A 268,887-nucleotide genomic window follows, 5' to 3' on the forward strand; every position below is an offset into this window, starting at 1 on the left:
CATGCTTCTGTGCATATGCACGCACCCCAGCACTTGCGCGCATACATCTGCACGCATACCCATTCCCACGTGCACACCCATGTTTGCACACCCATGTTTGCACGCTCCCATGCTCACACACACGTGCCTGTACGCACACCTGTGCTCACGCGTGTGCATGCACATATGTCCACCTATGCATCTACGCGCCCGCTCGGACACATGCATGCACACACCCCTCTGCACGCACACACCCGTTGGCATAGACACAGGTTCCCACGTGTGCGCACCCATGTTTGCACACCCACATGTGCACACCTCTGTGCTCGCACCCCCATGCCAGCTCCCCCACGCCTTTGCATGCACTGCGTTTGCACACCCACGCATTTGCACCCACACGCCTTTGCACACCCACACCTTTGCACGCACTGTGCTTGCACATCCATGCCTTTACACACCCATGCGTTTGCACACCCACACCTTTGCACACCTTTGCATGCACCATGCTTGCACCCCCACGCCTTTGCAACCCCACGCCTTTGCACACGCCGTGTTTTCACATCCATGCCTTTGCACACCCACGCCTTTGCACCCACCTTGCTTGCACACCCACGCCTTTGCACCCCAATGCCTTTGTGCCCCCATGCCTTTGCACACACCATTTTTGCACACCCACACCTTTGAACACCCACACCTTTGCACCCCCATGCCTTTGCACGCACCCTGCTTGCACCCCCACGCCTTTGCACACCCACGCCTTTGCACGCACCCTGCTTGCACACCCATGCCTTTGCACACCCATGTGTTTGCATGCACCGTGTTTGCACCCCCATGGCTTTGCACACTCACGCCTTTGCATGCACCACGACTGCACCACATGCGTTCGCACACTCACGCCTTTGCACACACCATGTTTGCACACCCACGCCTTTGCACACCCACGCCTTTGCGTGCACCCTGCTTGCACACCCATGCATTTGCACCCCCACGCGTTTGCATGCACCACGTTTGCACCCCCACGCCTTTCCACGCACCATGTTTGCACACCCACGCCTTTGCACACCCATGCATTTGCACCCCCACGCAGTTGCACGCACCATGTCTGCACACCCACGCCTTTCCACGCACCATGTTTGCACCCCCACGGCTTTGCATGCACCATGTTTGCACCCCCACGCGTTTGCCGCACCATGTCTGCACACCCACGCCTTTCCACACACCATGTTTGCACCCTCACGCCTTTGCATGCAGCATGTTTGCACCCCCACGGCTTTGCACACCCATGCATTTGCACCCCCACGCGTTTACACGCACCATGTTTGCACCCCCACGGCTTTTCACACCCACGCATTTGCACCCCCACGCGGTTGCACGCACCATGTCTGCACACCCACGCCTTTCCACGCACCATGTTTGCACCCCCACGCCTTTGCACACCCATGCATTTGCACCCCCACGCCTTTCCACGCACCCCGCTTCCACACCCCCGCTTCCACAGGCGTCGCGCACCCCCACTCCCCTCCCTCCCCCTCCCGAACTACACCTCCCAGCAGCCCCCGCGCCGCGCCGCGCCCCGCCATCCAATCAGCGCCCGGCTTGCTGGCGGGTGCCACCATGGCGGTGTCCAGGCGCTGAGGGAAGCGTTCGCCGGCCGTCGCCGTGCGGGACGAAGGTGAGGGGCGGCGGGGACGGGCGGGATCGGGGGCCGGGGGGGGAGCCGGCCCTGGAGCCGCCCCCCCCCGCCCCGGGGGGTTCCAGGCCCCCGGCTGCGGCCTCCCCTTCCCCTCAGGAGCCCCGCTGCCCCCCCCAGCCCCCAAACCCCTTTGCTTTTCCCCGGGGAGGGGGAGATGAGGAATCCTTTGCCCCTTTTTTCCCCCAGATCCTGTCAGCCTTGGCCTGCCAGCTTTCCCTCTGCAGAGCGCGGCCATGAAGGTGGTGAACCTGAAGCAAGCCATCCTGCAGGCCTGGAAGGAACGATGGAGCGACTATCAGTGGGCCATAAATATGAAGCGGTTCTTCCCTCGTGGAGCCACCTGGGACATCCTCAACCTGGCAGGTCCGGGGCCGTGGGGGCTGGAGAGGGCTGGGGGCAGAGTAGGGGTGCAGGAGTTTGGGGACACACACGGAGCTTTGTGCTTTGGGGCTACTTGATCCCGTGCTGCGCAGGGCGGTCCTGTTGCCTAGGCCAGAGACGGACCCGTGGTTAAGCTAGCCTAAAGCTCAGCCTACGGTTGAAGGCTGGTCTGGCAGGACACCTCGGCAGGGACGGGGTGACCGTGCCGAAATGCTGCTGGCGCAGAGCTCCGGGATCGCGGCCGCTCTCCCCCAACACCACTCACCACCCGGCTGCACGCAGGTTCCCGCTAGCTGCCTCAGTTTCCCCCACCGAGAGGGGATAATGACCCCGTCTGCCTCGCCAATGTGTCTAGCCAAGGGATTGAAAAGCGCTGCGAAGGAGCCAGGTGCTGCTCCGAAGGCTGCTTCCCACCCCCGGTTATTAGGATTTCTTTTCCCGTCCCTATTCAAGGGCGTTTGACACAAATCCTGCCAAATGCTGGTACCTGCTGAGCTCCACGGTTTAAAGATTTGCCAGGCTTTTATGCCAATTATAGAAACTTGTTGCTAGGTTGTGTTTTTTTTTTTTTTTTTTTTTTTTTTCCTGCGCAGCAAGCACATGTTTGCAAGCCCTGGATAAATAAACAGAGTGCTGCTCGAGGATTGCTGCACCGGGGAATTTAAAGGGAAATAGCCCCGGCGCAGGCAGCACCGCTCCTCGTCCCACCGAGGAGGGGGACCTTTCCCCAGTGGGTCTTTTTTAACTCCCTCCGTCCTCCCAGTGTTTTTTTCTGGCAGCGTCTGGCCCGTGATGGTGGGTTTTGTCAAACCACATCCTCACAGCTGAGCTTCTCAGGCCAGGTTTGTCCCCCTCCCGCTGTGGCCCATGGTGGGGTCAGCGCGTGGACGTGCCCAGCCCTACGGCGATGTGGGGCTGGAGGAGCTGAGCTGGAGCTGTGGGGCCTGGCTGTGGCAGTGGGACAACCCTGGGGAGACAGATTTGCTTGAGGGGGCTGGCATGACTGGGGAAGTGGGGCTGCGAGTGCAGCGCTGGGGGATGCGGGGGGCAGTTGGCTCGAGGGCCAGCCCTGCTGCTGGCCAGCTGGCCCCCAGGGCTCCCTGGTGCCTGTTCCTGGCCTGGAGGGACCGGCTCCTGCTTCACTCACCGAGGCAGCGAGGCCCGTGGGGCGCTTGGCGTGGGCCCCTCTGCGTATCCCAGGGCCAGAGATAATCAGTCCCTACGATTTCTGTAGAAGCAGGTTTCTCCCGGCCAACTCTTAGCCAGGGAAAGGCTTGTTAGCCCGGGCTTCATTGGAGGGCAGCCCCTCTGCAAGGAGGGGAAGGGAGCCAGGTCCCTTTTTCCCCGCTGTAAAAGGGAGCTTAAAAGGGAGGATGCGGACACTGATGCCGTCCTGAGCAGCATGAGTGTTGTGGGCACACAGGGAGGCTGTTCCCGACGGCTGTAACAACCGCTGTCTCTGGAGCACTTGCCGCCTGCCTCACCACAGCCCTAGAGCCGTCCTTTCCCAAGCTCGTGCCTTTCAGATTTGAACTACAAAGGAGGAAGAGCTGGCACGAGCTGCCAGGATCACGGCAGTGCCCAGCAAATCTATGCTGACACGCCTGCAGTGGGTAACAGCATGTGGCTGGCTTGTGTTGACACTCCCTGATTAGATGGGGAGGGGAAGGCTGCCATTAGCCTTCTGTCCTCGAGCTGAGATGCTTTTGGCCGAGGTCTCAGCCTTCGAGCGAGACCCAGGGAGTCTCCTGCTCCCGCAGTCAGGATCCGACGACGGCTGCTCCTCCTCCTTGTCTTTGGGGCGACGACTTCCCAAACGGCTGCTGCCCCTGCTTGCATCTGGGTGCTTTGACCTACTTACAGCCCGTGCCGCAGCCCGGGGCCTGCTTTTGGGAGGTGGTTTCTGTGCTCTGCCATAGTTCAAATGGTCAATTAAAGGCTTGACTGAGCAGATAGGACGGGCAGAGCCCCTCCAGCGTCCGCGGGCCGGTGCTGGCAGGCAGCCGGCGGCAGGGAGGGCCAGACGTGCAGGGCTGGTCCCAGCTAAGAGGGGCTGTCTGCCCACAGTTCAGCTCCAGGTGCCGGAGCAAAAGTCACTCGGTGGAGGATGCGAGAGCCTCCTGGGCAGGCCGTGGGAGGGAGGGGAACGTGTTTGGAGAGCAGCAGGCGCTGTTTCGGGGCCAGGGTGCCTGGGGAGAGCTGAGTTAGCAGGAGGCTGCTTGCGCTGCCTGAATTATTTACCGGCTTTTGCTGTTGGGCATTAGAAAGTTGTGGGATTCAGTTAATTTCAGGGAAGAGCGGCACAGAATCGCTGTGGTTAGCACAATTTCTCTTTGCCACCTTTCCTGTGGGATGAGGGCAGAGCGTGTGTGCGTCTGTGTGCCCCCACACCGTGTACGCGCTGACCTGGGACCTCCCGGCCCCTCTCCTTTGCTTGCAGAGGCTCTTCTCGAGCAGGCTATGATCGGGCCGTCACCGAACCCACTCATCTTGTCCTACCTGAAATACGCTATCAGCTCCCAGGTAATGACACTCCCCGCGCTGCCTCCCTGCCTCGCGCTGCAGATGCTGCTGGGTGTCGCCTCGCAGCCCCAATTAGCAGGTGGGCAAAGAAGGTGGGGTGCAGAGTCGGTAGCGGGCAGACACCCCAAATCTCCCATCTGTGCCTCCCCTGGGCATGGGTGGGCGGTGGAGGGCAGGGGTGTTTCTCTAAGTAGCCTCTGCCCACCATCTGGCTGCACGCGGGGCAGAAACCCTTGCCCTCCGACAGCCTCCACGCTTGCTGTAAGCTCTGCGCTTTCTTAGCGCGGCATTTAATATCGCCTAAAGTTTGTGTGAAACAAATCAGCAATCACCTAAAAATGTCTGTTTGGATTTGTGCCGGGTCAGCGCCCCAGCCCTGTCTGCGGTGACAGGCGGCGGGGCCGTGCCCTGACCTTGCCATTCCTCAGCAACAAGCACTGCGCTGGCAAACATCACCCGCTAACACGCCGCTGCACCACGTTTGTTTTAGTTTTGTGTTTTGTTCGTAGATGGTGTCTTATTCCACGGTCCTGACGGCCATCAGCAAGGTACGGCTCTGACAGGTGCTGTCTGAGGTTTTTCTCTTTCCCTATGACCCGTGTATCCATTTCCCTCCCCACAACTCGCACCAAATATAGGTCAAGTGGAAAACGACATCCTCTGCTGAGTCAGCAGTGGTCAGACAGCGCAGATTAGCACCTGAGTCCTTCCGTGTCCCGCTGGGGACAGGCTGCCACTGTGCCTGGCAGGTCCCGCTCTGGATTCGGGGGTGGCTGCAGGTGTGAAAGCCTCGTCCCTCCGTCGTGTGGGGCCTGACAGGCTCCTGCCCCGCAGCGCCCTGCGTGTAAACCACGCCTCGGCTGCCGGAAACCACATCCCTCTGTGGCCGGCGGTGCTGGCAGCGCCGTGGGGATCCAGAGCTGGCGATGGAAAAGCAGCGCCGCTCCCTCATGAGGGAGGGCTGCCAGCACCCGAGCCACGCGGCTGCGGCCACCCGCCCTGCTCGGCTGGCTGGCTTCCCACGGGTGCTCAGTGTCCCCGCGCCACTTCGATGGGGACAAGCCCTCTGTGGCTCCCTGCAGAGCTGCCTCCGCTCGGCGTTTGGGGCTGCTCCGTGGGGAGCAATAGCCCCTCGCAGGCTGCATCAGGCCCCCCACCCTCCCTGGGCACTAGCCTTGTCAGAGTGACTTCTAATCTGAAGGAAGAATAATTTAAGGGAGACTAATTTCTGACTGGGGGACGGGAGGAGAAAGGCACTGGTAGCCACATGATGCCGGCGTTATTTTGGGGTGCTGCAGGCTGAACTTGGAGCTGTGCATAAATGTACCGCAAAGCCCCGGCGAGGGCGGGGACCACTCCAGCGGGGTTCAGCGCCTATCCGGGGTGGTGGGCGCGCTCCCAGGGGAGGGTAGAGCCAGCGTACGGCCGGCTGGCACTGAGCACAGCGGCAGGTCTGCTCCGAACGATGCAGGCTCGTCGCCGTTCCCGCGTCGCTGCCCGTTCCGGCAGGGCGGGCAGAGAGCTGACCTTGACAGCTGAGGCTTTCTCCTTCAGATCAGCATGGGCTGAGAGCAGACCTGCGGGCTAGCTCCGGCCCGGCGGGGCAGCCCCATCTGCTCTGCGAGAAGGCGGGGAGCCGCGCTTCTGTTGCCCGCCGCCCTCCCGGCCCTGCGGCCAGCCAGGCTGTTGGCGCGCGCTGCCGGGCCTGCCGAGCCGGGGGTGGGCATGCAGGCTGGCGCCGAGCCACTGCCGCGTCAAGGCGGCCGGTGGGGAGTGGAGCTCAGGCCCCTGCCGCCGTCTCGGCGAGGCTGCCGAGAAAACTCAGCCTCGTCCCCGCTGCCGTGGCCCGGTTGCCTCCTGCGACCCCGGGAGGGCACGACCCAGCCGTTGGACAGCCCTGACCTAGTTCTCATTCGAGTGGCTGCTGGGCAGCTGCCAGGGCGAGTGTACTGCGGCCGGCAGCGCCCGGCCCAGCCTGTGGAGGAAGGGGTTGCGTTTGTTTTGAGAGCTGCTGGAGCCTGGCAGCCCCCATCTGAAATCCTTCCTTGTTCTCCTGCTCTAGTTTGATGACTTCTCCCGGGACCTGTGTGTCCAGTCGCTGCTGGAGATCATGGACATGTTCTGCGACCGCCTCAGGTACGGTGTGGCCCTACCAACCCTGCCGCCTCGGCCCCGGGCTGTACTGTGGGTGGTACCGGGAGCCGGTGGGGCCCGGCTGAGCCCAGGGTACTCATCCTGGCAGAGGGAGGCAGGTTCCCCCTCCAGCTCCATGTCCATTCCTGCGTTGCTGTCCCCTTCCGGCTGCCTCAGGCTGTGCTGCCGCGCGAATGCCAGCATGGGGAGAGCAGAGGGAGTCCAAAACCCACCAGCTTTTTGGGAAGCTGCAAGAAACCCACCTATTCTGGGATAAACGCCTCTGCCATGATATTCCTGCCTGGCTCAGGTAGATAGGGGTGGGTGTAAGCCCTGTGGCGTGAGGGTGTCTGTCCCCTCAGAGCGTTTCATTTCTCTTGTGTGGCCTCGGCAGCTTCCCAGGGCCCCGGCTACATGTCCCTGTCTGCCAGTGCTCACGGTCCTGCCTGTGCCGCCCCAGGCAGCTGCCTTGTTTTGCTTCGTGCTCTTCCGTTGGTGTTGCAGGGCCCAGGGGAGTCCAGACCATTCAGGCCACAAAAACTTTTTTAGAAAGCTCAGAAATCTTCCTGTTAACCCCTGACAGCCTCTTCTGGGAGGCCGGAGCGGAGAGCATGTGGTGGCGGGCAGTGGGAGGAGGAGGAGGAAGGCTGAAGGTAGCAGCTCTTCAATTACATGAAATGAAGCAGTAGCAATGAATATGCATCAGTCACAGATGTTGACAAGGAGCTGTTGCTGGCCAACTGCAGAGCCGGCCACTTAATCCAGTCCCTGCCTAATCTGATCCTCTGCTTAATTTGATCAAAACTTCTGGCCCCAATGATTTGTGCATCAGGAGGGGAAAGCGTTCACCTCTCGCAGCGCATTGATCAATGCTGAGCCTCTCTTAGCAAGATAATTTGATTACAGGCTTGGAAAGTTTCCCTGTAGTAAAGTGGCCAGAGAGGAGGCTGCGCCGGGGAGATGTTATTTCCCCTGGTACAGCGGGGATGCTCACAGGCTGGGCAGGTTGGGATCTGCGGCAGAGGAGCCAGGAGCCAGCGGGCAGGCTGGGCTGGGCGCACGGGATGTGGGTTTTGATCCCCAGGCTGCCCTGTGTCTGTGCCTCGGTTTCCCTGGGGGCTGTAGCCCGGCCCACGGTGAGCACCGTCCCGTTTCTCTCCCCTTCCCAGCTGCCACGGCAAAGCAGAGGAGTGCATCGGCCTCTGCCGGGCGCTGATGAGTGCCCTCAACTGGCTCCTGCGCTGCGCAGCCTTCTACGCCGAGAAGGTGAAGGAGACGCTGGAGCAGGCGGCAGCTGAGAGCCAGCTGAAGATGTGTCTGGAGCGGCTGGAGAAGATGCTCGGTAGCACCAAGAACCGCGCCCTGATCCACATAGCGAAGCTGGAGGAGACGTGTATGTTGCTGCCCCTGCCCTGCCCCGCGGCATGGTCTACCCGTGGCTGCTGCCAGGGCTTCCTCCTAGTTGCTGCTGGCCCTGGAGAGATGTCATTGCCACCTCTCCCTTCCCCCTGCCTGGCTCCTGCCGCATTGTCCCTGTGGCTCCGAGCCCATCCATCTTCCAGCCCTGTTGCTGTAACCGTCTCCTCCCTGGCTCTGTGCCACCCTCTGCCCCCTCCCCTCCGTGCTGCCCTTGGAAGAGGAGCAGAATTAATGTGAAGGCGGCGTGAGCTGTTCTCGGGCGCGTGGTGGGTCCTGTGCTCTGCCAGTGTGCCTGGCACAGCCCTGCACCTTCAGTCAGTGCCTGCGTCTGGCCAAGAGGCTGTGCCAGGCTGAGCCTGGAGCAGGAGCTGCTGGGTGGCACACAGACCCTTGGCTTGGGTTTGCAGAGGTGCGCTGACTTCTGCTCACTGCAGGGCCCGGCAGGGAGCCCCAGCCTTGGCAGACCCTCTGTGCTGCTGCAGGCCTTGGAGCCAGCCTGCTTGGGTTCTCGGTGTGTCACTGTCCCCCCCCAAACGCCTGCCCTCCCTCCCCAGCCTCCTGGAGCACTGTGGAGCAGTCCCTCGTCAAGCTGGGGGAGAACCTGAACAGCCTCAGCAACTCCCCGCTGCGAAGCCAGGCTGACGACTGCATCTCCCTCATCAAGAGGTAGCTTTGTTCTGCGGGCTCGGAGGGTAAAATGGGTCTGAGCCCTGCTCTGGGGGCTGAGAGCTTCCTGCCTCCTCCATGCTGGCTCCCTGCTTTCCTGTCCCTTCCCGGCTTGGACCCCTGCACCGGCAGTGGGCTGGGGCTGGCGAGAGGCCCTGGGATAGGAGAAGGGACAGGGCTAGTGGTGACTTGCTGCAAAGGAGTCTTACCCAGGGGTTGCTCCTTTGGTGGCCCCAGGGCCTCTCGCCATCCCTCAGCTGCTCTGGCCACACCAGAGCTGCCGTCCCTGCTCCGGATCCCCCCTGAGATGCTCCCAGGGCCCGGGCTGTGGGGCGGGGGCTTGGCTGTGCCCAAGGGCTCCTCTGCAGGGCACAGGAGCTACAAGCTGTCCTGCCCCAGAGAGATGCAGGGCAGCAAAGGTCAGAGGCTTGGCCAGGAAGGGAGGATGGGACAGGAGGAGCAAGGATCTGTCCCTGCAAGGCTCCAGTGACCCTGTGCTGTCGTCTCCCACCCAGCATCCCCACCATGCTCTCGGTCCACTCTGAGCAGCTGAACAAGACCGGCTTCCCCACTGTGCATGCTGTGGTGCTGCTGGAAGGGACCATGAACCTCACGGGAGAGACCCAGCCGCTGGTGGAGCAGCTGATGATGGTGAAGAGGATGCAGGTACAGAAGTGGCATCTTGTTCTCCTGCTCAGGGTGGCCTGGGGGCTGAGGGACCAGGGCCTCGCTGCAGCGCTCTGCTCCATACCTCCCTGTGCTGATCCTGGCCCAAGGGTATGGGCGCAGATGCAGGGAGCAGCATGAGCCCATCAACACCTTCACAGGGGGTTCAGGGTTTGGCTGTGGTTGGGGGAGTCACTTTATTGCCTTTCCAGCACTGGGGGGTTTTGTCTGTGTACCCTGCAGCGCATCCCTTCCCCGCTCTTTGTGCTGGAGATCTGGAAGGCCTGTTTTGTGGGCCTCATCGAGTCCCCGGAGGGCACGGAGGAGCTGAAGTGGACAGCCTTCACCTTCCTGAAGGTAGGGCCCAGCCCCACCGCAAGCACAATGCTCCGAGCCCCGGGCCTGCCGCTGCCTTTTCCCTCCACGCCTGGCCCCTGCTGAGCACCGAACCCTGGCAGAGCAATTAGTTCTCCTGTCCCGCAGCATGCCCCTTGGGGTCCCCCCGCGCCCCGGCTGAGCCTGCGGTAGCCCTCCTGCAACCCGCTGAGCATCAGCTTTGCTATCCAGGGCTTCTTTTCAGCCCAGCCCCACTTTGTTTTGCAGAGTGGCTTTCCTGGGATGTTGTGAGGGAAATCACGGCCTTTGAAGGATGCCACAGCAGCCTCGGGGCCTGTGCTCCCACAGCTCAGCAGTGGGCAGCTCTGGAGCAGTCTGCTTCACCTCCTTTCTTTATACCAGACAAAAGGGATCTGTGTGTAATTTCAGGCCTGACATGCTCTGGCCGGTGCTGGGTTCCTCTGCAGCCTCCGTCCTCTGCCTGGCTGTTGAGAGGTGGCCATGCTCTGCGGCTCCCTGTGATGGTGGAAGGATGCTGCAGAAGGGAGGCAGGGGGACAAAGTCCCCTGGGCGCGCGGGCTGCTCCAGACATGCTCCTTTCCCTGGGCTGGGAGAGCAGCTGCTTGCAGGCGTGTTTTGTGTGGGCTCCTGCTGCCTGTGTTGCTGGGAGGTCCTGAGTGCGGAGTGAGGTCTGCCTCTGTCGGTCACATCCATGTCCCATGTCTTTCAGATCCCCCAGGTCCTGGTGAAACTCAAGAAGTATCCCCAAGGGGAGAAGGTGAGTCTCAAGGGCCGTCGATTGGAGCTGTTTGCCGCGTTGTGTGCACAAGTGAGCTGCGTCTGTCACGATGGTGCTGCTGCCTGGCCAAATCTGCTCAGGGGTGGCTGGGGTAGGAAACGGTCTATGTCCCAACAACCTTCCTCTAACGGACAAGGCGGCGTGGGAGGGGAGGGTGGGCTCATGTCGGCAGCGCTCCGAGCTGAGTGCTGGGCTTTGTGCGTGGCAGGACTTCACCGAGGATGTGAACTGTGCCTTCGAGTTCCTGCTGAAGCTGACCCCTCTGCTCGACAAAGCAGATCAGCGATGCAAGTGAGTGCTCGCCGTGTCTGGGGCTGACCTGCAGCACTGTGAGCCTGTGGCCAGTTCGTGCCACAACAGCCCTGTCCTCTCTGTGGGGAGCCGTGGTACAGGGTGCTGGGGCAGCTCCTGGCAAGGCTTTTTTAGTTTCTGATCCAATTCCTCCTTCCTGAGGACCTGATGCTCCCAAATGAGCGAGGCAGTGAGTGTCTGACAGCTGATTCATGTCTTGGTGATGCTGTGTGATATCTGGAGCTGCTTTTGGCCCTGCAGCATCCTCAGAGGGGTGGGAGCAGGGCCAGGAGGGCAACCCAGGAGAACCCCTGCCCTGCGGCACTGCCTGGGGCAGCAAGGAACACTGTCCCTCAGGCTAGCGCTCTCCTCTCTCTTTCAGCTGCGACTGCACGAGCCTGCTCCTGCAGGAGTGCAGCAAGCAGGGGCTGCTTTCAGAGGCCAACATGACCAACCTGATTGCCAAACGGTACAGTCCCCTCAAAAGTCTGGGTAACCAGTTGGGGTTGGAGCACCTCGTCTTGCTGTCCTTCTTGGGGGGGAGCATAAAGAACCAGCTGTGATGCCTCTGGCTGTCCTGCAGCTGGGACGCTGTGGCCTGGAGGGACGAGGCTTTGCTTTCGGTGACAGATTGAGTACAGTCAAAGTCTGTCCTCTCGGAGTGGCAGCTGGTGGTGGCCTTCCCTCGGGGGTACTGATGGTGGAGGTGGGTGGGAGGTGGCTGAGCGTGGGGAGGAGTGAGGCAGGATGACGAATTCCTGCTCACTGGCCCTTCTTTGCGGATCCCCCAGGACGGCGGACAGAGAACACGCTCCGCGCTTGAAATCGGCAGAGAATGCCAACATCCAGCCGAACCCGGGGCTCATCCTGAGGGCTGAGCCGACTGTCACCAACATCCTGAAGGTGAGTCCCCTCCTGCATCCGTGCTGGGCAGGCTGGTCTCAGCCCCACAGCCTGTTTCCAGAAGCACCGCTCTCACCAAGCAGCCGGGGTGGCTGGGAGGTGCCTGATCTTCCCCTGTGCTGGGGTAGAGGAATGGAGGAATCACTCCCAGCCTTGCCGCTCTGCCGTGGAGACCAGGAGCTCCCCTCCTCCTTCCCAGGAGGCCGGAGGAGCCGTCAGGCGGCACGTTGTTGTCAGTGCCAGCAGCCTGAGCCCAGCCAGCTCTGCCCGACCTGCTCCGAGCCGCTTCCCCGTGTGCATCTCCCCCAGTCCCCGGGGACTACCCCCCCGTCCCTGCGTCACTCTGGTTGCCTCGCTGCTGCTGAGCGTGAGAGGATGTTTCGCTGCCGGTCGTGCTGCCCCGATGCGCTGCGGCTCTCCCCTGTGCTGTGCCCTGTGGTGGCTGGGGCATGGAGGGCTCCATCCCCACTGCCCTGAGCCCTGCAGGTCCCTGCTCACCGAGGCCTCACGGGACAGCTCTGGCAGCTGATCAACTCTGCCCCCACAGCTGGAGTTTTACTGCTGCTCTGTAGCACACATTCCCGTGACTTCTCTTTCCTCTATTTTTTTTTTGTAGACCATGGATGCGGATCACTCCAAGTCACCCGAGGGCTTGCTGGGGGTCTTGGGTCACATGCTGTCTGGGAAGAGCCTGGACTTGCTGCTGGCAGCGGCAGCAGCGACGGGCAAGCTGAAATCCTTTGCTCGGAAGTTCATCAAGTGAGTGTCTGCCTGGATGACACTGTGCCTGGTGACCAGCGGGGCTGGGGTGAGCGGGCAGCCCCCCAAGCTCTCCCTCAGACAGGGCTGGATGTGCCTCTGGCCCAGTGTCTGTGCAGCACTGGATCCAGCAGAGCCCTGGGGAGGGCTGGGACCTCGGGGAGACTGCACCCCGCAGCACCCCATCTCCTTCACTTCTGCATGAACAGGGCAGAGAATCAAAGTCGGGTTGGTTCAAGGGTGTTAAACTGAAAGCGCTGGGACAGCCTCGGATCCAGGGCGCTCGCTGTGTGTGCGCTTTCAGTCCCCAGACGCCTGTGTCCTGGTTAGAACACACGCACCGGCACGCGTGGGGCTGCCTGATGTGTTTCCTTCAGCAAGGAGGCCTGGGGCGTCTCAAACCACGCCAGCCTGGCGGGATGCACGGCCCTGCCACGCTCGCTCCGTTTGGGGGTTCGTGCCGCTGCAGTACGGAGAGGGCCGTGCTCAGAAATCCCCACGCAGCCGGGCAGAGCCGGCTCTGGCAAGAGGGACGCGCTCAAATGCCGGCCTGACTGGGTGTGGGGACAGGCAGCGTTGCTGGACCTGTTTTGCTGCAGGGGAGCAGGGGGCGGAGGCGGCTCACCCCTGCTGTTCCCGAGGGTGTCTGCAGAGCCGGGCCCCGCTTCGATCCCTGCCCACCCCGCTCCTCCATGTGGGGCACAGAGCTGGGCACTGGGATGGGGTGCAGGAGGGCGTCTGCAGGCAGGGGCAGCCCCCCTGCCTGTCTCGGGGATGGGAAGAGGCCTGTTTCACGTGATGATAATGCTTCACTGCGGCTCCCTCTGCCCCCTCTAGGCTGAACGAATTCACGAAACACATCAACGGCGAAAGCTGTAAGTGCGTGCGCATCCGTGTGTAGGGTGGTTTGAGCTGTGCTCCCTCCGTTGCCACGTGCTGGGATGCCGCGGGGCCCGCCTGGATTAAGCTGGGACTAGCTGCGGCGCCAGAGCGAGCTGAGTTGTGCCGGGCTTGGCTGGGGGCTGCCGGCAGGGAGCCCGGCACAGGGGCACGTGGCTGGGTGCCAGGGGGGATCTGGGCTCTCGGGGACCCGCTGCCCTCACGTGTGGCACATGCGTGTCCATCCCGAATGCGGGGTGTTCCCTGCTTGCAGGGGAAGAGCTCCTTCTCCCCGGCCCAGCCTGCGGGGCCCCTCGGGGCCAGCCCTGCCCCGGCTCCCTCCCTGGAAGGGGTGATGTGTCAGCACAGAGCCCGAGATAAGGACTCTGACTGCATTTGCGTGTGATGAAACTTGCTGAGTGCTCTGACCTTCCGTGGCGTGGGGGGGGAGCCCAGGGATGGGCTGGGGCTGCTGAAGGGGAGGCTAAAGCTGCTTTGGGGGTTCAAGCAGAGGCAGACGGGGTGGAGGGAGGCACTCGGCACGTCCCCTGGAGCCCTCGTTCGCACACAAACACTTGGGGGTTAGAAAAGCTGCCTGGAGGAAGCAGAGCCCCAACCCCTGAGCTCACAGGGCTCCTGCCTCCTTGTGCTGAGGCGGGAGAACCCCAAGTTCTCTCTTTCTCCTCCCTCAGCCAAATCAGCCTCGGTTCGGGCCCTGCTCTTCGACATCTCTTTCCTCATGCTGTGCCATGTGGCCCAGACCTACGGCTCAGAGGTAAGCATCCTCCGAGGGGCTCTGACCTTGCGAGCGCAGCCCGCGCACTGCAGCCTGCCAGCCTCCTCTAGCGGCCAGCCTGCCACCGCCACCGTCCCCACCGTCCCCGCAGCCACCCCGCCGCACCCGTGGGGTAAAGCACCCGGTGTCTTTCACCTGGTGCAGGTACAAATCCGTCCCTGCAGGGGCTGTCAGCGCCAGGCGCCGGAGCAGGGGTGGTTGCAGCCTTCCTGAGGGCTTTGGTTGTGCTTCCTTTACGGTACCGTGCTATCAGTGGGAGCGCTGCCTCCACACCCCCTCTGGACTGGCTCTGATCTCACCGGACTTTTCCCAGCATTGCCCCTCTGGTTCGGCACTGGCTGGCTGGGGGGGGGGTCATGCAGCCAGGCCGAGCGTCCGCCCTCCCCCATGAGAGGAGGAACTTAAAGCCCCGCTCAGGAAACAGCACTTTGGTTGCATGAAAATTTTCCAGGTTTCGACATCTGTGTGTGTTGGGAGGCAAAATGATACCGAAACACCAGGAACGTGGAGAGGGAGTGAAAGGCGGGTGGGAGGGGGCCTGCCCGGCCGGCCCTGGGGAGCGGGGAGGGGGAGTCCTGGCTGGAGGCAGCTTGGAGCGGACGTGCCCGGGGCTGTCTGATGAGGTCTCATCCCCTGGCCCGGCCCAGAGCGACTTTCCTGACCAGCTGCTGCTGAACAGATGTGCAAAACTTTTTTGACAAAAATAGTGTCCCTTGGGTGACGGCGGGCTGAAGGGAGGAAGCAGCAAGCGGGATTCCCAGCTCGTGTCCCCCCTGGGAGCCCTCCCAGCTGGGCTGTGCGCCCTGACCCCGGGCTGTGTGCCCCGACCCCACGGAGCTGTGGGTCAGCCGGCCCCAGCGCTGGGGACCCCGAGCACAGCTCGGTGGGCGGGGGACAAGTGGCCCGTTCTGGGCAGGACACGGTGACCCCACTGCCACGCTTGCAGCCCCTCGAGAGTGGTCCTGGCGTCTCCCCAAGGGAAGCCGTTGGAGCGCTGCTCTGAGATGGGCCGTGGTCCCCTGGGGAGTTGCCTTGTAGAGGGGGAAAACTGGAGCCCACAGGCTGGAAACCAGGGCCTTACTGGGGGCTGACCAGGGCCTTACTGGGAGCTGACCAGTGCCTGCCTCTCCGTGCTGGCCACAGGGTGGTGCTGTTCCCTCAGCCATGAGCTCCCCAAGGTGGGGGGGCAGACCCCGGAGTGGGGGTCCCACCCCAGGGTGGGTGTCCCCAGCAGGGTCCCTATGGGATGCAGGCCACATGGCAGACCCTGTGCCGGTTCCCTTCCAGATGATCCTGTCAGAGTCGAGCCCGGCGGGCGAGGTGCCCTTTTTCGAGACCTGGATGCTGACCTGCATGCCCGAGGAGGGGAAGATCCTCAACCCTGACCACCCCTGCTTCCGCCCCGACTCCACCAAGGTGGAGTCCCTGGTCGCCCTCCTCAACAACTCCTCCGAGATGAAGCTGGTGTAAGAGCTCAGTCTGCGTGCCCACTCTGCCTTCCACCCACCCCATCTTCCCTGGCCCCGTGGCCTCTCTGAACGAGTGCCTCTCTCTTCCCTGACAGGCAGATGAAGTGGCACGAGGCATGTCTGAGCATCTCAGCTGCCATCCTGGAGATCCTCAACGCCTGGGAGAACAGCGTCCTCACCTTTGAGTCAATCCAGGTGGGCCTGACGGGAGGATGGTGTGGGGCAGAGCAGGGGCACCGGCACTGCGCTGTGTCCTGAGGAGGGGCCGAGGCTTGAGCAGGGCAGGGGTCCCCTGTCCTCCTGCCCTGAACGCTCCTGCAGACACTGTGGAGCTCGCTGGCTCCTTCACGACTTGGGTGGGGAACTGACGTGGTTCCAGTCCCTCGATGCTGCCCTGAACTGCCCCGTTGGTGGCAGTGGGGCTGGCAGGGGCAGGTTCACCCCACGGAGGAGAGAAGGGCTTGGACCCTGCAGTCGGGGCCCGCAGACCTGGAAGGAGATGCCGAGATAAAGCCTGTGCATCCACACGTCTGTGCTCATCCACCTCTGCTCTCACCTCCTCTCCTAGAAAATCACAAACAACATCAAGGGGAAGGTGTGCAGCATGGCGGTGTGTGCGGTGGCCTGGCTGGTGGCCCACGTCCGCATGCTGGGCTTGGATGAGCGGGAGAAGTCCCTGCAGATGATCCGGCAGCTGGCCACCCCCCTGTACGGCGAGAACACGCTGCAGTTCTACAATGAGCGGTGAGCTCCAGTGCACCAGGCCCCGTGCCTTCTTCCGCTTCCCGGGGCCTGTGTGACCCCGTCTCTCTCTGCCGCAGTGTGGTGATCATGAGCTCCATCCTGGAGCACATGTGCGCGGACGTCCTGCAGCAGACGGCCACGCAGATCAAGTTCCCCTCCACGGGCATGGACACCATCCCCTACTGGAACCTGCTGCCCCCCAAGAAGCCCATCAAGGAGGTGCTGACGGGTGTGTTCACCAAGGTGCTGGAGAAGGGCTGGGTTGACAGCTGCTCCATCCACATCTTCGACACCCTGCTGCACATGGGGGGCGTCTACTGGTTCTGCAACAACCTGGTCAAGGTACGGGGTGGAGGAGGGAGGTGGCTGCGACCCCCAGCACTGCGGCTGGGTGTCGAGCCCAGGACTGCTGGGTCTAGCTCATGCTCTTAGCGCCCAGGAGTCCTGGTTGTGGCTGCTCTGACTGCTGCGACGGTCCCGGGCGCTGTAGGCGAGCGAGGCAGGCCCAGCCGTGCCCGTGCCTCCCTCAGCCCTGCCCTCCGCCTCGCAGGAGCTGCTGAAGGAGACGCGGAAGGAGCACACGCTGCGGGCTGTGGAGCTGCTCTATGCCATCTTCTGCCTGGACATGCAGCAGCTGACGCTGACCCTGCTGGGCCACATCCTGCCCAACCTGCTCACAGACTCCTCCAAGTGGCACACCCTCATGGACCCGCCGGGAAAGGCTCTGGCCAAGTAAGACCCCAGACCGGTGGGCACCCTCTCCTTTGGGGCGGGTGGGCCTGTTTGTGGAGATGGGGAGATGCTCGGTGCTGGGACGACGGGGGTCCCAGCCGCCCGGTTCCCACTCTGGCCCCAGCACAGTGCTGACAGGAGCAGACATGCTGGTGTCCTGGGCCCCGTTCCCTGTTGCCTCTCACCGAGGAGGGACCTGCTATGTCCCGTCCCGACACACGCTCTGGGCTCTGCTGTCTTCCCTTGCTCACGCGCCATCATCCAGGTGGGCTGGCAGCACCTCGCAGTGTCCCTGCTCTGTCCCCAGGCTCTCTGTCTGGTGTGCCCTGAGCTCCTACTCTTCCCACAACAAGGGCCAGGCGTCCGCCAGGCAGAAGAAGAGGCACCGAGAGGATATTGAGGTGCGTCCGGCATGGAGCGGGGTTTGGTCACAGGCTCTCTGTGTGCAAGAGTTGGCAGTGTCTGCGGGAGGTGGTGGTGGCAGGAGGAGTAGGTAGCTGAGACCAGACTCTCTACCCAGGTTCTCGGGGCTTTCTTGAGGTCCTTTGACCTTAAAATATGGGATTTTCCCTTCTCTTTTCTGTGGAAGGGGGGCTGTAATGAGATGGCCCGTATCTGACTGGCCCAAGCTGAGATGCTCTTGGTGAACGGAGATCGTTGTCCTGGGCCTCGGGGCTGTGCAGAGCCCAGGGTGGGTCATCAGCCCCGGGGAGGGGGGCCAGGATCCCCCCTCAGAGAGGGGCTGCTGGGGCTGAACCCCCTCTGCCCCCCCCAGGATTACATCAGCCTGTTCCCGCTGGACGACACACAGCCCTCCAAGCTCATGCGCCTGCTGAGCTCCAATGAGGAAGACGCCAACATCCTCTCCAGCCCCAGTAAGTGTGGGTGGGGAGGGCAGCTCCTGGGGAAGGCACCGTCCTGCCTCGCTACTCGTTTCTGGGTGTGAAATGTACATTGGCACAAAAACGCTTCTCTTCCCAAGCTGGCCAGGTGAAGATTTAGAGCGCTGGAGTGTGTTTTGCTGAGTTACCCTGGAGCTTTTGCACTTAAAAAAGGTCAAGCTCTTTACTTCTCTGATCAGAACAACGTAGGATGAGGTTACACCTTCCCTCCGTGACATTGCCACCCAACACAGTGCATCACGCATGAGGGGCTCGGGGAGGTTTTGTTAGAGCCTTGTTATCCCCAGCCAGTCTGCGTGGGACCGAAGAGCTGATGTGCTGCAGCAAGAGTGGCAGGAGGTGACATTCCTGATGTCTGTGGCTAACTCCTGAAATTCCACTGTTGTTAACAAGGCAGCGCGCAGAGCTGATGAGTCCCTACAGTCACGTCTCTCTGTCTCCGCAGCGCGGTGCTGCGGGTTGCGACAGCTCCGGCAGGACGTGCCGGGGGGTGTCCGTGCCCTCCTGCTGCGGCGGGGTGCTGTCACGGCTCCCACATATGTTGTCTGGACTCCTGAGCAGTGAGTCAGGATGTTCCTTGGTCATTGTTTCTCCTGATGCCCTTATCCTAAGTTAGTCTTTATTTATTAGTTTTCAGCACATCCATCAACCTGTGGTTTTTGTTGGTTTCATTACTGTTGAAATATGGGGTTTCCCTTTATTTCACGATCTTTTTTTAACTTTTGAGGCAGTTCCACCTCTTTCCAGTGACATTCAGGACTTTTTTTGGACTGTTTGCTGCAGCGATGTGGAAATGCTGCTTCCTGCAGCAGCCACGTACTCATGTGATTCCATGAGAAAAGTGTGGGAGGGCTTTCTTTTTTTGGGGGAGCATCCTCAGAGCAGCACAAGGTGGGTCCTGCTAATTTTGGCAGTAGCTGTGTACTACGGGGTCTGCACAAGAGCTTTCCTGGGAGATTCCCATCCCGTTGGACTGGAGATGGCCCCGTTCCTCTCCCGCAGGAGCACCCAGCGGTGCTTCACAGTTTGAGTCGGATAAATCCCCTTGGTCCGTCCCAAGATTTGCTGCTAGTCCATTGGACATGCCTCGGCTCTGGTAGCTAAATTGTACCCTGAGGGTGAGACTGGAGTGCTGCTGTGCAGCTGTTGAACATCTGGCTCGCTCCACCCAGCCAGCTGTGCTGCAGGCAGTGTGCACAGGATGTGTAGCGCGCATGTTGCTTCGCCTTGGCAGAGCGCTATTCTCCTCTCCCGATCGTGACATTGCGTTACATTGCTCGTGCCCTCGTGGAGCGTCAGGGACGAGTCACTGCTGCAATTAAAACCGAACGGGGAGTAGCAGGGATGCACAGTCACGGTCTCACTCACGCTTACCCTTTGGAGATGTCATTAAACTTGGTCAGACTCAGAATAAATCTTGGCTTGTGCAAGAGCGAAGGGTCACACCCCAAGAGCAGCAGTGGCAGCGTGTGGAGCCCTTCCCGGGCTGCTTTGCTCCGTCATGCCTGGGGCACGCATGGGCCTGCGCCGCCTGCCAGGGCTGCCCGCACCCTGGCAGAGAGGGACGGTGACCGAGGCAGAGGCCGTCTGCCTGCTGTGCATCTCTGGTGTGCCCCAGCAGCGAAGACCGTGCTCGTTTGGGTACGGAGGCCGCCAAGGACCGTGGTCCAAACCTCTCCCACTCCTGGGGTAGCTCATGGCAAAGCCCCTCCTGGAGCCCAAGGGCGGGGCGAGCTTGAATGGCCAGAGCTTGCCAGGGTGGGCATGTTGGCATGGCCGGGGGGGCCAAGAGGCCGTTCCAGCCTCCCCCCAGCCTGACGCGCGTTCTCCTCCCCAACAGATCGCTCGATGAGCAGCTCGCTCTCCGCCTCCCAGCTTCACACCGTCAGCATGAGGGACCCGCTCAACAGGGTGCTAGGTAACGGTGGGGCTGGATCCCAGTGCGGGTACCCGCAGCGAGGCCTGGCCGTGGGGTCGGATCCAAGCGTGCCGAGACACTGCTGGGGACCTGTCCCCTGTGCAGGAGGCTTGGGCCACCCCAGCCTCCCTGAACTGGCCTGGCTTTTGATATATTTCCCTGTCTCCACAGCAAACCTCTTCCTCCTCATCTCTTCCATCCTGGGGGCCAAGACAGCCGGCACCCACACCCAGTTTGTCCAGTGGTTCATGGAGGAGTGCGTGGACTGCCTGGAGCAGGGCAGCCGTGGCAGCATCCTCCAGTTCATGCCCTTCACCATGGTGAGTCCCGCAGCCGTGACATCCTTCTCTCTGCTCACAGGGTGCTCTGGGACACTGGTCCCATGGGACAGACAGGCACGTCCCGGGGAGTCCCGCTGCCTGGCTCTGGTGTCTCCAGCGCTGTTGTGAGTCAGCTGTGTTTCTCCTCTCTCCGGCCAGGTTTCGGAGCTGGTGAAAGTGTCCACCATGTCCAGTCCCAAAATTGTCCTGGCCATCACGGATCTCAGCCTGCCCTTGGGCCGCCGTGTCGCTGCCAAGGCCATTGCCGCACTGTGAGCGGGGCACCTCCCTCCTGCTGTGCAGGAGAGGGCTGCCGGGCAGCCCCCGGGAGATCCGTGGGAACCTGGATGCTGGGCTGGGATCCTGGGACAGCCTCTCTGTCACTGCGGGCTCGGCCTGGCCCCGCGCTGGGGGCTGCTTCCCTCTGCATTCGGCCTCCCCGAGGCATCCCCTTGCCGCCTCGCGAGGGGCTTTCAGAGACTGAGACAAACCCCCTGCCTTTTTTCTATCATTAATTCAGTCCTTTTGTAGAACCAGGCTTGGTTTCATTTCTGTTTGGTTTCCTGACTGCAGCCCAGGGCCCTGGGGCTCCCCAAAACCCTCATCCCGGGTGAGCTTGATGGTGGGGGTGATGGGAGAGTAAGTGGCCGAGACCTGCGCTGGGCAGGGGAGGGAAATCCTAACCCGCCTGCCCTGACCCTGGAGAAGCCCGGGAGGGCCGTGGGCTGCCCGTGACGCTCCATTTGGGGAGGGGGTTCCTGCGGCCGGCCAGCTGCAGATGTGCGCCTGGGCGGAGTGGAGATGCTTTCCTGCCACGCTGCAAGCTGCAGGCAAATTCTTGTTGAAAATTCCTCCACGTGCTCATGAGTTCACCCCGCGTCCCCCGCTGTGAGCACGGTACCCGGCCGCCAGTGAGTAACCGCGGCCTCACCAGTGCTGTGCTGGGAGAGGCTCCTTTGCACCCAGTCAGCTGCTTTGGCGGTGAATCCACCTGTAACTGTCACGAAACCCCGACCCTGAGGGGGCGGCAGGGTCACGACGCCTTCCCCTCTGCTCCTTTCATTTATGTTTTCTGCTTGACTCACGAGAAAGGGGGAAGCTGGGCACCAGCCTTCCCCTCAGGGTGCCTCGGCTCGGAGCCTGGTCTCTGCCACATCCCCAGGGCTGGGCTGTGCCCTCCTACCCCCCTCGGCTGTTTTGGGGGCTCCAAAGCGAGTGCTTTGGGGGGGGCTGGGGGAGAGGTGGCACAGGGAGGCCCTGGAGCGGTGCTGCAGCGTTCGGGTCAGCGCTGGCAGGGGAAAAGGCAGCCGGATGGTGACTCAGGGCCTGCCTGACCCCTGCCTGCTCCCTAGGATGAGCTCAGCTCTTGGCTCCTCACAGGCATTGCTGGAGGGAGAGACCCTGCTGCGGTCGGCGGAGGAGCCTTGCCGCGCTCGGGGTGCTGCGGGCGATGGCCGGTCCTTGGCCGTCGCGCATCTGAGCATCCTGCCCCTTCCTGCTGCCTCCCGTGAGTTCGGCCCCGAGCCCGCGGCAGGCTGGCACACGCCGGCTCCCGGTACGAGGGCAGATGGAGACCGGCTTGCAGGGCTGGGTGGAGCAGCTGGTGAAGCCGCTGCATGCAGCGGGGTGGGGTGGAGGGCGAGCGGGGCGAGGGCTGCCCCGCCGGAGGGCTCGGTGTGCGTGCTGTGCCGTGGCCAGTGCTGCTCCCCACGGGCCCTGACTCGGGCATGAGTCCTGCGCTGAGCTGGCACCGACCTGCCCAGGCACCTCTGCCCGGGCCCGGTGGCAGCGCCCGCTCGCCCAGGGGCGGCTCTTTACCGTTAGCTCGGAGCAAAGAGCAGGACCCGGCGCTCTCGGCCTTCCCAACTCTGTCAATATTTGCCGGTGGCAGCCCCGCACTTGGCGTTGGTGCCCGGCATTTCACCTTCCAGGAAAGGGCTGGAGCGGGAGAAAGGGTTTCCTGTAAGTGCCGATAAGCCAGGGGAGGAAGGAGCAATGGCTCTCGCCGGTTGCTCTCCTGGGAGCTGCTGCAGGCAGGGTGTGCGGCCAAACAAGCACGGGCGGCAGCGGCTTCCCTGTAGCAGGATGGCGGCAACGGTCAGGGACGGTGGGCGGCAGCGGGGCTCCAGCCCCTTCCTGGGGCTGGGAAATTGGGGGAAGGCAGGAACAGGGACCCCCTAGCACCCACCGGAGCTCGGCTCCGTCTCTGCTGTGGCTGGGCTGAGCGTGGTGCGGGGATACCAGCGGTCATGGGATGCAAGCATGGGACCGGAGGGAGGAAACGGGGCTGGTGCAAGCCTGGGAGCACAGGGACAGCCCGCGGTGGCCAAACACGAGCGAGGAGAGGCCATGAGCAAGCTGGGGATGGCTGCAGGGGCTTGCCGGGGCGAGGGGAGATGCCCAGGTCTCCTGGCTCTGCCGGCTTCGCTCGGGCACATCCATTTCTCCATCCACCTTGCCTTTCTCGCTGATGGAAGTCCCGTCCCATCGCGGCGGCTCCGGGAGGGCTCCAGGCGTGTCCCCGGGCAGCTCTGGGGCAGATTCCCCTTGCAGCAGCAGCAGCAAACGAGGGACGGCCGGGCCTCCCCCCCGCTGCCACCACCCCCACGGCCTGCGGCGAGGGCGCAGCGCCCAGGGCTGCAGCAGAGCCCTCGAGCACTCGTCACACCCGTGCTCTCCCTCCCAGCCATCCCTGCGCGGGACGGCGATGCTCTGTGCTGCCGGGGCGTGGGTGAGCCCCCCCACCGGCTGCCGGTGGGTCCCGCCGTGGTGCCGGTGCCAGGGCTGCTCCCTGTGGCCCTGGGCTGCTGCCCTCGGCTCGGCACTGCCGGCGCGGGCAGGCTCCAGCGCTTTCTAGGAATCGGCTCTTGCCCAAGCGGCGCTGCCTGGTGTGGAAGGAAGCTGCCGCCCCCGGGCAGCCGCACCCAGCCGCCCTGCAGGTGCTTCCCGGCCCTTGGGGGGCTTTTGCCACGTTGCAGGGACAGGAGGGCTGGGGGTGCTGGGTTTCACCGGGGCTGGGCACCGCTGAGCCGGCGTCAGTGACCGCGGCAGAAATGAGCCCGTTCCCCCACGTCCCCGCACCTCGGCCACGCAGCGTCGTGTCGTCCCCCCCCCCCCCGCTCTGTGCAGGCAGAAGACAGCAGGAGAGGCAGACGGCTCGGACTCTGGAGCAAAAATAGAGTTTATTTCCATTTTTATCACATATAAAAAAATAGCGTGTATTTCTCTGGGGCTTGCCCAGCTGCAGCAATAAATACAGTACAAAACACACTGCTTGAGAGCCCCTGCCGGGGCGGGCTGTGAAATTTCCAGTACGCAAATACGGCTGTGTGGGCCGGTGGGAGCTGGCAGCACAGCCAGACCAGGGGCTGCACCGGGGCTGTGCCGAGCTCGGGACGGACAGGACCGCGTCCCGCTGGGCCTCCGCTCGCTGCGGCAGCGCGGAGCTGCTGCCCCGGGCCAGGAGATGGGTGCAAATAAGTTAAACTGCAATAAATACACCGAGTTTAGCAGGGAAGGGGGACGGGCGCTGGCAGAACGAAGCCGCAGCCCCCCGAAGGTGCTGGGGTTCCCCTGGAAAAGCCTCATCCTGGGAGGCCGCTGCATCCCAACGGCACCTCCGTCCTCCCCTCCCTCCTCCTTACCTAATGGCTGATAAATATTAATTAATGTAACTATGCCTGGTAGAAATAACACCTGTCAGATCTGTCCCTGCGGGCTGCAGCCCAGGCAGGGAGATGCTGCTCTGAAGCATCTTCATCCACGGATGAAGACGGTTTCCCCTCGGCCGGGTGGGACGCCGCAGGGGTACCCGCAGCGCCTCGTGCGAGCCATGGGGAAGCCGAGGCAGACGCGGGGGCTCAGCCCAGCTCCCGAACCTCGTAGCAGAGATACGCTTTTGTTTAAATATTAAACAAGGGCGATGCTGCGCACAGATACCCGTGCACGGATGCCACCGCAGGGCCGGCCGCCCTGCTCGGGGGCCGATGGGCGGGGGAGCATCCCCAGCCGGATAAATATTAAATAGCGATAAATATTAAATAAGCAGAAGAGCCGGGCACTCCCGGGGAAGGTCGCTCAGGCTGGGACATAAATAAATAGGGCGCGGCGGTGGCGGGGCCGGGTGTCAGAGGCGGGCGAGGTGCCGCAGCGCCCGGTACGCCGTCTCCAGGAACCGCTGGAAGTTGGCCAGGATGAAGAAGCCGCCGACCTGGTGGTGGAAGTGGGAGGAGAAGGCGGGGAGGGGGCCCCGGTCCTCCGTGGGGTACGTCACCGTGGCCAGGCCCAGGTCCTCCATCTGCAACCGGGCGGAGGCGGAGGCGTCAGCTCCGGACCCAGAGACGCCCCGGGAGCGCGGCAGCGTCCCGGCGGTGCCTGCGGAGCTGGTGCGAGCGCGGGGATGCAGAGCCCCGTGTCCCCGCCCGTCTCCCCGGGGATGCAGACCCCACGCGTGCCCACCCCGTCCCCCCAAGCCCCCCATCCCTCCCTCTACCTGCTGCTGGATGTTGGAGGAGAGGTTGGCAGCGTCCAGCTGCAGGGTCTCCACCAGGCCGGCGTGCTCGGGCAGCAGCTCCAGGACAGCGGCCAGGGAGCCATGGTAGACACGGAGCCCGTCGCGGATCTGGCTGAAGCAGGCCTCCTGCGGGCAGGCACGGCGCGGTCAGCGGGGCTCGGCACAGCCCAGCCACTGCGTCCCGAGCCACGGCGGGCTTCGGGCTGCCCCAAGCAGCGGCAAAGCCACAGGGGGCTGAGACCGGCCAGCTCGTGGCAGGGGTGGGCTGCCCGCACTCACCGCCTGGAAGGTGCAGCTGTGGCATTGCTCCAGCGGCACCTGCGTGATGCCCAGGTCCTGCCGCACCAGCAGCAGCTCTTCCTCTTTGCACAGCTGGAAGGTGTCGCACTGCGGCCGAGGGGGACGGGGTCAGGGCGGCCGGGCGACCCCGCCGTCCCCCGTCCCTGGGGTGCGGGACTCCCCCACAGCCCAGCCAGGAGAAGGGAGGGGATGGGGTGGAGCTGCCGCCTGGTGAGATGGGGACGGGACAAGAGCAAACCGCAGCACGGCTGCCCTGGCCGAGGGGGTCCCCACGCGTCCCCGAGGGAGCAGCGGGGCTGTGCGTGGTCACAGCCCCCGCGGGTGCCCCAGGACCCCGGGGCTGAGCAGCGCGGCGGGAGGCCGAGGCGCAGGGGACGCTGCTGGCTCCCGCAGTGCCGATAAGGCTGGGGAGGGGAAGGTCACCTTATCTGCGACCCCACAGCACCCGCAGCCACCGTTCCCCCCACCGCGGCACCCGGGACTCACCACCACACGCTGCAGCGCGGCCACGTCCCCCTTGATCTTGCGGGTGAACTCGAGGTTCTTGTGCAGGAAGAGCTGGAAGTCCTGGTCCCCTGAGAGCTCGGCCAGCGGCGCCCCGTGCAGCACCCGCCACGGCGCCCACAGCAGCGCACCCAGCAGCAGCGCCAGCACGCCTGCGGGGACAGCGGCTCAGCGCCCACCCTGGGGACACCCCCGTCCCCAACCCAGCGCCGGGGTCTGGGCTCAGCAACCAGATGCCCCCCGGGGATGGCGGCACCAATGCAGCCTGGTGAAGGGGCAGAGACCCCCCAAAAGAGGGGACAGGGACCGGGCGCTCCCTGTGTCCCACCAGCCCCACGGCGCCGGGGCCACGGGGCAGCGGGCTGGGGGCTCCGGGTGTGCAGGTGCAGCGGGTGCAGCAAGTGCTGTGGGTGCTCGGGTGCAGGGGGTGCTACAGGTAGAGTGGGTTTTATGGGTGCTCTGGGTGCAACGGGGGCGGTGGGTGCTGTGGGTGCAATGGGTGCTGTGGGGGCAGTGGGTGCAGCGGGTGCTGGGGCTGCGGGTACTCACGGGTGAGGGAACACATGGTGCCCGGCTCGGCGTCTCCTCCTCTCTGCAAGCGCGGCCTGGCCCGGCACAGCTCGCTCCTGCCCCGGCTCTGCGCGGCCTCATCGATTAGGGCATTTATAGCGGGCTCCGGGGATTCACACTGATGTGGCAACAGTGACGATTGCCTCATTGTCTTAATCACCAACATGCAAATCCTGGGAGCCGGGTGCTCCCGGCCACTGCCCACACCTCGCTGCTTGCGGGGCTTTCCCAGGACCAGCGGGCAGCGGTGCCCCTTGGTGCGGCGACGGGCGCCCAGCCGGAGCCCTGGCACCGGGGCGGGTGCCGGGTGCTGGGACGGTGCTGGTGGCGGCTTGGTAACTCATTAACCCGCTCGCATGGCTCCCGCCTCGCTGGCCGGGCTGGCCAGTGCCCAGCGCTGCAGGGTCACTCGTGGGTGACCGGGCGAGGGGACGGTGGCTTTTCACAGCCAGCGTCCCTCTGGGATCGTCGCCATCCCCAGCCCATGCAGCCATCGCCCCCGCCCGCTGCCCGAGCCCCGAGCCCCGGCATCAGGGCGGGCGCTGGCGGTGTGACCTTCACGGTGGGGGAACCAGCTGGAGGTGGCCGAGGCGAGACCCCGTCCAGGCACCTGCCCAGGGCCTCGGCACCCTGGCTCAGCACCCCGGGGCCAGATCCTGTCCCGCTGGGTGCCACGGGGCCAGGCCGTGCGCAGGGTCCCCGGGTGCAGCACCGAGCACCCGGCCGCATCGGGGGGCCCCACCTGCCCCTTCCGGGAAGCGGCTGCCAGGGCAGCCCTGGAGCGGGGCCGGCTGCTCCCTGCCCCGCCGTGGCCCCACCACGCTGACGTGGGAATTTTGGCTCGTGCTGGTTCCCGCAAGTGCTTCCAGGATGAGCTGCTGGGCCGGTGCCAGCTGGGCCGGCTCCTGCCTGGCACGGGCCCGCCGGGCGTGGGAGGCACCCGCTCGACCCACAGCCCCCGGGCCTGAGGGGGGTCTGGGCAGGGGGGCCCCGGGGCAGCGCTCAGCCGGGGGTCTCACTCTGTGCCACCAACCCCCAGCCTGGGTCCCATCACTGCCCTCCTGCAGGCCCTGGGGACAGGGACCGGGACGGGACCCCCGTCCTCGCACGTTGCAGACCTTGGTGCGCACCGGGCCGGGCGGCACACCCGGCGGGGTACAGCCCGCGGGGTACAGCTGGCAGAGAGCCCCAAGCCCTGGGAGCTGCTCCCGCCTCCAGCTGGGGAAAGGAACCCCCGGTGCCTGCAGCCAATCCGTGAGCACCACCCAGGGCCTCGCCCAGCACGAGGCAGGTGTTAACTCTGAAACCTAACGATGACTTCCCTTCAAGACCTGGCAGCACTAAGTGTTCTGCCTTCAGCCTGTGTGAAAGGACCTTGGCAGTGGAGCCTGCTCATGTGATTTCCTGGGAGAACCACCCCCCCCAGCTCTGCCTTTGCCCTCCCCAGAGATGGGGAAGCCAGGGCCCTCCTGGAGTGGGTGGCTATCGAGGGGGCTTTGCGTGGTGTGCCCGAGCGCCTGGGGGATCACCTCGTTCCCTAGAGCGGAGCTGCCGTCTCAGCAGGTCGGTGCTCTCAGGAATCGGGGTGCGGGGGACGTGAATCAGCGCCTGGTGGGGCCCAAAGCCCCCGTCAGCTTTCCAAGGAAGGAAGTGGTGGCCGGACCCGAAACCCTGTGGGTGTTGGGGCGCAGGCAGCAGAGCTGGCCCAGCACAACCCCCGCCGGGGCCAGCGCTGCCTGGCCTGGCTCCGGGGACCGTCCCGGGCACCCGCCCCGCTGCGGTTCTGCCTCGTGGCCACTCTTCCTCTCCATAGGGCCCAACCCAGGCACTCTTGGTCCCTTCCTGGCATCTACCGAGAAGCGAGCGCTTCCAGGGTGTCCCTGTGTCCCCTGTGCCGGAGCCGGCACCCCGCGGTGCTGGCTGGGCTCTTGCCTTCCCTGCTCTGCCCTGGCTGGTGGGGTTTGGCCCAGGGGCGGCTCCAGCGCAGGAACGGGCTGCGTCCATCACCCTGGGGCAGCCCCACGCTTGACCCTCGGCCCCTGGCCGCCAGCCCCACATGGGTGTGCCAGAAGATTCCCAGATTTCCCCAGAGGATGAGCCCAGCTGGTCCCAGATGCTGGTGGGACCTACCCAGGGCAGCTGCACATCCCCTGTCCCCATCACTTCCCAGGGCCGGTGGCTGTGGGGGGCAAAAGGAGGGCCCAGCCTCACCCCCCCCGCCTTTCCCAGCAGGGTGAGGGGGTGGCAGGGCTCAGCCCTTTCCCCCTGCGCACAAACCCATGCTTGCGGTGCCGGTCCCAGTAATCTCTGCTCTGGCTTTTGTCTGCGGCAGCAGAACAAAGCTGTTTTCCGGGAAGAGGATGCGCGGGGCTGGAGCAGACAGTGTCCGGCAGTGCTGGCTGGGGCGCTCCCGCCCTGGCCCCGCTGCTGCCGGCGAGCCCTGGGTGCCCCTGGGGTCCTGGAGCACCCTGGGGCCGGTCCCAGCACAGCCGGGCTGTCACCTCCAGCCCCCGGGGGTGGCCTGGGCCAGAGCTGGTCCCAGCTCCAGTCCCCCACCCTGGGGAGGGAAGCAGGTACCAGAAGTCAGCCCCGCACCCCCTCACAGTCACAACAAACCCACGCTAGGAAGAGGCCAGGCTGGTGTTTTCCCAACTTTTATTTTAAAAGTCATTATTGAAGCTTAACAAAGTTTGACCCCGTTATTGTTGTGAGAGCTGGGGGCAGCCGCGGTCCCTGGGGAGCCGTGTTCCTGCCCGCCGCCTGCCCTGGCCCCGCGTCCCCAGGAGCTCCCAGTTCGTGGGCTCGTCTGCGCCTCCGCCGGGCTCTGCAACGACCGTGACCACAAGCAACCTTAAAAGAATGTTTGTTTATTAGGGAAGGGGGTTCCCGCCGCGGGTGGCAGGGGGACGGGAGAGCAGGGCCTGTGGCTGCGGGCCCAGCAGGGCCCGTGTCCCCCTCCCACGGTACAGACATGCAGGTATTTATAAAAGAAAGGCAGATGGGGGACCGGGGCTGCGTGGGGGAGCTCCGCCCAGGCAGCATCTTCCCTAGGGACAAATAAAAAAATACAGCCAGGCCAGAGGGTCACGGAAAACCGTCATCATCGTCCTCTGCCATCTCCTTTGCGAACTCCAGGTCCTGCTGCTCGCGCTCCCGGCGCTCCTGGAAGGCAAAGGCAGAGGTTGGTGGCAGCTGGGGGACGGGAGCTGCGTCTTCCCCGTGGCCTCGGTGGCTGCCGGGCTGCAGCACGAGCAGTTTCTGGCAGCAGGCTGCAGAGACCCAGATGAGATCTCACCTCTGCAGATTCCAAGTCCTTGTTATAAGATTTGGGTGGGAACCTCATGGCCTGGAAAAAAGGGAGAGGAGAAGCTCTGAGCTGAGAAACGCCTCAACTGTGCCCCGCTGTCCTCTCCAGCCGGGCCCGGCCAGCCCCTCGCCCGGGGACCGGCCGCGCTCACCTTGACGGACATGTTGTGGATGTCGAGGCAGAAAGAGATGCGCTGGTGAAAAGCCAGCTGGGGCTCCCGGGTGGAGTAGATGTCGATCATTTCCTTTGACTGGACGTAGCCCTTCTCGTGGTTAATGCTGGCCTCGATCACGCCATCCCGAATTGCCTGCAAGCCGGAGGGCGCGCGGTCAGGGCAGCCGCTGTCTCCGAGGGCTGAGGCAGCGGTTTAGGGAGAAGGGAGGAGCTGGCTGCTGCGACAGGAGCGGTGGGCTCAGGACACAGCGCACAGAGAGGGGACTTGGTGCCCTGAGCGTCCCCAACAGCCCCGGGAGGGGCCTCGACCTAAAACCAGCAACTGCCCCAGGAGGGGAGCGCTGCAGGGACGGGGCAGAGGCAGCCCGGCAGGAGAGCGAGGCCAGCTGCGAGAAACGGGGGCTGCGGGCAGCCCAGGACCCAGAGGGACAGCCACCTTGGCGACAATGAACTCCGCATCCTCTGGGCTGTCCAGCTGCAGCTTCTGGGCAATATCGGCCAGGGAGATGCGAGAATAGGAGAGGCTGATCATACGGACACCTGCGGGGGAGGAAGGAGAGTGGAGCCCCCCGGCCAGGCAGCCCCAGGCCCGCCAAGCCCACGGCACCGGCCGTGACGGGGTCCCCAGACACCACAGCGGCAGTCTCCTACCCGTCTTGATGACATTGTGCCTCAGACGAATGATCAGGGTGTAGGTGCCGTCGGCCTGGAACTTGTCCCCAAACTGATCGAGGACTTGGTTGAACTTGGCCAGGTTCCCGGTCCTGACGGCTGGAGGAGAGAAGGTGTTAACTGGGGAAGGAGCGAGGGCCAGGGCGTGGCGGGGAAGGCGAGGCAGGGCTGACTCCCAGGCCTGCCACCCCCTCCTCTTAGGAGCTGCCTCCTCCTCCCCAAGCGGAGTCTGCAGCAGGGTCCCATCGAGGGCAGAGGAGAAACCCCCACTGCTCCCCCCCCGCCCAGGGCTTCCCACTCCCTCAAAGCGTGGGACGGTGTTGGGAGGGCCCGAGCGCGGGCAGGAGCGGCCTGTCGTACCCTGAGTCAGGAGGAAATAGGGCATGAGCGACCGCTTGAGGGAGGGTTGTCTGAACTGGAGCCTGTCCGGGATCTCCCCGAGCAGCAGTTCCACCACGATGAGCAGCTTGTGCACCTTGAGCAGAAAGAGACCGTGAGACCCCGCGGGGCCCAAGCCCAAGGCAGCTTCCCCGGGGACCCAGGAGGTACCGGACCCCACAAGCGTTGACGCCCTTCCCGTCCCCGCTCACCGTCTGCTTGAAGCCAACAGCCGTGTGCTGCGGTGCCTTCCGCAAGGCGTTCGTCATGGTCCTCCGTGCCTCCGAGTACTCCAGCTGGATGGCCTTGATGCGCCCTGCGTTCACACGGGGCACAAGGCGTTTGGAAAAGCCACCGAGTGAATCCAACTGGATCCACCTGGATGGAGCTTCAAATCCTGCCTGGAAGCCCCATCTCCAGCTGCTCAAACAGGTTCTCTGGGGAACCAGAGCCCTCGATCTCGGGTGCAGCCCAAGCTGCCAGCGCTGTGCGGGACCCTCTGCATCTCACCTGTGTAATAGAGGTACCGAGCCCACTCGTTGTTGTTGGCCTGCTCGGGAAACACGGACTTGGAGACGAGCTTTTCTGCTTGGTCATAGAGGTTGTAGTGGAGATAGTTCCTCAGCAGCAGGTTCAGGAGGGTGGCCTGCCCATCCGCATCGTGGCGCAGCGTGGCCGTCCGTAGCCGGGCGTGCAGGAAGCTGCGGGAAAGGGAGAGAGCGTGTCTGGGAGGAGGAAAGAAACAGCCCTGCTCACCGGGGCGCGCGGGACCAAGCTCAGGGAGAGCCCGCAGGCAGGATCCACCCTACCTCCTGACCACGTCGAGTTTATTCAGGAATTCATAGATGCGGGAGTGGTAGTAATAACATTTTGCCACCACCAGGTCAAGGGCCCGGCGGTTTTGGGAACTGATCTTCTGCATCAGGTCGTCGGACACTTTCTGAGCCTGCAGGAGGGGAACAGAGGTCAGAGCAGAGGAACTGCTGCCTGGGAAGAGCAGAGAGACTGCCAGGGCTGCGGGACCGAGCCTGGGGGCTGCCTCCAAACACAGCTGAAACAAAGGGGAAAGCGTGGGGCCGCAGACAGGCAGATGCCTGAGGCTCTCCGGACCCTGCCTGGCGCAGGAGCAGCACACAAAGAGCTCAGCTTCAGAGCCAGCAGCTCGGGGAATCTCACCTCTGGGTATCGCTTGCTGTTCATCAGGTAGATGACGAGAAGCAGTTGGAGGTAGGTCTCCACTTCTGGCAAGAGAGGGGCTGAGGCCGCCTTCCCCGTCCGTGGGCGAAACTGCAGCTCAGCTTCCGTGTCCATGGACTGGGGGAGAGAGACGTGCTGCACCCCCATCCCTCCCGGCCCGCCAGCGTCGCTACCACCCGCCCAGCGCTCCTCACGCCCCCGCCTGCAGCGAGGCCCGTCCCCAGCCCGGTGACAGCCCTGCTTGAGGTGTGACAAGAGAGCCAGCCCAGGCTGTCGGCACTACGGTCCCATCCCTGCCAAGAGCTGCAGCGACCCGTCTCATCTCACGCGCGCTCCCGAGCGGCCAGGCTGCGTGTCCCAAGCGTCCCCACGCCCTCGGTGCCCTCCCGCCCCACGCAGCGGCACTCCGGAGGCTCCTTGGTGCAGGAAAGGCGTCCCCTCCGCAGCCGGTCACCTCTCGCCATCCCCTGCCGCCGTACCTCCTCCAGGAAGCCGAGGAGGAAGTCCCGCATGGTGCTGTTGGAGGTGAAGAAGCCATTGATGGCTTTGTGAAGCACGTTGGAGTTGAGTCGGCGGGAGGTGGAGGGCAGAGCCCGCAAGGCACGCAGGACGTAGCGCGGCTCCTTCCCCGACACGGCTTTCTCCAGCTGCTTCACGTGCTCTTTGATATCTGCGGGAGCACAAGGGATGCGCCGTCAGCACGCGTCTCCCAGAGGCCTCTGCCGAAGGATGCACCAGAGCGAAGCCGGCGCCGGGATCTCTCCAGGTACGAGGTGCCCCGTCCTGCTGCTGTTGGGTCCCTCTGGCCGCTCGTGGCACCGGGGCTGGGTGGCCCCAGGGCCCTGCGTGACCTGACCTGACCCCGCGGCCATCCCCGCTCGGAGGAGGGGGCTGGAGAAGACCCCTCCAGAGGTCCCTTCCCCCTCATTCACCCGATGGGCTCCAGCCCCCCTCTGCAGCCCCGTGGGGTCCCACCACAGCATCTCTGCGCCTCCCCCTGCCCTCACAGCCCATCCTCACAGGGACCCTCCCAGGGGTTCCCCCAAAAACACACCTCCCACCTCCCTTTCCCTCCCAGGGCCCCCCCAACTCCTTTTCCCCACTGCGATCCCCCCATTCCCCTCCTCCCACACGCTTTCCAGCGCCTCTCCCCCATGTACACCACCACCCACCTTCCTTCCCCCGCACTACCCCCTCCTCTACAACGATCCCCCACCCAGGGCTCCCTACGGCCCCCCAGCCCCCTCTCCTACAGCGATTCCTCACGCACACCCCCCCGCCCCCGAGCTGGCCCTGGTCCCTCCCTCCCTCATGAGCCCCCAACCGACACCCCCACCACAGATCCCGCTACAGGGATCCCTCTCCGCTACCTCCCCCCCCAGGGACCTCTCTCCGGTGCCCCCCCCAGCTCCCCTCAGCCCCGGCCTCCCCCCATCCTCCCTCACCCTCCAACGTGATGGCGTCAAGCTCCCGCTGCGGCTGCCGCTCCCCGGCCGTTTCGGCCGCCGCTGTCTCCTCCTGCATCTCCACGTCGGGGGGGGCGGGCGGAGGCCCGTCGGGGGGGGCCTTGGCCTTGTCGCCGCGGCGGCGGGACGCGCCCTCCTGCTTCATGGCCGGGCGCGCCGGGCCGGCCGTGACACTGCAACAACCGCGGGGCACGCCGGGAGTCGCCAGGCCCGACCAGCCGCACCGGCCTCGCCGCCAGGCCCGTGCGGTCGAGCGCCGAGCACGACACCGGTCGGCTCCTTCCGCCGCGCCCGCTCGGGTATTTCCGCCACACTCTCGGGTGTTTCCGGCGCCCGCTCGGGTATTTCCGCCACGCTCTCGGGTGTTTCCGGCGTCCGCTCGGGTATTTCTGCCCGCCGCTCGGCTGTTCCCGCCCGTTTCGCCGCGCATGCGTGGGGCGCTTCTCGCCTGCTGCGCCGCGCTGAGGTGAGGTGCGAGGTCCTGGCGCTGCCCGGGCTCGGCTGCGGCCTCTGCCCCGAGGAGCGGCTGCGGTTCCCCCGCACGCCTTTGAGGGGCTTGGGGCCGGGGCTGGGCTCCCCTTAGAGCTGGTGCAGAGCATGGCCAGGCCACTTGTGCTGGCAGCGGCCCCAGAGCCGTCAGTGACCACCCAGGTAAGCAGTGCTGCTGAGTGCACCCCCTTCCCCCACGAGCCTGAGGGGAGCCAGGCCTCCAGGCAGGCAGCACTGCTGAGTGACTGAAAATACCCACAGATTAAAAAATTGCATTTAAGAATGTCCAGTTGTTCAGTAAGAAATTATTATCTTTATTTATAAAGCAGTTATCAAAGTAGTTGTAACATTGTTCTAAAATGCTGTAATTATTGCTTGCTGCTGCTGGTGGGGTGTGTGATGGAGGTGCTGCTTTACCAGGTGTACATCATTAAAATGCTCTGAGATCCCACAGCTTTCCAACATTTAGCAGCTTATTGAGTCACACCTGACCAGAGTAAGTGAATTATTGCTGATTTATTCCTTTGTGCTTTATTGATTGTGTAAGCAGCTGTATGCTAGCATTTTTTAGGAAAACTAGGATCACATAAAGTGCAACTGACAGGCTAGTGATTATTTGGGCTAGTAGCTTTTTCAGTTGGCACTCTGCATTCATATGGGGGGAAAGGAAAATCAATTTTGGTATCTGGCTTCTGGCTTCCGTAAGGAGGTTTCTTGCCTTAAGTCTGCTTTTCCTACTCATTTCAAATCAGCACTGAGCATGAATAAGGAATGCCTCACCTATGTAGGAGTAAAGTTTGGAGAGAGAAACTGGCTTGCAGAAAGAGACTTTCAAATACATTGTCAAGTGATTCCCTTTAAATCATCCCTGATGGGAGGACATGTGTAACCTACTTTGAGTTACTCAGAAGATCGAGGACATATAGAGACGCAGTTAGGGCTGCTAAGGCTGAGAAGTCGTCTTCGGTACAGACAGCAGATCCGTCTTCCTGGAGCTTCACTCCACTCATCTCAACCATTGCAATGGTTAATTTTTGTTCCTCCTCTCGTGGGAAGGAGAGCAAGCGGGCATCCACGCTGAAGGGCCCCTTCTGGAATTCTATGTTGCATTGCAAGATGCTCTCAACCTTTGCAAAAACAACAAAAAAAGCAAAATCAGTATTTTAATACTCCCATCTGTGGAAGTTGTTAAGTAAGTAAATGATCTCTTTGACTTGTGAAGTGCTTTACCATCTTACAGGCGCACTGAGTAATCCATGTTTATATATGGGACTTTTCACCCTGAAAGGCTATCATGCTCATGTATTTGCTTCCCAGTGTCTTGTGAATTAGTTATGTTGAGGAATTTAAAATTGTAGTGTGTGTTTGTGTTGTTTTTTTAAAATCTGGAGCCAAAGAAGCCAGAAAATTCTGACTACCATTTCAAGAAAAATGGTAGTCAGCTGTGTCCAATTCAATGTTTATCAGCAAAACAGTTGCTAGAAATCTTAGGTCTTCATGTCTTGGGGTTATTTCTCTCAAAGTGAGTATTTTGATCCCTGCCAAGTTTGAAGCAACTATTCCTTCCCTTCTTCCCAGCGTTACCTTAAGTTGTGATACTGCTACCTATATCATCATCTAAGTGTTGCTTTACTTAAAATAACACACCTCACCACCCCTTCATTTTGAGCCAAATGTGATGCATGTTCTCTCACCAGCTTAAGCTGTTGGGACACAATCTTCTCTTCCAAAGACTCTAGCAGTAGCAGCAGCTGATCCTCCGTTAGCTCTGCAGAGTTAAAACAGGTTTGTACCAAAACCCCACCACCAATGTTTCAGAGGCAACTGGTGAGATGTGAAGGGTGACCGTCAACTGTCTTGCGGGGAATACCTGTTTGGTCAAAAGTTCTTCAGACATTTTAAACTAAATTATTAGTCCAGGCTCCCTGTGAAACAAATACAGCTGTTACTCTGTACAGATGACTATAACATCGAGTAGAGACCGAGGGGGTTGAGGGGAGGTTCACACCATGTTTTGTCGCGGCCTTGGGAAAAGAACCCTGGAATTTGCAGTGCTTGTTCTGTAAGGTAATCTTGCCGTCTTTACCCACATTTTAATTCTGATTTGAAGCCCTCTTCTCAAGAATCCCCTTGTGCACGCTGTTCCTGGACCAAGTGGTAATTTGGTGTCATGCTCCTGGCGGTCGCAGCTCTGCGACTCTCCAACTGTCACTTGAAGAGCAGCTGCTATAGACAGGTCTGTGCTCTCAGCATAAGCCACCTTCATTCCCACAACCTAAGAAACGATTTTACGTAAATCCTCCACAAGACTCTTGCGCTCTGTCACATTTCTATATTCTGCTAGGCTTGTCGGTAGGAATGCTCTTAATATATTCTGGTACTACTGGATTTCTCTATTAAAACAGCCAGAAAGCCTTACCATCTAACGCGTCAAGAGTGTAGGTGATTGCTCTTGCCAGCTTAAGGAGGAGATGTCTTGAAGAATGCTGTAAGGTGCTCAACAGGTCTTTTAAGTCTGGGCTTTCTGTTTTCAGCTCACAACTATCAGTTTCATCAAGAACTGCTTCCATCTAAGGGGATAAGAAAAAGAAATGTCAGGATTTAAGAGAAGAGGCTGCTGATAGTCCCTTGCAGTCTAACTACAGAAGCATATGAACAGTCATGTAATATGTGTCTCCCTTCCCTAAGCTATTTACGAGGCTGTAATTGAGGCTTTAGCATTCACACTGGCTCCAGTTAAAGACAGAATATGAAATTTCAATGGTTTGCTACCTTCAGGTAAATCTGCTAGGCTATATTCGGGACATACTTAAGCAGTTGATTCCGTCCTGAGCACCTCCTTTCTCTGTGTGGTGACGAAGACCAGACAGAGGTGCTGAGTGAAGGATTTTTGGATTGATAGTTGTAGTGCAGGAGAGATGACTTCTGGGGCAAGGGCTATGATCATGGATGTCTCTGTATTTATAAATCCTGGCAGTAAAAAGAACTTTACTTACTTTGTGGGTCAGTTCTTGAAAGAGGTTCCTGTCTCTCATCGCAGCTTTGATGGCTTTTAAAAATATGTCGCGCAGCTTAGAATACAGATTGGTGAGAATTTCACAATTCTCTTTAACTTCTGCCTGCAGTACTCCTAACTGTCCTTGTGAGAAACCTGAAAAGCAGAAGGAGTCCAAATATGTCACTGGTAAACTACACAATCCCACAGTAAGTTCCCTGGCATCCCTAAATTTAGAATTTGAAACATTTCTGTGAAGGTTTTTGAAAGCGATACGCAATTTTGAGTTGGACAGTTGTCATGGCTCAGGTAATTGGCAATACTCTACAGTAAACACATCACTTTTGGTGGTTTGTGTTTATTCTGAGAGATTCCATCTTATCCAAAGGGAGTAAAAGTAGTGCAAGTGGAAGTAGTAGAATACATTGCTTACCATTAGATATGCACAGTGATCTGTCTTGATAGAAATACATTAGATCTGCAAAGAGGATAAAAAGGGCATTGCTGATTTGGAAAAATACTTTAAGCTGGATAGGTTTGTGGTTTGTTTTTTAACCAGTGGTGTTTTTAAGGCTGAAGATACTGGTATCCCAGGTCTGAAATCTCATGTGCTAGTGGTAGGTCAGACCGGTGTTTGCATTCTTCTCCAGTGCATCTGTCTTCTGCCCGTTCACTTAAAACTTGTTATTCTTAGACCTCGTTCCCTACTGTCATGTACCTTATGTTAGGGTCTGTGTTGGCCAATAAGTGTGTTAAAATACAAGTAAATTAAAATGACAGCTTATACTCAACAAGATCCATGCAAGTGTGGGAAGCGCAGAGCATAGGGGAAGCAAGCCAAATGCAGTCTCTAAAATCCTGCAGCAGGTTTTGTGGATCTCAGTCCTCTCTTTCTTTACCTATCCAGCATAAGCATCTTTTATGCTAGTCTTCCCACTGAAGGGTCAGCCACCCTTTTTCTCCCTGGCTCTTTTCTCCTGAGTAGGAAGAGAAACCAAACCAACCCTCTGCCCTCTGTGCCATTTTGCAACAGGAGCTCTGCAGTTCCTGAAATTTAGAGCCGAGACTTTCAGTGTCTCTCTTTCATTTCCTTACCAACCCCCTCTGAAAGTGCATGTCTTTCCCAAGTAGCTCTTTTAACTTGTGTAGTCTGTGATTTCTGTCAGTCGTACTGGATGTATTCATGTCCTTGTGAATGAGCTAAGGGTGGCTGTGAGGCTGAACTTCTGATACTTCAGAAGATGTTTTTCCTCTTTTGCGTTGTTTCCTGAATGGAGGCGTTGGTAGTTTCTGAAAGTTACTTACCCCATGATCCATCTCTAATGTCCAGCGGGATTGCCTTGAAGGCCAGGGTGCAGCCCTTGGGTATAATTATGCCTTGTTTGTTGTCTCTGGAGCCCTGGTCAATGAAAAAAAAAAAAAATCTGTTACTAGGCCTGAATGGTGTGGAGATGTTTGGGAAGGACTGACTCCTGAGGCTGAAGAGAAATCAAACCTTTGTAGAAAACTTGATGTAAAACTTGGTCATGAAGTTCCCCTCTGCCTTGGTGCATTCCTCGTAGCTGACCTCCTCTGAGGTTTTTATTGTTTCATGAACCACATGTAAAGTTTGTTCTTTTTTCTTTAGTTGTCGAATGAAGGAGTGATTCACATTTATTTTTCTAAAGGAGAAAAAGGATGCAATATCCTGGCTAAAAGTGTCTGGTTTTCTGTGAATTATGACAAAAGTACTGTAGCCTGCTTAGAGCCAAAAGCCTTATGCTTGCCTCCTTTCACATTACATGAGTACATGTAAATATCACAATATAAGGGGCTTCTGGGGGGAAGAAGGTGGTGGAAAATGGGCTGCAATTCCTGCTGTCCTCAACGCTTTCCCCTTCTATGTCTGAGGGGGACTGGGGCAGCGAGGCCTGACAGGCCATACAGGTGATCTGTCCCGATCTGTACGCTCCTCTCCAGGTACAAACCGTGAGAAAAGATGGCTTGAGTCCGTGTTGAGGTGTTCCCACTTTCTGAACTACAAAGAAAACTATAAGCATTACAAAGCTGTGTAAGGAATCTTTATGGCCTCTCTTTCCTGTCCTCCAGAAGTATGCATAGTTAGGGAGAATGCGTGCTCTCAGGTCTTAATCTTGGGTTTTGGCTGTTGAAAAACCATTGCGTGATCTGGTGTGGGGTAGAGGAGGATGACCGGAGGGTGCATTCTCCCTTTGTGTCTGCCTTACCTTTCTGTTGTCAGTGCCTGAAGTTTTGGTACTGGTATGCTGCTCTTCTCCAGCTTGATGGACCACTCTCTGGACGAGGAGGCACCTGCTTTCATGTCTACGCTTGCAGAGTCAACAGGAAAGCTTAGATTCGCATCAACTTTGTCACTGATGCTTTTTTTGACTGTAAATTGCCCTGAATCTTGACCACCTCGGTTGGGAAAGAGGGACTCTGAAATAATTCGATGCATTAGCTTAAGCATAATTACACAGACTCAATATTATAACTATTGTGCACACAAGAAAGATGGAACATGGTAGAGTTCAGCTGCAAATGGCCCAAATGTTTTGTCTATGGAAATTGTGAACTGAAGATTGATAAATGTGGGCTTTACCTGTGCTTTTACTGTCTTCTCCAGGCAGCAGCACGTCATCGAGGCTGTACCCTGTCTGTTTGTAGGGGGGATGTTTATGGAAAGTTGTTTGTCTGTCTTGTCTCACCAGACAGAGGGGTCTGAAATGTTCATGGTCTATGATGCTGTGAACTGGGACCAGGTTTCCGCTTGGATCCATTTGATTTGCTATGGACTTGGTGACTTTTTTAAACATTCTGCTGTGGCTGGATGAATTTTTGAACCAAAGCGAAGTGTACTTGTGCCTTAGGAAAGAGGCAAGACAAGTTAAGCAAAATTACTTGAAATACAAGCAGAAGGTTGTAACAAAATATGTTACTTTAATAATTAGAACTTTTCAAAATCAATAATAACCTGAAAGAGCCCACATTAGTACAAAGAAACAAGTTTCACAGGGTTGTGTATAAGGAAGCATTTGGAGAGGTAGGAGGACAAGCTGTGGCTTGCGAATGAGGGTTGTTTAGGCTCATCCCCCTTTGCGGACGAACTCCTGGTCATCGTGCGGACTCAGCATGCAGCTAGCAGTTTCAGAGGCTACTGATCTTCATGCTGGAGTCCATTCCTGTTCTTTCAATTAAGACATTTTGTTGCATATAGCAGTACATACCATAGTAATTTTCATTGCTAAATTAGACATTGCTCCTTAAAGCATTTAGGACCATGGTAGGTCCTAGGTTAATCTTTAATTAATGCGTTGCCCTGACGTAAGTTTAAAAAGAAAAAAGCTTGAGCAACTTCTTGCTGTTTTTTACTGCCTCAGCGTTTTCCCTGTGCATCTTTACCTGGCAGACAGGAATGGTTTAGTATTGTTTCAAAGGAGAGCATTAGAAAAATGATTTTATTGAAGCCTTACTGCAAGGAAGTGAAAGTGTTGAGAGGTGAATGGTAGGTTGAGGGGGGAAGTAGGAGAGCTTGTTCTATGGTAAATCTCCCCCAAAATATTAAAAAATCATCCCAGCGCAGCTACTTGGGTATGCCCTGGTGCTCTGCCTGTATCCCCTGCAGAGGAGAGCTGGGTGTTTGAGGGCAGAAACAAAATCAGTGTTGGTTTCCTGTTGCAGCTTGTTTTTACTCCAAAGTCTCAGTTTTGCTTCCTGCTTCAGTTGGCGTACATAAGACATGATGAAGAAGAACTTGGATCTATAAATGGAAAAACTTCTGTACTTACTGAGAAGAAGAAAAGCGTGCAGGTCTTTCCCCTCTTCTGCACCCTGCTTTGTCAAGTCTTGTTAGAGAAGAGATGCTGATCGCTGTTTAGAGTTCAGATGAGCGGATTGTGGTAGGGATATCTTTCCCTGTCCCTAATGTCCCACAGAAGTCTGAAAAAAGAGATTGACTTAGCCCGATTCTTCCAGAAAGTAGAAAGACTGTCACATTGCAAGGGATGGTGTGTTGTGTGCGGTGGAGCTGGGGAGGGGAAATAGTCTCGTGTGCTTAATGTGGGATCCTTTTAGTAGTACCTACAGGAAACATTCCCTTGGGAGACTTCAAAAAGAGATTAAAAACTAAACAAGAACACTTAACAGATGGTTTGCTCCACCCGTCTTCCATACCAAAAGCTCTTAAAAATGTACTTGCCTGTTTGTGGAGTGAATGGCTTCTCATCTACTGTCGGTGGGCAACGTGCAGAGCAGTCCCTTGTGCGTCTGAAGTGATACAGCGTCTTTAAAGCAGCAGGGCTGGGGAAATGCTCTCTCCCCGCCTTTCCGTTCAGAGATCCGGAAACATTTACTAAATCAGGGTGCAGAAAGCCTGTAGCTTGCGTAACTCTACCTCCAAAAAGTTTGTTATTGACCTGGGTCAACCTGTCAAGGTCTGTTACAGTGGCTGTGTATAACTTTACCTTGTTCTACAGATGTATCATTCCTATAAGATTTGTTTAATTTCTGGCATGGTTCTGGTTTTCATTTATACTTCTGCTCTGCTCGGATGAGGAACAGTGTGCTCTGGTTTAGGATTTCACTAAACCTATGAGAGAGCTAACTAATTAGGTGCAGTGTAGACAAGGGTCTTGTCTCACAAGTGGAGTTTGTTACCTGGTGTGCAACACCCAGTAAGCACACAGAGCCGAGATGTAGTTTATTCCAAGTTTTGCTCAAGACCGGGTGCTAGGTGGTAACTCCACAAAGCTAGCACACCTTCGAACAGGTTCAATGTTTATACAGTTTAATTATGCATATGCATACATGATTACATAAAACAGTTGCTTATTGGTCTACATTTCTGTACCTTACTCTTACAGCTACAGTACTACTTCAGTGTTCTACGCATGCTTACAAGTGAGGGGTCTCTACTTGGGCCGGGGTCTCTGGCTCAAGGGGTGTGATTTTTAGAATTATAATGAGGATAGTTTGCGTAAGGGTGCTTCTTAGCACACTTCTACTAATGAGGTCAGATTGTTGTAACAATGTCTTAGCTCCCATATTTGTTCAGGATATGTCACCCCCAAGAACAATAATTCTTGATTAAACCTTCCACATTCCAGCATTAATCTCCCTTATCAGCTTTATGTATGCCTCGGCCTTCCACCAGCTCTAGTGTACTTCTCACATCTGAGTCTTCCCACGTAGCTGTATAATACTGAATACATAGCTGTATAATACTGAATTTTAATTGACTACATTTAATTGACTACAAGGGGACAATATTATGTTACTGGAGGCACTTTTTTCTTAACTTATATTGACCAGTGATGCACACACGTTTCCATGCTTTATGGCTTCTTGTTGGTAGCAGAGGGTTTGTGTGACTCACCGCTGTGGTACCCTGCGAAGGGATCCATGTGGTGGGCTGCAAGCTCTTTGCCTTACTGCAGTCCATCACTTGGTGGGCTTGGAATTGCCACATAGTATTAATTTGCCATGCTTGTTTAAAAGCAAAACCTGTCCATGTAAAAATTCAAGGACTCAAACGCAAGTTTTTACATGAATACTTACTTTATTAGTTTCTCTTAGAATACTGTACAAAGGAGTAATAAAAATATTCACACTTTATTTTAGAAAGTTCTCTACATGAGACTTCTGTATACACAGCAAAAAGAAGGGCTACTGGAAAAAAACCCTAAAACTTTGTACAATGTCAGAATGTTCCATTAAAAAACCCCCAACTAATTTAGCTTTATCCAAGGAGGATATGTATACGCGCACACTTGCATGCTTGAAAGAGATTATAGGCAATGATAAAGCAACGTAAGTCACAATGAGAAATATGAACGTGTTAACAACGGTTACCAGCTGCTGCCCCTTTTCAAGGGCTGGTACCATGCTTCTATTAAAACAAAAAATTAAACAATGGTTTAAAAAAAAGTACTGGGGAATTAAGTAGCCCTAGATCTCAGGGGTTGTTTTGTTGTTGGTTAAAGGCTTTTTCCTGCAAAGGGTTGGACTGTTAGCTATGTTAAATGAATGACAAGACAGGCTCCCTAATTCAAAAGCATCAGGCTGTTGGGACTTGTTTGTTTTCTGATTTCCCTGGTGCAGTGACTGTCATACCGTGTGGGTACATGTGCGGGCTCCACAGTGGCTTAGAAGAGGCTTTACCCAGGACAAGATGGGGCAGAGGGACGGCTTCTGCCAGTTCAAGTGGTGGTTTTCAAAAGCTTTTCTCCTTTGGCATTCATTGCAGAACAAAAAAGAAAAGCATTTTAAGTACCTACACTCAGTAATTGTTCCTGGGTCACAGGATGGAGCCTGCCTTTGATTCTCCAGCTGACGCCCTAGTCACTATACAGGAAGGCAGTACAAGTTTGAGAGGAAAATCTGTCAAGTGTGATGTGATCAAAATCCCATTTAAAATCAGTAACAATCAATTATCTCCTTCACACAGGTACTTGGGGAAAATTCTGTAGTCTAAAAGGACGAATGGACAGTCTTTGCACTCACGTTCTGGTTCTCCACGCAAAAGGTAGGCTTCACCTTTGGATCACTGCTATGTTAGCTGCAAGTACATGTCTGAAAATCCCTCATCCTGCCCACACTGTCCCGACCTCCCTTTTCTCAGAAATTAGTTATCCCACGAGAGTTTTAGCGTTTTGACTATGCTCTTTAATTTGTGTGTGTGCAAGATTAGCCTTCGAGTGCTGAACTCACTTCCTACATGAATTTAACAAACACAAATAAACTGGAAGTGGTTTCAGTACAGAGTTCCAGGAGACCCGGAACTGTGTCCATTACTTCCACAGCACTGCAGTGGTGGTTTCCAAGTGGAAACTCAGTTGGGTACCACTCACTCCTGTGACACCAACAGCAAGGAGCCACACAGCTGGCGTGTGAGGGTGGCTCGACCAGCAGTACCCAAAACTCCTTCACTTAAAACTACCTCAGGTACCCCTAACAAGTAGCAACTGTGACTGTGGTTTAGTTACAATTAACTTACAGTTTCTTTTCCATTTTTGATTAATTCTGATACCTACCCTTAAGACAGGACCTTAAGGAAGATACTATCAGATGTGTAATTGTTCAAGTAATTATCAGTCTTATGGAGATACTTAACACATGATGTTATTAACATGAAACCTTTCTTCAACTCTCTCACTTCTTTCCATATTTCTGCAGTTTTCATTTATGTTTCCCTTGATTGGATTAACTGTATGAGTCCAAGTTAACTGCAGTTATTCCATGGCAAAAATGCTGTCCCTGTGTTGTAAAGAATGTAATTTGCCATGTAACACATCTGTGTAATGGCTATTTTAATCATTTGTGTGAACAAGGTAAATCAGAAAAGCTTACTATTATAATTAAGGCTTTGCCTAACAAGAAGTTTTAGACTTTAGGCTTTAAAACCTGCCTTTTTGAGAAGCTGATAATCCCATTCTGTTTTACAGTTGATCTTTAACTGAACAAAACAGAATCAGATGTCCATAGTGTCAGTTAACAGCACAAATAACATGTTCAAATCCTCGGCTGTTGTAATGCCAAGGCCTTCATGGGAACTGTATGAAGTGCTGTACTTCATCGAGAAGAGCTGACCCCTACTTTCAATTTATGCTTATGCTAAAAATATCATAACTGCTTTGACTTTGTCTAATGTGCATATACTTAGAAATAATCAGTATATGTCTGTCGATATAGGAGTAATGTTTTTAAGCATATAGTGACTGTTTCTGTTGCAAAAAAAGTTGATGTTTTTCCCCTGGTATTCTACCAAAGTAAACAAATAGTTTTCTTTCCTCTGGAGATTTACCATTGGCATGTAAGTTGTGTCTGTGTGCAGACATTCAGGTCTGTTAAGCAACATACAATCTGCATTTCAGATACAGCCTTAGCTGTCCTGTTAATGACAAGACTTGACAGCTCTGAAGGCAGTGGTCTTTCTGTAAGCATTCCGGGCATGGACACTATTGATTTCTTAGTCATTTCAAAGGTACTTAGCTGACTGATGAAATATCTCTATTTTGAAAATAATATTTTTTTTTCCCAGAAGTCATTGTCTAGTAGCTTAAAGAGTATATTAGCTTTAGGGTATACAGTACCTTAACTAAAGCAGAAGTCCTCATGTCATGGCGGTTAAAAGGTTTAACCACCCCATCAAGTAAATTGCATGTCTGTCAAGCTCCCTCGCTGGTGAACAGCACTCGGGTATCAAGCCAGACTCTTCTCCCTTTCCACCTTCTTGAAAACTTCCTTTTCACTTAAAATTATTTCCACTTTTTAAACATACTAGCTAATGATTTTCTATGCGTTCCAGCAGCCCTCTGAGGTACACTAAATGTTTTTCCCTTTTCTGCAGCAGTCTGATAGTAAGTCTGAGATAGAGAAGTAAAGCAGCTTGCCTAAAATTATGTATGGAGTAGTACTAGATCTTACATGCAAACCTGAAGTTCCCCTATCCATGTCCTATGTTCAAACCATCAAACAGAACTCAACAATATCCACTATGACCTCTAAAGCTAGAATTGGCTAATGCAGGAACAAAAATAGCATATTTAAAATGTTTATACCATTGTCAAAAGTGTGAGACAATATAAGCACTAAGACAACAAAAATACAGGCTTTCATGAGTTTACAGGGGAAGCATGAGGAAAATCACATTTCATCTGGCACACAATCAAAAAAAAAAAAACCAATTGCTCTGAACAGTAGAAAGCTATCTCAGCCAGGAAATCTAAACCTGCAAACCTACTTTATTTAGGTGGGAACTTTATGGGAAAAAGGCTCAATTTTGTTCCTATACTAAAAATCTATTATCTTCAGCAACCCATTGCATCCTTCTGTTGGTCAATTCAGTCTGCTGCTGGTGCTGCTCATCAGTATTGCTCTCCTTCAGCTCCCTCACCCTTGCCAGTGATCACCCGAGGGCTCAGGGGACGCTGCCGCAGCACTCGTGCATGGAGCTGAGTGACAGACTTCCAGGTAAGCCAGAAATCAAACACTCGCTTGCCTTGAGTCAGGTACTGAGTTGAGTCCACTGGCAAATCCCAGTCACACGTACGCAGACTTAAGAGACCAAGGAGCTGGACTGAGGAGAAAAATTCCAGTTATAGTCACGAACTGATTCTAGCAAGCAGCCATCCACCTCTCGTTTGGCCTGTACCTATCAGTCTTCAGCTTCTCCCATGCTTGTGCAGTCTCTGTGTACCAAGTAGCTCAGTGGCATTTGTTGTCATCATTAAAATGACCTGTACCCCAGCCCTGAATCCAAATGCTGTACTGCCTGAGCGCTCAGAGTGCACTTAAAAATTAGCGGTTTGGGGTGGGGAGCAGAGTTGCCGAGACAGATTCTGGTATAAGCTGAAAATAACAAGTACGATGTAGGATCTATTGACCTTTTCCCTGAACCACACGAATGGTACCGTAGAAAACGGAAAGCTTTGTCAAATTGCAGGTAATTCCTTTCTGTACTGTTTTTAGTAAAAGAACTTCCTTTTTCAGTGGTGTAAAAGATTGCAAAATAAAAATCTGTCATTGTCGTCCCCCTCCCACTCCCCCGCCCAATAAAGGGAACTCAAACCCCGAAACAATAATGTATTGGGAAAGTCTGGCTGTATCCCTTTGAATTTCCCCTACATATCGCTTAAAGCACCTAGCTTCAGAAAGGGAAATATATTTTAAAGTGCATTTACCACAGCAATAGTACCAACACTAAAAGCTTCTCCCCTCATCCCTATTCTTGTCATTCAATGTCTGGGATAGATGGAAATCTCCCCAGAATTTGCCCTCTTTGTACCTTGAAGCCTCAGCGTGTCTGCCTCTATTTATGACACTGGAATAAAAGAAATCCAGCGTCATGCATCCTGCTCCGCACTAAACTCTACTCTGGAGCTTGTTTAGATTTATTGGGCATGAGGATCCAGCATGCGGTATATGTCTATTGGATACTGCATTTAAACAGCCGCTGTGAAATTACATCCCAGTGTGCGTGGGGGTGAAGAAACAGGACTAGAGAGAAGGAACTTCCCGCTCTCCGCTGCTCCTCTTCAATTCGCTCCAGCCACGCAGTTCAGTACTTGTTGATCCCAAAGATCCGGACTCCGTGAAACTGAGGCAGTTTGGGGATCAGGACGCTCATAAGGGAGATGGTGTTGATTATGAAGTGTATCCGGTCATACTTTGTGTAAAAGCTGGTTAGAAAATACCTGGAAAGGAGGGGAACAGAGAGAGAGGGAACCTAAATTACAGCACTTCGTGGTTTTGTTTCCCAGGACAGCACGTGCAGCAGAAGCGTTGATTGGTACGGGCGCGTGGGGCAGCTCAGCTGCCCCAAAGTACTCACAGGACAATGGGCATGATGGTCAGGAACTTGCGTGAGGCTGTGAACTGCACGCCGTAGTCCATCTGCTCCCAGTGCGTGAGCAGCCGAGCCTTCCCCTGGTCTGGAGTCTCAAAAGGAGTTCCTTTCACGGTATGTAGGAAGATGTACATACTCTGTAGCAAATACAAACGCAGTGTGAAGCACACACAGTGTTCTCGATGCTCCTCACCGTGCCACCAGAAATATTCAGCTTCAGCAGGAACAGCACGGTTGTGGGAGCTTGCACCAGCGCGCTGTTCCGCTAGAGGGACGCATCGTCGCTGCTGGAAAACGCGCCCGAACTCGCAGCGGCTAGCGAAGCGGGAGAGTTAGGGAGGAAGGCCACTAGCCGGGGTTAGCTTGGGCTTGGCTGTTACACGTGAGGTCTCTCGTTCAGCTCCTGGGCGTAAGCCAAGAAGGTGGTTGCAAGATTACAGCACTCGGATCTCTGGGATCAGGAGATTAGCGTGGGCTCGCTCTCCCGTGCAACAGCAATGCTAACTGCTCTCTAAAAGAAAGTGCTGGTAGAGCTGTAGGGAGTGAGGGTCTGTTCCCGCTCTGATTGCAAGTTAACCCCTTGGAGTGGAACGCTAGTCACATATAAACAGCAAGTGCCTGGCTACATCCCATGTCTTTTAAGTATAGCCATTGCTGGCCTTTGAACTCCTTTCTGTTCCCAGGACCTAAGTGTCGAAGCTGCCAGAGAAAGGGAAGGAGCTGGATGAAAAGCAGGCAGCTTGTGAACTGCGCCCTGAGCAGCTCTGGTTGGTGGTTTTGTGGATGTGTTTTTTTCCACTAGAGATGTCAATAACATGAGCGTGAGGGTCCCCAATAAGGGTGTCGGTTTTATCTCTGGAATATTCTTGGCCTGAGATATTATTTAAAATAAAGGATACAAAATCGATTGCTGCATCTCTGAAGCATTTTGTCCCCTATGCCTGAGGGTGAACGGCTGCTGAGAGGTCTGCTCCTCAGCTGCAGGGCCCAAGCATGCCAAGCGGGATGGCGGAGGCACAGAAGTGAGCAGTTAAACAGAGCGTGGTTTTCTCCTGCTCGCTAGGGAAGCTGTCACTGTGTGGCCGCAGCTTTGTCAGGGCACAGCACAGGACAGCGCTGTGCAAACACAGCAGCTTCTGGCATCGCAGAGAGCCCGGCTGCCCTGCGTCCGTCTGCGTGTGCATGTCTGCTGTGCTTACCTGTCACCCCTAGCACAACGCTCTGACACCTGTTCATTTGGGTACCTGATCCTTAGAAGGGGAGAATCTTGGACTAATCTTTTACTTTAAGCAGAACAAAGTTTGGGTTTTAATCTTGTTTTCTTAACTCTGATGAGGCCAATTCAGATTGTATCAACCAAAGTGAAAGCTGTCGTGCCAGTTTCTGTGGCCTGTCACAGCTATTCCTCTGTTAAGGGGGACATGACAAAGGGACTTACCCTGCAGGCAAATGAATTCAGTGTCCCCTCTGAGCAGCCTCACCAGATGTTTGCTGTCTTGTCAGAACCTAGGCTGGATTTAAATATATGACCTAGAGGCAAAGGTGCAGTCTGAGGGGTGGAGGTTGAGTAACTTACCCTGTATCTTTGGAAATACAGAGAAAGGAATTCTTTCAACAAGAATCTTACTAGATTACTCTGAAAAGAACAGCTGGTGCTGAGAGATTACCTCTCCATGCCCCTGGGAAGTCAAGCCAGCCACGCTGTTCCCTTACCATGTTGTGAATGATGTTGGTAAGAGTCCAAACCACAGGGACACTGAAGAAGGGGATGCTCAGGAGTACGACGTGCAGCAGGCCAATTCCAAGGACGTAGGACAACCAGATGCCCCGGCTGTTCATGACACGGGTGTTGGGATTCACCTCGCTGTGTGCTGTTCCCACGTTCATGTTGGCTCTTGTGTCACACGGGCACCCCTGAAACTAAAGCAGAGTCAGGTCAGTACTCGGATCGTGGTAGCCCTCCATCTAAATTACTCAGGTAAGCACAGCACGGGTCAAGCACCATCTTGCTGTTAAGCAAACCTGAAATCTGTAGTCTGCTGTAAAAATCACAAGTCAGTTCACTTCTCTGCACCTCATTATTTCCATTTGTAGAGCTGACGTTTCTGAGGGGAAGCTAAATCTGGGAGCGGTTGAGATTTGGGCATAATGTGTGGGAAGCCCGTCTGTGACAGAAGCTACTTGTGATCTGCTGAAACGTTTTCCTGGAACCAAGAAGTCAAGGTTCAATCCCGCGATTGCCTGAGAAGACTCAAATGAATACTTTTAAGTGCTTTTGAAATCATCATCGCAGTGTTAATCATGGAAGCAGTCGGCACATGAAGCACCTTACACGTTTACAGGTTCCGCATACCTTAAACTCAAAAAGAGAACACAACTATTTGCAGAGTAAAGGCATGGCAGCTCTATAACAGATCTCCTAATTAGTTCAACTAAATTAACAGGGTTCTGCACGGCTCCAGAGGCTTGCTGGTCTCCTGGTTTGGCTTATGTGTTTTGCCTGCCAATTAAAGACTTACGAGGGGTGGAAAAAAAAAAGTAACAAAAAAAATTCCCCTGCAGGGAAGGAGTGAGATTCTTCTTGAGGAACATAAAAAGCTAGAGATAACAAGGAGAAGTGTATTAGGAGGATATTTCAGTAGCAAGAGCTGCAGAGGAGATGGCTCTTCCCCTACCTGGAAGGAACAGCTGCCACGTAGGAGGAATAGAGAGAGACATTTTTCTGAACAATACCAGGAAGATGAGGAAGCAAGACAGTATCATCCTCTCAGAGCAAGTCCTTGGAGTAGTGCCCTATGGACAGCACAGGTATCGGGAGTGGCTTTTTGGACTGCCGCACCGATAGCGGCAGCAGGCATCAGTCAGCTTTAAGGCTTTCTGGGAAGATAAGGGTTCTGGTTTACCTCTTTCCAGGGATTACAGGAAACAGCACAAATTAGAACCGCTGTAAAGCTGAATATCTTTACACCGAGATCAGGGAAGTTCTTGCGTAAAGTCATCTTTGTGTCCCACGGAAACATAGTTTCATTAGATAATACAGTCTGTCCCTCCTTGTACGGAGGACCCCAAGGCGAGGGCTGTTTCCTGATGTCTAGCCTTGTGTTTTTGCTGCTTTGGTTCCCACAGCTGGAAGACGGTGTTGCTGTTCTCTCTAGCTCTCACAGTCTTCGGTCTCGGGAGGCAAATCCGAGCCAGATCCAACATTGCGCTCTGTATGTTGCTGCCAGCTGTTCCGAGTTCCCTTGCGGAGTGCTGGGCCTGGCTTGTTTCAGAAGCTGGCGCTCTCCCCTCTTCCTGCCCAGGGCTAGGACACAAAGCGAACGCTTGACCCTGCAGCTCCTGGGATGCTCGCTGTAACTTCCAAGCCTCTTTCAACTGCACAGGCAGCTGTTGCTCGGTGTTGTAGGCAGCTCCGGTGAGCCTGTGTCTACTACCCAGGTGTCAATCAGGGGGCTTATATCTGGAGAAGGTTTTTGTTACCAGAAAAGAGGCTTGCAGGTCTGTGGAGTGTTCGTTTTCTTGTCACCCCTCTCCTGGGTCAAAGGATATCGGCTGCTGGATATTCCAGAGAAAAGCCTGAAGCTTGGTCTGGAAGCAGGACTCGGAGCCAGAGTTTAGCACTTCAATCCTAGGAAGGGGAGCAGCTCCATCCTTAATCTGGTGCAATTCCTAAGCGCTTTCAGAAGGAAATCTAGGGGTTGCGGTGAAGCATAACATGAGTCAGAAAGGTCATGTTGTTGCAACAAAGAAAAAAAGAAAAGCAAACACCCCTGTGGAATGCATAAACAGGAGTGCTGTTTGCCAGACATAGGAAATAATTCTCCTAGATATTGGTAAGGCCTCAGCTAGAATACTGTCCAGTTCTGGGAGGAGCTGGAGGGAGTCCAGGCGAGAGCAGTGAGACTGAGCAGAGGTGTAGGAAAAACATGACCTGCAAGGACAGACTGAAGGAAAAGGCTTTGTTTAGTCTAGAGGATGCTGGAGAGGCGTGAGGACTAGTCCTCAAACGCTTAACGGAGAGCTGCATGGAGAAGGGAGCCCAATTGTGCAGTGGGGTTAACAGCACGACTGAGACTCGGAGCAGCTCCATAATGCAGGACTGATGTTGGAAGGGACTGCCCGCGGAAGGTGACCGGTGGTCTCACTGGAGGCTTTAACATCAAGTTTCATAAACGGTGAAAAAAATTAAGATTCCACTTTGGAATGGGGGGGAGGGGTGACCAGGTGGCCCCCTCAGGACCCTATTTTCTTGATGCGATGCTGTTATCCGAAGGCTGCAGAAGCTAGCAGACCTTCCTGTGAGCCCCAGAGCGAGAGGTGCACCCTGCCTGTGGAGTAATAATGTGGAATTTCCACTTGAGGACAACCACGAGTGTAATTTTCAAAAACTAATGAGCAACTTCTACTTGGTCCCCCTCTGCAAACGAGGGCAGTTGCCAACCTGCAGCTGGGCGGCAAAGGGCCAAACTTACAAGCTGTACGTGAAGCAATTCTCCTCCCTGTGCCTCAGTTTCCCTGCTTGTAAAAATGAGGATTAGGTGGGTGAAATGCTAGAATATACAAGAGGTTAATTCATTCTTTCAAGAGAGACAGGGAGATGTCAAGCATTCAGTCCTACGATCAGGATAATTCTGCGTGCTTCTCCAATTCTGTTCTTCCCCACCTTAAGAATATTTCATCTGCGAATCTTTTCCATTTCTGAACTGGCGTTTGCAGCCCTTGCCCAAGATCTGTGCTCGCTTCAGATTGCACGCACCGCTCTGCACAGCGTTGCAAAAGCCTGGCTGAGGGAGCGCGAGTTCTCCAAGCTCTGATCCCTACCCCCATCCCAGATCCCATGTTGTTTGCTTTCTGATTTTACACCGGGGATTTGTTCACCTGCAGGAAAAACAAGGCAAAACACAACAGCGGGCGGAACTCCAGCTCCCCCCGGAGCAGCTGGCTGCAAAGCTCTGCTTTCCCAGTTGTGCAGCAGTTTTTCAGGACAGAAAAGCTTTAATGTTTCACCAGACTTGAGTGTGAAGGTCGGGATTGCGCTGACGTTGGACCATGTTCAGCCAAGGAGGGGAAAAGTTGTAACTGTGGTCAGAGGCAAAGAGTAGGCTGTGATGAAGCTGAGCCCTTCCTTCGTGTCCTGTTCCCGACTTCCCGCCTGCCGCTGTGCCAGCTCCCTGTCCACGGCTCTGTAGGGGAACGACTCTCGTTCTGGGGCTCGGAGCAAGCACTGGGGCTGCCGGCTCAGCATCTGGCATGAGAGCGTCTCCCCACTTCTCAGGAAAGGGGAAACAGAACGACATCAGCAGTTTCCCCGCTCGCTTTGTCATCCATCAGCTGCTGGAGGACCCACAACCTCTGACTCCAGCCGTGCTGCCAGCACCCCAAGGCGCAGCTCCTTCCCCGCCTTTGCTTTTGCCTCCAGAGGAGCGTGACCACCGCCTGTTCCTGGCCCCTCGTGCTCCGGCGGTGCTCTGGCCCCGTCAGTGCTCGGCAGCGACATGGCTCTTCCCGCAGCCCTTCCCCGGGGTGCCGCAGGATCGCACCCCGGGCCAGGCACCCCGTTCTGCCTCAGCCCGTTGCAGGAACTTCATCTGGGCCGGCGGAGGGAAAGAGGGCTCAGGTGCTTATCTCGGTCGATCTTCCCGAGTGTTCCCAGAACGCAAGCAATCCCACAGAGCCGAGATCCCTATCTCTGGCAGCAACAGCAATCACCGTCTCCCAAGCAAATAAATATTTTAAACCCTTCTTTGCAAGATGGCATCAGCGTTTGAACCAGAGCATCAAGTACATCAAAGCTGTTGGCAAACGCGGCTGTGTTTAGAGGCAGCTGATAGGCGAGGGAGCCGAGCGATAGGTTAGACCAAGACGGTGCTGCCTTGGGTCCCGCTCCAGCCCGGAGCCACTGACGGACTTCAAGAGGTCTGAGCCCCAGAGCTGCCAGGTTCCTCCTTGGGAAGAAGCCAGGAGGACCCGGAGCTGGTAGAGTTGACAGGAGAGCAGAAAGTGGGGACTGCAGACCTGCGGTGCAGCTCCGGGGACGGGACACGGGGATGAGGAGGAGCACGAGGGGAGCGGGAGCAGCCGGGGCTCTGCCTCCCCCTCGGCCTTTTCTGCTAAATTTAGAGGGACGCGCAGGGAAGGCTGCGTGTTGGGCTTCTCCAGGCGCTCCGGCTCGGGGTCCCGGACCCCGCTTACCTCGACACAAAGACCTGGGAAGGACCCTGCGCCCCGGGGTGCTGGGGCAGGACCCGCTCCTGCCCGGGCTCCCCCGGGCCTGGCCGTGCACGGCGTGACTGCGGGGACCAACCCGCGCCCCGCGGGGCCCCCCATCGCCCCGGGGCTTTCTGGCTCCATCTCAGCAGCTGCTTTGTCGTGGGGGGTCTTTTTCTTTCCGGACAGGCCCACGCCAGGCACCTTCCCCCGCTCCCGCTGCCCCCGCCCCGCCTCCCCGCGGGCCCGGGAGCGGGGCTCGCCCGCCGCCTGCTCCCGGGGAGGGGGCGAGGCCTCCCGCCTGGGCCCGCCGGGCTCCGGGCCGGCCCCGTACCCCCGGGGAGGCCGGAGAAGAGCCGCCGCGCCCGGCCCGCACTCACCGCTGCTCTGCCCGGCTCGGCCCGGCCCGGCCCGGCCCGGCTCGGCTCGGCTCGGCTCGGCGGGGCCGGGGCTCTCTCCGTCGCGCACCCCGCCGCCCCGGCTGCGCTCCCGGCGGGCACCTCGGCGCGGCCCGCCCCGCCGCCGCGGCACGCCGGGAGCTGTAGTCCCGGCAGCGCCGAGCACCGGCGCCCGCCCCGGGAGAGGCCGGCCCTGGGGCGGTGGCGGGCGGGGCCGGGGCCGCGCTTACCGTGCAGGGCACGGGCAGCGAGCGGAGCCGCTTTAGGAACGGGGCGCGGCCCTGGGGAGGCGAGGGAGGGTCCTGTGCCCCCCCCCCCCCCCCGGGCATCGTGCACTCGTGGCCGGTGGCTCCTCTGGCCACGGGGTCCCACCTCTGCCCTCCCTGAGCGGGGGGGAACGGCCCCAGGAGGGTGCTCGGGGCTGTAGCCGCCCCGCTCTGCACCCTGGGGGGCTCAGGCCCAGCTGGGTGCTTCCACCCTGCTCGGGGAAGGCTCGGCTTCCCTCCCCTGCCGCTCTTCCCAGCGGAAAACCTCGGCAGCAGGCGTCGTGCGAGCGAGCTGGGGCAGGCCGGCACCGTGCTGCTGGGACACCCGGCCAAGGTCAGGGGCTGGGAGCGCAGGATTCCTGCGCTGGAGCGCGGGGGGAGACCATCTGGCCCCGCTTTTGTTTGCACAACGATCAAAGCTAATAGCGTGGTGCTGCCACGGCCCCTCGGTGCGCGCAGCCATCTGTGCAGGCCTTTGTGCGCGCCAGCCACCGCCAGCTCTTCCGTCTGGGAGCGGCAGAGGGTGCAGCGGGTGCAGCACCGTCACCCAACGGCGAAGCCGCTTTGTGCTGCAAACCCCCTGCCCGGAGCTGTGCTGGGGTCCTGGGCCGAGCAGAGCCCACGGCCCTGCGCGCGGAGCCCGGCGGCGTGGTTCTCCCCGGCCGCCCACGCAGCTCTGCCAGTGCCGCTCGCAGCCCCCAGCCTCGCACGGCTGCTCCCAGCCCTCCCTGGCCACTCGGCAATGCCCATCTGTGGGGTTTCAGTTTTGGCCCGGGTGGGTTTGCAGCGCTGCTTTGCACGGAACAAATCGAGGATTCCCCCGGCGCTCCCCGGAGGCGGGGGCCCCTGCGCCAGCGTCCGCGCAGGACGCCCAGGCTGAGCTCTGCATCCTGACCTTGTGTGCATCCATCTGGCCTCGGCACCAGCTGCGCATCCGACTCCAGGCCCGAGCCGGCTCTTGGCAGGCGGTTGCGTGCCGGCTGGGCGTGGCGAGGGCACGGAGACCCCGCCGGCTGCCAGGGCCGGGGCCGCCTGGGTGCCGCGCGTTGGCACCGTGCTGCTGGCAGGGCCGTGGTTGCTTCCCGGTGCCGGAGCTCCCCGGCGGCTGCTCCCGGAGGGCCTTGGGCACCGTGGGACGCACACGCGCGGTTAAAGCGGCGGTAGGGCCACCAACGGGCGCTGCGGCCCGCCGGCCAGGAGGACCGAGTCCCTGCCCGGCCTCTCCGGCATGCCCTTGCCAGCAGGGCAAGGTGCGGGGATGCCAGCGTGCGGAGGCGGGGGATCCCACGGGAGCTGGCCCTGCTTTGCAGGAGAGCCACGCACGCACGGCAGGCTCTATTTTTATCCCCGCTCCTGCCTGACTGAGCAGCTCCCTCTGCGCGGTGACATCTAATTTAGCAGCTTCCCCGCACCCCGCTGACTCCGCACGTGAGGGGGAAGCACAATGCGGCAGCTATTTTTAAACGCCCATAAATATTAATCCCTCTCAGTGATGCAGCAGGCAGCCTCTCGCTGCCGGTGTGAGCGCGGGGGCGGGGGGGACCCGCTCCCTGGGCTCCCCAGACCGGGTTCACCCGCCCGGGGAACCCCAGCACCGGGGGCGGGGGGTTCCCCAGGGGGGGATCCGGCCCCATCCGCAGCCCAGGCCGGCAGCTGCCCCGACCAGCGTTTCCCCCGTGCTCCGTGGGGCTGTTCCCATCTGGATTCCCAGGCCTCGCTTGCTCCCCGCCTCCCCCCGTGCTGGGGGGCCGTGCTCCCCTCCCGCTCTCCCGGGCTGCCGGTCCCGCTGCCCAGTCGATACCGGCTATATTTAGCGCCGTGATGGAAGCGAGGAGCCGGTGCCGGCTATTTTTAGCCATCCTGCCATGGCTGTGGTGGGGAAGGGTCCGCACAGGGGCCATGCTGCACTGCAGGTGCTGGGTTTTCGGGCTGCCGTGTCCCGGCACGTGGGTCCCCCATGGGGCGCAGCCCTGGTGCTGCTCCCGCTCTCGGGGTCTCTGCCTGCTGCCGCGGCGGCTGTGACCCCCCAGGCCTCTCTGGGTCTCGCCGAAAGCTCGAGCACGCCCAAGGCCCTGCCTGCCGCCTCGGCCCCTCGATGCCCGCAGGCCCCATCCCGCAGCGGGCGGCTCTGTCATCTGGAGCCGGCCCCGCGCTGCCGCAGCCCCAGCACCGCTCCCGCTCCGTGCACAGCGTCCCGCGGCACTGGGACCGGTGACGGGCAGCGCAGGGCTTCTCCGCTCCCCGGCCAAATGGGCAGATGCCAGCAAAGGTTCCGCGGCTCACCGGCTGCTGCCTGCCAGGCTGCCGGCCGTGTCCCAGGCCAGCCCTGCCTGGGTGACCCCCTGCTCCAGCCCGGCGTCGGGCTTGCCTCGGGTCCCAGCCCCAGCGATGGACAGAGCGGCTGGACCATCCTGAGCGCGGGCCCTGTCGGCAGCCCCGGCGCAGGGGCAGGAGGCGATCCGGTGGCCGCCCCGGCACGTGCCGACCCTCCGCCCCGGCAAACCCTCGCTGGCTGCAGCGCGCGGAGACGCGGAGCCTGGAGCAGGCCGGGCTCCCACTGCGCCGTCGGCTCGGCCCTGGCCCCTTCCTCTCTGCCTGGCCCCAGCTGGAGGGCGGGGGTCTCCCCGGGGAGCGCGGGGGTCCCGGGGGAGCGTCTGGCTCCGGCCCTGCCTGGCTGCGCTTCTCCCATCAGGTTTTGTTCTCCTAATTGAGCCGAGATCCAGGCCAGGCGCCCCGTAAACGGTTTATCCTCAACGTCAATGCGCAGGGCTGGAGAACCGGGGATGGGTCCTTGCTACGGCACGGCAAGGGCACGGCCCTCGGCCCCGCTGTCCCGGTGTCCCGCCGGGGCGAGCCCCGGTGCCGGCGGGCCGTGGGGAGCAGCCCCGGCGGTGCACCGAGCAGCCGGGGGGGGGGGGCCCGGCCGGGGCAGCGGGGGCCCCCTCGCCCCGCTCGGCGGTCCCGGGCGCACCGGGCTCCGGCCCGGCCCGGTAACGGCGGCCGCTCTCCATGGTCCTGAGCCGGCCCCGCCGGTGTCCCGGGGCGGCGGGGCCCCGCGCAGCACCGAGCCCCTGCCCGGCCCAGCGAGCCCCGGCCCGGGCAGCTCGGGGCTGGGCTGGGGGCCCGGCCCGGCCCCCCCCGGGGGAGCAGGCAGGCTCCTGCCCGCCCGCGGCTCGGGTTTCCCCGAGTAAGCGATGCCGGTGCCGGGCGGGGAGGCTGCGGGCGGGAGGGGGCACCTTGACCCCGCCGGTGTAGGGGGGGTCCTGCTCTCCCCGAGGGGCTGGGGAGGGGCGGGGGGCCCCTGGGCCCCGGGGGCGGCGGGGGCAGAGCCGGGGGGTGCACAGCGCCGAGGGGGCCGGGTCGGGGCCGGGGGTGCCGGGGGTGCTCCCACGAGGGTTCGCGGGGGGGACGCGGCGGGGCGGGGGGCGTGGAGCTCCCCGGGAGCCGCTGGCGCCGGCTGCCCCGGGCTCGGGGGTCCCGGCAGCTCCTCGCCGGGTCTCTCCGGTTCCTTCCCCCCCGCCCCCCCCGGGCTGGGGACCCGGGGCAGAGCCTCTCCCGCGGGGCGGGGGGCTGCAAAGGACCCGGGTGCGGGGCCGGGGGTGCTCGGCGCTGTACGGCCCCCCCCCGGCGGGGCGGGCCGGGGGCGGGGAGCCCCGGGGAGGCCCGGGCGGAGGATCCCGCCCACCGGCCCCGCCGCCGCCGCCGCCGCCGCCGGCTCCGGGCCCGCCGCGCTGCGCGGGGCGCGGCCGCTCCGGCCCGGGGCGCGGGGCCGCTCCGCCGCCGCGGGGCTGCGCACGGCAGGTGAGTCCGCACCGGGACCCCCCCCGGCCCCCGGCGCCGGGAGCGGGCAGGGCGGGAGGCGGGGGGGGGGTCCCCGGCAGCGCCGCGCCGAGCCGAGCTTCCCCCGGGGAAGCACCGGGGCTTCCCTCGCCCGCAACGCCCCCGGTGTCGAGCGGAGCCGGCGCCGGAGAGGGGCCGGGGGGAACCCCGGGCATCCCCGGCCGCGCTGGGCGCACGGCGGGTCCTGCCGCCCGCCCAGCCCCGCCGCGGGCAGCCCGTCCTGCCCCGGGCACCTCAACCGCCCTCCCCGGGGCCGGTGGCGACCCCCGGGCTCGGGCCGGGGACTCCCGTGTCCTGCTGTGGGCTGGGGACCCCGGCGTTGTGGCCAGGGGCTGGTTGTGCCCGTCCTCGCTGCGGTGCGTGGTCCGGAGCAGCGTGGCTGGGGGCCAGCCGAGCCCGCCACGGGGCCCTGGAGGGCCGCATCCCACCCGCGGGGGTCCCCCGGCCCCCCGGGTCCCGCGGACGAAGCACCCCCTGTCCCCGGTCACCGGCTCCCGGCTCAGTCCGGTGGGTTCCCCGCGGTGCCCGGCTCCGCGCTCGCCCCCGGGCAGGGGGACGGTGGGTCCCAAGGGGCAGCGTCTGCCCCAGGTTACTGCTGGCAGATGTGGGGGGCCGGTCCCCCCGCCACGCTGATGGGCCGGCCTGGGGCTGGGTTCCTGGTGCCCTTCGGCTGCTCTGAGCCCTGGTCCCCGCTCGGGGACCTCGAGGAGCCCGGGGGGGCTGGCAGCGCAGGGGTCCGCTCCGCACTGGCGTGACCTTGGGGTGTTTTGGCGCGGTTGGGCTGAGTTACGGTGCCCAGCAGTCAGGGTGCTCGCCCAGGCTCCGCTACCGGGGCCACCCTTGGGTGGGCACCTCTGCCCCTTGCTGGGGAGCCCCGGTCGGCACCCAGGAGCGGGTTTGCCGGCGGCAGGGTGCTCCGGGGAGTGGGGGGGTGGTGGGACCAGGCTTGCTCAGGAGGTGTCTGGGCAGCACAGCACGGGGCTGTCCGCAGCACAGAGCTTTGCCTGATGGGGTGCCACGGCGTGCCCTTTTACGCCGGTGTCTTTGATCGTGGGATGGTGGGAGAGCGCCTGCGTCCTGCCTCGATGGCTCTGCTGCCACGGCCCTGCTGGGGACGGTCTGGGGCCCCTGGACGTGGCGGGACCGCAGGCTGGGAAAGCCGGGCAGCACGCTTGCAGGGCTCGGACGTGGCCCTTATCTGCTGCCACCACCCTGGGAACTCGCTACACACTCAGCCCCAGTGAATTTCCTTTTTCTGTTTTTGTTTCTTTCCTGCTGACGTTTTTCCCCTCCGGAATAAAGGGCTGGATGGGGACCATGGTTACGGGGTGGTGTGGGCAGCCAGCCCCGCGGCCGGGGTGGCACCAGGCAGGGGACAGCGGTGCCCAGCCACCCCCCCGTGCCGGTCCCCTCGAAAGGGGAAAACCCGGCATGTGTCTGCGTGTGCCCCGGGCGCTGCTGGGGAGTGGAGCCGGGGAGCGGGAACCTGCTCGGCCTCTGCCCACACACGTTTTCCATCGCGTTCCCCGGGGGCTGCCTGCAGCGGCTGCTTGCCTGGAGCCAGGGCTCGCCCGCTGGCGCGTCCCGCCGGCCGCCGCTGCAGGATGTATCGGCCTTCTGCGAGCGAGCAATCGAACCGCCGGTGACCTTGGCAGGGCGGGAGCTCACCCCCGCCTCTGGCTCAGCTCGAGCCGTCTCCGTTTGTTACAGCCCAGCTGCCGGCACGCAGGAGCTGTGCCTTCGCTCGGCCCCTTGGGGCCTGATCCTGCTGCGCAGGAGCCCTGAGCGAGGCTGCTGATGGTAGAGGATGGGGGGATGCGTGAGCCATGCCAGCTGTCCCTGTCCCTGTCTCCGTTCCTGTCCCCATCCCTGTCCCTGTCCCACGGCCAGGCTGTGCCGGGGCAGGCGTGATGCTCACAGCTGGCACGGTGGCGGTTCTGCCTCTTGGCACCCCTGGTCTGACGCTGTCCCCTTGCTGTCTCCGTCTCAGATGCACCGAGTCCAGACGAAACCACCGTGGGCGAGAGCTGCCGGACCGGCGGCCGTCTGATAAAGCCAGCGCAGCGCCATGCCTGCGGCAGGGAGGGTCCTCCTCCGCTCGGTGACCATGTGGCTGCTCCTGCAGAGCCTCCTCCTCCTGGCCTCCTGCCTCCGCTCGGCCGCTGCGTTCCCCAAGGGCTGCTACCCCTCAGAAGAGGAGGGGCTGAAGACCTTCCGCTGCAGCAACGCTCAGCTGACCGAGGTCCCCAGGGACATACCCAACGACACCAACAAGCTCTACCTGGACTCCAACCGAATCCCCTTCCTGCCCCGCGACGCCTTCCGGGACCTGCCGCTCCTGCTGGAGCTGGATCTGTCCCACAACGCCATCGCCAGCGTCGAGAGCGGGGCTTTCCGGGGCCTGGCAGAGCACCTGCACTCTCTGGACTTGTCTTCCAACAGACTGGTGTCCGTCAGCAAAGACGCCTTTAGCAACCTGAAGGCCAAGGTCAACCTCTCCCACAACCCCTGGCTGTGTGACTGTCGGCTGCAGGAGCTGATCCGCACGGTGGACCTGACGGCCGGCTCCTCGGGCGGCATCGTGTGCGACTCCTCCGCGCAGGAGGAGCACGTCGGCAAACCTTTCCTGCAGGTGATCGCCGACACGGACTTCTGCAACGTGTACAAAAAGACCACGGACATCGCCATGCTGGTCACCATGTTCGGCTGGTTCGCCATGGTGATCTCCTACCTGGTCTACTACGTGCGGCAGAACCAGGAGGACGCCCGGCGGCACCTGGAGTATCTCAAGTCCCTGCCCAGCAAGCAGCGGAGGTCGGAGGAGTCGTCCACCATCAGCACTGTGGTGTGAGGCACCGGCATCCCGCAGGACACGGGGACCCGCGGAGCTGGGGATTGGCCACTCTGCAGGCTTGCCATGGCTGCAGGAGCTGTCAGGAGCCACCGTCATCGCACAGAAATAGTCATGGATTTGTTCTGTTCTCCTTGGGGAAGCGGCGTCTGGCAGCGGGAGCCACGGCCGGCGAGCGCCTGGCTCTGGCGCAGCGAGGGGCGAAGCGGCTGTGGCTGGGGGCGGTTATCGGTGACAAGCACAGAGCGGCCGCAGCATCCGCCCGCTGCCTCTGCATTACGAAGGACCGGAGAGACCCCGAGCATCTCCCGGCATGCGGCCGTTGCTCCGACCGACCTGGACATTCAGACTTCATTTAAAACTTTTCTATTTCCTTTGCAGATAACCCTTGGGGCATTAACAAAAGCAGTGTTTTAATCCCTCCCCGGCTTACCCTTGGCTGCCCGAGGGATGTTCCCGGCAGCGCGGGGCAGCCTGGGCCTGGCTCCCTGCCTGGACGGGCAGCGGGCAGGGCTGGGCCGCGGGGAGGAGCGGTACGGCCGCGAGGCCAGTGCCCTGCCGGGTTGCTGGCCCCGGGAGGGTCATGGGCTGTGACCCCCAGCCCGGAGGAACCGAAGGATGGGGCGGGAGGTGGGGACACATCCGTTGGGAAAGGGAAGAGGCAGGTCCGGGGATGCCCCGCTCCAGCTCTTGTGCCGGACGGTGCTGGGCGGTGCCTGTCTCAGCCCCCCCTTGCTCCCCACTCCCGTCCCGGCACCCCTGGGCCAGGCGGAGCGAGGGGCGTGGGGGGCCCCACTCGGAGACAGGGGGGCTGGTGGGCAACCCCAGCACCTCGCCCCTGGGAGCGCGCCGTTCCCATGAGAAGCGAATGGGAAATGAGCTCCCCCGGGGCTGAGCCCGCCGGGGCCGCCAAGGGCTGCGGGTGCTGATGGAGGGGAACCGAGGGGTCCGGGCGGTGGGTCCAGCCTTGCCGGGATGTCGGGGGGAGCGGGTTTCCCCTTGGTGCTCCCCAGGGACCACACGGGTGGGTGTAGCACCCCTCACCAGCCTGCTCTGATCTGGTGCCGGAGGAGAGCTCCCACCTCTCACTCAAGGACTCACAAGCTGCCGACCGGTCACTGTGATGGGAAGCGGGGAAGGAGAGAGCCGCCGCGGCTCCTCCGCCCTCTCCCCACTCCCGCGCCGCTGGCAGGAGCCTGAATCTCCCCTAAAATGCCCCAATGTCCCTTCTTGACACTTCCAGTATTGGGCTGCAGGTTCCTGGTGTCGGTAGGTAGAGGTGAGGCCGGGGTGCCGGGGGCCGGCATGGGTGGGGGTCGGTGCCCACCTTTGGGTGCAGGGGGTCCAAGCGGCGACTCAGAGCAAAGCCAGAGCAGACCCAGACTCTTCCAACCGAGTGTCTGGTCCCTGAGAGAGCTGGTTTTGCTGGTTTTGCCCTTTTTTAAAACCAACTGAAGCTAAATTGCCTTAATTCACCAAGAGCACCAACCAAAGCTGCTTGAACATCCTCTGTGCCGGGCCAGACCTGGCTCTGGCTGGCCCGGTGCAGCGGGGGCTTATTGCCGGGACCGACCTCGGACCCTGGTGTGGGCAGCGCGTTTCGGCGCAGGCAGGGCTCCGGCCCCTGGCTGCTGCCCGTCCTCCCGTGCCCTGGTGCCGGCGGGAGCCGTGGGACGGAGCTGGCCGGGAGCGGCACCCGCGCCCTTCCACAAGTGCCTACTTTCCCAGTGCAGACCAGGGGCTCTGCAACGCACAAGCGCCTCAGTCCCAGCTCCAATCCAGGTGTCCCCTGGGCCCGCGGCCCCACGGCAGCTCCCCCCCCATACAACCAGCTGGGGGGGGCTGGGGGGGGGACTGGACCGAGGTACCGCAAGCGGCTGCACCGCGGCCCCAGGCGCTGCTCCCCCGTGGGCATCCCTGGGCGGCCGCTCTCGTGCCTGCGGCATGCGGGGACACCCGGGACCGTCTGACCCAATATGTGTTTTGTTTAAGGGACCTTTTACGTTCTTACTTTATACAACAATAAAGTTGGCTTTTACTTTGGAGCCCGTGCCCAGCGTGTGCTGGCGTGTGCGTCTGCGGGGGGACAGGGTGCTGCTCCTGCGGCAGCTGCGGCTTTGGGCCAAGGCAGGTGGCATCCCCTCGTGCAGGGGCCACCCCGGTCCTCGGTGACATCCTGGCTGCAAGGGAAGGACAAAGGGCGTCGGCAACACTCGATGTCTTCCCAGAGCCACGTCCGGCTCTGCTGGGTGCTCCCGGGCTGGTGCTTTCAGAAACGCGATACTTGGTCCCTCCGGTAACCCTGCCTTCGCCTTCAATAAATGAACACCCTGCGGCCCAGCTCCTGCGAGCGCGGCTCAGGTCACTGGCACGGTGCCGGTCCCCAAGCCGCGTCGCACCGGGACCCTGTGGAGCCCAGCTCCGCTCCCTGCCCTCCCGTCCCCACTGGACCAGACCAGGGCATCGCATGGCACAGGGGGCAGGGACCACGATGGCCAGGAGGGACAAGCCCTTCCCGACGTCCATGGTCCCCCTGGTCCCCGTGAGCAGCCTCTTTGGTAACGGCAGCTGCAGGAGCCCCGTGCTGGTTTGCCGGCACCTTTCCCCGCACGGTGCATGCCGAAGCGTGGTGCTGCGGAGGGTGAAACCCGGGACCTAACGCGGAGTGACAGCTCCTGCTCGTGGGACATTAACCTCGTTTGTCACTTGGCTGTCTCCAGACGCAGGGCGGCATGGCGTGGCTGCGACAGCCCGCAGACCCCGGGCTCCCGAGCAGATGGCTGCCATCCTCCGCCCCGGTTCGCTCCCCGGGGACCCCCCTCCTGCGGCCCTGGGAGCAGCTGGGGAGGGCTGGGGGGTGCAGCAGGACGGGCGGCCCCAGCTGCCACCCTGTCTGCGGGGCTTTGGCTCCCCGGGGTCCTGCCGGTGTCCCCCCACGGGGCTGGATAACACCGAGCCCCCAGGGGCCAGCCCTGCTCTGGTGCCTGCCCTGGCTCTCCTGCCCGAGGAGTTATTAGGATGGAAACCACCAGGCTCGTTACAGCCTGCCCTAACGAGCACAGGGGAACGGAGGCGGATTCGGGTGGCAGTCCCTGCCATCGGGGAGGTCAGCTGGTTGTGGAACCGCCGCTGGCCTGTGTGGATGTACGGGGGAATAAAATATGTAAGAAACCTCATAAAAAGCTGCAATAAGCTTCAGGAAGATAACTCGGTGCGGGACGGGCTGAATTGCATTGGATTTATGCTGTCAGAAATATTGGATATTTAATCAGGTGTTGCAGGGAACGGGGAAGAGCAGACAACTGGGATTATGGGGTTATTGCCGGGAGGTGCCTGTGGCCGAGCGGGGCTGTCGGAGGGCTCTCGGGGGATCCGGCCAAGCACAGGAGGAGGTCTGGGGCCAGCAGCCTTGCCAGGCGCCTTGGGCAGCTCACGTCCCAAGGAGCGATTTTTCTCATCTCACTGTTTACTCTCCAGCAGCAAGTTGCCGTGGGCGAGCTCCTGCCGGGGAGCTGGGAGCCGGCGCTCGGCGGTGGTGGGTACGGGGGGCTCAGCGTTAAAGTCAATACTTTTCTTTAAGCGAAGAAATATAATAATCCATTTTAATACTGCATTTCTGGGTAATTCGTTTCCTGATGTACTGTAGATTTATCTGCTGGGATCAGCAACGGGAGAATTAGCAGCGTGACCTCCTTCTGCACCGTTCCAGCACACCGGTAAATCTCTGTTATTAACTTCCAAGACGCCCTGCCCACCCGTGCCGGGTGGGTGATTAACTGGCCGGCCCGGGGAGGGCTGTTCTTCCTCCCTGGGAGGGAGGAAAATGTGTCACTGGGGCAGGGTTTAAGAACCAGGTCCGTAAATCTGGGGGTGACGCCTCTTCTGCCCGCCTGGCCCTGAGACCCCCCCGGGAGCCCAGGGACCGAGCGGTGCTCCCGGGGAAGCCAGGCTCTGCGCAGCCCCCGGCTCCGCTGGATTGTCGACTATTTATTGAGCTCGCTGGCGGGCAGCCGGGCTGCGGGTCCGTCCTTTCGGCAGCGGTGACGGAGGCTCTGCTCCCTGCCAGGGGCGAGCGTTTGCTTTTGCAGGGGTGCGTGTTTTAGAAGAAAGGTAAAGCGATGTTTTTCTCAGCCCGTGGATGAAGCGTGTTCAGCAGACGCGGCCCCAGACTGCATCCTGAACTTTTAACTGATTAGATTTAGAAGAGGGAAGGAAGGATGTCTAATTGTTTAATTTCCACAATTATAAAAATATTTATAAATTATTAGAACTGATGGCAGCAATTACACTGTGATTAAAGCTGGTCTACACTTCATCAACGGCCCTTCAGTTATGTAGCCTTATTTATTTATTTTCACCACAAAAAATCCATTTACGGTGGCATTGCTGCCAATAATGAATCATACTTATTCACTGCCTGCAAAGGACTCATTAATCCGATGATGTTGCTTGTTATAGGAACGGTGCTGCGCAGAAAATGTGGTCACTGGACTTCGGCAAGAGGAAATTTAATTTCAGTGGATAGGAAAGCAAAGCAGAGCTAAAAATCACGTCGTCTCTCCCCGTGTGTGTGGTTAAGAGCTCAGCGTTTAAGCCGGCCGCACGCTCCCCTCCTGACTCGCTGTTAATTTTCCCTCCCGTCCCTCGTGCAAGCTGGGCATCGCTGGCAGAGGGATCATCTCTCTGATGGCCATTTTTCTAAGAGGAGGTTGTGCCTGGGAATAAAAGAGGGGGACCTGCAAAGCTTCCCCTCTCAGAGGGAAACATCCTCTTTCCAGGCACTTTTCCTGCCTCGGCGGGAGACGCGGGGCCGTCGGCGTCAGTGGGCTGGGGCCGGTGCTCGTCTCCGACCCGTCCTCCCGTGGGAGCACCGCCGGGCTGGGTGCTGCGGCTGCAGCACCCACTGCCCGCCCACGGCCTCGCTCCAGGCCAGGATTTAGGTGCCAGAAAGCAGCACAAGCTCCTTTTTTTTTTTTTTCCCCCAGTTCCAGTTCAGCAGAGCACTTGAAAATATGCGTAATTTTATATAAACGATTGGTCCCGTCGAGGAATTCACCGCGGCTGCTGTACCTAAATAGACTTTGCCTTTCACAAAAGGCTCCCTTGGCTCCCAGCCCTTGGCTTTGACTCAGCAAAACAGCCGATCCCCTTCGTGTGCGACGCCCCAGCCCTCCTCCCGCCTCCACCAGAGCACGGCCGCACGTGGGATTTCACCTCTCCTAACACACGTCTTTGCCGAGGTCCAGAGCTGCATCCCGGGATGTCCCCGTGCCACCTAGCCCAGAGCACCTGCAGCGTCAGCTGGGGGTTCTTGGGGACAGAAGTGACACCCCCGACTCCTGGGCAGGCTTCGTTTTCAAGCCACTTCCCACCAAAGCGGCTCTTGGACCGGGTCCTTGGAGGAATTCCCGGGGCTGCACCGAGGGTTCCCTCGGCTCAGCTCCCCTGTCCCGGGTGCGATGACTTCCCGGGATGTGCCGATCCGGCACTTGGTCCCGCTCCTCCCCTGCTCTCCCTCCCCACAGCCCCTCTCCTTATAACCTGCTGAGCAGGCTGATGTCCTCAGAATCACAGAATCGTTTAGGTCGGAAAAGACCTTTAAGATCATAAAATCCAACCATAAACCTAACACTGCCAAGCCCACCACTGCACCACGTCCCTGAGCACCTCAGCCAAGCGGCTTTTAAATACCTCCAGGACGGTGACTCCACCACGTCCCTGGGCAGCCTGTGCCAGTGCTGGACAGCCCTTTCAGTGAAGCAAAATTTCCTAATATCCAGTCTAAACCTCCAGCATGTCGAAGTGAGTTGCAAGCTGCGGCGTGTCACACCGGCGTCTCGGGCAGCCCTGCGACCTGTTCAACTCCTGTTGACTTAAACGTAGAGGAACAGCTCGCTCGTGGGTTAATAGAGATGCTGCGGGGAGTTACGAGACAACTTCCCACCGGAGCGGAGGTGTCACCGTCACCGCAGCAGACGCGGTCCTGGTCCTGTAACCGGCTAGCCGACGTGGCAGCGCTGCAGTGAGTGCTTTAACGTGTGTTTGTTCAGTGTTTCTCAAGTGGTCTGTCGAAGGCTGGGACAAAGGCAGCTCTGATGTTAAAATAACGGGCTGCGGCTTCCAGCTGGCAGATTATTTTTGTCATTCGTGGATGTTTAAAAGTGTTCGTGTGCTGTCGGTACGCAGCCTGTGGGAAGGGCTGAGTTACCAGAGGCCTGTGCGGAGAAGGGGACAGGAAGTTTTAAGCTCTGAATTTATTATTTGTGGGAATTCGTCACTACTCGAGGTGTTGTAATCGTCCTGTGCAGAAAGCAGGATTAGAGCTGTGTGGTCGGGGCAGGTTGAAGCAGCGCTTTAAAGGGCTGAGCCTCGCAGGAGTAACCAGGGGTTCCCCTGCTGCGCCCAGAGCATCAGCTACAGCCCACGGTTTCAAGAGGAAGGTGTGTAAAAACAGAGCAGAGAAAAACAAAAAAGAGGATTTAAAGCAGTGAAGGAAGGCTCTTGCAATTCCTCGTGAGCTATTGCAGCTGGGGGAGGTAGAGAGCAACCGTAAAAAGTAAAGGTGAGGCGAAGTGAGAGCTGATTACGGCGATTTGTAAAATCTGAAGTGTGACAGCGATTCAGTGGCTCGGGAGAAGGGAAGGGAGCGAGCAGCGAGGAACGGTGTGTCATAAATAAAAGATTCAGCTGCGTTTGGGCTGTCACAGGCAGCGAAGGGGGGGAGCTCCAGCTGGAGGGAGAGAATTTACCCAGGAAAGGTCAGAGCAAAGCCATTTCACATCAGCTTTTCATGAAAATCTCCACAGAATTAATGACACAAACTCCTCTGCGATGCAATACTGGAGTATTTGACCTATTTTTCTACTTTGAAGGCCCACTGAAAAACTTGAGGCACTGTAAGAGCTTCCTATTCCTCCAGTTTTTAGGAGGAGGGAGGGAGTATTAATTTGTGACTCGCTTGCCATTGCGCTTAGTACCTACTTACTGCTTTTTTTCCCCCATAATTTATGCATGTGGCATTCCTCTGTTGTGAAACAGGCCAAGAGACGCAGGCAGCAATCGCCAAGCCCGTCTGCTTCATCTGTATAAGCCTGCGCCGTGCACGCAGTGTCCAGTTGGCAGCTAAGATAATCAGCCTACAGGCACTTTAAATGCTCGTTACAGTGCATTTTATTCGTCAGTATTTAATAAGTAATGATTCTGAAAAGCTCGGAGCGTGGTCTGTGCCCGTACCATCTCCTGCTGTGTTCCTGTCAAAATGGATAAGTTAAACCGGGTTGAATCTGGTCGATTTTTGGATGAATACCCACCAAGGAATTTCTAGATGCCATAAGAAGTTGCAGTTATTGAGTAGGAGGAGCTCTTTTGCTTGATTTAGTCCTACATAGCGCAAAAAAGAAAGGAATGGCTCTGTGCCGGGAAGCCAGGCACGGCTTTCCGTGGCTGTGTGGGTGCGCAGAGTCCCCTTTGCTCGGATTGCAGGGGGTTACTCCACCATTGCACAAGCGGCTCCAAAAGGGACCGCGTTGGCTGGTCGGCTGTGCTTCGCGAGGGACAGGAGGGTAAGAGTTCTCTGGTGTCCCTCGACGAAGTGACTAAGTCTGGAGGCAGCAGCTCCCGGCAGGGAACAGCTTACAAAGCTTAAAACAAAGTTTTTTAAAAGCCCATGTTCTGGTAGCTCCACCGTGGCCTCAGAAGCCTGCGGCAGGCTGGCCGCGCGGGTGGGCTCGCACAGCCCATGCTCTGCACCGTACAGGGGCTGGGGAGAAGTCACGGTTACTTGTGAAGCTCTTGAAAGTAGTAAAATAATCTTTACTGAGAGTGCTTTATGAGCACAGTGATAACTGCTGCAGATCCAGCAGCTATCCTTCAAAAGCAGATCCGAGTAAGTCTTTTCTGGGAAGAAAACTTTCCCATTATCTCAGTGCTTTGGCAATTTGTATCTTGACTTGTTACTCATCCGGTGAACTTGATGGGGATCTACAGCTGGTGTAAGAGGATCATCTGCTCGTACAGCACCTGGGGCCAGCAGTGCTCTGCCACAAGGATTTGATGCAGCTGAAGGAGAAGATGCAGCAGCAAGCAGGCGGAGGAGGCTCTGCAGCCTCTCCACTTCCCTCCCCGGGACAGACCCGCTTCTTTCTGGGTTGCAGTGGACAAGAAGAGAACCATGAAAGCTGGGTCCTTAATTCTCCTGACGGCTGGGCTGTAGAATTGGTTATTAACCCTCTCTCTCTCGTCTCGGAGACTCGATTTCGCTCTCCACTCTGCTGGTGCCTGTTCATCAGCAGAGCTCCCGCTGGCGGCAGCGATACCGAAAGCCCTGAGCGGGTCGGCGTCCGTTAACTAGTGCACTGTACAGTTTTGCACAGGGCAGGCTGGGACACTTCAGACACAGAGAAAAAAACGGGGGGAAAAACAAAGGGAAGGACATTTAATGCTTTTAAATCATGAGATTAAACACCTCTATTAATATCTGCTAGAAATTGCTCATAGGGATTCTGGCATATGTCATTATGGCACATAATTCCACTACAACTATCTGCCATCTTTCCCTCAATTGTTTATAGCTCCTTTATGTTCTCCGAGCAAACTGCAGCACAAAGCTGTGGCGTGTCTGGTGTCACCACCAAGAAACAGACTCTTTGCACTAACAGCCACATGACAAACTTCCTTTTTTTAAAAATTTAATTACTTTACCTTGTGTGACCACTTCATTTTATGCATCATTTTTACAGTCTAAGTGGTCCCTGAATACAGAAAATGTAGGGGTGCGTGAGTGATGATGTTTTGAGACTGTTCAAAAACGAATGTAGGGTTCCAGAATTAGTAGCTAAAGATGAAAAGGACATCACAAAACCAACAATGCTTTCACAGCTGCTCTTTGGTTTTCCAATTTCTGTCGTAAGTTTATTAGCAAGATCTTGCTCCGTACGTTTTGACTCGAGGCCTTGTACAAATCTGGCAGGTCACTTCGTTGTTAGGACTGTAAGTTCCGGGATCGCAAACCACTGCGAAGAGAACACAGTCAGCGTTTCAGCCAGCTCCCCTCTGCCTCGGCCAGGGCTGGGACCCTCAGACAGCACCACGTGCCTTCCCAGCGTGGTGAGTGAGATCTCGTCCTTCCCAAGCTCGCTGAGCCTGCCCCTCGCTAAATACCCCAAACTCCAGAACCAGAGTAGGTGCTGCTGGCAAAAGATCTTTTAAACCAGCTGAGTGTCTTCTAGCAGCACTGCCATTAAGGTAATTGTTTCTTATTTGCTCTATATCCTGAGCATAGTCACTCACCACTGACCTGGAAGAAAAAAAATCCGCTTCACTGCTTCCACTTACTCTATTTGGAAATAGTTACACCTACGAGCGCACTAACAAACACCGCCAGCTTGTTTTCTGTTCCTGTTACTTTTTTTTTTTTAAAATCTGTGATGTGAATGTCTTTCCAAAAGATGAATGGAAATACTGTTACTTTTGACACTGATATTTACCAAATACTCTTCAGAGAAACCTGTGGTCGGAGCTAACAGGCTCTATTTAAATCAATGTATTTTATATTTACCGCAGCAACTAGCGCAGTTCTTGTGGGTGATATCGTTTTTCCCAAAACCCGGTCGGCAACTGTCAATGTGAGTAACTGAGAAACTGTTGTCCACGTAGCGTATTGCAGGAACAGTTTGAGACTCGTGCTTCAAAGCGTACATTTGTTTATTGAAAAACTCTCCAATTCGATCTCTTGCCTAAAATTCAGAAACAGTGGAAGAATAAAAAATAGTCAGTTGTTTTTTCTTGATTTAAAAATATCAGTAAATACTTTATAGTCCTGATTTCTCCCACACGCTGCCCTGTCGCCTTAACTGGGAGTCTTCCTTTGGCTTCAGGGGGGCTGGGATCAGACCCAGTATGCGATCTGATCGCATGTTTTAACATTAAGAAGCCAGAGAGAACAGACTTCAGAAATCAGCTACGGTAGATTTACTTTAAATTGTATTTCATTTACCAAATCATAAATGAAAGATTTAGTTTAGAGAACTGGAAGTTCAGTACACTGATATAAATACTAATGTTTATAATTCTTTATTCTTAGAAGTAAATATACAGGAAATAATGAGCCTGATTTTTTTTTCTCAACTGCTTGGCTCAATTTGGCCAACTGTTTGGCTCATCCTGAACCAAATTATTTGAAATCCATGAATCATCATTTACAATTATATTAATCCCATAAAATCTGGGTGAAGCTGGATGACTACCAGTCAAATCTGCAGATGCTAAGACTTGTGTTAAATACACAGAGAAGACACAAGGGCTGACACAGAACCTCTTGAACTCTCATGTTTGTCTCATCTTCACAATCGTAAGGAACCTGGTGGCAAACTTCTTCCCATCCGGGTGCAAAAGGATTTACTATGGGTGGGGGGAAAAAAGACACATGCATGTGCGTTGAGGAATACGTTTCAGTGAACTCGAATACCTCAAGCAGGTATCTTTAGGTTCATTTCAGAAAACATCGACAAATAAAATGCATTACTGCTTTTAGCATCTTACGGTGCTCGCTTCATCCTATCGTGCTTAGTTTGCCTCTAATTAGTGAAGAATTGTGAGTTTTTTTCTTTCACCGGTTGCTGCCTGCAGTCAAGATTGTGTTTTGAAACAGTTCTTTTGATTGAGTGCATTTGAATGTTGACAAATGAGTGACAGATATAAGGGAAAAAACAGATTTGGTCCTGGTGGTTTCTAGCCAGTTACTTAAATCGCTTTGTTCCAGTAAGAGTCAGAGGTCAACCAGTAAAATACTGGGGGAGAAATACGTTAAGCTGACAGGAAGAATGGAACCAAATTCTCACACAATACCCTCAGGTTACAGAAAGGGCTGAAGTTTTACATAAACTTAAAACCTTTGGGTCCTCAGTTTGTTCTGAATGTTTATTGACTTTACTGAGGGGAAAATGGCCACAAAACTGTTCCATAACCTGTTGGATGGTCCCTCTTGGCACACGGTGAGAACAGATACAGGAGAGAATGTGGTCAAAGCATTAATGAATAACTTCCTTTCCTCAGTGATAAAACATCTCTATATTAGGGCAGCCATCAGGGTTGATTTAACCTGTTTTGCAAGGCAATATAGCCACGCCACATCAGTATTACCATAAGGGAACTGTGAGGCTCTTGCTTTTAAGCTCTGTGCAGTTTCCTAGAATCAAGCAAAACCACAGAGGTCACAGACTTATTAAAAATCAAATAATGAAGCCCAAATAGGACCATTTTCCTTTTTTACCAAAAAACCCGCCCAAAACATGGCATCTTATCAGCTATCTCCTTTCAACAATCCTTCCAAACTGCACACCTTGAAAAAATAACGCTTCTCGCTAAGGTTGCGAGAAGTACCATACTACAAATTCAACATATAAACTGCATTTTAGCTCCATCTGTGGGCTAGTAAGAAAAAATACAGGGACTCCGAAAGAAAGCAGGGAAACAACTTTCGGAGGTATACTTGACTTTAATGTATTTCAGATGTTGTTTAGTACTCTCAGGTTGTTTATAAAAATAAATGATCCCCCCCCAAACAAACACTGAAATCTGTTACCTTGAAAACTAACAAATAGTTCATGCAGGAGGCCTTGTTTTGGTATCTTGACAGAATGGCATTTGTAGGATGACTCTATGATGTGACACGTCAGATCAGAGATGATGTTATTTAAGATTTTCTTTAGTTCCTCAAAGAACTGGCTGTTAGCTGCTAGCTCGCATTCCTTAGTAGTAAAGCGAACAAATACCTGATATGCATGGTCAGCTTCCCTGTAGGCTGTAAGAAAATAGTTTGTGTGCGAGTTCTGCGCTGTAATCACAGATTGAATCTTATACAGAATGTTATCGTCTGTATCAGTGTACTTTGTATCTAAAATACGGGCTCTTATTCAAAAGTAAACAAATAAATAAAGCTTACTCATTAACCATAACAGGACAAATTTGTCCTTGCCAGAGCTGGCTCAAATAGTAAGGGGCATTTTAGTTTGAAATGTACAGGAATTTATATGCTTAAGTTACAAGGCTCCGCTCCCAAATATTAAAACAAAAAAGGGAGCAAATAGTAAAATAACACAGAACTAGCATGTCTATGGGGTTCTGTGACTGCAATGGATTGGCATTATGCAAAGCCATTCTGTGCGATTACGGTGTAGGAATGAATGTTTTTTAAAGCTATTTTAAACGTTGGTGTTTCTCAAGCATTTTGGAAATGTTATTTTGTGGGTGGGGAGGCGATATTGGCCAACGGCGGTTACAAATGGTGGAAGAAGGCTCGAGCGTGCTGCTCGAGCAGGTGGGGCAGAGGGCTCATTCTGCATCGGCGTATGTTCGGTTTGGTAATCTCTCTCATGGGAGGCTGCACTCAGACATGAGCTTCCTTTTCAGATCTTGGCTATCACAGGAATTATTGTAATTCACTTTGTTCTTGTTAAGGGTAGAGATTATGTTATCCTTCGAGTTGCCTACATTCTTGGTAGCAGTTATTTAAAACTTCTTCCAAAACTGGGAGAGAGGGTGTGTGTGTATAAATATAAAAAAATGTATTTTTTATTCTGGGAGAAAATGTTAACTAATTATTTCTTTTTATCAAGCCTTGCAATAAACATGCACTTCACAAACCCACCAAACTACAAAGGCTATGGGCATCAGTTTGCTGGTAAGTTAGCAATCTTACCGTATACCATGAATTTATATGCCTCAAACATTTCTCTTTCTTCTTGTGTCGTAGTTTCTATGATTTTGTGAGCAAGAGTGCAAGTGTAGGCTCCAGACATGGACTCCTTAAAACCCATCACCATCAGCTTTCCTGTTTCTGTAAGATTCACATACATTCGCCCTAGAACAGAAACAGGAAATACTTGATTACTGGAAATGTTTGGCTTCTGATGCTCTGCTCATTTAGAACATTTGAAGATGAGGTCTTGCTCTTGTACATGACGGTGATTCATGTTAGCCTGAAACAGGCTAAAATTTATGACCTTTAGGACTTATTGCAAGTTTCCTCCTATCTCAAGCATTTGAAAATTTTAGAGGGAGAAGAGAAACATAGCCTGATGTCAGAGCTCGTGGAAAAATTTGACAAAGGACCAAGTGACTATTTGGACCCCCCATCCTATTGCAGGGTGGCATCAACAGAAACAAGGAAAATATGTGATTTCACGTACAGTAATCTACTTAGCCATTTGTGGTTGACTTCTTCCCTTGTAAATAGAAAACAGAAACTATTTCTCTATCTCAGCATATTTTCCTGATTGCCTCCCCGCCCCCCGAGGCAGAGGCTGTTTCTGAGTTTGTGATAAAGTACTGTCAAAAGCCTATTCTATTAGTGACTGGGGAAAAAATGGCTAAGGCAGGCAGAGTGGAAACCCTTTGTAGTCCGAACAAAGCGACTAACCTTCTAAATTTTTTCCATCTGGACCAACCCACAAATACTTGGGATCTATTACTTCTTCTTGAGAACGAGCCAAATCCATACATACTAGAAATGGGCTGTTTGTAAACACCTTAACATACACGTTAACTGCAACACAAGAGAATAAGGCAAATGACGTGGAATGCTTCTCTTGAACGAAATTACCAAAATACTCGTTTCAAAAATATATTTAATGTAATGCTAAGTTTATTTTTTCATGTTTGGACTTGGAAAAGGTTAATCTTTTATCTCCATGTGCTCTTATTAATATCATGGAACTGTCCACAGCGTGGCTGGTGCTGACTGTACGTAGGAGACACAAATCGCATCGCAGGGTCACAAAAAGCACCCGATTTTGAGCCTTTTGCAGAGTGGGACCCTCATTCGGACGTTAAATTTTCAGAAGTGTTTCCAGTAGCACCATGGGACAAAGATATTTCTAAACCCGCCCCCCCTCGTTACTGTATGCTGTCAGGATTGTATTCTGGAGTCTCCAGCACCGTGTTGAGCTTGGTTGTGTCGCTTCCATGTGTAGCGTTGTCTACATAATGATCACTGTACTTAAAACTCCATTTTAGAAGTCTAGTAAGACCTAAATATATAAAAAGACAAGTTTACCTTCGTGTTTGGTATCACCATAAACATAACGCTTTTCTATTAAATCAACAGAATGTTGCTCTTCCTTAGGTACACCTCTCACTGTAGGGAAAAGGACTTAGAATGTTACAGACAGAAATCTAAACGTGTGATCGTGAACCTTTTATTTTGTCCTAGCGAGTTTCTGTCTCTTGCTTTACGTTTTCTTTTTCCCCACACCCTTTTCTTAAAAACAAGGGCTCCCACTTGTTGATGACTTGACAGTTTTGGTTGCTTTAGTGCCCAGGTTGCAAATATGACTTCATATAGCAGGTTCCAACCTAGCTGAGCCTTTCTCTTTACAAAGAGCTGATAAAATAATTATAAAATCTAACTGGAAAGCTAAGGCATGGTGACCGTGGGAGGCTCTTCAAGCGCCTGTGAGCCTTTGCCTTTTGGGAAACAGTGGGCAGATGTCTAGGCAAGAGGGTTTCTGTCCTGAGAGCCCGCAGGAGATGTGAAAATCATTAGAATTTGTGCTCTTTCAGGCCATGGCAGCCGCCCTGCCTGGCGGCTGCCGTCCACACCTCGGGCCAAGAGGGAGAAGGGCAGGGCGGTGCCGGGATCCACATCTTCCCGTCTAAAAGGGGCTTTTATCAGCACCTACTGAAGGAAGGTCCTGCAAAGCACAACTGCTCTCCGCGGATGCCTGCACCCCGAGCAGAGGGGCGTCCCCCGCCCCGTCCCTCGGCGGCCCCAGCCCCACAGCCGCCCTCTGAGGAGCCCGCGCCGCGGGGCGCCTCGGAGAGGGCCCCCATCGCCGCGGGCCGGTCCCTCCCTCCCTCGGTACCTCCAGTCAGGGCACCCAAGCCTGCCACCACCACCGCCGCCATCCCCAGGAGGCCGCCCGGGGGGGAGCGCGGCCTCCCGCCGCCCCCGGCCATGCCGCCGCCCGCCCTCCCGCCTCCCCCGCGCCAACGGCCGCCGCGCGGCGCCAACCGCCCTCCGCGGGGCGGGGGGGCGCTAACGGCCCTGCCCGCCCTTCGCGCGCGCCCGCCGCTTCCCGCCCTTTTCCTCTCCTCAGCGCTGCCGGGGGACGGCGAGGCGGGGGCGTGCAGCCTCTCCTTGCCTCACCGCAGCGCTTCAGGCAGGAAGGGGGGTCCCCAGCTCCTCACTCGGCCGCCTCTCTTCTTCCTCACCCACACCCTGTGCCTTTAAAAATTTTTTTTTTTTTTTTGGCTTTACAGGCCTGCGGGGTCTGTGGGCCGCTTGGCTAGTGAAGGATGGCCCCGCTTCCCAGGTGCCTGCCACCGCTACGGGCTCCTGCGCTGTCACGCTTCAGCCCCATGCTTGTGAAACTACCATGTCGCTCTTCCACAGTGCGTAGTGAAATTTATTTTTGACTCTAAGGTGGTGTTTCCAGCTGTGTGGGCAAGGATAGGAAACTAGGGGGGGAGGAGGGAATAGGTTCAGGCATGGGCTGTGGTCTGGCTGCTCGGCACACTGAACCTGCTCTGTAACCACAGGGACGGCCCGGCTGGCGTCTCCAACTCCATGTTTACAGTACTGAGGGCTTTGGTAAGGTAACTGCAAGCTTTGCATGCCAGGGTGTTCTTCAGCTGCAGGTTTCTGGAGCAAGGCATTATGGGACACGTACTTTCAGCTTAAAAACAAAAAACATTCCTGCCACTTGCTGTGAGAAAGACTGAAAATAAGAACCGGGCATATCCTGTTGGCTTGAAAATAAAGCTGAATGGCACATTATTACTTCAGGTACTGAGTGGTTTTTAAGTCAGCTACATGTTTTGGAAGACTTGCTTATGACTTTTAAACTCTTAAAAGTAGAAATATTTTGTTTCTAGAGTGAGTGTTATAAAAATACTCAGGAAACACAGCTGAACAGGGAGAGGAGGGTACTTGCATTTGACCACACTGCACACCATGAGACACTCAAGATCAGGAACTGTGGCCAAGCCTCTGGTGATTAGCTAAATCGTATTTATTGTGCAGCCTCAGACCATGCCAGTGTCCAAAAATGATGTAATAGTATTTGCATAACAAATATGGAACCAGCCAACACAGGAATGGTCGTTATTTTTATAGATAGCTGTAAAAGTTTTAATTCAACAGTTCCATGTAAAAAAGCACTTAAGTTATGAGTTTTCTTTAATAAAGCATGCAAAAAACAAGTGGGAAAAAGAAGGTATCAAATCATTGATGGAAAATACTTTTACTCAAGCCTGGTGGTATTTTAAAGTAGCGTCCCTCTCATTTCATGTCTTGCAAAACTCCTTGCCCTACTAAATGTGTGCACTGCCTCATTATTTCACTTCTCTCTCTTTGCAGGGAAGCGGCCACACTTTGTTCTTCCTGAGACCAAGATATTAACTCTCAAGTGGTCGGTTAAGGTATAAGAACTATGTCAGGGTTTTCATTTTTAATTTCCTTGAGCTGCTGAGCAGTTCATAATTAGGACCACCTCAAAAGATCCAGCGTTCCCATGTGTTGAATGTTTTCAGTTTTACTCAAAGTTCACATTTCACGCTTACGCCGTATAGGCAAAATGATTCAGTTTTTAACGTGTCTGCTACAAACTAGTCATATTTCAGTCTGAACATCCTCTGTTCCTAAGGATGTTTATACCTATTGTCATGTAACTGTCCTACGCAGCCCATCAGTCCCCAGCTTGTGATTAGTATAAAATAGTATCTTTGTAGTAAAGCTTTGTCTGTGGATTTGAGTCTTTATTAGGCTCCTGGTCTGTGTCTTTAGTCAAATGACTCATTCCTTTTCCAGGCTATGATATTTCTATGTTACTCTGTTAATGTTCTGTAAATTCTGTACTCTGTTAATTTCTATGTTAATGACTGATAAATTGTCATTACAGATTTGTAAACTCGGGGAAAAAAAAAGCTGGTTATCTTTAAGAACAGGGTAATGGCAGGGGGAGGATTTGATAGGACAAAATGTGAAGTCATGTATTTATGAATTACTAGTTGTTTTTGCTAACAGCTAGAAGCTCTATTGGTAGGAAATGATAGAAGGGGAAAAAAAAGTCTATTGTAACCTTGTTGATCATGGTGTGCATAGGTATTTGATCATTAAACAGGCAAATATTTTATCCTAAGAAATAAGAAGAGATCTTTCCAGGAGTACAGGGTCATGGGAATGACCTGTGCAAGGCTCTGGAGAGATGTTACCTGGAGAGATGTTACCAGAACACCACTTTTGTCTCTAATCTTTCAGGTGGGTGATTGAAAGCAGGGGTAATGCAAAGGAGGGCCACGGTGAGGATAGTGGCACTTTTTATAGGGCTGGCAAACCCAGGCTCTTTTGATTTCTTACCTTGAAATAAAAGTAGAGAGAAGACATTATTATCTGATGGTAAATGTGAGGGAAAGTGAAGATTTAAGTTAGAGAACAAACCTGGCAGTAAGAGAAAATGGCTGTGAGTAATCCTGGGATGGAAAACAAAGGGGTTTCTGATCATCATACAGTAGATTCCAGGGCTTCCTTAAAACTCATAGGAGCAAGAAACCTTCCTAATCATTAAATGGTTCTGGAAGGGGAATAGAGATTGTCTGGAGTAGCAGAGAATTGGGCTTGATTATGCCAGATAGCTTTTTTTTTTAAAAAAAAAATTGTATTTCCAGAATCTTTTTCCAAGTGATGGAAAAGCATCAATTTAAGAAGCAGTCGTTGGCACAACACAGAAAGTAAGTAGGAGAACTATGTTTCCATGTTGTCTTGTGGTAATTCGCACTCACTGTGTTTGGTTTTATGTCCAAGTGATCAGGTCAGATCACAATTTCATTTGCCACTTCATTAACTTCTAAATTCTCAAGTCGCATGAGTATTATTACTGATTTCTGGGCCCCTTTGTGGAAAACATATGTAGTAAATGAACAAAAATGCATTAAGCCTCCATCAATCTTCTTACCCCAAAACATTCATTTCCCGGTTTTAAAATATAGCTGAGTTGCAGGGCCAAAAAAAGCCCAACCCAAATCAAAAGCACAATGTAATGAAATAAGTATAAAACTGTAATAAACAGATGCAGCAATAACCCCAAGGGTCCAAAAGTGCAAGTGCCCTAGTCCTGCTGAAGATCGTCATCGAGCCTTCCATCTACTGCATCTTGGGTTGGTTGCTTTCCTTTTGCTCTCTCGGCTGTCTCTCTGGCTCATCAGAGTTCTGCTGCAAACATGAACTCTGTGTTGATGTCAAAGCACGCCAGGTACGGACTGTTCTGCACTGATGTTCCGTGCTGATCTGAGATCTAGGCCAGCTATTATATTTTTAGGCCTTTTCTTGGTAAATAGCTCTGGGCTTTGGGTGAAGCAAAATGCCATGACGAGTGCTTAGCTTGCACGTAAAATCGAGACTGCATTGGTCTGGCACAGCTCATGCTTCCTCGTGAATCGCAGAAGGGTTTGGGTCAGAAGGGACCCGTAAAGGTCACCTGGTGCCACCCCCTGCCGTGGGCAGGGACATCCTGCACTAGGTCGGGTTGCTCAAAGTCGAATCCAAGTGCTGTGTAGAGTGAGCCTCCTTTTAGACTTCTGTTTAAAAGTCTTAAAATTATCATTTAACAATCCCCCGAGTACTACGAGTGAAATTAATCTTTGCTTTATGAAAGAATTTTGCAACTTGCTTTTCTTTTAAATAGCAATGCTATTTTGTTAAGAAAACTGGCTAACTTAAGTCTTATTTTACTTTTCCCTGTCATTTAACTTTAATGTACAGTCCGAGGAGTGCGATCTCTTAACAAATAATGTGAAGAAAGCAGCATTTGTTTAACAGTTGAGGCTGCCGTACCATGTTTACATGATGTGTAAACAGAGCCAGGACAAATTGCACACAAAGGAAATTAAGTATGTAGGAAAGAAGTTAACTCTTTCACGTGTGTGGGCATCACAGCGCACAATTGCCACGCCAGTTCTAATAAAGGCTTAGACTGTTTGGCTCTGCAGTGTAAAATAAAATGAGTCAGAAGTCTGCCAACACAAAATAGCTCCGTGTGGCCCTGCTAAACTCTCTGTATGAATAGCTACTGTCCTCTGAGTGACCTAACCCAAGTCGGCACAAATGGCTTTCCTGCGCTATTTTGGGTGTTAGCGCTTGCTGCAGGCTTTAAAGATGAAGGGCTCCCTAAAATGCCGACTGGTATTTCTGAGCGGCTGTCCGTAATGGGTTGCGGATCCATTTGTCTTGCTGGTGACCCTTTTGCAGACGGGACTGTCAAATGGCTTCCCACCTGGCAGCGCTGGGGGGAAACGGAGCACGCTTCTTGTCAGATGCGCTTGCAAGCGGAGACGCGGGTCGGAGGGAACTGTTGACCTAGCTCGAGATGCGGTGGGCAGCTGGGGATCTGTGCGATCACCCGGCTGCCTTGGCCCTGGATGCGGGAGCGTGTCTCAGCCCTCAGGGGAGCGTTACTCTTGTTAGGTTGGTTTATGGCTCCTGGAGCTGCTCCCCTTGGTCCCACTCCTGACAGTATGCCTGCCCGAGGACCTGCCATGGCTTCTTGACCTGTGGAGCCACCTCTGATGGTGGGGAAAGAGCTTATCTCCCATGGAGAGGGACGCTTTCTGTAAAGCAGAGGGTTTCCAGTGTTTTGGTTTGGTCTCAGTGTTGTGTGAGAGCAGGGCTGCTCCCAGCTTCGCCCTCTGCCTGTGCTGTCTTGCAGCCCGCTGTGTGCTGGCCATCGCCTCTGGGTTCCTGCTGCAGGACGGCCTCGCCTACAGCCTTGGCCACGCTGCCGGAGGAGAGCGCGGCGCTCGGGCTGGTGTCAGCCTCCCCTTCTGGAGATGCTCTTCACGGTCCGGTGCCGTTTGTCCCACGAAAATTGCTGGGGCCCCCCTTCGCTCCCCAAAACACACGCTGTGCCCGCAGCCACCCGTGCCCCGCCGCCTTCCTTCCCGAGAGGGCCGTCGGTGTCCCCGCCGAGCAGCCATCGCTTAGCACCAGCGGCGAGCTCCAAGGCAGGCGAGTCGCCGGGGCCGGGACCGGGGCGGCTCCGCTGGCCGCCGCCCGGCGCCGCTCTCCGCCCGCCGAGCGCTGCCGCCGCCGCGCCGGGCCGGATGTCGCGGTGCCCGGGGCGGGCGGGAGGCGAGGCCGGTGCGCTCCCGCCGCCCGCGCTGACAGTCCCCGAGCCCGGGCGGGCAGGTGGAGCCGGGAGCCGCGGCCGGAGCATGGAAGGTGAGAAACGACCCCGCTCTTTCCCCGGGCCCGGGAGGGGGGGGAAGGCGCTGCCGCTCCCCCTTCCTCCCGCCGACCCCGCTCGGGGCGCTCGCACCGTGCTCCACCTCCCGTTTACTTCCAAGCGGCTTCTTCAGCGCTTTCTGCAAACAGATTGCAGCCTGTGGAGGAGAAATCTAGTCGCGTGTTGCAATTAAACAGGAAACGAACGGGGCTTTTTTCCCCCCTCTCTGTTTAATTTCAGAAGCATCACAACATGTATGATAAAATTGGGTTTTAGAGCCGGCTTTGCCTACTGTTCGTATTCTAGGTTTTAACGAATTAAAGGGCGTGTTGGTTCCTTTTCGCTTGTAAAACGTGCATGTAACTTTCAGAGCCAGCAAAAATCCAAGTTGCAAGTTAATCTCGGGCTACAGCGTAATTGGCTTTTGAAGAAAAGAAAAATTACCAGTGTTTTTAACAAGCCTGGCAAAGAAGCTTTGCGAAGCATCACTTGGTTTATTAGTTCAGAGGCGGATATTCTTACTAGACTATTTCAACTCATCATTTTAAGGGCTTGAGTTTAGATTCCGCTATGTCTCAATGACTTGAGGTTTTTGGCTGTTTTAAGTTAGATGCAGTTGTCTATTTAAAAATGTATTCTCCTTTGCTAAAGGCTTTTAAAATGTTTGTATTCAAATATTTACTCTCATAGAATCTGATTTAATTGAGACTATCACTGCTTGAGAAGTGTAACTAATGTTTTGAAAGAATGGGTCTGGTGGCAGTTTGGCACTTAAAAATGCAGCCTCGTTTTCTTGATCAACTCGAGACCACTGTATATCTCTTGTGGGAGAAGGAAGCTCTTTAGGTAGGTCAGTAATTGTAGTCTCTGATTAGACAATAAGCATATTTCTGCCACCGCAACTGAGACTATTTGAGAAGTCTCTTTTTTTGTGTTCCTATTTCTTGTACGCTTAAAATTAACATGCAAATAATCCTTCAGGTTTTAGTTCTGTATGTGGGGATTATGAGGATCAGTTAATGTGCCTGACCTTGTTATGTTTGGGACAAAGTCAATGTAAAAGACAGTGATATACTGTATTATCTCTGGATACAATAACTGCTACGTGTCTCTGTTTTCATGGGTCTTGGGAAAATCTCAGTTCCCCAGGAGTCAATGGGAAATTTGCCATTGAGGACAAAGGGGTAACGCTTCTGTACTCGATTTTCTGTGCTCGGTGTGAGGAGGCTCAGGACAGTCACTGACTGGGAGAAGGGCACTTGCAAGAGTAGGTGTTTGAGACCTGGGTCTAGGAAGCCAAAGCCTGCAATCTAGTGGTTTGTATCTCTTCATGACTGGTTTATTTTTGCAAAGAGCACAAGAACTGGCCTCGTGCTGTCACTTCCATTTGCTGTACTGGGATGAACATCTTGAGTTACTAGACGATCTGCTGCTGTTTTCAGGAGGTCATATGCTACAATACGAGAAAAATGTTATCCTTAGTTACACACTGCTGATCAGGATTTCTTCCCAAAATGACATGTGCACTTAGAATGCTTGTGTCATTTCAAACATTACATGGCGCTTAAGAGCAGATTAGAGACCCTATTATTAAAAGCGCAAAGAGTTTATTTGGTCCAGGTACCTTCTTCAGAAAGCCATTGAGACTGTAAATGCTGAAGGAGGCCATTCAGTGGGGAAATTGTATGGGCTTTCTCTCTTTAATAGTACAGTGCGGGTTGAAGGTGAAAAACGTGCTGGGGTGAAAGAGGTTGACTGCTGTACATCACAAAGGCACCGGCTCTGCTGCGAGCATTTAGGGATACAGCTGTGGGAGTCTGCCTGTAGGGCGGTGGCCAAGATTGGTGTGGTTTTTATTTTGGCTTGCTTGTGCCTCTTAAGACGGTGCAAAGACAAGGAAACGAGCTGTGTTTGCTCCATATGCTGTGATAGAAGGACTGAGAGCGTACGGGAGTTAAAAAGATGTCCCCTTCACAATGCTGTTGGGTTGAAAAATACAGCTGGCAGTAAAAAGGCAATGTTCTGGTTTTCACTTTGGAGGCAAACAGGTAAGATTATAATAGTTCAAGACGTACCTCCTGTTCTGTTGCCTACAGCTGTGTTGATGTTAGAAGGATATTAGCAGTATAATTTATTTGAAAAATTATTTTTTTTTTTTTAAATACATGTAGGCTGTTTTGTTGCTTCTACTAACTGGTCAAATACCAGGATAAAAAATTAATACAGTTATGTATTAAAATGCCATAACACTTTTTTAGCAAGCTATTTGAATATTTTTGCTCACTTTGGCTATTGGCGTAGAACACAGGATGGCTAAGGATTGGTTTCAAAGACACATGAATTTTACTTCTGCTTTGTAAATGAACGTCGTGCGTCAGCTGCAACACACACAAGACGAGCGTCTTCTTTCCATGCACCCTAGTCAGTGGATCTCTTTGAAGCTTGGGAAGACTAACGTGTTCTGTAAGTGATTTCCCATGTGTGTTTTTCTGACCGTTAGGTAGAAATATGGTCTTATTTGTACAGAATTGGGGATGGAAGCTTCCTAGACCTTCTCCTTCTAGCACACTTACGTGACACAGTGAAGGATCTGGCTTAAAATATGTTACTTGGGAAAGAGACCTGAGGTTAAATATTAAGAGGCTGCTAAGGCTGTAAGAAGCTGCTTGAGACTAATATAAAGAATCCATGTACTAATGAGTGGATGTTGGAGGCTTGGAAGTGATACAAAGGCTGGGATATTTCTCAACAGGAAAGAGAAACGTTACACGGTGTGTCGTTGTTCTTATCTCTTCGGAACGACTGTACTGCCCAGCAGCCCATCATGGACAGGAACCTGTTATGCTCAACAAAATGTAAATAAATGTGCAGAGATGATCTCAAAATTAACTAGCTGAGTGTCAGAGGGCTGGCTGAACAGGTCCTGCTCGGCTGTTGCATGGCTCTCTAGCAGGTTACGCGCTAGCTGCAGTTCAGAGGTGCTCAGGACAGGAGAGCTGACTGACTGTTAGGGGTGTTGCACTGAGCCCTGGACACAGAAGCTTGTGCTGATGTGATTTACCCAATAAGCTATAGCAATGTACGCATCCTTAGTGGAGTGACTGTGCGCTCGGGAGGTGTCCTGGGGAATACAATGGTTTCTAAAACAATATTGTTATACAGGAATATATGCAGAATTACCTGATTTGAAGCAGCCGCGTAGGGGCTCTAATTCTTAATTTCAAGACCTCCTGGCAACCCAGGGGAAGGCAGAATTGCTGCAGAGTTTCCAAGCCACACCTCTCCCTCCACCCACAGGCACCCTTTTTGCTTAATCCCAGGGCTTTGACCAGTTCAGTCCTTTATCACCCAAATGGGGCAACTGCACAGGATTTCTGAATGCAATTAAAACCAAATTCAAGTATTACAGAATAATGGGGATTTCATTGTCTTGCCCAAAGCTTAATTATTTGCACAATTACAAGGGCTTGTGTAATTTAAGTATCTATATTATTGCAATGTAAAATTAAAATCAGTACTAGAGGGAATTTTGTTCATGTACCGTGTATTTGCTGATGTTTCCCCATCATTATTCGCAGTATAAATTGGTCCGTTTGCTTCTTTGTACCTCACTTTTCCTGGTATGATAAAATGAAACAAAGACAAATTAAGAGCTGTTACTATGGAGTTCCTTGATCTTATTTATTTTAAAAATACAGTTTTAGTACATATTTGAACTTTTTGTCATTTAATTCCCGTGACTATCTTTATGACACAAGGCAACGTTCTTAGCTCTAATGAAAGACACTTAATGAAAAGCTTGCATTCATGCTAAAAATGCATGAAGGGATAGGAGCTCTGATTTCATTTTAGGATACATTTCATAAGTGCTAATAGCTTAACAACTTGTTTCCAGTCAGGAGTTACACCCTGAAGAGCTCAGGCCACTGCTGGATGGCTGGAATTATTATTAACTCCATCCTTAAATGCGTTGATATTCCTTGCTGCCCTTTGGTAATAGCTAGTTAAGAGTAATGGGAACTACATGCAGAATGTAGCTCTTAGACCCGTTATTGAGAAATGGGACCTGAATGCTTTCACTTAGGAGACAACAGAACCAAACATTTAAAAAAGATTTGCTGGATAATTCCATTGTTGCTAATTTTTTTTTCTTCTCTGAGTTTGCCTTTATTTTGTTGGATCCATCAGCCCATCCTCTATTCGAGCAGTTTTTTGGATAGCCTCATCTGATACGAGGCTTCTTTGCTGTAGAGTTAACAGAGCTTTATATTTTGACGTTGCAGAGACCACAAAAATGTTCCATACGCAGTGGTGGTAAAGATAGATAATTATGGGGTAAATGTCACTAGTGGTTAACACCTCATGGCCACTGCATGTGTATTTCTGTTATGTAACTGCCAGGAATGAATTTTACGAGTCCTGGAGCTATTATTTTTTTATGTTCAAAGGTGATAAAAGATTTTCTGGTATGTTAAAAAAAAAAAAAAAGGACAAAAGCTAGAGGAAAGAAAGGAGGAAGGAAGCAGGTAGCTGTGACGCTTAAGAAAATCAACCCTCCTATCAATGAAGTCTCAAGACAGCAAGGCATTCAGTAAAGACTTACCTGGACAGGTCGGATCTGTGCCTCCAGTTAAACTCACCACCCTAAATTTGGGTGCTGGAGTGGGACATGTAAATACCTGTAGCTTATATTGTCTTCAGAGCAGTCTGAGTGCTCAGCACTTTTGGAAACCAGGCCACATACGTAGTCCTCTCAATTTTTTAAAAAATTCCTGACATGTGATCCTGATCAGAATTTCTAAGTGGGAATTAGACTTGCATTCCCATGAAAACCAAGTAGATCTTGTGAAGATAATAGGCTTCTCCCTTTGTATTGAAAAAGGAATGCAAAAATACCTTGTACTTTGTGCTTCATAGAAACTCACTTCATACAGAGTTATTACCGCTATGCTGTGCTCACAGGGTGCAAAATGAGACATTAAATCAAACGTGTAAATTATGTTCTGTAATTTTTTGAAGTTAGAAGATAATACTTAATCCCTTTTCTGGGTACAAGATGTAAAGAAGTTGTACAATGAAACGTAACAATTATTTGACATTTATTTGTTTGAGAATTTTGCTTTTTCAATTTTGCTTTCAGTCAAGAAAACGGGAATTTATAAGATTATAATAACTCTGTCATGAATGGTTCTAAATATTAAGCAACTCAGACTGCTTTTCTGTCTCTTGCAGATTCACAGGCAGGTATGGACCTAAGTAATCCTCAGGAACAGCCCATGGCTGCAGGTACTGCGCTGTTTTGAGTTATGCTCCTTCACCCTCTGTTGAAAATTTTAAATTTAAATGGAGAAAAATATATGAATTGCAGCTTGTTTAGATTCCCAGGACACTGAATAGCACAGTCACAAATACAAAGATGGCCATTAAAGGCAAAAAGTGAATTCTAGAATTGAAATAAAACTGTGGAAGTTCAATGTAATATTGGAAAATGATACTAAAGGGAAAAAAAGACTGTATAGTAGGAAATGAAATGTTTTCAGAAGAAAGCTGGAAGTTTTGATTAGGGAAGCAAGAATAATGTAATTCTTTTGGTTGACTGCATTTCTGAAAATATAAAAACAAACCTCTTGTGAGTTGGACAAGTGTTTTACTTTCCTGCTAATCAAAAAATAAAACCTTTTTTCAGACCTAATGTAATATTTTGCTTGAAGGATTGGGTTTTTTTACTATCCAACTGTTAATAAGTTAAACAATTTTAACAGCAATTTCACAGTGTTGCTGTGAACTTTAAAAAATCACAGCACTGTTGAAAGAAAACAGCGTCAGTTTTTTAAACAAAATACTGATCTGAAATTTACAGAATTATGCATAATATTGAGTTAGTCTGTGTTATGGATTTTATGAAAGAGGCTTTACTTGAAAAACTTCACCCAAATAAATGTCACTAGAGTTAAAAATTTGGCTTTATTTCAGAGAAGAGAGGCTTGGATTTCTGGGACATACTGCTGCCACAATGATCAGCAGAAAACTTTCTGATAATGTTGATGTTTAAAAAGACCTATGTGAAATAAGCAGAGAAGTGCAACTGGGTTCAAAGAGGCTTCCGATTAAACATGCTTGAGCAGTTTCCTGGCCTGGGGCCAGAATGATTAATATTTTGCCCAAAATGAAAAAAGTAGAGCTGTGATTCCTTTTCCATGCTCTCAAGAGCTTGCTTGCCTACCTGCCAGCAGCAGTTGTCAGAATACATAGCGTATATAGTTACATACACTGGATTTTATTCCTGTTTTGTTGTCGTTTAGAACAACCTCCCGAATAGTTAAATCTGAGCAAAAGCTTAAGACTTAAAGGTGTGCACTCTGGGAGTTTGTATGTGACTTTGGGAAGCAAGTCCATTCCACCAAACTGCAACTAATGCACCCTAGGAAGAACATTGTGGGCATGGGGAGCCATATTGGGAGTTTGCAGATACTTCGAGGTAATCACCTGGAAATATTCTTGAAGCATAAATAGTTAATTATTGGGTTTTTTTTTCCAGAAGGACAGGAGGTTTTGACAGACTGTAATCTGAACAAATCCCAGGAAATGGAAAGTATGGATAATGCGGAAGATATGAAGGAACACAGTCAGTCTAATGAAGAAGCAGGAGGTAAAGTGGAGATTGAAGTCTGAAAAATAGTAGTTAATTTTGTCTTTTTATTCATCTGATTATGCTATGAGAGTGATTAGAAGGTTTATTCTGGATCATGGCTCTGGTTTTCCTGCATGTCTGTAAAAGGAATAACAATACAATTAGTTTAGAGCGTTTCACTGTGCTCTAAAGGAGGAGCAACTGTTTTCCATCAGGGAACCTCACATCCATTTTATAAAGGTCACTTTTACAGGATCTATGGAATGTGGAAAGCAAGATAAAAAAGCATGTGCCTATGGTGAGCTCTTTTAATGTGTGTTGTAGCATACAAATTCTTAAAAGTAGTTTGCATATGACAAATGCGTGTGTTAGGACTGCACTTTTTATTAATGTTGTTAAGCTACTCTCATACCTGAAAAATAACTTGGCTTTTTTTTTTTTTTTTTTTGAAAGAAAGGACAAGTTACCTCACATTCATAGGACAGCTCAGCCCTGTAAAATTTAAAACTGTAGCGGTAATCTGTACTTCAAACTGTGGGTGAACAGAAGGTCGGTCAGTTTACCATGTTTATTGTTTAATTTAAACAGTAAACCCTTCCTATACAACTCTGAAAGGAGAGACAGGTATGAATAAAATATTAAAACAATATGTACCATTTTTTACTTCAGAGGTCCTACATAAATGCATATTTCTGTGTATCCTTAAAAACTACTAGGCCCTCGTCACTTAATAGATAAAAGATAAAAGAAGCAGCTCCTGGACTCAGCAATCTTACAGGCCCTCAGGGTTCAGGATTTGTATATGTGTATATGACATAAATGTAGAGCAAGAGAGACTGAATTTCTTCCTTGATAGAGAAGCTCATAAACTGAAATCACAGCATTAATAAACATTCCTGCCAGTGAGCTGAGCGTGTTCATTTATGCCAGTTCTCAACCACAAACAGTGAAAAATGCTGCCTGGTAGAGGATGTGGTATACATATACTGGGGAAAAGACATACATTGTTTTACCAGTTTCACGTTGCCTTTCAAGTACTGCATGTCCATGGCAGTACAGCAGTGTCAAGACAAATTATGTCTGTGGCTTTGGTTAGTAGTTTTGAGGTAGCGTTTACATATTGCATGAATCAAGTAAATCACTAAAGAATTGTCTCTGTTTTGGTTGCCCAAGTAGCCTTGGTTGTTCCCTGTAACATAAATGTGTTTATTTTGGACTAAAATGAAATGTTCAGAGGTTAAATTTTTGCATTATTACAGACTAAACTTTTTATATTGATTAACAAATTACAAAACAACATAAAACACTCAAGGGAGTGCCGCACTAGCAAAAGAGTCCATGAGGAAGGAGAAATTAATCTCACTTATGTATCTACAGCACTGGTGTCTAGAACTGTACTGGTGTCTGGCCTTTCTTAACAGTTGATGGAGAGAGAGCATGCAGGTTTTCTGACCAAACTGGGGTGTCCGACTTAGGATGAAATGCCTCGTGTCCCAGAAGTAGCTGCTGCTTAGCAGGACTCCATTTGTAGTCAGTGGAGAGTAGCTTAGTATAGATGTCTGCGGTGTAGAATCTAGCTTGGCCAGGTGAGTTCTGCTCTGCTTACCCTAAAAAGAGAAGTTTAATCCACAGAACATGGAAGATTTGAGCCTTTTCTACATCCAAGGCATCTGATCTCTCTTTCAGATCCCACAGCACATAAAATATTCACAGCCATATTCCAGCTATTTGTCCATCCCTTATGCCATTTCCACTTGCACTAGCTCACTCCTCTTACCTCTGCTTTCCCAGTGTCCCTGCCCTTCACTCCTCCTAGGCACTAAGCTGTGGATTCAGGAAGCAGGACGGGGTTTCTTTCACAAGCCCCTCAATATTCATCATCCAAGAGGAACTGCTCTAGCTTCTCCCCACCTTCCCATTCCAGGAGCCCTCTCCGTATGGCTTGCATGCACAGTGTCATGGCATCTAGCCAGTCTTTTTTCAGTTCCTTGACTGTCCTACGTCCTTCAGCTTCAGTACCATTTCTCAGGCTCTTTTGCATACATTTAAGTCAGGTACAACTTAAACACTTCTGAGAGAATGTTTATATTGATACTGCTCTAATATACGATTCACTTTTTATACTGCTGCTGATCTCTTAAAGTCTCTTTACAATTTGTTCTGGAATGCAAATACTGAAAATTTACATCTCGGAGAAAATGCTATAAATATCAATAAAACATCACTTCACTCTGATAGACTCCCTTACCATTAGAGCCTTCATTCATTATAAAGTGAGTACAAACCTACTCAGTACCATAGTGCTCTATTCTTTGATTCTCACTGTAGGAATGAAGACATGATTGCTAGGAGAAAGCTGTTTTAGATGCACAAAAAAGATAGCTACAGTATCTTAGTGTTAAATGGCACAAAATAAAATAGATATTGTGTTTACTTCATTGCTTCACATACAGTTCTCTACAATCATTCTGAGACCGGAAGCACCATAAATCTTAAACATTTAAGCATGCTGCGCTAGTACTCCAGTATGCGAATATCAGTAGGTGTGTTTAAATTTCTTCCTAAAGCCCAGCACCTCTTCAGTTGCTGTTGGATACCAAAATTCACAAATAATCTTAGCTTTCATGTCATGCCTACTGTATAACAGTAGCAGCTACATTAGTCACTGAGCAGTCCTTGCGGGTCAGTAACTATCTGTCTGTCTTCTAGACAAGTGAAACCACATTCTGACAGTGCTGCCCTGGTGGGAGTATTATCATTCGGGGATCACTAACCCTGGTAAAAATGAATATATAGTATTCTCCAGAATAGAAATATCATTAGTATTGGTGATGGCTCTTGGGAAATGGATTATGTCCTGCCTGCACCTGAAAAGTCTGTCTGTTTAAAGAAAAAAAAAAAAAGCTCTATTTGGCACTTTTCCAGGTGTGATCACTAATGCCCTCATTGCATATCAAATTTAAAGAGAAATAATGAAAAATGTTTGTGTGGCTCTCATAAATGTTAATTGTGGTATTTGTGATCCCCCCCCTCTTTTGTGAGTGAGCAATTCCACTTCAGTATCTTCACACTTCATTGTTGATGATAGCCTGCATCACAGAAAACTCTCCTTTTTTTTTTAATCCTGAGCCCCTGCATGATCCATGCCCACAGGGTTTGTTCCATCTGCGGAAGGCCATCATAAGAACATGAGGCCACTGACTCATAGAGTGAGATCAAGCATTTGATAGCCTGCTTTCCACTGCCTTAATATGTCTATAGCATGATTTTCTTCAGTACAACACTGTCTGGTTTTTCCATGTTTTGTCAAGCATTCATAGTTAGTAGTAATCTTCCAGTTTCTTGGACTAGACATTTTTTGTGACTGTTGCATTATTAATGGATGACAATAAATACCTCACGGGGACTTACTCTGAGACTTTGAGCAGAAGTTGGAGCCTGGTCACATCTAGATGTTGTCTAACTCTAGTTTGGGGGAGCCTTTTATGTTAGGTCTGCAAAAGTGGTACTGTGATCCTTTCGAAAAGCTACAGAAACTTCATGAAGGCACTAAATAAACTAGCGTATAGGGCTGAAACTTCATCACAACTGGTGCTGTTTTGGTATAAGAAAATCCACTTTTTCAGCAAATGATTCCATATTTGTACTTCTCTGAGCACATGCAAACGCCCCGGGCTGGCGTGTTGTTTGTTATGTCTGTGTCATAACTGACAAAGGTGAGATGCCATTCAATGACAACAATTCAACCTGTCCTATTATATGCCCCTTTTCAAAGGACTTCACCTATGATGATTGCTAAGTATAGGGGAAACTATCAGGCAGGAGGCTGTAGTAATATGTTAATTAAAAGCTTGATGGAGAACAAGAAAAAAAGAAAAAACCTATTTTTTGCCTCAAGGGAATGGAAGCTGCATGCTGTGGTGCACATGGTGTATGCTTGCCTGCAACCATAAAAATATGCTGTTCCCATGGCGCTTCCTGTATCTAGTCAGAAAAGAGACGAGCAATGAGATAGATGGGGAGGAAGCACTTAATTTCCCTCATTTCTTTATGTGCCCCCAACACTGTTACCTTTGGTGGCCAAAGTTGAAGCGTCCTTAATTTAAAAATTAAATAAAAAGAGCCACGCTCTTTCCTATGGGAGTCACAGTCAAGCACAAGTGTTTAATTATGTCTTAATTCCCTCATCTGTTGAGGCAGACAACTTTTTGGGTGTTATGAATGTTAGCTAGCTTTCATGGTTGTGAAATAAAAAGAAATAGAAGCCACATTTGTGGTTTATGGATGCTAATTGCTGCTGCATTTAGGTGTGTGAAAGGGGGCGGTTAAAAGGCTGGAGTGAGACAGGGGAGGATGACAAACCCTCGCTTAGGCGCGTACTGAGGTTCCAGTGGTGCTGCTAGCACACGCACTTATCTGCTTGAAAAGGAAGTGCCGTTTTTTATCAGAATATTACATCTCCCAAGCCCAGATCGAGCCCTGCCGCTCATGGGACTCAGGGGTTATCTCACAACATCAGCAGTACTGTGCTGCAGAAGTTCACTTAACAGGGGATTTCTGTAAGTGTTAAAAGCAGGCAAGGAGTCTGTACTGCTTAACTGTGTCAGGTCTTTCTGCTTTGGTAGCTATGCCTGACCTGAAAGTTGCATCTGAGTGTTATCAACAAAAGATCCTCTTGACTTTGTTTTATCTCTGCAGTACTGTACTCTCAGCAGCAGGAATGCTGCCAAGCACGTTCAGTGACATCAACACAGTCAGTTGTGTCACCACAGCCTGTAAATGATTGGCATCAGCTTGGACTACCCTGCACAATGGGTAGCCCAGAGCACCCAGGGCTGATACAGAAACTTGGATATTCTGATTGCCTTGAAATAATCAGAAAAGTGCAGCTATTTCTTATTCTAATTAACCCATTATAGTTAGCAGAAAATAGAATTTGCTTTTGAGATATCCTGACTATCTATCAGACAAGACAAGGTCTGGAAGGAGAGTGGATGCATAGTGTTATTCAATAGATGACGGACTCCTTTCCGTTTTAAACTGCATTTTTCTTCATTTGTTCTACAGTGTGTATCTCAGATTCATACAGAATAATTCCTTGAAATTAAAAATGAGAGAAATACTAATTCCTTTGGCATCGAAAGAAAAGCTAGTCCAGGGTGGATGAGTTGTGGTATGTTCCCTCCCCACCCGACCCAGCAGGAAATAAGTGAAGATGAAGAAAACGGCCCTAGGAACTCAAATCACATGTCATTATAGAAAATAATCCATTTTTAGAAATATGGGTTGGTGGAAAGGAAATCAGTTAATTAAGATGACTCATGTTTTGCCCCCAAACTAGGCTGTTCATTTGGCACAAAATGTGTGAGTTTAAGGGGCAGGTTTACTGCTGTTTGTGCTGCTGGAAAGGTATCGGAAAGCAGAAATAAATCCGCAAGAGAGAAAACTTTGCTAAAATGCAGCAAATAGTTCCATGAGCGTTGGAATCAATGAAGCTTGGTTTCCAGTGGGGTTGTGTCATGTTGCTGGCTGAGTTTTCATTGAATTATGCAAAGTTTGCATCATGTGCTTCACACCATATTTTACTTCTGGTACCTCAGGCTAGCTTTGCCGTATTCTCAACACCGCCTCCCATCATGCTGCATTCAGGTGCTCCAGTTCTTGTGCCTGATTTTGTTCCTTCTGCTGCTCTGCAGGAGCTGTTACAAACTTTAATTCAGAGCTCAATGCCATATATCCTTGTCGAACAGTCTTGTTGCTGCACCTCACCTGCCAAGTGTGCCAAACACACTGACTCTTTCTCCTGCTGCAGGAGCACCACCTCCAGGAGTGGTGTGGGGAGATGCAGGTACTCCTGGGCTGTCTCTTGAACAGGCCAGTTGGCAGACTAGAGTAATTCTGAGAAGCCTTCCCCTGTGCCAGATAGGACTGAACTGGGTGTACGGGTCTGAACGTTCCTAAGGGGACACAGAGTGGATGCACACGCTTCTACAGAAAGCCAGGCTAAAAGTAAAACACAAGTATTTAATTATAAAAACCTCAGTTTGGAGAGAATGTACTTGTAATCTAAAATTCAAGTCTTGGATCTAGATTATTTACTACTGGAAATTTTTTTATAGTTGAATCAAATCAATACACTTAGTTTTGTGAAGATTATGGTGCTCATAGAATCATAGAGTCATAGAATTATGATGTTTAAGGTGTTCAATTATGGTGTTCAAGGATTTTGAGCAACATCTTAACCAAGCTCCTGTCTTCAGTTTATAGGTGTTAAAATTCCATTGATATTTATCACATATTTCCCTGTTCTTCGTATTATATTATATTTTCTCTTATTATATTTTTCTAGTATAAAACACAAAGAGTATATTGCATTGTAAGAGAGACATTTGGGAGATGAATTTAAAAAGGCTAAACGAAACGACACTTTCAACTTCTCAGATTTGAAGTTCATTTGAAAAAGCAGTTGACCAGAGACGATCATGCCTGAGTGGTCATATTAGTAATAGGTCCCTTGATATAACTAATGAAGGCGATTATCTGAATTTAACATGTGGCCTTTTTCAGTCTGACTGTTAGGTCCAGATGTTCTCTGATTAACTGTCTAATTGAAGTCTGATTTAACGGTTGTGATTGTATCTGGCTTTCTGGACTTTAGGAATTGTAATTTTAGAAATCTTTTCTATGAGTGATGTTATCTTAACTGTAACAGATGGGAAGAATTCAATACAGTTTCATCTTTTTCTGTGTTTTTTTTTTTTTAAGAGGGAGACTTTGAAGATATTAAGATTTGAAAGGATAATGTTAACAGGTGTCATAAATGAAACAAAATTCATCTGGGACAGGCTTTGGAAAATCTGGGCACTGTGGGCCCGGGGACGTGGGATGGCATTCCCTCTGCTCTTCTGTGCTCCTCTGCAACACTGGGGGTATAGGCAGCTGAGGAAAAACGGCAAGCTATTGACACTTTTCTAAATTAAAAAAAAAAAAGAAAATCCCATGATAGTTTTAGCATAGCACTAACCATAGTTTTCTAGCTCCCAGTCATACTGTCTCAGGTAATAACATTCTGCTTCCCCACATTCTGTTTGTAGTGTCAGTTAAATGCATTATTTTTCATTTCCTTCCCTAAACCATGGCCTAGTGCTGCCTGGTGTTGCTGTGCAGTTGTCCTGTTTAACTCCAGCTTTGGTAGCACTCAGTTTTGCATAACATTTTTCCTTTATCACTATTTCTGTTAGCATAACTTTAACATATTTTGGAAAGCTTTTGAACGAAAGTCCTAAAAACCCACTAGGTTATTATTAGGCAGAAATTGGTAATAGATGGGAAATATCACGTATGAAATTATAGATTTACACAGAAATATACATCTTTATAAGAAAAATCCTTGTATTTGAATAAGATGCTTTAAGAACCAGTTCTGTAATTCACGTTTCCTGGCTCACATGAGCTCGGAGATGATGTGTGTTGTTTGATTTTTGTTGTTGTTGTTGTAATTAATTGTACAACTAGATAAATTATACTGTGTTGTAATGATAGAAAGACACTGGTATTAATGAAGTAGAAAATACACATCCGAGTGCTTGGAAAATGATGCCTGGTTTGGGGTTTTTTTTTTTCTTTCCAATTCTCAGTGCTGCATTTCATTTTGATTTGTTTCTATTTTTGTTGCAAATCACAATAAAAACAAGGAAACTCATTACCATAGAGCATGCACTCCACAAAGGGGAATTATGAAAGTTTCTCTCCTATTTTTAGAAGTGAAATTTCCACCAGGTGCATACTGCACTGGTTCATTTAGGAATTACCACTCAAGTATGCTTTATACAGTATCCGAACAAAATAGATGCTTGGTTTTTGTACAAAAATTGATACTGAACAACAGTACTGAGAAAATACTGGAAGGCACAAAGACAAAATAAAATCAAAGCCAGTATGTCCAAGTAATAATGTTTAGGAAGTCAAGGAAGTGAAATCTGTGGATTTCCAGTGTGTTGTAGAGCAGAAGTACTGAAGGCAGTACTTGGGATTTTTAGTGCAGGAGGATCTGCTTTGGCCTGTAGTGACACAAAAAGGACACCTCAGCTGCGGGGACGCCTGAGTGGGACAAGTCCAGCGGCGTACGCGCGGTGTGAGGGAGTACACATTTATTGCTACTATGTCTGCATTACTGTTGTTGCCACTGCTGTCTAGCTGCAAGCTGATACTGCTTCTAGGTGATTGCTTCTTCCTTTGTTGGCAAACACTGATCTCATAAAAGCATCGCTGCTGTTGTAAAAATGTGAGTTTATCACTAGAGTCAGTGGAAGAAACAAAGCCAGGTTGGGCCAAAAAGGCTTGAACTCCTTTCCCTTCCCTAGAATTGATATCTGCAGTGGTGTAGGAAACAGACATGGAGAGAAGTTGCCTTATCTCTAGCTGTGTTGCCTCTATTAAAAAAAAAATAACCTCATGTTGCTGTTGCGTCACTTCACATTTTGTAATTCCCCATTACTTATAGTCTCCAAATTTTCAATATGTGCAAGTATGTCGCATGTAATTGTTTTCTTCTTGTTATTTAAGGAAAAACACTTAGGTATAGCATTGATATTCCTCCCCCCCCGCCCCAGTTTATAATTTTGATGGGATGTACTGCAAACCTCTCTTTATTCATTAAGGAATATGGGTGGGTTTTATTTCGTGACATATCTTCCCCCACAGTGAGTTAATTCCATTGTAGAGGTGTTTTTCATAAACATGCAGGATTCAGACTTTAATTTGGAAACTCCGCTGACTTTTTCAGTTTCACCACGTATGTCTGTTCTGTTTCAAGCTGGTTTAGGTAAAGGAATCTCGCATTCTGGGAGGGGACCAACTCCAGTATGTGTATGCTAGGTTTTGGTTTTCTACTGCTATTTCTGGGGACAATTTGTGGAGATAACGGTGATGAATCATCAGTTAATACCTGTCAAGTCCAGGTAGTCACAAGAATCCTTCAATATGCACACGTATAGACTCCCTTCTTGTTCTTCAGCATCTGAATCCTATTAACAGCTGTCAAAACCTGGTAAACTATTTATATGCTTTCACAATTTGTTTAATTGGATAGTTAGGAAATGGCATACAAGAAAAGCTTTTCTTTTTTCTTTTTTTTCTTTAGTCTGGCTGAACATCTGTAGCATTAGGGGCTCATTATCTCTGAATTGGCATAGCAAATCAGCAGCATCATTAAAATGCCACATTAAGATGATTAAGTTTCTTTGTTATCCAGTTGACTTTTTGCATGTGCTGAGGATTTCATGATTATGACCCTACTCCTTGTAAAACACTTGAGCAACATCACCCTTTTGTGCCGTTGTCTTTAATAGCTTCTGGTTTTTATTCTTTGTGCTTTTCATAACACTACTGGCAAACTTTGCTTAACAACAGTACAAAACTTACGTTCTTTTCTCTATATTTGATGCTAAGGTCTTGGATTAAATATAGTAATTGGGGGGGTTTTCCTTCCAAGACTTCCTCCTAGAGAGAATAGCTAAGATAACACTCTAGTGTTTCCTAATAGTTTGCTGCTATTGACTTCTTTTTTTATTCATGCATTTTATAGAACATACACAAGCAGTGTTCATGTGGTGACTCAGTCTGAAGTTGCCACCACAGCTTTATTTTGGATTTTTTCCAGAACCCATTGTTTTTACAGTGTTTCAGGTGAAACAAAAATATTACTCTGGAGTATGTCTTTCATCTTGTAATCATCTCCCCAGGAAGTGAAACCATGTGCATCAGCCTTAACGCATCACACTGGTACTTTGTTGTGTAAAATCTACAACATTTTTTTTCTGCAGTCTATATTACCTTCATGAACTCCCTCAAGAAAAATAGTTACCTGGGTTGGACACCATGAATGGTTTTTTCCTCTTACAACCTCTTTACTTTCCTAAGCATAGAAGAGATGATAGCACTTCTTTTTTCAGAACTGGGGGAACTTTGTTAGCGTTGTTAGGGATAATTGCGTTTTTCCTCAGTTAAATTTCCCTTTTCTACTTGAAGTTACAGCTGCCTTCCTCTTGGTTAAGGCGGACCGGCCTGGAAATTCCCTAATCTCATTCAAATATGTTGATATGATTTTAAAGTGACAGATACAAAGCTTTCCACACAGCTGCCAATCTCCTGATCTTACAGTATTCCCTGTGCGTGCCAGCACAGAGAGCAAAAGTCAGGGCGGAAAGAGGAATTTGGTTGCTTCACACCTCTGCAACCGCTTGGTTAATTTTAGGCTGACCTGTACTGAGCTGTCTTTTCTTCAGACTGCTTTGTACCAAAGCTTTTTTCTGTATCGCTGTCAGGAAGGTAGAGTAGACTCTAAACAATAACAGGTGTGTTAGGACAGCAAAATTCCAACCCTTCGCACATTTATTTGGTTAAAAAAAGCCTCTTCCCTAGTGGCTTCTGCTGTCTGTTGTTCTCAGTCATCAGAAGGTGAATTTTTCCATTGAGGTTCTTTCAAATGCCTACAAGCAAACTGAAAAGCACTCGAGCTTTGGTGGGATATCGCTGACAGCTGGAGTGGTGGTGATGTTTGTTGGGGGAGGCAGTGGTGGAAAAGCGTTGATCAGAACTCAGGTGCATCCTTCTCTGTTACTATAACAAAACACAAGTATTGCAAGCAGTCAGCATGCAATATGGAAAATGCAGAGCTAGTTATTTTCCGCAGTGGAACCATAGGATGGCTTGCCTGGTTTGTGCCAGTCAGCAAGTGCTTGCCATGGGGAACTCAAGCCAGCGTTCATGCTATGCTACACGAACACTGGCATACCTCTGTAAAAGAGTGAAAAGCTGTGAGCCATGAACTTGTGGTGAGAAACAGTAGAAAACGGTAGAGAAGTCTTCTCAGTTGGAGATTACAACTAGTCCTCCACTGCTAAGCAATTGCATTTGATGCAGACGAAAGGTGAGACGTTAAGTAGAAAGTGGGAATTGAAATTGTTTCTGAAAGTACCAACAAGGTGCAGCTGCAATGTGTACTTCCTTTTACCATGCTGTGCAGGATGTAGCAAATTATTTTGGAACTGCCTCCTTTTGAGAGGGAAAAAAACCAACCAACCAACCAACCCCCCTTTTTTTTGGAAAAGAGATTCTGTTGAAAGTTGCTTTCAGCAACTGGCAATAATTTTTCCTTAGAGTGATGGAAATGGATGCACAAACTAATTCTGAAGGAGTCTTGATAGCAGGATCACCCTCGCACCCTCAGACGTGAAGTTCGCAGCAGAAGGTACCTGCAGAGGAAACCCTGTTTCAGTGGAAGTAGGAATCCCCAGGATGTGAAGCAGAGCTAGTAGTGAAGAAGATGCAGAGAAAACCAGCCCGTTTGTAGGTGAATCTGGACCTCCTTGTGACCCTCTGAGCAAACACCCAAACCTGCATGAGCTCTTCTGGGACCACGGCAATCAGTCCCAACACCAAACTCTAAAAACCGTCTAGGATAGGGGGATAAAAACACACAATATGGGGAAAAAAGCCATCCTTCTGTGGGTATCATCATCTAGGGAGAAGAGCACCAAGAGGAATCTTGGAGTTTTCCACACTACTGTGGATTCTTGCATAGGATGAAGAAATTATCACCCACCTGTTTCTTCCACCTCACTTCAACCCAAAGATAGATAGATTGGCTGGGCTTAGTGCAAACATTTAGGATAGAGGAGCGATTTTATCACTAAAATATAGTTGAAGATTTTGATTTCATGAAAGTATTGGTTGCCAGATCTTTATTTTTCAGTGCTGCTTTTATGTTGCCACCTCATTTTCGCTGTCACCCATTGTTTGTTCTCGGCATTTGATGTGGTTTATTACTCAGAACCAGAGCTAATACATATTCAGCAGTCCATGTTCTGTACTTTGGAGAAAGGACGAGTGATTAAGTGCCATATTTAACTGTCTAACCCTCAGTTTGAGAGAGGAGCAGGTGGCCATGAGAACAATACTTTCAAACAGGAAACTATGTATTTTATCTCTTAGTGCTTTTCTTCACTTGGTAGCTTGAGGCATAACTCGAGTTTCAGCCATAGCCTAGCTCTTGTCTAGGTGGAAAAGTCGGCTTTAAGTAGAAAAAAGCTGTCCTGTCAATTAGTAAGGATTTTAATCCGAGTGCTGGTAATGCTGGAGTTAATAGCAGAGAGGAAATTCAGGAACGTAAGTTGGGAATCATCAGCTGTTTATATAGTGTGACCAATTTGCTTATATTTTTACATGGGAGCATTATTGTTAGTAAATTATTAGCTACTTGTTACATTCTCCTCTTGTCATGAAATGGCATTCGTTTAAGGCAATGTCTTTGGTTTTCTCTGGACACGGCTACAGGTCCAGGAACCTACTCAAAGGCCATGGATGCTGATCTTCATGAGTCTTTGGGTTCTTTGCCACATACTCGCAATATGACTTTGGACAAATCTTTTAATGTTTCTGGGATACATTTATTTATCAGGAAGTCTGTACCCTGCCTCTGCTACTTTACTCCCATAGTAACCTCATGTTACAGGTATCAAGATTATCGAATGCTCCTCACACATTGGAGATCTTTGGATAAAAATTGCAATTTGCAAGTGAAAATTAGGGTTATTGATTAGGCTTAACTGATGAGAATCTATAGCATGGGAGCGCTGGAAGCCTTATACTGGATCAGACTTATTTCTTAGGCATGTTTCAAGCATCAGAAGTTCCATGGGAAGATAGAAGTATCCTTTTTAATTTGTGTCCTTCTGTATTTCCAATGCACAGGAACAGCCTGAGACACTAATTTCTATAGGCTGAGTTGTGGGAATAAGTATTTTCTTTTGAATCCTGAATAGTACCCTGTAATTGCAGGAGAAGTCGGTGCTGTAGTATACTTTTATAATCTGGGGAAGGAAATTATCCATCAAAGGTAATTAACAGGCAGGTCAATATTTTTAAAGCTTATCTCACTGTGAGTGTCATTAAGTGTACATGACCCACGAAGATTCATGTCTCAACTGCATTTCTTCAGCCTTGGGTGTTTAAGTAAAACTTTTAGGAAGATTGATAATGTAATTTTATGTAATTTTTGGTGAGTTTTTTTTCCTAAGATACTTCATTGTGCCTGAGATGAGCATTTTTTCACTTTTGTGCTTTGTTTTACCTGCAGATGATGTGGTTAAAGTGAAAGGTGAATACAATGAAAGAGAGGAGAGTGCTTTAAATTCAGAGCCTATGGAAAACGCAGAAGAATCTGAAATGCCTTACACCTATCCCAGAGAATATAACGAATATGAAAGCATTAAACTGGAAAGACATTCTGGTTCATATGACAACGTCAGGCCAGCTAGTGGAAAAATGAATTGTGATATCTGTGGATTAGCCTGCATTAGCCTCAATGTCTTGATGGTTCATAAGCGTAGCCACACTGGTAAATATTCCTGTATTATTCTTGTAAGAGCTGAATACTGAAAGGATAATAATTTGTAATCTAGACTACTTATTTTAAAAAAGGATACCAAAATCAGGATTTCCTTGTTCTGTCCTTGATGCCACATGTGATCTCTGGCAAGTTACTCACTTTTCTGTGCCTCACTTTGCCCACCTTTCTTCTTATCAGGATTGAATGTTAGTAGAAGCATGTTTGTGAGGCATTTTAAGAATTTTGGATGAAAGGCACTATGTAATTTAAGTATTTCAGGCACAAAACAGAAGTTAGATTGGTTTTGTGCTGGTTTTTCCAGTCTGTATATTTATTTCTCTTTGTGCTATATTTTGGCAACAAACCAATGAGCATCTTAGGTTTCGACCTGCAGTAAGATAAGACTTTTTTTTTTTTTTTCTAAAAATTGCTAGCTTGTTGGAATCAGCCTCCTCCAGAACACTTATTTCCATAGAAAAACTGTGCAGTGTTTTCCATAGTCGTACATATGTTACAAGAAGCTCTGACACCAGAGCTGCGTGTAACTCCCACTGAAGTCAACGGAAGGGCTGTGTGTGTTTCTATAGAAATAAATTGATCCAGTACCTCATTCTTTCCTCTTCCAAAAAGGAAAGGGTATGAGGATAGCATGATACCCACGTAACCATTAAATGTCCTTTTTTGTATGTCATTTTAAGGTGAACGGCCATTCCAGTGTAATCAGTGCGGAGCTTCCTTTACTCAGAAGGGTAACCTCCTCCGCCACATTAAACTACATACAGGGGAAAAACCTTTTAAATGTCATCTTTGCAGTTATGCCTGCCAAAGGAGGGATGCGCTAACAGGTCACTTAAGGACACATTCTGGTAAGTGACTTCAGAGACACTTCATGTGTTTTAGATGTGTGTCACTAGGACACTAGGTGTGGAACATAAAGAGTCAGTCAGCAAAGTTTGCTCAGCCGATCTAGTTTTGAAGAGTCAACAAATAGCAGTGACCACTCACTCTGCCTGCTGTGCTGATGGAACCATCTCGGGACTCGGCTCCGCTATTAATGCAGAAAGAGGGCACAGGGAAACACGCTGTCACAGCTGTGTGCTGTGAGAAACAGTCAGCATCGATACCTACTTGCACAGAGTAACTCCTTGGCATTTTCACATGAGTGGAGCTAGCTATGCCAGCAAGCTCTGAATTTGAGGAGCAGTGTGAAGACATGCTTTGCTGGGACTTCGTTCCGTTCCTATCCAGAGCTATTGGGATAGCTCTAGGAGCATAATCCAGGACAGCATGACTCTATTGCCAGTTAACACCTCGCTGTTGTGTAGTGCCTTTCATCTGAAGGTCTTAACATGCTCAACAAATGCCAGTGGTTTTTCTCAAGACTGGTAGGGCGTTCCATCCATTTTACAGATGGGAGAAATGGAGGCACAGAGCCGAGGTGACTTGAATAACGAGCCAGGTATAAATTGATTAATCTTAGTTCCCCCAGTTCTGCAAGAGCCAGGTTGTGCTTACTCTTTGATTTATGTATATCCTGTGTTACACAGAGGCCTAGAAAGAAAACATTTATTCTAAATGATAGCTGTTATCTCTGCACTGCACTTTACAGAAAAAAAAGTTCAACCTCACAAAGAATCAAAGTTAAAAATGAGATTATCTGACATGGATAAATGAGATTCTGATTTAATCAAGACCCAGCACAGTGGTGGTGACTGTCCCCCACCAGCACAATGCTAAAAACCTCATGGTTCAAACACATCGTGTGGTTATTGTGACTGAAGTTTTTAAGAGCTGGCTTATTAAACAGGATGAAGAAAATCTCTTCAAGTGAGTCGCATAAATAAATGAACAATTGCATTAGCAGTAGGGAGTATGGTCTTTCTGCACAGTATACAATGAAAGGCTAGTTATATTTGCGCTGCACAGGGATGATATTGTGCCTGGGCATGTTAGAGGATGTCTGTTCACAAAACAGTAATGAAATAATTTAGGAAGTGCTTCCAGTCTTTGTGTATGAGGCACTGGGAAAGGCTGTATGGATATCTTGAGTTTCAAACAGGTTTGCTATAGCTTAAATGAATTAGGAGCATAATTCGCTTTACAATAAATGCCTCTGGAAATTAAATGAACCTCACATATGGTTTTGGTTTGGTTTAACTTCATCAGTTTCATGAAATCCTTGAAAAATTCTGTAGAGGCAGGACCTAGGTCAGGCAGTTAGGACAGTTGCAGTCCCGGTTTAGCAGCGGTACAGTTGGTCTTCCCTAGGGAAGTTACACCAAGACAAGTTGTCAGCTAGAGCAGGGCTCGAGGAACCTGAGCTCCTGGGAACAGAGTCTAATTCTTCTTTTCTGGTCGTCTTCTTTTCTGGTGCTGAGCTTAGGGGATGAAGAAGCAGTCTATGTGTCCAGTGGGTTTCACCCCTATGTAACCCTAATTTTGTGATGATTACAGTGCTCATAAACTTAACAGAAATTTAAAGCATTCTCCATGAGCTGAATATATGCTATTAGTAACAATATACTTGAATATCAGGGAGACAGTGTTTTAGTAGTCTCTTGTGGTTACTTTATACTGCGCTCTTATTTTTCTAGTGGAGAAGCCATACAAATGTGAGTTCTGCGGAAGGAGCTACAAGCAAAGGAGCTCATTAGAGGAGCACAAGGAGCGGTGCCGTACTTATTTGCAGAATGCTGGCATGTGTGAGGCTGGTGAGTTTATCACATTACAGTGGTTTTGAGTTTTTGGTACAGTACAGTGCTTAAAAAAGGGCATCTGGTAAGCTGTTAATTCACAGTCTGAGAACAGTTTTTACTACAATCATTTTCAGTAACCTAAGGGGCTGTAACATCTTATAAAAGGGTCTGGTTTAATGCATCCCTCAGGCACCTAGTTAAAGAATGCTTTTATTTTAATCACTTTTTTATTTCACAGTTACTTCGAATAAAACATCTAAAATACCTTGTACACAGCATTTCTGTAGGTGAAACTCCAGTAAGTTAAATTATTCCTACATTAATGCTATTATGTGGCTTATTTTATTGGAAGAGTGGACGCCCGTGGTTGTTGACACCAGTTGTCCACATGTCTCAGTCCGTTTGATGCTTCCTTTTCTTAAGAATAAGAACGGTTGGTCAGAATCGGTTAGAATTTGCAGAAGTTTCAGTGGCGTGGATCTAGGGCATGGAAATGGGGTGGTATCCCGAAGGTCACTGATAGATCAGCTTAGGAGGTAGTGAGAGGTAAGGGACTTCTTTATAGAGCTGTCTTTGAAAAAGGCTGAAAGTAAAATGTTCCAAAACACAGTTTTTCTTATTTTCCTTTTCACAGTCTCAGTGCTGCAGTTCTGAAAATACTTTGGTGAAAAATAACTGCCATATTCTTTGAGCCTGCCTCACCTGCATATTTCAAATCCTAAAATGAACTCGTGTGATTTAAGTCCCACAATACGCCAGTAAGTCAGGAAAGAATTACTTTTCCCTTTCGGAGTCAGGGAGTGGTTGTGACCTCCCAAAAGATGATATGACTAATCTGTAGCAGACGTGAGGCTACAATTTCAGAATTCAGGTTCCCATTCTTTTCCTATGCAGCCTTAAAAAAACCAACCAAACAATAACTTTTTAAGGACTAGAGCTTCCTAGTTTTGATAGTGAATTTCAAAGAGAATTTTCTTTTCAAGGAAAAGGTTAAACTGAGTTTTCAGAGAAGAAAACTAAAATGTAAAAATATTACCTAGAGAGATGACAATGTTTACCAAGGTCCTTTAATAATAAATTTAAAAAAAATTGTATTTAGTGATATGATTATCAAGCAAAGATTCTGCAGACATCATCACAAGCCGGGCCTGAAAACCAGTGTGAAGACCCGTTGATATGTGATGATAACTATATGGGTACAAGAGTCCTTACCCTATGCAGAGTGAGCAGGTTGGTGTATCGGGCTTCATGACACGTGCACACAGAAAAACCACCATAAAGAAGAAACAATGATTTAATAAAGTCAGAGTTTTATAGTTTTTTGTGGACTATCGTCTTTACAGCAAATGTCATGTTTTTAGAGCATTAGTAAAAGTAAATGGTTATCAGAACGTCAGCAAGTTTTGGTTTTCATGAGAACCCATACATATTGTTACTGCGGTTTTATGTTACAGTACATATTCCCATGATGGCAATCACTCCAAGATGTCCACCACGTGAAAGTGGAAAACATGAAACCTAGTATAGATTTCTGCTTTTAAATGATTCTCATGGTTTATATTCATTTCAGAATAGCAACACTTCACTTATCCAGAATCTGCTATGTAGTGCTTACTGAAATAGTACGGTATGCCTTAAATTGGTCACAGAGGAAATGTAAATTTCCCGTATGACACGATGTGGCTGTACCCTATGCCTTTAAGACCTTCGCACTTTAAAAAATATTGCAGTGTTTTTAGTGGAGTAGTAAGTTTTATGAAAAACAGGAACTCCAGTCTTGCTGAGGCATTTCCATTCAATTCTCTGGTATCAGCATTATGTTAGATCACAGAATCAGAGAGAGGGAAGGCTGGAAAGGACTTCAGGAGGTCAGTCAGTGCATTTGATTTGGTTTTTGCCTTGTGCACTTGTGTTTAGTGAACATTGGTTTTTGATTTCTGACCATTTTCCTACTTATCTGCATCACTTTGAATTTTGGTACTTTTCTGAAGTTCTTGCAACCTTCTCATACAGAGCCATCTTTAGGCACAAGTATGCTCTACACGCCATCATCCAATAATTAATTAAAATATGGAAAAGCATCAGGACCATAGTAACCATTCTAGTTGCTTCTTAGGACAAGGTTTGCATGTTCCAAATGTAGCAGTGTGGAAATATTCTGAAAGACAGGTTTTATGTAACAATATTGTTAGAGCGTTGCTCAGTTCCTGATAACAATCTCTGTTCACATTGTTCTCATTGCACAATAACCCACCTCTCTGTTCCACTCTCCATTATTTAGTGACCACATAGAGATGCTACAGGAAGCAATGCCTCTAATTTGAGCTCTGCTTTGTACTTCAGGGTTTTGTTAACAATGTCCCCGTGTTCTAAAAATTATACTCACACTGATGGTGTGACAGAAACCACATTATGGAAACAATTCAGTACAGGCTAAATGGTCGTGTGTTCGCACTGTGGGCTGGAAGAAGAGCATCGCTCTCTGTACATCTACAGAATGACATGATGGCTAGGTGACAGCATTGTTTTAGAGAGGTGGCTCGTCACCTAGTAATTACAAGACAAGACAAGTAGTCATTCGTCATGGATACATCGTGTTTACACACAATTTTTCTTATGGAAGTGTTTTATAAACATAAGATCACAACTGAAATGTACAGGCCACTGAGGCAGGCAACAGCACTCAGAAGCACCACAGAGACAGTTCAGGTGGTGATCAGGGGAGGCCATAATCAGTCACTAGCGCTAGGTAAGTAGGAGGTGGTCACCCACGTTTAAAAGTGGTCAGGACAGTGGGGCTAAGCCCCATCCTACTGCTGTGTAAAATACCCTGGTTAGGAGCTTGACTTTCCATCTAAGCCCAGAGGCACATGCGAGAGCACTGATCAAGAGGGAAGAAGGTGATTTATTTGGTCTGCAGAGTTTCTTTCAGCATCCTTAGAGTTTTTGTTGTTTTCTGGCCATGCAGTTGAACCCCAGAAGAAAGAGGCGGGTGAGATCTTTCTAAGTTAGCTTTTGGGTAGAGAGCACAGTGTTGGGGGAGAGAAGCAGTGTAACCACCTGTGTCCCAGTGGGAGCAGAGTCTGTTTCCCTAAGGCTGTATTATGAAGACATTGTCAAAGACCTTTTGTGGCCCATAAATAGAGATTTTTTTTTCTTTAGGAAAAAATGGCTGTTAGCAAGGAGTGGAAAATCCTAATGTGAAAGAAAAGACCCTTAGCGTTAAAATAAAATGGCAGGCAGACATCAAGCTGGAAGATTGATACTTACAGATGTCACAGAACATATTATGTAGGTCAATAGTTACTGTCTCTCCAGCAGTCTCGTCTGAGTAAAGACTATTGTTACCTCTGCAGGAAGCCGCTTGTCTGCCCTCTTGACACTGATTTAATAAAGTTCCCTTGGTGGCACATAAATAACATTACAAGACAAGTAGTCACTGATACGCTACGTGTAGCCTCCAGTGTGTTTCTGGGGCTGGCTAAGAGGACTTACAGAAACTTCACTCTTTGAGTTGTGTCAGAAGATAGAGGAAAAGATTCTGATAATGTGAAATTAAAGCTTTAATAGAACATGAGTACAACTCATGAAGTTAAAGACTGAGAAAAAGAGGAACTAGAAGAACAAGGAACATGAAGAAATGGTAGGGCCCAGGGAGCTGCTTTTATGACATGGATGAATTGTGTTTTCTTTCTTTTTTTTTCTTTACAATGTAAATTTTTGAACATACAGCACTGTTTGTATTACTGTCTTGTTCAGGATAGTTGTGGGTTGTCAGAGTTTTTAAAATTTAAATTACTATTATTAATGACTTGTGCAATGATCCTGTGAAGATGACAAGCTTTCTGGGTTGGGGATAGTTCAAACCTTTAACTGCAGTTATCTAAAGATAATATAAAGAGCTCAGAAAGCATATTGCAGTTTTTGGAGCATGAGAGTTAAACAGAAGTTCTGAAATTAAAAATCTCATAACATTATTCTCAAGAATTAACTAGAGCCTCTGGCCAAAATCCAAACGGATGTTCTGCCTACCGAACTTTCCCTTATAGTTTCAACTTCACCTGATGTTTTGTCTCGCTTTATGTAAACTGTTACGTAGTGTCTTGGTGTTTCATGCTGGAAGCAGGTGCATTTTAACAGTTGATGAATATTTATGTAAGTCTGTAAACATACTAGAACAATTTGGATAAAAATCAGACTAGAAAAGCAGTATGTTATTACGTTTAAGGCACTGTGTATGCATGCCCTCTGTGGGTCTGGTTATCATATATATCATGGGGTTACAGCCTGATGACACAGGACTAAGGTGGTGCTGACTGGAGCCCTATTATCCCATCCATCCTGAGTCATATTCGTAGCTAGTAGCTGTGGCATTGAGTACTTATGAAGCACTTTACATTTTCAAAATGCTGAACAAACATTAACAAATAATTCTGGCTGAGGTTTGGTGAGTCATGGTTTGTGCTGACTGAAACTCATACCATATCAATAACAGCAATAATAAACAAGTAAGGAGTGACTGACTTTGAAATTTATAGGGAAATGTTGCACACTAAGCTAGGGAAGGGTGATACTGCATTTTTATCACTTGCTGTACTTAGCAAACTGCAATTTAAGTCCAATACTTAATAAAACTGTGTTTAGCAGGACTGAAGTGATACCAAAGTGCTTGTATCATTTTCCGCTGGCATTACTTCTCTCTTATGTACATATATGCTTCATATATTTAGCTATGCTAGTGCAATAGTACAATAACACAGCAGCCAGGATTCTTTCATGGTGAGATCGGACCTTTTGTATTACCTTGGGAAAGTAAATTACCCTTCCTTGTCTTTGTTTTCCTCTGCTTAGATACCAACTCTTAAAGGCACGGGCAGTCTCTTGAAATGTGTCTAGTTTTCACCACAGTGGTCCCTAATGCTGAAACTCTTCATGCTACTTTTTAATATAAAAGTACCACTACCAGTACTTGTTCTTCAGGCGAGAACAAGCTTTTTGGGGGGAAGCCACAGCGGTTATATTCGGTATTAGTCTGGCAGTAGTGATATGAGGTGGCAGTCCTACAGCTTGGCTGATCCAGCTCAAAAGCCTGTGCAGCCTCCATGAGGTGAGAGCAAGCAGTAATTTCCGTGAAATGATGGGCACTGGTTAGCACGGCTAAAGGAGAACTCTGGAAAATGGTAAGATCCTTAAAACGGTCAGTGGCCCAGTCTCAAGGGAGTGATCGTAGGGCACATGTACTTTTCCTAAAGTTGGAAATTCTGGAGGTTGTGATGAGCTTTAAAACACCTAATGCTAATGCTTCCAAGTGGGCCAGAGGGAAAACATTCTTAATCAGTTTTAGCTGTAGCATTTAGGAAAAAAATTAAGTGATAATGACATCTGGAAAAAATGAGTTGGAAGTGAATATTGAAAGGTTATATTATTTTGATTTTAATGGAACATTGATATATTTCATACAAGTTTCTTAGTGATTAGTTAAGAAGGCATCTACGTATGACTGATATCTAAAAAAGCTTAGCAAAAGGACTGAATGTCTTATATTGAAGTTTGAAGCACTATGTCAGTCTGCAGGTGTCACACAGTCTTACTCAGAATAAAAAAGAAAGACTAACAGAGGTTATATCTCCATCTACATTTTGTGACCAACCCTTCCAGCCAGTTTATTTTACACTTCCTCTTGCTAATGAAGATATTGGTTTTGTATGGTTTATGCTCTCCTTGCATGAGCTCAGGACTGCAAGGTTAGTGTCTGTTTCTGTGCTTGGTTCCACGGACCGCAACTGGTGCCCAAGACGCAAAGAGCAAGAACGACAGAAAAAGCAAAACAAGTTTACATCAGATCTCCAAACTGTTTCCTCCCAGTTAGTGTGGCAAACTCCGGAGATTAAACCATTCATCTCTTCCTTTTTTTTTTCTTTTTTTTTTTTTCCTTTTCACCTACGTGTTGTTTTTTTTTTTTTTTTCTTTTCACATTTTCCAAACTAGCAAGCGTGGAGGCAAGGCACATCAAGGCAGAGATGGGGAGTGAAAGAGCCCTTGTGCTGGACAGGCTAGCAAGCAACGTGGCAAAGCGAAAAAGCTCAATGCCTCAGAAATTTATTGGTAAGAACAAAAAACCTTTTCATGTGCAACAGTTAAATATGTGCAAGTTGGTAACCTATAGTAAAATGCCTCTGCTTATTTTAAATACCCTTCTCAAGTTTATAATCTAATCTAATACAAAAGAATATAAATAAAGTAACTTTTATTATTCTGATGTGTTTTTAGTGCTTTGTTGTAGGTTTTTGGTTAAAATAAACAGAATATATTGTTAGATACTTAAACTGGATGGAAGCTACTACTGTGCTTTGTGTCTGTTTGCATAGGCAATTTATCAATATGTTTTATGAACGTCTATGTGTTGTTTTCTGTACCTGTGCATTTGAAATGTTCTTTGCTAGGTTCTTTACAGGAAAAGAACAGGAAGGCTTAATGCTGTTGAGAGCTGAGTGCTTTTTCTAGTCAGCAGGAGTTGAAGATACTTGCAGGATGCATGTGTGGAATAAGGCCTAAAGACAGAAAAGTATTTGGATTTCTGTTAGTCATCCTGCTGAATTTGAATATGATTAAAAAATATCAAATCCTTTCTTGTGGTAATTGAAGCAACAAGATGTTTCCTTAGCATTTTCTTTGCATTTAATTTTATATGATCAGAGTTTTGCATGCTGGGGATCTTAAGTACTAGTTGGGCAGGTTCTGTGTTTCAGTGAATGCCTGATCCTCTTGGCTAGTCTTATTTCATGAACTTGCCTTTGAAGAAAATCAAATGCAACTCTTGTGTCCTGAGTAAAGACCTGCCTTAGTCAGCAGTTATATAATACTAGTACTAGTAATGCCTTATTTGTTATATTCTGTATGGTTATATAAGGTACTGAGTGCTTATTTTTCTTAATACAACCTTTACCTTCAGAATAGGGGCCTGTGTGGTGGCTGGTGTTCACACACATGACTGGGGAGGGGAGAAGTGGGGGGCTGAGCGTGCAGGCAGGGATCAGCTGCTGTCAGGCAGCCCCACCTGGCAGAGGGATGTTCTGAGGACCTGTCTTGAACGTCTGGGGCTAAGGTCCAAACCTAGGTAAAGGTATGCTGCTAAATCCATAGCTATATAAAAAGCAACTTAATTTTTGAAGTAACGTAGCTCTTACTGGATTTGGTGGGTAGCACTGGACTTTCATCTATGAAAACTGGTAACTTTTATTTAGACGTCTTAGTATGGCTTTAAAAAGGTCACCTTTTTACACAGGAGTGAAGTAACACCAGCGCACGCCATCTGAGTGCCTGCGCGTACTTAATATTGAAACTGTTGACTGTGTGACTTAGACCTTACATGTTATGCTGTGATTCAAACAGTAATACTAATGCAAATGTTTTTGAAAATCTTTAGCTTCCTTTTTTCTTAGCACTGAGATCAGCTTTGTCCTATCTTGTTTTACAATTGCTACCAATTCAATCTTTATGTATTTTATTAAACACATCTGCAGCAGGACGCAACCACTCAGCATACGCTTCGAATTAAGTACAGGTGCTTTTCTGATGCGTTCTACCAGCATATTTGTTACCATATGGAATAGATCCTTTTTTGATTTGTGACTGTGCTCAGTAACGCAGTCTGCAGCTGGCATGAACTGATTCTGCGTCATGCGAGGGATTTTGTGGAGAAGCTGGAGGACCCAGGGCAGTTCACCTGAAGGAACAAAATAACCGATTTCTGAAACTTACTGTTTTTCTAGAACCTATGTGATTGGCATGTTCTTGTTAAGTAACGTGTGAAAAAACTGCTCGCTCGCTCACTGAAGTATGTTTGCAAGAGCGGTCTCTCCGACCTTGATTTGACTTTCGTGACTTTCTGAACTGTATGTGTAGGAGTGCAAATCTGCCAGGACAGCTTTGTGATTTCTTCGGAAACGGCGTTCTCAGAATGGGTGCTGATTTTTAATTTTGTCAGGAAGAAGGGATAGACATGTATACTAACAAGGCATCTTTGTTTGGCTCATTTCTGTGAATGAGGTCTATTGATCAGAAAAAAACCCCACCCTTTATTGTTATTGGAGGGCTCTACAGAGATTCACACAAGCACCAGGAGTCTTGCCCACTTTATTTTTTCACATTTTCATCTTTAGTAGCTACCTTGTGTGCACAAGGCTCAAATAAGGACACGGATCAGCAGACCGTAGACTTGACTCAGCCTCTACACTAGGCCCCCTCTTCAAAGGCTTCTCCTGCAAAGATTTTGCCCTCAGTTTTTCCTTTAGTTATGAGGGAACAAGGATTTGAATGGAAGTTTCTGATTTTGTGTTTCCTATTTTGCTGTGGATTTCTATTTCGCACGTATAGGGACCAAATCTACAGACCCTGTCTTTTTGTACTTCCTGGTTTGATTAATGAACAGATATTTAAAAAAAAATAAAAAAATAAAAATAGCCCAGCAGAATAGATACCACTGCTGTATAAAACACTTACGGGGCTGTATCTTCAGTTGATGCAAGTCGAAGTAACTAGTGCAGTCAATGCATTTCTGCCAGTTTTCACCAGCTGAGTATCTTGACCCACAGACTTCTATTTCTTCCTTTTTAAAGACAAGTTCTCCCTGAGACCAGGAGTAAAAATATATTTCTCATAGTGGTAAAAGTGCTAGTGCAGTTTTGACACAGTAACAAACACCATTATCCCCCAGCGTGCAAAGTCTAATGAGAAATTGCCTGCTTTGGTTAGTGCAGCGGCAGGAAGCAGGTTCACTCCCTGTTTCCAGTGTCCACACCTCATCAGGCTGCAAAAATCTACATACATTTTAGAGCAAGTGAAGCATCGCTGAGCAGCACATGGGTATGTGTCATACGCTATGGCTCGTGTGTGAATTTTGAAGGGGAAAGCTTTTGCATCGCACTGAGACAGACAAAAAAAAAAAAAAAAGGAGGAAAGATGTTTAGCTAACCAGTGGCTGCTTTGTAAATGAACACTAGAGAACCTGTAAATTTAATTTTTAATATAGTGTTTTTCAAGAACTTTGTGGCACTTCCCCTGGTGCAAATAGCATCTTAACTCAGGGTAATCTATTACATTGTCCTGCCGGCTCCGGAGATAAAGCATCAGCTGCTTTAGGCACAGTCCATCTTATTCATCCCCCGGTCCCCATATGCTCCTTTCCCTTTTTCTAAATCATCGGTACCAACTTTCTCCTGACTGATTGCTGTCGGTTTCGAGTGAAGCACTGATCTGGCTTTTTGTCTCTTTCCATGGAAAGGTTTGCTCTATTTGACCTAGGGGAAACAAAATAAACAATCAAGAGTGGCCCCCCCATCCGCTCAATTACGATACGGTGCCATAGCTTGATGCTCTGCATATACAATTAGCACTTTCTGTGGCACTTTCATGCAGATTCAGCCTACCTAAATATAGGCATCTCACTGAGGTATCGAAATCAGACACGTGCTTGCCTTGGGGTGTCTGCTGAGACAGTGGGGAAAGAGAGAGAGACAGAAGCCATGCTTTATGTAATACCTTTTCCTCCCAAAGTACCCGAGAAATGTCGCAGTCAGGTTTACAGCCTGATTTCTTGCCCTCTGGTATAAGGAGTCTGCTTCTGATATGCCGTGGCCTTTTAAAAGTGTCTGGCAACATGACACATTAATGTATGTCAGAAGAGCATTTGGGTATTTGCATTTCATTTGATATAACTGGTAATTTAAGGGAGGCAGAATGGGCTGTTGTGGGGACTTTAAAAAAGCCACCAGGATAGTGGAATAACAGAATACTGTGAGACCTTCAGTGCTCATATGTGGTGTTTTTTGTGTCTTATGACAGTGACTCCTAACCCAAAATTTATAGGGAGTCCTCTGTATTTTTGCTTTTGTGCCCTTTTTTTTTTTTTTTTCAATTTGTTCACATCTTTCACTTGCCTGGAGCTGGTTTTATGAGTCATACAAATGTGCTATATCGTTTTGTTTCCTTCTGTGTAAAGTTGGATCGCAAGTTTTGTTGAGGGTTGGAAGCAGTTACACTCTTGTGGTTCACTAACCTTTTTGAGTATTTTATAAGAGAAACGTGCACTCCTGGTTTTCTGCCTCTGCAGTGAAACCTAATGAGTTTCATATACATTGAGTCATGGTGTTGACAGGTGACTGATAAACATCTGCACTACTCGAGTTACCGTAACTACAAGATTAGTGGATCTGATGTTTGCAAGTCACTTGCACATGAAACATTTGGTCTGGTCCATTTTTTTTAAAGCTATGAACGATTTTATGGTTTATGTAACCACAGAATTCAGTTACTTATTTCTAGACATTCACCAAAAAAGTGACTTTTAGTCCATTTGGGGTGCAGTTTTATTTCCTCCCTGCACCTGGCATAGAGAAAAGTAGTGGCAGTGTGCTGCCCAGCCCACCTTCCCTTGCCTTAGTCCTTGCTAGGTGAGGCGTGAGCAGAATTTCAGGTACACGCTCTCTTAGCTCTCCTCCCGTTCTATCTAATTTAAAGCTTTCAAAGCCCTAGCACGCCCAGAGAGGAGTACGTTTCACTCCTCTTTCACTAGCCTCATATGAAGTGACCCTACATGTGTTCTTCTGTACATATATACATAGCTGCCAGTGCTAGATTATCTGAAAACCTGGGTAGAGTTCAAAGACACCAGGCGTGGTGCAGAGGAAGCTGTAGTTGTCAGAGGACAGTGAGGAAAATTGACTTCGGTGTCCAAGGACATATAAAAGAAGACTCCATCAGATGGGTAAAAGGAATGAAAAGTGCATCAGACCTCTGCCGGCACTTGTCTTCACTTTTCTGTTAGAGAGGGGGACGCTTCTTGGGGGACAAGTCAAGAACGAAAGGTTGCAGTCTTGGTACCGAAAATGGAGTATTTTTGTTCATTATCCATCAGCTCTTTTACAAGTATTTCCATTAATGATTATTTAGCTTTTTCTAGAAAAAAGGTGATAGAAGTTAATCTATGGAAGCTTTGATAATATTCTTCCCCTTAAATCCCAGAATAATTTAAAAAAATTAATGATGATTTGTCCAGTAAGTATCCTCACCACCTCCTCTATTACATTTTTGCTTCCAAGGCTGGACTTTAAAAAACAAATAACAAACCCCCCCAAAAAAAACCCCACCAAAAAGCTACTTGTGTATATGAACGGCCTCTTTCCACAGAGAACATTTCATGCCTCTCTACTTCCCAGAGACTACTGCCATTTAGAAAAGGCATCACGGAGTTTAAATACTTCTTTACCCAGCCAGGTAATTCAATACCTCTCCTCTCTTGCAGGTGAGAAACGACATAGTTTTGATGTTAATTATAATTCAAGTTTCATGTACGAAAAGGAAAGCGACATAATGCAAGGACGCATGATGGACCAGGCCATAAACAATGCCATCACCTACCTTGGGGCTGAAGCCTTGCGCCCTCTTGTGCAGACGCCACCAGCTCCCACCTCCGAAATGGTCCCCGTCATAAGCAGTCTGTACCCCATACCGCTGACCCGCACCGATGTGCCGAACGGCAACTCGCAGGACGCAGAGAAGAGCCACCTAAGGGACAAAAGCCTGTCTTCCGACAGAGGCCTTTCCCCAAACAACAGTGGCCAAGACTCCACAGACACTGACAGCAACCACGAGGAGCGGCAGAATCCCACCTTCCATCAAAGCCAGGTGATCCCCACTCAGGCCCGCAACGGCCTCCAGTCCCTGAAGGATTTCCCGAGGCCATATGACATAATCAAGCCACCTGCCATATGCCCACGCGATGCCTTTAAGGTCATCAACAAGGAAGGGGAAGCCATCGGGGTCTACCGGTGTGACCATTGCCGCGTCCTCTTTTTGGATTATGTGATGTTCACCATCCACATGGGCTGCCACGGGTTCCGCGATCCCTTCGAGTGCAACGTCTGCGGGTACAGAAGCCATGACCGATACGAATTTTCCTCGCACATAGCACGAGGGGAGCACAGAGTAGTACTCAAATAAAAGGACTGGTTTTCCAAGGTCAAAGGCTTTGTTTTAGATCGGAGGGGAGGCTTGTTTGTTTGTTTTTTAATTAGTATAAAGAAATTCCTTGAGTATTTTTCTATGCCAGTTCTTAAATGAGTGTCACAGGGAGGTGACACTTTTTAAATTTTTTTTTACAAATAATTCCGTGTTCTGTAGCATTTATGCCTAGCTGCTGTGGTGAGTGGTACTGTACAAAATACCAGGAGCAGAGACCGCTTTTTATACGAACTTTATTTTTGTGAAAATTAAGAGCCATTTAAGATGTTTTCATTTTTTAATGTGCATTTGTTTTTATAATGTATGCTTTAACTCAGCGCAAAAGGTTTTTATGCCCTGCTGCCAGTTTCCCTGCTTGGTCAGATGTATAGTCAGAAGTATATAGGAGGAGGAGCTTTTTCTAGCTGTTACAATCCCGATGGTCTTCAAATGGCTAATCACCGAAAGAAGGAGGACGCGCCTCTGGGAGGGATTATTAATTCCTCTTTAAAGGTTTTCCCCTAAGTCTTACAGAGCATGTGGCCCCACCACACTTTCATTTTTCTTACCCCTCTGTTCACTTTCTTTAAAGTCACTCCCACGTGCATCTTACTCAGTAACAGCAAAATAAGAAATTAGACCTATTCTGGGGTTGGGTTTTTTTCACAGTGTGCATTTTTGGGATACCCAGTGAGGTCATTGCTTGGCTCTTCCATGCGGTCTGGGGGAAATCCTGATTTTCATTGGTGGAAAGTCCTCCTTTCCAATGGGTGCCAAGAGCGAGGATGAAACTACGCTGTGCGTTGTGCCCCCGCCTTGCCCCTGCTTAGCTCCAGCAGCAGAACCCGCGGCCGTGCCGTCCAGCCCGCAGCCAGCCCCGGCACGCAACGTCCCTGCGGATGGCGGAAGGTGTTGGTCTCGGAGCGGGAGTCACCCTGTCCTGGCAGCAGACACCGTGAGAATCTGCATAGATGAATGTGTGGGAGCTGACAGCTCAGTCACACTGTCTGGTTTTACGTGGGGATATCCCTCGGAGTGAAATGTGCTGTTTTGCAAAATGAGTATTTACCATTACTTTGAAGCTGGTTTTTAAAATAGTTCTTTTAATCTAATCATTGCTCTGCAGCTGTATTATTAGTCACTGTGCTGAAGATATGAATTTGATAACAATTTTGCTGAGTGAATGTTTATTCTTTGCAAAGTATTTTTGGATAATGTAGAGTTAGGTGTGTTCTGACGGATTTTTTGCATCCATTGGATGGTTTGATATCTACATTGCTTTTGTACTTTTTCACTGTTGCCGTGCCAATATCCGTGGTGATCCATCGGTTTCTGTGAGGGAAGGCTGGGGCACAGAGGCCTAGGTGGAGTGCCGAGCATCAAGAACTGCCGACTTTCATTCCTCCCTCTGACCTGGGCTCACTCTTTTGGCTCAAATACTTTCTCCCTCCCTGAATTTTAAGGTATGAAAACGAAAATTATATTCATTTTTCCCAATAAGTGTATGACTGAAGAAGGATAAATTACTCTGCAGGGTGCTTGAGTGTCTAAAGTGCTGTAGAAGTGCTAGATCCTAGATCCTGCTTATCGTTGGGGATGAGGAGGGCTCTTTTGCTACCTTGCGTGATGTTACGTGCGTAGTTATAAAAGAGGTGTAGGATCTTTTCCCATAACCAGTTTCCCATCATGAGGCACGTACAGTGAGCGGGTGGACGGTGGTTCTTCCCCGATGAAGACCCATTGTCACGGCGTGACAAACGATCCTGCGAGCGAGGCTGCGGTTCCACCAAGGGCTTACCCCGATCGTCTGAGGACTGCCTTCCGGGCAGCAGCCTGGACTTGGAGAGGCTTCAGCCAATTCCTGCGTCAGTTAGTGTAAATCGTTCGATAACTCCATCTCTCCTGCTGCGTTTTCGTGGGGGAAGCGACTGAGTTACACACACGTCGTGGCTGATGAAGATGCTCCTCACAGTTCAACAGAAATGAATAAGATTACGCATAGTAAAACGTAACTTGTCGTTTGCACAGGAAGCTCCTCAGATTGCTGAATGTGTGTCACGCAGCAGCGCCGGTTTCTTTCTCACGCCGCTACCGAATCCTTGAAAACACTCTTCAGATTACTCTCCCACTCTTCACTTACCGCCAGGCAGGGCTTCAGCCACCTACCCTTGCTTCCCAGATAAGGTGAGCAATCAACCGCTGCGCCTCTCAGCAGCTCAGCGTGAGCAATGCTGCCAGGTTTTTGAAAGGAAGGAGGGAGGTTTTCGCAGCCTCTGGCCTAGACGGCACCATTTTCCCACTGCTGCTCAGGCAGAGTCGTGATTTCCAGATAGGCTGAACCAAAAGAAGTTCCCTGGTCTGTCGGGAGTTGACGAGCGGTAACCTCGTTACAGCTCTGCTGTTGAACAGTCCCATGTTGTGGAATTTCAACCCAGTCATTTATTAAAAGATATCTATATTTTTATGTTTATCTGCTGTGTGATGCTCGCCAAGTGTCTGTCTGCGACTCCCCAAACCGGGGCTGGAACCTGCCTTAGCTGTGTCCTGGGAGCAGGGCTGGAGAGCTGGACCTGCCAGCCCCGTGCGCTGCCGGGATCGGCCCCCTCTGTGTGCCCCCCCTTGGCGTCAGGGGACCCCACTGGTGCAGCAGAGCCCACCCTGCGGCGCTGCCCCGAGCACCCTCCCTCACGGGCCGAGCCCTGGCCACGCTGGCGTGGGAGGCAGGAAGCCCGTTGGGCCGTGCCGGGACGTCGAAGGGCTGTGCTGGGTCTCGGGCAGGTCTCTGAGCTCAGAGGAGCTTCGCAAATCGCCTCATCTGGGAAAACGGAGGGGGAAAAAAACCGCTGGTATTTGTTGTGAGCCTGATTTGTTCTGCTCCTGGTTTGGTTATTTTGGTACGAAACAAATTTCTGTTTGGGCTGTTCTCTTTGAACGCGCTCCAGCCAGCTGTTTCGTCTGTCTCGCTTGGTTTCTTTATTTACTGCTGAATTATACCTAAACAGCAGGCAGCACTGAGGAGGCTCAGGAAACTGGCTTTTAGCATTAAGAAATGAGCCTCTCGTGCTTAAAATTTTATTGAATTCTTTAAAAATTTCAATAAACTCTCGTGTACGTAATAGTTGAAGGGACCCCGGGTGCTGCGCTGTGCTTCGCTGCTCTCCCACGCCAAAGCTCATTCCTCACAGCCGTGAAAGCAGAGGCGATCGCAACGCTCAGAGCTGGGAAGCGAACTGCAAGCGCTGGCCCATGAGCAGGAGCGAGCTCGGGGGAGCAGGCCCGGGGTGCCGGGGCTGGAGCTGCTTGCGTCGCTCGCCTCTGGGATCTGTAAATGGCAAAGATAGGATGGAACCTGTGACCGGCCCGGAGCCGTGGTGCTCCCACTCGGGGCTGCCGAGCTGATGGCGATGGCTGTGGTTAGCAGAACACCGACTAGTTACTCGGTGGAGCGCTGATACGCTCTGAGATTGAAAGATAATGCAGTTTGCTCCTCTAACTGCTGAAAAATGGTATCGGTCTTTAGTTTTGGTTAATAGATGAACGATATGCTTGAAGGAGACGTGCCCTTCTCTGACCTGGGGCTGCCGCCGCCTCCCCTAGTCTCCCCAGCAAGCTCAGGACAAGCGTTCGAGGGAGGGGAACGGCCCAAATCTGCCCCGGTAGAGCAGCAGCGATTCCCGCGGGATGCCCTGGGCGCCTGCCCGGGCGCGCGGGCAGGCAGCCGCTCCCGGCCTCGGGACTCGCTCCTTGTGACGCGATGCGTCACGAAGCGCCGTCCTCCTCGCCCTGGTGTTACCGAGCACAGTCATAGCGAAACCGGGCTCCGGTAGAAGTGCGGAGGAGCGAGGAGCCCTGACGTGCGCGTCGGCGGTGGCCTCAGCCCGGGTGCTGAGCCGCCGCGCTGGCAAACGCTTGCGGCCGGGTTTGCGCCTGGGATCCCAGGGCGTCTGCAGGTGATGCCGGGCGTGTGCGAGTGACGCTGCCCTCTCGCAGGCACGCAGGGCGTCCCCCTTGCAGGCAGCGCGGGGGAGAGGAGCGTTCGGGAAGGGGACGGTGGAAGGGGCACGCGCCCCTCAAATTCCTCCCCAGGCAGCCAGGCTCTTGCCGCTCCTCCCGGCAGGGCCTGTAGCGCTTGCCGACGTCCCCCGTAATCTGCACGGGGACGCGTCTGCTCCCCCTGCAGAAGCGAGGGGTGAAGGCGACGCTCAGCCCCACGTGCCTGGACCCGCTCCGGGACGCGCTTGAAGCACGGCTGCTCCAGCTGGCGCGGGGTGGGCTCGGGGTTTCCGTGGGGTGACGGGGGCTGCGCCCACCGTGCCGGAGCACATCAGTCAGACGGAAACATCCCGGCAGGCGGGGAAGGTGAAGGCTCACGCCAACCCTCCCGCAGCCCTTTTTTAGCACCTGTTTTAGCAGGTTGACGTTGTTCGCGCTTATTTCATACTCTCCTGACACCTTCTACCACAACAAGCTGGACACCCTTGAAACACAGAAAAGAAAAAAAACCAAAAAACAACCAAAACCAGAAAGTCAGAGGATCCTTTTTTTCTTTTACCTTCACTTCCTTCCTAGCCTGGGTGAAACGCAAGCACCAAGAGTTATTTTGCCCTCGCCGTGACGCTGCCAGGTGACTCTGAAGGACGGGGTGAAGCCCTGCCAGCGCTCGCAGCCCCGGGCCAGCCGAGGGGGCACGGGGCGGCGAATCCCGCCGCGTATCCCCAGCCTGGCGTTTCCCTGAACGAGAGCTGTTTTGATGCTAAAAAACCCCTCAGCCCTCTTCTGCCTGGAACCAAAACCCCTTTAAAGCACCAGGCTTATAAAAACGTTCAGTTGGTGTTACGACAGAGAGATCCTTATCTGCTGATATGCTGTAATTATGATAGAGCAGAGAGGAACTCTCTTCCCCCGTCCTGTTGAAACACGCTTTGTAACGCACGAAAAATCCTATAAAACTCTGCCGGCTGCTGAGCTGCATCCTCCGAGCATCCCGGCCGGCTCCTGCTGCCCCTCGGGGAGCGGTCCGGCACCCGAAGACCAGCGGTGCCGGGAGGAGAGCGGGTGAGGGAGGACTGAGTCACCGCCGCCACCTCCTCCTTGTCCCAATTCTCCAGCCTTTCACTGAGTCACGCTCCTCCGTGCCATCCCGCCGGGGACCCGCCGGCGTGTCACAGTCCTCCGCGTGGGCTGGGTGGCTCTGCCAGGCCCCCGCTGTCCCCAGGAGGGTGCGGGGTTCCGGCTGCCTCCAAAAAACCGGGGGGCAAGGTGCAAGCGGGGCGCGGGGGCCGCCTCCGTGCTTCCCTGGGGGGGGGGGGGCTGAGCGACAGCGGGACGGGGGCCTCGCAAGTGCCCCCCGCGCGGAGCCGCGTGCCCGACGCTGGCATCGCCGAGGGGGAGCTTTGCAGCCCCGGGGCTCCCGCCCGCACGCCCTGCGGGACACTTGGGTGCGGGCAGCAAAGCTGGGACGGGGGCGCGGCTGTCACCGGGGCACCACGGCGGGGGCAGCAGGTTCACGTCACGCCTGATGCCCCCCTCGCTTTGCTGGGAGGGAAGTGAAGCCCCCGGGGAGCCGCACGCTCCCGCGCCCCCCAGCCATTCCCTCCGGCGGGGTTATATCTGGCACCACATTTGCATCGCAGCAAGCCGGCGCACCTGGGCGGTGAGCAAAATCCTCGGGGGAGCGAGAGCGCGGGGAGCGGCTGACAATTGTCACATGCAGGCTCGCCGGGGAAAGGAAAGTCCCGGCAGACAGTTGTTTTTAGAAGAACCTGCTTCCGACCCCGGCGGCTTCGGCCCCTTGGGCAGAGCCTCCGCCCTGGCACCCGGCGAGGCTGCGGCGAAGGGTGGGATGGGGATGACGCTCCTGGGCTCTGCAATGGTGCTCCACGACCAGGGAGGACGCTCCCAGGCTGGAGGTGACGCTCCTCAGCCATAAGCACGGCCCAGGTGCCCCCCACCGATGGAGGAGCCCCCCCACCCAGCCCAGGCCACAGCAGCTCCCTGATTCCCCCCCCCTTGCTTTGCCTGGGACCCCCTTCCCACGGCGGACGTTGGTGAGGGGGGCTGTGAGCAGGGCTGAGGCCGCGGCAGGGCTGCTGTCCCCGGACGCCCACTGCCCCCCTGCTCTGCAGTGAGTGTTGGGGACGATCCTGCCCCCCACCCCGCTTCCCCCGGCAGCAGCCCCATTGCTGCTTCCCTGGGGACTGGGGGACACCGTGGGGCTGGGGGTGTCCGGGGGGTCCTGGCCTCCCTCGCCCCCACCTCCCACGGCTGTGGCTCCGTGCCAGGGGGCTGAGCCACAGCCGGGGCCCCCCACTTTGTTGGACCCCAGGGCCGGGCGCAGCCCCCCCAGCCCTGCCCCCCGGAGCGGAGAAAGTTAGTCAAATCTGCAGAAACCGCAGCAGGGGGGGAAGGCTGCGTCTCCACCGCCGCTTTGATGTCACCCCTGCACGTCCCACAGGTGCTGCGCCGTTGCCATAGCCCCGGTGCCGCAGTCCCCCCCCCCGCCTCTTTGCCATTAACTCGTGCGAGAAGGGGGGATAATGCAAAAATATTTCCTCTTTCCCCCCACCTCATCCTGTCCCCAAGGTTCCTGGAGCCGGCCAGGCCCGGGGAGGCCGCGTGCGTGGCACGGGCTGGTGCACGGTGCCGCAGCCACCATCCAGCCCCTCGCACGTGGGGCTGGGGGTCCTGGCAGGGGTTTGGGGGGGGGGGTCCGCACCGGGGACCCCGCATCCATGCCACACGTGCATCCCTGCACCCTCCATCCTGGGCGCTGGTGAAGCCACGAGGCGTCCCTGGCTCCGGTGCAGCCGCACCGGGAAGCGCGGTGGGAGCCAGGAAGGTTTCTGAGAAACGGCCCCGCGGCGTTGAATCATGCCGGGCCTCCCTGCGGTTTTCCCCTGCTCTCACCTCCCGGGCGCAGTCACGCCAGGCGCCCACACGCGAGAACCCTGCGCCCAGCCCGGGGGGCGGCACAGGCTGCACCCCCCCCACCCCCCCGCCATCACCCCCCCAAGCTGGAGGGGAGCCCCCAGGGCAGTGCAGGGTGCTGGGGTCCCGCTGACGTGCTTGCTCCTGGTGCCTGACCTGCACCCATCCTGCACCCACCATGCACGCCGCACCCCTGCACCCACCCTGCACCCAGCAGCCCTGCACCCAGCAGCCCTGCACCCTGCACCCAGCCCTCACCGTGCAACCCACAACCAGTCTGCACCAGTCCCTGCAGCCCCTTTGCACCCACCGTGCACCCGTGCACCCCCCGTGCACCCTCTGAACACACCGCGCACCCTTTGCACCCTGCTCCCGTCCCTGCACCACCTCCTGCACCCTCTGCACCCAGCGCTGCAGCCAAGCTGCCGGCGCGGTGCCCTGTAGCCCCTCGTGCTGCCCCAGTGCCACCGGGCTCGGTGCCCGGAGGGGGGTGGGTGACGCGGTCCATTGTGCGGGACCCCCACACCACGGGGCGCTGCCAACCCCACAGCGGAGCCTGGGGGGAAGGGGACACAGCCGCCGCTGGCACCCAGGGGGGACCAGGCCAGGGCCCCGGGGTGCTGCATGCCCACGGGTGCAGGGGGCCGGGTGCCCCCCGGGAGCGGGAGGCAGGTGGGGGGCAGCTGCCAGCCCTTCCCAGCCCCGTCACGGCCGCTGCACTCTCGGAGGAAGCTGCTCTGCTTTTTCACCCGGCGCTGGTTAAAAATACCACTCCCGATTTTAATACAGCGGCGGCGGGCGCTATTTCGGGCTGGGAGCAGGAAGCGAAACCCAGCGCGGGTCCCGGCCCTGCTCGCCCCCCACCTCCGAGCTGCCCCCCGAGGTGAGCCGGGTGCCCGGGCGGCCGCGCTGGCACGGTGCCCTGAGCTGCCGGAGGCCACGGGGGCTATTTGAAGCCCAGCAGCCGGGCACCCTCCTTGACCTTCTGGGCCTTCCAGCGGAGCAGGCGGATGGCACGGAGGCTGAGCCGCAGCACCGCGTCGTACTTGAACACCAGCTTGTAGAAAGCGTCGGTCATGAGGGCACCGCTGGGGTCAGCGTGCTTCAGCGCGGCCATCGGCGTGTACGCCGCGTTGGTCTGGTGCCGGAAGGGCGGGCGGGCTGCCTCTATCACCCGCAGTGTGTGCTGCACGTGAGGATGTTACTGTCCCCTTCCTGTCCCTGTCCCTGCCTCATCCCCATCCTGTCTCCATCCCCATTCCCATTTCCATCCCATTCCCATCCCCATTTTCACTGCATCCCCATCCCATCCCCATCCCCATCTCCATCCTACCCCATCGCATCCTCAACCCCAGCCAATCCTACCCCCATCCCCACCCCCTTCCCATCCCATCCCCATCCCATCCCCATCCCATCCCCATCCCATCCCCATCCCAATCCAATCCCCATCCCATCCCCATCCCATCCCCACCCCCTTCCCATCCCAATCCCCGTCCCAATCCAATCCCCATCCCCATTCCATCCCAATCCCACCCCAATCCCATCCCCATCCCATCCCATCCCCATGCCCATCCCCATCTCCATTCCCAGCCAGGCTCAGCCCCATCAGGATGGAGCTCGGGGGGGAAGGAGTTGTCAGGGCAGGACCCCTGCCCTGGTGCTGGCTGGGGGTCGCTGCTCCTCGTTAGGGCTAATTGAGGCTTCTCTAAACAGCCCAGCCCAGCCCAGGCAGGGGCTGCCAGGCAGGGGGTGGTGGGAAGAGGGCAGTCCCGAGCCCGGCGGGGCCACCCGCCCGCCCGCCCGTCACCTCCGCGATGTCCTCAGGGGTCTGGCCCAGGCTGGCGAAGACGTCCTTGGAGTTCCTCAGGTAGAGGTTGGTGAAGATGTCGGCCGTCTCAGGGTCCGTCCGCGAGTAGTCGGCACGTTTGGCTTCCTCGTACACCTTTGCCTCGAACTCTGTCATCACCGGCCCCGGCTCCACCAGGCTGATCCTGCCCGGGGATGGGGGTGCTGGGGACCCCAGCACCCCCCCAACTCCCCCGCCCCGGGGGGCTGAGCCGGCCGCCAGCCCCTGGCACTCACGCCACGTTGAAGCGTAGCGCCTGCACCACCAGGCTCTCGCAGAAACCCTCCACCGCGAACTTGGAGGCCGCGTAGACGTCGTTGAAGACGATGCCTGGATGGGCAGGGGGTCCCGGTCAGGGCTGGCGGGGGGGCCGGTCCCGCCGGGGCACCCCGTCCCCCCTTACCCTGCAGGCCCATGATGCTGCTGATGACCACGATGTGGCCCCCGCGGCGTCGCTTCATGTCGGGCAGCACCTCCTTCACCAGGCGGACGAGGCCGAAGAAGTTGGTGTCCATGAGGCTCTGCATGGCCGCCAGGCTCTGGCACTCCAGCGGACCCGCCATGCCCACCCCGGCGTTGCTGACTGCGGGCACAGGGCATCAGTGCGGTGTCCCCTGTTGCGGGGGGGGGTCCCATGTCCCGTGCTCAGAGGGTCCCCGGTGCACAGAGGGTCCCTGGTGCATGGAGGGTCCCCAGCATGGGATGCCCTGGGTGTGGAGTGTCCCTGGTACGCGGGGTGTCCCCAGCACGGGGGGTCCCCAGTGCACAGAGGGCCCCTGGTGCGGGGTGTCCCTGGCACGGAGGGTCCCCGGTGCATGGGGTCAGGGTGTCCCTGGTGCACAGGGTGTCCCTGACCTGGCGGGTCCCCGGCAGTGGGTGCACAGAGGGTCCCCAGCAAGGGACGTGCTTGGCATGGACAGTCCCCAGTGCACGGGGGACCCCTGGCACACGGAGGGTCCCTGGTGCAGGGGGTCCCTGGTGCACCGGGTGTCCCCAGCACAGAGGGTCCCTGGCACATGGGGACGCAGTGGTGGGGGGTCCCGGGGCTCACCCAGGACGTCGACGTGGCGCCCAGGGATGCTGTCGAGGCAGGCGCGGATGGAGCCCTCGTCGCACACATCCAGCTGCTTGATCTCCAGCGTCCGGCCCAGCGCCGGCCCTGCCGCCGCCGCCAGCGCCCCGCTCCTGCCCACGTTCCTCATGGTGGCAATGACTGGGGGCAGAGGCGGCTCAGCCCCACGCGGGGTCTCCCCCGGGAACTGGGGGGTCCCCCCACCCCGCTCACCTCGGAAGCGGCGCTGCTTGTCCCGCGCCAGCCGGACGGCCAGCGCCAGCCCGATGCCGGAGGAGCAGCCGGTGATCAGTACCGTCTTGGGAGCCATGGCACAGCTGCGGCCCCGCTCCCCGGCCCCCTGCCTTTAATAGCAGCCGGCGTGGCCCCAGCCCCCCCAAATCCAGGCCCTTAATCCCCCCTCCGCTAATCCCACCAGGATTTGCCGGCGGCCACGTGGCTGAGCCGCACGTGGTGCCCGGAGCGCACAGAGGGGCCTTTGTGCAGGACCCGGGGCACCGCAGGGACATGGCAGGACGTGGGGACGCTGCCAGCCGCGCGTCTGCCGGCAGCGGGGGGCTGTGGGGACGGACCCCCCCCCCCAGCACCCCGGCTTTTCTTTTAGAGGGGGCGAGGCGGGAGCTCTGAAAAAATAACCTTTATTCTCGTCGGTATAAAACATGTCACAGTTCGACTGGCCTCGCAGGGACGTGGGGGACGCGGTGGTGGGTGTCCCCCCCGACCCCCCCAGGACCCTGCTCCTGGGGCTGGGGACCCCCAACCCACCTGGCCCAGGGGTGAGGAGTGCCGGGGCCCCGCGGGGACACTCGGGGACACTCGGGGCCGGTGCTGCGGGGGGGGGGGAGAAAGTGCTTGAGTGGGGGGGGGGGTCCGGTGGCGCCGGCACCCCGGGACCCCGCGGGCAGAGCCGGTACCCGGGGCGCAGGGCGGGCGGCTGGTGGTGGAGGAGCCGTCCTCGACCCTGTGGTTGCTGCACCGAGCTGGCCCCAATCCTGCCGCCCCGTGCCGGGCTGTCCCAAGCCGTGCCAGACTGTGCCAAGTCGTGCCGGCAGTGCCAGGCTGTGCCAAGCCGTGCCACGCCGGTGGTGCCGGGTTGTGCCAAGCCGTTCCAGCGGTGCCAGGCTGTGCCAAGCCGTGCCGTGCCGGCCACGCTACACGGTGCCAGCGGTGCCAGGCTCAGAGGGCCACGCAGGTGCAGTAGTGCCGCAGCTTGCAGGGCAGGATGCCGCGGTTGATCTGGTGAAACTCCACGAGCTGGATGAGGTCGGCAAAGCGGGTCTGCCCGTCGTCCATGGTGAAGTAGAGCCGTCCCTCCTCCTCGCTCTGCCGGGGGACATGGGTCAGGCCCTCGCACCCCGGACCCCCCCGGCCCCCCGGTCCCCGCCGCCGGCACTCACCGGCAGGATGAGATAGTGTTTGACTCTCTGCAGGTGGCACAGGGACAGGACGAAGCCCTTGGGGTTGCGCTGGCTCTCCCGCACCAGGAAGACACTGTGAGCCCCGGGGGGGGTGTCACCGCTGGCACCGGGCACCCTCTGCTGTCCCTGTGTCACCCCCGGGGTCCCGGGTACCCCCCCAAGCCCTGGGGTCCTGTATCCCCCTGGGAGCCCTGGGGTCCTGTCCCCCCACCCACAAACCCCAGGCTCCTGTGCCCCTGGGGGCTGCAGATCCCCTGCAAACCCTGGGGGGTCCCAACCCCCCTGGGATCCCATCCACCCCCCCCCCGCAAGTCTCCCCCCATCTCCCAGGGGTCCCGAGAACCGTAGGGGTCCATGAACCGTAGGGCCCTGTAACCCCTGGGGTCATGTACCCACCAGGGGTCCCATGTCCCTCCCCATGAGCCCCGGGGACCTCGACCCCCCCTGGGGCCCCCATACCCGTCCACCAAGCCCTGACGGCCGATAAGCTGCTGGGTGTCCTCCCGGGAGATGCGCCCGTGGAACCAGGGCTGGGTGCAGTGGATGGCTGCAGGGAGACGGGCGTCAGGCTTGGGGGGAACCCCCGCCCGGGGCAGGGACCCCCCCTCAGCACAACCCGGCTCTGCTGAATGGGACCCCGCTGCTGGGTGCTGCTCACCGGCGCTGAGCGGGGAGCTGTGGCAGGCTGCCGGCAGGCTGTACCGGTGTGTCGTCTTCTTCTGGCCGTGCAAAGCAAGGAGCGGGCGTTAGGGTGGGCTTGGGGGGGACTCCCCCCTCGTACCCCTGCACCCCAACTCACCCTCCAGGCCTGTGCCTCCTCCAGGGCCACTGTCAGCACCTCGCTGGGGTTCTCGATCACCCGGCCCGTGCACCCCGAGAAGTCCATGGCCACCAGCGCGTTGTCCGAGACGCTTCGCTGCAGGGGACGGCGAGAGTGGGGGGGGGTGACCAGGGGGCTCCCTGCAGGACGGGGGCTGCGGGGGGGGCAGCACTCACCAGGGGCGTGGGACCGATCCAGGGGGGCTGGCTCAGCCGTGCCTGCGCTTGCTGGTAGTTGCGGTAGAGCTGCATGCCATACTGGGAGGAACAGCCCTGTGAGCTGGGGGGGGTCCTGTGGGGCCTCCGTCCCGCAGCGGGGTGGGGAAGCACCCGCCTGGTGTGGGGACAGGGACCTCCGCATCCTCCCGGCTTGGGGACGGGGACCTCCACATCATCCCGGTTTGGGGACAGGGACCTCCACATCATCCCAGCTTGGGAACAGGGACCTCCACATCCTCCCAGCTTGGGGACAGGGACCTCCACATCCTCCCAGCTTGGGGACAGGGACCTCCGCATCATCCCGGCTTGGGGACAGGGACCTCCACATCCTCCCGGTTTGGGGACGGGGACCTCTGCATCCTCCCAGTTTGGGGACAGGGACCTCCACATCATCCCAGCTTGGGAACGGGGACCTCCACATCCTCCCGGTTTGGGGATGGGGACATCTACATCTACTCTGCATGGGGATGGGGACACCCATCCTGCATCTATTCTGGCACAAGGGATGGGAACATCCCTCTGGCACCCCCCAGCACAGGGACGTGAGCATCCCCCCAGCATCCCCCTGGCACCCCCCAGCATCCCCCCTGGCACGGGGACCGGTCACACCCCGGCGGGGCCAGGGCCCACCTTGAAGAGGCGGAAAGCCGCCATCCAGCAGCTCCGGCTCTGCTCATCCTCGCTGCAGAGCAGCTTCAGGCCCTTCACGCCGCTCCGCACCTTGTAGGGCTGCGGGGAGAGGCCAGAGCCATCGCGGGGCAGCCCCGACCGGCTCCTGGGGGGGGGGAGACCCCTTGGCAGGGGAAGGCACGCAGAAGGGATGGGAGCTCGGACCCCCCAGCCAGGCAGGGACATCCCCACCTTGATGCAGAAGCCGAACTCGGTGGGCGTCCCATAGTGCTTCTTGCCCTGCGTCACGTAGTAGATGTTGGACTCGGTGAGGTCGGCGAAGTACTGGAGGTGCCGGGGATCCTGGGGTGGGGGGGGACGTCAGGGCCGGTCCTGCTGCATCCCCCCCGGCCATGCCCCCACCCGGCCCCTCACCTTGGAGGTGCCCTTGGTGGAGTAGTAGAGCCCCGAGCGGCGCAGGGAGAAGTAGAAACGCTTCCAGACCTTGCGCCCGGCCTCCCGCAGCTGCAGGAAGCCCTGGACCTCGGGGCAGCTCCCGGAGTTGAGGAAGTTCTGGGAGAAGACAAGGGCTGAGGGGCACGGCGGGGTCCCCACGGCGTGGTGGGGTCCACATGGTGTGGCAGGGTCCCCACAGCACAGTGAGGTCCCCACGGCACAGCGGGGTCCCCAAGGCACAGCAGGGTCCCCAGGGCACAGCGGGGTCCCCATGGCACAGCAGGGTCCCCACAGCACAGCAAGGTCCCCACGGCACAGTGGGGTCCCCATGGCACAGCAGGGTCCCCAGGGCACAGCGGGGTCCCCATGGCACAGCGGGGTCCCCACGGCACAGCGAGGTCCCCACGGCACAGCGGGGTCCCCAGGGCACAGCGGGGTCCCCATGGCACAGCAGGGTCCCCACGGCACAGCAAGGTCCCCACGGCACAGTGGGGTCCCCATGGCACAGCGGGGTCCCCACGGCACAGCAGGGTCCCCACGGCACAGCGGGGTCCCCATGGCACAGTGGGGTCCCCAACGGCACAGGAGGGTCCCCATGGCACAGCAAGGTCCCCATGGCACAGGAGGGTCCCCATGGCACAGCAGGGTCCCCACGGCACAGGAGGGTCCCCATGGCACAGCGAGGTCCCCACGGCACAGTGGGGTCCCCAACGGCACAGGAGGGTCCCCACGGCACAGCGGGGTTCCCACAGCACAGCGGGGTCCCCACGGCACAGTGGGGTCCCCACGGCACAGCGGGGTCCCCACGGCACAGGAGGGTCCTCACGGCCCAGCGGGGTCCCCATGGCACAGCGAGGTCCCCACGGCACAGCGAGGTCCCCATGGCCCAGCGGGGTCCCCACGGCACAGGAGGGTCCCCACGGCACAGCGGGGTCCCCACGGCATGGCTGGGCACGGTGGCCCCGTACCTGGATGAGCTCGGAGTGTGCCATGCTCTTATTCGCTTCCAGGCAGCTGGACACCATCACCTCGGGGAAGAGGGACTGCTGGGGGGACAGGGGCGTCAGGGGAGACCCACGGGATGCTCGGGGTCCCCATGGGGCGTCCGGGTCCCCGTGGGACACCCGGGTCCCCGTGGGCTTTGCTCTGGCGGCCACGTACCGCGTTGCTCTTGAAGAGCTCATACTTAGCGAAGTTCTTGCGGAAGACGAAGCGGCTGTCGGCGCCCGGGGGCCAGGAGCTCTGCACCTCCACCACCGACTCGTGGTCCTCCAGGCACCGCTCTGCGGGGGGACGGGGCTCAGCGGGGCGGCTGGGGGCAGGGGCCCAGCGCCACGCCGTGCCGTGCCGTGCCATGCCGTGCCGGCGGCTCACCCAGGGCCAGGTGCTGGTGCAGCTCGACCAGGGCCCAGCTGTGGTCCTGCAGCGCCCGCGTCCTCCGCACCAGCGTCTCGCAGAGCTGCCGCGCCGTGGTCCCCGCCGACGCCTCCAGCGAGCGGCACGCACCGTCCTCGCCGAACACCTTCACCACCTGCCGGCACGTGCCAGGGCGGGCGTCAGGGCCCCCAGCGCGAGGGGACCCCGTGTCCCCGGGGGCTGAGCCCCCCCCGCCCCCTCCCCAGCCCCCTGCCCCTCGACTCACGTGGGAGGTGCCTTCGCGGGGGGGTCCCTGCCCCAGCGTGGGGCTGCTGAGGATGGGCGAGTTGGAGGGGCTGCAGAGCTCGGGGAAGGGGTTGGGGATGCTGGGCAGCGACGAGGCGCGCGGCTCCTCCTCCGGCAGCTGCCGGCTGCGGGCAGAGAGGGGCTGAGCTCCCTCGGACCCCCCCCGGGACTGGGTTCTGTGCCCCCCATCCCCACGCCTGTGCCCCCCCTCAAGTCCCCCCAACCTCCGCGGGGGAGCCTCGGCATCCGGGCCCCCCACCCACCTGCTGCCGTGGATGAAGAGGGGCTGGGAGCGCTTGACCTCGGGCGGCCCCTCGCCCCCGTCCCGCTCACCGGGGACCCCCTCCTGCTCCGCGCCGCCCGGCCCGGGGGGCTCCCGGAGGCTGCTCTGCTGAGCCCCCCCGTCCATGGCATTATCTGGGGGGGGGGGAGAGAGTGGGTCCTGCGCCGCACGAGACTCCGGGTCCTCGTCCCCAGAGCAGCGGGGCTGGGGGTCCGCGGCCACATGCGGGCAGCCCCCACGGCACACCGCGCCGGGCTCCACGTGGGCCGCATGCCGCCAGCCGCCGCCGCTGCGCCGGCGCAGACAGCCAGCGCCACGACGCTGCCGGGGGCTGCCCACCCTTGGCACCCGCCCGGGTCGTGTTTTACCGGCGCCCAGACGAGCGGTGAGTCAGCGCGCGGCGGCCGTGACTCAGCACCGCCCTGCCTGCCCCCGGCCCCCCCGCACCCCGTGGGGGTCCGGCCAAGCCCCACACGGCTGCCAGGGGTCGGGGTGTCCCGGTCCCTCCATCCCCATCCCAGTGCAGGAGCTGGGGGACAGGAGCGTGAGCCCAGCGGTGAGCACAGCCCCCTACGAGACAACCGAGAACCCCCCAGAACCACCACGTCCCACGTGGGACCCTCTCCAGTGCCCCCACGTCACCACTGAGAGCCTGGTGGCACCAGGGGACATCGACTGAGCCGGGCTGGTGCTGGTGGAGCCGAGTTGGGCTGAGCCGAATGGGGCCAAAGTGAGCTGGGCTGTGCCGGGCTGAGTTTGCCGGGCTGAGCCGTGCCGGGCTGAGCCGTGCCGGGCTGAGCTTTGCCGGGCTGAGCCGTGCCGGGCTGAGTCATGCCGGGCTGAGCTTTGGCGGGCTGAGCTTTGGCGGGCTGAGCCGTGCTGGGCTGAGCTGTGGTGGGCGAGCGCGGCACCAGTGGGAGCAGGAAGCGGAGCGTGGCGGCGGCCCAGCCCAGACACCTCCTCGGGTCCGGCCAAACCAGTTCTGGCGGCCGCTCCCAGCTCCACCTCACCGTGCTGGCATCTGGGCCGGGGCGGCCGCGCCGGCAGGCTGGGGGCGAGGGAGCTGGCGCCCGCGCCCGCTGTGGGAACTGCCCCGAGCCCGCCTGCCGGCATGGCCCCCCATGCTGCGGCGTCACCCCTCGGCCCCGCCCGGCCGCCGGTGCTCGGTGCCAGCGCCCACGCGGTGCCACAGCGCTCGGGGGGCACGTGGACACCGGCCAGCGCTCCGGTTTCGGCCCCAAAATGATTCGCAATGGGTCTGCGGGATGTGCGAGGCCCTGTGCCAGCCCTGCCACGGCACGGCACGGCTCAGCACGGCACGGCACAGCTCGGCACAGCACAGCACGGCACAGCTCGGCACAGTTTGGCACAGCCGGCCCCGCCGCTGGTTGCCTGGGGTAGGCAGGGGCAGGCGCAGCCCGGCCACGGCGGTGCAGGGCCGTCCGGCACGTGGCACACGTAACACACGTGCGGTGCCCACGGCCGCGCTGGCGGCACTCGGTGGCTGCGGGCACACGCATGCCGGGCCCCGCCGTTCCCGCGATGCTGTGCGGGGCCGGGTTGATCATTGACCTCCTGCCCGTCCCTGTCCCCATCCCCGTCCCTGTCCCCCACCTCCCGGCCAGCTCGGGGTCCAAGTCCATAGCCGGGCAGGACTGATGCCATCGCGCGGCTGCCACCGCCATCCCCATCCCGTCCCTGTCCCCGTCACATCCCCATCCCTGCCCCGGACGTCTCACTGGCATGGACCCTCCGCTCCATCCCCGCTCCCCCGCCTTGGCCGTGCCAGAGGGGCCGGGCCGGGGTCTCCCTGCCTGGCCGAGCCCCGGGGTGAGCCCGGGACACGGGGGACGGCCAGGGGTCACATGGGACACCGATCCCACGGTGGGATATGGCACAGGGCCACCCGAAGCGACACAGGGAACACCGGAGGGGCTGACAGGGGATGTGACAGATGGGGACCCCACGGGGCCCTGGGACAGTGGCACAGCCCCACCACCAACCTGCCAGCCCATCACCGTGGCCTCAGGTCACCCTGATGCCAGCCCTGTCCTGGTGGCCGTGACGGGGCTCCGATGGGGTGGTGATGACGGTGGGGGGACACAGGGTGTCCCTGGGGTCTGGGACACAGCAGGGGGACCGGGGTCTTGGGGCTATGGGGCAAGGGGACCAGGGCCACCAGGGTTATGGGGTGGGGGACTGGAGGGTGTCAGAACAGTTGGGCTGGGCCCCAGGGCCACCAGGGCTATGGAGCAGGGGGACCAGGGCTACCAGCTTTAGGGGACAGGGTCCCAGGGCCACCAACATTAAGGGATGGGGTCCCAGGGCCAGCAGGACTGTGGGGCAGGGGGACTGGGGGATGTTGAGGCTATGGGATGGGGTCCCAGGGCCACCAGGGCTATAGGGCAGGGAGACTGGGCTACCAGGGCTATGGGATGAGGGTCCCAGGGCCACCAGAGCTACAGGAAGGGTCCCAGGGCCACCAGGGTTATAGGATGGGGTCCCAGGGCCACCAGGGCTATAGGGCAGGTTCCCAGGCCCACCAGGATTAGGAGATGGGGTCCCAGGGCCACCAGGGCTATAGGATGGGATCCCAGGGCCAGCAGGATTAGGAGACAGAGTCCCAGGGCCACCAGGGCTATGGGATGGAGTCCAAGGGCCACCAGGATTAGGAGACAGGGTCCCAGGGCCACCAGGGCTTTGGGATGGAGTCCAAGGGCCACCAGGATTAGGGGAGAGGGTCCCAAGGCCACCAGGGCTATAGGGCAGGTTCCCAGGGCCACCAGGGCTATAGGATGCGATCCCAGGGCCATCAGGATTAGGGGACAGGGTCCCAGGGCCACCAGGGCTATGGGATGGGGTCCAAGGCCCACCAGGGCTACGGGAAGGGTCCCAGGGCCACCAGGGCTACCGGAAGGGTCCCAGGGCCACCAGGGCTATAGGGCAGGTCCCCAGGGCCACCAGGGCTATGGGATGGGGTCCCAGGGCCCCCAGCTGTGGGCAGGGGTCCCGGTGGGTGCCGAGACAGTGGCCCAGGGCTCCCCGGGCCACGGGGGCTGCAGGACCGGGGGTGCGGACGCCGTAGGGCGGCGGCAGCGGCGAGGCCGTGCCGGGGCGGCAGAGGAGGAGGAGGAGGAGGAGGAGGAAGGTGGGAGGGAAGGGACAGGGGCGCAAGCCGGGGGGGCCGGGATCACGCCGGTGGGATGGGGCCGACATCCCGGGATGGCCAGCGGCCCCGCGGCACGGGGGGCCCCCACCCTGGCCCCGCTCCTACCTGCAGGCACCCGCCGCGTCCCGCCACCCTCCCGCCGGACCGGGGATTCCTGTTCTCCCCGGCTTTATCTACCTGCGCCAGCTCCCGCCCCCGCCTGACATCATGCCGCCCCGGGCCGGCCGCCTGGCACCCTGGGGTGTGTGTGTCCCCCACCCCTACCCCTCCCCATGCCACCCAAGGGTGCCCCCCCGGTCCCCCGACCCCGGGATGGGGCATTGAGCCTGGCCCCGTGCCAGCAGCGCGGGAGGGGGTCCAAGCCCCCCGCCCCAAACCCACGTCCCACGCCCCTGCGGTGGTGATGGGGAGTTTCCCACAATGCACTGGGGTGACCCCAAGAGTGAGCGAACGGGGGGGGAGGGGGGTTTGGGTCGGGGCTTCCCTGGAACCCCCGCACACGTGGGGGGGCTGGAAGGGCCCCGTGGGATGGGATGGGATGGGGGGTCCCACGGGGTCAGCCGAGGGACTGGGGTAGGTGGGGACCCCATGAGGTGCAGGAGGTCCCGTGGGGGTCCCACGCAGGTGGCAGGGTCCCCTGGGGTCTGGGGCGTTGTGGGGACGTCAAGGGGGGGGCCCTATGGGATGGGGGGGACACCTGTGGGGGTCCCTTAGGGGATCTGTGGGGGTCCGATGGGGACAGAGGGGGGGGTCCCTTGAGGGTGCCCATGGGTGCTGTGGGGAGGGGTCTCCGCGGGGGCTGTGGGTGTCCTCAAAGGGCTATGGGGGACCCCGTGGGGAAATGAGTGTCCCCCCCAGGTGCTGTGGGAGTCTCCATGGGGCGGTGGGAGCCCCGTGGGGCCTGTGGGTGGCCCCGTGGGGTCTGTGGGTGTCCCCACAGGGGGTGTGGGTGTCTCCATGGGGTGCTTGGGGTCCCATGGGGCCACAGAGTCCCCAGAGAGGTCCCCATAGGGGGTTCAGCGGGGTCCCCGTAGGGGATGCTGAGGGTCCCATGGGTCCGTGGGTGATCCCTTGGGGTCTGTGGGTGTCCCAAGGCCCTATATCGCTCCCACGGAGGGGGCTGTGGGGTGTCAGTGGGGGTTCCATGGGGGGCAGTGGGGGTCCTATGGGTCTGTGGGGATGCCCATGGGACTACCGAGCTCCCGCGGGGATCGTTGCGGTCCCCACGGGGTCGGTGCGGGTCCCACGGGGTCGGTGAGATCCCCACGGGGTCGGTGCGGGTCCCACGGAGTCGGTGCGGAGCCCCGCGGGCTCCGTGGGACCCGGCGGGCGGATCGGCCCCGCCGCTGCGCGGTCCTCCCACCAGCAGGTGGCGCGGCGCGGCCCGCCCGGAGCAGACGAGAGGAGTGGTGCCGCAAGGCCGGAAGCGCCGCGTCACGTGGCGGCACCCGGAAGCGACGGGCGGGCGGGCGGCGGGACCGGCGGCGATGAGCGGCGGGGCCGAGGCGGTGGCGGCGGCGGCGGCGGCGGCCGGGGCTGAGGCTGATGCCGAGGCCGAACGGCGGGTCCGCATCGTGGTGGAGTACTGGTGAGCACGGTGCCGGGCCCGGGCTCCTTCTGCCGGTGCCGCCCCGCCGCCTGCGGCGGGGCCGGGGGGCGAAGAACGGGGGAGTGGGGGGCCGAGGGGCGGTCAGGGTTGTGAGGGACCCGGAGGGGGGCAGTGGGGTGGGAGGGGAAGGGGGTACTGGGGTGCTGGAGGCAGCAACTGGGGAACTGGGACGGGGCAGCGGGGTGCTGGGGGGCTTTCAGGCACGGGGGTCGGGGGCTGAGGAGGGGGCTGGGGGCTCGGCAGGGGTGGGGGAGTAGGTGGGCCAGGGGTAAAGGGATACGGGGGTCTGAGGGGCGTAGGGAGCTGGGGTAGTGTAGGAGGTGGGGGGCTTGTGGGGGGGTGCAGGGGGGTAGAAGGGGTTTGGGGGTGCGGGGGGTGGGGGGGTTATTGGGGAGGATGTGGGGCCTGGGGATACAGGCAGTAGCAGGGGAGGCGGATGCCGGGGGGCTCCTTAGTTCGGATGGGGAGCGTCTGGGCGAGGGGTGCTGGCGGGGGCTCTGCGCACCCAGGCCCCGGCTCTCACCCGCTTCTCCCTGCCCCCAGCGAGCCCTGCGGCTTCGAGCCCACGTACCAGGAGCTGGCGAGTGCTGTCAAGGAGGAGTACCCCGACATCGAGATCGAGTCCAGGCTGGGGGGCACAGGTAAGGGGCCGCGACAGCCCTGCTGGGGTACGCTGCGGCGGGGGTGCCCCCAGCCTGCCCCCGCTGCGGTGCTGGGTGTCAGCCCCGTCTCTGGGGAGGGCAGGGGGGCTGAGCTGGTGTAAACCTTGCAGCGAGGTGGTGGGGGGGGTCGTGCCTCGCTTGGGCGTATCGCGGGGGCTGCCCCTCACCGAGGTGTCGGAGGGTGCGGAGGCTCTGGAGCCTGGGGGTCTGCCAGGGGCAAGGGCAGGGCCCCCCCCGAGCTCTCCAGGGGTGCACCCTGTGCTCTGCCGGCCCGGTCCTGCCGCCGGGGGTATGGCCTGGTGGGTCTGGGGGTACCACCGCGGCGTTTCTGCCTCCCGGACGCTGTGCCCGGGGTCGGTGTGGCGGGAACGGCTGCAGGACGGGCGTGGGGGTTGGCGGCAACTGCGCAGGGCAGGAGCACAGCTTACGGCTCGGCCCCGTGTGCTTTTAAGGTGCCTTCGAGATTGAGATCAACGGGCAGCTGGTCTTCTCCAAGCTGGAGAACGGAGGCTTTCCCTACGAGAAGGACGTAAGTACCCGGCCCCGCAGGGTCCTTGCGTCAGCCAGGCTGGTGGCCGCGGGGAGGTTTGTTTTCGCAGCGAGCTCCCCTGTGCCCGGTTTTTCCCTCGCCGTCTCCGTTTCATCACCCACCAGCTCTGCCCGAGCTCTGGCGATGCCTCACGATCCCGTCGGGCGTTGTTCCCCTTCCTGCCGCCCTGTCGGGACCTGCTCCAGGTCCTGCTGCGGTACGGTGCGAGCCTGAGCCGCTGCTCGCGTGGGGAGCGGGGGGAAGGTTCCTGGAGCTCCTGCCTCGCAGTTCCGGCCGCGATTTGGGCCCGCGGCACTGCCCAACCTCCACGCGTCGTGTCCAAACGCTCCTGCCTGCTGCATCCCCCCCACCCCGAGTGCTCCTTCCCCCACCAGACCTCGCGGCGAGGCCGGCCTGGAGCATGACCGCCTCCCCTCTGTCTCCTCAGCTGATCGAAGCGATTCGCAGAGCGAGGAATGGGGAACCGCTGGAGAAAATCACCAACAGCCGCCCCCCCTGCGTCATCCTGTAGCCCCGCGCCCAGCTGGGATCTCCCAGCGCCTGGCAGCCGGCTCCCGGCCCCCTCAGTGTCCCCCCGCTTCGTTCCTCGCTGCCTTCGTTAGCTTCCTGCACGCCCGGGGGGAGTAGGGACGTCGGGGGAGACCAGGGACGTCAGGGGAATGCGAGAGCGTAAGGAGCCTCCCGGGGAACTGGGGGCGAGAGCTGGGATGGGCAGAGCTGCGGTACTGGTGTCACTGGGCTGGCCGTGCCGGGGGGGCCATTCTGGCCCGTCCCTTGGGGTCGCGTCCCCGCCATGCCTGGCCCACCGCGGGGTGTAGCTGCGGCGTGGCTCCCCTGCCCGCCTTTGCCTTCCCCTTCCTCTGCGCTTGCCTCCCCGCAGCGCCCGGCAGCGCAGGGGGGCTCTCCCCTCCCTCAGCCGCTGGGGGCTTGGGGGCCCCCTCCCCAAACACTCTGCCCAGCCCTCGGGGCGGGGGGGGGAGCCAGGCCGGGTGTTGGAGGGCACTTTACAGCTCCAGACCTCCCAGCAAGTTAACGCAGAGGAAAAACCACTCGCTGTAATCTTTAGCGTGATTCGTTAATGATTAAAGTCTCTCCTGTCACTGTTTAAACCGGTGAGACGGCAGCGGGGACCGGCTGCCCCGGCCGGGCATGGGAACCCCGGCTTGGCTCCGTCCCCACAGCCAAGAGGTTTATTTAACGGCCGCGAGCTTGCCCCACCTCCCCGTTCTCAGGCTCTCAGCTCTCGCTTTCCGCCCGTAATGACTCTGCCCCTTCGCCACGGGGCGGCTGAGCCGGCGGAGGGGGCCCCCTATTTATTCTATACTGTGTATAAACCCAACGGCCCGGTGCTGAATAAAGGACAGAGGAGAACGTGGCCCCTCTCGCGTCCCTCGAGTACGGGGGTGGGACATGGGCACCGAGGTGCAAAAGCGGGGTTAGATCAGGTCCCGTCTCCTGCCTGCCCTGCCCTTGGTCGGCGGCCGGGCGGGATCAGGGTTTCCACCCTCCAGGTAAGCGGGTCCTGCCCTTCGCTGCCTCCTTGGGTGGTGGCAGCTGAGGCCAGGAGGGAAGGGACGCGGTAGTCCTTGGGAGACGGAGCTGGCCTCCCTGCGCCAGCGACGGAGAAAGGGGGAACCATGCAGACAAGGGGAGTAGAAAAAAAAAAAACCAATGTACAATTATGAAATATACATCTCGGTGCGATACAGTCGGCTTCAAAAGAATCCGGGAGGAGCCGGGATGCGGGCCCGGCCTCCGCCTGCTCTCAGTGCAAGTCCGTGTGTCCCGGCGCGGCTGCGGCGCCGGCGGGGAGGGTGGCGGCGGTGGCGGCGAGGTTCACGGGATGAGCCAGAGCGGGACAGCCCTGGAGAGGTGGGTGGTGGCGGAGGAGCCTTTGGGGTGACGGTGGCAGGCTGTCCTCGGGGCCATGCCGGGGCTGAGCTCCCCGGGCTGCTCCTGGTCACCGTCCAGCTCGGCGTGGCTTGCGGGTCACCCCTGCCGGTGCCCAGCTCCGGGGGTTGGGGGGCGGGGGGGGTGCCCAGAGCAACACCTGGCACGAAGGGTGACCCCTCTCTGTCCCCACACGTGCTGCCGCGCTGTCCCACAGCGTCCTGGGCTCTGCCAGCCCTCCGTGGCCGGTGTCACCCCGTGGCGTTGGCATGGACGCCACCAGGCAGAGGGGACAGCCGCTGGCCCCGCGTCCGTGGCTCGCTGTGCCGTCCCTCCCCAAGCTGCCTCGGCGAAGTGTGTGTGTGCATGGGGGGGGGGTCTCTCCACAGCCCAGCCCTACGCGGCTGCGTCGTCGGGGCCGGCCAGGCCGAGGTACTCGGGGTTCTCAGCCGTGGGCGTCGTGCCGGGGCCGCCCTTGGGGCCGCTGGCCTTGGGGGGGTCCTGGTTCCAGTAGTAGGGGTTGTCGAAGGCCTGGCTGAAGGGAGCGGGGGCGGGCGGGCCGGGGGGTGCCAGGTACTCGGGGTTCTCCACGGCGTGGCCGAAGGGCCCCGGGAAGGGGTGCTTGGCTTCCTTGATGAGCCCGTTCTTACCCTGGTGCGCCTTGGGCTTGTCCGGTGGGGACGGGGGCGTGCAGGGGTGCCGGGGTGGGGACCGCTGCTCCCCGGCCTGATTCACGTACTCTGCGGGGACGAGGGACGCGTTGGAGGCCACCGTGGCCAGGCGGGGAGATGGGGTGGGTGGGCAGCCCCCCGGGAGGGTGCTCGCTCAGCGCCCCCCGCCCCTCCTGCAGGGTCCCACCCGTCCCCTCCCTACCTGGCATGGTGGTGCGGGGGGCCGGCGCGGTGAAGCCCTCAGGGTCCAGACCCTCGCTCTCCTCGGCCGACAGCCCGGTGGGATCCTCGCTGTACCGTGGCAGGGTGCTGGGCTCCCGCACCGCTGGGCTTTGCAGGGCTGCTTTGGCCCCTCCATCCCCCTCCGGCACCTCCGGCACGGGGCCCTCCGGCCCCTCCGCCAGGCCCTGGGGGGGGAAGGGGAAGGCGGCCAAGCCCTCACCCTCCTCCACGTCGGCCGGGGTCTCTGCCGCGCTCTGGGTGCGGGAGAGGGCATGGAGTCGGGCGCTTGCAGCCCAACACCAAGGAGCCAGTCCCAGCGCCCGCAGACAGGGACCCTGGGCAGTGGGGGGGGGGGGGCTTTGCACCCCACGCCCCCCCAGCACAGCCGTGGCCGCAGCCTTGCCCTGGGCTGCCCCGGCACCGGGTCACCTCACGCACCTCTGCCAGGAAAGGGGGGCTCTGCCTGCCCCCCCCCCCCCCCCCAAGCCCACCTACCCGCGTGGAGGAGATGCGGCTGCGGTAGGTGGTGGAGGTCTCGGCGCTGAAGAAGCCCTGGTGAGGGACCAGGTACTCCTCGGCGTCCACCAGGTCGTCCATGTCCTCCTCCTCGAGCAGGGCCCGGTAGAAGGTGCTGTCGATGGAGCTGGGCAGCCCGACCATGTCGTTCTGGGGGTGAGGGCAGCGGTCAGTGCCCGCACCGGGGCTCTGGCGGGGGGACAGGACCCCCAGGGACCCGCGTACCTGGATGACCACGAAGCGCTGGGGGTCCCGGGCCATGCGGGAGAACTCGGTGACCAGCTCCCGAAACTTGGGCCGGCACTCGGAGTCGATCATCCAGCCTGGGGCAGAGCCGAGCGCCGTCAGGGCCGGGAACGAGGTGCCACCACCGCCCTGTCCCCGTGCCGTGTCCTTGTGTGTCGTCCCCCCCCCGTACATTTCACCATGATCATGTAGACGTCGATGGTGCAGATGGGCGGCTGCGGCAACCTCTCGCCCTTCTCCAGCAGGTCGGGGATCTCCCGGGCGGGGATCCCGTCGTAGGGCTTCGCCCCGAAGGTCATCAGCTCCCACACGGTGACGCCTGGGGGGACGGGGACAGGGGTGAGCGGTGCCCCGGGCCCCCCTGCACACACCCCCCCCCGGCACCGAGCTCGGGGATGGGGCCACCGCGACATACCGTAGCTCCAGACATCGCTCTGATGCGTGAAGCGCCGGCGGAGGATGGATTCCAGCGCCATCCACTTGATGGGGACCTGGGACAGCGAGAACGGCGAGTTGAGCAGGACTGGGGGGGGGTCTGGCTGTCCCCGAGGGGTCCCCATCTCTCCGTCCCCGCATCCCCAAGCCCCACCTTGCCGCCGTCAGCGTGGTACTCGGTCTCGTCGATGTCGAGCAGCCGGGCCAGCCCGAAGTCGGTGATCTTGACGTGGTTGGGGCTCTTGACGAGGACGTTGCGAGCGGCCAGGTCGCGGTGCACCAACCGCACCTCCTCCAGGTAACTCATCCCCTGGAGGCGGCGTGCGTCAAGCTGGCCCCGGCCCCCCTCCCTCCCCCCCAGGACCCCCGGACCCCCCCCATCCTACCTTGGCGATCTGCACACACCAGTTGAGCAGGTCCTGGGAGCCGATGCGGTCCTTGTTCTCCCGCACGTAGTCCAGGAGGCAGCCGTAAGGCATCAGCTGCGTCACCAGCTGCACCGTGGAGGTCAGGCAGATGCCCAGCAGCCGGGACACGTAGGGGCTGCCCACCCCTGCCATCACGTAGGCCTCCTGCGGGCAGGGTTGGGGGGCTGTCAGGCTGGGGGGGGGGCTGCCGCCGGCACCGCTCACCCACCGGCACCGCTCGCCCACCGGCACCGCTGGCACACTCACGTCCAGGATCTCCTTGTTGGCTTTGGGCGACGTGTTCTCCCGCAAGACCTTGATGGCCACCGGGATCTTCACGCTCTCCCCATCGGGGATCCAGATGCCCTGGGAGGGGGAACACCGGTGAGGGGGTGCGGAGCAGGGAGGGTCCCAGCCCGCTGGGGGCAACCCGCACCCCTCACCTTATAGACGGTGCCGAAAGCGCCGGAGCCCAAGACTTTCACTTTCTTGAGCTCCGTCTCCTTGAGGATCCGCATCTGGGCCTGGTTGGGGAGGGCCCCGCTGGGCGTCAGCGGCTCCACCAGCTGCAGGGTGCAGATGAGTGAGGGGCTGGGCTCCTGGCATGGCCCGGCACCGGGGGTCCGTGTCCCCCGGGAGAGGTGCCAGCGTCCCCACCTCGGTCTCCTGCAGCAGGCGCCGCATGGTGTGCTTCCGCTCCTGCTGCCGCCGGCGCTTGACGCAGACAACGGTGATGAGCAGGAGGACGACGACCAGCAGAGCCCCCACCACGCCGGCGATGATGGACGTCACCTGGCTGCGGGACAGGAGGTGACCGGGGAGGTGGAGGGGACGATGGTGACAGGGTGGGGGTCCCAGCTGGAGGAGCCCCCCAGCACCCAGAGGGGTGGAAGTCGGGGCGGCACAGGGCACCCGCGTTTCTACCTTGGCTTCTGGTCCACAGGACAGCCGTCCTCGTCCCGGATCGTGCACCTGGGGACACAGCGTGCAGCAGCCCCCCCTCGTCAGCAGCCCCCCCACGACCCCCTGCCCATGCCTGGCTGGATCCCCTCCGACTCACGAGTGGGTGCAGTTGGTGGGGCAGAGCTGGCAGACCCCATCTTCGTCCGGGTACTTCCAGATGGGCACGAAGGAGGCGTCCGCCTTCACCCCGCTGGGGCAGCGCCGCACACACTGCTGCGCATCCTTGTAATGGGCGCAAGCCACGCACTGGTCGGCCTCCTGCGGGGGGGGGGGGGGGGGCAGGGACCCAGGCATCCGGACCTGCCCCCCCCTCACCCCCCCACGTCCCCTCCACCCTCACCGATCCGAAGCAGGTCTCGGTGCCGTTCTGGGGCTGGCACTCGGGGTGGCAGGGCAGGCACCGCGTCCCGTTGGCGTGCTCCCGGACGGCTCTGCGGGGCGAAGGGACCGCGGGGTGGGCACGGGGAAGGGATGCCGGACCCCCCCGCAATCCCGGACCCGGGGGGGGGGGGCGGGAACGACGCCGCCGACAACGACGCTCTGCCCGCCGTCCCCGGGGCTCGCCGCTTACCCGTCGAGGAGGTTGCAGGAGGCGACGCACTCCTGGCCACGCAGGAACCGCTCGCAGGCGACGCACTGGGTCGGGCCAGGGCCCCAGCAGTGCCCGTGGGCGCAGAGGTGGAAGCAGACCAGCCCCTCGCTCTCTGCAGGAGGGGGACTGTGAGCAACCAGGGGGTCCGCCGGCGCTCCCCCCGAGCCCCGTCTCCCCCGTGAGTGCTGCTCACCGCACTGCTCGGGGGGCTTGTTGTGGGTCTGGAAAAGGCGCTGGCGGGGATTGCGGAAGATGCTGCTCCAAGGCACCTTCTGGAGGAAGCAGAGCTGGGGGTTGTGGTGGACGAGCACCATCCCGCTGCTGATCTCCTGCAGGGCGCGGAGCCCCAGCGCCCGCACCGCCAGGTCCCGCAGCGTCAGCGAGTAGGCACCGCTGCCGAGACACCGCAGGGTGAGCGCGCGTGGACCTCCCACCCCCCCACACGCACCGTCCCGTCCCGTGTCCCCGTGTGTCCCCATGTCCCTGCCCGGCTCACTTGTGCAGCACGCGGCCCCGGATGACCCGCAGGTTTTGGAAGACACCCAGGTCCTGCAAGCCGGGCGGCCAGGCGGCGATGTAGAGGAAGCCTGTGGGGAGCCAAGCGTCACCACCCCGTGTCCCCCCCCGCCTCGTCCGCAGCCCCCGGCTCCCCCCGCTGTCACCTGTCAGCTCCTCCAGGCTCTCAAAGATCCGCAGCAGTTTGGGGTCCAGGGGCGGTGTGTTGGTGCTGGGGTCCCTGCCGGGGATGGGAGAAACGTTGGAGGGGGGCGGGAGGGGGGGGGGAGTCCCGGCAGCCGCCTGCGGGCTCGGTGCGGGGGGGCCGGGGCGCTTACCCGGCGAAGGTCTCGGGGAGGAAGGCCAGGCTGCCGAAGATCTTGGTGCAGCCGGAGAAGTGCTGGATGTTGGAGGCGTTGACGGCGCGGACGCCCTTGAGGAAATCCACTCCCAGCCCGTAGCACACTGCGGGGGGCACAGCAGGGCTGGGGTGCTCCGCTGGGACCCCCCGCTCCCCACAAAACGCTGCTCCTGCCCCGCTGGCCACGGAGGGACCCCCCCCAGGGCACGGCCATCACCCCTTGCGCATCCCTGGGGTCCTCAGAGTGTGTGTCGTCCCCCCCCAGGCACCGGGGGCGGCTGCTCACCCTCCGGGCAGGGCTTGCTGCACTTCTCACACTTCTGGACGTTGTTGACGGTGACCTCCTGGCTGTTCTGGGGACACACGAGGGTGCAGGACCCCACCTCCGTCGCGAGGTAGTTATCTGGGGGGTGCGGGGCAGGGGGTCAGGGCCGCGGCAGCTCGGCACCGGACCCCCCCCTCCACCAGCACGGTACTCACAGGGACACTGGCTGACGCAGCTGGCACCGAAGGTGTAGCGTCCGTCGCGGTTGGGCACCGACTCGAAGGTGTCCGAGTTGTAGATGACGAGGGGGGGGCAGTGCAGCTCGCAGATCCCGCTCCGGTTGAAGTTCAGGCACGCCTAGGGGGGTGACGACAGCCGGCGTGAGACCCCGGCGTGTGTGTCGTCCCCCCCTGTCCCCGGTGCCCCCCCGTCCCCGGTGCGCACCAGGCAGTCGGAGTGCTTGGGGCCGGTGCAGCCGGCGGCACACTGCTCGTGGCAGCAGTCCGTCGGCTTCGTGCCCTTGCAGCGCGGGCAGCCATGGCAGATGCTGTTGGTCACTGTGGGGGGCAGAGAGACGCGGTGGGGACGAGGACCCCAACAACTCCCCCTCCCAGGGGATGTGGGGGTCCCCAGGATGAGTAGCTGGGGGTAGTGGGGATCCCCAGGGCAGGGATTTGGGGGGGGGGGTAAGCGGTGGCTCCCAGGGCATGGATTTTAGGGGTCTCTGGAGCAGGGATCTGGGTGCCAAGTAGGGGTCAATGGGACAGGGATTTGGGGGGACACGTGGGGTCTCCAGAGCAGGGATTCTGGGGAGCCTATGGGGAGCTGGGGGGACAAGTGGAAAGTCCAGGGGGTCTCTGGGGCCAGGATTTAGGTGGCAAGTAGGGGTCAATGGGGCAGGGACATGCAGAGGGAGGGGGTCCCCAGGGATTTTGGAGGGGCTCGCAGGTCAGGGGCTTTGGGGTCCCGGGGGGGGCAGAGCTGGCTGCAGGCCCTGTACTCACGCGTCTGGCAGTCCTGCGGCCCCTCGCCCCAGCAGTGCCCCTCGGCACACAGCGCCCGGCAATCGGGACCTGCACCGGCAGAAGCCGTGAGCGGGCGATGCCGTGGGGGCCGGCAACCCCCGGGCCCCCTCCCTGGGTACAACCCACCCCCCACCCCCCGCCAGGGTCCCGGTGCTCACAGCTGCGGCTGCGGGTGCTCTCCACACGGGTCTCGCCGCGGAGCTCGTTGTGCCGGTGGAAGATGTCGGACCAGAGGATGGTCTCCTGGAAGCAGAGCTGGGGGTTCCTCTCGATGCGCACCCCTCCCTTCAGGATCTCTGCGTGGGGACAGGCGGGGGGGGTGGTCACCACGCGGATGGGGTGGTCACCACGCGGATGGGGTGGTCTTGCAGCCCCACGGGGACTCCCCGCCCTGGGCAGGGACCTGGGGCCCCACGGGGACACCCTGTCTTGGCCAGACACCTGCCACCCCGCGGGGACACCCAGTCCCAGGCAGGGACCTGGAGCCCTGTGGTGTCACCCAGTCCTGGACGGGGACCTGCCACCCCATGGGGACACCCAGTCCCAGGCAGGGACCTGGAGCTCCAGGCAGGGACTTTTGGGGACCGGCAGCCCCAGCAGCCCCGTGCACCCACCCCAGGCAGGACCCGGCAGCTCCCAGGAGAAGCGACCCGCAGCCCCAAGCACCCTGCGCCAGGGGTGCCCACCCTGGGGACGCGTCCCCGACCTGTGAGGTGCCGCATGCCGAGCTGGCGCAGCCCCGGCGTGCCAGCGGGGCCGGCGTTGCCCACCACGGTCAGGGCGTAACGGTCCTGGAAGAGCTGCGTCCCCCGGATGATGCGCAGGCTCTGCAGCTCCAGCTGGCTCACTTGGTTCTCCGCGATCAGCACGTAGCCCTGCACCTCCTTGATGTCCTGGGGACGGGGGGACAGGGGTGAGGGGCCGGCTGGACCCCCGCCATGCCCCCCCCGGAGTGTTCCCCCCCCCCCCCGCACACCTTGAGGAAGGTGGTGTCGGCGTCGGGGGGCAGGTAGGTGAGCTCCAGGTTGCCCTGGACCACCTGGCAGCCCTGGTAGAGATGCCGCAGGGTCTCGTAGTGGCTTTCGGGGCTGGAGGGACGCAGCAGCTTCATGTCGGTCCCCGTGCAGACTGTGGGGACGGAGCGGGAGCTCAGTGGGTCCCCTCGCTCGGCCCATCCTCGCCCCTGTGGGATACCGAGCCACCGGCGGCACCGGCCTCCGCAGGAAATGCCGCGGATCCGGTGGCAGCCGTTTATCTCCGGGGCTGCTCCCAACAGCTTCCGATGGGCTTCCTGGATCACCGCTCCCCCGGCTCCCGCCCCGGCATGTGGCAAAGCTGCTCCCGCGTTGGCACCCAGCCCCGGCCCCGCATGAGGGACAGGCGGGGGCCGACGTCGCCTTGCGCCCACGGTGGGCGTTGGGTGCTGCCGGGAGCCAGGCTGGGACCCGCAGCCTCGGCCGTGCCGTGCCGGGGGCCAGAGCGGGGGCCGTGGGCAGGAATGCTCTGCCCACGCCGGCGGGGGGGCCACGCCAAGACAAGACCTGATTGTTGAGCGGCGACGGCTGCCGGAGCCCGGCCGGCCCCATCCCGCGGGGGGCTGCTGGCCAGGCGACCATCCCCGGGGCGTCGGGGCGGGCGGGGGTGCAGGGTGGGGGGGTGCAGGAGCCCGCCCTGGGCCCCAGGCCGGGCGGGTGAGTCACGGCCACGGGTGGCACAGGGCCCCCAGCCGCCCGCTCCTGGCAGGAACCGCCTTTTCAGGTCGGGCGTGTTTGGGGAGCAGCGGTGACGCAGGGCTGGCAGGCACGGCCCAGCCCCGGCGCGCCTGCGGCCCCCGGCACCCCGCCACCGTGCCGGCACGACCACCCCCACACCAGACCCCGGCCCAGCTCCGACGCTGACCCCGGCACGGCTCCAGCACCGACCCTGCCACCGCCCCAGCGTTGGCCCCGGTGCCACCAGCCGGGCACGGGGCAGGGGGGCACCGAGGCACACGGGGGTCAGGCAGCCGTGCCTCGCCCTCCGCCCAGGGCAGGGGTTTGGCGTCCAGGTCCCCGGCTGGAGGGGGCTGCCGGCCGCGCCGCGGCTGAGTGACAGCCCCCGGTGCGGGCAGCTGCCTACACCGGCCTCATGGCCGGGGAACCAGGCTGGCAGCCGCCTCCTCCGCCTGCTCCGCGGCCACCGAGCCACGGAGACTGCCCTCAGGCACGGCCAGGGAGGGGGAAGCCCCCCGAATTTGGGGTTCAGCTCTCACCCCACTGCGGTGGCCTCAGCTGTGCCACCAGAGGGTTCCCCCGTCCCCCCCAGGAGGAAACTGCGCCGTCGCGGCGGGCGGCCAAAGCTCAAGGTCTGCCCTCCACCTGTCCCGTGGCGCAGGCAGAGGATGCCGCAGGCTTCCCCAGGGCGAAGGGCAGGCGGGACGGGCGAGTGGCAGCGGCAGGGCCAGATCCTGGTGGGATCCGGGCTCCATCCCGTGGGCTTTGGCCCTGCCTGCCCCTCCGGGTCGCTGGCCGGGCACCGGGAAGGGCAGCCGGTGAGCCACCCTGCCTGGCTTGCTCTGGTGGGCAGTGCCACCGCGGATCGCCCCGTCCGCCCGCAGGCGGCCGCCAAAGCATCCAGCAAAGCCCATCGGCCACATGCCCGTGGGGCTGCCCCGGCTCCCGTGCCCCCCCGAGTCTTCCCCTCCCGGCCAGGACACGGATCCAGCCCCAGGGACGGGGTTGGGGCTGCGGGGACACGCCGCTGCGTCCCCAGCCCGGAGCCGGGAGCTCCCCCGGCACAGACCCTCTGAGCGGGGCGAGCCGTGGGGTGCTGGGAGCAGAGGGCACCCAGTGGGTCCCCACATCCCAGCCCCACGACCCTGCACCAGCTCAGCCCCGCTGGGCATTTGCTTCCCAAACCCCCCCGGCGCGGGACCTGCCCCCCAACACCGGGCTGCACGCAGGCAGCACGCAGGCCCGGAGCAGGCAGCGGGGTCAAACCCTCCCGGTCACTTTTGGGGCTGCTGATTGCCCACCTTAGGGCCACCAGCCCTGTCACTCTGCTGTCCCCGTCCCCTGCCAGCCCCATCCCCGCGTGCCCGGCCGAGGCCTCGGGACAGGCAGCGCAGGCAGGGCTCCTGCCCAGGCTGCTCCCGCTCCCTCCCCGGCCGCTCTCCCGGGCTGGGCAGGGTGCGGCACGTCGAGAATGTGGATGGGAGCGACGGGGACGCACCCACCCACCCACCCACCCGCTCCGTGGGGCACCGTGCCTGCCCCAGCACCCCGCGGCTCCCTGCCCTGCGCCCCGAAACCTCCCCGCGGCTCCGGGAAGTTGGGGTCCCCCCGTCCCCGTTTCCCCCGGTGTTACCGGAGCCGTGGGAGCGGCTGCAGCCGCGGGGGGGGGGGGTCCCCACTCTGGTCCCCCAAACTCCTCCCGGGGCTCGGTCCCGCTCGGGGGGGGCCGGGGCGCAGCGGGCCGGGCAGCCCCCTCCGGCCCAGCGCCTCCCAGTCCAGCCCAGTCCAGCCCAGTCCGGCCCCCAGCCCCTGCGGGCGATCGCGGCGCGGGGTCGCCGGGGACGCGCTGCTCGCGGCGGGGAGAACCGGGGGGGACCGAGGGGCACCGGGGGGATCGGGGAAGGACCGGGACGGGCGGTCCCGTCACTTCCAACCGAGCAGCCCCCGGCACGCCGGACCCTCAGCCTGGTGCCCCCCCCACCCCGGTCCCCTCCCGCTGCCCCCCCGGTCCCCTCGGTGCCGGTCGCTCCCGTGCAAAACTTTGCGCAAAGTCCCGCCGTCGGGGGGGCCACTCCCGCGGCCCGGTGTCCTCCCGGTCCCCGGTGTCCCCTCGATCGCCGGTGCCCGCCCCCCCCGTCCCCGTCCCCGGTGTCCCGCGGTCCCGCTCCGGTCGGACCCACCTTCGGCGGCGGCGGCGGGGCAGAGGGCGGCGAGCAGGAGCCCGGCGCAGAGGCAGCCTCCGGCGGGGATCATGGTGCTCAGCGCGGGCCGCGGCCCATGGCCCCCCCGGCCGCTCCGGGAAAGTTTGCGGTGCGGAGCCGCCGCCTCCCGCCGCTCCCGGGCTCCGCCTCGCGGGGCCGCGCCGCGCTCCCGGCCCCGGGCGAGGGCGCGCCTCCCCCCCCCCCCTCCCCGCGCGCGCTCCCGCCGCCCCCGCCGTCCCGGACCCCCATCCCCCGGGAGCACCGGGGACTCCCCCGCTCCGGGAGCTGGGGGCTGCCCCGGCTGCGGCGCACACCGCCCGGTGCGGGTACCCCCGGTGCTTCCCCCGCCCCGGGGTCCGCTGCGGTGCCGGCGGGGGCGGCACCGGCTGCAGCGGGGGAGGGGGAGCGTGGGTGTGGAGGCTTCGCCGTGGGGTCGCCTGGAGGGGGGGGGACAAGCCCCGTCCCCGTCTCCTCAGCTGCCCCGGCGGGGCTGTGACTGTCACCGGTGCAGGGAGGGGGGACAGTCATGGCCCCCGAGGCGGGGGGGGGACACACAGTCCCAGGGGGTGTGAGGGACAGGTCTGACACCCAGGGATGGTCCTGGGGTACGGGGACAGCCCAGGCCATGGGGACAGTCCAGCAGCATTCGACGGGTCCCCAGTGAGGTGGCCCAGAGCTGGCATTTGTCCCCCACCCTGGGCACAAGCCACCGGTGCACCTTTCTCTGCTGCCCTGGGTGCTCGGGGAGGGACGGGGACAGGGGGTCCCCTGGGAGGGACGGGGACAGGGGGTCCCCTGGGAGCATCACAGCCCGCGACGGGGACCCCACACGTGCCCAGCCCCGCCTGGACCCCCCCAGCCGGGCAGAAGGGGACGTCGCGGCCGGGAGCACACGTGCCGGGGGCCCGGCCGGGATCCCCGCATCTTCCCGCCGTGTCCCCCTTGGCCACCCCATCCCCTGCTTCCACACGTGCCACCGTGGCCACCCACAGCCCCCAAGGGAGGAGGCGGCACCCGGCTGGGCCGGAGAAGGGGCCCCCAGTGCCGGGGGGCCGGGACCCCCATCAGCCCAGGGGTGACGGCTCCACGGGGACGGGAGCGGGGAGCCGGCCCATCACCGCCACCCCAAGCCAGGACAGCGGCCGCCCCGGGGGATGGCACAGCGGGGCTGGGGGCAGCACGTCCCCCCCGTCCCCAGCCATCGGTACCCCGTGGGAGGGCGGCAGCCTGGGGGTCCTCACCCCGCGGCCCCCGCCCGGGGTCCCGCATGGCCGGGGCCTGCAGAGCCCACCCCGAGGCAGAGGCAGCCCGGGCCACGCTGCCCCCAGGCCCTGGCCTGGCCCCGAGCCCCGCAGGCCGCCGGGGCCCCCGCACCCCCCCCCGGGGCCAGCAGCCCCCCGACGCGCCGTGACCGGGTGGGGGGATATATCCCGTGAGCCTCTGCGGAGGGTGCCGGGGGGATATATCCCATGAGCCTCCCGCCCTGGGGGACTGTATCCCATCATCCCCGCGGCCGGCGGAGGCGCTATATCCCATGGTGCCCCGCGCCGCCCCCGTTTCCGGGGTGGGCCGGGCGGCGATGGCGGCCGGCGGCGCGGCGCGGACCGCGCTGCTGCTGCTGCTGGGGGCAGCGGCGGCGCCGGGCCCGGCTCGGGGCTCGCAGGGGGACCGGGAGCCGCTGTACCGCGAGTGCCTGGGCCGCTGCGAGCGGCAGAACTGCTCGGGGGCGGCGCTGCGGCACTTCCGCGCCCGCCAGCCGCTCTACATGGGCCTGACAGGTACCGCCCCTCCCCGCGCCCATTGGCTGTCGGGCTGGGCCGCGCCCCCAAGGCTGGCAGGCCCCGCCCCTCGGGGGCCGCGCCTACTCGTAGGCCACGCCCCCTCGCAGAGGCCACGCCTCCGCGCCGGGTTGCTGGGCGGGCGGGGTTGGGGTCGGGCCGTACTGGGAGGCACTGGGCCGTACTGGGGCTGGACTGGGGAGCACTGGGCTGTCCTGTGGCCTGGCTGGGGCGTGCTGGGCCGGGCTGGGAGGCACTGGGGCCGGCTGCGGCCAGGCTGGGGGGTGCTGGGCTGTACTGGGAGGCACTGGGCCGTGCTGGTTCTGTGCTGGGGGGGTCACTGGGCCGTGCTGGGGCTCTGTTGGGGGGCACTCGGGCTATATTGGTGGGCACTGGGCCACGCTGGTGGCTACTGGGCCATTCTGGGGTCATGCTGGGAGGTGGTGGGCTGTGTAGTGAGGTACTGGGCTGTCCTGGGCCGTGCTGGGGATCACTGGGCCATTCTTGGGGGGACACTGGGCCGTACCAGGGGCCACTGGACTTGGCTGGGGGAGGTGCTGGCCTCTCTTGGGCCATTTTGGGGGTCACTGGACCATCTGGGGGGACACCGGGCCGTACTGGGGGTTGCTGGGCCCATGGTGCTGGGAGCCCCTCGGGGAGGACCCGGGTGCCGTGCCTGCGCCCAGCACAGCGGGGGTCCCCCAGCCGCGCAGGGTGAACCCCCGCCCCCCGGGCCCCCCTCCCCCCAACCCAAGCTGGGTCCTGGGACTCCTGGCGCTTGTCGTGGTCTGACCGTGCAGCCTGATGGTCCATACTGGGAGGGACTGGGAAGGGACTCAGCAGCCAGGGCAGGGCTGCAGCCCCCTCCCGCCGCTTCGCCCCCCTCGCCTGCAGGCTGGACCTGCCGCGACGACTGCAAATACGAGTGCATGTGGCTGACGGTGCGGTTCTACGTCCAGGGCGGCCACAGGGTGCCCCAGTTCCACGGCAAGGTGAGCGGGGGGAGTCGGGGGGGGCGGGGGGGGGGCCGGAGGGGTCCCCCTTTGCCCGCTGACGCCGCCGTTCTCCGTTGCAGTGGCCCTTCTCGCGGTTCCTGTTCTTCCAGGAGCCGGCCTCCGCCTTCGCCTCCTTCCTCAACGGCCTGGCCAGCTTCGTCATGCTGCTGCGCTACAAAGCCGCCGTCCCCCCGGCCTCCCCCATGTACCCCACCTGCGTCGCCTTCGCCTGGGTGAGCCCTGCCCCCCCCTCCCCCTCCCTGGGGGGCCGTGCCGTGCCCCACGTCCTCGCCGCTCCGTCTGGGGGTCGTCTTGCAGCCCCTGTGGTCTCCCCTCATCGCGAGGGACCCCCAGGATGATGGGGTGGGGGCGGCTTTGGGGGGGCACAGCCCGTGCTGGCAGAGCGGCACCGGGCCGGCAGCGCTTCCCGGGCGTCCTCTGCCAAAGCGCGGAGTCTCGAGGGTTTTTCGATAACCAGCTGATCAGCAAACCCCGCACAGCTCCGGCTGCTGCCGCTGCCCCGGCCGCCGGCTCCTCCGCATCCAATTTTAGGGGCACTCGTCTTCCCTAATGAGCCTGACGAGCTGCTGAGGGGGAACGTGACCCAGCCGGGGAGCTGGCACTTAGCTGGCAGCGGGGACCGCTCAGCTTCTCCCCCCCCCACCTCCCCGCTCCGGGTTTCTGCCTCTCACGCCGCCTCTCCCGCAGGTCTCCTTAAACGCCTGGTTCTGGTCCACCGTTTTCCACACGAGGGACACGGCTGTGACGGAGGTGAGCGGCACCCCCAGAGCCGGGGTGACCGCGGGTTCGTCACCCTCTGTCCCCAAACCTGTGCTGGGGTCCTGTCGCTCAGCCCTGCTCGGGGCGGGGGGGGAGGGACGGACGCTCTGTGCCCCGGCCCTCCTCGAGCTGCCGGCAGGGCTCACCCAGCCCCGATCCCGCAGAAACTGGACTATTTCTGCGCTTCGGCCGTCGTCCTGCACTCCGTGTACCTGTGCTGCGTCAGGTGAGCCCCGCCAGCGCCGTGGGGCACCGAGCCGTGGGGCAGGGCACTGGGGACACCGGCAATGGCCGGTCCCCGGGGCTGTGAGCGACCCCTTCCTCCTCCTCCTCGCCCTCCCCTCCCCTCAGGACGGTGGGGCTGCAGCGGCCAGCCTTAATCAGCATCTTTAGGGCCTTCCTCCTCCTCTTCCTCGCCTGCCACATCTCCTACCTGACCCTCGTCCGCTTCGACTACGGCTACAACATGGCTGCGAACGCGGCGATCGGTGAGGATGGGACCAGGGGTGCCGGAGCTGGGTTGGGGGGGACACACACACACCCCGTGCCCGCGCCCGCAGGGCAAGTGCTCCCCTCTCCCTGTGTGTGTGTCCCCCCTGCCCCTCCCCAGGGCTCCTCAACCTGGCGTGGTGGCTGCGGTGGTGCCTGCGGAACCGCCCGCGCCTGCCCCACGTCTGGAAGTGCGCGGCCGTGGTGCTGCTGCTGCAGGCGCTGGCGCTGCTGGAGCTCCTCGACTTCCCCCCCCTTTTCTGGGTGCTGGACGCCCACGCGCTCTGGCACATCGGCACCATCCCCCTCAACGTCCTCTTCTACAGGTCAGTGCCCCCCCCTCCCCGCCACCCCCTCCCTGCAGGGTGCTGGGGGGGGCCCCCCCTCTTAAAATATGGGTGCTGGGGTCTTTCCCACGGGGTGCTGAGTGCCCCTCTCTTAAAACCGGGGTGCTGGAGGCCCCTCTGCTTCCCATGGGGTGCTGGGACTCCCACCCTTGAAACTGAGGTGCGAGGCACCCCGCTTTTGCCCACAGGGTGCTGGGTGCCCCTCTATTGAAACTGAGGTGCTAAGGGCCCCCCCTTTTGTCCACGGGATTCTCAGTGCCCCCCCCTCTTGAAACTGGGGTGCTGGGGCCCCCTTCTTGCCCGTGGGATGCACAATGCCCCCCCCTCTTGAAATAGGGGTGCTGGGGGCCTCCTTCTTGCCCACGGGGTGCTGGAGGGACCCCGCTGCTGCTCCCCGGGAGCCCCCGGCTCTGTCAGTGCTCAGCTGGGGGGGTTTAGGGATCCCCCACCTTCCCTGGCAGCCCGAGGGGCTTCCCCAGAGGAGGAACCGGGGCCCCCCCCGCAGCCCCCACATCTCCCCCTTCCTCTCCGCAGTTTCCTGGTGGACGACAGCCTCTACCTCCTGAAGGCCAACTCCGACCTCTTCAAAGCGGACTAGAGCTGCCGGGGGGGGACGACCACGGCCCTGCGTGCCCCCCCCCGGGGTCCTGCCCTGTGCCAAGTGAATCCCCGGCCCCCCGGCCACGGGCTCCTTCCTTCGGTTGCCTTCTGAGGTTTGCTTTTCTCTCCACACCCCCACACCCCCCCTGCACCCCCCATCTCCCCTCCCCGGGGTGCAGGGGCTGGGCACCCCTGCTGCTGCTTGCACAGGGGTCAAGAGCAGCCGAGCCTCCCCCCCCCGGACCCCCACCCCCGGCTGCCGGTGCTGAGCCCGGGGGCCCTCCCTGCCGTGGAGCCCGGCAGCCGCGAGGTGGCAATGGCTGCTGGGGCCCGCGGTGCTGGGGCGGGGGGGGATGTGGGCGGCCGGGGGGGGTCCCTGTGTGTGCATGGTGGGGGGGCGTCTTGCTCGGACCCGCTGGCTGGCTTTTGTGGGGGGGGGGGGTGATGTGTGGGGCTGGAGCGGTGCCTTGGGGCTGGGGGTGGCTTCCCCCCTCTGCCAGAAGAGCTGTGCCCCCCCAGGGGTGCAGCCCACCCCCCAGGGGTGCGGCCCCCCCTCCCCGAGTACGTTGCGGGATGTGAATAAAGCTGAGTTCGACCTCTGCCGTGCCTCGCTCTCGCCCCCTGCGCCCCCTCCCTGCCCCATCGACCCCCCCCCGTTGCCAGCCCCACCTTGCACCCCGTGTCCGCCCTGCCATGCCATCCCTGCTCCATTCCCCTTGCTGTCACCCCATGGTGCACCCCATATCTGCCCTGTCCCCCCCATTTCCCACCTCGCTCTTGCCCCATGCCTGCCCCCTGTGCCCCCCAAACCCCTCCGTGTGCCCCGTATCCCCCGGCCGTGCACCCCGTACCCAGCCCCTTGCACGCCCCATCCTCACCCTGTCCTGAGCCCCCATCGTAGCTTCCCCTCTTCCTCCCCCCCCCCGCCATGTCCCTGACCCCCCCAGGATCTATGGGTGCCCCTCTCCCCACGGACACCCTCTCTCCCCACGGACACCCCCTCTCCCCACAGCCCCGAGCGATGCCAGGCCGTGCCGTGCAGCTCGGGCTTTATTGGGGGCAGCGCGGGGAGCACCGGGGCCGGAGCAGCGGGGGTCGGGGGCATGAAATCTGGCTTTGGGGGTGATGGGGGGGGGCAGGTGTTCCCCCCCCCCCCAGGGGGTCCCTCAGGCCTCCGGTGGCTTCTGCGCGTGGGCGAAGAAGACGCCGTCGACGTCGTCCACGCCGGTGCGGAGGGCGGGCGGCATGGCGTAGGAGCGGAAGTCGCGGAGGGCGAAGCCGGCGCCGGCCAGCGCGGCACGGACGTCGTCCTCCGCCAGCGGTACCACGGGCAGGCGGGCGGCCCCGGCCAGGTAGAAGGACTCCCCCAGGGCCCCCAGCAGCAGCGCGTGGCCCCCCGGGCGCAGCAGCGAGCCCACGTGTGCCAGCGCCCGGGTGAAGGTGGCCAGGTCGGGGCTGACGGCCTCCAGGCAGAAGGCGGAGAGCAGGGCATCGGCCGGTGGGCGCAGCGGGGTGCCCAGGGGGTCCGGCCGGTGGACGTCGATGGGCAGGATGCGGCGCAGCCGACCCCGCAGCCGGCGTTCCTTCTCCTGCCAGGGCTCCCTGCGGGGAGGTGGGTGTCGGCGGGGACGCGGTGGACCCCCTGGGCGTGGCGGGGGGGGATCCTGCAGGGGCCAAACCCAACGTGCGCAAGGCCATGGGGCTGTGATCCCATGGGATCTGGGGACGTGATCCTGTGGTGATCAGCCCAGTGTCTGTGGGGATGTGGGGCTGTCATCCCACGGGATCTGGGGACGCGGTCCTGCAGGGACCAGCCCAGCATCCGCAGGGACGTGGGGCTGTCATCCCACGGGATTTGGGGACACGGTCCTGCAGGGATCCCGCCATCGCTGGGTCACCCACCGCCCAGGGTCCCCTCTGCTCCCCCGGCCCCCCCGCAGCCCTACCCGCGTCCCTCGATCTTGCAGACGTGCTGGATGAAGGGGCTCCAGTCGAAGGTGCCGGGCTCCCCCCGCGCCCAGCGCCCCAGCTCTTCCCGGTTCACCGCCAGGTAGTCGGTGGCCACGATCTCCTCGAAGTGGTCGCAGGCGCTCAGCAGCTGGTAGATGGTGGGGCCCGAGCCCACATCGATCAGCGTGCGCCCGCGGATCTCACCTGGGAGGGGGCGCGGGACACAGAGGGGGGGTCCCACACCGAGCCAGGCACCAGTGGGGAAATGGGCGCAACCGAGTGGGTCCCACCCTGGGAGGGGGCTGGGGAGCAGGGAGATGGGTGAGGAGCAGGCAGGGTGGGTGCCAAGGTGCTCTCCCACCCCGTGCCTCAGTTTCCCCACCCCGCTGCAAGTTTTCCCCACCCCTCGGTTTCCCCGGCACCCCTCACCGCTGGCGAAGGTCTCGGCCAGGCATCGCAGCTTCCAGGGCACCACGAACTCCTCGGAGGAGAAGTCGGCCCGGGGGGGCAGGTAGTTGTTCTGCAGGTAGGCGCGGGGGTCGAAGCGCTCGTAGCCCTCCCGGAGGGCGGCCAGGCTGCTCATGGCGAGGGGCTGCGGTGACATCGCCCGCCCGCCCCCAAACCCGCCTTATATCCCCGGCCAGGCTGGGGGGGCCGTGGTGAGCGATGGCCCTGCCTGGCGTGGAGGTGATGGCGGCCATCCATCGTGGATAACCAGGTTAGCGCCAGCGCCCCAGGGCCGGGGGACGAGGCTGGGCGCCGGCGCTGCCGGATCCGGCCCTGTGCTGAGCAATAATGTTCTGCCTTCCCTGAACTGGGAATCCTGGCTCCAGTCCCTGGGAGCTTTTGCCCCCCCGAGATGTGGGGGTCCTGGCCGTGACTCCCCCTCCCCAATGTGCTGCCCCAGCACCGGGTCTGCCCATGGGATGGGGATGGGAAGGGATTGGATTGGGATTGGGATTGGGATGGGGACGGGGATGGGATTGGGATTGGGATTGGGACGGGGATGGGGCTGGGACGGGGATGGGGCCCATCTGAGCTCTCCCTGATGCCTCCATCACCAGTGAGCTGAGTGTGCTGGACCTCAGCCCAGCCCCCGGCAGGAGTCGGCACCACCAACCCTGCCAGCTCCCAGTACTCCCAGTGTGCCCAGCACCCTGGAATAAGGGGCAGGATGGGACCCGCTTATGGGGAGAGGGATGGGGGGCAGTTTAAAGCTCCCAAATCCTGTCTGTGCTGGAGCTGTAGGTGGACAAAGGTGTCGGGGACAGGCGGCTCATGGGGAGGAAGGGGCCGGGATGGGGACAGGGAGGGGACAGGGACTGGCGGTGGCCCAGGGACAGCAGGATCCGGCCAGGCGGGAACAGCTAATCTGGGTGCTGGCGCTGGGGCCATCCTGGACTCTGGCACCGGCTGGGCTGGCGATGGGGGGGGGGGGGCATTTATATAAGCAGAAGGTTAGCCCCCCCCCCAACCCCCCCAAAACCTGGGACCCTGCAGGACGCCTGAGTCCCTCCAGGTCTCCAGCTGCTGGCAGCGCTGTGCCCCAGTTTCCCCCATTTCCCAGCAGGGTCCCTCTCCCCCTAAACCCTGCCTCCCTCCCCACACCGACCCATGGGGTCCCCGAAATTGCCACCGGCAAATCTTGTCCCCGCTCCCCGAAATTATTCCACCGGGTCAGGCTGGGCATTTTATTGCCGTACAAAGACCACCGTTTGTACAACCCCGCGGAACGACCCGCCGCAGCCCCCCACCCCGCCGCAGCCCCCCCGGGGACCCGTTTGGCCCCAGACGAGTTTCAGCGCTCCCCATCCTTGCACCCCCTTCTCTTTGCCAGGGAAACTGAGTCGCGCCCCGTGCTGCCGGGAGCCCCCCGAACCGTGGGAGCCCCCCGAACCGTGGGCGCCCCGTCCCCGCCGGCCTCCGCGACACCCACTGTGGGATGGGGTCCCAAGCGAGCGGGAGCCCACCCCCACCTGCCCCCACCTTCTTCGGGGCGGCTGAGCGGACCCAGGCATGCGGGCCCCCCCGCCGCCCCCCAGCATCAGCCTCCTGCCCCCCACCACGACCCCCCAACCCAGCCCCGCTGCCACCCTCAGCCCCTCTGGGCCTCGTGGGAGAGGGAGCGGGAGAGCGTGCGGCGGACCCCCGGCTTGGCCGCGCGGAGGTCCGGGGGGGCGAAGAGGGGCAGGGGCAGGGTGCGGGCGTAGGGCAGGAGGTGCTGGGTCAGGGGCTGCCCCAGGAACCCGACCCGCAGCAGCCCCCAGGGCGAGCGCTGCTCCAGCACCCGCGTCTCCCCGCGATGCTCCAGCGTCTCCCGGTGCTGCTCGTCCACCTCCCGCCGGCACCACCTGGGCACGGGGCACTCGTCAGGGCCGGAGCGGGGCCCCAGCACCCCATGGGGACCCCCGTGTCCTGCTCTGTCTCACTGGGGCCGCCCCCACCCCGTGGGGACCCCTGGACACCCCCATGTCCCACCCCACCCCATGGGGACTCCCGTGTCCTGCTCTGCCTCACTGGAGCCGCCCCCACCCCGTGGGGACCCCTGGAGACCCCCATGTCCCACCCCACCCCATGGGGACCCCCGCGTCCTGCTCTGCCTCGCTGGGGCTGCCCCCACCCCGTGGGGACCCCTGGAGACCCCATGTCCCACCCCACCCCATGGGGACCCCTGCGTCCTGCTCTGTCTCACTGGGGCCGCCCCCACCCCGTGGGGACCCCTGGAGACCCCATGTCCCACCCCACCCTTGGGGACCACCCACCCCTTGTCCCCACTGGCACTCTGGAGCTCCCCATGGCCTCCCCAGCCCTGTGGGGACCCTTGAGGACCCTCCAGGACCTGCACAGCCCCACCCCATGGGCACCCCTGGAGACCCCCCGTCCCCGTCCCTCATGGCCCCACATGGATGCCCAGCCTTCCCCAGCCCCGTGAAGAGACACACGCACCCCCCCCCCCCAATCTCCCCACAGGACTCCCCGAGACCCTCCCAGTCCCCCTTAGACACCCCCCGGAGTTCCCATGACCCCACAGGGACCCTTGGACCCCCCACAGCCCCATGGGGACCCCGAGACCCCTGCATCCCCCCCACATCCCCCATGGCCCCATCAGGACCCTTCGACACACTCCCCCCCCCCCCCATGGCCCCAAGACCCTACGGAAACCCCACAGCCCTTGGAACCCCTCAAGCACCCAGTGCCCTGCTGTGGCCCCAGCACCCCAAGCTCCCCCCGCCGCCGGCAGCAAGGGTGCCCCTCACCCCTCCTCAGGCCGGGTGCTGAGCTCCAGGTCCAGCCACTCGGCACTGAAGGTCTCACGCCGCCCCACGTCCTCCTCCCGCACACGGCAGCCCAGGCGGGCACCCGAGAGCAGCCCCCCGCTGCGCACCACCGCGCTGGGCACCAGCATCTCGCCGCTGCCCCCCCGCCCGCCCGCCACGCTTATATGGCCCCGCCGAGGCTATTTTGGGACGTGTCGCTGGCACCACGGGGACAGGAGGGTGCCAAGGGCCGGGGACACGTGTGTCACCCCGTGTACGTCTGGCCACGCTCAGCCCCGTGTGCCCGCTGGGGACTCGCCACCCCGGGGTGGCACCCCCTGCCCCGGGCCGCGTCCCCCGTGGGGATGCGTGGGGCAACGCGACGGCGCAGGCAGGACCCCCTTGGCCCCGGCGCAGGGCACGGCTGGCCTTTCCCTGCCCGCCACCACGCTGGCACCGGTCCCCGGGACCGGCGAACACCGGTAACGGCTTTGCAGGTGCCCGCCGCCAACACGGGGGCCACGCTACCCTGGGCCACCCGGCCCACAGCGGCGGTGGCCCCGCCGCTGCCCTCGAAGGGCCATTGGGGTCCCATCCCGGCGCGTGTCCCCAAGGGCGCAGGGACAGGCTGTGAAGGGCGAGCAGGCAGGGGGGTGCTGGCCACGGGGGCCCCCCCCCGGCCGGGCTATTTGTAGGGCCAACAGATGGGGGCTGCGAACAGACGGGTGCTCGCCGGGTGCCAGCGGCCCGGGGCTCACGTGGCCGCGGCCGCTGCCCGGGCGGATGCAGGTCTCCAGCCCCTTGCAGCCGCCCGGGGCCATCGCCCCGCCACCGTGGGGGTCCCGCTCCAGGGGAAACGACCTAGGAGCCTGGAGGACCCGTCCTTTGAGCCTGGGGGGCTTTGGGCTGTCCCTAGCCCCGTGGCCACTCACGCCCGCGTGGGCCAGCGCTCCTCCTCGCTTTTATTCGTTCAATTTACGAAGGGCACGTGGAAGACAAGGGACCGCAAACAGTGCAAGGCTTTTTATTCTGACGGGTGCCAGCCACAGGCGTCATCCCCTGGGGACACGGGGTGAGGGCCGGACCCCCAGGACGGGGAGTGGGGGGGAGGCAGAGAGCCCCGGGGGGCCCGGTGTGGGTGCTCCCCGCTCCCCACAGCGCTGCCGGCGCGTGCCCCCGCGTGCGGGCGGCTTCGCGCTGTTTCCATTTATAGCGCGGAACACGGCACCGGCGCTCGCAGGTAGAAAGAAGCTGCAGTCGCCCCCACATCCCCCCCCCCCCCCGCGCCCCCCAAAAAGGATAAAAGTCTCTGCTTAAGGCAAATCGTGCTCTGCCTCTGCCAGAAGCTGCAGGCAGCGGGGGGACGAGGAGGGGAGGCCTGGGCAGCCCAAAGCACCTGGGAACAGCCCCGGAGGGGTCCCCTGCACGGACCCCCGTCCCCTCCTGCAGGGAGCCGGGTGGGGGGGCACAGGGCTTGGGCCGAGAGCCGGGCACAAGCCACCCCTTTGCCCCCACGTGCGGACGGGCAGAGCCTGGCACGGGGCTTCATGTGGAAGGCTTCACCTTCTCCTCTGGTCCCTCTTTCTGTCAAACTAGAAAGTACAGGAGTCTGGGGGGGCACAAATGAGCCCCCCAACCCCTGGGTGAGGGGCAGGGGGAGGTCAGACCCAGAGGAGGGCAAGGGCAGGGGTTTGGCACACAAGAGTCAGTGGTTTCAGGGCCCCGGTTAGGGGGAACGGCGGTGGGAGAAGGAGCTGAGCATCCCCCGGCCTCAGGGCTGTTAGTACGGGGCATCCTCTCCTGGGGGGGTCTCGGCGAGGTCCTGGGGGGTGCAGGGTCCTCTTCCGGCTGTCCCCTGGCCGCAGAGGAATGTCCAGCGAGGGCAGGTCCCCGCTGCTCACGGCTTGCCGGAAAGCTCGCTGATGTGCTGGCGGAGATGGAAGGTGAACTCGAACATGGTGGCAGCCAGGCTCTGGTGGATCAGGTAACGGGGCAGGCGACCCTGCGGGGAAAAGCAGATGAGCACAGAGCCGTGAGTCAGGGCAGCACGGAGACGTCGCTGGGTTCGGGGCTCGGGGCTGGTCCCCATCCCGCCCCGGCGGTGCCAGCCTGGGCTGAGGGATGCACAAGCACCGCAGCGGGGAGCTGCCGCTTTCAAGGAGCTTGCTCCGGGGGAGGAAGTGAAACGCGTTTTGATTTCTCTAAAAAGCCCTGCACGACTCAACCCCAACCGCCTCGGCCTGTGCTCTATTATGCGAGATGCATAAAAAAAAAAAAAAATAATAATCCTTGCCTCTGCGGGGGAAGGGAGCTGAGGCAGGGCTGGGAGCAGCTCCGGGGGCTTGCACAGGGTCCCAGGGCAGAGAAGGGGTCCCAAGCGCAGGCAGCTCAGGCAGAGATGGCCGGCCAACTATCCTGGGGGGTCAGGTAGGCACAGGAGGACCCCCCTCCCTTGCATTGGGGTGTTTCAGCAGAGAATTTTCCCTGGAGCAGGTTTCCTCTGCGACACAGGGGCAGGAGATTGCGAGACCTTTGGTCCAGGGGCCATTTCAGAGGCCTCCCTGAAACGAGCTCCGGGGCGAAGCTCCGTCACGGACACAAACACACACGCGTGTGTAATTCTCACCCTTCGTCGCAGGAAGGGATGAGCCATGCGCTATAAATACTTCTTCTGGGCCAAAGGAAATAACAAGGCAGCACAGGAGAGGGGTCTGGGCACTAGCAGAGCCCTTCAGGAAGATGGTGGAAGCAGTTGACAGGCAAGTTATTAATAGCTCGGCCGCTACGGCATTTCTTCCAGCAGCAGAGGCAGGCAGTGGGCGAGTGCTCTCCGGCCCGGGAAACACAAGGAACGTCTTTCCTTTCTGAGCCCCATCTTGCACAACCGAGTGGGTTCATTATCCCTCCAAACCCACGCGTTACAGCGGGGCGGAAGAGGCATCGGAGCCAGATCCGCGACAGAAAATACATCTCCAGAGCAAAGGGGCAGGAGGCCGCGCTCTGCTCTGCCCCTGCTTTCGCTGCCCAGGCACGAGCTTCTGCAAATCCTTTCCAAAGCATTTCACAAGGCAGGCAGGAGCTGATCTACTTTGTGGGGAGGGAGGGACGTGGGAGGGGAGGGGGCCGCGCAGCTTTGCAGCAGAGCGCTGATGAATGGAGCCTTTGTGCTCGCTGCTGCAGCGCCGTTACCACGTCAACCTTCAGCGGAGGAAGAAAACGGGCCAGCTCCGCTCCCCGCATCCGCCCGACCCCGGCTCCCTTCACGCGCTGCCTTTTGTCTGGGCCACCAGCAAGGACTTGACACGCAGGTCTGCAAATAGCCCCGGATCCGGGTCGTCTCACACGGCCCAAGCGCCTTTCCCCGCGTGCAGACACAGCCCCATGCGCTCCAGGGGTGGCCGTGTTCGTACCAGGGTGTCTGGGAGCAGGGCGCGCAGGGGCGAGTGAATCAGCCCTTCAGCGGGGTCCCGGGAGCAGCGAGCAGCCAGACACTTCACATGCCCCACTATTTTCGGTCCCCAAAGAGGATAAAAAATCTCCTCTCCTCCAGTCCTGCACGCAGAGATGTGAAACCCCTAAGCAAGATCTGTGCCAGGCAAGGGAGAGCTTCCCCACTTCACGCGGGGGCAACTTCAGGGGAAAAAGAGGGTGATTTTCAGCGAGCGTTTAACCTCCACCAGCAAAACTCGAGTCCCTTTAGGGCATAACGAGCCGCTTTCGGAAGGGGCCAGCAGGACAGCAGCCCCGCGCTGCTCAGCTGGGAGCTCAGAGCAGGTCCTCAGCACGCAGCCTGCGCTACGCAGGGGACGTCAGAGCCCGCTGGTGAGCTCTGCTGGGGACGGGATACGGCCGCAGCGCTCGCGCACCAGCGAAGAACTGGCTTTACCTTCAGGTCTGTGTTGAGAATCCAGATGAACGTGCAGACCCTGGGGTTGCTGGGACATTTCAGTACGATGAATCCTCCGGGCCCGTTCTCACCTCTGCGGGGAACCAAGAGCACACAGTCAGAGCCGGGGCCGGCTGAAAAGCTGTTCTTTAACGCTCTGGGGTGCACCGCACCAACCCTGCGCTAGTTCCTGCAGCAGCAGCCACCCCCTCCGCCTGGCAGCGAGGACTAGAGCCCAGCGGGGTAAGAGCAGATGCGCAGAGCGCCCGGGAAGGTATCTGCTTTGGCCGCAGGCACACGAGCAAGCACGGCAAGGCAGGTTTCCCACAGGTGCCTTGGCAGCGGTGGTGCCAGGGCTGCCGCAGGGCTGCGGGCTGAGAAGCAGCCTCTCTGCCTCTGGACCGTGCGAGCTCAGCCGCCACCGGCTCTTCACCGCGGGGAGGTTTCTGAGGCACAGCCCTGTGGAAATGGGTGCAAACAAGAGGTCCCAGGAAAGCCGAGCAGCCAGGGAAACCCTGCGCAGTCAGGACAGGCTTGGCGCAGGAAGCCTTGTCGCTACAGCCCCCAGATCCTTCCTCGCACCATCTGATCCATCTCAGAGACAGAAGCTGTGCTCACACACACAGCCCAAATACAGATTTCCCTTCCCTGTTCAGGAACACACTATTTTTGCTACATACATTTGTAAAAAGATTTTTCTAGGCCCTGAAGTCCCCAGCTCTTAAATAGACTGAGGCAGCTATAACGGCTCCGAGTTAAAATGTCAATTACTTTAACCAGATTATTAGGAAAAACAAAGTCAGTGCGCGAAGTGGCACAGCTGGGCCCCAGGCACCGGAGCAGACAGTAACAAGGAGTCCTTGTTTGATGAGACATAACCCCGCTGAGATCCATCACCAGCCGGGCGAAGCTGTCCCTTCGGAAGGGGAGAGGCCAAAGACCTGCCGACACTTTGGGAGCCAGTCCATCCTGACGCAGCTTGTTTCACCCACGGGACCATCTCTCAATGTCCGCAGCCTTTAAAGTCAGTTAGTGACTGGCTTACGAGAAGCAAAAGGCATCCGAGAGGCTCAGAGTGAGCCACAGTCAGCTGTTTACTGCCCCTCAGAAATGGCAGCTGGCCCTGTTTGGGAATTAACTGCTACATAAACAGGATGCGGACTGGGTTGGGGTTTGTGCTGTTACTGGTCGGCACCTCCACTCCCCTGAGCAGAGAGCTGGGAAACGCCCGAGCAACACTGAACAGCACGGAGAGTTTCTTTAACAAAGGAAGAAGAACAAGGGAAGCAAGGTTTAGTTCCACAAATAGACCAGCTTCCTGCAAACGCTGCCAGAAAGACAGCAGGGTTTTCATTTAAGTGGCTCTTTGCCCTAAGCTTAAGCACAGTGCGTGTGTCAGATACCAGCTAAAAAAAATAGAACCTGCCTCTTACCTGACATACTTGGAGAGCGGAGGCTTCAGGCTGTGCGTGGTCGACATCCCTGAGGAAATGTACCTGTCTCTTCTTCTCTCGATCCGGCGCACGTTCACGAAATCCCTAAGCAAAGAAAGGGTGCCGACTGCTTTAAAACGTGCGTGGGACTTTGAAGGAGCAGATCCTGCTCTCCGGACTGCTGGGAAAGGCTGTGGCTGAGGTATGTCAACATACGGACAAAGCACAGTGCAGCACTGTTATCAGGGAGACCGACTGACTGAGACAGATTTTGAGCTCCAAGACTCCTGCCAGAAACGTCTGGAGGAGAATTCAGGGGCTCCTTGCTTTGGGAGCGTTACCCGCACAGCCAGCCAGCCCTGCCTCGTTGACACCGGGAGCTCCCAGCCAGCAAAGAGCGGCAGAGCTGGGGCACAGTGCTCTCACGACAGCCAGACGCTTCTCTCCGTATTTTAGGAGGGTGTTTAGGGGCTCAGTACAAAACAGACAGTGGAATAAACTGACCTTGGGGAAACGACACCGCCTGCAGCCCCAGCTGCCACGTCGTACGAGACGATCGTGTTGTCTTCAACCCGCTGCAAGATCTGGGGCGGGGGGGGGGGGAAGAAGAGAAATTTCCTCAGACTGTGCCTGCAGGTCTGCACATGCCAACAGCTGGGCGATACCAACCCTCCCCTAAAACAGCAGCAGGATTCAAAGCAAGCGGAGCGTCTTTAGCAGCTGATCTGAGGCTGAGGGGGATGAACTCTTTGGCAGCGTGTGCACGGGTTTGTCTCCTGCCCTGGGACTGGTCCCTCTGCCTTTCTGGGGAGGGCACAGGCGTTGCCTCCGGATCCCTGCCACACCAACGGTGCAAAACGCCCAAACCCTACCAAGCAAAAGCAGGCTTGGCTCAGCCGCTGGCCCATCTCCCTGCCCACCTCATGGGCTTTTGGATAGGCACATGCATGCAGCTGGCTACCGCAGAGCATTCGGATCGTACGGATGAGCGGCGGAGATTTAACGCCTCAGTGACTCGGATCCAGCTAAGCTCCAGTAGGGCCTGGGCACCGCCAACAGCCGGTGTTGGACTGGGAAGCTCCAACTCTCCGCTCCAAGGAGCTCCTGTGATTAAGCCATCTTTGTCCGGCACGCTCACCTGGCAAGCTGCCACTGTTCTGTTCCACAGGATCATCTTCTCAGGCTGGAGAATAACCTCCTGGTAAACTGTTTCAGCGGAGCACTGCAGGAAAGCCTGAGGACAGAGCCAGAGCAGTTAGCCAGTCCCCCACTCCACTTCGCTAAGATTATTTTTAAGGAACGCAGGGCAGATCACAAAGAACAAGCGGGGTAATACAGGAGGGGAGCGGCGAGGCTGGCCTGGCTCAAGCGCCCGCAAAGCCAAGGCTGTCACCCCTCCGCCACAGTGCTCTCGTTCCCAGGGGCCTGGAGGGCACACGCGGAGTCAGGGAGGACAGACCAGACCTCGGGTTTCAGTCTCAGCGCGTTGAAGCGCTGCCGGCCGAGGTCCGTGCTGGTGTAAGAGAGGGCAAGCGTCTGTCAGCCTGTAACACGGCGAGACAGACGGACCTTGGGGCCGACTTAGGCTGGCTCCTCTCCCACCCTCACCCCACCTTATCAGCAGCTCTGCTGCGTGCACGATTGCTTCGGGAAGTTGCCGAAAAGCTATTCTGAGCTCCAGCACAGACAACATTCATTTCTCCACATCCCCGTGGGATAGGGGATCTTTGGAGGCAAATGGTTAATGCAGTAAAGTGGAATCATCCAGCTTTTTCTCATGAATACAGAGCTGCTCCATTGGCAGCTCCTGCCAGCGAGGCAACATATGCACTGGAACAAAGAAAAGCCACCGCAGCACCAATACTTCATTAAAGCGTGGTTTACAGCCAAGCCACTCCAGCGAGAGGGCACAGAGCAAGGCACTTCCGAGCAGCTCCTCTCAATGCCAGGCAGCAGCAGACGCACGCTCAGCCCTGGTCTTGCTGGCAATTAGTTGCAATTAGCCTCCTTGGTCAGATTAGTCCTAGATGCTGGGGTTGGAAGCAAGTCTTGCAGTCACCTGCTCCCACTTCTACCAGCAGAGACTGGGGCCCAGCATATTTGCTGGGGAGTTTGTCTGCCAGCCAAGGGGCTTTCCTGGAGAGATTCCCTAGAGCGTGCAGTGCAGGTCATCTGTCTCAAGCAAAGAGAGTGTGCTTTGCAGCCTGACCTGTCCTGCCAGGGCCAGGAGAGAGCCTGAAAGCTGAGCCGTGGCTCCGAGCAGAGCAGTCACTCTTTGCCTGTACCACACAGACTAAGGAAGTGATCCAGGAAGGTTCTTACCTTCAAAATAAAGGTCTTGCCATGGAAAGGTATTTCAAAAGTGTAAACAACGTCACCAAAGTCCTGTGCAAGAAATAAGAAAGTTACATTTACGTTAGCAAAATAAATCGCTTCTAGCTGGGGTAAAGTCTGCTGGTCTGCAAACGCTGCGGCTGCGGGAGCCGTCCCGCCTCACGTGCCCTTCTGAAGGACCCTCTCCGGTCCTCATCTGCCCCCCGGCCCCCCACACCAGGCAGCGACCCCAGCACGGGAATGGCACTGAGCATGTTTCAGATGCACGTGCACAAATTTCCATAAACAAAACAATATCCAGAGCGGCAGCAGTGATGAGACAGAAAAAGAATCCGCCCCATGCCAGCCTGCAAACTCCACGTCAAGGTCAAATTCTCTTTGTAAGCAAGCTACCAACACCAGGGTAAGAGAAAGGGGTTAGTTTGCCAACACTGCTGTTGTTACCTACATCCGAGAAGAGACTCCCTGGAGGGGTTAGGGATGGACAGATGATAACCTTTCATCATTAGCCCTGTGTTAAACTCTGATTAGTCTATTTAAATCCATCCCCCTTTGGATAAAGAAAACAATCTGCCCAGCTAGTTTGGCATCAGACAATGGATCACTTGACAGGGGAATTTTAAATACCAGATGAGACTGCAGTTTGCAGGACTCTCACCCCAATCATGTTGTGAGCCCACAAGCAGAAAGCAAGGTTGGTTTTAGGGGGCAGAGACACTGCACCTTTCTCTCCACCCTTTGGAGAGAGAAAGCAGCTCTAGGTACCCCAGAAAACTCTGCTGCAGCTCAGGGAACGAACCAGCGCGGTGAGGAACGAGGCAGGGCAGGGCCCGCTTTGCTTTGTACACCTCCGTGCTGCCCGAAGCGAGAGGTGCGACTTGCAGACCCCTTTGGCAAAGCCGCAGTGGAAAGATGTAAGGCAGAGACACGTCCCCGATTTACGCTCCAGCACCCACAAGGTCCCTGTCCTGGGGAAGAGGGGACACGAACAGCTTTGGGGGTGGGAGGAGCACTCTGTGCCCCACATTCTCCTGGCTCCCGTGTGGGCCAAAGCTGGCTGGAAAGGCCAGACCCAGCTTGGCTTGGTCTCCCCAGGATGCTCAAAGGCACCTTGCTGCGGAGCAAGGGCAGAAGCTGCAGCAACGGGGCCCTCCAGCACTGCCGCAGGGCCAGCGTGCCTCCACTCCTCCCCACGCCTACCAAAGGTGAGCCGTCCGCCCCTGCCTGCCTGCCGTCTAGAGGGAGGAGCGACGGGCTCTCTCCTGTCAAACAGGAAGGCAATTAAACGTCTAATTAAATAAGAGGGGATTTTACATTTAACTGAACTGGAATAGATTCCTAATTCAATCAGGTAATTGTAACGCTTGTTAATTTTTCATGTCGCAAGGAGGTTTCAAAAGCCTCATTTGTCCTCCCGTTTTTGCTAAGCCATCCGTGCTTTCTGCCGGCAGCGCTGCCCGGCAGGTGAGGCGGGGGGACACTTGCATTGTTTTTCTCAAACTTCCAGTTCTCCTCCTGGGCAAGGATTTGGTCCACAACCTCCATCGCGTCTTTGCCTTGTCGGACATATTCTTTTTCCTAGGAGAGAAGAGAGCGTTTCATTAGCTGGGTTTGCAGGAAGCCTGAAGTGTGCGTGCAAGGCTTGCTAACCCCCTCTCAGGGCTGGCAGAGGGAAAGGGGATATCTCCCATCACCACACCACAGAAATCTCTTAATTTGGGTCACAGAGGCCTCATTTTGGAGCTCAAAGTCACGCTCCCCGCCCTGGCTTGTATCCACACACCAGCTGCGTCTACCAGTGAGTCTCCCGCCTTAACGTAAGGGTTTCCAGCAGGCGAAGGGCTATGAGATGTGCAGAGCTTCCTTCCATGGAGGTGCCAGAACTGGGGCTGAACGGCAGCAGAACCACTTGGAAAAGAGCACAAAGCAGCCTGTGCCCAGCCAGGCTTCGGGGAGGCGAAGGACCGCTCCGGGAGCCACAGTTCAGTGGGGATGGTTGAGGCGATGCCCTTCGCTGTGTGTGACCACGTAACCAGGGACCGAAGAGGGAAGGGGAGAGAGGGACAGGCAGGAGGCAGAGCCAGCATCACGTCCCTGCGGGATGCTGCAGGGGAGAGCGCGCGGCCCTGGGGAAGTGGGTTAACGTCGGGCGTTACCCAGAGGACCCCCTCCTGTGGCAGCCACGATGCCACCGGTCCCAGGGCACACGGGGAACAGCCTGGTGCGGAGGGACAGGCAGAGCTCCTCAGCCCAATGTCCCCAGGACAGAAGGCTGTGAAAGGAGGGCCAGCGGCCTGTGGTGCTCTGCAGAAACAGCACCCTGATGGGGCTGCAGGATTGTCAGAGAATCCCACAGCCCTGGATCAGCCTGAAGCCGATGGGCAGGGATAGCCGACCTCAGGCCACGCTGCCTCTGTTTACCTGAGCTGTCAACGCCTTCCTCCCTGCACCTTCCTCATCTGACTCGTTGTCCGACCCTAGGAGGGAAGCACACAATTCACACACAGTCGATGAAGACCCCACTTGTACAATCTCCCTCTGACCTTCTCGTGGGGGACAGACAGCGTCTGATCCCCACACCCTATCCGGTGGGAAGGGCTGTCAGCAGGGACGACCCCGACACAGCCCAGGCCCTGCCTCCCCGAACGCCTCTGCTCCGCAGCCGGCTGCCAGGCGCTGCTCTGCTCTCCGGAAGGCTGAGCACGAACCGGGTGTCAGCTACGCCGAGACAACTGCTCCGGCTGACGTCTCCTCGCTCCCGAGCAGGGGAGGTCTCGGGAGCCGGCACGAGGCGGTGTCACAGGGCAGTGGCGTGCTGCCAGCTCTTATCCTCACCTGCTTGTGGCAACTCGCCCCCGTGCCCTCATCCCGAGGGCAGCATTTTTCAAGTACTTTAACCACAGCTAAAAGCATTTAATCCCAAGACCACAAAAAGCTCCAGTTTCCCACAGAGCGGAAGCCAGGCACGCGGGGCTGAGCCCGACTCTGCTCTGCAGATGGCACAGAGACAGCATGGCCGTGCCTCCCCTGCCCAGGCACAGGCGCAGTGCGAGGAGAGGGGAGCCCGTTTTGCAGTGTCAGTTCTTGGAGGCCCTGCCACCCACCGCTGCCAAGGGCCGGGATAACGAGACAGAGCTCGGGGAGGAGGCGATTACAGAAGTGAGGAGACCCAGGAGGAATGCCGTGAGGGGAACAAGCTCGGGAAACGAGGCGGCCCGGCTGCCGGCGAGGTAACGGCAGAAGGGGAGGAGAGCATGTCTTACCGGCGAAGGACTCCGGCGGGGAGTAGAACTGCCCCTCGGAAAGGGCTCCGGGGTAGAGCAGGGGGCCGCGAGAGGCTGCAGCCTGGGCTGCCAGGTACCCTGCAAACCAAAGCACGAGGTTTTACACACATGGCACCCGGCACTTCAACACCAAGGGGTCCTGGGGCCCCCTGGTCCCATCCACCCCTACTCAACCACTCTCCCAGCCACTTTCTTCCAGATACAGCCGGTCTTTTTGCGCTGACACCAGCCAGCCCACAAGCTTTTCAGCTCCTATTGCCTCATCTTTTGTTTGAGACGTTTTATCTGCATGGAGATCAATGGGCTCTTTTGCCTGTCAAATCCAAAGGCGATTAAGCATCTAATTAAATAAGAGCTTCCCCTGGAAGCAATTTGGAACCTGAGCCTAATCCAATAGAGGCATTAAACACTTGATCATTTTTCATCTTAAAGCCTCCTTGCAAGACCCAAACATCCTCTGGTGTTTTCCAGTCAGTCAGTGCATTTCTGATCAAGCCCGCTTGACAAATACTCCCTCATTTACGTGCCGTTTCCCAGTCCTCTTTTGTCAGTTAAGCCTGGGAGAGCGACAAACTCCTTTTGATGCTTTACGAATGGGTGCCAGTCCAGGCCGAGCACCCACTCCCTAGAAGGACCCCTGGAAGTTACAGGTGCTCAGCACTGCAGGGTAATTTGTAAAGCATTAGGTCAGACTCAATCTCCATTTAGTCTGACCTCAGCGACCAAAGGCTGTAGAATTTCACACACCATAACTCACGCCGCACCCCTGCAACGTGTCTGTAACTGAAGCAATCCTCTCTGAAAGGTCTCCAGCCCAGATCTGAAGACAGATATCCAGAGACAGAGAGTCCAACAGTCCGCTTGGCATTTGTCCCACTGTTTCAAAACATTTTCTCCGATGCGGAGGTGAGCTCTGTTTCCAACACGTCTGGCTTCAGGATCCAGACATTGGGGAATTTGGCACGTTTTTCTCCACTCAATTAAAAGATGCTTTTTATAATCTGGTATTTTCTTCCCCTGAAGGGACTTATATACCATAACAGAATTGAGTCAGGCACTTACCGTCACAGCCAGCCTGGAGATCACTTCTCCATAAATGTCATATCTGTCAAGGTGCTGCCAAAGCAGCAGAAACCCCAGGCCTGGTAGTCTCATCTGCCAACTCCTACCAGAGAGGAGCAAAATACTCACATCGTTCCTCTTCTGCTTCCTGAGTTAGGACTTTAAAATCCAGGAACCAAGTCTCTAGCCAAGCAATGACAAACGAGACGATAGGAAGTAAATAGCCGAAAGCCCCTTTGGTCAGAAGCTGCGTGGAAGAAAGCAGAAACCACAGGGAGTTTACACAAACGGGAAAACAGCAGCATCAAGTAATCACAAAGCAATCCCCTGTGAGCCCAAGGAAACCAACCTCGGAGAGGATGACCTTCACAATCAGGAAGGCACTGGATACCAATGTAGTGACCTGAAGAATAAATTTACGTATCTCAGATCCCTGCAAGCTGTAGGTGGAGAGAGAAAACTAAAAACAGGAAAGCAAAAATTGCCTTCTTACCGCTATGACCCACCAGTGGCGCAGCTTTACGATTGCATAGGCCAGCAGCAACACAAAAAACCGAAAGAAAGCCAAGACCTTTAAAAACAAAAAGCCATCGACACTAGTCACTGCCCTTGTCCCTCTGCCAGGTGCTGGGAGGACACAGACAGGGGCCAGCTCCCGAGGACCTCACCACCTAGAGAGATGGGGTCAAGGCTGCGACCTGCCCAATTTCACTGAGCCAGGCGAGGGGCAAGGCTGCGGGGAGACCCCAGCCCCCCGGCACGCAGACCCTCCCTGCCCAGCCTTCACCCGCACCGCCCCTAGCTCCAAAGCTCTTTCCTCACCTGCAGCAGTCTGGGATACTCACAAATATATCAAAGAAAGAGGTCTTAAAATTGTACTCGATGATTTCATTCTCCAAGTTCTTCTCAATGCCATCCTTGGTCTGAAGGGGAGACAGGAAACCAGAAAGCTATTGAGTGCACTGATAAGAAACTAATGGTAGAAAGAACCTGGCCAAGCAGTGACCGGAGGTTACCGCCAGGTCAGGTTATGCATCAGGCATACAAATGCCTGCCGCACGCACGACGCGGGCTCATCTGCCAACGCAGGACCACGGGAGGATACAACAGCCCATTTCACCCTCGGTTTCACACCGAGGAGCACGAGTCGGGTAGCCAGAGCTGGAGCAGCACGCAGGTACATTACACACTTCTACACGGGGGCTTTCCACCACCAAAAAGCCGCTCCGTCAGCTCAGCACATCCAGCGCCATCGCATCACAACTCTCACAGCCTAAAGCCCTTGGTCGGACAACACCTCCCACTCGCGCTCACCACTTCCACGTGCGGCTTCAGGTGACAGATGTCAGCTGTACGTGGAAAAAATGAAAAACCACAGGAAACTGCTTCTCTAGCACCTTCAGTAACGTGCTGAACAAAATGTCTCCCACATCAAAACATCTCCCCTGCGAGGGCTCTCAGGGGTCACTCAGCAACCTGGTGGAATTTAAGCCGCGATCGTCCTCGTTGTGCAAAGCACCGAGGGGTCCCCTCTCCTTTCTTCCAGGCCAGCTGGCTTCCCGCAGCTCACAGCAGTGCTGAGCTGCCCTCCAGGAAATCTGACGGAGGAAGTCAACCGGCAGGCTCAAACGTACTGGCAAAGGGGAAGAGGGAGGAGAGGAGGACGAGGGACATGCACAGACACAGAGAGACTGCAAGGCAATCTGGAAGAGGCAAAACTGCTTTCTGGGATATTGTACGGGAGCGTGGAAAAAGCTCACAGAAGAGCTCTCTTGCCTCACCCCAAGACAATCCGGGGCCCGACAGCCCTGGTACTTTTGACACCATAAATCCTGTTCTCAGGAGCCTGGAATCACTGTTTATGAGGAAGCGGATGGCTCAGGTAACTGGAACAAATGCTTCACCTTTAGGCTATTGGTTTGAACGCAGCCCAGCTGGCCTGGAAGCTGGTATAGGCTGACAGCTGTTTGATGATCTGTGAGAAACAAGTTGGTGGATCTCAGGCCAGTTCTTGGCAGCCTGGTGTCCTGGCACCCTCTTGTCAGACAGTCCAAGGACAGAAGAGGCAGCCATCGGGAAGCGGTCCCTCTGGTCAGGGCTGGTGCTTAATATTCAGGGGGAGGGGGGCAAAGCAGTTCTGCACTTTTGCTTTATCTGAGCTGTGGCTACAGGACTCGCGCCAGCCAGCTTTGCTGAGCTGCCGCTGAAAGCCTCTTCCCCACACCGGGACTCTGCTATGAGATGCTGCAGGAAGAACAAGACACAGGGAAGGCTTTGGATTATGATTTCTGGGAGGTGTTTTCAGTTTAAATACAGGCCACTGCCATGAACAAGGAAGAACTGTCTGAGGCATCTCTCTGTCTCCGAGAGCAGCAAGCTCGCAGAATTACAGTTTGCAGGCAGCAGACATTTAACGAGGGCCAATTTGCTCAGCTTATCTTGCAGCGAAGGAAACCGTTTGATAAAAAAAGCATTAGTCATGATATAAAATCGTTCCTCTTCATAACTAGGCAAATAAGCTATCCTAATAGCTTTAAATATGCAGCATCTCAGCTCAAGGCCCAAATATCAGCAGTTAGTCACTCATTAATGGCTACCTGCAAGACCTACGCTCAGAATCACCCTGGTGACTGCGCTAGCAGATTATCTCCCCGGGGCTGGATATTTTGATTTGTAGACAGCACCTCTCCAGAGAGCCCAGAGAACAGGGACAAGAGCAGGAGGCCAGGGTCCAAGCCGGGCGTGCAGGACACCATCGGCATCGCTGGAATGCTGGCCGAGAGATGCTTTTTCCTAGTCGGGGGCAGGGGTCTCTTCAGGCTCTCGACACGGCGTGGGGAGGGCGAGGGAGCTGCTGGCCGAGACAATCTCTTAAGCGCAGACACCGCAGGAGATAAGCAGGGCAGAGATAAGAGCCGCTATGTGAGCGCAGGATCCAGTGCTGATAAATAAAGGCCAGACGCCGGCAGCTGCACGCAGAAGCGCTAGGGTCTATCTGTTCATCTTGCCCCTTTGCTCAGGTTGTTCCACAGGAGGACACGTAGTACCTGAAACCCGCCGCCAGCACGGCTGAAACCAGTCGGGATCAGTTCAGGAAAAATAAAATAAAATACAGCCCAGGGAGTAACTGCGACCTGATGGGACTGAGGTAAATAAACTGGATTTCCCTGGTCATTGCAACAGTTGACAACACTGAGCAAACACAGCAGCCCGCACAGCTGTGACAGCGCTGCGGAGAGGACCGAAACCCTCACAGTCCCCTTCGCCAGTCCCCTGTGCGGTGGAGCGGCATCTCCGGCTTTCAGAAGCTGAGATCCGTAGCGGTATGTTGGGACCAAAGTTCAAAGCCCTTTTTGTCTCTGCCCGCCGGCTGGGTGGGCGAGAGGAGGGTCTGCACATCCTACCTCGCTCCTCCGATGCTCGGAGAACAAGACGGTGCAGCAAAGCCGGCAGCTGCTTGGCAAACACAGCGAGCAGCTTCACTTAAGGCAAGGGGAGCAGGAGAGAAATTTGGCCAACTGCTCAACCTGGCGATTCCACGGGCCCCAGATCTTGTTACACTACAACGTACAGCACTACACGCGACGGCGTTAACGACCCTGGACAGCCACAACAGAGCCCGGTTGCAGGAAATGAGCTGGACCTTAGTTTACACTAACTGTGCAGCGGTTTCTCAGCCAGCACAAATCAGCAGAGTGCTGGGAAGAACAAAGACTTGTCCCAAGACTTCTGAAACAGAGCAATTAATGCAGAGGGAACTGAATTTAAAACGCACAAGTTAAAAGGGTGAACACTCCATGGATTTGCTTCCCCCAACTTACATTCAATTCGATTATCCACAACAAAGAGATGAAGAGCAAGTCGAAGGTGACAAAGAGGCAGAAGGTTCTCCTCACATCCGAGATGGCTTTCCTCTTCTCCCGAGAGAAATAGCAATACGGGGAGAAGCCCTGGCTCTGGGAGAACGAGGTGCTGATGGACGCTATGGCTGGGAGGCTTCGTTCCAGGTCGTGCTGCAGGTCCGTCGGCTTGCTCATCCTTGGCCCAAGCAACTTGGGTCCTACGTCAATCGGGGCAACATCTGCCAAGTCAGTGCGTCACCTGTGGGGAGACACGGAGGGGATCCTCAGGCCTCGGGTCTCCAGATACCCCTTCTCCTCTCCCCCTCTGAAGGCAAATATTCCTGTTCCCAATCAGACCCCGTCTGTTTTACACAATTCCCGAGGGAAAAGGCTAATAGTGGCTTTTGGGCTGCCAAAGAGCCGCCTCCTCCGAAGGGAAGACATCCAGGGCTCACCCTCCTGCCCCACCTCACCCTGGCACCCCACATTCACCAGCACAGGCAGGGACCCTCCTTCCCTCTTGCTCACTGCAGGGAAGGAGGAATCAGCTGCGAAAGGCTCAGAGGCGCAGGGGGTCCGCAGAGCCACCAGCAAGCGTCACCGGGACCCAGAGGCAGCCACCCAGAACACGCTGGCAGCACGGCGAGCCAAGCTGGCAGCTACAGCCAGCGGCCAGAGCAGCAGATGGCAAACCCTGCGGAGATGCCGCGGCAGCAGGAAAAGGGGCCTCAGGGTGTTTCCGTGGGAGGGAAGGGAGCAGTCCCCGGGATCCCGGAGCCACCCCGAGCTACAGCAGCCTCCTCTGCAGGGATGGATGCAAAGCTCCCAGGGGCTCAACATTTTGCACAGGGCAAACCGCAAAGTCTTGGGAGCCGGTCATCCCGTCGGATCCCATCCCGCACGGCCGAGAGAGGAGCCCGCTCATTTCAGGAGCAGGACGCTGGGTTTCACACCCAACTCCGGCCAAGCAGAGCAGCAGGAAGGCAGCAGGGGAAAGGGCTGCTCTCTGTCCTGGCCGTGGCGGCTGGCAGTGCCGGGCACACAACCCCGGCGCGAGCGAGGTGTTGAGGTCTGAAGGCTGTTTTCACGCAGCCCGTGCCAACCATTGTATTAAAATTTTTCCTCTCCGTCAGCACCGCACAAGGAGGCCACTATGTTAATGGACCGTGCAACTAAGCACACGCTGGAGACAAACAAGGGAAGAGGATGCCAAAACAGGTCAGGCCAGGGATCTGTCAGTCCCCAGCTCTGCCACCTCCAAGTCACCCCCGGCAAAGGCACAGCTACGAACTCCTTCTCCGCAAAATGCTCCTGCTCAAGGACATTTTGCATCAAAAAAATCAGATTCCTTGCTGCCTTAGCCACTGCCCCAGCAGCTCTGCATCCTCCGGGATCCAAGTGAGGTTTGTTTGTCTACAGCAGATCTCACTTGCAAAAACCAGGAGGCTGCAGCCACACAATGTCCGAGGAAAAAAGCCCCGAGACTGTGCCCAGACCTGTGGGAAGGGGCAATCCGCAGGGCAGGCGAAGCCAGGGGTGCTGCTGAGCCCCACCAGACGCTGGAGCAACTCCAAGAGCTGAGCATGGCCTGATCTTGGGCAATTTTGGGTCCCTGCGCCAGCAGCTTCTGTGTCCCAGCCCCCCGGGGAGTGCCGGGGCTGGAAAGGGAACAAAGCTGGACTCCTGTCAAGTCCCCGTTAGCCTCTCTCGGAGGCACTTCGGAAGGAGCTGGAAGACTTGTCACTTCGGATCAGCCGCAACGACCACGGCCCTTCACTGCTCCGAGCGAGGGGCCCATCTCAAACTGAGAAAAGTTAAAGACATCTGCGAGTGCTAAATAATACATCACCTCATGCACGGGCTGCCTCCTCCTCCACGGCAGGGTGTCACTGCCTCCTTCCCTCAAACACCACTTTGCACTTAGGCAGCCCCCTGCAACTTTCACAGCGCTTTAAAATCACCCTGCGAGACTCGCCGGCCCCGCTCCCCCGACGCCGAGGCAGCACCGGGGCCGCTCTGTGGTGCTGGGGACGCGGCAGAGCACGGGCAGCCGGTGCGAGCCCTCGTGCAGCTCAGCCAGTCTAAACCCAACCGTCACTAAAACCCAGCCTTCCCGGTGAGGTTTAACACTGCTTCAGAAGCACGCCCATCCCAAACCAACCAGCAATAACCAACTTTTGGGGGAAAAACCGGTGACAAGGGCTTTACCTTCAGAGCACCGTGGGGCAGAGCAGGGTTTTGCAGAAATATTTTAAGCCCAGATGAGGCCCCCCAACTGGGACTGCTCCCTCAGGCAGGAGAAAGCTCAGAGCAGAAAGAGCAGGGGCTGGATCTGAGCGTGTTCAAATGTGCCTTTTTCTGGGTGACAGATAAATTATTGAGCGCCCCGGTGTTGTATTATGCATTCAGACATCCTCCGCAGCCTGCGCTGCACCGACTGCCGAGCTGCGAGCCGCTTTTGGGGGCTCTCGAGCGGCGCAGCTCCGACAGCCGACATGACAGGCCGGGGAAGCGTGAGCAGCACACGCTGCCCGCAGGGACGCCCCGGGTGACAGTAACCCAGTCCGAAGGGACACCTGCACTGGGGGACCCCTCAGAGCTTTTCTGGTTTAAAAAAAAAACAAAAAAAGGAACTCTTGAGACTCTGAGGAAAGATTTGGTTTTTTTGCTGGTGAGACCTCCTGTTTTGAGGACGAAGCAGGAGGCAGGAGGGGCTGCAGGGACGAGAGGTGACACCACCCTCGGCAGCGAGCCCACGAATCCCAGCGGGAAGCAAACGCGCAGGGCTGGCGGCCGGTGAAATCCCGAGACAACGCCAAGCGCCAATACCCAGCGAGCGCTGCCGCAGAGGTCCACGTGGCAAAATGCCGGCATCCCAGCCCAGCGCCAACGGGACGCTGGGCACCAAAACGGACTCAGGACCTGTGCCGAGGCGCGTCCCGTCCCTGGGAAAGGCCAGAGCAGCCCCTGCAAGGCTCCAGTGTCACCCCCTCCCCAGCGTCACCCCTCTCCACTCTCAGTTTTTAGATTCAAATCACAAGCTTCTCATTAGCACACGTTTGCATGTTAATGACATGTCTTACAGTAAGAAGCCTTTCCATCTTGTGACATTGCTTCTCCTTTCCTCCTGCGCCCCCGACTTCCTATTAATGTGTCCTCTCAGCTCACATGACGACTTCAACAGCTAATTCTCATGTCACCTCTTCTGAGACTTACAGCCTTTGCACCAAACGCTGCACCAGGAGACAAAACGCCTGGAGAACGAGAGGGACGGGGCCTTTTAGAGACACCAACCGCGGGTGTTTTACCAGACGCTAACACGCGTCTGAGTTTCCTAGCAGGGAGAGATGCCTTTAAAACAAAAAGGTCTAATATTGAAGTAAACTAGACACTAAACCTCACTCCAAAAAATCCATGAAGTGATCCAACTTCTTCAGCAAACCACTGGACAGGCCCCATCACGTCCACGGCCGGGACCCCGTGGGGCTAAGGTTGTTTGGTTTTTGAGCACTCCCAGACGCTGCCGTGATCCGGCAGCAAGGGCATGGCACGGAGCTCCGTGGCGAGCTGTCCCTGCACCGATTCGTACCTTTCCCTAAAGCACCTTCCAGGGCTAATCCGAGCCTCGGAAAGGTCATCCTGCCGGGCACGTTACGTGCTGGCTCCCGGCAGCACGAGCGACAGCGAGCAGAGGAGCGGGGCTGACAGGTAACGGCTGTGGTAAAGCAGAGCGATGAGGGGGATCGGGGCTGTGGTTTCGGTCTGTCCATGAACAGCCACTGGTTCAAAAGGCCGGGAGCCGCCGCCACCCGAGTTCAGCATCCGAGCGTGCACAAGGTGCGGGCACGGAGACCCCCGGGGAGCCCGTCCCCTCCCCGGCACCACAGGCAGAAACGGGGAAACTCAGAGGGCCGCGTGAACAGCGTGCTTCCCCGGAGCCAGCCCGACAGCCCGGCCCCGGCCATCGGCTGTTTTCACTCGCAATCCCTTTGCCTCAGTCCCCGTGAGCCGTGCCCTGGGGAGCTGGAGGAAGCAGGCTCCTGGCGTGGCAGCCCCTCGGTGCCCGGCGTGCCGAGGGTGGGAGCGGCTCAGCCGCCTGCTCGCCGTGTCCCAGGGAGCAGGCAGCGTTCGGCCGTCGCTTCGCCGAGCCGCTCTCTTGCTCCTGCATCGGAGTCAGGAGAGCGGCCTGCAACCACCTCTGGAAGCGTTGTGAAACCCCGCAGCGTCCCGCATTTCCCCCCGGCCCCGCGCGTCGGTCGGGTTGAGCTGCTGCCCACCAAGGGCTGAGCCAGCCCCGGGGCCAGGTCCTGCCTCTCCCCGCAGGCAAAGGCGTCCCCGCGGCTGGCCCGTGGCTCCTCGCAGCCCCCCCGGCCCACGCATCCTCCTCATTAGCGCTTCCGCACCATCACACCAATTTTCAGAACAGCAACGCAGTTGCCTGAAGCCCCACTTGGCACCAGCTGAGATTTGGGGCCCAGCCCCTCTCCTGCCCTCCCGGGGGGGGCCCATGGTGGGTGCCAGACCCCTCAGCTTGAGAAGGCAGCGAGAGGCACGGCCTGCCCGAACATTCGCGAGGGCTCCTGCCCCCGGGAGCCGCTGCGGGACCCCACGGCAGCGTCTGGTGTCCTCACGCTGTGACCGAAACCTCAGCCACATCTCGCCCGGTCCCGCACAGCCGCCGCCGGGTTTGGTGACACGCCGTGGAGCGGCGCCAGGCTTCCACGCTGCCTCTCCCGCAGCGAGAGAAGGGTCTCCGAGGGCTGGCGGAGGGCAGGCACGGCCATCGGCCTCACACCCGCGTGCTCCGCGGAGCGTCGTCCTTTACCCACGCCTCAGCTCCGCGCCCGAGCGCGCTGGGCGATCGGTCCCTCGCGGGAGACGGGATAAAGCTCGGGGTCTTTGCGGAGACCCCGGACCCGAAGCGGCGGGGACGCGTCTGTGATAACGGCACAAGCCGACCGCTAGCGCCGAAACTCTAAAACCAGAGCGGGCCGGCGGCCCCCCCGAGCCACCGAGGGATGCGGACGACGCAGTTTCACGAGCGGCAGGATCGCCGCAGGATATTCCGGATGGAGCCGTTCAGGTCAGCGTCTGCCAAGGGACTGAGGGGAGAGCAGTGCCAGGAGCCCCCAGAGCCCCCCAGCCCCCCGACGAGCCCCTCCGTGCTCCCACCGTCAGGCTGGCGCCGATTCCTCCTCCCCGGAGGGGCCGCGAGGCTCCCCGCGTTCCTCAGAGCCCCCCCGAGGTCGCTGCCCGGAGAGGAGCCGGTTCGCTGCTGCCGTTAGACGGGGCGAAGCTTTCCGCCGCCCGTTCCTCCGCACGGAGCTGCCGCCGCGGCCCGGAGGCTCCCGTTTCCCCCCCTCCCCCGGCCCCAATGCCCGGGCAGGGAGCGGTGTTAAAGGCGGGGGTGCCCGTGGGGGTCGGCGCAGAGGCGGCTCCGGGAGGACGCGACCGGGATCAGCCGCTGCTGCTGCCCCCGGCCTCGGGGCCCGGCGGGGCTCGGAGCGCGGCCGCGGCCAGACGGAGGGCTCCCGGGGACAGCCGGTGCCCCGGACCCGCCGGTGAGGCCGGGGCACAGAGGGCACGACGGGGATCCCCGCCCACCCGGGGAAGCTGCCCTCGGGGGCCCCGCACCACGGGACGCCCGGTGCTCCCCGGGCCCAAAGCCTCCGGGGACCCGGTAACGGCCCCCCCCCAGGACTGAACCCCCGGGCCCCCCTAGGACAGTCCCTCCCCCCGCCCCCGGCGGCCGCGCTCCCGGGCCCGGGCACCGCACCGAGGCCCCCGCCGGCCCCGTCGTCGTCGTCGTCCCCGGGCCCCGCACCCCGCCCGTGCCGAGCAACCGGGGCCCGCCGGGCCCGCCGCCCGCGCACGGCCCGGAGCCGCCCGCCCCGGGAGGGGGGCTGGGTCGCCCCCGGGCCACCGCCGCCCGCCCCGGGGCCCGCCCGCGGTACCTGCCGCCGCCCGGTGCCGGTCCCCGCCGGAAGCAGACCCCGGCGCGAGCCGCTTCCGGCCCCTCGCCGCTGCCACCTCTGACCCCGGAAGGGAAACGCGAGGCTACGCCGGCGCCGACCATCGCCGGCCGCGGGGGGGGAGGGGGGGGCGGACGGGCCCAACGCGGGGGGGAGAGGGAGAGACCATTCCCCACGAGGGGGAGGAGGGGGTCAGTGGGGCTGGGAGGGACCATTCTCCACCGCGGGGGGGCAGTGGGCTGGGGAGAGACCATTCCCCACGGTGGGGCGGGGGGTGTCCATGGTGGCAGCTGGCTCTGTCCCCACAGCTCCCTGCGCTCGCCCCCAGACGCCCAGACCCCCATCCCCTGCCCCACACCCCCAGACGCGGGGGTCGGGGCCCCCAGGGCCGCAGCCCCCCAAAGCAGGCTCCAGCCGCTCTGTACAGCCGTTTATTGCGGGCGGGGGCTCTGCTCGATGGGGGGCCGGGGGGGCAGGGGGGGGAAGGAGCCGGGGGGACCCCAGCCCCCCCCCCCCAGCCCCCGGGGGTCCCGGCCCTGGCTCCTGCCCCAGCACCGAAGCGGGGCGAGGGGCGGCTGTGGCCGTGCGGGGGGCCCGGCATGGCCCGGCATGGCCTGGCATGGCACGGCATGGCACGGCATGGCACGGCACACGAAGCGCAGGCAGGGCAGGCAGCGGGCGAGGGGGACAGCCAGGGCAGGGAGAGGGGACAACGGCGAAGCTGCTGTGGCCGGGGTCAGCCGGGGTGGCTGGTGGCCGGTGGCCGGTGGCGGCTAACTGGTGCCCAGCGGGAAGGTGGGCGAGTGGCGCTCGGTGCCGATGGGGCGCGAGGGCACCTCCGCGAAGCCAACGTGTCGCCGGTCTGGGGACGGAGAGGTGGCGGGGTCAGGCACGGGGCCCCCCCGGCACCGGAGCCGCTGGGGACGGAGGGGGACAGCACCCCGCGTACCCCCGGTGCCGCCGTCCTCCTGCTCCCGTCCCGCTTCCTCCTCGTCACCCTCCGCTCCCTCGGGGTCCTCGGGGATCTCCGACACCGTCAGCGACTTCAGGTCCTGCCCGCGCTCCTCTATGCCGCCGGCGAAGGACACCTTCTGCCCGCCTGTCGGCAACAAGGCCGGTGGCCCCCGGGGACCCCCCGGCTCCGGGGTCCCCCCGCCGCAGCGTGGGGGGGGACAAGTCCCCGAGCCCCGGCACCCACCCGGCGTCCCCGGGTGAGGGCCCGCAGCGCAGCGAGTGGGTGGGCAGCCCCGTCCCCTCATTGTCCCCGTCCCCCCGCCGTCGCCATCCCCGCGGCGTCCCCGTCCCGTTACCTCTCCGCTTGTGTGCCTTGGGGCCGGCGGGGAAGAAGCTCCGCTCGGCTCTGGCCTGACTCCCCGGGGCTTCTCGGGCGGGCGACGATGAGCCGGGGGCAGAGGAAGGCACGCGTGGCACCGGGGCACCGCCGGAGCCGGCAACCAACGCGTCAGCCGAGCGGCCGGGGGTCCGGCTGGCGTCAGCGCAGCCCCGGCGGGGGACGGAGACGCTGCCCGGCGGGGGGACATGGTGGCCCCCGCGGGACCCGCTTATCCCGGGGCGAGCGGGCAGCAAGGTCCAGGCAGCACCGGCAGCAGCCAGCCTGTGTCCCCCCCCCCCGGCACCCACCCTGTCCCCAAGGGTTGTGGGGGACGGTGGCAGCCATCCCTGCACCCCTGGACGCTGGCAGCCCCGTCCCCACATCCCCACGGGTCTGGCAGCTTTGTCCCCGTGTCACCTGCGCTCCAGCATCCCTGTCCCCATGTCCCCACACCCCCCAGGCTCCAGCAATCCTGTCCCCATGTCCCCTGGGCTCCAGCATCCCCGTCCCCATGTCCCCATGTCCCCCAGGCTCCAGCAATTCTGTCCCTGTGTCTCCTGGGCTCCAGCAGCCCTGTCCCCATGTCCCCACGTCCCCTGGGCTCCAGCAGCCCCATCCTCATGTCCCCCAGGCTCCAGCAGCCCTGTCCCCATGTCCCCCAGGCCCCAGCAGTCCTGTCCCCATATCCCCACATCCCCCAGGCTCCAGCAGTCCTGTCCCCATGTCCCCTGCGCTCCAGCATCCCCGTCCCCATGTCCCCACGTCCCCCAGGCTCCAGCAATCCTGTCCCCATGTCCCCCAGGCTCCAGCAGCCCTGTCCCCATGTCCCCCAGGCTCCAGCAATTCTGTCCCTGTGACTCCTGGGCTCCAGCAGCCCTGTCCCCATGTCCCCACGTCCCCTGGGCTCTGGCAGCCCCATCCTCATGTCCCCCAGGCTCCAGCAATCCTGTCCCCGTGGCCCCCAGGCCCCAGCAGCCCCGTCCCCCATCCCACGTCCCCCTCACCAGGCTCCAGGGCGCTGTCGGGGTCGCAGGCGCGGGCCAGCTCGTGGTCCCCGTCATCGGCCTCCCCGTCAGAGCTGTCACCCCCGGCGAGGCCGCTCTCCAGGTGGGACTGCACGATGCGCTGCACCGCTGGGGAGGCACCGGTGTCAGGACCCCGCTCCGGGCACTGGGAGCACTGGGAGCACTGGGCTTTCCCCACGGAGCCACGCGGCATCAGGAGAGGTGTGCGGGGCCAGCGTGCCCGGGTGCCCCCTCCACCCCGTGCCTCAGTTTCCCCATTCAGACGGCGCCAGCCGGTACCTTTGAGCGAGGGCGGCGTGTAGGCACACGGGTTGGTCCTCTTTGGTTTAAGCAGGCAGCCCTCGCCCGAGGCGCGCTGCGGGAGGGAGCGGGGTCGGGGTCGGGGTCCTGGCATCCCCCCATGCCGGGGGCCACCGTGGCCCCGGGGGAGCCAGGCACTCCCTGGGTGCTGTGACGGGGCTCTGGCGATAGGGACCCCGGGATGAGGATGCTGCGATGGGGGGCCCGCAATGGGTACCCAAGGCTGACACCCCCCCCCCCCAGGGCAAGGACCCCACAATGGGGATCCTGCGTTGGTGACGCCACGATGGGGACCCCGCCACGGGGCTCTGGTGTTGGGGACCCTGGGGCGGTGTCCCCGTGACGGTCACAAGGCGGTTTGCACCGCGGCCAAACCCCACAGCCTGGCTCGGCTCCGCGTCCTCGTCCCCGTCCCCGTCCCCGCAGCGCCGGCGCCATGTGCCCGTGCCGGGCGGGGAACCGATAAGCGCTGGGGCCAGGCCGAGACGGGGCGGCCGGTGCCGGGGCTGTGCCACAACGACCCCCCGCTGCCCCGGGAGCCGCGGGACGGGCGAAGGGCTCCCCGGGGGTCCCGGTGCCCACTCACCTGGTAGGGCAGGGACTCGTCCTCTGGGTCGGCAGCGCCGGGGAGAGAGCGGTGAGCGGGATGGGGCTACCGGCACCCAACGGAGCCGGGCAGGTCCCTGCCCACCCCCGGACCCCCGCTCCCTTCCCGCCAGGGACCTGCCACCGTGTCCTGTCCCGCCACCGCGTCCCATCCCTGCCACCCCATCCCGTATGTAACGCCCCGTCCCCTCCCTGCCGCCATGTCCCGTCCCTGATATCCCATACCATAGGTGACACCGCATCCCATCCCGCCACCGTGTCCCATCCCAGACATCCCATACCGTGCACGACACCGTGTCCCCTCCCTGCCACCGTGTCCCATCCCAGACATCCCATACCGTGCACGACACCGTGTCCCCTCCCTGCCACCGTGTCCCATCCCAGACATCCCATACCGTGCATGACACCACGTCCCATCCCTGCCACGACATCCCATCCCTGCCACCCCATCCCATCAGTGACACCACGTCCCATCCCTGCCACCACCTCCCGTCCCTGGACCAGACGTCCCCTGCCACCACGTCCATCCCTGCCCTGTGTCCCGTCCCCAGCCGGTGCCGTCCCTGCCCCGCTCACCTGGGGAGGAGTGCTCAGAGAGCTGGAAGAGCATGGCCGGCGTGGGCCTCCGCCGGCGGATCTGGGGCACAGCGGGGTGTCACCAGCCAGGGACACCCGGGGTCCCCTGTCCCCTGCCCCGTGCCCCAGGACCGAGGCCCCATGCACATGCCTGCACGCGTACGAGCACGTGGGTGCGTGTGAGCGCGGGTGCGGGCAGGGAGCGTGCGGGGCCGCGCGCCCACCCGGCACAGGGGAGAGCACCCAGCCCGGGGCCACCGGTGGGGAGCAAGGGACAGGGGCACCCAGCTCTGGCCAGGGCAGGGGTCCCCAGGGCGGGGATCCCCAGGGTGGGGGTCCCTGCTGAGCCAGCGCCATTGAAAGGTGCAGTGCCCCACAGAGGGGCCACGGCCCCATCCCGGGGTCCCCGTGATGTCCCCGGTCCCTCCCGGCCCCACGAGAGCCCCAGCTCCTGCCCGGCCCCTCCGCGGGGGCTCCGGGTCCGGCGTGTGCTGGGGACGTCCCCTCGGGCCGGGCACAACGGGCTGGGGGTGGCTGCACCATCCCCCAGCGTGTCCCGTCCCCTCCGTCCCGTCCCTTCCCTCCTGTCCCATCCCTGTCCCCTCCGTCCCATCCCTTCCCTTCCCTCCTGTCCCATCCTTCTCCCCTCCATCCCATCCCTTCCCTTCCCTCCTGTGCCATCCCTGTCCCCTCCTGTCCCATCCTTGTCCCTGTCCCTGCCTCGTCCCCCTGCACAACTCTCCCCCTGCACAGGACCGCGGCTCACATGGGGACCTTGGAGCACGCTCGTCCTGTCCCCATCTCTCCCCCGTCCCATCCTGTCCCTGCATCCAGTCCTGTCCCTCCTGTCCCTCCTGTCCCATGCCCTGTCCCTCCTGTCCCCTCCGATCCCCCTTGTCCTTCTCTCCCAATCCCATCCCATCCCTCCCATCCTCTGTCCCCGTCCCGTCCCCTCCGTCCCCCATCCTGTCCCCTCCCATCTCCCTTGTCCCATCCCTCGGGTCCCATCCTGTCTCCCCTGTCCTTCCTGTCCCATGCCCTGTCCCCTCTGTCCCCTCCGACCCCCTTGTCCTGCTCTCCCGGTCCCATCCCATCCCTCCTGTCCCACTCCGTCCCCATCCCGTCCCATCTGTCCCCGTCCCTCCCGCGGAACCCCGCTCACACCGGCACCTTGGGGCTCTCCCGTCCCCTCCATCCCTCCCGGTCACGCCGGGGGACCCTCGTCACCCCGAGGTCACCGGCAGCGCTGCCGGTGACCTCGGGGTGACGAGGGACCCCCGGCGTGACCCCGTACCCCGGTGTCCGCTCTCACCATCTCGACTGCGCGGGGGTCCAGCTGGCTGGGGGGTGCCGGCACCGAGAACTGGATCTTCTTGCGGTCCTTGGGGTCCATGGCCTCGACCGCGCGTCACCGCCGCTGCCGGGGAGGGGTCTCTGCTGCCGGTGCCGAGCGGAGTTCGGTAGCACCCGGGGCTCGGTACGGCGAGGACTGAGAGCGGCGGGAGGTGGGGAAGGCAGAGCCGGTGAGGAGGAGGAGGAGGAGGAGGAAGGAGAGGGAGGGAGGACACGTCTCCTACCAGGCGCTGAATTATTCATCCCCCGGGCAGGGGGGCTGAGGTCGAGGTAATGAGCCCTTGGGGAGCCCCCGAGGGGGTTCAGCCACCCCGTGGGGGGCCCTTAACCCCTTCCCTGCCGGGGAGGTGGCCCAGGACCGCGGTGGCCAGGTGGGACGGGACGGGACAGGGTCGGGAACTGGTGCCTCTGCGTGAGTCCACATCCCTTGTGCCTCAGTTTCCCCACAGAGCCGCTGGCTGGGCAGGCAGGGGACAGGGGACAGGGGCACTCTCGCCCTTGGAGGGGCAGCAGGAAAATCCCTCTGGCTGCCCTGTGCCCCACGGGCACCCCACGGGACAGGGACACTGCTCCTTCGGGGGTGCGATCCCCCAGGATATAGCGCCAGGGGACATCTGCGGGGACACAGGACCACCAAAACGTCCCATCGCCTCTGTGCCGGGGCTCCCCCACCGCCACCAGCCACAGCCCCGGGGACGCCAGGGTGTGCCGGAGGCAGGGGACTGTGCCCTCGCCCGCGGCTGTGCCTGGCTGCCCCGGCTCTGCCCCGGCTCTCGGTGGTTTTCCCCGTGGAAAATTCCACCAAACCCAAAGTTTCCCCCGGGGAGGTGGGGGTGCAGCCCCCCGGGCACAGCCCCCAGCCTGGGCACCGCTCAGCACCGGTGCTCGGCACTGCACGTGCCAGGCTCTGCTGCGGCCCTGCCGGGAGGGACCCGGGCATCGAGGGCACCTCTCCCGGCCCCACCGAGGGGGGGCAGCCGGGGGGGGTCCCCATGCAGGGGGACAGTGCGGTCGCCGGCAGCCGGATCGGCGGCACCCGTCCCCTTGCGGGGTGCCCTGGCCAGGGGCCGGGGTGGTGGCGGTGGTGGTGGCGGGGATGAGGAAGCCGCCTCCGAGGAGGAACGAGGAAGGGGGAGCTGGGAGCTGGCTTCGGCCCCCGGATCTCCCGGTGCTCCAACGGCTGCGGGTGGCTGCGGGCCAGCAGCCGCCGCTCCAGCAAAATATTTACCCGAGTGGCACCGTGCCATGGACCAGCCTCCCGCCCGCCCGGCCCTGCGCAGCAAAGCACGGCAAAGCCCAGCTCTGCGCGGCAAAGCTCGGCTCTGCATGGCAGAGCGTGGCAAAGCTCAGCTTAGCACGGCAAAGCGTGGCAAAGCCGGGCTCTGCTCAGATAAGCTTGGCCCTGCGGCACAGCGCAGCCCCACGCGGCGGTGCCCGCCCCGGGTGGGGACAGCCCAGGGACGGGCACCAGCAGAGCCCACGTCCCCATGGAGGGGACTGCGAGGCCGAGCCAGGGGGACAGGGCGACGGGTCCCTCGGTCACCTCGCGCTCAGGCTGGCCCCATGTCGAGGGTCCCCGTGCCAGGTTCTGATCATCGTCCCCGTCCCTGTCCCCATCCCGGCGTGGGACCCAAGTTGTTATGGCAACAGGTTCCCGGGCTCCTTCCCGCTGCCGTTCCCGTTCCTCCCGCCCGCGAAGGAGCCGTACGAGGGGGTGGCCGGGCCCCCTCCCTTCCCCGCGCTGCGGCAACGGCAGCACCCGCAGCCCCCCGGGATCGGCACGCGCCACCCGCGCCTGCACCCACGCAGACCGAGCCCGCGGGTGGCACCTGCAGCTCGGTGCAGGGGGGTACCGCATTGGGCCCGGCATCCGGCACCGCGCTGGGGAACGGATGCGGTGCCCGAGCCCCCTCCATGCCACGCGGCTCCGGGCACACGTGCGGCACATGGCCCCGCTCCTCGCCGGGTCAGCCCCAACCTGGCACCGTGGCCACCCAGGCTGCTCCGCGGCACGCAGGGGCAGAGCCACCGGCGCTTGTGCCGTGCCCGTGCCGTGCCGTGCCCGTCCCCGTGCCGTGTGACGGGGGCTGCAGCTCCACGCAGCAGCGAATCCTCCTGCAGAGAGAGTAAAAATAGCAGCAGGTTCGGGGAAGCGGCGCTCGCCGCCTCGCCCCCCGTCAGCGGGCACCGGCGAGGAGCGGGAGCCTTCGCCCGCCGGCGAAGCAACGACAGGGCCGCGGGGCCGGGCACGGCGGGGACGCGGTGTCAGAGGGGCAGGGTGCTATGGGGCCGGGGCGTCGACGTGGACGGGGCAGCACGGGGGACGGGGCATCGCGGGGATGGGGAAGCAGTGGGGCAGGGTGCAGTGGGGACGGGGCACCGCAGGAATGGGACATCATGGGGACAGGCCACCATGGGGATGGGGCACCATGAGGATGGAGCATCGTGGGGACAAGGGTACGCTGGGGACGGAGCATCGCGGTGGTGGGGTACAGCAGGGACGGAGCATCGCGGGGACGGGGCACCGTAGGGTGGGAGCACTGTAGGGACAGGAGGACATCGTGGGGGGAGCATGGTGGGGACAGGGTGCCATGGGGACAGGGCATCGTGGGGACGGGGCACGGCGGGTTCGGAGCATCGTGGGGACAGGAGGACACGGGGACGCCGATTGCCCGGTCCAAGAGGTGAGTGCCGGGGGGCGGGGCCTGTGCGGTGGAGTGGGCGGGGCCATGGAGTGGGCGGAGCTCTCGGGGGTGGGGGAGTCAGTGGGTGCCGGCCCCCCGCCCCCCCCCGTGCCCCTCACCGTGGGTATCCCCCTCAGGACGCCTGGGTCTCCTGCCCGGCCCTGCGGGAGGGGGTGCCCGGGGGGGGGTCACTCCCGGGGCTCCCCCCAGCTCCCCCGGGCTGTGCACCCCGAGTCCCCCCGCACCCCAGGACCCACCCTGGGTGCAGCCCCTGGGCACAGGGCCCCTGACCCCCCGGAGCTGCAGCGGGGCGGCCGGGTGGGGGCCGGTGCTCCCCCGGGTGCAGAGGAGGTGCCGGGAGTGGGAACACGAGTGGGAGCACGCGTGGGAGCCCGAGGGGGCGGCGGGCGGGGGGGGGCCGCGGGGGCCTTAACCCCTTCCCTGCTGGGAGCCCCCCCCGGCGACAAGCCTGGGCTGCTGCAGAGGGGAAGGGGGAGCTGGGGGCGGCCCCCTCCCCAAATGGGGCTGCATGGGGGGGGCCTGGGGACCCGGCCACCCCCACGGTGGCACCCTACTGTCCCGCTGCCAACGTCACTGCCCAGTGGGCAGCACTGGGGGGGGGGGGGGGGGCCTGTCACCCCCTCTGTGCGATGGGGAAACTGAGGCACTGAGCAGCGCTGGCAGGACTGGGGGGCTGCAACCCCATAACCCCGCCATGATGGGGGGGGCTGCAACCCCGTATCCCTGGAAAGATGCGGGGGGGTCCAACCCCGGGGCGAGGAGGGGCCGCGTCCCCATGTCCCCAGGGGGATGGGGGGGTTTGACCCCCCGCCCCAGCAGGATGAGGAGGGGCCCCATCCCCGCACCCCAGCAGGGTGGGCAGGGGGCTGTGTCCCCACGTCCCCTTGGGCTAGGCCTGGCCCTGGTGGCCTCGCCAGCCCGGCCGTGCCCGTCGGTGCTGCGGCACGCTGCCGGCAGATGTCATCCCCGGCGCGGCTGGCATGGCGGTGCCCGGTGCTGGCATGGCGGTGCCCCACGCTGGCATGGCCTGGCTGGCGTGGCCACCCTGGTGCTGGCACAGCCGCGCGGCGAGCACAGGCCTGGGCAACGGCTCAAGGGCTTTGGCACGGGGTGGCCGGAGCAGAGCCACGGCTGGAGCCGTCCCGGTTGGCAGCCGCCAGCCGCCGGCCCACGCCAAACCCTGCACCCGCGCCCCGGGGTGCTCCCGGCCAGGCTGGGACTGGGGGCTGCCACTGGGGCTGGGGACACTGGGGGGGCCTGGGACAACACCCCTGGGGTGGGCATCCTGCCTGGCACCCCCAGGGTGGGCACCCACCCGGGCAGGGCATGTGCTGGCTCGGGGGGGTCTGCACACAGAGCCTGGCACCGGGGTCTGCCTGCCCCGGGAGGGTCTGAACAGTCAAAACCTTGGGGGGGATATGGGGGGGGTGTGTGCAAGCCCGGAGGTCCCGAGGAGGGAGGGGGTGCAGCGGTGAGACCAGGAGAGGAGAAGCACCCCGGGGGTCTCCTTTTGCTGGGGGACATCAGTGGCGGCCGTGCCTCAGTTTACCCACCTGTAGCATGTGCCCTCCACAGCCCAAGCCCCCTTCCCTGGGGAGATGTGACCCCGGGGGACCCGAAAGCCCCCATGGTGCCCTGCCAGGGGGGCTATGGAGGGGGGGCTGCCAGCCCCGCTCCCCCCACCCCATCTCCATCCATGAGACCCTCCCGAGCAGGGGGCCCGGCCAGTGCCCGGCCGCCAGCACAGACCAGTTTGCTGCCTCCATTCCCAGAAGAAAGAATAAAGTTAAAACATCTGTTAATTTATAAACCAATTTAACCATGACTGGTTAATAAATAGCTACCAGCTGCCAACCCCCACCCTCCGCCCGGGCTGGGGGCGCGCGGGGAGCCGGGGACGTGCGGCCAGCCGGGCTCGCCACGCTCCCCTTGGCCCCCCGGTGTCATTGTCACTTGTCCCAGTGGGGGTGTCACCGGGGTCCCCAGGGGATGCGGCTGCCCAGAGGGCTGGGGTTTGCCGGGGAGAGCCCGGCGCCCGCGGGGAGGGTGGCACAGCCACGGCACCCGACGCAGGGGGGGTCCCGGCAAGGGGACTGTCAGGTGCAAATCCATAAGGGAGGGACGTATGGACGAGCGTGGCCTGGCCGGGGATGGTGCCCGGGTGGGGGGTCTGCTCGTGCAGGGGGGGACAGGGACGTGGGGACACGAGCCCCTGCGGGTGGGGGCTGCCCTGCTTCAGCGTGGGTGTTTGGGTGGGTGCTGGTGCGGTGGGAACCGGGGGGGGGGTGGGGGGTGTGTGCCCGGGTGTGTGTGCATGCATGTGCCAGGGCTGTGCACGTGTGTGCGTGTGTGTGTGTGCATGCGCGTGTGTGCGTGCCAGGGCTGTGCATGTGTGTGCACAGGAGTGTGTGTGCGCGTGCATGCATGCATATACGTGCCAGGGATGTGCGTGTGCGTGCGTGTGTGCGTGCGTGCACGCGTGTGCACAGGAGTGTGTGCATGTTTATGTGTGTGCGTGGCAGGGGTGTGCATGTGTGTGCACAGGAGTGTGCGTGTGTATGCATGCATGTATGTGCCAGGGATGTGCGTGTGTGTGCATCCAGGTGTGCATGCACGTGTGTGCACAGGAGTGTGTGCATGTTTATGTGTGTGCATGTGTGCGTGGCAGGGGTGTGCATGTGTGTGCATGCACGTGTGTGCACAGGCGTGTGAGTGTGTGCATGCTTTATGTGTGTGTGTGCACGCGACAGGGATGTGCGCGCGTGTGCGTGCACAGGAGTGTGTGCGTATTTACGTGCGTGCCAGGGATGTGCACGTGTGTGCGTGCATGTGCGTGCACAGGAGTGTGTGTGCGTGCTTATGCGTGTGCGTGCACAGGAGTGCGTGCGTGTGCACGTGTGTATGTGCCAGGGACGTGCATGTGTGCACAGAAGTGTGCGTGTGCGTGCGTGTGTGTGCGTGTCTCCACGCACAGGAGCGTGCGGGGTGCCCGTGCACGTCCCCATCCCAGCGGGGCCGGCTGCCGAGCGGGGACTCCCCATCTCTCCTTGGGGAGCTGCTGTCCCCATGGGACCGGGGACCGGTGACGTGTCCCTCGGCCTGTGCCGGGCCCAGCGTGGAGCATCCTGGGTGCACACGGATCCGGGACGGATGCGGACAGAGAAGGGCCTGGCCCCGGCGCTGCGGCGAAACCAGGGGTGTCCGTGGTGAGGGGCCCGGGTGGTGGGGTCCCGACTCCTGCCCCCCAAACCCTCCTCCCAGCCCTGCCAGCCCCTCTCCCCCTCTGCGGGGCCGGAGGGCGCAGCAGGGTCGCGGTGCCCGGGCGCGAGCCCCTTCCCGGCCGTGCACGCCCCGACACGTGTCGCAATAGTAATGTAATTTGTACATTAACAATGGGCAGCTTGAGGTTTATATTTAATTACAACGTTTGCACCAACCTGAACTCACCCTTATTCATCAATAATGCATGGGTTTGTGTTTATCGCTGCTTAATTAATCTGTGCTTACGACAATTAAAGGCTTGCAAAATCCCCAAAGGTGGCGGTGGGGAGCGGCTGCGCGGTGCTGGCGTGGTCGCGGTGCCGGCGTGGTCGCGGTGCCGGCGTGGCGGTGGTGGTTGGCAGGAGCAGGAGCGGCTGCAGAATGGGGTGACACCCCCCCCCAGCACCCCCCTCCCTGGGGGTCTCCCCGCAGCAGCAGGGGCCGGACACCTCCAGGGCGAGGGGAGACCCCCCCAGGCGTGGGGTGCTGCGGTGGGGACCAACCCCGCACCCGCTCCCCGGGGAGACCCCGCTCCGTGCCTCAGTTTCCCCAGGAGGAGACAGCCAGGGCTACCGCAGCCACCGGACACAGAACCACTGCGCCACCCCCGGGGACCAGCCCGGCACCCCCAAACCGCCCGCATCCCTCCTCCCCATTGCCTTTTTTCTTCATTTTCCCTTTTCCCTCCCTATTCCCCGTCCCCTCGCCCCCTCCCGCGCACCAGGGCCGGGGCTGCCGGTGCCCCCCAGGCCGGGCAGCGTGGCCAGGCCGTGCCACGCCAGCTCTGTGCCTTTAAGCGCGGCACAGCGCGGCTGTCCCGGATCAGCCGGAGCGCCTATTAAAATTTTATGCGAAGTGTAAATGGGCCAGGTCTCCAGCTTCCCGCTCCCTCCGAATGATTTATTACTCGCAAATACCACAGAACTAATTAGTATAGTAATTAATTAATACGAATTTGCATATTTGCATGTGCAATTAGTGCAGTGGAGTGATTACTCTGAAAATGAGAAGTTGGGCTTGTCAGATGGTAGTGTGAACTGGAGTGGAAAAGCCTCGTGCAAATGAACCTGGGCGGTGGCGGCAGCGGGCACGCGGCGGCACGCGGTGACACCGGCCCCACGCCGCGCCACGCCGGGAGGGTGCGAGGCCCCACGCGTGGGAGAAAGGGGGGGGGGGGGACTCGGTCCCGGGGACCCCCCAGCCCTGGCCTGGCCCTGAGCCCCCCGCCATGGGGACCGCTCCATCCCTCGGCCATCTCCATGGCGACTCGTCGTGCCAGGCGCATCGTCATGGCAACGGGCCGGGCCACGCAGCCTCGCCATGGCGACTGTCGTCATCGGCACCCTGTCACCATGGAGACACCCCCCCCCAAATCCACTCCCTGCCGGGCCCCCCCCCAACTCCTCGATGGCTCGGGGTGGTGGGATGCTCCCCAGGCTGGGGGTCCCCAAAGCCACCCGGGACGTGGGATGGGGGTCCCCGACGTCCCCAGGGATGGCAGGCCCCAGAGCACCCCGGGATGGGGGCGAGGGCCCCAGAATGCCCGACACCGGGGGGTCCCGCAGCGCCCTGGGGCTGGCAGCGACAGCCGAGCCCCGCGATGGCAGCACCGGGCTGGATCAGCCCCCACGGGCCGGGGGCCCGAGGCCCCTCCAGGGCGGGGGTCTGGCACCCCCAGCCCCAAATCTGGCCCTTCGCTTTTGTCCCTGGTGCCACCCCGCTCCCCCCTCGCCCGTGGCCCCTGTGCCCACCCACCCTGCTGAGGCCTGACACCACTCGGTGCATTTCTGGGAGGGCCCCCCGCCTCCCACCCCCCGCACCCCCCCGATTTGGGGACATCAGCACAGAGCGGGGCAGGGGGGCAATGGAGGGGGGGGCGGGCAGCCCCTGCCGCCCCCGCACGCCGCGTCCCCCCGCCACCGCGCCCCGCCGGCTCCCTGAAACAGGCCCAAGCGGACGCCATCTGCTGCGGGGGGGCCGGGGGCTGGTGCCAGCAGCGCTCGTTCAGCCGCGCCGCGCCGTGCCCACGCCGGTGGCACTGCCGGGCTGCGTGCCGGCTCCCCGTGTCCCCCCCCGACCCAACCGGGGCAGCGATGGGGGGGGGATGCAGTGGCCACAGGGGGTCTCCTGTCCGCTCCTGGGCGCTTGTGACATCACAGTCCGGTTGTTGTGATGTCATAGCCCATTGTGACCTCAGCAGGGTGGCTTTATCACCTCACCAGCAGCCAGCCCCGCTGGTGGCACAATGGCAGCCCCCTCCGGCCCTGGATCCCCGGCTGGGGTCCCCCTGTCCCAGCCCCCCCACTGTCCCTAAAGAGCATCTGACCCCGGCAGGGGCGAACCCAGCGACCGCTGGGTGACAAAGGGGGCGCGGGGGGGGGGGACAAGTCCCCTGGGGCCACCCATCTGCCCGCCCCAGGACCCTCCGTCCCCAGCCCCGCACGCAGCCACGGCTCCAGCAGTTTCCCACCGGACAATTCCCAGGGCGTCGTTTGCCTAATTAACAGCGTGTGTCTTAAAAACCGCCTGACAAGTCCCCGGCCCGCGAGCGGCAGCGGGTGGGGGGACGGATGGGGGGGTCCGGCTGCCCCAGGGGCACGATCCGGCCAGGGTGGGTGAAGCAGCCGCCCCGCGGTGATGGCGGCTTCGCTTGGCACCGGCACCACAGCCCCGGGGCTGGCACAGCGGCTCCCCATCCTCCTCTAGCAAAAAAAAAAAGGGTTCGCTAAAAGCCCCCCCCCCCCCGATCCCAGCTGAGTCAGGACCGCCCCTTTCCTCCCTCTGTGCCTCAGTTTCCCTCCACCACCAGCTTCCTCCTCCCAGGCTCCCCAACCCACCCATGATCCCGCGGTCCCCATTGCAGGGACCTTTAGGGACATGGGGACGGGCAGGACACCCACACCCCCTTCTCCGTCCCCCAGAGACCCCCACCCACAGACGGGGCCCTGCTCACCCAGTGATGCCCAGGGATGGGTCCCACGAGGGAGGGCTGCTCTGGGGACCTGGTCCGGGGCCACTTCGTCCCCAAAGGCAGCGAGGACGGGGATGGGGACGGGCTGAGCTCCCGCTCCCGCCGCTCTCCTCCCCTCGGCTGACATTCCCCGGCGGTGGCTCCGCCGCGCGTTACCGCATCCATCTCTCCCCAGCCTTCACCTCCCAGAAATATTGCAGCGCGGAGCTGGCTCCATCTGGCAGCGCGGCCCTCGCCTCCCCCCGCCACCACACGCGGGGACACGCCGGAGCTGGCTCCTCCGCTCGGGGCCCGGATGGCTCGGCCCCGCCAAGGGGGTACAGGGACCCCAAATGGTGAGGGGGGTCAGGTCGAGTGCCCCCCAGCCCATGCTGGGGAGCGACGGCGTGGCCTCGCCGAGGCAGCCGGCTGCAGCGCCGCTCACCCGGCCCCACGCTGGGGATGCGGCAGCCGGCTGAGCCCCGGCAAACTCGCCCCACGCGGGGCCCCCGGGAACAGCCTGGGGCTCAGCTGGCTCCCAGCCAGGTCCCGGCATCACCCAGCGCCCAGCTTCCACCCCCCGGCTCTGCCAGCGCCGACCCGCTTCCGTGCCCCCGCCATGTCCCTCCAGATGCCGTGTGTCCCCCAGCACCCACCTCCGGGACGGAGCCGTTGCCCGCTCCAGGCAGGGTGCCCATCCCCATCCATCCCCTGCCTGCCAGAGGGAGGGGAAGGGACACGGAGGATGAATTTTGGAGGAGGAAAGAGCTTCACGCACCAGCCAAACGCCCTGCTGCGCCCACCGAGCAGCGAGACCCCAGGGGACCTGCCTGGGGTGGCCCAGGGACCGGAGGTGGCGGTGCCGGGGAAGCCGGTCCCGGCACGCAAGGACCAGCAGCAGGACGAGGACCAGAGCTCCGGGGTCACCGGGCCCAGCTCCCCCAGCCCCGACCTCCTGGGGCGAGAGAAACCCCCCACCCAGCCCCTGCACCCGACGCCCCAGCACCCAGCCCTGCCCCTGCTCCCACCCTGCTCCCCCCAGCTGCGCCCGGTCCCGGGTTCACCCCGACCTCGCCTCCTCCTGCTGCCCAGGGCAGCCCCATTTCCCCAGGGGCCGGATCCTGCTCATCCAGCCCCCGTGCCGTGATGCTGGGAGCCTCACTCACCACCCTGGATGACCCCCCGAAAGGACCAGGACGGGGCTGCCTCTGCCCCACTCTGCCCTGTGCCATCACCAGCCGTGGCACAGGGACGGCACCAGCATCCCTCCTCCTGCCCGCACCGTGGACCATGTCCCGGCACAGGCCGGCCGAGGGCCCCCGGCACCGCCCCGGCCCCGGCACAATGCAGCAGTTTGGGTTTTCATCTCCCTGCTCCCCTTTCATCTCCTCTCCCTGTTTCATGTCTCCACTTTCTTCTCCCTCCAAGCGCTGTGCATGCTGATGAGGCTCACGCCAGCGCCCACCCTTGCCGCTCGCCGGCTGCTAATTAGGCTGTAACGGATGCACCGGGCCAGGGGCTCACGGCTTCCCCCTGTCCCCGTCCCTGTCCCTGCACGGGCCAGCCCGGCCACTCACGCCGTGGCGTCTCCTCGGCCTCGGGCAGCCCCGGTGCCCGCACGGGTCCCCCATGGGCTGTGAGCCCGGTGCCACGAGCCAGGGCACTGCCGGCCTTGCTGCCCCGACACCGAGGGTGCAGCCGGGCTGGAGTGGGGCCATGCTGCCCACCGAGGGCTGGGTGTCACCGAGGGCAGCGGAGTGGGGACTTACCCAGACCTGGCAGGAACGGGCAGCACCGGCGTGCCGCGGGCACGGGGCGAGGGCGGGCTCCTGGGGCACGGTGATGCCCGCCCGGCACCTGCCTGCAAAATGAAGATGGCAACAACAGAGGGAGCTGAGCAGTGCTGCGGGGAAGGGCTGCGATGTGCCGGGAGGCTGCCCAGGAATCGGTGTGCCCCCACACGGCATCGGCACCGGCATGGCTGGGGTGGGCCCTGCCTCCCCGCGGGCCAGCTCCAGCCCAGGTGCCATCTGCTCGGCCGCAGCCGTGAGTGACAGTCGGAGGGTTCGGCAGCGGGAGCGTGCGGGGGGGATGCTCACCGCCGGTGGAGGCCCCTCTGTCACGTGCCAGCCCCGGCACCTGCACCGGGGGAGTGGGCGACGCCGACACCGCTGGCACAGACCGGGCGGCCGGGCACGGCCAGCCCTTTGTCTGCGTGTGGGCACAGCCCCGGCCACCACTGCCACCGTGTCCCTGCCGTGCCCACGCCACGGCCGTGCCGCCCTTGCCTGCGCTGCATGGCCAGCTCGTGCCGGTGTGTGGCACCCTGCACCCGCTGCCCCTTCCCCTGCCCGCACCCCTCGAGCCGGGCAGGTCCCGGCCCCCCCCCCCCGGGCTTGCAGGGACAGAGGGGGTCCAGGACACAGGGACGTCCCGCGGCTCAACCCGGAGCAGGGCGCCGGGTGATGGGATCTGGCTCCCAGGGACACAACACACCCGTTACGGGCTCCCCGGCCCCGCCGCCGCCTGCCGCCGGTTTGCAGGCGCAAGGGAAATGGCAGCAGCGATTTCTGGCTGCACACGCACTGTGGAGGGGACAGATTTGCAGGCCGGGAGGTGACGGGGCGCTGCCGGGCCAGGGCACGGGGCCGCGGCAAGTGAGGAGGCGCCCGGCAGACAAAGGCCTCACCGGCTGTGCCACGGCATGGCCGGGCCTGCACCACCGACACCGTGGGACCTGCATCCGTGGGGGGCTCGGACCTCGCGTGCGTCGGGGAGGGCGTGCGTGCGCACGTGTGTGCAAATGTGCGCGCGTGTGTGTTTGTGTGTGCACGTAGGAGTGTGCCGAAGGCTGGCTGCGTCTCTGCGCACCGGGCTGTGCCACGGGGCTGCAGAGAGAGGTTGTGCGGCCGAGGGGGTGCCGGTGGGGCCATGGGGCGGCCGGCAGCCGGAGGGGCCATGTGCCACGCGCATGGAGACCCACGGCCCTGCGGCCACCGGCCCTGCCCACGCCCAAACCTGCAGCCGCCTGCCCGCACCGGTGGGGCCGAACTGGGCACCGCCACCACCACCGCCTCCCCCGGGCCCTGCCCGGCCGCAGCCCCCAGCCCACGCCAGGCCCTCGGCATCGCAGCCATCCTTGCTCGGCTGGTGGCTGAGGGTGGGGACGGACCCGGGCGAGCCGCCACGGTATTTTGCGGCAAGCCGCAGATGCCAGCTCCCGGCGAGGGTCCCTGCGGCGTCTCCCCCCTCGCCCCGGTGCCCGCCGGCTGCCCCCGACACGCTTGGCCCGGCCGGGATGGCCGGTCTCCCCTGCCGCCCTGCCGCTGGCTCCATTGTTCAGCCCGGCCCCGCCATCGCCTGCATCTCGCCCGGGTCCCATTTTGCGGCGTGTAGGCAGAGCTGTAGATTTGGAAGAGGTTTTTTTTTTTCTTTTTTTTTTTTTTTTTGAGTACAGAGTGACAGATGGCGAGTCCTCCTTCCCCAGAGAGACAAATCTCCCTGAATGCAAGCGCATGTCAATCATTAGCTCTCATGTGATAGCTCTCGCGCATGACGTGCCAACCATATGGCACTGGCAGCAGAGCTGGTACCCCCTTTGCTGGGTAGAGATGCCACTCTCGCCTCCTTTTGGATAGAGGACTGCAGGAGGCTGGAGCACCTCAAGGAGCCGCGTCCCGGTCCCAGAAGATGCTGGGAACAATGAAATAAGAATTCCTCCGGTCCGCCCGAAGGTGAGTTATGTAAGAAGTGGAGGGCTGGGAGGGCAGCGGTGGAAACTTGAATGGAGAAAAGGCAACTTCCATGTTGATTTTGTTTCTCCGCCACGTCTCGCCCTTTTTTCCCCCGTCTTTCGTTCTCCCCCGGCCCTCGCTTCTCCCGCTCCCCGCCGGCCCCGCCGATGGGGTTCCCCCCCTACCCCCCCGGAGCTCCCCCGGGGGTTGTTAGGCTTCGCCCCCCCACCCCCTCGGTCCCCCCGTCGTCGTCGTCGTCGTCCCCCCGCGGCTGGGCGCGCCCGGGGCGGCGCGGTCCCGGCGGGACGGAGCGGGCAGCGGCGACCGAGCGGCATCAACGAAATCGGCGCGGAGCCGCCGCGCCGCCGCCCCCGGGGGCCCCGTCCCGGCGGGGCCGCCTCCCCGCTCCCCCCCCGCGCCCCCGGCCCCCGCTCCGGGCGGCGCCCCCGCCCCGGCCCCGCCGCCCCGCCCGGCCCCGGGGGCGACCCCGGCAGCGCCGCCGCCCGCGACCCCCGCGCTGCCCCGGGGGGGGGAAGCCCCGGCCGCGGCCGCCCCGCCGCCCCGCCGCCCCCCGCCGCCCCCCGCCGCGCCGCCGTTTGATGCCGCCGCATTTTACGGGCCGCGCTCCGGCGGCCGGGGGGAGCCCCGGGGCGGGGGTGGGGGCCCGGGCGGGCTGACCGGGCCGAAGGGGTAGGGGGGCGGGGGCGGCGGCCGCGCCTCGGCGCTCCGGCCCCGGGACGGCGGTGGCGGAGCCGCGGCCGGGGCCGTTCCGCGCCCGCGGCGGGGAAAAGTTGGAGGCGTCGAAGAGGGGCCGGCGGCACCGGGCCCGGCCCGCGGGGCACCGGGGCGGGGGGCGGCACCGGCCGGGCCGGGGGCGGGCGCGGGAGAGGGGAGCGGGGCGCGGGCGGCGGCGGCGGGGAGCCCGGCGGAGGGGGAGGTCGGGGGGGTGCGCGTCGCCGCGCCCCGAGGGAGCCCCGGTGCCGCCGGGGTCGGGCGGCCGGGGCGGGCGGCGGCGGCGGGCGGCCCCGCGCCCAATTCGTTTTCGCCGCTCCCGGGGATCGCGGCCGGGGCTGGGGGCGCGGAGAGGGGCGGGGGGGGGGGGGGGCGGGAGCGGGGCCGCCGGTAACGCCTGGCTCTTTGCCCCCCGCTGCAGCCACCATGTTGACGCGACTTTTCAGCGAGCCCAGCCTGGTCCCCGAAGTGCCGAAATTCGCCGGTTGGGCCGAGGAGTGCGAGGAGGATGCCCGCAGCGAGAAGGAGGAGCGGGCGGGGAAGGGCTGCGCCCTCCCCGAGGAGCCGCCCGAGGGTTCGCTGGGGGAGAGCAAGGAGGAAGGGGAGCTAGGCGGGGACGAGGAGGAGGAGGAGGAGGAGGAGGAAGGCTTGGAGGAGGCGGAGGGCGAGCGGCCCAAGAAGCGCGGCCCCAAGAAGCGCAAGATGACCAAGGCGCGGCTGGAACGCTCCAAGCTGCGGCGGCAGAAGGCGAACGCCCGGGAACGGAACCGAATGCACGACCTGAACGCGGCCCTGGACAACCTGCGGAAGGTGGTTCCCTGCTATTCCAAAACGCAAAAGCTCTCCAAAATCGAGACCCTTCGCTTGGCCAAGAACTACATCTGGGCTCTCTCCGAGATCCTGCGCTCGGGCAAACGGCCCGACCTGGTTTCCTACGTGCAGACTCTGTGCAAGGGGCTGTCGCAGCCCACCACCAACCTGGTGGCCGGCTGCCTGCAGCTCAATTCCCGCAATTTCCTCACGGAGCAGGGTCAGGAGGGTGGCCGTTTCCACGGCCCCAACGCCTCCTTCGCCGTGCACCCCTACCCCTACCCCTGCTCGCGGCTGGCCGCGGCGCAGTGCCCGCCCGCCGCCGGTCCCGGTTCCCACGGGCTGAGGACACACAGCTACTGCGCCTCCGCCTACGAGAGCCTCTACGGCAACGCGTCCCCCGACTACAACAGCTCGGAGTACGACGGTGGGCTCAGCCCCCCGCTCTGCATCAACGGCAACTTCTCCCTCAAGCAGGACTCTTCTTCCCCCGACCACGAGAAAAGCTATCACTACTCTATGCACTACTCGGCGCTGCCCGGCTCCCGGCCCGCCGGCCACAACCTGGTCTTCGGTTCGGCGGGGATGCGCGGGGGGGTCCACTCCGAGAACATCTTCCCCTACGACATGCACCTCCCGCACGAGCGGGGCCCCATGTACGAGGAGCTCAACGCCTTCTTCCACAACTGACACCCCCCGAGCCCCCCGGCCGCCCCGTCCCCGAGGCGGGGACGCACACCCACACCCACCCACCCACCCACCCACACCCACACACACACCCGCGGCGGCCCCGCGGACCGGCCCCCGGGGCTCCGCCGTGGGCTTTGGTGCAATATGGGGACCCGGCCCCGGCGGCGGGTCCCCGCGCCCCGTGGGGACAAAGTGCTTTTTTGGGCGGATTTCCCCTTTCCCTTAAATGGTTGTTATTCTTTATTATTGAGTTAGTTAATTTATTATTCTTCTTATTTATTCTTGTTATTATTCTTGTTATTGCTATTATTATTACTATTAGTATTACTATTATTATCACTATTATCACTATTATCACTATTATTATTATTATTATTATTATTATTATTATTATTATTATTATTATTATTATTATTATTATTATTATTTTATTATCATCATCACCGTCCCCGAGGGGGGAGGCCCCACCGCGGCCCCGGCCCCCCGGGCCGCAGCGGCAGCGCCCGGCGGAGCCGCCCCCGGCGCCCGGCCCGGCTCGCTGGGTCGAGCCGCCTCGTTTCCTTTTGAATTCGTTTTCATTTAATTGTCTATTTTTTAATTTTTTTTTCCTTCCCTCCCCCCATTTTGTGCCGTTTCTCCCCTCCACCGCCGTGACCCCCCCACCCCCACCCCCCCGGCATTGGACACCCGCTGCCCCGGCCCGTGGGAGCGAGAGGAGCCCGCGCTGCGGCGCGGAGCGAAACTTTCCGAAGCAATAAAGAGGCGAAGGGAGGAACCCACATTTCTATCTATGCAAGCAGGCCCGGCCCGGCGGACGCTCAGAGATGCACTTTGCTTTGGGGGGGCCCCGGCCCCGCTCCCAGCCCCGGGAGCTCCTCTCGCAGCGCGTGTGTCAGGACGTTTTTTACCTGTTTTAAAAACTTGAAACGGAAAAAAAAGGAAAAAAAAAAAAAGGAAAAAAAAAAAAGGAAAAAAAAAGAATTAAAAAAAAAAAAAAAGATAATAACAACCCCCAAGCCCGCGGAGCCGCCCCGGTTTTCCCGAGCTGGCGGAGCCGGGGCCGGGGCGGCGGGGCAGCCCGCAGCTATGCAAGCGGGGCTCCGGGGGGGCTGGCGGGGCTGCGCCCCCCCCGCGGCGCCCGGGCCCGGCCCGTGTGTCTTCGCCCCGGTTTGCCGCATTCCTTCGGTCGGGAGAGACGCCGTAAAGCCGAGAAAACGCTCTTTTTGCTTTTTTTAAATTTTGGGTTTTTTTGGGTTGGTTTTTTTTTTTTTTTGGTCGTTTTTTTGGAACCTGCCCGCACCACCTTCGAGAAACCAGCATTTTTAGAGACCAGGGAGGAGGAGGAGGAGGAGAATTTCTGAGAAATGTTTTCGAAACGAAAAAAAAAACAAAAAACAAAAAACCCTACAAAAAACAAACAAACAAAAAAGTTTTGCAAAAAAAAACAAAACCCGGGAAAAACACAAAAAAAAAAAAAGAAAAAGAAAAAAAACCACAAACCGTTGTAGCAAAGGGGACCCGCCTGTCCGACACCAGAAGTGCTTTCGTGTTTCCGTTCCGTTTCATTTCGATTAATAAATATTTATGGCCAACGATATGCAAGAGCCCCCCCCCGCCGGGAGCCGCTCCCCGCTCCCCGCTCCCCGCTCCCCGTTCCCCGCCCCGCGGACGCTGCTCGGTGGCGGCGGAGCGCGGGGGCGCGGGGCCGGGGGGCCCGGCGATACTGCATGCATCGGCCCCCCCCCCTTCCCCTCCCCGGGGCCCCCCCCCGGCCCCGCTGGACGCTCGCAGCCCGGTCCCCGCCGGGGCGGCCCCGCCAGGACTCGTCGGCCGTAACCGAGCCGCCGCCGGTGCGATTCGCGGCGAACCTGTAATTACCGAGCGTCCTTCGACGGCGATTAATAAATATTCAATGTTGACTCCGCCGCCTTCGCCGCTTTCCTTCCGCCCCGGGGCACCGGGGGGGCACCGGCCCGGCCCCCGCCGCCGCCGTCCCCGGTGCCTCTCGGCGGTGCCGGAGCCTCGGCCGCTCCCGCCGCCCGAGTGCGCGGCCCGCGGTGGGGCGGCGCTGATATAACGCGGCTCAGCCCCACGGGTGTCCCCCCCGGGACCGGGGAGGCGGTGTCCCCCCCCCTCGCCAATAAAGGCACCGGGATCCGGAGCGGCGGCCCGGCTCGGTCCCGGCCCCGCCGGCACGGGGCGAGCCGCGGCGGTGACACCGCTCCGGTCCCCCGGGAGGCTGGTGCCCGGAGCGGGCACCGGCCCGCGGTGCCGGTGGCCTCGGCGAGGGTGCCCGGCGGCGGTGGCCAAGGCCGGGTTCGTCCGTAGCGGCCCCGGTACCTGGTCGGCTCCCGGCGCGGCGCCCGGTGCCCGTGCCGGTTGCCGGTGCCGGTGCCCGTTGGAGCCCCGGCGCGGTGCCCGGTCCCGGTGCCAGTGCCGGTGCCGGTTCGCGGTGCCGGTGCCCGTTGGAGCCCCGGCGCGGTGCCGGTGCCGGTGCCGGTGCCGGTGCCGGTGCCGGTGCCCGGTGCCCGGTGCCCGGTGCGGAGCTGTCCGCCGCGGCGGTGCTGAACGGGCGCCCGGGCCCCGCCGCATCCCCAGGCGAACGGGCGTCGGTCTATCTACCGTTCCCGCCACCGGGGCTCATCACCGCCCGACGGCCGCGGGCTCCGGGCGGGGACGGGGACCGCGCTCCCGGTCGCGCCGTGCCGCTGCCCACGGCCACGGGGATCGCGGGGGGCCGGTTCCCCGCGGGAGGCGGCGTGCGCCGGGGCAGCACCGGGGCTGCGGGGCCGGAGCCCCAGGGTTCCTCCCGGGAGAGGCCGGGGGGCCCCGCGCCCCACCGCCCCGCGGCTTTTGGGGAAAACCGGGGCAGGTTTGGGGTCGGGCCGGGACGCGTCCCCAGCCTGGCCGGGCCCGGGGCCGGCGCCGAACTGGGGAACGGCTCCCGACGTGCCGGGCCCGGCCCGGGAAAGGGGACGGCGAGGAGCCGGGACCGGGCGGCGGAGCGCGGCCCCCGAGGGCCCCCCGAGACCCCCCGAGACCCCCCGGCCGGGCCGGGCCCCGGCGCTCGCCGCTGCCCGCGGAGCAGCGAAGCCTCTTCCGACGGCTCCGGCCCGGGCGGCCTCCCGGGAAGGGCCTCGTTTCTCCGGGGAAAAAGCCTCGGGGCCGCCCCGGGGGGGGCCCGGGCGGGGGCGATGCGCGGCCCCTCGGCCGTCACCCGCAACCGGCGGCACCGGGGCCGCGGCCCGGAGCTGCGGCGGTGAAGGGCGGATGCCCCGGCGGAGGGGAGGAGGAGGCGGGGGGCCGGGGGCTGCGGGGGGGCCGCCGACATCTGCTCCCGGGAAGGGCCCGGGGCCGGCTGTGCCGGGGGGTGCCGGCCCCGGGGCCGGGGCTGCGGTTTACGTTCAATTCCCGGGATTTTTCTTTCCCCGGCGCCCGCTCGGCCCCGCCGAAGCGAGGGGATGCGGGAAGCCCCCTCCCGGCTGCTCCCGCACGGACCGGCCCCGCACTTGGTGCACGGCCCCGGTGCAAAGCTCCGGAGAAAACCTCCGGTGCAAAGCTCCGGTGAAAGGTTTTGGTGCACGGTCCCGGTGCACGGCTTCGTTGCAAAGCTCCGGTGCACGGCTCCGGTAGAACGCTCCGGTGCAAAGCTCCGGCGCACGGCCCTGTGCAGAGCACCGGTGCACGGCCGCGGTGCTCGGCCCCGGTACAAGGCTTCGGTACGCGGCCCCGGTGCCCGGTCGGCCCGCACCGCGGCCCCGGTGCTCAGCGGCGGCGGCGGCCGACGGATCCCGCGGAGGGAGGAGGGAAGCGGGGAGCTGCCGCCGCGACCCGCCGGGCTCTGCGAGGGTTTTGCGTGATCGTGGGATCAAAGTCACCTCGGGGGGGTTCGGAGGGGGTGTTACCGGGGACCCCGCACGGCTCGGCTGGGGGGGACCGGAGCGGGGCCAGCACCGGGGGGACCCCGCGGTGGCGGCTCGCCCGTGCTCAGCCCCCCGATTTCCAGGCAGGATGAGATGGGGGGGTGGGTTTGTCCCCCCCACACACACCCCGCCGCCCCCGGTGCCCCCGGCCCGGCCCGGCCCGGCCCCTCTCCCGGCCCGGCGGAGCGCGGCGGGGGCGCGGGGCGAGCGCCAGCTCCGGGTCGCCGCTGCCACCGGCGAGTGCCAGCCGGGGGGGGGGGAGGAGGAGTCATTGCTTCAGTTTAAATTTCATGGCATCTGTTCATTATTATACAGTGCGGATTTTTATATGGACAGCTAAATTAAAGACAGATTTCTGCCAAAATTGCAGATACCATAAAAAAACGGAGGCTCCCGGCCCTGGGCGCTCGCCGCGCTGCGGAGGCGGCCCCGCTGCCGCCGCCGGGCCGGGCGGACCCGCTCCGGGGGCCGGGGCTGCCCGGGGTCGGGGGTGGGGGGTCGGGGTGGGGGGTGGGGGCTGCCCCGGTTTTGTGCGATGGGGAGACCGGGACGCCGCCCGGGAGGAGGTGGGGGTGGGGGTGGGGGTCCCCGCCGTACCCGGAGCCGCGGCCGGGGCGGGCCGGGCTGGCAGCGGTCCCCGCCGCACCGGGGGCTGCCGAGCCGCCCCCTCCCCCGCCCGGCCTGCCAGGCTCCATCGCAGAGGAGTTAAAACAAGGACATCTGCGCCTGGAATCGCTGCGAAGCTCCAAACCTGCCAACGCCTGCTGGCACCGGCCGCCGGCAAATGCTGGTACTCCGGAATGCGGCACCGCCTGCAGCCCAGCCCGGGGCCCCCGGTCCGGGCCCCCCCCGCCGCAGGGCACGGCCCGGCCCGGCGCCGGTGGCTGCGGGGCGAGGGGGTGCTTGGCCCGGCTGGGCAGGGAGGGCGGCTGCTCCTCCCCCCGCCCCGGGCACACGCGTGTCCGCGGCGTGGGGGTGGGGGGTGCGGCCCCCCCCGGGCAGTGTCCTGAGCCGGTGGGTGCACGGAGCTGCACATGTCCCCGTTGTGTCCCCACCAGCCCCAATGTAGGGGCTCCCGGACCCCCCCGGCCCTCGCTGGGGTCAGGTCCGTGTCCCGCCCCCCCCCATTTACACCCTGCCCCACTGCCAGCGTGGGGCTGAGCCCCGAGCCCTGTCCCGCATCCCCGGCCGGGGCGTGGGGAGGGGACGGTGACGGTGGGAGACGCCGGGGAGGGTAAGGAGAGGCCCCCGCGCCCCGGTGGGGCACGGCCGGTGCTGGGGTGGCTGCAGGGATGGGCTGGGAGGGGGGAGAGCAATGGGGGGCGGGTGGTACCCGAGGGAAGGGGTCACGCAGGGCCGGGGGCACCTGGACAGCCGGGGCTCTGCTGAGCAGCCCGGGGGGCCGCAGCCCCAAGCCCTGTGGAAAGGGGGGGACCTGGCCCCCAGCCCCTCCCGGGCCCCGGGGGAGAAAAGGGGCAAAACCCAAGCAGGGGCAGTGGGGGAGGCCGGATCCAGCAGACACGGGGCCGGCCCTGGCCGGGAGCTCCGGAGAGCAGGTGGTGCCCACCTGAGCACCCCGCGGCAGCCAGGCCCCTTCCCTTCCCTTCCCTTCCCTTCCCTTCCCTTCCCTTCCCTTCCCTTCCCTTCCCTTCCCTTCCCTTCCCTTCCCTTCCCTTCCCTTCCCTTCCCTTCCCTTCCCTTCCCTTCCCTTCCCTTCCCTTCCCTTCCCTTCCCTTCCCTTCCCTTCCCTTCCCTTCCCTTCCCTTCCCTTCCCTTCCCTTCCCTTCCCTTCCCTTCCCTTCCCTTCCCTTCCCTTCCTTTTCCCTTTCCCCCATCCTGGGCTCCAGCCCCATCCCCGCAGCCCCTCCAGAGCCCCCGGCTGGGGGTACCACCCTGCCCATCCCCATCCCAGTGCGTGGGGGCCCACACCCCAGCTGGTCTCCCTTCTCCCCCCTCTCCGTGGCAGGCGGTGGCTCATTTCATATGGGAAATGTCCATTTTGTTGCTACTTAAAAGCTGATTTACGGCGGCTGCATCCCAGCTCTGCCTTGGCCTGCGTTCATCCCATAATCTGCCCATTTCTCTTGGCAGCTCCGGCTCGCCCGGGCTCGCCGGAGGTCTGTGCCGGGCAGCGGGAGCACCCGGTCCCCTCCCGCGGCCCCCGGTCCCCAGCCCCGCTCCCCCGGCAGCCTGGTCCTCGTGCTGCTGCTCGCAGCTGGATCCCATCTGCTTCGAGCGGATCCTGATGGCCCCGAGACGGCAGCGCCGGGCGATGCCTCTTGCGTGTGGTGGTGGGACGGGGGGGGACCCAACACCCCCAAAACACTTGCTGGGGGCCGCAGGGCTGGAGGGGACACGGGCAGGGGATGGGGACGGCATGTGGGTGGCTTCGCATCCCCCCAGCACAGCCAGGACCCCCCCCTCCATCCACCTCCGCCCCGGGATGGGGCCGATGGGATCCATCCATCCACCCGCCCAGCAGGACAGACAACCGCCGTGCCCGGACAGACCCCGTCGGTGCGTGGGGCACGGTGGCAGCACCAGGGCCCAAGCCGAGGTCCTGGCCCGGCAGCCGCCGGCGGTGAGCAGCGTCCCGGCTGGCCCGGCCCTCCTGCACGCTCCTAATTAAATTTTACCCGACTATAAATCTTTTTGTTAAATGTAATTGAAAAACACACCTTTGGAATCATCACATTAACCCGGCATCCGCTTTATTAGAGTAATTAAAGCCTTTCTCAAGTTAGCGCCGGGCGGATCGGCTGGATTGTGCCGTAATCCTGGCAAAGCAAACAAGTTCGGAGCAAAACTAATTACATTTAGAGCAGCTGTGATAATAATCCTAATTCAACCCCATTTGGTGCCTAAAATCCGGCGATCCGGCAGCGAAAGCCGGGGCGGGGGGGGCGGCCACAGCCCGTCTCTGCCCTCCAGCTCGTCCCCTGCCGGCAGCAGTGCCGGGGCTGGCAGCAGCCCTGGGGCTGCCCTGGGTTACCCCAGAGCCTGGGGGGGTCCCTGGGGGGGTCCCTCGGGGCTGGGCTCCCTCTGGGGGGTCCCTGCCCTCGGCCACCAGCCCCCAAAGCTGCTGACCCCATCACCCTGTCTGACCCTGTCACCCCTTGCCGGGCACTGCCGGGGGCCGTGGCTCTGCCCCGGTGCCCAGACGGTGGCACGGTGCCCAGGCCCCCCCCCCGCGGCCTCCCCGGGGACGGGGGGGGGATCGGGCGGCCGCAGCTGGCGCACGCAGCCGTAATGGCCACGGCTGGGCTGGCACGCCGGCCCCACGCCTGCGGGCACACGGGCAGGAGCAGCTTGTGCGCGGTTTGTCCTTGACTAGTCCCCGCGTGGCCGCCCCTGCCTGGCGCTGCCCGCCCCGGCACGAAGCCCCTCGCCGCCTGCCCGCAGCCGAGACCTCCCAGCTCATCACACGTGTGATGCCAGACCTTTGCCGGCACCGGGGCTCAGCTCTGTAGGCCGGGCAGGGCACCCCGCTGGGAAGCAAATCCTCCGTTGGCGTCTCCTCTCGGTGCCGGAGCCGGTGGGCACGGCATTGGCACCGGCACCGGCACCGGCACCGGCAGCACCGCGGACGCGAGGCCGGGCAGGACGCGGGAGGTTATTTGCATCCTCGCGGTTACCTTGGGGAACGTTTGCTACAAATGTATATTGGAGCTTTTTTATTAAAGTTGCCAAAAATTTGTGTTAGCTAATGGCTTCTTAATTCTGCCTAAAATGAGAGAAGGAAAATGATGCCATTCATCTTGTATTGGTTTGAAATCACATCTGACAACTAATCGATCATACTGTGGGACATTAACTCCTTTGGATGGGGGCCCAAGCCGCTCTCCCAGGCTCCTCGCTCCCGCGCTGGATTCATTTAACTACTTTACTGCTGGTATTTTGGCACGTGGCGCGGCGGGCTGGTTCCTCTCCGGTTGGTGCCGCTGAATTATTTGCCTTTCTCCGGATGCAGCTGGCACGGTGCGCCGCGTCGTCCCCCGCCCCTTCGCGTGCCGCTGCCGGTGCCCTTCACCCGACCTTCGCCCCGCGGCCCCCCTGTGCTGCGGGGGTCCGGCCCCCCCCCCCCCTTCCCGTGGGTCTCCCCCGTTTTGGGCATCGCTGGGGGATTTTTTTCCCGGCGCAGCTGAGGGTGAGCGCCCGGGGGTGCTCGTGGGGACGAAGGGGAGGTCCTGGGGGACCGCGATGGGGGTTGGCTTTGCTCCTTGGCCCTGCAGTGGCCCCAGGTGACCCGTGCCTCAGTTTCCCCATTGCTCCACGGGGAAGGGCTCGGCTTTTGCCCGCCTGCGTGGGCACAGGGACAGGCGGGTCCCCAGGGCGAGCGGAGGGGCTGGTGGCACCTCACGGCCATGAGCGAAGGCAGGGTGCCCCCATCCCCTATGTGTCGTGTCCCCCCCAGCAAACGCTGGTGACCCCCCCGCTGCCACCACGACGCTCCGGGAGCCCGGTGCCCCCGCAGAGGCTGTAGGGCTGCGTCCCCCTGCGCGGGGACCCCCGGACAGGGCTGAGGGTGCTGGGGACACCCCCACACCCCGGCCACGCAGGGCCGGGTGCTGCCCCCCTCCATCCACAGCCACGAGGGACGGGACACTGCAGTGGGGAAGGACCCGGAGGGACCGAGGGGACCCCAAGGGACCCCAAGGGACCCCGGGACCCCACGGCCATGGCCCGGGCAGGCGGCTTATATACCCAGCGACCGGGGTGGCCAGCCCGTGGTGGGTCACCCGCCGCCGGGGAGGTCGGTGTCCCAGGGGACCCACCGCCATTGTCCCCGTCCCTGTCCCCAGGGTGCACGGCTGGACCCCGGGGTCACGGCCCCGTGTCCCCCAGAGGGTCCCCAGGGGCACCGGGGGTGGTGGGTGCCAACAGAGGGGTCACAGTGGGGCCCGGCCCCCCCCCAGAGCGGAGGACATGGGGACAGAGTCTCCCCGCCAGCCCCTTCTGATGGCTCCTGGCTGAGGAGAGCCATCCCCGCCCACACGTCCGTCTGCCTGTCCGCCCGCCTGCGCGTCTGTCTATCCAACCATCCACTTGCCCACCCAGCCATCCTTCTGTCTGTCCACCCTCCTGCATGTCACCTGTCCGTCCATCCACCCATCCACGTGTCTGTCTCTGCATCCACCCATCCGAGCTTTTGTCTGTCCATCCATCCATCCATCCATCTGTCCGTCCATCCGTCCATCTGCCTGCATGTCCCTCTGTCCATCCATCCCTCCATCCCTCCATCCATCCATCCATCTGTCCGTCCATCCGTCCATCTGCCTGCACGTCCCTCTGTCCATCCATCCATCCCTCCATCTGCCTGCCGGTCCATCCATCCATCCATTCATCCTCCTGCATGTCCCTCTGTCCGTCCATCCGTCCATCCATCCATCCATCCATCCATCCATCCTCCTGTGTGTCCCTCTGTCCATCCACCCACCCACCCATCCATCTGTCCATCCATCCATCCATCCCTCCATCTGCCTGCCTGTCCATCCATCCATCCATTCATCCTCCTGCATGTCCCTCTGTCCGTCCATCCATCCCTCCATCCTCCTGTGTGTCCCTCCCTCCCTCCATCCATCCATCTGCCTGCGTGTCCCTCTGTCCATCCACCCACCCACCCACCCAGCCGTCTGTCCATCCATCCTCCCATCCACATGCTCATCTACCTGTCCGTCCACCTGTCTGCCCCACCGTCCGTCCATCCGTCCATCCCTCCCCCCCCCGGACGCCGTGTCCCCCGTGGGCCGGGGTTGCCGTGTCCCCGCCGCGGTGAGGGGCCAAGCCCCGCGGTGTCGCGGTGAAGCCTGGCCCCGGCCCCCCAGTTGGGTGACCTGGCACCCCCCTGGGTGACCCAGGAACCCCCCCCATGTGACACCGCTGGGGTGGGATCTAGAACCCCCTCTGTGACCTGGACCCCGGGTGACACCGCTGGGGTGGGATCTAGAACCCCCTCTGTGACCTGGACCCCGGGTGACACTGCTGGGGTGGGATCTAGAACCGCCTCTGTGACCTGCACCCCGGGTGACACTGCTGGGGTGGGATCTAGAACCCTCTCTGTGGGATCTAGAACCGCCTCTGTGACCTGCACCCCGGGTGACACTGCTGGGGTGGGATCTAGAACCCTCACTGTGGGATCTAGAACCCCCTCTGTGACCTGGACCCCGGGTGACATCCCTGGGGTGGGATCTAGAACCCCCTCTGTGATCTAGAACCCCCTCTGGGGTAACCCCCGCTGTGCCCCCCTCGGGTGACGCCTTCTCGCGGGGGGGGGGTGCAAGGGGCGTGTGCGCTCGCGGGGGGGGGAACCCTCACACGGGGGCACCTGCGGAGGAGGGCGAGTGTCTGCGGGGGGTGCGGGTGGGGGGCATGGGGGGTATGGGGGTGTGGGAGTGGGGGGTGGGGGTGTGTGGGTGGGAGGGTGGGTGTGTGTGGGGGGTGGGTGTGTGGGTGGGGGGTGTGGGGGTGTGTGGGTGGGTGTGGGTGTGTGGGTGGGGGTGGGTGTGTGTGTGGGGTGGGTGTGGGTGTGGGTGGGTGTGGGTGTGTGGGTGGGGGGCTGTGTGTGTGTGGGGGTGGGTGTGGGTGGGTGGGTGTGGCTGTGTGTGTGGGGGGGTGTGGGTGTGTGTGGGTGTGTGTGTGGGGTGTGGGTGGGTGTGTGTGTGGGCGTGGGGGTGGGTGTGCACACTCGTGTGTGTGCAGTGGGCTCACACAGGGCTGCACCCCCCGCTGTGGGTGGGGCCAAGCCAGGCGTGGCACCATGGGCGGGACCAACCAGGGTGTGGCAGGGATGGGTGGAGCCAAGCAGGGTGTGGCAGGGATGGGTGGAGCCAGCGGGGGGGCAGTGCACTCTCTGGGGGGGGACTGGATCCGCTCAACGCCCTCAGTGTCCCCATTGCTCCCTTCATCCCCTTCATGCCCATCACCCCCTTCCTCCTCCTCATCCTCCTCATCCTCCTCATCCTCATCACCCCCTTCATCCCCATCACCCCCATCATCCCCCTCACCCCTTCATCCCCCTCACCCCCTTCATCCCCCTCCTCCCCATCACCCCCATCATCCTCCTCATCTTCATCACCCCTTCATCCCCCTCACCCCCATCATCCCCATCATCCTCCCCATCCTCCTCATCCTCATCACCCCTTCATCCCCCTCACCCCCATCATCCCACTCACCCCCATCATCCCCATCATCCTCCTCATCCTCCTCATCCTTGTCATCCCCTTCATCCCCCTCCTCCCCATCACCCCCATCATCCTCCTCATCTTCATCACCCCCATCATCCTCCTCATCTTCATCACCCCCTTCATCCCCCTCACCCCTTCATCCCCCTCACCCCTTCATCCCCCTCACCCCCATCACCCCATCATCCTCCTCATCTTCATCATCCCCTTCATCCCCATCACCCCTTCATCCCCCTCACCCCCATCACCCCCATCATCCTCCTCATCTTCATCACCCCCTTCATCCCCAGCACCCCTTCATCCCCTCACCCCTTCATCCCCCTCACCCCCATCACCCCCATCATCCTCCTCATCTTCATCACCCCTTCATCCCCCTCACCCCTTCATCCCCCTCCTCCCCATCACCCCCATCATCCTCCTCATCTTCATCACCCCCTTCATCCCCCTCACCCCCATCACCCTCATCATCCTCCTCATCCTTGTGATCCCCTTCATCCCCCTCACCCCCATCACCCCCATCATCCTCCTCATCTTCATCACTCCCTTCATCCCCATCACCCCCATCATCCCCCTCACCCCCATCCTCCTCCTCATCCTCCTCATCCCCTCACCCCCTTCATCCCCATCCTCCCCATCACCCTCCTCACCCCCATCACCCCCATCACCCCCTCACCCCCATCCTCCCCCACCCTCATCCCTCCTCGCCGGGCGCGGGCGATAAAGACGCAGACCCCGAGCGTATGTCAGGAATCAGTGCCTGTCGCCGGCGCCTAATCTGTTTTTCTAAGCCGCCCACGAGCAGCGCGCTCGCCGAATTAGGCCGACAGCTGCTACGGGTCCTCTCCCCCTCCGCGCCCGCACCGCGAGGCCTGCCGCAGATGCCGAGGCCGGGAGCGGCGGGTACCGCCGCTCCCGGCCTCGGCATCTGCGGCAGGCCTCGCCGCGCCCGCCTCGCACCTCCCGCCGCTCGGTGCCGGCACGCGGGCGCCGGCACACGAGGACCGTGAACCTCACCGGGGGCGCGTGTGGCACCCAACCGTAGATCCCCCGGGAGCGGGCGCGGGGCACGCGCGTGTGCATCCGCTGCCTTTTTTTTTTTTTTTGGATAGCAGTAGAATGCAATATGCAAATGAGATGGTTATTACCGCAATGTTCGTCAAGCTGAGCTGAGAAGACATTAATAGCCTGATGAATATGCATGTGAATTTGTTAATTAAGTTAATTATTCTGCTGAAAATGCATTCGTCTTCCAAGGACATTTTCCCAATGATTTTTACATGCTTCAGTCATTAGTCATGCTATATTTTATCAGGGAAATGAGTTTGCTTAAGTTGTAAAAAAAAAAAAAAAAAGGCACGAAAGAAAGAAAGAAAAAGGAAAATGGGGGGAAAAAAAAAAAATATGAAAAGGGAGAAGAAAAGAGAAAACAAAGCGCGGGGCAGGGCAGGGCCGGCGGCGTCGGGAGGGGGGAAACTTTGGGGAAGAGCCGGGGCCGGGGCTGCAGGTGGGTGCAGGTGGGTGCGGGCACCCCCCGTCTCCCCCCGTCTCCCCCCTTTTTTCCCTCTGATGACAAACTTTTTTTTTTTTTTTCCCAGTGCCAAATTTCCAACACATTAATTAATTGTTGTAGCCAATTAACTGTAGTTGTGCAAATGAGTTTAGCACTAATTACCATGCAGTGCCTGTAATCACATAAAAAACTTGCTGAGAGGTGGAGGGAGCGGGGGGAGCGGGGGCTCTGCTGGGGCGCGGTGGTGGGGGACGGGGGCAGGATCCGGCCGGGGCTGGGGGGCAGGCGGCGGGGACGCGGGCGGCGGGGATGCGTCACCCTCGCGGCGACACCGGTGTCCCCAGGGCTGGCAAGGGCTCGGCGGGAGGGGACGGGGAGGGACCGGCCGTGGCGGGGGTCACACGGGGGCAGATGGTCACAACCTTCTGGTTCCTGCGCTCAGTGGTGCTGGGCACCCCCACGTGCCGTGCCGAGCCGTGCCGAGCCATGCCAAGCCGTGCCGCGTCGTGCCATGCTGTGCAGAGCCATGCCGAGCTGTGCCATGGCGTGCCGTGCCGTGCCGTGCCGAGCTGTGCCATGGCGTGCCGTGCCGTGCCGAGCTGTGCCATGCTGTGCCATGCTGTGCCGTGCCATGCTGCGCCATGGTGTGCCGTGCTGTGCCGTGCCATGCTGTGCCACGGTGTGCTGTGCCATGCCGTGCCATTCCATGCTGTGCCATTCTACGCTGTGCCGAGCCGTGCTGAGCCATTCCATACCGTGCTGTGCCATACTGTGCCGTGCGGAGCTGTGCCATGCCAGGGGAAAGCAGGGGGACACGTGGCACCAGGCGGATGCCCGGGCTGGGACCCCTGTCCCACCCTGCCTCCCCCCCCCGGGCAGAGCCCCCGCAGCCCCTCGGCGCCCGGTGTCTCCCCCGGCCGTGGCTCCTCTGCCCACCTAACCACACCCTGGGACGAGGTGGGGACCCCCCTGTGCCCCCTGATTTTGGCAGGGTTGGGGTGGCCAGGCCAGCGCTGAGCCCCAGGGCCCCCCCGGTGCTGGGCTGGCACCTCCCGGCGAAGGGCAGCCGGGGCAGCGGGCAGCCGGGGCCTGGGTGGCAAGCGGGCACTGGGGATGGGCTGGCACCCTGCCTGGCCGGAGGATTAGCCGTGCCATGGATACAGACTCCCCGGGGCTGCTGAGCTGCTGGGTTGGGGCTTCGGGTGGCATGGTATGGCACGGTATGGCATGGCATGGCACGGCACGGCACGGCATAGCATCGTACATGGCATGGCACGGCACGGCACAGCATAGCATAGCATCATATTGGCACGGCACGGCACAGCATAGCATAGCATCATATATGGCACGGCATGGCACAGCATAACATGGTATGGCACGGCACAGCACGGCATGGTATAGCATGGTATGGCATGGCATGGCACGGCATGGCACAGCATGACACGGCACGGCACGGCACGGCTCGGCGTGGCGCAGCGTAGCGTGGTGCAGCGTGGCGTGGCATCACACGCCGCGGCACAGCGCGAGGCGGCATCGCCCAGCCGCCACGGCCGCCCCCGGGCCCAGCGCCGGCGGGCTCTGCGGGGCAGCCCCCCGCCCCGGCCCCCGCCCGGGAGGCAGAGGGTTAAAGTGGGGCCGCCGCGCTATAAATTTTGCATCGTGCGGGGGGAGCTGGGCGGGAGCCAGGGGCTGTCTCTAGGTAACAATAAACACCCGGGCAGGAGCAGCTGGTGCACCGACTCTCTCTGCATCACAATGCCGGAATAACGCTAATAAACCCACCCGCGCCCACGCCCGGCCGGGGCGAGGGTCTGGCCGTGGGGCGAGGGTCCGGCCGTGGGGCGAGGGTCTGGCCGTAGGGCAAGGATCCGGCTGTGGGGTGAGGGTCTGGCCGTGGGGCAGGGATCTGGCTGTGGGGCGAGGGTCCGGCTGGGGCGAGGGTCTGGCCATGGCAAGGGTCTGGCCGTGGGGCGAGGGTCTGGCCGTGGGGCGAGGATCCGGCTGCGGGGCGAGGGTCTGGCTGTGGGGCGAGGGTCTGGCCATGGGGCAAGGATCCAGCTGTGGGGTGAGGGTCTGGCTGGGGTGAGGGTCTGGCTGTGGGGCGAGGGTCCGGCCATGGGGCAAAGGTCTGGCTACAGGGTGAGGGTCCGGCCATGGAGCGAGGGTCTGGCCATGGGGTGAGGGCCCGGCCGTGGGGCAAGGGTCTGGCTGGGGCGAGGGTCTGGCCATGGCAAGGGTCTGGCCATGGGGCAAGGGTCTGGCCATGGCGAGGGTCCGGCCACGGGCCACAGCATCCCACTGCCGCTCGCGAGGGAGAAGGGACGGCAGCGCAGGCCCCCGGCTGCTCCCGGTGAAGCATCCCGGGATGCCGGAACAAAAGGGTCCGACACCTCCGGCTGTCACCGCTGTCACCGCACAGCAAAGGGCCGGGGTCTGGTGACGCCACGTTTCCCTGCACAACACCGAAGCCAGCACACGACGGCCGCTCCCCACGTGTGACGTGCCACCAGCTGTCCCCATCACCCCGACGCAGCGGTGGCATCGCAGCCGGTGGCCCAAGCACCGGGGAGCCGGCCCGGTGCTGTGGCAGAGCCAGACTGGGAACCCCCCCCAGGACCTTTCCGTCCCCCCACACGCGGCCGGTGGCTTCGAAGGGCTGGGACTTGGCCACCACCACGTTTCACACCTCCTGCACGCCCGGAGCCAGGACCAGGTGCTCAGGGCTGTGCTCCCCCCTCCGATGTGCCCCCCACTTCTCCAGGCAGGGAGGAGGTGGACGGGGGCCGTGGGGGCCATGGGGGTCCGGCAGCGGCGGTGGCGGCCATCCCCGCAGGCTGCCATTCGCATTCCAGCGCAGGAGGCAGCTGTGCCGCCGCCCCGCCGTGGCCCCCCCAGCGCCACTAAATATTAATGCCTGCCCTACATTGCGCCGCGGCACCTGCCACGGGCGAACCCCCCCGGCCCCTCGCAGGGCTGGGCAGCTGCCCCGGCACCGCCGCACGGCACGGCCCCCCCGGGGCCGTGCCAGAAGGTGTGGGGGGGACGCGCCTGAACCAGCTGTGCCCCCCCCCCCCTCCCTGGGGCTGGGCGGGAGGAACAAAGCGAGGTGGGGGCACGGCGGGGTGCGGGGGGCAGCGGGCACTGAGAGCCCCCGTGTTCGGGGATGCCGGGGGCAGAGGGGCTGCCGCCGTGGGATAGGGCTGGGGGCTGCCCCGGGGCTCTGGGAGCCCCCCAGGCCCCCACCCTGACCCGGGGGTCCCAGCAAGAGCAACCGGGCAGCAGATTTGGAGCGGGGTTTGCCGGCGAACACCGCGGCGAGAGCAGCTCTGCCGGCTGGCACGCTCCCCCCCCGGCACCGCCACCCCCCAGCAAAACACCCCCAGCACCGCTGCCAACCGCAGCTGAGGCCGTGCCGCTCATCACACGCGTGCCAGGCGGCACCAGGGGGTGACCGCGGCCCCAGCGCCCGCCTTGAGCCCCAGCCAAAAGTCCAGAGCCGAAAAGTAGGGGGTGATTGATGGCAGCGTTTGGCGGGTAAGCGCACCCCGCGGCCCAATCCTCCCACCTTCCCCAATTCCTCCCCTGCCCCTATTCAGAGATCGTGTTGTCTCATGTTGGTCCCAGAGGCACCATTAATTAAAAATACATCCAATTAAATGGCAGGTGAAAGCGTGCAGGCGCAGGCCCTCCTCCGGCACCCCCCTCACCTTGGCTCAGCTGCGCCGGTGCCAGCGGGGAGGGCGATGCGCAGGGTCGGGGTGCGGTGCCGGGCCCCATCCCTGCTGCCACCGGGTGCACTTGAGTGCCCCGTCCCCCTACAGGTGCCCGCCGCGGTCCCCAGGGTGCTGGGGTGCGGTGGGGTGGGGGGGTCACCCCGCCCGTGCCCCCCCCCCCCCCAACTCCCGCAGGCTGGGCAGCGGGAGGGGACCGCGGTGGCGGTGGGGACGATGGCCGCGAGGGGAATGTCCCCAAAAATGAGAGGTGCTCAGCCCTGGCTTGGCGGAGGGGCACGGGAGCGCTGGCACGGCCACCGCCTCAGCACGGGGACACGGGGACACGGGGACACGGGCTGGAGCAACGCCGGGTGTTGCAAGCCCGGCTGCAGCATCCCTGGGAGGTGGCACCGGGGGGGTACGCGGGGGCTGGGGAACCCCCCGGGCTGCGGCGGCTTCGCTTTCCCGCTAATTGGAGATGTTAATCTCGGGTGCCTTTCCGCTCGGGGTGCTGGCAGGAGGCACCAGCTGTGCCATGCCGCCCGCGCCGCCTTTTTAATCAAGCTGCCGGTGCGGTGGGGCGGGTGCGTGGGGGCTCGCCATGGCGGCCCGGTGGCACAGGGTACCACGTCACCCCGCCGCTGTCCCCCCAGGAGCGGGGACAGGGCAGGACCCTTCCGGATGAACCCCCTGCCCCACCCATGCCTGGCAAAACCCCCCCCCCCCAACCATGTGCCACCGCAAAGGGCATGGGGGGGCACGGCCCGGTGACGCCATCTGAAATGCCACCACTGCCCTCGAAACACGTTCCCGGCGCGGCATCCCGGCCCCACGGGATGGAAAACGCCGGGTCCCATGGGATGGAAAGCACTGGGGCTCACGTGCCCATCCTTCACCCCCAAAAACCAACCCCAACACCCGCCTCCATCCTCCATTCCCGGCCTCCAACACCTCCACGTTTTTTTGGTGGTTTTATCCCCTCTCCCCCGCTTCCTTTTCAATCCTTTTATTTTTCATCCCCCCCCGCCCCCCCCGAATGCCAAGGAAAGGTGCGAACGGATTTTTTTGGAAGGAAACGTCTACATTGCAAGAAAAACCTTTAATGCCGACAGCCGGAGCAGCTGGAAGGACAAATATAGCCGGAGAGGAGGATGGGGACGCGGTGGGAGGCGGTGGCCGTGCCGAGAGCGACACCTGGTGACTGGCATACACGGACACGCGTGAACACGCGTGTGCGCGCCCCAGGTGTGCGCACACGCGTGTTCACGCGTGTGCGCACACCTGGGGCGCGCGCACACGCGTGAGCGGGCGTGCAGGCGTACACCCGTCTGCACGCTCACACGCACGGGATGAGTCGGCGGTGGGTTACGCAGCGGTAGCAAGAAGCTGCTTTTGCAGGTGGGGAAACTGAGGCACGGGGGGAAGGAGACCAGCCGGCGCGCTCGCTTTCACTTGCAAAGAGCCACCGATGCCTCGCATCACCGAATGGCGACGCAGAGCCGAGCTGCGCCGCAGAGACGCTCTCTGGGTTTCACCGTGCTCGGATCCGGCTCATCCCACCGCCTGGATCCGTGGAGCGCCGGGGCGGTGCGACGGCCGCTCCGGGTGGAGGGTCTGGCGGGAGAGGGTGGCTGCCCGGGTGGGCAGCACCGTGGCCGAATCCGGCTGCCCCACAGTGGCCGGCAGCGCCGAGCTCCTGCAGCCTTCGTGGGAAGGCCTCTGCTCCTCCTCCTCCTCCTCCATGAGCCTTTGCCAGCCCATTTTCCACCACCGTGCCTGGAGAAGCACCGAGCACGCACCGGACTCACCGTGCTGCCGAGGGCCACGTCCGGGGTGCCGGGACACCCCTGCAGCCACCGACCATGAGCACCCGTGGAACCCGACCATGCAACCACCACGACCTCCGTTGCCGGGATGAGCAGGAGAGCTGCCCGCACGAGGACGGCGGCGATGCAGGAGCAAGGAGGGCTGTGCTGGATCCCACGGCTTGGGCCGGGCGACGGCACCACGATGAGCGAGGAACGGTGGGACCGAGCAGCCGGGAGAGCCGCGGCTCCGCCGAGCTTAACCCAACGGGGAAGAGGCGAACGCCGGAGATTTACAGCGCCGGCTCCGCGAGTGCCACGCAGCCCCCAGCCATTTGGCACGGCAGCTGCTGCCGGGGAAGTTCAATGCAAAAATAAATTAAATAGAATAAAACACCCTGGTCACCTTGGGACGGGGCGAGCGGGATGCCGCGGGAGCAGGGGCTGCGTGGGGACGGCCGCGGCCGCCCAGGGGCTTTGTCTGCCCGTGGCGGGAAGGTGGGACGCGGCGGAGCCCAGGCCGGCATCGTGCCTGGGCTGGGTCCCTTCTGCCGTGCCAGGGCGATGCCCTGGAGCCGAGCGGAGCAGCCCGGCCACCTCCCGCCCCGGGCAGGGACCAGGAGGATGGATGAGGTACCCGGCCGACTGCACGGCTCCCAGCTGCCCCGCTAATAAATCAGGAGGAGGGCGGCCGGGCGGCCGGGTTCGGCTGCTCGCAGGCTCGCTCCTGCTTTCAAAGGCAGAGTAAAGCACCCGGCGTCGAGGCCGCCTCCGCCCCCCCCACCATCTGCACAGGGATATATTTTAAGACGTGTCAGCGGCAGGGATGCTAAACCAGGCGAAAGGAGAGCAAGAAAGCCGGGGCTGGAACGGGAGACGACGGCCGGGCTCTGCCGAGAGGGAGGCACGGCCACGGCGTGGGGAACCCCGTCACGCGGGGACCCCCAGCCTGAGAACGGCAGACCCCCCGTGTGCCGTGCCGTGCCATACCAGCACCCCATCGTCGCCCCTCGCCCGGTGGGCTCTCTGCTCTCCCACCACCGTAGCTGCCCCCCGGCCCTGCCCGACTGCCTCTGGCAGGGTCACTAAAAGAAGCGAGCGAGGCTCTGGCCGAGCCCCACCGAGAAGGAAGCCGCTGCTGGGGAGCAAAGGGAGCCCCTGGAGCAGGACCGGCCACCGCCTGCACCCTCCACGTCTGCCCCAGCCCCGGATCCCGAGCACGAGGGCTCCTAGGAGCCGGGACCAGCGTGGAGAAACACCCGAGGAAGGGAGATGGACGGAGGACACAGACCCTCTGCTCCCGGCCCGTACAGCTCAGGGCTAGAGCAGAGTCTGGCCCCCGAGGCCCTCCCCGGAGCCCAAGGGGCTGCCAGGAGCAGGTCTGGAGACAAACCTTAACAGCATCTCTTCCCTTTCTGACCCCCACGGTGCCGTCCCCTCTCCTGGCTTCACTTCAGCTCCAGCTTTTATCCTTCCTACTCCCACCGTAACCGAAGCAGCCCCCGTGGCTCCAGCTCTGGCGTCGCCCACCCAGCCGGACACCAACGCCCATCGGAGCTGCGGCACCAGGGAGCTGGGTGACACCCGAGAGGCCAACAAGGGCTTGGCCCTGCGGCTCTCGGTGAGCGGAGTCGAATTTGGGGGCTTACGGACGGTTGCAGCCTGGCAGGGCGGAGGGCTGGCCATGCCAAGTCCCGGCACCGGTGCCGAGCTCGCTTACCAGCACCGCCACGCACCAAGCTACGGCACCGGGGAGGGCAGGACGAGGGGAAAAAAAGGCTTTTAAAGGAAAACACGGTTACCGTGTAATTTGCAAAGGCTACAGCAAGCAGTGCAATAATTCAGTGCAATGGAGCAAAAGGCAATACAGTAACAGGAAATATTTAATTTTCCAATCTCCACTTTCCATTTTTATAAACTGAAAAGAAAAAATTTAATATATTACAAAATATCTGTACAGAGACAAAGGTACAACCAAAAAAAGGCGCGCTCAGTCTCAAAACGAAACTCGGGAGAGGTACAGCAAGAGTCTTACCAGACGCTTCTCTGCTGGGTAACTGGCTACAGCGTGTTAGACATTGGCATTAAACCCAAAAATGATCCGTGTGGAGGAAGAAAGGAGGGGCGAATTGCCATCTAATGACTTGTCTGTAACCTGCACCATATTTTAAATCCTTCTAACGCATACGTTTCCCCCCCCCAGTAAATCCTTTTGTCTTCTTTGTACAGAGACCCTTAAAAAAAAAATAAAAAAAAAATAAAAAGGAAAGAAGAGCTGCTGGGAGGGCTGGGGGGATGCGAGCGGCCCCACGGCCCCCAGCCCTGCGACCAGGGGCTGTGTCCTGGGCAGGCTGGTCCCCCCCGGCCCTTACGTGCTCCCTTTGCCCTTGCAGGGACTGAAAGCCTCTTGCTGGGACCAGTTAAGAAAAGCGACTGGAAATGGAGCAGTGGCCCCTACCAGCGCCGCAGCTCTGCCCAAACCTCCCCGGGTGGTCAGCGGGCTCGGACAAGGGAACGGTGAAAACCACCTTCTGCGGGAGCCCAGAGGCACCCCCCGGCACCGCCTGGCCCCCCGGGGACAGACGGCAGATGCCATCAGCCACCCCGAGCCCCAGAGCAAGGGACAGAAGTCTGGGATGTCTGTCCTTTGCTTGAGGTGGGACAGGAGCCCACCCTCGCAGTCACCGTCACACCTCCGAGGTCCTCAGCACCTTTTTCAGCCCCTGCTGCAAAATGAACCGGTGCCAGAGAAGCATCCCGGGGGTGCCGGCTGCTCCGGAGAGACCCACAGCCCCGGGGGGCTGGCGGGGACCCGGCCGCACCGCCACCGCGCCGACAGGCACACCGGCTTTTGCAAAAGCTGGGACAGGCCACCCTAAACTGCGCTGCCTACGCCTGGGACCCCAAAGCTGGGGGGACACGAGCGAGGAGCAGGCAGAGCCCGCGGGAAGGTCAGGTGTGCGGTGCTGGTTTAAGGAGCGCTCGCTCCTCGGCAGGCTTTTCTGGGGATTTGCCAATTTGGAAAGACAATAATAAGCATCGGCTCCCTAAGAGGATTCAGCACGGAACACGACTTTTCCTTCCAAATTGGATGGGCTCAGGAAGAAAAGCCAGAACAACAACAACAAAAGCTCCACCACGGCCCAGAGCTGGCAGCTGCATGGTGGAAAGAAAAAAAAAAAAAAAAAAAGAAATTAAAAAAAAAAAAAGAACCCTCAAGAGGTGACTGGTTTATTTAGTGCACTCTGCGTCTTACAGAACTTCTCTTTTTGTTTTCTGCACATCAGGCATGAACCGGAAATTTAAAAAAAAAAAAGACACAAACCCAAAACCCAACAAATTTACACTTGGAATTTTGCAAAGGGTCTCGCTCCTCGGTGCTGACTACGAGAGGCACTGCTCCCTGCTCACGCAGGGGCCTTGCACGTTACCACCAGTGTGTATAAATACATACATACATATATATGTTCTCTCCCCTCCTTCCTCCTGCGGCAAAGCTGCTGGGTACAGCCACGGGTCTGGCTGCGTAAGGCAGGTTTTCCCCCATTAGAGAAGCACCACCTATTCAGGTGCATTTATTTTCTTTTTTTTTTTTTTAATTTATCTCTCTGTATAAAAAGAAATGAAATCAAATCCTGTTAGTAGCAAGAAGGTCTCTCGCCCCCCGGACTCCCACCCGTTTAACACTTCAGAACACTGCCGTCTCTCAAATTAAAAGAAGAACCATATGTTTTCCACAGGAAAGGCCTACTCAGAAAAAAAAGCTCATAAATATGTACCTTTGTTTTATTCATCTCTTTTGTTTAAGTCTCATTGAAATGGACAACATCGCAACTTTCTGCAGGAGGAGAAAATTCATCGTAAATACTTCCTTGACAACAACAAAAATATATATGCTTATAGAAATGATACATTAACACCTGGTAAGCCTCAAAGTACTGAGATGCTGCTCGGGGAGCCCGACCGACCCCTGTCAGGACACGCAACACCAGCCCAGAAGGATGCCGGGTACAACAGACACTCCTACCTGGTGGCGATTCTCCACCAGAAGTTGGTTTTTTGTTTTTTTTTTTTTTTTTCTTTTGTCTTTAATTCTTGAAGTGTTTTGGAAGTTACGAATTACAAAGAAATACATATCTTTTAAGTGAGGTGTTTTCTTCGGCTCTTAAAAGAAAAAAAAAAAAGAAAAAAAAAGATGATTCCCACTGCAAAGTTATGGCAGGAGAGATGCAAAACCCAAAGAGACCCTTCACAAAAGCCAATTTACTAAGGCTACCGTCAAAAGAGACAGGACCTGGACCCGGAGCCGCCCAGGCAGGGCTCAGCCTCGGCACGGAGCGGAGGCGAAGCAGAGGGACGGCCGGACGCCGTACAGAGAGAAAGCGATGTCGGATAAATTGAGTACAAGCCAGTGCCACATCCTGGGTCTCCACAGCCAGGACAACTGATCCAGGCGCCTCTGCATCAATATATTCCTATTTTTATTTTTTTTTAATTATCTTTTAAAGGGGATTGGGAAAAAACCCCAAAAATTGCTTTGGGAACCAGACTCTCCCTCAGCCCTACCTGAACACCGCCCGGCGCTTCCCCCACCGAGAAGCACCGGTGCCCAACTTGTGAAAACTTTTTTTTTTTTAAACTTTCCTTCTTCCCACATGGTTGGGTTTGTTTCATTCCTTATTTTTAAACAATTCCCCCCCCCCGCTCTGCTGGCTCAGGGCAGAAAGCTCACCGCCATTTGCGGTGGGGTGGTGGTTTTTTTTTTTTTTCTTTTTTTTTTTTTTGTCACTAACCAAGCGCGAGAGGTTTTGGCCAGCGAGTGGGGACCCTACAGTAAGTCACGGGGTGCCCGCCGGCAGCCTAGCAAGGAATACAACAGGGAGCTTTGCAGCAGCTGAAATGCGGACAAGACCTTGCTCTGGCAAAAAAGTCATGTCGCTAAAGGTGGAGAGGCGAGGGAGGGGAGGACCGGCACGAAAGGCGCATCTCTCAGTAAGGAACCCCTCTCCCCCGTCCCCCCCGCGGAGGCACTCTGCCAGGCCCACGGTACGCCTTCCCGTAAGAAGAAGTTGTCTGGGTTGGGGCACCCCAGCTGTGACCTGTTCCTGCCCCACTGGAACCGGCGCTCCCCGGTCCCAGCTCGCCGTAGTTTTGAATTTTGGCCTCTGGATGTACCAGCGTGTTGTTGCTCCCCTCAGCTTTTGTAAAAGATTGCCCAACCGAGTGTATGGCGACGGGGACTCTGGCGAAGCGGAGGTCCTGGTCCCCTGGAAACTGGACAGATCCTGTGCCCTGGTAATTGCTCGTCTCCCCAAGGTGGCTCACGGAGCCCAAGAAGGTCCTGCTTTTCCCCAGAGGCTGGGCAGAGGGTTCTAGTAGCGTCTGGCCCGAATTCAGCTCCTCGGCACCAAATCCCCCCTCTGAGCCCTCGGCGCTGTAAGTCCTGGAGGAGTGGGACCTGCCGTAGTCCGCGGCTCTCGAGGCTTGGTGTTCGTGCGTCGCGTGGCCGAGCGACTCCGCTTCTTGCTGGGAAAAGAGCTGCAGCAGCGCAGCCGTCACGGCCGGGTTCAACTCTTGGGCTGCGCTGGAGAGATCACCTTCAGACAGAGGTGGTGGCGGTGGTCCGGGGGGCTCGGGGGGTCTCTTCTCTGGTGGGAGAATGCGAGGAGGACATGCTGTGGAAGGGTTACTTCTTTTAAACACCATCTTAAAACATCACGCGAACAGATATAAATACATTTATACAAAAAAAAAAAACCAAACAGCCTACCGAGACAGTCCACTCTCTAGGATGCACTGGAAAAGAGGCGGAGAGTTTTAAAAGCTGGCATTCGTTGCAAGATCAATGTACATGTTCATTAACGTTTTCCCCGTGCTCGCCCCGTCCCCCATGCTCCCAACTAGTTGGCAACAGCTGTCCTAACACATGGGCACCCGTGGAGGGAATTCCTGCTCTCGGATCAAAGGCTAACGCCGAGCAGGAGACAGATGTGGAGCCACACGACAGAAAGTGTTCCCCGAAAGCGGGGTCTCCCGCTGCAGAGGGACGCCGTGCTTTACTGCGCCGGTACCAGGCTTGCCGGCAGCTGGGTGGCTGCATACTGATGGAGCGTGGCCCTGATGTATCGGGTTAGAAAAACCACAAAATCAAAACCCAACCCCAAACCCACACATACCAGATCCTGACTGCACCCGCGACAGACTGAAGGGAGTGGGTACACCCTCTTTGCTTCTTACCAGAGCCCTGCTTCGCTTGGTTTATGAACTTTTTACAAAGTACATTTCCAGGGAACAGTCCAAACCAATCTCAAGCCACAAATATTCGCATGCAACACACAGACTGTCCTGGAGCATGAGGAAGTAATTTCCCCCCCCCAGCCCTTCTCCCCCAGCCCCTCCCCACCCCCCCAAAATCAGACCTAAAGTCACAAGGATTTCTGTTTCAAAAGGACCCCTCCTAGCAAGAACAAAAGCACCCTTCGCACACCCCCACCATCACCACGCTCTTACTACTTTGTATTACTGCTTTTGAGGCAGCAGGAAGAACAAAGCAGCCTGGTTAGGCGGTGGGAAAGGCGAGAGCAGAGCTCTGGCCCTCCCCCTGCTAAGGCAGTGCCACGGCTAGAAGTGACACTGCAGAGGGCAGGACGCAGCTTCCCGAAGGCCACGATCTGCTCCCGGTGCCTCGCGTGCCGACTTTGCCCACAAAACCAGTCCTGACTCCTGCAGAGCAACACAACTGAACTGACTCGATCTCGTTCATCGACAAAAGGATCAGCTACACGGTGATTAAAGTTATTACTGGCGATGACGTAAGAGGCCACGAACACCTTGTTTGAATCAGATCCTCAAATCATGTGCAAAACTGGTTATTAAAAAGGTCAAACTTTATTGTGAAAACCAGTAGTCTTCCAGGACCACCCCTCCACCCATATCAGTCAGTCCACTTTAAAACTAGATTGTATTTAAATCCAGAAAACAATCTTCAGGTAATTTTAAAGCCAAGCTGATTTGGGGACAGCATATCATTTAAAATAATTATAAACAGAGAACAATGTTATTTGATTGAATCTGCTCTACAATAACCTAGTTATCTTCCAGTACTAGGGCAAAAAAAAAAAAAAGCACGATCACAACTGGCTTGTGGTGGGCGGGTGTGTTGAAGGCACGAGAACACAGCACGTTCAGCTACATTGCAGAGGAGTTGTGTATCGGGCCAAAAGAGGCTCCCTGGAGAGTCTGAGACATACTCAGGAGGCGCTTCTAGAATTTGGTGAGGTCGTCACAGGATGTTGCTAATAATTCAAAAAATCAACAGAAACAAAAGACATGGAGACATTTACACTCACCTTTGAAAAGGAAATCCAAGAGTTCACTGATACAATCAGGTCTTTTAAACATGCCTCTTACTTGCTCTACAAGAACCAGCTGTTTGGCTCAACTTCACAAGTCACTGAATTTCAGGACTCATAAAAGTCAACTCTACGTATAAGCAGGCACACCAAAGCTGGATGCACAAGTTTCTTATGTACACAACTGCCACTATCCCTCCCTTCCAGCACTCTCCAGTATTTCGGTTCTCATGTTCTTTAAAATCATCTCTGCACACTTTTTTTTTTTTTCTTTTTTTGAGTGGGCTGGAAGGGAAGGGTGAAAGAGAGTTGGGACAAACGGTAAGATGGGAAAGTCTGCAGAGATTCAACGTCCTGTGCAAAAAACCTACCTGAACGGGTAAACTGATTACTAGGGGTATTAGAGGAAGAACTGACCCTCCAAGTTTCCCTTTCATTTTTGGGGAAAACCCAAAACCTTTAATCTTCACTGACCCATTCACAGTGGAGCACTAATGGATTTTATATGCTTTGGAGATGTGAAGCACAGCAGTAAGTATTTTTGTGTTTTGGCTTTTTGCAGTTCTTAAAACCTCCTGAGCAGTCCAGCACTTACCGCAGGGAGTGGGTCAGTGTCTCTCTCAGTCTTGACATCTGAGACTCGACCACATTTTAGCACCCAGCACCTTTCCTCCTCCCATCCACACCCCCTGCCTCCCTCTGTCACAACACCTAAACTTGTCTCTGTTCCTCCTGGCCGTGGTTAAACTAGAGGCACTCATGGAATACTTTAATTGTTCGAACAAGTGCATGGCATCCAAGATGCGCAAGCAACGGTCATGATTATTTACCTGTACTTTCCTCTGGATGCATTGTAGGGGTTTTCCTTGGCCCCCGTTGCTCACTGCTCTTCTCCCCATTGCTCTCCTCCAGGGTTATAACAGGCTCCTGGCTCTTCATCAGCTGACTCAGCAGAACGGCCAGCACGTTCTGCATATCTCCCTGAGCGCTGGCTGTTTCTGGAGTCGCCTGCTCCTCTGGTAGCTGGGCCTCTGCGGGTGGCTCTTCTATGGCTTCCTCTGCTGCTGCTGCCTGAGACTCGTGCTGCTGCGTTGTGGCTTCTGTCAGAGCGTTGATGGACTGGTTGAGAGCCTCCAGCTGTTGCTGCATCTCTGGGTTAGAGTGTACGTTCAACAGCTGGGCCATCTGTGGGACACTCAGATCAGTCTGGCTCTGCAGCAAGTTCAGTAAAACAGCTAGTTCGCTCTGATTCAGCTGCTGGGTGATTTCTCCAAGGCCTGCAGGAAACACAACAAGCATGACAGGAAGGTTAGGCAAAGCTACATCACATCGGTTTGCAATCGTGACACTGCACATACCAATGAACACCTCTTCTCCGCGTTCCCGGGTCGGGGGAAGGCACGGAGGCTCCAGGAGGAGGATTCCAGGATAGTTTGCTCAGATTTCCACCATCGGCTTGGCCCCTCCAGACTGCGATCAGCTCTGAACAGCACTGCAGCAGCACCCCGTGGTACTGCGCACACACTGCACTCACCCAAGGCTACAGCTGGGTACTGCTCTGTTAGCCACGGAGGGAAGCTTCGTCACTGCCCCCTCAAATCTACCAACATACCTGCACACATGGCTGCTGCTTAAAATCAGCCGGGTTGGGCCAAACCTCCCCATTCCTCGGTTAGCTAACCGAGGGCACCCCAAGAATCAGACTGGTGAGCAACGACATCACCAGTTATGGCAGCAAATCTGAGGAGGCGTGATGAAGATTTGGAAACCCTTAGCCCACTTCAGTGGTAATCAGAGCAGCAAGTCTGACAGCAGCTCAGCCCCTCCCAAGGTCTCTGCAGCACTCTGCGGATCAAAAGCACTCCTTCCTGCACTGGAAAGCAGGTTTCCCGGGATGGAGCTAAGCTGCTGTTTGGGATGGAGGAAGGGTGTGTTCCACTGACGCAGCAGAAGAAATTAGGTCAAGCAGAAGGCAATTCCTTGCTGAAAGCTGGCCTGGGATCAGAGAGGACTCTGTTCTGACCTGCAAGTATCCAGGTTAGGCTAAAATACAACCCTGGAGTGGCATCACCTCCCTTTGCACCATGCTGGAGCAGAGCCTCCTGAGTGACAAGTGACAAGGGTGTCCCTTCACACCGACACTGACTTCGTAAGTCAAACTTTTGGGGAAGAAGGGTGCAAACTTTAGTTTTAGAAGCTTAAAATTAAGCTTCTCTTGCTGGTAGGCAACTAAGAACATGACACTCACTTTTCTCAGCTGTTTGTTAATCCAACCGCCACCTTTTGTCCATCTGCCATGTTTCATTGAACACATGGATTGTGCATTCCCTGGAGCAAGAACTGTCTTCCTTGTTACTTGTCAGTACAACATTTGACACAAAGGAAGCTTTAGCGCATATCTGGGTTTTTATAAGGCTTCTACAGAACAATCAGCATGGTCTGGGCAGCTTTGTGTATCTCTACATTCCCAGGAATCAAAATACCTCCCCTCCAACTATTTTCTAGACACAGAAAGGTTGGTCACAGTTTTGGAAACAGTGCACACGTCCTGGTCCTGCAAGTCTTTATGACCAAGTGATCTTTTCCGCGTCAAGCAAAGTGCAATAACGTACACTTTTGCCCACCAGCCACTAGCCTGTTATGCCTAATCTTTATATGATTTGATCAACAAGATCACACTTCAGCTCATTTGCACACCCTTTACGTGGCTGTACCTTCCAGCCTATTATCTGTTACTTTGCTGGCTTAAGTGACTCAGTGACTCCTTCCATTATTCTCTGTGAAAGCACGTTTCAGAACCAATAATATAACTCATAGAACAAATTCACAGTCAGCTCATCAGTGAGTGACTTCTGAAGACCAGCCAGAATGTTCTGCAGCCAATAGTTTTCACAGCAGAGGAGGGGAAAAAAAAAAAAAATCAGGATAGGAAGATTCTGGAATGCCCTTTCTGTAGAAATAGAGGTGAAAGAACCAGACTGGCTTGAAAACAGACATAAGCCTCCCACACCCAGACCAGAGAGGTAACGTATCAGGAGGAGCCTTTTACAGACCAGGCTGGGCACTGACCTACTGCATCTCCAGCACCAGGCTCTGTTTTGAGCTGGGCAGGCTGTGGGTGCACAGGACTGCTGTTGTTTTTGACAGTGTCTGTGCTTGTAACAGAGGTAGTTTCTTTCCGAGAAACTTTTGATAATGGTGGCTCCTCCACTGCAATCCCGCTTTGCCGCTGCCGTCGGCGTTTCTTGCTCCACAGCTCGTGGCAATCCTGCCAGTGGGGAAGGCTGGAAGAGAACACTTAGCAGTTAAGAAACATGGCAAGAAAACCCATTTAATCCTCAAAGACCACAGAAAGTTATTAGTGCCATAAGAGAAGCACAGATGTTCCTCTGACTGCAACCATACTATTAAACCAAGAAGGGGCAAGTCCTAGAACCAGGAAAGGCAGCATAATTGCATGTGAATAATTTAATTTGCACTGGGATCTCACCCCTGAATGGACTGGGTTAGCTACAATGCACACAAGCCCCAATGAGTGCAAGTTTGCCAAGCTTTGAGAGTCTGGTGGCTTTAAGAAAGCAGCTGCCTTTAGTAACTCTGAAGGAAACAGGAATCTCGAAAGCTACTGCCATACTTGCACACAAAGCAGCTAGAGCGGAGTTTTATAGTCTGCTTGACTGGAGCGGGAGAAAAGAGCTGCAGTGTGACACTGCTCAACAGCCACTCTTCTAGTCAATTAACAAGCAGCATAAACGAGGCCTGGCCAGTCCTCCATGGCACAGGGGACAGGGATATGCTACATGCTACTCTTGCTTATCTTCCAACAGAGTTTTAGAGCACCTTACAAGCATTAAACTGAGCTTTATAAAAAAAGCAGCCTGTTGTCAGGCAGAAAACCAACAGCACAGAAAGAGCTATTTGCTCAGCCATATGACAAAACGCAAGGGCAGGGTTGAGAAAAGAACCCAGAAATCGTAACTTAATTCTGACTGGAAAAAAAAAAATCAAGGCCAAGCCAGTGGCTCCTTCCCAAAGCTCATTAGCAGAGAGCCCACTGCGGTGGAGGATGCCAGCTGGAACTTACTCTGGAGGTGCCATTTTGCTGAGGTCAACATCCTTAAGGAAGTCACTCTGCAGGGCCTGTTCTGCTGTGCAGCGCTTGCCAGGGTCTAGCGTCAGCATGTGGTCCAGCAGGTCGAGAGCAGACGAAGGAATGCTGCGCAGAGAGTTGGAAATATGGCCGAGTTAAGGGGTTGTTCTGAACAGGGGGAGAAGCCCACTTTCAGAGAGACACCTCAGGCCTAAGAGAAATCCATGCAGTCAAAATTTATTACTACGCGATGCAGCAGCTCAAAGACATTGACAGAACAGGCATCAGATATGCGATACTTCCAATCTAATTTTTACCATTTATGAAGAGCAACTCTGCTACAAATCCCACAAGATTATCACACAATTATACTCTCCCCCCAGAGAGCACGTCAAGTCAGCCAGCCTCAGCACTGTGAGCATGCCATACTGTCAAGCATGCTTTCCAGTGCAGACCCTAGCTAGAAGTGTCACAAGCGTGCAGAGGCAGGGAACCCCTTCGGCAGGCACCTGTGGCAGATCAGATATTTAGAAAGGGGACAGTGACCCCATTCCAGCCTTCCCCAGATGGGAGAAGCCCTCCTGGAGAGGGCTGCCCAAAGGCAGAAGGCAAGAAAGGGAAGCACTGCTTTATCCTGCCAGGTAGACTAGAGCCAAAGGATAGCAGATGAGTCGCACAATGAAACAGAAGGCCATAACCCCCACGCAGCCACTTATCCTCTCTTCTAACAAAACTCACAAGGAGAACTCCTCACGCAGGCGCCTTCGGTATTGCTTCTTCGGTTTCATAGTGTTGAAGTAGGGCAATTTGATGACATCTGGCCACACCGCTGGACAGGGGCTCCCGCAGAGCCGGCTGAGAACCAGAAAAGCAGAGTACGATCAGCAGGTGGAATGCAGCTAGGAGGAGAAGAGTCACCAACCCGAGTGAAAACGTCTCCTTTCTAAGCAACTTACTGTACCAATAACCTAGGTCTGGGCACACTTCAATACCCTCAGATTAAAAAGGAGGTATCAGGAAGAGGAAAAATGCTTACCTTGAGTTTATAAACCATCCAACACAATGAATTTTCAGTGTGAGATGTAATTTAGGTTCATGATTTTTGCACTCAACTTACAACAGCAAAGTTTACTGAGGGTGCCTACATTAGCAGCCACACACCTGATGGTAGACACGGACACCTAAATGCCTAACTATTCACATTTGCAGTTACAGCCATTTGCTGGTCCTATTTTTCAGGCAGGTTAGAAAAATAGGGCTCTTATAACACAGAGACTGTGTGCATGAGCAGTTTCTGCAGTACCTCTTCTCATAGGCATGCATGTGCAATGCTTTACCTGATTAATTCAAGCTGAGCCAGTTCCAGATTGGCTTGAAAAATAGGCTTCTTTGTAAACAGTTCCCCGAGGATACAGCTGGAAAGAGGAAAAGCAAGAGGTCATGACAGCAAACCCTTGGGATGATCGTTTGAACACTGCAGCATTTCTGTTCAGAAGCAGGTTTGCCTGAGGAGAGTTATTTGCATCAGGGCTTGTAGTTGAGAACTGACAAACTAACCTATGTGTACAGAGTCACCAATTCTACGCAGCTGGGAAATAACATTCACTAGTAGGCTGGTTAACATGTCACAGGCTTCACGCTTTAACTCTTTGCAGGGAAAGGAGGACGTGTCAACGGCATGACAAGAAAAACAGATTCAGCCCATTTATCTTTTCAACTTTACTGTCACAATTTGGGGGATATCTGCTGGCCCGAATTATCCTCAGCTGCCAGTAGCGTACTGTTTGTCACTGCCAAGCGCAGGATATCGCCTTGTACGCGCACACAACATTTGTACAGCTGGAAGGGAAAGAAGAGAAGAAGGGAGCAGACAACTCTGACTCATTCAGTCCTTAACATCTACCCTTAAGCCTTCTGACAGGAATGACAATCAGTGCCAAATATAGCTGCGGTCCGATACAGGCACCTGTCTGCTGGAGCTGGGCTAACCCCACTCATTTGGCAGAGGACACTGAACAGCAACGGGACCTCACGGCCGGAGTTTCCAGAAGTAATTATCAGGGTCTGACTTCTACGAACCTTTGTCGTTTGTATACTAAGCTCTGCTGAAAATTTACCTGTGAGTATCACAATGGGAAGTATGCACTTTGGGAAATCCAGCACCACTTCTGAATGCTGAATCCGAGTCTCTGGTTCTGAATCACTTGGAAAATGTTCCACCTTTGTGGCTGAACTGCCCAGACTCCTCCTGTTCACGAGGCTCCCTACACTACTAGAAACCCGAAATCTCTACTTTAAAACGCTTCCTAGATTTAGCTGAAAAAGTTAGGTGACAAACAGAGCAATGCAAAGAGGTTACAGAAAAACTCTCTATCAGGTCATTAAAACCATACAGTGAAGCTATGACCAGCACAGAGTAAGCTTGTCACCCCTTCTGATCTTCCTGGTACATCATTATCAAAGGTTGGTTGTTTGGCTTTTAAATAGCAAGAATAGATACCTTTTATGCTCTCACATGTCAATACCAAGAAAAGCCGCATTCTAGGAGTTTTTACTAAATTGTATAGCTTTAGTTAGGTGACACACACCTATTTCCTCAAAGCACAGAATTTTGAAAGTGTCCCTACACTATCACAACACACCTTGCCTAGTTGGAACAGATGCAGTTTCAGAAATTAGCACAAATCAAAGACTACCTTCCATTAGAACTATTCACGTGCCGATGTCCGCAGCGCAAACAGGACAAAAAGATACAAAACAGGCACTTACCCACAGCTCCACACATCTATGGCTGGTGTGTAACGCTCCTCACCTAGCAGCAATTCTGGAGGTCGATACCATAATGTAATGACTTTATTTGTGTATGGACGGCTGGAATGCAAGGTACAAATATAAACTGATGACAAGAACCACAAAACCCTTACAAACTATAATTATTACTTCCAAACTGCAGAGTTAGACATGCAAGTAGCAACGGTGGGCTTTCGAGTGTCTAGACTTCCATAGCACCTGCCTGAGCTAAATAAAGCTGATGAGATATCACAGATTTTACAGGCCTGCCCGTGTGCACAAAACAGTAAGTTGTAGGTACCCAAGACTGAAAAATCCTGACCTGCGACAGGCAGCAGCAAGCTGCCATGACTGAACAGTGACTGATCTCAACTGATCTCAGAGCAAAACGTGGTCCATGGCAGGTCCACGGCAAGCAGAGAAGATGTTTTGGTTCCTTATTGGCTGGTTTGTCTAATGAAAGACTATTAATACCAGCCAGGAGTGTATTTCTTCTGACAGCTGGAGCTGCGTTATAGCACTTACACCATACTGGAAATCATTCCTCAGGCAATGCCAGGACTTCCAAGTGAAGGGACTATGTGGACATTAAGACGAAAGGAGCTCATCCCACCTATGAAAACCATTTCCCCCTTCCTCCACCCTGCTAGGCCTCACCTCTCCTCCGAGCTGTAGAGTCGGGCGAGTCCAAAGTCTGCAAGTTTGATTTGCCCACTGAAAGACAAAAAACAGTCACTGGTTTGAATCACAGCTGGGCTCATGCTGCAAGCAGTAAAAGGTAAGGAAATCCCCCCATGTAGTAGAAAGGCCTAACAAAGCAATGTTTGCAGTAATTACTTTTGGATATGCCAGCCTTAATTTTTCAAACCCTATTTAATGCTTCAAAGAAATGAAAAAAAAGAAGGCAATAATTCAGTCTCATCTCTATCACAAACCCTTCCCAACACACCAATGTCCCAGAGAAATTTTTTAGAGGGATACCCAGGCATGTGGATGCAATTATGCACAGTATTATTCTCACAGGCTCAAAGTTTTCTTATGAGCATCCAGATGAAGACCTGAGAATTAACAGCAAATGAGTAATTGTTACGTATTCTGTGATGAACTACGTTACTGCCAAACATTGCTATCTAGAGAAGAGAGCGCATTCCTGGAGAACCGCTACTTCCTACCTTAACCCTCCATGGTTTCTCTGCATACAAGCACTTCCAATAAACAGTATTTTTGCCAAAATACCATGGAGACCAAGTGTACACAGAGACCCATCTACTTCAGGTCAACATGGAAGAAAGTTAACTCTAAGGAGCTGCAAAACGGTGAGCAGAGGGCCTCACGTGGAGAGGCTGCTACCAACAGCAAGTTCAGTAGAAGGTTGTTAGGGTTGTTCACCCTTGCAGCAGGAGCTGCGTTCTCAGCCAGCAGCAGCACCCAGGAAAGCCTCTGCTTAATTACAACCATCCATCACACCACTGGTGAAAACCTGCAGGGTTGTATTCCTACAGCGGATCAACACCTCCTGTGCCTCAGCATACCCAAGGTGAAGATGACTGCGTGCTCTCAGCTGAACCCAGGGAGAGCGCAGGGAAGAGCTTGGACAGAACTGTATCTACTGCCAGGTTACCTGTTGTTCAATAAGATGTTGGAGCACTTAATATCTCGATGAAGGAAATTCTTTTTGTGACAATAATCCAGACCCTCCATTAACTGTTTCATGAAAGACTTGATATGGTCCTCTGAGAAATGTACCAAGCCAGATTCTAGCAGCCCCATTAGGTCATGGTCCATGTACTCAAACACAAGGTAAAAGGCACCTGGTATTTAAAAAAAAAAAAAAAAGAAAAAAGAGAGAGAGAGAAATTATTTGAGACAAGAGAGGCGAGACAAAGAAAAAGGAGGAATGAAAGTAGATTCAATTGTTGATTCAAGTGTCAGTATTATTTTTTGTGCACTGTTGAGTGTGTTCTGTTGGCATTTCCTTTAACACAGTCTTGTGATATTTAGGGCTTACTGGGCATCCTAGAAGATATTTTTTCCTCAAGGGGAGAAAAAAAACCCCCAAAACAACTAAGTAGCCCCTCTAATGCATCAAGTTGACATCTGAAATCAAAATATGCCCCCAAATAAATTCCTTTGAAATCCTGGTCACGTTTACCTATCCGTTTTGTTTTTTCTTTCAAGCTAGTTTGTTGAAAAGACTACTGCTACGCATGGCTTGAACTGACCTTTGTGTTGTTCCCTTCTCTCTCATGGAAGAGAAGGCCCCAAACAAAAGCTAGTGGGATGCTAGGACACCCTTCTTCCACAGTGACAGAGGACAGAAAACTTTTCACACTATTAGTAAGTTCGTTGCTACTAATCAGTGTTAAAAGTGACCCTGGAAAGGCTTTTTTTTTTTTTTTTTAAGACTGCGCTTTTGTGACTCTACAGGAAGGCAACGTATCCTTTTAAGCCCCTGTCTACCTCTGCTCTGCAGTGCAACAACTCATTTTAACTGGAATCTATCCTTTGATGTAAGGCCAAATCCAGGTGCCAAACTTGCTGGAACTATGTATCGAGGAGGAATGCAAAAAAGAAAATCTACACCGGAGTTTAGACTTTTAGTTTTACACTGAGAATAAACAAATGGAGTTGCATCACCTCTTCGGCTAATCGAAACCACACCCTGCAGCAAATATTACCTTTGTCCTTCTTGAAATCCAGTGCATCTTGTTTGTCCGTGACAATTTCCTTCATGTTAACAACACTGCGGTGGATCAGCTGCCGAAGGATTTTGATCTCACGGATGGCTGTGATGGGGAAGCCTTCCTTTTCATTGTCCAGTCGCACCTTCTTGAGAGCCACCAATTCACCTACCAGAACAAGCCAGTGTCAAGGCCTCTGCACACATGACTGCTAACAACTCTGTGGGTTTCCAGGGGGAAGTTGAAAGTAGCTATGAGCACAGCCAACATCCACCAAGAAACAGCAGAGCCAGCTCTACCTACCACCCTACTAATTTTTGTCACCGTGCTCTGTCAGAAGTTACACCAACAACTCAAGACAGATGACACCAGCGCTCCTCCTAATCTGCTTCAGAGGAAAGTCACACAGGTGAACTTCAATTTACTCTGGAAACCATTCCAGTCCTTTTCCCACGCTCTGCTACAATAAAGTCTGACAAAGGCACACTTAAAAAGCAGGGGTTCAGCTGGCACCTATGGCTGCCATAGCTATACCTACCATGTGTCAAATTGTACACACAGGGCACACGATTCCACAAGCAGAGAGGGCAGCTGGGCACTAACTCACAGTTACCAGGATTTCAGAGTTTCTGTTCTTTTGCCCATTTTGAAAACATCTGATGTAAATGCTTATTCCAGGACTGGAGCCATTTCTAGTTCTACAGGTATTTGTCATTAACTGGCAACACCGCTAACGCTAGAATGGGTTTTAAGCACAGCCACAGTAACGAGGCCTTAAAGAAGTGGAGTCAACCTGAAGCCACTTGGCATCCTTACCTGTATCCTTGTCCTTGGCTTTGTACACCTGCCCATACGTCCCTTCTCCAATAATCCCAATGATATCAAACTTGTCCACGCAACGCTTCCCCCAGTCGCTTTCCGTTTGTCTCCTTTCCCCATACCGAGGACAACAGATTCTGAAAGAGGGAAGAGGACCTGTTACACACCCGAGTGCTCCACCTCACCCGCCATCCCACAAACAAATGCCCATTTGACTGTTCTAAGCTGTAGCCTAAAAACAAAGAGCAAAGGTCAGGCACCCTGTCTTTACACTCCTAGCAACTGAGCATTCAGTAGAGTTTAATGAGTTATGCTATATAATCTCAACTACTCCAGATACAGGCACTGCTGTACAGGAATATTATCCTTCTATTTAATTCAGATACTAAAGCGCGCCAGCCAGAACACTCTCACTATCAGATCTTTTCACTTCAGTTATGCGTTTATCAGCTGCGTATGGCTAACAAGCAATACATTGTTCCTCCTGGGGAAATAAGGAGTGCAAAGAGTGGGGAAGACAAGCAAAATGGATCTTATGCCACCTCAATTCTACAGACTGAGGTAGCAGAACCATTTTGCTACAGCCTATCTGCGGCACGCAGTTAGCTACACAGATTTCTACAAAGATCTCATTATATACTTTTAACTGAGAGCAGCTTGAAGGAGAACCAAACCAGTATCTTTATCTAAAAAACACCAAAGAATTATGCTACAGTAGGACAAAAATCGGTGTTTGGAATCTTTTGCAGAAACACTGGGCATTTGATTTTTATTTAAAACGAAGTGCAGCTAGCACTCTGTGTACAAAACACCAAGGGAGCTTGCTTCCTTGACAATTACATAAATTTTGTTATCGGGGAAGTTGTATATATCATGCAACATGACTAACACTTCAATCATGCATGAAGAAAAGGTGCATCTCTCCTATTCGGAATAACCAATTCCCAGAAGCACAGGGAGCTTTATATAGGGATACTCATCAGGAGGTTCCTTCGGCCTGCAGGCTACGGGCTAAATCAAAAGATGAGAGAGCTTTCAGGGTAGATGGGGCTGGAGATTGAATGACACACTTCAGCAATTTCTACCATTGAAAGGGTCAAAGAGAAGACAACAGAATCGGTCATGGCTTCAGTACAACGCCTGAACTGTAATGTCCATTTGGTGCACAATTTACACAACCTCCTCTTCTTCCCAAACTGCTGTACTGTTAATTCTCAAAGAGATGGGGCAAGTGGCCTTCAACTGGGAGTGGTCCAAATATGAAAGAACCCACAGGAAACAGCTAATATACCATAAGAAAAAACAGAAATATGAACTCATTTTCTCCACATTTCACTTCCCTCAATAAAGACAGCACTCAAATGAGTCTGGGGACTAAAGAATTTATAAAACAGAACTAAACCTGGCTAAAGATTTGTAAGTAAGCACACATTAAGTGTTCTCCCCATCCAGTAAATGGCGGGGAGGCTGCTGAGAGCTGGCAAAGCAGCTGCCAGATTCTATTTCAAAAATGACTGCACTTTCAACAGCACTGTCTCCATACAGAGCATAGGGCATGCAGTCAGCTCTTCCAGGAGTGCTGCAGTGTACACCGAAACTTAAAACTTTGGAAACCTAGACTGACATCTGTGTGAAGAAACAGAAATCCTAACAACTCAAAAAAGCTGGGGAAAAAAAAAAAGCCAGTCTTACTTTGGTCTCTTTTTGAACGGTTGCTGAGGTGGTGTGGCTGCCTTTGGTTCCGGGGAGTCAGGAGGAGATGGATCCCCTCCAGGGAGCTCTGGAGGGAGCGGGAGGTCCGTGAGTAAGTGTCGTGGTCTCTGCTCTCTATCTTTCTTCACAGGTTTTGGAGGAAGAATCTCTTTTGGACTAAACTCCGAAAAGTTAATACAATACAAAAGTCAGACTTAACAGCCAATTAACAAACAAAAAAGCCTACTGTAGGACAACAGCTCTCTATTTAAGAACATAAAGTTAGGAGCCCAAGTTTAAGTGCCAAAATTAGCATAGCCAAGTATAAAACAAAACAGCCTTAAATTTTACAGTGATAATACATCAGGAGAGAAAAGTGTTAGGTTTGAATGCACTGTTTTCAAATAAACACACAGCTCTCTGCAACTAGAACTTGCTCAATTTGCACAAATAAGTAGTTATTCTGAGTTTCCTGTAAGACAGTTCAGGTTATCAGCCAGCACCCACTTTCCGAGCCTTACTTCCTCTATTTAGTCCATTTATCATAATGAAATTAAATGCATGACTTGTTAAGGACCACTAGAAATACAAACCCAGAATTAAATCTCTCTACATAAGTATCTTCTTAGCAAGGACTGAAATGTAGCTCTAACTTGCCAACTTTTGGTTTCTCAGCAATATTCACTTTAAAAAAAAAATAAATCAAGTTACCAATGACATCTGAAGCTTGGTTTAGACCGGCAAGAGTCAGAACCTAATTTCTCTCCCATGTATGCAGCAGGGAGAATTCCTAGGTCTGAATAGTCAGGAATTCTGCTCCACGCAAATCTCTGCTTCACCACGAAAAGACAAAGATTAAGAGATATGAACAACCTTCCAAGGTTCACCTTTAGGGCAGCCAGCAGGAGGCTTGCTGCTTGTCAGCATCACCAGGTCTAACGCTTCAGCACAGAGAACTCTGCATAAACAAACTGATGGAAGTAGGTCATTTTCCCAATTATTTTATTAGACACTGCCTAATCTGCACGAAAAATCTCTTGTGAAATATAGTTAAGAAACAAGCAAGATGAAGAAGGATATTATTCTGGCACTGAGCTCTGACATCTTCTGTAAAAGATGGGAGAGCAATCTCATCCCACTGCTAAGAAGTAACCACGCAGCTGCAGAACTAATCACACGTCACGCCAGCCTAGACCTCTGGAGGAAAGCATTCACTGACGGGCACTATTACCAGCAGTACATATCCTAGAAATACCAGAAGCAGGAGAGCTGCACGGGCTGAAGCTCTCCCCCCCATTAACTGCAAATTCTTAATGTGCAGAATGATACCCAGCCGGCTCATTTCACCAAGGCAGAATCCACGTTAAGCCTCAGAAGAGGTTCTTCAAAGCGGGATCTAGACAGCCAGGGCCTACAGCTGCATGTAGGAGGCAAGAGACTTTGTTCCAACAGAGCAGATCAACTAGGTTTTGCTTTTTTTATGGCTTTCGTTATGTGTATTTGAAGCACTGATGTCATGTCCAGTTCTTACAGATTGAACGTTCACAGTGACAAAAAAGCAGTTGTTTATCTGACTTCGTGTTTAATCCACTTCTAATTGGCAATTCATTTGTTCCTGATGGTATTTAAATATCTAATAGTAGATGCTAAGCCTGGGCCCTTTGACCCTGTCAAAAAGATTCAGCCTTTTTCCAGACACACATCAAAAGCCAACTTCTTTGCAAGACTTCTTGGGAAGGGCGAAGGTGTGTTTGTAGGTTTAACCCGCAGGTGCCCAGCCTTCCAGGAGGTCCTTTCTCTCCCTCTCACCAAACAGCTACCATTTTCTTGCTGACACACTGTTATCTGTGCTTAGTTACGTGCAGCTTAGTTCATCTATTTGCATATCAGCACTAGTGCTACTAGACGGTTACTGTAAGTTTAATTACCCCCAGAACATTTGGACATTTCACCAGGCATTTCTTTCAAAGTGAGAAAGCTGAACAGACCCTTCAGCATTGCCCAAGCAGAAAAATGACAAAGTGTGAACGCCAACTGCCTAACAAAGACTCCTAGAAGCTACCTCCCTTCTTCCCCTCCCCTAAAATAGCAGGAACGCCATCAGCCAGGTCTGTATTTTTAACTATGTTAGTGCTGTGAACAGTCAACCAGATATTGCCAGGAACCTGCGCGAGCTATGCAATTTCCGAGTGCAACATCAAACACGTACAGAGTTTGTACCACTTGCTTCTAAACAGCTTTTCCCCTCCGCCTGCTACACCTCCTGCTAGGTGAAGCAACCCACGGTGCACCTTGACTGCCGTGAAATCTAAAAGCACTACAGACAGCTGATAAGTCTTGAGAGCTCCGCAGGCATCAAGAAAGGTTAAAGAGTCTCTAATTGAAGGAGGTGTGTTTTGTACTTGGACGCTTCAAAGCATGTTTCCAAATCCTATGCTTATCATGGTCTCAGAGCTGGAGCATTCTCCCAGTCTCAGCATATGAAAACAAAAGTCTAAGAAAAGTTTTGTTCATAAATATGAAGGCTGTTGATTAAGAGTGAGCTTCTGTACACAGTCAGTGCCACGTGCAATTGCCACTAGACTCAGCAAAATGAAGTGGGATTTCCTGTCCTCTCATTGGGAAAAAGTCACTGTAAATCCATTTACTAAGCTTAGCAACCAGCTGTATTATCACCCACGCTCCTAAGCTCATAGTGATAGCAGAGATAAAACACACTTTTACAAAACTAAGCCACACCTGGGTGGTAAAAAAGAGCTCTAGGTGTGAGTGGCTAAAAAAATAAAATACAGTCTTTGCAGGACAATTTCTGTGTTTGGAAATCAGGGAACACAGTGGCAGAATCTTGCTTAGACTGGCATTTGAGTTGGGAAAAATCTGCAGTCTATTAAAAGCTACTGCTCGTCATAGATACACTTAAACAGATATTTGCTGAACAACATTACGCAGCTTAGGAAAGGCAACATAAACATGCATAAGCCTAACTTTTATGTTGATTGCAGTGACAACTTTACCCTAATTTACATCGATACCAGGACAAACCATGAAAATCAATTAAATGAATCAGAATATGTAACATACTGCGTTCACTTCAACCACAGGGTAATTATATCACGTCATAACTATCATGTAGGACACTATTCATTAAAAACATGCTTTACCAACCAATGAGATACCTAGTCCATCTTTAGCGATGGGTGGAAAGATACAGAAGTTGTTAGGGAACTACAGGCTAAGCAGATCAAGTGGGAAAAAAAAAAAATCAGTGATGACCTTACGTTAACAGCACTACAACATACTAACAGCTACAAAGAGGGGGGAAAAAAAAAAATATTTTTGTTCTTCTTCTCCACCTCTATTTTGGATATTCTGTTCCTTTCCCTTCTTCCCCCCACAGGAACGCTTTTCAGACAAGTTCATATAGAAGCCAAGACCACCACCAGCCAAGACCCAGAGCAGCGAGAGCTACAATTACAGGACAGAATTAAGTCTGCATGTTTTGATTAGAAATTATAGGAAACAAAGTTGAAGCAGGTGCAGTTTCACTCTTTCATTTTTAAACTCTTTTTCAAACAAACAATACCTACTTCTTAAGCAATAAGGACTGTGTTAATTATTCAATAATTAAGACAATACTTAAGTTAAACCAATGCCATTTTTTACACATCGGCATGGCCTGCACGTTCGATGAATTTGGAGCAGAAATAGCTCTGGTTTGTGTTCTTGTATTAGAATTGTTAAGCTCTTCTCTGTTACTTAAGTACAGGTTTTGGAGGAATTAAACAAAAAAACAATTGCAAAATAAGCCTGTGCAAATGGCTGCAATGTAAAGGGGTGCATAATTCCAGATCCATGTTTCATTACTGTAATAAATACAAACAAAGAGCGATGTGAAACCTTTACTAACCAGCGCTAAAGCAGCAGCCAAACCTCTCTCTCTCTCACTGAGGTAAGAAGTAACTACCTGCACAGGATCATCAAACCCTCCACATAAACCTGACAAGGCCAAAACCAGGAACGGTCGTGCAATAATGCATTTATCCCAGCAGCATAGTCCTCAGTGCACCCTGCAGGATAAGCTAGCAACTCTCAAGCTAACCAAAAGAATCTGTTTATTTCAGTGTTTTGCTTTTAAATGCAAACAGGATGCTCTTGTGTGACCTTACCTATCCAAGTCATCTTCCCCAACTAAAATAGGGGGGAGCGGAAGCGGAGGCAACGTTGAAGTTTTCAGGTGCGGGACAGCAGCCGTCACAGACACTTGTGTTTTTGTAGCGACTTGGACAGAGGACTGAGAGTTCACCTGAGAGGATAAAGTAGACGTCCTTGGGTGGGAAGAAGATGGCAAAGACATTGGGGCTGAAGTAGGGACCTGAACGGGAGTTAGTTGGGATGGTGGCAAAGGTGGAACAGCAGGTGATGGAGGCAAAGGTGGCAACGGCGGAGTTGGAGGTGGTGGTGTGGTTGTCGGCAGAGGTGGAGGAGGTGATTTTATTGAGGGTAGTGGGGGTGGAATCTCCTTCTCTGCTGCGTCTGTCTCTTTTGGAGATAGGAGGTCCTCTACCACTGCTACAGGCTTCAAGTCTTTTGTTCCCGTCTGTTTTGAATCTCTAACTGGAACAGGATGTCTCCTCTCAGAGTTCTCCTCTGCCTTGATTTTTGTTGTCTCTGCAGGGGCTTTAGTCTCTGCATTCGTATGCAGTAAATTCACTAATTCTGTATCCGAGGATGATTTTTCAGATTTAACAGTTTTGATGACCTTTTTAGATTCTGTTCCAGACTCCTTAAGTTCAGCTAAGCTGTTCTCCTTTCTAGACAGGAAAACAGGTGAGCCCTTTGCCTCCTTCCCATCCACCTTGGCTGCAGCTGCTGCCGCTGCCGCCCGCTCCTTTTTCTTCCTGCTGAGTTCTGCCCCCAGACTGGAGTTCAGCGGTAGCCTTGTCGGTGATATACTGGAATGGCGACTGCGTGACCCAGACCTCTGCTTTTTACTGTGAGATGATGAGTGTCTTGAGTACCCAGGACTTCGGCTTCGGGACTTCACAGACTTCCTGTGGAGAGAACAGGGAGAAGATAAATGAAACGAAGCATCTCTCAACCTCCGAGCTAATCGCCAACATCAATAGCTCTCTTTGAAAACAATTTGAATCCATTATTTGTCAACTAAGTTCAGACAGTCCATAACACCTGTCAGAAGAAACTAAAGCTACCGAAATGAGTTTATTGACTAAAGCAGTACAAGTTTCAGGTCATCATCCAGCCTTCCAACGTCAGGACTACCCTCACGATCATACTGTTAAGACAGAAATGAAGGATGAAGATTGGACAAGCCTCAAGGTAAAGACGAGATCACAGATGCACGCACTAAACAGAATCCTTCAGTCGAGAGGATGAGCTGGCAGTTTATGAATCTTTCACAGTAATTATGTACAACTTTAAAGGAAACAACGGATAAAATATGACTGCCCTCATGGGAATGCTGCCTCAGGAAATACCTAACTTCAAGCTAATTTTTCCCCCGGTTCTTTTACTATCATCAGAACTCAAATTTGCATATTGTGATTCAGGAGAAGAAGAAAAAAAAATAGGCATTTTAATTCTGTTTGAGGTATGTCCAGAGGGTCTCAGTCTTCCTCTACAATAAATGGGCTCTAAATTAGGTATATATGCAGAAATAAAAAGCCACACTGAAAATCTGTGTTGTGATACAAGCAACGGGCAAGGCAGGAACCCATCAGGGTATGCACCGCGAGCATGGAGTGAACCTAGTCAGAGGACGGCAGTAACCACAAGCTCACTGGAGACGGATGTGGAAACAAGATAAAAAATAAAATGGAACTGGAAACTGGTACGTCCAGTGTCCATGTCAAAATTAGTGACAAGACAGAACTGTTTCCTCCGCTTCAGGAGGAACTGGGATTTTGCAGGCTATGAGACAGCATACTTTAACTGTACACATGGTAGGCTCTGATGGGTTTAGAAGCTGTATGAGCCAACAGGAAAATGAGGAATTTTGAGATCGGACCCTATGAATACTATAATAGAACCTATGCTCAAAGTTTATTTTTATTCTGTGATTTATTACTCAGAACATATCTAGTTTTGAAAACACAGAATTCTCTCAAAACATAAAAACACCTAATAGCAAGCAGGTTTAAACACAGTAGATGCTGGCTCGCTTGTAACCATACTCGGAACGTAATTAATGACAGGATCTAAACTGTTTATAGTGCTACGCAATATTATCCTGTGACAACAAATGTTTGGAAAATAAACTGGAGAACTGAGACAGACTAATGCAAAGATCCTTGCTCGACACCACCAGCACCTTCAAGGATGGACACCGCTGTGATTGCACGGGAGGGGAAGGGTCTCGCTGCACAGCGGCGTGGAGTTTAACAGAACCTTCCTCCCTTGCTACTCCAAGGACAAGCATTCTGCCCTCCCACTAGTAATCACAACCCCAAACCTCGTGCTAACAGTGGTCAAAGAACACTATGACTGTAGGTAGTCCTTACCTTTAGACTTACAAAATAAATATACAACCAGAAGGAGGAAAAAAAGGTGTCATTTAAAGTCACTCAACTATTTTCCTCTTCAACACACTGTTCTGTAACAGGAATGCTGCCTCAGGGTCGTCTCCTTTTCCAAGGTTTCTCCTTAATGAACTAACGGTCTGGGACGCAGTTTACCATTTGGATAGCAGTTCACCTGCCACATCCCAGTGCAAAGTTGCCAGGAGCTGAAAAAGCCATTACGTTTTCACTATGCATAAAGACATTCAGAGGCTAAGGAAAACATTCCTAATGAATCCTGTAGGATGCAGTTTACTGCAACCACAAATAGTTTTGGGGTTAGCATTCCCTATTACAATTCTTTCAGGATAGATTGTTTAAGATGCCACGATACTCAGTTTCCTGCTCCCCTGTCTCCCATCCTTCCCCATGATTACCCCCCAACAGCTATTCCAATTCAACTGGTTGCAGAGCAACATCCTCAACAAGATCACTCAGCAGATCTGACATAAATCTCTCCAAAAGTGCAATTTTACCTTATTTTTAAGTGCTACGTGAGAGATGCAGCCACCAAAGACACCTGCACGGGCACAAGCAAGGGAAAGGTAACGCTGGAGGAAGCGGTGCGGCGTGCAGATGGAGCAGGCGGCTCAGGGTAGGACCCTCTTACACAAGGGCTGCTGCGGAAGGAGCTGCACCGCAGAACCAGCGCTTCCAACCTGAGGAGGACTGGGGACGACTCCCTGACCTTCCATCAGCAAATATACGTGCTCCTCTGTTCCACCACGACTAAATCCACTTATTCCCTCCCAGTAGTCTTCTCCGCTCCACAGGTACCACTCATGCTTTTTTCTCCTCATTCATCTAATGATAACTACCTATAGTTATTATACAAAGAGCTGTTGTTTCTAAGCACATTTTTCCAGCTTGGTGTTTACGGCCTCTTTGTTAGACCTCAAAAAATGCACTGCATCCAGAAGCTTGTCTGCTTTCCCAGCTATAGCAACACAACCAGTAACAGACCACTCTACAACAAATCTTACCTCATACCGTGAGACCATCAACAGCCTCAACACCACTACTGCGCTTGCTGAGGGGCGGTCTTCCACAGCAACACTCGCTTTTATCACTGCTGGATATCTCAAAAAAGACGCAGTAAGACAGGAGGTGCACAGGCAGATTTTGCTTTTTAAAGATACTCTTCGCATCCTCCGGAACGATCTTTTCGTGGCTCTACCTGCAGCCAGTTAGTTAGCACTTTTACCCCTTTCACCCTTAACATGTGCTAAGGCAACGCTATACAGCTTACTTGCTTTGCTAAGATTATCAGAGACAGGCGGGAGGCAATTCAGTCTCATGTGAAGGTCTTTTTCTGGATAAAAATGCTGTGGGGTTAAAAAACACCTTGTTGTCCCTCTAGCACTGGAAACTAGAAATACAAGATACTAACCACGATGACTGTGAATTAACATAAAGAAGTCAGAGACGATGGATCATCTAAAAATCCAAATAAAAAACCATTGTTAGATTAATTTAACCAATACAATCAGAAGATTAGAATAGTCTTTGGAGGAGGGAGTACTAGAACCCTCCAGACCTCCTCATGCTGAAAACAACCACAGCTAATAGCCATTAGCAGAGGTGACCCTGAATCAGCTGGCAGACAACAAAACCCCTCATCTACATACTTCCATATTATCCAAACTCCTAGGAACATCTACAGACATTATTTTACCTGCTCCAAGCCACAACAGAAGTTAAGAGTAAATTGCAAACTAGTATCTGGGAAGCCTGACCACATGCCCCATGCTCTAATTGCCCAGGAAACAAGCTCAAACAGAAGGCCAACATTTCTTATTTATGAATGCCCAATGACCTTTTGCCGTGGCAAGGATTTGCGTAATGGTGGCCACTACTACAGCACGTGCACACACTCACCCTTCGCTGCTATACTTAGTACAGAGCACAACCCACCTGCAGCAAGCTGAAGGACTCTGGAATTTCTTCTTCTAGTTTTAGCTGCAATGACAACAGTTGCTACAAGGAATGGCAAGCCACATCTGTTATTTTCCCTACTGACCAAATCATCCTCATTTCCTCCTAAATTGAAAGGAAGTTGTTTTGCACAGCCATTTGAAATGCAAACATTCTGTATTTTCTCCAATCAGCACAGCACATTGACTCAGTTTCCTAACACTGTATTTTGGATGTGAAGATTAAAGACGACAAAGAACGCACTAAAAAAACCCTTGTGTTGTCACTCAGTGGAAATAATTCAGTGTCCCAGAAAAGCCTGCATTACCTCCTCTGAAGAATTTAAGCCATAGTCAGATGTTCGCTGTCTAAGTGAGTGTGCCAGTTAAAGATGTTTTCTCTCCCAAACTGTTCCTGCCCCTCCGCAGGAGCCAACACAAGAGATCACACAGTCACTCCCCAGCTACTCTGGTGCAAAGTCAGCTGCCTCCATTTACACACTCATCTGCAGCAGATCAACCAAAGCTGGCTTCAGCAAAGCTGGCAAGGAAGGCTCAGCCCATCCACTCCTTCGGGTGAGCTCCTGAGTAGCCATCAGCAGAGGGGCAGCCCCACCTTTGGCTTCTGGAGCAGATGTTTGACCATAAACTTATACCAACTGCCTCACTGTACAGGCTGCCAGCTCAGTGAAGCAAAACCAACAATGAATTACAACTTACAATTTGCCTAACGTATGGGAAACATGATAAATTCCCTTGGTCCCTTTACTAGAATCACTTCAGGTGGATGTTTTCTGAAGGGTAATCCATATTTTTTGTTCTGCTTTAAAAGAATATATCACACAGGAAGTTATCCGCCCAGAAAAGAGGGAAGAGTAGTAGGTTATCAACTGAAGTCAGAGATTCAAAGAATTCAGTACAAGCTGAGTGTAAACAGTAAGTAACCTTTGGAATCTATTTTGGTTTGGGGTCTAGCGTTTTGTCAGTGAGTCAAAGATGCGCTCAAAAAGTTTCTTACGTGGGTATGTAAGTTCAGGGAAGCAACACAAAATGCTCCAAAGTTGCTTCCATAATTAAGATCAGGAAAAGACAACTGCTTGATTTCTCAAGTCAGAAGCAACTAGGCATTTACAGAACGAGTAAGCTTCAGGTTCACCTGGGAAGCAGAGTAACCTGGGGGGGGGGGGGGAACCACCACTACTTCGTAAACCAGTCCAGTTTCCACATGGTTTCTCCCTGGTTAGGGCTGAACATAGACATTTAACAGGTGCCATAATACACAATTATATAATGAAGTACACATACGTTTTCTACTACTGTATTTTTACTCTTCCAAATAACAAGTAAGAGCAGTCCCAACCAGGGCAAAAAGGACCGAGGGGAAGGAGAAGACAGACATCAAGGACTATCCCTCAGAACCTCTCAGGTGTACACAGAGAAAACAGGGCAGAGGAGAAACAGCCTGAAGGAAATTTTCACTATGTGAAATCACAGTAGAATAAGTAGATTTTACGTAACAGCTTCCAGGGTGCTAAAACCGATACACCTCTATCACAGCAAGGACAAAGGCACTATTTCAAGCCCACTATGGAAGACAGTATTCCTGAAGTTAAGAGAAGAGCTCTAATAACAAAGGCCAAATTCTAAAAGCCCCAAGTTCTTTGGGAACTGCTGGTCACATAAACGCGCTCTGGAGGCAACCTCTTCACTCGCAGCTCCTGTTTGGACCAGAAGATGCAGTACAGCTAACACAGCGCAGAGCATTTCTATAGCTATTACATTCCAGGTCACATCTTAATTGCCATGGAGCTACAACCAAAGCTTCACAGCACCCGTGGTGACAACTGGAAACTCACTTAACATAAGCTGAAGCTAGGAAAAAAAAAAAAGAGTCAACATTAGACTATGTATTCGTGCATATAACAGGATGATTAATGAACATCTGAAATAAAACACACAGGACTACCTTAAAATAATAGTTTCCTTCTGTAGCAAGGTTACTGACTAAAGAAAAAAAAAGAAAAAATTATAGTTAAGCCAAAATACAGCTGGTTCCTACTTGCCCTTCCAGAATGCCCCGATTTCAGAATGGAAGCAAGAAACTCTAGTACTGAGAAAAGAAAGTTGAGGCTAGAAAGAGAGAGTTTACATGTGGTCATCTCTAATTCAAGGAAAGAGAAAAGACAAGTCAGTTCAGAAAGAGCAAAATATACTCAAAACAAGCCACCCTCCTGAAAAACGTGATCAAGTTTCCACACGTAGTAAACAGATAAAGGCTTCCAGAAATAGGTGAAAACATTCTCCCTGGCTGAACTGCTCGCCAGGGAAGCGCATTAGATCCCGCATCAGGAGCTGAACGGCTCCGTCTCCCTTCAGCGCACAACCCTCCCCAGGAGCCTCGGCCCTTCTGCGGGGGCCACCTCCAGAGGTGGGTGTAATTTAATCCCAGGAGCTCATTCAGCCCGAGGCCTCTCTGCCGAGAGCCAACATGGACGCTGCCTACCGCCAGTCAGGGAGGTGTTTTCCAAAGTGTGAACACCATTTTAAAGGGAATTGCCACGAACCCGACCAAAGCAACTCCACACAGATCACTCCGCAGCCGCATTAGGCAGCCAGCGACCTGGGCCCCACCGAGATGAGGAAGGGGGTTAACCCCGTTCAGAGCCACCCCGACCACCCCCAGACACTTCCCCATTCCCCAGGGCATGGAAGACAACGCAGAGAGCACACACCTGGCGATGGGGCTTCGGCTCACAGACCGCTTCGTGGCGAAAGGGCTGCTCGAGCGCCGTCGGCCATAAGGGCTTGGTGACCTTCCGCTGTACGACCCGCTGCCTCTCTCGTAGCTCGAGGAGCGCCTCCTGTTATAGGGGCTTATGGACCTCTGCCGCCGGCTGTAAGGGCTGGGCGAGCGAGTGTTCGACTGGTAAGCCACGGGCTCCTTGTAGGGTGGGCTGATCGACTGTCGGCGCGAGGAGCCGCCGGGGCTCTTCCTGTAGGGATCGTAGTTACTGGATGTGTGAGAGCGGGGAGGGCTGAGATCGTACTCCTGGATGTAGGACGCTCCTGAGGGGCTGTCATCCAATTTAGGGCTGTCAGACCATTTTCTGTGAGGACTTCTGGACTTCCGCTTCGGACTGTCAATTGTTTTGTAACTTTTTGGAGCATCCCTTTTCCGATGGCTTTTACTGCGCTCTTTGTGGCTGGACTTGAGCTCCCGATCCTTCCTGGATTTTTCCTTGTGCGCTTTGGCTGACCGAGACTCCTTGTTGCTACTCTTTGAGGACAGTGACTTTGGGTGCTCCTCGCTTTCAAGGAGCCTCTTGGAGGATCCCGATATTCTCTCCTTGGTGGACCCGGACCTGCTGGATGCCTCCAGGCTCTTTTCTAACTTCCTCTCTTTTTCCGCCTGTTTGCTCTTCATCAGCTCACGAATGCGCTTGTGCTGGTGGTGCCGGTGCTTCTGTATCCTCTCGCTCCTGTCCGCTTTCCTTTCCTCATTCTCCCTCCTGTCCAGCTTGAGGGCCACATCATCTGAGAAGGTATCCGAATCCGAACTGATGTCATCATACTCCACCAGCGGCTTGATCATCGCGCCCAAGGGTGCCGCTGTCTCCTGGGCTGCCAGCGGTGACTCCTTGGAGTGCCTGGACTTATGCCTCTTGTGCCTGGAGGCCAGCCGGTGCCTCTCCTTGCTGTTCGAACTCCCGCTGCCAGGCGCGTGCTGCGAGGACCCCCCGCCACCCCCATCCTTCTTGCCCCCATGTCTCTCCGGATTTGGCATTCCTCCTCCACTGTGCTCGAGAGAGGGGAGGGGGGGAATCCTCCAAAACCCCCAAACTTCAAACTTCCTCACCGCCCGCTCCTCGCACCATTCACCCCGGCCTCAGCCCTCCCTGCCGCCAACACCCCCTCCTACATGGGGAGCGGGGCAGGGAGCGCGGCCCCGCGGCGCCTCGAGGCTCCGGAGGAGGCGGAAGGGGCGGGGGGGGAGAAGGGGGGGGAAACGGGGACAAGAACCGGGAGGGGAGGGGGAAGGACACCGGCCTCACCGCCTCATCCGAGGGGCCCAGGCCCGGAGGGCAGCGCCGCCGCGGGGGCGCCCCGGGAAGGCGGGGCCTGGGCCCGCGAGCCCTCCCCACCCCCTCAGCACCGGGCGCCCGGGCCGCCGCGCGGGTCCCTCAGCCGGAAGGCCCCGCCGCCGCCGCCCGCGCCCCCCCTGCCCGGCCCGGCCCGGCCCCGCCGCCGCCCCCCGCTCACTTCCCAAAGCGAAACGGCTCCGCGTCCAAGGGGGGCACCCGCCAACTCTCGCGAGACCCGGCCGCCTCTCGCGAGACCGCCGCCGCCGCCCCACCGGCTGCCCGCCGATCCCGCGAGACCTGGCGGAGGAGATGGGCGGGGGCGCGCGCCTCCTCTCGCGAGAGCCGGGACACCGCCTCCGCGCGCGCGCTCGCCGGCTTCCAGTGAAACTTCACTGGGGCGGCGCCGGGAGGGACGGCGCCCGCCCCTTTCCCCCCACAAATCGTTATGGAGGCGCCGCGAAGCCCCGTCACGGCGAGCCGGCCCCGGCCTCCCGCCGCTCAGTCCTCCGGGCGGAGCGTTAAGGCTGAATTCGCCGCTCGGCTCGGCCCGGGCGGGCGGAGCGCGCTCACCGAAGCGCCGGGGCTGCCTACGGGTGGGGAACGCGCGGCGGCCCCGCGCCGCCGCCGCGGTTGAAGTGAGGGCGGGGGGGGTGGAGCCTGCCGCCACACGCCCCGCCCACCTCCGCGCGCGCGCGCGCGCACGCGCGTGCTCCCGCCCTCTCGCGAGAGACGCGGGCGTTCTCGCGAGAAGGCGGGAGCGCCGCGCGCCCGCAGCGCAGCCGCGGCCGTCGGGATGGCGGCGGCCGCCGCCGTGTGAGGCCGGAGCGCAGCGGCCCGGCCGCGGCTCTGCCCCCCAGCCCCGTCCCGCCCCGCTCCCGGCCCGACGCGACGCCGGAGCTGCGGCCCGCCGCGGGCCGCCCGTTCCCGCCCGCGGCATGAAGGCGGCGCCGGGCGGCGCCGAGGGTGAGTGCCGCCGGGGGGGCGCGGCTGGCGCTGAGGCTTCCCGCCGGCCCTGTGAGGAGACGGCGGGCCCCGGCGTCTCCGAGGCGCTGGCGCGGTGGTCGGCGCGGCTCGGTGTCGGGCTGGGGCTGAGGTGTCTCCCCGAAAGGCGGCGGCGGGGCCGCGGCCCGGCGGGAGGGCGAGGATCCGGCGGCACCGTGCCGGGCTTTCTCCGGTGCCGTGACTCGCTGCCCCGGCCGGGGCTCTGGGTCTTCGGTGCTGGCTGCGGGGTGGTTCCATTTTTGAAGGAAATAAAGGCGAATATTCTTGTGAGGCTCTACCTTTGCTGAGATCTGACAGAACTCCCCCTGTCCGTGGGCTTAACGGGATCTTACCAATGTACACAAATACCGGGAGTGAGAGCGTAAAGTGGAGGGAGCCCGGCTCATTTCAGGTGTCAGCCAGAGGCCGTGGGCACAGACTGGAAGGCAGGAGGCTCCACCTGAGTATCAGGAAACACTTCTTCACTCTGAGGGTGCTCAAGTGCTGGCACAGGGTGCCCAGAGAGGTGGTGGAGTCTCTGTCCTTGGAGAGGTTCAAAAGCCGTCCGGACATGGCCCTGGACAACCTGCTGTAGGTGGCCCTGCTTGGGCAGAGGGGTTTGGACCGGGTGACCTCCAGAGGTCCCTTCCAACCTCATCCATTCTGTGATTCTAATGTAGCTGAGAGGTATAAAGCATCTGAAAGCATCTAGCAAACATTTATTTATTTCTTATGCTTGGATTTGAGGGTCAGCATTAGGTCTGTGAACTGTACATGCATCACTAATGAAAACAAACCCTTGAAATTTTGCAGGTGAGGGCTTACAGGGTTGCATGCCGTGGCAGTTAAAATGTCGTAGACGTCTGTTTGCCTTGGACCCGCTAGTGCCAATGACAGGGTTTATTTTGGCAGTGATGTCCGCTGGGATTTTTTTGACAAATGCAAGTGTAGAAAATGCTGTCTCTTAACAAAAAAAGACAAAATTATAGTACTCCTGAAATCTATGTTCTCTGTGTGCATGCGTCCAACTAGATAGTAGGGAAAAAAATGAACCCTTTCATCTTGGAACTTTTTTAGCTAAGCTGTCCAACACTAGTTTTTTGCTTGGTCACTAGTCCTGTATCCCTTCTCTCATCAGGGAGATATTATTCATAACAGTGGAACTTTCTAAAATACACAGAAATGAGCTTGTAGAACCATGGGTAGTAGATGGGAGTCTGTGGGATATGAGAGGTGTTTTGTAAAGGCTGAGTAGGTTCTAGGTTGGTAGAGATCTGTGACCCCTCTGGTCGTCCACCGCTTCATTATGTCACAGTGTACGGAGCCGTGCCCTGGCTCTAGAACAGCACCGAGGAGACACCAGCCCTCGGGTTTCAAGCGAGCGTGAGGTAGGAGTGTGTCTGATCAGAGAATTTGTGACAACTGGCAATCAGACCGACTTGGTTGAGGTTTTTGGTGATGGAAGGGTCTGCAGAGATCTTCACTGTACAGGAAGTTGGAAGAGAGAACAGTGAAGGGGAATCCAGGAAACGAAGCTTAACCTCACTTCTTTAACACAATGTTTTCTACACTCTCCGTTTCCTGTCCTGGGGAAGCTTCCTCTTTAGACCATGCTATTGTATCTTCAAACAGTGCCCTGATATATTCCTGTCATGCCAGAACTTAACATGATGGGGCCACGTCACTCAGAGTCCGTGCAGAATAGGAGCTGGGCTTTTCCCAACAGGCCCATAGGCATTTTATGGTCCTTTAGGTTTTGATAGCTTGTGTTATATCCTTAACATTTCCTTAACCTTAAGGTCTAGGTCACAGGGATAAATCAGCAGTAAATAAGTTTTTTGAAATCATGTTTAGCTTAAAGGTGGAAAGTATTTTCATTACAACTGCCAAACTGTTTTATTTGTAAAACTGCAAATATTGTCTCATTCTCTCTTCTGAATATTCCCCTGTCTTACAGAAACGGAGAAGCTGAATAAGATGAGTACCCTCTTAGAAAGACTTCACGCAAAGTACAACCAAAACAGACCTTGGACAGAAACCATGAAGCTAGTCCGTCAAGTCATGGTGAGAATTGTTGGGCTCTGAGCAGGAGGGTTTCTGAATTTCTTTAGCAATAATTCTGTTGTTGGTTTGTTAGATCTCTTCAAAGTGCTTTACATTTCGATCAAGCCTTGACTTCCTCCTGGGCCAGCATGGTTGAGGCGTGCCAGTTCTCACACCCCACAGTGTGCAGGGGAGGGAGTGATGCCCGTACCCTTTCTATCTGGCGTGCCTTTGCCTTCCCTAATTACAGCCTCCCCCTCTACAGCCTAATTGACATGGGGCAGCTGTCAGCTCAGTGCCAGGAAAAGGCTCAAACTTGTGGTTTCAGCCAGTGCCGAGAGGCCCAAACCATTCCGCCACTCGCTGTTTCAGGATGTTGTGTTTTGTAAAGCAATTTGCTCCCCGTTCCGTGATACTCAAAACTCGGTGTTGGCTTAGTCAAACATGGGTTTGAAATGTTTGTCTCTGGATGGGGGGAAGGAGGAGCAGGAGGCAGGGGAGAGCTACATCAAAGGCTTCTGCATATATTGTGGTGTTAAAAGTTTGCCTGTCTCGTTATTTCTCTGTTGTCTCTTATATAACTCTGAGCTTATACCTATTAAAAAGTTGCTACAGTCTGTTCTTCCAGATGAGCAAGTTGCTTAAAAGAAAATAAATCAATTCCAGGTCTGCCGTTGCTACCTGCTTCCAAAATGGATACTCTTCTCCTACAGGAATCAAAACGAGGATGTAATTTTGGAATGAAATCTAATCTGCTTTTAATTACCTAAATAAACCTCACTTGACTGATCAAAAGTTGCGATAATTCCCTCTTACTGAGTGATACAAAACAAGGACGTTTTTCTTCTTTTTTCTGACTAAGGAAAAGCGAGTTGTGATGAACTCTGGGGGGCACCAACATCTGGTGAGCTGTTTGGAGACGTTGCAGAAGGCATTAAAAGGTTGGTACGTTCTGTGCGTGCACTTTACAAACTGCTTAACAGTGATGTGCTATGGAAATACTCCAGATCATAAAAGCAAGCAAGGTTGTTGCTAGCACATTTCACTGTGTTCCTAGTGCATGCGTGCTCACGTTTACATAAGCATGCTTATCTCAACGCCAGTCAGTACCAGTCAAGTTTGCCTGTATTAGTTTTATACTCAGTGCCCATACCTGAATTGCACTTGCGGAAGAAAATCCATTCTCTCTTTGCAGTTCTGAGAACATTTGGTTTTCTCTATGCAAATTGTTCTGCCTGCATTTTGAGTACAGATAACGTATATAGTTGCACCTGTGAAGGTGTGAGCAGACATGGGAGGGAGTAACTAGTTGAGATCGGTTTTAATGCTGATTCCTGGGGTTCACTAAGCCTTGTTTTTTGCTCTCTCCATCTAGTATCTTCTCTGCCTGCCATGACAGATCGCTTAGAGTCTATAGCTAGACAAAATGGGTAGGTCTGCTCCTTTATTTTACGGCAAAGGCTTTCCCTGTTTATCTCTGCACATCGTAATCTCACTGCTGGTTTGATTGGTTTTTGTGTGCATCTCATAGCAATTTTTGTTTTGTTTTGTATGTAAGCCTTGGATCTCACCTTAGTGCAAACGGCACTGAATGTTACATCACTTCAGACATGTTCTATGTGGAAGTCCAGTTAGATCCTACAGGGCTGCTGTGTGATGTCAAGGTGGCTCACCATGGAGAAAACCCCGTGGTATGTATTACTGACAAAGAGGAGGGTAATACCTTTGTGGTCTTGGAACTGCCACTTTGGCTCCCTTTTGTTTGAGCAGAGGAAATGGATTATATTTATTGTTCTGCTAGACCTAGCGTTACAGCTTTGCTGCTTATTCTGGTGGAAAGTAAAAGCCTCCATGGAGTAGCGTGTTATTGTGGGTTAATCTGATCGATGCAGTGTACGTGTGCAAGGACCCTTTTACTGATGGTCTCTCTTTTTCTCTGAGCGGTTTTGTAACTGGCAAAATTATTTGAGGAAGTTATTGCTGTGTTTCTGAGAATTTTGTTTCTGGAGGAAGGGTAGGGAAATTAATCTTATGAAACTTAGATCTGTGAATGGAAAGTACTAAAACGTGGAATGCTGAAAGAAAGTGGCTTTACTTCCCTTCTGCACGTATATGAGAGTTGGAACTTGCTATTTACTTTGGCCTAGCCGCTCTTCTGAAAACAGACCATTTTTAATATCTCTATATAAGATCATAGGTTTTCAACCTAAGGCTTCACAATTTTAAAAGTTTATTTCAAATCAGTTGTTTAAGAGGAAATAGTATTGCTTGAATTTTTCCCAGAGGGGGTTGACGAGCAGAACTAGAACCAGAGTAATTGTGTAGTTGTGAGCATTGTGTTGCTTCTCATGAAAAGCTGATGCTCAGAAATTTTACTGTCCTAATATTTTACAGCTGCTGTGCTGCACAAAGACTGAAATTGCTGCACTCGACATTGATATCGTTGTATGTTCTTTCCTTTTCAGAGTTGTCCAGAATTGGTGCAACATCTGAGGTGAGCAACAGGAGTTGTTTGTTGCATTTTCTGACAGGCTTCTCTTTGAAGTAGTGATCTGATGCTATTTTATGTCTGGAAACGCAAAATGTTTCATAACTGTTCCTTCCCAGAAGGTCTGTCTACTTCTCCAGGGGATTTTCTGGCTTTGGTTCAGATACTTCTGATTCTGACTGCTGTGCATGGTATCTTGGAAGCCACAGCACAACATTCATCAGAATCGTTAAAGCTGGATCATTTAAAGATCATGTTTTGTAGCTTTCATGTAGCAAAAGTCTTTTCTTAAGTGACTTAGTATCTGTATTAAGAGAACTTTTTAAAACCAAACCTTATCTGCTACGAATACATGTTACTTTTTCTCCCTCTTCCTTTCAGAGAGAAAAATTTTGATGAATTTTCTAAGCATCTAAGGGGGCTTGTGAACCTGTATAAGTTGCCAGGAGACAAGTAAGTCTAGAATATGTATTATATTTATTTACAACCACATATATAAAATTAAACAAATCTACAAGCTTTTCGTTCTGTGCTTAAATTGTCATTGTGTGTGATCCTACTGTGTGATCCTACTACTTCATCACCGTGGCTTGCATGTGCGCACAGTGGGTACGGAGGATTTAATGTGGAGTGGGAATGCAGAATGAAAAGTTACAATTTGTAAATGCTCGATCTGATGGCAAGTACTGCAGCCTGTCAGCCAGCAGTTCTGTGAGTTGGATTTCATTGCACAGTTCCTTTCAATTTTTCTTATATTTGTTTTTTTCTTTTTCCCCCCAGCAAACTTAAAACTAAAATGTACTTAGCTCTGCAGTCCTTAGAGCTGGATCTCTCAAAAATGGCAGGGATGTATTGGTAAGGATGTCTATATGGTTTGTTGGTTTTTGTCGTTGGTTTGTTTTTTCTTAATAACGCTGCATCATGTTGGCTGATTCTGATCATGCCAAGTGCTGTGTATCCAGGAACTGTCCCGTCAGTGCCTGTATAGGCTGACATTATTGCTAAGAAGTACAATGCAGAGGCTATAGAAGGCCTGTGGTAGCAGGGGAATTTTTTATATGTATAATGCTCAGAGCTTTCCGAGCAATTCCTTTTTCACTGCAGAATTCAATTGAAAGAAAGTCTAAAAGGCAAAAAAAAAAAGTTTGTAACTAGATGGATCGGTGGTAACGTGTTTTACAGCAAGAAATTGAGAAACATTTGACCATCTTTCACTGCTGTAGATTCAGTGGATAAACCACCCATGCTGTAGGGAGTAAAGTAGCTTTTGTTTTGCCTATAACAGTGTGAAGTTTAAGATCGCTACCTCTGTGTGACTGAGAAGTGTGTATATTGAGCTGAAATCTTAGACTGCCATCAGCACGTGAATTTTGGCTTCAGGTATGACCCTGGCTTGTTACAGACCTGTGATTGCCTCTCTTGCAGGCAAGCCACCAATGCAAATCCCCTCGACAAGATTCTTCATGGCAGTGTTGGCTATCTCACCCCCAGGAGTGGAGGTATCTTTGATTAACACTTAAAAAAGAAAAGAATAAAAATTACTTTGTTCAGGGTCCCCTTTATGGACATTAGGTTTTCACATTAACTGATGGCAGTAATGGAAAATGCTAATCAAAGTAAAAGAGGGACAAGGTGATTGAGTATTTGTAAGTCCCCTGTGATCCAGAAAGCCAGCTTTTCTTTACAAAGCCACACACGGTAATTTTATGGCAGATGGCCATGTCTGTGTCTTTAACAGCAGAGAACGACTCTTTCAAGATGCACTAGCAGCTCTACGCAGCGTGTGCTGTGTTACAGTGCAAATAGTGTGTGGTGACAGGGGTTGATAACGATCGGGTTAACTTGTATCGTCAGGATGCCTGTTCAAAAGCTTCTCTCCCACAGGTCTCCTGATGAATCTCAAGTATTATGTCTCGCCCTATGATTTATTTGAAGATGGCACTGGAGCCCCCGTTATTTTACATGAGAACAATGGTAGGTCAGCTTTAGAAGCTAGTGTGGACTACTACTGCTTGAAGGAGAGCAGAAAGCAGAATTCCAACAGTCTAGCTCCCCTCTGCTGTCTCCCTGTAATACAGGAAAATCATAGGTTGACTTGCAGAGGACACGGGTTTGATAAGCCCATGTGTAAATGCTGGTGCAGTTGACCATCTTCTTGAACCTTGCGGCTATTCTGGAGTTTGATCTGGGCTGCTACCAAGGGTGATGGGGTGACAGTCTGCAGACAGAGCCTTTTTCCTTAGGGTGAATTTAATTGTTAATGTGGGATTTATTTTTTTGTGGGAATACTTGTGTCTCTGCCATCTTACTGGAAAATTATTTTTTATGCATGTCTCTCTGCAGCATTTTTTATATCTGTCTCTCGCTAAAATGACAAAAGCAAGCGCCAATTAAAACTGAGGCTGGTCTCGGGAAAGAAGAGGGTGAAATTGTCCAAAATCATTATTTGTTTTGCTTTGTAAAGAGCATGTTACAAACTTGCAAATGTATTTGGAATCTATTTTAAGCTTTATGCAACTGGTCTACCTTGCAAAAGAAAAATAGAGCATTAGGTAGCATAACTAGTTTGGCTGTAGTCCATTTAGTGATAAAGGTGAACGCTGAAAACTGTGCCTTGTGGAGGAAGTAAGGTATTTCCATCATAGTGATATTTAATTCATAAAGCTTGCATTGGGTTTTTTTCATCAGCTTATGTCGTCGTTTTTTTTTCTTGCCTCTTCTTGCAGTTCCTCGGTCTTTGGGTATGAACGTGTCAGTGACAGTTGAGGGAACCATGGCTATGTACAAACTTCCAATTGCACCACTGATTATGGGTTCGCATCCCGTTGACAGCAAAGGGTAAGCAAAGGACATGTCTGCCAGGCCTTTCTCCGCAGCCTTGTTTAGATGCAAATTCAACATTCAGTCCTCTGTTGAAGTCAGAGTGGGGAGATGACTGCATGATGTCATAGTTTTATATAAAGCACTTATGTGCTGTCTTTAAGCCAAGAAATGTATTTCAGGCATGTAACGTGCTTTTAAGGAGAGCCTTAATTTTTAGGAAGGTATGACAGTCTGCTTGTATTTGAGCAAACAGTAAATTGGATGTCTGGCGCTCATAGCAGAAGCCAGAGTCATGCCCTGCATCTAATAAGATCTTGTATTAACCCAATATTTCAGAACTCCGTCTTTCTCGTCAATCACCAGTGCCAACAGTGTGGATTTACCAGCTTGTTTCTTCCTGAAATTCCCACGTCCCATTCCAGTGTCTCGAGCTTTCATTCAGAAACTTCAAGGCTGCACAGGTGGGTTGCAGATCTGTCAGACAGATACTCCCTAGGTTTTTATTAATAAACTGCTGCTAATTTTTAACGTGTGCCAGAAAAGTTTGCTCAAGGTTTTGGGCTCTGTTTTCAGTAAAACCTGGATGGGTTTCCTTTACTGGATGGTAACGCCTTCTCTGGCCCGCCATCTCTTTCTGGCTCCCAGGTGCTATCATTCTGTGCCGTCTTGTTCCCTCAGGTATTCCATTGTTTGACACACCACCAACGTTTGTACCCTTGTATGAGTTGATCACACAGTTTGAATTATCGAAGGAGGCTGATCCTCTACCTTTAAACCACAACATGCGCTTCTATGCAGTAAGTATGTTGTTACAACCAGGGCGTTATACTTGTAGATGAGCAGTTTGGGGTTTTTCATCTCTTTCCAGGTATCTTTCAAGTAGGATAAAAGAAATTGGTACAGCATTTATTCATAGGCAAAACCCATGCTATGCAAGCATTAGAATTCCAATACAGACATGACTGCAGTAATTAGGAAAATTAGGTAATGAAAAATCCATTGCTGTTGAAGTGCAGCTGCAGGAATGACAGCAGAGGTATGGGACTGAGCCTTCCCAGATTCCGTCCCTTCCTCTTGTTCGGGCTGTAATGTGTGGCTGAATGAATCGCATCACTTTGGGAGAAATCCTAGTTCTTAAATTTTTCAGTGACGGATCTCCTGTTAACTTCAGAGGATTTCTCTTTTCCTCAGAAGGGATGCCATACCGTATGAAACTTTTAGTGGGGACAGTGAATACAGTTCGGTAGTACTACTTCTGAGGAGCTGGAGTCATGTTTTGCTTGTTCAGATTGGAAGGAAAGTGTCCTCATGGTTTGTCATTTTCAGCCAGAAAGGTGGCTTGGCGTCACTTGGATCTGGGGCCTGCTCTTTCCTTCCTAGATGTCTGTTATTGCCTTGTACCCAGCAGTAGTTGGAGTAAAGTAGAAATTGTTTGTCAGGCTCTTCCAGGACAGCAGCACTGTTACTTTCTGAACAAAGATGCTCCTCTCCCAGATGGAAGAAGCCTTCAAGGAACTCTGATTAGTAAAATCGCCTTCCAGCACCCCGGACGGGTTCCTCTCATCCTCAATTTGATCAGACATCAGGTGGCGTACAACACACTGATTGGCAGCTGTGTCAAGCGAACAGTTTTAAAAGAAGGTGGGTATCGCATCAAGTGCAATATAATGTGTGGATAATAAGAAACCCTGGGTAATTTTCCCAGGTGTAGGAATAAGAAATGAGGCCTATGCTGCTTTCCTTTTTTTTTTTTTTTTTTTTCCCTTCTGTAGAGGGTATTGAGCTGGTGCCTCTGGTTCATCTCCTGTGTTCCCTAACTTAACAGTTCCCATGTCTTTCAGATTCTCCTGGGATCCTGCAGTTTGAAGTTTGTCCTCTCTCTGACTCCTGTTTCAGTGTATCCTTTCAGCATCCTGTGAATGACTCCCTAGTGTGTGGTAAGTGGACTCAGTAAAATCATGAGTGTGCTTACGGGAAGGATGGCAGGGTTTTCTTCCACTGTAACCAGGATTTTGATCTCTTCCAAATGCCTTCTCTCTTTTAGTGGTAATGGATGTGCAAGACTCTACTCACGTGAACTGCAAGCTGTACAAAGGGCTGTCCGATGCTCTTATCTGTACAGATGATTTCATTGCCAAAGTTGTTCAAAGGTAAGCTGGATTTTTTTTGTGCCACCATGCGCTCCGAATCATATAGATGAACTCTGTGTCTATCTCATATTGATCCTAGCAGTTTTGGAGCCGTTCTGTCTGTGGGTGAGTTTTGGTAGCGGTTGTTTGGAAGAGAGGAAAGCTTGGAGCCCTATTGAAAATTCCATTCTGGTTGCTGAACCATAGGTACTTATTTTTAGGTGCGTGTCTGAGGTGCCTACCTATTTATGCCTTCTCCTGTAGTTGGTTGCTTTCTAAGTCCTGTAAAATGTGGAAGTTTGTCATTTACACTGGCCTTTTATCAAGGTTCCTCCACCCCAGCCACCATTTGGAACACAGCAGAATGTTAACAGTGCGTGACACAGACCTTTTCGGGGAGAATAGCTATTTTTCCTTTCAGAACATTATAGGCTTGTTGTCCTTGCGTAGAATGTGGCATTATTATTGATTTCTACAGGGTTGCAAGAAATTAGGTTTGCCAAGCTTAGACAAAGGTTTTCTGGCAGAATCAGAGTAACAACCCAGATTGCGTCCTGTGCTTTAACTACAAGATCATGATCTGTTGGCTATTAGTTATTAGAGTTAATTGATGGATTAATTCTCCCTTTGTGATTGCAAGGCAGTGCCTAAAGGCACAGTTGTCTCGTGGCTAGATAAGTGTGATGGGATAAGTGTAAATACAAGCAGGACAGCAGGGGCGTTTACAGTGCCTGGACCTGTTGCTCTCTTGTGCCCAAGAGCCTTACTGCTTGCTTTACGTCTGATGAAGTTGTTAAAACCCCTTCAGTGAACGTTGCTGTAGGGCAGCAAAATGCACGCTAAACTCTTTGTCTTGTGTCTTGCAGATGCATGTCCATTCCTGTCACCATGAGAGCAATTCGTAGAAAAGCAGAAACGATTCAAGCAGACACACCAGCCTTGTCCCTCATTGCAGAGACAGTAGAAGATATGGTGAAGAAAAATCTTCCCCCAGCCAGCAGCCCAGGGTATGGCATGACCACAGGCAGCAACCCAATGAGTGGTACCACTACCCCAACAAACACTTTTCCTGGGGGGCCCATCACTACTTTGTTTAACATGAGCATAAGCATGAAAGAGAGGCATGACTCGGTGGGCCATGGGGAGGACTTCAGCAAAGTGTCTCAGAACCCTATTCTCACTAGTTTGTTGCAGATCACAGGGAATGTGGGGTCTACCATTGGCTCAAGTCCAACCCCTCCCCATCACACACCACCACCAGTATCCTCACCAGCAAGCAACACCAAGAACCACCCCATGCTCATGAACCTTCTTAAAGAGAATCCCCCTCAGGATTTCTCCACTCTGTATGGGAGCAGCCCTCTCGAAAGGCAGAACTCTTCCTCTGGCTCCCCCAGAATGGAAATGGGCCCTGGGGGGAATAAGCAAAAGAAAAAAAAATCCCGCATGCCGGCCGACAAGCCCAAGCATCAGACTGAGGATGATTTCCAGAGAGAGCTCTTTTCAATGGATGTTGACTCCCAGAATCCCATTTTTGATGTCAACATGACTGCAGATACCCTGGACACCCCTCATATTACTCCAGCACCCAGCCAATGCAGCACTCCTCCTACTACATACCCACAGCCTATACCTCACTCGCAGCCCAGTATTCAGAGAATGGTTCGACTTTCTAGTTCGGACAGCATTGGAGCCGATGTTACTGATATCCTTTCGGATATAGCAGAGGAGGCTTCCAAGCTACCCACCACTAATGAGGACTGTCCGCCCATTGGTACTCCAGTGAGAGACTCTTCTAGTTCAGGACATTCACAAAGTGCCCTCTTTGACCCAGATGTTTTTCAGACGAACAATAGTGAGAACCCATACACAGATCCAGCAGACCTGATAGCAGACGCTGCTGTGAGCCCCAACAGCGATTCTTCAAACCATTTTTTTCCAGATGGAGTAGATTTCAATCCTGACTTGCTGAACAGTCAGAGTCAAAGTGGCTTTGGGGAGGAGTACTTTGATGAGAGTAGTCAGAGTGGAGACACTGATGATTTCAAGGGCTATGCATCCCAGGCTCTAACTACTTTGGGGGTGCAAGTCTTGGGGGCTGATGGGGGGGAAAATAAATTTAAGGGGAGCAATCAGTCCGATACGGTAGATTTTAGTATTATTGCAGCTGCGAGCAAAGCACTGGGGTCGTCTGACATCATGGAGCATCACAGTGGAGGTCAGAGCCCCTTACTGAATACAGGGGATTTAGGAAAAGAGAAGTCTCAGAAACGGGTAAAGGAAGGCAATGGTTCTGGAAGTAACATGGCAGGTCCTGGGATAGATGGGAAGCCAGGGAAGCGCAGCCGGACACCATCCAGTGATGGTAAAAGTAAAGAGAAACTTCCAAAGCGGAAAAAGCAGGAGACAGATGGGAAATCTCCATCTCACAGTTCATCAAACAGGCCTTTCACGCCACCAGCAAGCACGGGTGGGTCCAAATCTCCTGGGAGTTCAGGCAGATCTCAGACTCCTCCTGGTGTAGCTACTCCTCCTATTCCAAAAATAACCATTCAGATCCCAAAAGGAACAGTGACTGTTGGCAAACCGTCTTCACATGGCCAGTATACAAGTAGTGGCTCTGTCACCTCCTCCAGCAGCAAAAGCCATCATAGCCATTCTTCCTCCTCCTCCTCTTCTTCCTCCTCTTCAACCTCAGGCAAAATTAAAAGCAGCAAATCAGAAGGGTCTTCTGGCTCAAAGATGAGCAGCAGCCTCTACTCAAGCCAAGGCGGCTCAAGTTCAGGGCAGTCCAAAAGCTCAGCTCAGTCGGTGGGAAAGCCTGGATCCTCCCCCATCACCAAACATGGCCTCAGCAGCGGTTCTGGAAGTACCAAGATGAAGCCTCAAGGAAAGCCATCATCACTTATGAACCCTTCCATGAGTAAACCAAACATCTCTCCATCTCATTCTAGACCCTCAGGAGGTTCTGACAAGCTTGCTTCTCCCATGAAACCTGTCCCAGGTACTCCCCCGTCATCTAAAGCAAAGTCACCTATCAGTTCAGGTTCTGGAGGCTCCCATATGTCTGGGACCGGATCAAGCTCAAGTATGAAATCGTCTTCAGGAATGGGATCCTCTGGGTCTATGTCACAGAAGCCGCCTCCTTCATCGAATTCTTCGACGGCATCTTCATCTTCCTTTTCATCTAGTGGGTCTTCCATGTCTTCATCTCAAAACCAGCATGGAAGTTCCAAAGGCAAGTCACCAAGCAGAAACAAGAAGCCATCTCTGACTGCAGTCATAGACAAACTTAAACATGGGGTTGTCACTAGCGGGCCTGGTGGAGATGACCCAATGGATGGACAAATGGGGCCAAGTTCCAATTCCTCAAGCCATACTATGTCCTCCAAACACAATATGTCTGGAGGTGAGTTCCAGGGCAAACGTGAGAAGAGTGACAAAGAGAAATCTAAAGTCTCTGTTTCTGGAGGATCTGTTGACTCTTCCAAGAAGACTTCAGATTCCAAAAACGTTGGAAGCACTGGAGTGGCCAAAATTATCATCAGCAAACACGATGGTGGTTCCCCTAGCATTAAAGCCAAAGTAACTTTGCAGAAACCTGGGGAAGGAGGGGGGGATAGCCTCAGGCCTCAGATGGCTTCTTCCAAAAGCTATGGGTCCCCTCTAATCAGTGGATCTACTCCAAAACATGAACGCTGCTCTCCCAGCCACAGTAAGTCACCAGCATACACTCCCCAAAACATAGACAGTGAGAGTGAGTCAGGCTCTTCCATAGCAGAGAAATCCTATCAGAACAGCCCCAGCTCTGACGATGGCATTAGGCCTTTGCCTGAATATAGCTCAGAAAAGCACAAGAAGCACAAAAAAGAGAAGAAAAAAGTGAAAGACAAAGACCGGGACAGAGATCGGGATCGAGATAAGGACAGAGACAAGAAGAAATCTCACAGCATGAAGCCAGAGAGCTGGTCTAAGTCCCCAATTTCGGCTGACCAGTCTCTCTCCATGACGAGCAGTGCTATCCTTTCGGCTGAGCGACCGTCCCGGGCTAGCCCCGAGTTTTTGATCGGGGAAGAAGATGACGATCTCATGGATGTTGCTCTAATTGGCAATTAATTTTCTTAGCGTCTTTAAAAGATGAGCTGTATGCCGGACCTGCGGGTTCTAGAGATTGAAGGAAAGGAACTGTTCATTGCAAACCTGCCACGCTGATTTTTACAGGGTGTGTTTGAAGATGAAAAAAAAGTATTTCCAAGGATCTCCAAAGTCCAAACAGAAAGTGTGAGTGCCAGCAGCTTGTGCGGCAAGCTGGGTTCCTGACTGTGGCCTTCATCCTGCGGACACTTACACTCATTCTTAATTTATAAGTATTAATAGCCCCATTAGAGTTAATGGGTATAAAGCTAAGAGTGTGTGTAAGCATGGGAGCAGCCCCCAAAGTGGTGCAAACAGAAACATAGGCTATTCTGGGAGAGTCCGAGTTCCTCTGCCCCTCTTCCCATTCAGAATAAGTTGCTTTTGGTTTTAGGAAGTTTTAAACTCATTCTTTTAGGGCGTGTTTTAGGGTTGGGTTTTATTCTTCTTTAAAAGGGTGGTCGGAAGGGAAAAAAAAAAAGTTTTTTAATTTATTTTATTTTTGTGGCATTTCTTCATTCAATGCCTGGTTCAGGGCGGTGCCGAGGACCTTCATCTTCCTCTGGTGAGCTGCTCTGCAGAATCGGGCACGGTGTTCTGACGGCTATCAGGATTTTATTCCAGGTCATGGTGATGAAGGATTGCTGTCTTATGTTTGCCTTCCCTTTCATTTTAGCTATTTATTTACGTCCATATCTGAATGCCTTGTGCTGCTTGTTTTTATGCAATCTCCGTTGTAATCGTATGATGCGGAGCCCAAAGGGACTTGGGAGTTTGGGTGGAGCCCGTGGATTTGGGCAGCTCTGCGCCGAGCTGTAGCTTTGGTGAAGCTGGTGAAATTCTGGCACGTGTTGGAGCGAATCTAAACGGAAAAGGGACTCCGCTGTCTTCGTCTGAGCGTTGCTTCCTTGCACGCCCAGCAAACAGAGCTTCCCCAGGATCCCCTGATGCTGCATCTGCGAAGCCATGGACTGTAAGCCGCACACGTCCCCGTCCCGCGGGCGCTTTAGAGCCGCGCTTAATTTATCCGCTACAAATGCTTCCATTAATGTCGCTAGAACAGCCGGCGCGCGTTCACGGTTCCAAACGGGCCTTGTTTTTGCAGTCTGTTTCTGTTGCTGAAGCCCTTCAGGGTTTCATTTGGGTTTTTGCTTTTTGTCTTTTAACTTGCAGCGCGCTTCTCAGATAGTAATTCTGGTAATGCCCGCGGGCGTTGCCCTCTCTGGGAGGTGTTAGCCCGGCAGCGCGAGTCAGCCGTGTCCTGGTGTTAGCACTGACACTGCTGGGAAAACAGACCCCAACCGGCTCGTCGGGGATGGGAGTTGCAGCAGGAGCGGCGAATTCCCCAAGAGATGGATTTTCCCCTTTTGGCTGGAGTTAAGAGCGTGACTCGGGCATCCTCGATGGCCTCACCTCGCGGTCCCTGAAAGGAAAAGAGACTCGGGAGAGCGTTTGGTTTTTCGAAGCAGTTAAATCTGATGCGCTGCAGAGGAACGTGGGCAGAGAAGAGTTGTGCGAACACATCTCCTTTTGAATTACGTGCTGGGGAGAATCCTGCTCCCCTTGGGTTTTCCTGTTGATTCCCGGAGGCCGGGATTTCCCCCGTGGGAACGAGCTTATGCTTTGCGTTTGGGGATGCGGTCTGAAAAGGTGTCAAGGATTTAAGGTTCTTTTCAGCCCCAGAGATTTCCAGTCCTGCTGACGGTCTGAGCCCAGGCGAGCTCTTTCTTTCCTGGCTCGTGCAAAGCCGTAGCAAGGCCGGTGTCTTTTCAGTAGGCTGGCCGCTATTCGTGAATTGTAGGGATTTTTCACCTCTTCCTCGTGCCTGCAGCGTAATTCCAGGGCTCCTGCAGGGCGCGGGAGCCTGAATTTCTCCAAAGCCCCCCCGGGCTCCCGAGAGCTCGCCCTTGTATTTTGCGCCGTGTGCTCCCGGGGGTCTGCGTAGCGGAGCTTCTCCCGCGGCGCTGCTCCCATCTTGGTGTGCCGAGACGCCAGGGAAAGAGTCAATAAAGTCTAAACCTGGAGCAAACGGCGTTCTCTTACGCAGCGTCGGGACGGCGTGACGGGGGTGTCTGTGAGGAGGGGGTAAGGAACACAACGCCAGATGAATTTCTGTCCAGGCCCGGGGCTGCGGCGGCGGCGGCGCGGAGGTGATGCCTCTTCGGGCTCCAGCAGGTCGTCGCCTGCTTTCGTGCCGCCCTTCTCTTTTCTTAGTTTCAAGTGGGTTCGTTTTACAAAAGCCGTTTGATCCCCGCTGGGTTGCGCGAGGGCATAAACAGCCGCCGGAGAGAAGGGCTCTTGGCGCCACGTCGGGGCCGGGCCTTTCACGGACCGGTCGTTACTCGGAGTCGTGTTTTACCGGTACGACACGCAGCGGAGCTCGGAAGGAGACGCCGTTTGCCTTCACAGCGAACACCAAAAGGCGTTGTAAAGCAGGGAGCTGCACGCGTTCCCTTCCCCGCTCGCCCGAGACCAAAGTCCGACATCCCGAATTTCCCTGCGGAAGGCGGCATCGCCCTCGCCGGCAGAGATGGCGGGAACGGTTCCCGCGTGGCGCCAGTGGCGTGAGAGGGAGAGGCCGGAGCCGGGCCCCGGCCGCACGCCGCCGCCGCCGCCGCGCCGAGGGACGAGGCGGAGGCCGCCGCAGGCGCCGCGCCCTGGGAAGGCCTTGGGCTCCCGACAGAGGTTTCATCGTGAAGACATTTCTGCTCGAGTCCGGCGATGCAGCGCTCGGCGCTGGAGAGGCCGAGGGGGTCAGCGCAGCAAACGCCGAACCTTTTCACCCCGGAGGAAAGAAAACGGTTGTGTCCGGCCTGGGGTGACGTCAGTGCCTGCGGAAATGGGCTTTTGGCGTCACAGCCCCTCGGCCGCGGGAAGCAGAGTCCCGAGAGCTGGGGGGGGGGCGGGCCGTGATTGGCATCACCGTGACGTTGGCGGGGGGTGGAGAGGTATGCTAATCATTGGCTGCCCATTGGCTGCCGGCCCCCATAGGGCGGGGCTTACCCCCATCATCAGGCGTCGTATACGGGGGGGGCACTGCGGGACCCCCAAGGACAGCCCGGAGGGC

General features: G+C 57.2%; 20 protein-coding genes across 40 annotated transcripts; 7 read left to right on the forward strand and 13 right to left on the reverse strand.

The window, feature by feature from the left end:
• Positions 1 to 1,564: 1,564 nt before the first annotated feature.
• On the forward strand, positions 1,565 to 23,551 carry MED24 (mediator complex subunit 24). Of its 7 annotated transcripts, none has more exons than XM_072885875.1 (26): positions 1,565 to 1,651; positions 1,859 to 2,035; positions 4,494 to 4,576; positions 5,086 to 5,124; positions 6,639 to 6,712; positions 7,879 to 8,102; positions 8,683 to 8,794; positions 9,310 to 9,460; positions 9,704 to 9,817; positions 10,527 to 10,574; positions 10,804 to 10,886; positions 11,269 to 11,355; positions 11,678 to 11,789; positions 12,406 to 12,548; positions 13,386 to 13,423; positions 14,120 to 14,202; positions 15,511 to 15,689; positions 15,788 to 15,887; positions 16,261 to 16,436; positions 16,514 to 16,778; positions 16,987 to 17,168; positions 17,434 to 17,569; positions 17,944 to 18,043; positions 19,911 to 19,988; positions 20,160 to 20,308; positions 20,468 to 23,548. In XM_072885875.1, the coding sequence occupies exons 2-26, from the start codon at positions 1,906 to 1,908 to the stop codon at positions 20,582 to 20,584; spliced, it is 3,003 nt and encodes a 1,000-aa protein (XP_072741976.1). In that variant the 5' UTR covers positions 1,565 to 1,651; positions 1,859 to 1,905; the 3' UTR covers positions 20,585 to 23,548. The 7 variants fall into 7 exon arrangements, 6 of the variants coding, with proteins under 6 accessions (XP_072741976.1, XP_072741978.1, XP_072741979.1 ...); XM_072885877.1 differs by having other exon boundaries at positions 17,476 to 17,569; positions 20,468 to 23,544; XM_072885876.1 differs by having other exon boundaries at positions 1,579 to 1,651; positions 1,897 to 2,035; positions 20,468 to 23,549.
• An 883-nt stretch (positions 23,552 to 24,434) lies between these two features.
• On the reverse strand, positions 24,435 to 26,190 carry CSF3 (colony stimulating factor 3). The gene is made up of 5 exons (XM_072886140.1): positions 26,175 to 26,190; positions 25,608 to 25,777; positions 25,101 to 25,208; positions 24,801 to 24,947; positions 24,435 to 24,605 (listed from the first exon to the last, which is right to left on the reverse strand). Exons 1-5 carry the CDS (start codon positions 26,188 to 26,190, stop codon positions 24,435 to 24,437), a joined length of 612 nt encoding a protein of 203 aa, XP_072742241.1.
• Positions 26,191 to 28,833: 2,643 nt separating this feature from the next.
• Positions 28,834 to 33,598, reverse strand: PSMD3 (proteasome 26S subunit, non-ATPase 3). Its single transcript, XM_072886015.1, has 12 exons — positions 33,369 to 33,598; positions 32,403 to 32,593; positions 31,903 to 32,040; positions 31,536 to 31,672; positions 31,237 to 31,427; positions 30,939 to 31,042; positions 30,709 to 30,823; positions 30,328 to 30,447; positions 30,113 to 30,216; positions 29,654 to 29,809; positions 29,491 to 29,541; positions 28,834 to 29,357 (listed from the first exon to the last, which is right to left on the reverse strand). The coding sequence occupies exons 1-12, from the start codon at positions 33,532 to 33,534 to the stop codon at positions 29,280 to 29,282; spliced, it is 1,551 nt and encodes a 516-aa protein (XP_072742116.1). The 5' UTR covers positions 33,535 to 33,598; the 3' UTR covers positions 28,834 to 29,279.
• A 1,104-nt stretch (positions 33,599 to 34,702) lies between these two features.
• On the reverse strand, positions 34,703 to 40,783 carry GSDMA (gasdermin A). The gene is made up of 10 exons (XM_072886010.1): positions 40,659 to 40,783; positions 39,473 to 39,735; positions 39,099 to 39,309; positions 38,369 to 38,534; positions 38,179 to 38,272; positions 37,307 to 37,351; positions 36,875 to 37,029; positions 36,298 to 36,448; positions 35,573 to 35,646; positions 34,703 to 35,005 (listed from the first exon to the last, which is right to left on the reverse strand). Exons 2-10 carry the CDS (start codon positions 39,684 to 39,686, stop codon positions 34,769 to 34,771), a joined length of 1,347 nt encoding a protein of 448 aa, XP_072742111.1. The 5' UTR covers positions 39,687 to 39,735; positions 40,659 to 40,783; the 3' UTR covers positions 34,703 to 34,768.
• A 1,648-nt stretch (positions 40,784 to 42,431) lies between these two features.
• Positions 42,432 to 54,018, reverse strand: ORMDL3 (ORMDL sphingolipid biosynthesis regulator 3). Its single transcript, XM_072885709.1, has 4 exons — positions 53,803 to 54,018; positions 48,929 to 49,135; positions 47,201 to 47,352; positions 42,432 to 47,063 (listed from the first exon to the last, which is right to left on the reverse strand). Exons 2-4 carry the CDS (start codon positions 49,100 to 49,102, stop codon positions 46,928 to 46,930), a joined length of 462 nt encoding a protein of 153 aa, XP_072741810.1. The 5' UTR covers positions 49,103 to 49,135; positions 53,803 to 54,018; the 3' UTR covers positions 42,432 to 46,927.
• A 329-nt stretch (positions 54,019 to 54,347) lies between these two features.
• On the forward strand, positions 54,348 to 62,810 carry LRRC3C (leucine rich repeat containing 3C). Of its 2 annotated transcripts, none has more exons than XM_072885712.1 (2): positions 54,348 to 54,420; positions 59,917 to 62,810. In XM_072885712.1, the coding sequence occupies exon 2, from the start codon at positions 59,995 to 59,997 to the stop codon at positions 60,775 to 60,777; it is 783 nt and encodes a 260-aa protein (XP_072741813.1). In that variant the 5' UTR covers positions 54,348 to 54,420; positions 59,917 to 59,994; the 3' UTR covers positions 60,778 to 62,810. The 2 variants fall into 2 exon arrangements, with proteins under 2 accessions (XP_072741813.1, XP_072741812.1); XM_072885711.1 differs by lacking the exon at positions 54,348 to 54,420 and adding an exon at positions 57,788 to 57,887.
• A 6,880-nt stretch (positions 62,811 to 69,690) lies between these two features.
• Positions 69,691 to 75,732, reverse strand: ZPBP2 (zona pellucida binding protein 2). Of its 2 annotated transcripts, none has more exons than XM_072886139.1 (8): positions 75,654 to 75,732; positions 74,831 to 74,911; positions 74,195 to 74,320; positions 73,475 to 73,636; positions 72,359 to 72,577; positions 71,090 to 71,175; positions 70,334 to 70,511; positions 69,691 to 69,788 (listed from the first exon to the last, which is right to left on the reverse strand). In XM_072886139.1, the coding sequence occupies exons 1-8, from the start codon at positions 75,730 to 75,732 to the stop codon at positions 69,691 to 69,693; spliced, it is 1,029 nt and encodes a 342-aa protein (XP_072742240.1). The 2 variants fall into 2 exon arrangements, with proteins under 2 accessions (XP_072742240.1, XP_072742239.1); XM_072886138.1 differs by having other exon boundaries at positions 75,639 to 75,732.
• A 10,493-nt stretch (positions 75,733 to 86,225) lies between these two features.
• IKZF3 (IKAROS family zinc finger 3) lies at positions 86,226 to 115,710 on the forward strand. Of its 2 annotated transcripts, XM_072885818.1 has the most exons (8): positions 86,234 to 86,279; positions 87,532 to 87,659; positions 89,240 to 89,243; positions 100,763 to 101,023; positions 101,713 to 101,880; positions 103,609 to 103,725; positions 109,699 to 109,815; positions 115,013 to 115,710. In XM_072885818.1, the coding sequence occupies exons 1-8, from the start codon at positions 86,240 to 86,242 to the stop codon at positions 115,708 to 115,710; spliced, it is 1,533 nt and encodes a 510-aa protein (XP_072741919.1). In that variant the 5' UTR covers positions 86,234 to 86,239. The 2 variants fall into 2 exon arrangements, with proteins under 2 accessions (XP_072741918.1, XP_072741919.1); XM_072885817.1 differs by lacking the exon at positions 89,240 to 89,243 and having other exon boundaries at positions 86,226 to 86,279; positions 87,532 to 87,642.
• Positions 115,711 to 123,583: 7,873 nt separating this feature from the next.
• LOC140662503 (retinol dehydrogenase 8-like) lies at positions 123,584 to 125,865 on the reverse strand. Its single transcript, XM_072886013.1, has 6 exons — positions 125,769 to 125,865; positions 125,535 to 125,696; positions 124,887 to 125,066; positions 124,720 to 124,813; positions 124,445 to 124,628; positions 123,584 to 123,823 (listed from the first exon to the last, which is right to left on the reverse strand). Exons 1-6 carry the CDS (start codon positions 125,863 to 125,865, stop codon positions 123,584 to 123,586), a joined length of 957 nt encoding a protein of 318 aa, XP_072742114.1.
• Positions 125,866 to 126,731: 866 nt separating this feature from the next.
• GRB7 (growth factor receptor bound protein 7) lies at positions 126,732 to 131,256 on the reverse strand. The gene is made up of 14 exons (XM_072885837.1): positions 131,002 to 131,256; positions 130,719 to 130,863; positions 130,451 to 130,607; positions 130,238 to 130,359; positions 130,045 to 130,122; positions 129,056 to 129,193; positions 128,873 to 128,983; positions 128,642 to 128,740; positions 127,970 to 128,050; positions 127,773 to 127,889; positions 127,632 to 127,692; positions 127,433 to 127,520; positions 126,953 to 127,046; positions 126,732 to 126,878 (listed from the first exon to the last, which is right to left on the reverse strand). Exons 1-14 carry the CDS (start codon positions 131,145 to 131,147, stop codon positions 126,732 to 126,734), a joined length of 1,584 nt encoding a protein of 527 aa, XP_072741938.1. The 5' UTR covers positions 131,148 to 131,256.
• Positions 131,257 to 135,641: 4,385 nt separating this feature from the next.
• Positions 135,642 to 138,386, forward strand: MIEN1 (migration and invasion enhancer 1). Its single transcript, XM_072885805.1, has 4 exons — positions 135,642 to 135,778; positions 136,343 to 136,440; positions 136,914 to 136,990; positions 137,439 to 138,386. Exons 1-4 carry the CDS (start codon positions 135,678 to 135,680, stop codon positions 137,520 to 137,522), a joined length of 360 nt encoding a protein of 119 aa, XP_072741906.1. The 5' UTR covers positions 135,642 to 135,677; the 3' UTR covers positions 137,523 to 138,386.
• A 299-nt stretch (positions 138,387 to 138,685) lies between these two features.
• ERBB2 (erb-b2 receptor tyrosine kinase 2) lies at positions 138,686 to 149,159 on the reverse strand. Of its 2 annotated transcripts, XM_072885803.1 has the most exons (27): positions 148,992 to 149,159; positions 146,076 to 146,227; positions 145,806 to 145,992; positions 145,258 to 145,395; positions 145,079 to 145,147; positions 144,519 to 144,631; positions 144,290 to 144,431; positions 144,096 to 144,212; positions 143,787 to 143,913; positions 143,616 to 143,689; positions 143,450 to 143,540; positions 143,147 to 143,346; positions 142,933 to 143,065; positions 142,702 to 142,792; positions 142,459 to 142,619; positions 142,323 to 142,370; positions 142,056 to 142,194; positions 141,842 to 141,964; positions 141,666 to 141,764; positions 141,378 to 141,563; positions 141,146 to 141,301; positions 140,972 to 141,047; positions 140,729 to 140,875; positions 140,536 to 140,633; positions 140,290 to 140,460; positions 139,775 to 140,048; positions 138,686 to 139,641 (listed from the first exon to the last, which is right to left on the reverse strand). In XM_072885803.1, exons 1-27 carry the CDS (start codon positions 149,062 to 149,064, stop codon positions 139,298 to 139,300), a joined length of 3,729 nt encoding a protein of 1,242 aa, XP_072741904.1. In that variant the 5' UTR covers positions 149,065 to 149,159; the 3' UTR covers positions 138,686 to 139,297. The 2 variants fall into 2 exon arrangements, with proteins under 2 accessions (XP_072741904.1, XP_072741905.1); XM_072885804.1 differs by lacking the exon at positions 145,079 to 145,147.
• Positions 149,160 to 150,591: 1,432 nt separating this feature from the next.
• Positions 150,592 to 154,468, forward strand: PGAP3 (post-GPI attachment to proteins phospholipase 3). Of its 6 annotated transcripts, none has more exons than XM_072885714.1 (8): positions 150,592 to 150,790; positions 151,685 to 151,782; positions 151,896 to 152,018; positions 152,494 to 152,556; positions 152,730 to 152,791; positions 152,917 to 153,053; positions 153,176 to 153,380; positions 153,936 to 154,457. In XM_072885714.1, the coding sequence occupies exons 1-8, from the start codon at positions 150,592 to 150,594 to the stop codon at positions 153,997 to 153,999; spliced, it is 951 nt and encodes a 316-aa protein (XP_072741815.1). In that variant the 3' UTR covers positions 154,000 to 154,457. The 6 variants fall into 6 exon arrangements, with proteins under 6 accessions (XP_072741815.1, XP_072741816.1, XP_072741814.1 ...); XM_072885715.1 differs by having other exon boundaries at positions 151,866 to 152,018; positions 152,950 to 153,053; positions 153,936 to 154,456; XM_072885713.1 differs by having other exon boundaries at positions 151,866 to 152,018; positions 153,936 to 154,455.
• A 699-nt stretch (positions 154,469 to 155,167) lies between these two features.
• Positions 155,168 to 156,534, reverse strand: PNMT (phenylethanolamine N-methyltransferase). The gene is made up of 3 exons (XM_072886191.1): positions 156,381 to 156,534; positions 155,948 to 156,155; positions 155,168 to 155,603 (listed from the first exon to the last, which is right to left on the reverse strand). Exons 1-3 carry the CDS (start codon positions 156,532 to 156,534, stop codon positions 155,168 to 155,170), a joined length of 798 nt encoding a protein of 265 aa, XP_072742292.1.
• A 1,512-nt stretch (positions 156,535 to 158,046) lies between these two features.
• Positions 158,047 to 159,357, reverse strand: TCAP (titin-cap). Its single transcript, XM_072886150.1, has 2 exons — positions 159,209 to 159,357; positions 158,047 to 158,302 (listed from the first exon to the last, which is right to left on the reverse strand). The coding sequence occupies exons 1-2, from the start codon at positions 159,355 to 159,357 to the stop codon at positions 158,047 to 158,049; spliced, it is 405 nt and encodes a 134-aa protein (XP_072742251.1).
• Positions 159,358 to 160,216: 859 nt separating this feature from the next.
• STARD3 (StAR related lipid transfer domain containing 3) lies at positions 160,217 to 181,131 on the reverse strand. 4 transcript variants are annotated; one of them, XM_072885982.1, is made up of 15 exons: positions 181,004 to 181,131; positions 175,029 to 175,308; positions 172,053 to 172,130; positions 171,701 to 171,778; positions 171,557 to 171,610; positions 171,337 to 171,454; positions 170,125 to 170,223; positions 169,283 to 169,338; positions 168,347 to 168,439; positions 166,850 to 166,912; positions 165,666 to 165,761; positions 165,032 to 165,111; positions 164,528 to 164,632; positions 163,095 to 163,188; positions 160,217 to 161,210 (listed from the first exon to the last, which is right to left on the reverse strand). In XM_072885982.1, exons 2-15 carry the CDS (start codon positions 175,242 to 175,244, stop codon positions 161,106 to 161,108), a joined length of 1,335 nt encoding a protein of 444 aa, XP_072742083.1. In that variant the 5' UTR covers positions 175,245 to 175,308; positions 181,004 to 181,131; the 3' UTR covers positions 160,217 to 161,105. The 4 variants fall into 4 exon arrangements, with proteins under 4 accessions (XP_072742083.1, XP_072742085.1, XP_072742084.1 ...); XM_072885984.1 differs by lacking the exon at positions 171,557 to 171,610; XM_072885983.1 differs by lacking the exon at positions 171,701 to 171,778 and having other exon boundaries at positions 171,557 to 171,647; positions 172,030 to 172,130.
• A 663-nt stretch (positions 181,132 to 181,794) lies between these two features.
• PPP1R1B (protein phosphatase 1 regulatory inhibitor subunit 1B) lies at positions 181,795 to 186,268 on the reverse strand. Its single transcript, XM_072886163.1, has 8 exons — positions 186,174 to 186,268; positions 184,862 to 184,922; positions 184,266 to 184,288; positions 183,659 to 183,734; positions 183,359 to 183,487; positions 182,332 to 182,400; positions 181,971 to 182,120; positions 181,795 to 181,883 (listed from the first exon to the last, which is right to left on the reverse strand). Exons 1-8 carry the CDS (start codon positions 186,252 to 186,254, stop codon positions 181,795 to 181,797), a joined length of 678 nt encoding a protein of 225 aa, XP_072742264.1. The 5' UTR covers positions 186,255 to 186,268.
• A 13,754-nt stretch (positions 186,269 to 200,022) lies between these two features.
• NEUROD2 (neuronal differentiation 2) lies at positions 200,023 to 201,096 on the forward strand. The gene has a single exon (XM_072885903.1). The coding sequence runs from the start codon at positions 200,023 to 200,025 to the stop codon at positions 201,094 to 201,096; it is 1,074 nt and encodes a 357-aa protein (XP_072742004.1).
• Positions 201,097 to 221,131: 20,035 nt separating this feature from the next.
• CDK12 (cyclin dependent kinase 12) lies at positions 221,132 to 251,358 on the reverse strand. Of its 3 annotated transcripts, none has more exons than XM_072886000.1 (14): positions 249,873 to 251,358; positions 242,819 to 243,703; positions 238,653 to 238,829; positions 236,958 to 237,097; positions 236,139 to 236,309; positions 235,082 to 235,271; positions 234,118 to 234,174; positions 233,440 to 233,541; positions 232,008 to 232,085; positions 231,409 to 231,525; positions 230,665 to 230,796; positions 229,650 to 229,864; positions 227,411 to 227,857; positions 221,132 to 224,876 (listed from the first exon to the last, which is right to left on the reverse strand). In XM_072886000.1, the coding sequence occupies exons 1-14, from the start codon at positions 250,922 to 250,924 to the stop codon at positions 224,218 to 224,220; spliced, it is 4,422 nt and encodes a 1,473-aa protein (XP_072742101.1). In that variant the 5' UTR covers positions 250,925 to 251,358; the 3' UTR covers positions 221,132 to 224,217. The 3 variants fall into 3 exon arrangements, with proteins under 3 accessions (XP_072742101.1, XP_072742100.1, XP_072742102.1); XM_072885999.1 differs by having other exon boundaries at positions 221,132 to 224,903; positions 249,873 to 251,357; XM_072886001.1 differs by lacking the exon at positions 221,132 to 224,876 and adding an exon at positions 226,098 to 226,523 and having other exon boundaries at positions 249,873 to 251,352.
• Positions 251,359 to 251,956: 598 nt separating this feature from the next.
• MED1 (mediator complex subunit 1) lies at positions 251,957 to 266,319 on the forward strand. The gene is made up of 17 exons (XM_072885998.1): positions 251,957 to 252,185; positions 254,161 to 254,267; positions 255,109 to 255,187; positions 255,622 to 255,676; positions 255,805 to 255,937; positions 256,712 to 256,740; positions 257,116 to 257,187; positions 257,515 to 257,589; positions 258,160 to 258,233; positions 258,619 to 258,708; positions 259,461 to 259,572; positions 259,894 to 260,018; positions 260,236 to 260,354; positions 260,997 to 261,198; positions 261,399 to 261,494; positions 261,602 to 261,707; positions 262,553 to 266,319. Exons 1-17 carry the CDS (start codon positions 252,158 to 252,160, stop codon positions 265,800 to 265,802), a joined length of 4,752 nt encoding a protein of 1,583 aa, XP_072742099.1. The 5' UTR covers positions 251,957 to 252,157; the 3' UTR covers positions 265,803 to 266,319.
• The last annotated feature ends 2,568 nt before the right edge of the window (positions 266,320 to 268,887 follow it).

Source organism: Ciconia boyciana, chromosome 22, assembly GCF_034638445.1.
Source record: "Ciconia boyciana chromosome 22, ASM3463844v1, whole genome shotgun sequence".
NCBI lineage: Eukaryota > Metazoa > Chordata > Aves > Ciconiiformes > Ciconiidae > Ciconia > Ciconia boyciana.

What these genes read in the sequence shown, in the direction of transcription:
- MED1 (XM_072885998.1), top strand. Translation starts at nt 252,158, where the DNA reads ATGAAGGCGGCGCCGGGCGGCGCCGAGG. An exon ending in GTTGCAGAAGGCATTAAAAG is followed by an intron (nt 255,188 to 255,621) that starts GTTGGTACGTTC and finishes CTCTCCATCTAG; the next exon opens with TATCTTCTCTGCCTGCCATG. An exon ending in TATTTTACATGAGAACAATG is followed by an intron (nt 258,709 to 259,460) that starts GTAGGTCAGCTT and finishes CTCTTCTTGCAG; the next exon opens with TTCCTCGGTCTTTGGGTATG.
- MIEN1 (XM_072885805.1), top strand. Translation starts at nt 135,678, where the DNA reads ATGAGCGGCGGGGCCGAGGCGGTGGCGGCGGCGGCGGCGGCGGCCGGG. An exon ending in CGCATCGTGGTGGAGTACTG is followed by an intron (nt 135,779 to 136,342) that starts GTGAGCACGGTG and finishes CCCTGCCCCCAG; the next exon opens with CGAGCCCTGCGGCTTCGAGC. An exon ending in GCTTTCCCTACGAGAAGGAC is followed by an intron (nt 136,991 to 137,438) that starts GTAAGTACCCGG and finishes CTGTCTCCTCAG; the next exon opens with CTGATCGAAGCGATTCGCAG.
- PSMD3 (XM_072886015.1), bottom strand. Translation starts at nt 33,534, where the DNA reads ATGAAGCAGGAGGGCGCGTCCCGCCGCCGCGGCGACAAGGCCAAGGCC. An exon ending in TCGGTACCTCTATTACACAG is followed by an intron (nt 31,043 to 31,236) that starts GTGAGATGCAGA and finishes GTGTGAACGCAG; the next exon opens with GGCGCATCAAGGCCATCCAG. An exon ending in GCACAATGTCATCAAGACGG is followed by an intron (nt 30,217 to 30,327) that starts GTAGGAGACTGC and finishes CCTCCCCCGCAG; the next exon opens with GTGTCCGTATGATCAGCCTC.
- NEUROD2 (XM_072885903.1), top strand. Translation starts at nt 200,023, where the DNA reads ATGTTGACGCGACTTTTCAGCGAGCCCAGCCTGGTCCCCGAAGTGCCG.
- PNMT (XM_072886191.1), bottom strand. Translation starts at nt 156,534, where the DNA reads ATGAGCAGCCTGGCCGCCCTCCGGGAGGGCTACGAGCGCTTCGACCCC. An exon ending in GGCCGAGACCTTCGCCAGCG is followed by an intron (nt 156,156 to 156,380) that starts GTGAGGGGTGCC and finishes GCCCCCTCCCAG; the next exon opens with GTGAGATCCGCGGGCGCACG. An exon ending in TGCAAGATCGAGGGACGCGG is followed by an intron (nt 155,604 to 155,947) that starts GTAGGGCTGCGG and finishes ACCTCCCCGCAG; the next exon opens with GGAGCCCTGGCAGGAGAAGG.
- GRB7 (XM_072885837.1), bottom strand. Translation starts at nt 131,147, where the DNA reads ATGGACGGGGGGGCTCAGCAGAGCAGCCTCCGGGAGCCCCCCGGGCCG. An exon ending in AGCTCTTCAAGAGCAACGCG is followed by an intron (nt 130,123 to 130,237) that starts GTACGTGGCCGC and finishes CTGTCCCCCCAG; the next exon opens with CAGTCCCTCTTCCCCGAGGT. An exon ending in CCACCAAGGGCACCTCCAAG is followed by an intron (nt 128,984 to 129,055) that starts GTGAGGGGCCGG and finishes CCCCCACCCCAG; the next exon opens with GATCCCCGGCACCTCCAGTA.
- PPP1R1B (XM_072886163.1), bottom strand. Translation starts at nt 186,254, where the DNA reads ATGGACCCCAAGGACCGCAAGAAGATCCAGTTCTCGGTGCCGGCACCC. An exon ending in ACGAGTCCCTGCCCTACCAG is followed by an intron (nt 183,735 to 184,265) that starts GTGAGTGGGCAC and finishes TCCCTCCCGCAG; the next exon opens with CGCGCCTCGGGCGAGGGCTG. An exon ending in CGACAGCGCCCTGGAGCCTG is followed by an intron (nt 182,401 to 183,358) that starts GTGAGGGGGACG and finishes CCGCCCGAGAAG; the next exon opens with CCCCGGGGAGTCAGGCCAGA.
- CDK12 (XM_072885999.1), bottom strand. Translation starts at nt 250,924, where the DNA reads ATGCCAAATCCGGAGAGACATGGGGGCAAGAAGGATGGGGGTGGCGGG. An exon ending in CCGTTCAAAAAGAGACCAAA is followed by an intron (nt 237,098 to 238,652) that starts GTAAGACTGGCT and finishes TCCCTCTTTCAG; the next exon opens with AATCTGTTGTCCTCGGTATG. An exon ending in ATAGATGTGTGGAGCTGTGG is followed by an intron (nt 232,086 to 233,439) that starts GTAAGTGCCTGT and finishes TCCTCTTTCCAG; the next exon opens with CTGTATCCTCGGGGAACTGT.
- ERBB2 (XM_072885803.1), bottom strand. Translation starts at nt 149,064, where the DNA reads ATGATCCCCGCCGGAGGCTGCCTCTGCGCCGGGCTCCTGCTCGCCGCC. An exon ending in GCCTGCTGCAGGAGACCGAG is followed by an intron (nt 141,965 to 142,055) that starts GTGGGGACGCTG and finishes TGCACCCTGCAG; the next exon opens with CTGGTGGAGCCGCTGACGCC. An exon ending in GGTGTGTGCAGATCGCCAAG is followed by an intron (nt 141,302 to 141,377) that starts GTAGGATGGGGG and finishes CGCCGCCTCCAG; the next exon opens with GGGATGAGTTACCTGGAGGA.
- ZPBP2 (XM_072886138.1), bottom strand. Translation starts at nt 75,732, where the DNA reads ATGGCCGGGGGCGGCGGGAGGCCGCGCTCCCCCCCGGGCGGCCTCCTG. An exon ending in CTTGGGTGCCCTGACTGGAG is followed by an intron (nt 74,912 to 75,638) that starts GTACCGAGGGAG and finishes TTTTCCCTACAG; the next exon opens with TGAGAGGTGTACCTAAGGAA. An exon ending in ATATAAATTCATGGTATACG is followed by an intron (nt 72,578 to 73,474) that starts GTAAGATTGCTA and finishes ATTTTCTTACAG; the next exon opens with CCTACAGGGAAGCTGACCAT.
- ORMDL3 (XM_072885709.1), bottom strand. Translation starts at nt 49,102, where the DNA reads ATGAACGTGGGAACAGCACACAGCGAGGTGAATCCCAACACCCGTGTC. An exon ending in CCAACATCATTCACAACATG is followed by an intron (nt 47,353 to 48,928) that starts GTAAGGGAACAG and finishes TATTTGCTACAG; the next exon opens with AGTATGTACATCTTCCTACA. An exon ending in ACCATCATGCCCATTGTCCT is followed by an intron (nt 47,064 to 47,200) that starts GTGAGTACTTTG and finishes CCTCCTTTCCAG; the next exon opens with GTATTTTCTAACCAGCTTTT.
- GSDMA (XM_072886010.1), bottom strand. Translation starts at nt 39,686, where the DNA reads ATGTTTAAAAAAGTCACCAAGTCCATAGCAAATCAAATGGATCCAAGC. An exon ending in ATCACTGTGCATATCTAATG is followed by an intron (nt 37,030 to 37,306) that starts GTAAGCAATGTA and finishes TCTGCTTTTCAG; the next exon opens with GTTTCTCACAAGGACAGTTA. An exon ending in TGTCCCAACAGCTTAAGCTG is followed by an intron (nt 35,006 to 35,572) that starts GTGAGAGAACAT and finishes GTTTTTGCAAAG; the next exon opens with GTTGAGAGCATCTTGCAATG.
- CSF3 (XM_072886140.1), bottom strand. An exon ending in CCGCGCTGCAGCGTGTGGTG is followed by an intron (nt 25,209 to 25,607) that starts GTGAGTCCCGGG and finishes CCTCGGCCGCAG; the next exon opens with TGCGACACCTTCCAGCTGTG. An exon ending in CCTCCAACATCCAGCAGCAG is followed by an intron (nt 24,606 to 24,800) that starts GTAGAGGGAGGG and finishes GCCCGGTTGCAG; the next exon opens with ATGGAGGACCTGGGCCTGGC.
- LOC140662503 (XM_072886013.1), bottom strand. Translation starts at nt 125,865, where the DNA reads ATGGCTCCCAAGACGGTACTGATCACCGGCTGCTCCTCCGGCATCGGG. An exon ending in CAAGCAGCGCCGCTTCCGAG is followed by an intron (nt 125,697 to 125,768) that starts GTGAGCGGGGTG and finishes CTCTGCCCCCAG; the next exon opens with TCATTGCCACCATGAGGAAC. An exon ending in GCGCCACGTCGACGTCCTGG is followed by an intron (nt 125,067 to 125,534) that starts GTGAGCCCCGGG and finishes CTGTGCCCGCAG; the next exon opens with TCAGCAACGCCGGGGTGGGC.
- STARD3 (XM_072885982.1), bottom strand. Translation starts at nt 175,244, where the DNA reads ATGAGCAAGCCGACGGACCTGCAGCACGACCTGGAACGAAGCCTCCCA. An exon ending in GCCACTGGTGGGTCATAGCG is followed by an intron (nt 171,611 to 171,700) that starts GTAAGAAGGCAA and finishes TTTATTCTTCAG; the next exon opens with GTCACTACATTGGTATCCAG. An exon ending in TTCTCAACACAGACCTGAAG is followed by an intron (nt 161,211 to 163,094) that starts GTAAAGCCAGTT and finishes TTTTCCCCGCAG; the next exon opens with GGTCGCCTGCCCCGTTACCT.
- PGAP3 (XM_072885713.1), top strand. Translation starts at nt 150,592, where the DNA reads ATGGCGGCCGGCGGCGCGGCGCGGACCGCGCTGCTGCTGCTGCTGGGG. An exon ending in GCTCTACATGGGCCTGACAG is followed by an intron (nt 150,791 to 151,684) that starts GTACCGCCCCTC and finishes CCTCGCCTGCAG; the next exon opens with GCTGGACCTGCCGCGACGAC. An exon ending in CCTGCGTCGCCTTCGCCTGG is followed by an intron (nt 152,019 to 152,493) that starts GTGAGCCCTGCC and finishes CCTCTCCCGCAG; the next exon opens with GTCTCCTTAAACGCCTGGTT.
- LRRC3C (XM_072885712.1), top strand. Translation starts at nt 59,995, where the DNA reads ATGCCTGCGGCAGGGAGGGTCCTCCTCCGCTCGGTGACCATGTGGCTG.
- IKZF3 (XM_072885818.1), top strand. Translation starts at nt 86,240, where the DNA reads ATGGACCTAAGTAATCCTCAGGAACAGCCCATGGCTGCAG. An exon ending in TCACTTAAGGACACATTCTG is followed by an intron (nt 101,881 to 103,608) that starts GTAAGTGACTTC and finishes TTATTTTTCTAG; the next exon opens with TGGAGAAGCCATACAAATGT. An exon ending in AATGCCTCAGAAATTTATTG is followed by an intron (nt 109,816 to 115,012) that starts GTAAGAACAAAA and finishes CCTCTCTTGCAG; the next exon opens with GTGAGAAACGACATAGTTTT.
- TCAP (XM_072886150.1), bottom strand. Translation starts at nt 159,357, where the DNA reads ATGCTGGTGCCCAGCGCGGTGGTGCGCAGCGGGGGGCTGCTCTCGGGT. An exon ending in AGCACCCGGCCTGAGGAGGG is followed by an intron (nt 158,303 to 159,208) that starts GTGAGGGGCACC and finishes CCCCGTGCCCAG; the next exon opens with GTGGTGCCGGCGGGAGGTGG.
- MED24 (XM_072885875.1), top strand. Translation starts at nt 1,906, where the DNA reads ATGAAGGTGGTGAACCTGAAGCAAGCCATCCTGCAGGCCTGGAAGGAA. An exon ending in TGCATCTCCCTCATCAAGAG is followed by an intron (nt 8,795 to 9,309) that starts GTAGCTTTGTTC and finishes TCTCCCACCCAG; the next exon opens with CATCCCCACCATGCTCTCGG. An exon ending in CCGGGAAAGGCTCTGGCCAA is followed by an intron (nt 17,169 to 17,433) that starts GTAAGACCCCAG and finishes GCCATCATCCAG; the next exon opens with GTGGGCTGGCAGCACCTCGC.